This window comes from Leucoraja erinacea, chromosome 5 (genome assembly GCF_028641065.1).
Source record: "Leucoraja erinacea ecotype New England chromosome 5, Leri_hhj_1, whole genome shotgun sequence".
Lineage (NCBI taxonomy): Eukaryota > Metazoa > Chordata > Chondrichthyes > Rajiformes > Rajidae > Leucoraja > Leucoraja erinaceus.
This window is the reverse complement of record NC_073381.1, coordinates 64,790,553-65,078,910: the sequence shown is the minus strand read 5'-3', so window position 1 is coordinate 65,078,910 and position 288,358 is coordinate 64,790,553. Positions and strand designations below refer to the sequence as shown.

General features: G+C 41.9%; 4 protein-coding genes and 1 long non-coding RNA gene across 13 annotated transcripts; 1 reads left to right on the top strand and 4 right to left on the bottom strand.

The window, feature by feature from the left end:
- Window positions 1-29,587: 29,587 nt before the first annotated feature.
- On the bottom strand, window positions 29,588-37,227 carry LOC129697354 (uncharacterized). Its single transcript, XR_008723505.1, has 2 exons — window positions 35,472-37,227; window positions 29,588-30,708 (listed from the first exon to the last, which is right to left on the bottom strand). It is a non-coding gene; the product is annotated as an uncharacterized LOC129697354 (long non-coding RNA).
- Window positions 37,228-68,591: 31,364 nt separating this feature from the next.
- ccdc25 (coiled-coil domain containing 25) lies at window positions 68,592-89,691 on the bottom strand. 3 transcript variants are annotated; one of them, XM_055635814.1, is made up of 9 exons: window positions 89,613-89,691; window positions 82,551-82,598; window positions 81,156-81,195; window positions 80,913-80,964; window positions 79,614-79,689; window positions 76,699-76,802; window positions 76,131-76,333; window positions 73,388-73,433; window positions 68,592-69,651 (listed from the first exon to the last, which is right to left on the bottom strand). In XM_055635814.1, exons 1-9 carry the CDS (start codon window positions 89,635-89,637, stop codon window positions 69,619-69,621), a joined length of 627 nt encoding a protein of 208 aa, XP_055491789.1. In that variant the 5' UTR covers window positions 89,638-89,691; the 3' UTR covers window positions 68,592-69,618. The 3 variants fall into 3 exon arrangements, with proteins under 3 accessions (XP_055491789.1, XP_055491790.1, XP_055491791.1); XM_055635815.1 differs by lacking the exon at window positions 89,613-89,691 and adding an exon at window positions 89,530-89,607; XM_055635816.1 differs by lacking the exon at window positions 89,613-89,691 and adding an exon at window positions 87,846-87,897.
- Window positions 89,692-90,796: 1,105 nt separating this feature from the next.
- On the top strand, window positions 90,797-118,296 carry esco2 (establishment of sister chromatid cohesion N-acetyltransferase 2). Of its 4 annotated transcripts, none has more exons than XM_055635805.1 (11): window positions 90,797-91,119; window positions 94,656-94,720; window positions 97,133-98,141; window positions 105,761-105,827; window positions 107,424-107,481; window positions 108,644-108,770; window positions 111,648-111,779; window positions 112,312-112,401; window positions 114,368-114,511; window positions 116,869-117,053; window positions 117,915-118,296. In XM_055635805.1, the coding sequence occupies exons 2-11, from the start codon at window positions 94,668-94,670 to the stop codon at window positions 118,045-118,047; spliced, it is 1,998 nt and encodes a 665-aa protein (XP_055491780.1). In that variant the 5' UTR covers window positions 90,797-91,119; window positions 94,656-94,667; the 3' UTR covers window positions 118,048-118,296. The 4 variants fall into 4 exon arrangements, with proteins under 4 accessions (XP_055491780.1, XP_055491779.1, XP_055491783.1 ...); XM_055635804.1 differs by having other exon boundaries at window positions 90,797-91,172; XM_055635808.1 differs by having other exon boundaries at window positions 91,050-91,167.
- A 1,583-nt stretch (window positions 118,297-119,879) lies between these two features.
- Window positions 119,880-129,693, bottom strand: pbk (PDZ binding kinase). 2 transcript variants are annotated; one of them, XM_055635813.1, is made up of 8 exons: window positions 129,578-129,693; window positions 128,688-128,796; window positions 127,857-127,956; window positions 126,948-127,090; window positions 126,298-126,467; window positions 124,901-125,030; window positions 121,725-121,886; window positions 119,880-120,242 (listed from the first exon to the last, which is right to left on the bottom strand). In XM_055635813.1, the coding sequence occupies exons 2-8, from the start codon at window positions 128,746-128,748 to the stop codon at window positions 120,040-120,042; spliced, it is 969 nt and encodes a 322-aa protein (XP_055491788.1). In that variant the 5' UTR covers window positions 128,749-128,796; window positions 129,578-129,693; the 3' UTR covers window positions 119,880-120,039. The 2 variants fall into 2 exon arrangements, with proteins under 2 accessions (XP_055491788.1, XP_055491787.1); XM_055635812.1 differs by having other exon boundaries at window positions 128,688-128,839; window positions 129,578-129,595.
- A 20,710-nt stretch (window positions 129,694-150,403) lies between these two features.
- scara5 (scavenger receptor class A, member 5 (putative)) lies at window positions 150,404-248,769 on the bottom strand. Of its 3 annotated transcripts, XM_055635811.1 has the most exons (10): window positions 245,321-245,961; window positions 237,542-237,685; window positions 229,009-229,140; window positions 208,087-208,761; window positions 199,244-199,324; window positions 190,361-190,465; window positions 187,619-187,672; window positions 167,569-167,760; window positions 166,592-166,648; window positions 152,010-152,142 (listed from the first exon to the last, which is right to left on the bottom strand). In XM_055635811.1, exons 2-9 carry the CDS (start codon window positions 237,660-237,662, stop codon window positions 166,626-166,628), a joined length of 1,383 nt encoding a protein of 460 aa, XP_055491786.1. In that variant the 5' UTR covers window positions 237,663-237,685; window positions 245,321-245,961; the 3' UTR covers window positions 152,010-152,142; window positions 166,592-166,625. The 3 variants fall into 3 exon arrangements, with proteins under 3 accessions (XP_055491785.1, XP_055491784.1, XP_055491786.1); XM_055635810.1 differs by lacking the exons at window positions 166,592-166,648; window positions 245,321-245,961 and adding an exon at window positions 248,201-248,769 and having other exon boundaries at window positions 150,404-152,142; XM_055635809.1 differs by lacking the exon at window positions 166,592-166,648 and having other exon boundaries at window positions 150,404-152,142; window positions 245,321-245,953.
- Between the last annotated feature and the right edge of the window lie 39,589 nt (window positions 248,770-288,358).

Here is a 288,358-nt window from a genome sequence, read left to right as displayed (position 1 = left end):
TGGTACATATAGGTTCCAATCACATAGGTTAAAAAAAGAGAAGAGGTCCTGAAGGGAGAATTTAGGGAGTTGGGAGGAGAGTTAAGGAAAAGGACCAAAAAAGTAACAATCTCAGGATTACTGCCTGTACCACGCGACAGTGAGAGTAGGAATGGAGCGAGGTGGAGGATAAATGCGTGGCTGAAAGACTGGTGCAGTGGGCAGGGATACAAGTTTCTGGATCATTGGGAATTCTTTTGGGGAAGGTGTGACCTGTACAGAAAGGATGGGTTGCACTTGAACCCGAGGGGGACAAATATCCTGGCGGGGATTTTTGCAAAGGCTACTGGGGAGACTTTAAACTAGAATGGTTGGGGGGAGGGACACAAATAGAGAAAGCTAGTAGACAGAATGTGAGGCAGGAGGCAGAGAAGGGAAGCACTCTGACCCAAAATCTAGGGGAGAAAGAAGAAAAAGAAAATAAACAGAAAATAAGAGGCGGTGGGTTTCTTAAATGTGTATATTTTAATGCTAGGAGCATTGTAAGAAAGGTGGATGAGCTTAAAGCCTGGATTGACACCTGGAAGTATGATGTTGTGGCGATCAGTGAAACATGGTTGCAGGAGGGCTGTGATTGGAAACTAAATATTCCAGGATTTCGTTGCTTCAGGTGTGATAGAATTGGAGGGGCAAGAGGTGGAGGTGTTGCATTGCTTGTCAGGGAAGATATTACAGCAATGCTTTGGTAGGATAGATTAGAGGGCTTGTCTAGGGAGGCTATTTGGGTGGAACTGAGAAGTGGGAAAGGTGTAGCAACACTTATAGGGGTGTATTATAGACCGCCAAATGGGGAGCGAGAATTGGAAGAGCAAATATGTAAGGAGATAGCAGATATTAGTAGTAAGCACAAGGTAGTGATTGTGGAAAATTTCTGGGAAACACATTCTGTAAATGGGCTTGGAGTTTGTAAAAAGTGTGCAGGATAGTTTTTTGCAGCAATACATAGAGATACCTACTACAGAAGGGGCAGTGCTAGACCTACTGTTAGGAAATGAGACGGGTCAGGTGGCGGAGGTATGCGTTGGGGAGCACTTCGGATCCAGTGATCACAATACCATTAGTTTCAATATAATTATGGAGAGGGTCAGAACTGGACCTAGGGTTGAGATTTTTGATTGGAGAAAGGCTAACTTTGATGAGATGCGAAAGGATTTAAAAGGAGTGAATTGGGACAATTTGTTTTATGGGAAGGATGTAGAAGAGAAATGGAGGACATTTAAAGGGGAAATTTTAAGAGTACAGAATCTTTATGTCCCTGTTCGGTTGAAAGGAAATAGTAAAAATTGGAAAGAGCCATGGTTTTCAAGGGAAATTGGACACGGTTCAGAAAAAGAGAGAGATCTACAATAATTATAGGCAGCATGGAATAAATGAGGTGCTTGAGTATAAAGAATGTAAAAAGAATCTTAAGAAAGAAATTAGAAAAGCTAAAAGAAGATATGCGGTTGCTTTGGCAAGTAAGGTGAAAGTAAATCCAAAGGGTTTCTACAGCTATATTAATAGCAAAAGGATAACGGGGGATAAAATTGGTCCATTGGAGAGACAGAGTGGACAGCTATCTGCAGAGCCAAAAGAGATGGGGGAGATATTGAAAAATGTATTTTCTTCGGTATTCACCAAGGAGAAGGATATTGAATTATGTGAGGTAAGGGAAACGAGTAGAGTAGCTATGGAAACTATGAGAATCAAAGAAAAAAAAGTACTGACACTTGAAAAATATAAAAGTGGATAAGTCTCCAGGTTCTGAGAGGATATTCCCTAGGACATTGAGGGAAGTTAATGTAGAAATAGCAGGGGCTATGACAGAAATATTTCAAATGTCATTAGAAATGGGAATAGTGCCGGAGGATTGGCGTACTGCGCATGTTGTTCCATTGTTTAAAGAGGGTTCTAAGAGTAAACCTAGCAATTATAGACCCGTTAGTTTGACTTCAGTTGTGGGCAAATTAATGGAAAGGATACTTAGAGATAATGTATATAAGCATCTGGATAAACAGGGTCTGATTAGGAACAGTCAACATGGATTTGTGCCTGGAAGGTCATGTTTGACTAATCTTCTTGAATTTTATGAAGAGGTTACTAGGGACATTGATGAGGGTAAAGCGGTGGATGTTGTCTATATGGACTTTAGTAAGGCCTTTCACAAGGTTCCTCATGGAAGGTTGGTTAAGAAGGTTCAATTGTTGGGTATTAATGCAGGAGTAGCAAGATGGATTCAACAGTGACTGAATGGGAGCTGCCAGAGAGTAATGGTGGATGGCTGTTTGTCAGGTTGGAGGCCGGTGACTAGTGGGGTGCCACAGGGATCTGTGTTGGGTCCACTGTTGTTTGTCATGTACATCAATGATCTGGATGATGGTGTGGTAAATTGGATTAGTAAGTATACAGATGATACTAAGATAGGTGGTGTTGTGGATAATGAATTAGATTTCCAAAGTCTACAGAGAGATTTAGGCCATTTGGAAGAATGGGCTGAAAGATGGCAGATGGAGTTTAATGCTGATAAGTATGAGGTGCTACATCTTGGCAGGCCAAATCAAAATAGGACGTACATGGTAAATGGTAGTGAATTGAGGAATGCAGTTGAACAGAGGGATCTAGGAATAACTGTGCATGGTTCCCTGAAGGTGGAATCTCATGTAGATAGGGTGGTAAAGAAAGCTTTTGGTGTGATAGCCTTTATAAATCAGAGCATTGAGTATAGAAGTTGGGATGTAATGTTAAAATTGTACAAGGCAGTGGTGAGACCAAATCTGGAGTATGGTGTACAATTTTGGTCGCCCAATTATAGGAAGGATGTCAACAAAATAGAGAGAGTACAGAGGAGATTTACTAGAATGTTGCCTGGGTTTCAGCAAGTAGGTTACAGAGAAAGGTTGAATAAGTTAGGTCTTTATTCTTTGGAGCGCAGAAGGTTACGGGGGGACTTGATAGAGGTTTTTAAAATGATGAGAGGGATAGACAGAGTTGACGTGGATAAGCTTTTCCCATTGAGAGTAGGGAAGATTCAAACAAGAGGACATGACTTCAGAATTAAGGGACAGAAGTTTAGGAGTAACATGAGGGGGAACTTCTTTACTCGGAGAATGGTAGCTGTGTGGAATGAGCTTCCAGTGGAAGTGGTGGAGGCAGGTTCGATTTTATCATTTAACAATAAATTGGATAGGTATATGGATGGGAAAGGAATGGAGGGTTATGGTCTGAGTGCAGGTAGATGGGACTAGGGGAAAAAAAGTGTTCGGCACGGACTAGTAGGGCCGAGATGGCCTGTTTCCGTGCTGTAATGGTTATATGGTTATATGGTATCTAAAAGTAGAGTGTAAGGATTAACTGAGAGGAAGGAGGTTTAAAGGGGATCTGAAGGGTAAACTATTAACACAGAATAGTTGGTATTTAGAATGTTCTGTCAGAGAAGGTGATGGAGGCAGCAACAATATTTAAAAGGCATCTGGACAAGTATTTGATAGTGCAAGTCATAGAAGGATGTGGAAACTAATGCAGGCCATTGGGATTGGTATAAATTAGTATCATGGTTAGATTAGATGCGGTGTGCTGAGGGGCCAGTTTCTATGCTGTATAACTCTTAAAACGCAGAGTAATAAAATTAGCACTAATCTTCTCATTTTCTGCAAAGTTTACTGAGTAACTAATTCTTGCCGGGAATAACTTTCTTGGAGTCATTGCGGAGAACAGTTTTGAAGCTCAATATTTATTCTTAGTGAGATTTGTTTATCGATTCCACGGTCTTTGGTCAATGCTATTCAGCTCAGCCCAGAGTTTGTCAGATGGATTTCACCATAAAGCTGAATGTCAAAGCTGCAGTTAAAACCACTCTGTCTGTTTCTGTGAGAACTCATTGCCAACCTTGGGAAACTTACAGCACCACAGGAAATAATAACAGCTGTATCAAATGGGAGGAAGTGGATTAAGCTTGGAGACGCTAAAACCAGTTTAGAAACACAATCTTAAAAAAATAATGCTTTTCATATTTTCAGCATTTGTAGTTTGTTGATTTTTCATTCAAAAATCTGCTGACTGTTTTAATTCCACTTGTGAATTATCTTCGGCCTTATTGTTAAATTTGTTCGAATTAATCTTTTCTCATTGATGTCATTTATTTGTGCTGCAGGCAAGTACAGTGCATTAAGAAATAGGTGGACCTCTAGTGGCCGGTAGAAGTCACAGCTTCTACAAGAATAAATCCAAATTGAAGCAAATTGCATAAAGCTGTCACGCCAAAAAAAATTAGCTGTTTTCCATTCATAAATGAGTTGCCCTTTTTTTTGAAAAACTGTAATGGAAGAATAAGATGAATAGCAGTGGAGGACCCAGCATGAGGGGACTGCTATGGGGGGGAGAGAAAAGCAGATATTTAAGGAGACATATTCCAGCATTAGAGTCAGCTGAGAAATGCTTCTTCTTTTTCTTCTTCTTGTGAATGAAACATAAATAAACCAAAGGAATAGTCAGATCTCAAGCCAAGTGTTGAGCAGCCAGGTTGCTGTCTCTGTGTCAATGTCGGCCAGGCCCTGAGCTCCATTTGGTGGGTGGTAGTGCAGGCACCCAGAGTTAACATGGTTGGCTGTCTGTTGTTCTGCTCCGCATTCACAGGCTGGGCTCTGGCAGAGCCCCCATCTCCACATGAAATGCTTCAATAGGTTGATTCTTAGGTGAAGAGATTGTCTTCTGAGGAATTGCTAAACAGGTTTGGCCTTATCCTTTTAGAAGAGGTGATTCATAGAAACATACGATTTTAAAGGGCTGGAAAGGTGGATATTGAAAGAATTGTGTAGGAAGGAACTGCAGCTGCTGGTTTAAACAGAAGATGGACACAAAAAGACAGAGTAACTCAGCGGGACAGGTAGCATCTCTGGAGAGAAAAAATGGGTGATGTTTCGTGTCGAGACCTTTATTCAGAATGTTGCCTCTAGGAGGACCAGGAGGCAAAGTGTTAGGATAGGAAATTGCTCTTATAACATGAAGATGAGGAGAAATTTCCGATTCTGATAGGATGTGTCTATCTCTCTCTCCGCTTTAGCAAAGAATGTCATTGATCCTTTTCAGTACATATGACAATAAAACATTCTTGACTGATCTCTCTTGAAGAGAGAAAACTGAGTTAATGTTGCATGTTCTTTTGTTTTCTCTTTCTAACTGACTTTGCTCATATGATTAATTAGTCCAAGTCTACAGATTTCCACCAGTTGTTAAGGGAACCAGAATATCTTTTGAAAATTCAAAAAGAAATATCATGATAAAGGGATGTTTACAGATAATGTTAATTATAAGATCCATTGCGTTTGCAAATTGTTTCTGCATTTTGAACACTTTAGTTCTCAACCTTTGGAGGGTTTTCCATTGTCTGGCAGCTCCAGATATAAATTTGTTCAACTGAATAAAAATAATTCCTTTGATGCCTTGAATGAAAGGGATAGAGGCCCCAACACTTGTGGTAGAAATTATCTGAACAGTTAGCACCCTGCAGTCTCCTTGTATTGTAGATCAATGGTAAGATTTTGGCGGATGCAAAGACGACAACCAAGTTTTCCGAACTGATTTATTAATGCAATACCTCCTCGGCATACAGGTGTCTGCAAACACGTCTGACCACATCAGTAATCAGCAACACAACTGTGGCGTGAAAGCGAAACAGCGGGAAAACAGCAGCCCCTCCCAAGTCACATGACCGCGGCTTCCGAACGCCGGGTTCAATACCTGCGTGCACCAGCAGGCGCCGCTACAAGATGATGTTTTATACAATTAATCATTGACGATTTTAAGCTTTATTCATTTCTTAAAGATACAACAAAATGGACTGCCTGGATCCCTGAAGAGTTTTCCCACTTGCATATTCCTGGTTTCTCTTTGGCACCAATTTTATCCCCTGCAAAAGCTGCCTCCAAGAAGCTCAGTTTTCTTGTCTGTGCCATTTATACTTGCCCCTAAATCACTTCCTGAAAGGAACATCAAAAACCAAAAAAAAGGCAGATGCTAGAAGTCTGAAATAACAATAGAAAATTCAGGATCTGAAACATTGAATATGTTTCTGTTGCCACAGATTCTACCTGATCTGCTGTGTGTTTCCAACAATTGTCTTTGTTTTTCTTCCTGTAGAGGGAAACTGGTCAAGTAATAAGTAATGCCTCTCGCATTTATCCTTCAATCTTTCAATCTCTCTCTGTGGGATTTTACATTAATTTACAACAAAGATTGCACCACAATTAATTCACTAATTATGGGGTGCTTTGGGAAATCATTAGGTTGTGGAAGATGCTATAGAAATACAGATTCTTTCTTGCCTTGCCTTTGTCTACTTTATCATTATTGCCTCAATCACTATACTGTGCCTTGTTATTTTGTCTCTAAACTTAAAATTATTAATTTGTGCCATCTGCCAACTAAACAGTCTTATTCAAAATGTTTTATTCAATGACCTTATTCAAAGTGGAAAGTGTTTTTCTTTTTAATAACATTCTTTATGTAGCATTACAAACAATGCAAATTATCTGCATTTCAAAACAATCTGCATTTCAAAAATATTAATTTGTTTTATATTTTTATGTACAAATCTTTTCGTAATTATTTGGGTGATCTGAAATATAAAGCATATTGTGTTATCCATCCAGTTATATTCACGGTATATTGTAATAAGCACAAAGTACAGTTGTAAATGTGCTGTGAACACTTCAATTGCCTTGATGTTATTAGCAGTTGAAATTCCCCACCATCAAAGCAAAATCAGAATATCATTCCTCAAAACGTGGCTGAAAATCAATCTTTCTGTACAGCTTTAAGAATTGGAATATAACTTTGTTTATTCTTCAGTGGAACAAAAAAAAAGTGGGCTCTTGAGAATCTTTCAAACCAACTACATTAAATAGAATTTTTCTTGCTTTTATAAAAAAAAATAGTGCTGCCTAAAATCATGCTTCTGATGATCTTGGTTAAAGTCTCCTTACTGATTGCAAACACGATTCCTATCAGATGGATGTTTTGAGCTTTTTAAGTCGGCCCTGGGGTAGAATTGTGTAAAAATAAGGGCAATTTCAGACCAAATCAAAACTAATTCTTAGGACGGCATGGTGGTGCAGCTGTAGAGTTGCTGCCTTACAGCGCTTGCAGCGCCGGAGACCCGGGTTCGATCCTGACTATGCCTGCTGTCTGTACGGTGTTTGTACGTTCTCCCCGGGACTGTGGGGGTTTTTCTCCGGGTGCTCCGGTTTCTTCCCCACTCCAAAGACGTACAAGTATGTAGGTTAATTGGCTTGGTGCTTGGTGTATGTGTAAATTGTCCCTAATGAGTGTAGGATAGTGTTAATGTGCGGGGATTGCTGGTCGCACAGACTTGGTCGGTCGAAGGGCCTGTTTCCATGCTGTATCTCTAAACTAAACTAAAATTTGCTCTTCAACACGTGTGATGGCCTCTGTCAGTACAAATACTGATATTTCATTTTCGGCACTTTGTACTCGACCTGCAGAATAGTGTTTTGAATCGCTCTGTACTACAACATTCACTTTACTGCAATAACACGACTCGTGTGAACACTTCTATCTTCGATCCATAAGCAGTTTTTACAAGCTTGTTTTTGCAGCTGCCTGTGACTCAGTGTGTTTTCCATTTGAGAAATATTACTCAATGTGTGGTTCTTGGTTTTGCTGAGTCCAAGTTAAAAGCTACCATCAAGTTTTAACCCTTCAGATGCACACATCAAGGCTTAAGCAGGATGTAATGATATGGTTGGAAATATATAAATGTAGTTGGGCAATTACATTAACTGTACTTTAATGCACCTCTGTCTGGATTCATGCTGACTTATAATGGATGTCCAACATTTTGCAATGTGTTGCAGTCACAAAAAATACTTGGGTAACAACATGAAGATGGAATGTCTTCATCCCCGCACCACTTTCGGCAAGGGCCATCCCATGAGATTAAGATGATTTTCTTCCATCCCTCTACTGGGTTTCTGAGGTGGCTAATTAGGCAGTGTGTGAGCTGCAAACTATTCCACAAATGGGGCAGGAAGTGGCAGAGGCTATGTGGGTAGTTTGAGGTTTAGATTCGATTAGATTCAATTTATTTGTCATTTGGACCCCTTGAGGTCCAAACGAAATGATGCTTCTGCAGGAATACATTACAAACAAATAGACCCAAGACGCAACATAGTTTACATAAACATCCATCACATTGCTGTGATGGAAGGCCAAAAAACCTATCTCTCCACTGCACTCCCCCCCCCCCCCCCCCCCCCCCCCTGATGTCAAAGTCAAAGCCCCCGGCTGGCGATGGCGATTGTCCCGCGGCCATTAAAGCCACGCCGGGTGATGCAAGGTCGCACACCGGGTTCTTGATGTTAGAGCCCCCGGCGTGCGCTCGCAGAGTCCCACGGCCATTCCAAGCCACGCGGGGCGGTGATGTCAGGCCCCGCTCCAGGAGCTCTTCGACCCCGCAACTAGGGCGGGAGAAGTCGCCGTTGCTGGAGCCCTGAAAAGCGGTCTCCCTCCAGGGACCCACGGGCTCCCGATGCCTCCGTCCGCCAGACCCGCAGTTGCAGCCTCCGAATCTCCGGAGGTCGGGCCGCAGCAGCACTCCACCACCGCTCCACCCGCTCTGGACTCGGCCAGCTCCGCGACGGTGAGGTGAGTCACCGGCACCAGAGCCCCCAGTCTTCTCCTGTTGGAGGCCGCTCCTCGTTGCAGCCCCAACGACAACGGAGACCCGACAAAGAAAAGGTCGGGTCTCCCGTGCAGGGAGAGATTTAAAAGTTACCCCCTCCCTCCCACCCCACCCCCACACACACACACCCCAACAAAAAATAACAAAAACTACATAGAAACATAGACAAAAAATAATAAAAACGCAGACGGGCTGCAGAGGCCGCTGCTGACGAGAGTTGCGCCGCCGCCTTAAGGTCACCAGCTCCATCTGCTGTTTACGCGAGGCCTCTGTGTCTCCTGGTGCATGGCTTTTAGGTTGTTGATACCATCCTGAATACTCTTTCTCCACTTTGAGTGATCGTGAGCCAGAGGCTCCCAGTAAGCAAAGGCAATGTTGCATTTGTTCACGGAAATATTGAGTACATACTTGGATTGTTAACTCTGTGTCTGAAAATCTCCCTCCCATGACAGAGTTTGGAATGGAGTGCATGTTTTTGGAGTCTGGATTCAGACAAGCAAATAACATTGCTCAACCAATATAACCAACTGAGAGTAACTATGGCCTTCATACCGGGGATAAAACCACAAAAGAAAACAATGTTGGTTTGCTTATCCTTTGAATGACTATGAAGGCAATGTTGATTACATTTTCCAGCCTACTATATGGGTGGCAATGTGAGTTGCGAGGAGGATGCTATGAGGCTGCAGGGTGACTTGGATAGATTGGGTGAGTGGGCAGAAGCATGGCAGATGCAGTATAATGTGGATAAATGTGATGTTATCCACTTTGGTGGCAAGAACAGGAAGGCAGATTATTATCTGAATGGTGTCAAATTAAGAGAAGGGGAAGTGCAACGATACCAAGATGTGCTTGTACATCAGTCACTGAAAGTAAGCATGCAGGTACAGCAAGCAGTGAACAAAGCCAATGGCCTTCATTGCGAGAGAATTTGAGTTTAGGAGCAAGGAGATCCTACTACAGTAGTACAGGGCCCTGGTGAGTGCATCTGGAGTATTGTGTGGAATTTTGGTCTCCTACTTTGGGGAAGGACATTGTTGCTATTCAGGGAGTGCAGCATAGGTTCATCAGGTTAATTCCTGGAATGGCGGGACTGATGTATGATGAAAGAATGGGTCGACTGGGCTTGTATTCGTTGGAATTTAGAAGGATGACAGGATATTTTATAGAAACATATAAAATTATTAGAGGATAGGACAGGGTAGAAGGAATGTTCCCGATGTTGGGGGACTCCAGAACCAAGGGTCACAATTTAAGAATAAGGGGTAGGCCATTTAGGACTGAGATGAGAAAAACATTTTCACCCAGAGAGTTGTGAATCTGTGGAGGCCAATTCACTGGATGTTTTCAAGACTGAGTTAGATTTAGCTCTTGGGGTTAAGGGAACCAAGGGATATGGATAAAAAGCCGGAACGGGGTACTGATTTTGGATGATCAGCCATGATCATATTGAATGGCGGTGCTGGCTCGAAGGGTTGAATGGCCTATTCCTGTATCTATTCAAGTCAAGTCAAGTTTATTTGTCACATACACATACGAGATGTGCAGTGAAATGAAAGTGGCAATGCTCGCGGACTTTTGTGCAAAAGACAAACAACAGAACAACCAAACAAATTATAAACACAATCATAACACACATATTATTTTACATAATAAATAATGGAAGGAAAAACGGTCAGTAGAGTTAGTCCCTGGTGAGATAGGCGTTTACAGTCCGAATTGCCTCTGGGAAGAAACTCCTTCTCAACCTCTCCGTTCTCACTGCATGGCAACGGAGGCGTTTACCTGACCGTAGCGGCTGGAACAGTCCGTTGCAGGGGTGGAAGAGGTCTCTCATGATTTCTATGTTTCTATATGTTGTCCAAGACTCAAAATCATATGATAAGTTATGAATGACTGTTACCCAATAGACCATGAATTCAGATTCAGGGACAGTTTCTTCCCAGCTTTTATCAGGCAACTGAACTATCCTATCAACTACCAGAGAGCAGTCCTCAGCTACCATCTATCTCACTGGAGACCCTCGGATTATCTTTAATTGGACTTTACTGGACTTCATCTTGCATTAAATGTTATTCCTTTTATCATGTATCAGTGCACAGTAGATGACTCGATTGTAATCATGTATAGTCCTTCCGCTAACTGGTTGGTATGCAACAAAAGTTTTCACAGTACCATACCACATGACAATAAACTGAACTACATTTATGCTTGGTGTATGGTCTTAAACTTCAAATATTCTTCTCCTCCATTACTTAGCTAAGTTTGCCTTTGCTGAGACATGGCTCCGGTAATGTGGGACTTGCTTCACATTTTTCAAGGTTTCATTATGATCTTCATTGTCAGAGGGGTGTGCTGTGCAGTGAGGATAAGTTGATAGAGGATATTGTTGATGTTGAGCATAGGGCCCATCTCGTAGGCTGCAAAAATTGTGTTGACACTCCTGCAGACAATGTCATTAATTAGTAGGGTGAGGGGATAGAATTTGCCAAGTTCATTATGAAGAGCTTTGAGTGAAACTTCCATTAATTGTAATTGAATTAAAATAGCAGCATAGTTACTTTAGTTACTTGACCTAACCTGATGAGAACAACAAATAATCTTTAACCTTTAGTAACAAGGGAAATTATTTTTTTAAAAAAGACGTTAGTTAAGAATGAAATCTTTGGAATTTTGACATTGGGCTGTGCTCTCCTCTTGGTTATGCTTTGATTTCTGTCCCAGAATTGCCTCAATCGATAATGATACCTGAGCTCTGCAGCGGAGCTTTTAGCTGAAGCTGTGTTTGTCCTCTACTCATCCTTCAAAACATCCTCGCTGAGAGACATGTTCTTTACTGGTTAAAGTCAATGTGTCTCCTGTTGCTTAATGCCAGAAACAAAAGCAACTATAAACTGCTGGAAGAGTCAGCAATAAAGTCTCTCTGATTCAACAGACCAACCAGACTTGCTTTCCAAAGAACCATGTTCTTAAACAATATTCCTTCTACTATCGGACATAGGTGTAAGGTGAGGGGGGAAACGATTTAATAGGAACTCGAGGGGTAAATTTTTCACACACAGGGTGGTGGGTGTATGGAACGAGTTGCCAAAGGAGGTGGTTGAGGCTGGGACTATTGCAATGTCTTAGACATTTGGACAGGTACATGGATAGAACGGGTTAAGAGGGATATGGGCCAAACACAAGCAGGTGGGACTAGTGTAAATAGAACATGTTGTGCGATGTGGGTAAATTGGGCCGAAAGGCCTGATTCCATGCTGTAAGACTATGACTCTACCAATGTTCCTTTTTTATTCATCTGACATTAGATGAAACAATTATGTTGATGTATCATTTGGATGTTAATTGTGCATTAGCAGCATCTTTAGAACTATCATCTGTCAACTAAAATGTTGCTTTGTTTCCCAGGCAACTTGCCAACCAAGAAAAGGGGAGAAATGCTAGCTTATCTGAAAAAAATAACAATTGGAAAAAGCATCCCACTGAACCAAAGCATCCCGCTGCATGCCGAGATGTTTCAGATTAAATGAAAACTGAAGTAGAGGTATTTATGGAGGGATAGAACTCAGTTTTTGGAAATTATGACTAATCAACTCTCACTCCTTTGAAATGCCTGGTATACCAGGATAAAGGTCATGCTGAAAATATAATGTCAATTCAGCTGCTGCAGCACCTTCTGTGAGTTCATTAATTTCACTTCCCAGTGGCCTTTCTAAACTTGTTTTACGTGGGAGAAAATATTCTGGCAGCTTTGAACTCAAATGAATGTTTCCTTTGTATTTTGGCTTGACATAATAGAACATTATAATTCTGTCTGACCATTTTGATTAATCAGTAAAAGCAGGGAATTCTAGAGCCAAATTAGGAGAGATTAGTGTAGTGGAGCATGCCCATTAACACTAGCTCAGCTATTCTCAAACCTTATTTTTTGCAGGTTCTGTAAAACAACTGACAGTCATCTAAATAATCTGGAGCCATTTTAAAAGCTGGATTTTAGAATTGGTGACAATTATTTATTAATTTTGTGTAATAGTGGAAATTGGACACCTTTCCAGCTTTTTTTTTTCCCCCATAAATCACAGGCAAAAAGAAAAATGATTGCACCTGCTTAAAACATTTATGCTTCTTTCAAATTGGGGAACATCCATGAAATATTTAGACAGCATTATCCATCATGAAGCACCCCAACTCAAATATCATTTTCCCTTCACATATCCTGCATCGGATGCATTTCTGACTTGTTAATATAAAATGGGACAAAATGTACCCTTTGTTCGCCCGCCCAACAAACCAGGATCAAATATTGCAGCAAATTAGGAACCTATGTAATTTGAGGGGGGGAAGGGGGGGGGGGGGGGGCAATTGGACCATGGATTTTTATGTTCACCGTCCCCACCATTTTGATATCCATGCACTGCCTTTTGATAGATCTCAGATCACGGCCTGTTCCCCTCAATCCAAGGAGATACGATCCAAGGTGGCAGTGACCCAGTTGCAACACATCAGGTTGACACATCACCCATAAGTGACCTTTTACCTTTCACCTCCAATTTCCATCCTGCCCCTCATTCACCATCTGCGGCCAACTTGAAGGGTGTACTTCAACTGAGTAAACTTTCGTCTCAACTATCATCATGTGGAAATAATCATGACAGCAACTGTCAGGGCATCTCAATATGATTTTTTTGTTTCCCCAAACCTTCCCCAAATTATGGCATGAAAGCAAAACTCGTGAATCATTTACCGTACCAAGAATGGATGAAATCTTATGTTGAGATGATTATCTCCATTTACTTGGTAGACAAAAATGCTTGAGAAACTCAGCGGGTGAGGCAGCAGTTTCTCCAGCATTTTTGTCTACCTTTGACTTTTCCAGCATCTGCAGTTCTTTCTTAAACATCTCCATTTACTTGATCATTTTTAAATTGAGAAGAAGAGCACTGAGTAAAATAACCAGTGCACTTTATGATTGTACATCTGACTGTTCTCAGTATTTTGCATTTAATAGTACTGCCTAAGTGGAAAATATTATCTAGAGTACATTTTGTTATACATTTATACTGGAATCCAGTTCGTATTTCCTCTTGGACAGTTTCTCAGAATCAAGGATGAAATCTTGCATTCCAATTTTGAGAGACCCGATGAAGCTGAATTGCAAACCTTAGACTTTCCCACAATGGGGTAGGGTGCATTCGATGGAGTAATTTGTAAAATGGTGTGTTCCTTTTGTTTAGAGAAGGCCTGGGAGAGGATGTTGATATTGGTTCACTCACTTCCAATGAATACCAGTAACCTTTTTGGTTATGTCTTCAAGAAACTCATTCAGATTTGGAAGTCACGATCTCCCATATACAACACCATGCTGATTATGCCTAATCAGCTCCTGTCTATAAAAATGTATATATCCTTCAGAATACTTTCCAGTAACCTGCCTACCACTGTTGATGGGCTCACTGGTCTACTGTTCCCAGACTTTTCCTTGCAAGCACAAAAGGTTCAACAAATGAATTTCTGGAATATAACACATTTGGCCTTGTGGATTTCTAGCAACATGGAGAACTTTTTGACATCCTTGGGTTTTGTAGCCTTTTCAATGGCCTTTACCTTGTCCTTGACAAACCGTTGCTGGGTTTAAGCCCACATAAATAATACATTTCATCTTGGAATCATTCACACTACTGGAGGTTGATGTTATGTTAATAGAAACATAGAAAATAGGTGCAGGAGTAGGCCATTCGGCCCTTCGAGCCTGCACCGCCATTCAATATGATCATGGCTGATCATCCAACTCGGTATCCTGTATCTGCCTTCTCTCCATACCCCCTGATCACTTTAGCCACAAGGGCCACATCTAACTCCCTCTTAAATATAGCCAATGAACTGGCCACAACTACCCTCTGTGGCAGAGAATTCCAGAGATTCACCACTCTCTGTGTGAAAAATGTTTTCCTCATCTCGGTCCTAAAAGATTTCCCCCTTATCCTTAAACTGTGACCCCTTGTTCTGGACTTCCCCAACATCGGGAACAATCTTCCTGCATCTAGCCAGTCCAACCCCTTAAGAATTTTGTAAGTTTCTATAAGATCCCCCCTCAATCTTCTAAATTCTAGCGAGTACAAACCGAGTCTATCCAGTCTTTCTTCATATGAAAGTCCTGACATCCCAGGAATCAGTCTGGTGAACATTCTCTGCACTCCCTGTATGGCAATAATGTCCTTCCTCGGATTAGGAGACCAAAACTGTATGCAATACTCCAGGTGTGGTCTCACCAAGACCCTGTACAACTGCAGTAGAACCTCCCTGTTCCTATACTCAAATCCTTTTGCTATGAATGCTAACATACCATTTGCCTTCTTCACTGCCTGCTGCACCTGCATGCCTACATTTAATGACTGGTGTACCATGACACCCAGGTCTCGTTGCATCTCCCTCTTTCCTAATCGGCCACCATTCAGATAATAGTCTACTTTCCTGTTTTTCCCACCAAAGTGGATAACCTCACATTTATCCACATTATACTGCATCTGCTATGTATTTGCCCACTCACACAGCCTATCCAAGTCCCCTTGCAGCCTCCTAGCATCCTCCACACAGCTAACACTGCCCCCCAGTTTTGTGTCATCTGCAAATTTGGAGATGTTGCATTCAGTTCCCTCGTCCAAATCATTAATATATATCGTAAATAGCTGGGGTTCTTGCAGCCTCCTGAATACCTTACCAATTAGTTGGAGATTTTCCGCCTCTGTGGCAATTGCATCAAAACATTAATGTTTCCTGTTTGTGGTGACAAAGTTGGACTCTATTTAACATCTTGCACACAGTGGCCTTGTGCATTTTGGGTGATGATTCACACCAAAAAGGGGCTGTCCCACTGTGGTGACTTAATTCGCGAGTTTGCCCTCGACTCGTACACGCAGCATGGTTGACACAAGGTCCTAGGAGGTCTTTGTAACTCTCCTTCATGCTCGAGAGTAGTCCCCGCATACTCGAGGCCTCAGCTAGGTCGCGGAGTATTTTTCAACAAGCAGATAAATGCACGTGAGTAAAAAAAGGTCGCCATCGAAAAAAATCAATATTTTTTTACTCGTAGGTTTAGTCGAGGTACGTCATGGTAGGTCGGCATGCTATTTGTAGGTAATCGAGTGTAGTCTAAGGAAATCCAGGGTAGTCGAAAGTAAAGCTCATTGCGAAAAAAAAGGTAAGTAAACCGACCGGTAATATTAAAAGTTGTCTGGCATCTCTCCACCCCCCCCCCCCCCCCCCCCCCCTCCCCCTTGCACACATACAGACAAGAGAGAACTATATACAAAACAGCTCCCTTTGTCCTGTGTAGTGCCACCTGCTGCACGGGAGGAGCAACTGGTCCTCCCGCCCCACGCAGTCCACCAAACATCACATTCCCCTTTTTCCAGTTGAACATCTCTATTTGGCTGCACCACTTTTTTTCCAGCCTTTTTTGCATTTCGCAATTTGCTAAAGGCTCGGAATCAACAGTTTTCCTCAGTGTTCTCTTTTTAAAGAGATATCAGTATTTGCTTCATCTGTATGCTGTCCTTTTTCCACAGCTGTAGTTTTTCCTCAGCGGTCGTCAGCGTTTTGAATGCGAGCACGATTGGTTCTTCCTTGCCATTTGGCGCCGTTTGTGGGATTACAGCTCCATGACCATATGGCGATGCATCGGCGGCCAGCGAGATCGGCTTCGATGGGTCATAGTGGACCAAATGGTCTCCGCGATTTGGTTGATTGTGTTTTGCGCTTTCTTGCCCTTTCTCAGCTTTCCTACGGATTGACACACTGCCTGGTGATGGCCTTTTCGGTAACAGGCATACCAAACGGACTTGATATATGGACACTCACGGTGATGATGAGCAGCCGAGCCGCACTGGTAGCAGGTTTTCGATCCTCCCCCCACAGGGGGATGGCTCTTCTGAAACTGTCCCACCTTCTCCGGATTTGTTCTGGGTCAATCAAGTGGTTTCTGGCATTGCAGACGAGTCCGACGAACTGTATGCACCTCCGGAGGAAGCTTTGGTGCTGTTTCGCCAGCCATTTTGTGCAGTTCTTTACTCAGCAGCTCGGCCATCTTAGCATACTGCAGCACATTCTTCAATGAGGCGTCCTTGAGAATGGCCTGCTAGATGAATGCGTGCCTGCAGCTCATGACCAGTCTATCCCGCAATGCATTGTCTTGGCACTTTTCACTGCATTGAGTTTTAAAATCACATGCCTTTGCCTTGGTGTGAAGTTCGGTAAGAAATTCGGTGATCGATTGCCCTTCCTATTGCACCCTCCTGTAGAAATCAAGGCGAAATGCGAGGAAATTTTGACTTTCTTCGAAATGCAGCTGCAAAGCCGTTGTGATTTCAGCATAAGAGGCTTCAGTTACTTCTTCTGTAAGTAAATTTTGAAGCAGTGCAAAAGTTTCTGGTGACATTAATGAACGCAAGTGAGCCTTCTTCCTCAGGTCAGTCGTAATTGCCATACTTTCAAAATAAAACTCAACGCGCATTAAATACAATGACCACCTTTCTCGCTCGGGATCGAAACGATCGAATTGCCAAGACGTTGCTTTATGTTCGCCACAGAACTCAATTTTTAAAAAATCAAATCGTAAATTAGGCTCTTATCTGCGTCTTTGGATGTAATCTGAAGTATCCAACTCCTGACACTTTCGTGTTCGTTTTCTAGGTCTGCACAAAACTTGAGTCTTTCATTTACAATTGAAGTCTTTAATGCTTTACTCAATGCTGGCAGCAAGACTATTCAAAGTGGCCACCCACACACACACAGGAGTGAACTACATATAACAATTACAGCACGGAAACAGGCCATCTCGGCCCTACAAGTCTGTGCCAAACAACTTTTTTCCCTTAGTCCCACCTGCCTGCACTCAAACCATAACCCTCCATTCCCTTCTCATCCATATGCCTATCCAATTTATTTTTAAATGATACCAACGAACCTGCCTCCACCACTTCCACTGGAAGCTCATTCCACACCGCTACCACTCTCGGAATAAAGAAGTTCCCCTCATGTTACCCCTAAACTACTGTCCCTTAATTCTCAAGGCATGTCCTCTTGTTTGAATCTTCCCTACTCTCAATGGGAAAAGTTTATCCTCGTCAACTCTGTCTATCCCTCTCATCATTTAAAAGACCTCTATCAAGTCCCCCCTTAACCTTTGCGCTCCAGAGAATAAAGACCTAACTTATTCAACCTATCTCTGTAACAAATATAAAACATGTCCCTTTGTCAACGGGTCCTCCCACCCCACAGTCCACCAAACATCACATCCTCCCCTCTCCGCGCTTTCTAAATAACTTACCCTTATGTGGCAGTCGTCTTTCCCCTTCCTGTTCTTCGCAAATGTGAATTTCAGACAGTGCTCCCCTGCTTTCCCTGGCCCTCGCCTTTGCTGTCTCTGTTTCTGATTGTTAAATAATGTTGACCTTCTTCCTCATTTGCACATTATTCATTGTCTATGGAAGAATTGTGTTTTACATTATAGCCCCTTCAGAGCCAGACAACGTTGTTTGCTTTGGGCACCATGGCATGGAGATCTCTGTGCAGCTTGACTAACAAACCATGACACTCTGCTTGCCCCACTCATCTAGATGAGGCTGCATCACCAATCTAGGCTGCAGTCATTGTGTTTAATGTTTGTCTTATTCCCTTTGTGGGGTTACACTTTAATGATGGAATGTGAATCTTTGAACATAATCTGCATAATATTCTGATCTGATTGTTCAGATGTAGTTCTGAAGTGCTAACATTAAATATTGTGTCCATCCCAGTAATCCTAGTTCCTCTCTAGAGTCAGGCTTCAGATACATTTAACTTTCTTGAATGACACTTTACTGAACTTATTAATATGTTTAAATTGCTGCATGGTGCTGTGTGGCATTTATCCTGTTTAAACATTGCCTTTCTTGTTACTTATCAGTTTTTTTGTTTTTTTTTTTGCAAGCTATTTCTTTGCGACATTCTGTTTTGAGTATTATTCTCACATTATGAAAAACTTGGCTGGCGATATTCTGGTTTATAATTCGGGTCCAGGTTTACATACTGTGCCCATTATTTTTTCAGTGAAAATATTTTGCTGCTCTAAACTGACATGCCTGTGGTAGGTGATCTTTATATCAGTTGCAACTCATCCCACCAGTCATACTTCGATACCAAAATTGTTCCTATGAGTCGGGTTTAGCATCCGAGTCCCTGTCTTTGGCTTTGCTATGCACCCATATACAGAATTGTGTACACTGGCTGAAATTATTTTGGGTCTTGGGAAGCCACCTTCTTCAAAGTGGTGATTTTTACACGTGCATAAACTAGAACTCATAGAACATGGAAGATTAGGAAAAACAAAGCAGCACAGGAACACACCCTTCAGCTGCAATAACAATGCAGAACATGATAGCAAGTTAAACTAATCTCATTTGGCTTCATGTGATCCATATCTCTCCATTCTCTGCATATCTATGTGCCTATCTAAAAGCCTCGGAAATGCAACTATAGTGCCTGCCTCCATAACTACCACTGGCAGTGTATTCCAGGCACCCACCATTCTCTGTGGATAAAAAAAAAAACATACCTGCCCCACATATCACGTTCTGCCTCTGGTCACGGCACTAAATGTGCAATCTCCTAAGATTCTTCAACATAATTGAGTTAGCCTCTTATTATAAAATAATGCTGCAATTCGTAGGAACAGCGGCCACACACAGTGTCAGTACTTAACATGAAACTTTATTGTTATGGGAAATATTATTCACACGCGAGTTAATAACATTTCGTTGATAAATCCAATGGTTATTCGTTTCTGTCTTTGAGGAAATAAAACAAAAAAATTCAGAATATCTTGCTACCGGTAAATTCTCTCTTCCATGCTCCTGTGGCCCTTTTCCCTCCAATGCAATATAAAGAGCATATAATTAAAAAAATGTTTGCATATTATGCAGCTCTTGTGAAACCCTAGATTTATACCACAAAAATGTCCATGGAATTTTGGCTTGTACAAATATAATAATATTTATTATAATATAAACCTTGACTTTACAACTACAGTAAAGTGGGAAATGTTATACTATATCTGTGCTAGTCTCTCAAACGGCTTAATACATCATAATCTTAATTGCAATTCCCAACAAGTTCCATCAATCTGTACCTAATATTCATATCCTCCACTGCACACTTGCACAAGAATTTTAAATTGAATTAAATTGAACGATACAGCATGGAAATGAGCCCTTTGTCCCAGCAAGCCCTTGTTGACTAATTCACATTATGTTATCCCACTTTTGCATTGACTGCCTATGCACCGGGCCAATTTACAGAGGTCAATTACCTACAAAGCCGCCCTTATTTTGGATGGGGGAGGAAATCGGAACACCACCAAGGAAACCCACACGGTCACAGGAAGAAGGTGCAAACTTCACACAGATAGCACCCGAGGTCAGTATCGAACCTGGGTCTCTGGTGCAGTGAGAAACAGCTCTACCAGCTGCACCACTCTGCTTCAAGAAGATGGGCACATTGCCCATTCTACTTGTTTGCAACTCACTAATGCCATACCTTCTCATGAGGGACAAGCTGGCAAAAGATCCAACTACCACAATGTGATGGCCCAGAAACAACATCTGTTGATGCATTTAAACAAAAATTATTGACTTTCTTGCCTCCAGAAGTCGACGAGTGTAATTGATGCTGTCAGTGAATATATTCACCAAGTGACAAATGGTGTTACTTCGGATTCTGAACAGAGTGACAGACGTCACCTTTAAATACCAGATTATCAACCTGCCGCAGAAAGGCTGCCTTTATAATTAAAGTGAAATGTACTACGTTACAGAATGCTATACAAATTATGGACACATTGATAACCTTGTCAATCATAACCAGTTGGAAAGAAAAGACTAAAGTAACAACAACCAACTGGCTGAGATATTATCCCATTTAGAAATTATTAGAATAAATAATGGAAGCTATCTGTCATTCAAGCTGCCTGCTTCCAGGGATTATAAATAATTTTCCCCATGATTCACTCCCACCTAGGGAGAGTGCATCTGAATATCTGAGGTGTTTTCTTTTTCTCTTTCTTTGGAGTGTAGGAGGTTGAGGGATGACTTTACTGAGGTGTACATGACTGATAGAGGCATGGATAAAGTGAGTCTTTTTCCTAGGATAAAGCATTCTAAAACTAGAGGGCATAGCTTTAAGGCGAGCGGGGAAGTTATGCAAGAGGAACCTCTAGAATTTCCAATTCTAGAATTCCATATCTAGAATGAGCTTCAAGAGGTGGGCAGATGTGGATAAGAAGGGTTTAGAGAGAGAGAGGCCAAATCCAATCAAATGGAATGACATAGAATGCCCACGGGTGCGATGAGCAAGTTGGAACAAAGAGCCTACTCCCAGGCTGTACAGCTTTATGACTGACTATGAGTCCGGAGATTATGGTATTTTATCAGTGGGACTGCAGTAAGACAAGGCTTTTTATGCAAATGAGACGCAACATCAACAAAGAGGCAATTCCACTGGCACAAAGTTACTGCTTTCAGGCTTGGTTCAATTCTTGTTTATCTCCCCACTAGGTATGAAACCTTTAGTTTACTCTGAAAACAATGCAGAAGGACGAGGGGTTGCTGGTTTCATTCAGGCCATCACATCATTTATCAACCATGCAATAGGAAAACCTTTCACAAACATTATCCTGATTGCTTCGAGTTCCAGAGGTTGTGTGAGAATACCTTGTTTGAAAAAGGGATTTAAAATCCATGGGGTTGAGTGGATTTGCTGCAATGCATATTAAGTGGAGAGGGGCCAAAATGCAGTAGGTCTGGATTAATTTTGTGGAGGCTGGAGAAAGTGTTCCCATTTCCAGTCCTTGCAACCGATGGAGCAGCTTCCACACAAACACCAGCAGCCTCTTCAACTGGTAACCAGGGCCCTATGTGCGCTTTGGACATATTACAAGGCCTAACTCGGGCAGTTGCACCACTCGCATAGCAGTGGGTGTGCAATAGAAGATTGTGGTGACTGAAGCTGTGTTGGAACAGGGTTGTATCTCATTGCTCCACCGTTTTAGGATGCTGTTACCCCATTTCTACCAAGCATAGAACAAGGGACTGAAGAGTACAGGGAACAGGCCTTTTGACCCACAATGTCCGTGCTGAACTTGATGCTGTTAAACTAATCTCCTCTGCCTACATGTGATCCATATCCCTCCTTCATTTTTGTAACAAATATTTTTAAATATACTTGTCTATCTTCATTGACATTGCAACTAGGGAGGAAAAGTGAAAAATCTTTTAAAATGTATTGATGAGGATGTTTATTGTTAAATATACTTGGCTTTCTCCATGGTAGGGCAGTATTTAATGCTCTCGACTGCACTAGAGGAGGTTGTGGTGTTCTATTGTCTTGAATTGTGACAGCCTTCGGGTGAATGTAATCTTCAGTGTTATTAAGGATGGAGTACCAGGATTTAGACCCATAAAGGATTGGTAATATATTTCCAAGTCAGGACAGTCTGCAGGTTGATGTGGGAAACTTGGATGTGCATGTACCCCATGGAAATGCTGCCCCTACTCACGGCTTATAGCTCCTGCAGTTAAACAGGTGACATTAGATAAGGGAAGAGTGAAAGGGGATAGAAACATAGAAAAATAGGTGCAGGAGTAGGCCATTAGGCCCTTCGAGCCAGCACCACCATTCAATATGATCATGGCTGATCATCCAAAATCAGTACCCTGTTCCTGCTTTTTCTCCATATCCCTTGATTCCGTTAGCTCTAAGAGCTAAATCTAACTCTCTCTTGAAAACATCCAGTGAATTGGCCTTCACTGCCTTCTGTGGCAGAGAAATTCACAGATTCACAACTCTCTGGGTGAAAATGTTTTTCCCCCATCTCAGTCCAAAATGGCCTATCCCTTATTCTTAAACTGTGGCCCCTGGTTCTGGACTTCCCCAACGGAGAACATTTTTCCAGAATCTAGCCTGTCCAATCTCTGAAGAATTTTATGTTTCTTTTAGATCTCCTCTCATCCTTGTAAGCCCCAGTGAATACAAGCACAGTCAATCCATTCTTTCATCATAAGACAGTCCTGCTATCCTGTGAATTAACCTGGTGAACCTACGCTGCACCCCCTCAATAGCAAGAATGTCCTTCCACAAATTAGGAGACCAAAACTGCACACAATACCCCAGGTGTGGTCTCAGCAGGGCCCTGTACAACTGCAGTAGGATCTCATTGCTCCTAAATTCAAACCCTCTCGCAATGAAGGCCAACATGCCATTGGCTTTCTTCACTGCCTGCTGTACCTGCATGCTTACTTTCAGTGGCTGATATACAACGATGAGGTAAATGGCAGAAGAGATGAGTGAAGCAGGGCAGAATAGAGGGATAGAATGAAGAAAGTGGGAGGTATGGTAAAGAGCGAAGAGAAGATGAAAGAAAAGTTTAGTATAGAGGCAAGGAGGAAGAAAAGGAGTATACACAAATGGGTCGTGGGTGTAAATGTGAAGATCAACGGTTTTGAATACCTCAAAAGTTCAAACAGCAGCAGAACAGGAAAGAGATCTAGCAAGTGAAATTTTGACTAAAATTGGGTGAACACTTCTTCCCTCTTTCATGTCCCAGTTTATACTAGTGGGCCCAGGCATGTCATGTATATGCAGGAAAGAACTGCAGATGCTGGTTTAAATTGAAGGTAGACACAAAATGCTGGAGTAACTCAGCGGAACAGGCAGCATCTCTGGAGAGAAGAAATAGATGACGTTTTGGGTCGAGACCCTTTTTCAGACTGCTTTTCTCATGGATCTTAATTCAGTCCATTGATATAATGCTCGATTGCACACCTACTCGGGGTTATTGTGTCGTAGATCATACATCCCCCACCCCAAATGCCAAAGTATTCCATTCCATCCACCCATCTGTGCAGCAGCCCCACTGACGAGAGTAGGTTTGTGCTCACTGCCACCCCCTCACGCCTGGGCGAGCTGCTCTCAGTGAGTCTACCCTCGTGACTGCAGATCCAACTTCAACCACTGACATGTATGGGGCAGAGCAGGTGAAAATGTGGGGACATACCTTGGTACATCCTGTTCTAAACGGGCGCAGAAGGCATCGAGCTTACCTGATAGAAATGCTTTGTTGCCAGACATCCACGTCTGGAGCCACCCCCTCCCCCACTGGCTGCCACGTTTCATTGCTTCATAAGTACTCACTGCTGTTTCAGTAGCGTTAGGTCCAATAAAGATCAGTAGCTCCAAGAGCTGTTCTGATTTACTGATGATTGAAGGGGGACTTTCACTACTAATGACTTTCTCAGCACTGGAACGGATAGATAATCAGGTGGAATGTTTGAAGACTGGTTTAACTGATTTAAGAGGAGCTTCACATAAAAATTTGCCACTCTTTGAAATGTGATCACAAATTTTCTCTTCAATATTTATGTGTCCCTTATACATTTTAAAACTTGCAAATGTTACGTACATTTTAGTACGGTCTAATGTTCAATGTTGATGAAACAAGGCTTTAATTGTGCTTACTTCTAAGCTAACCTTTAAGTTGACCTTCACCTTTCAAATCAAAAACTAATGATACTTGTGATATTGAGTAGCATCTGTTCAATTTTGTTTATATTGACATGAATTTTCACTTCTTGCATTTAGCGATTTAAGGATCCAAAAGGATCGACAAGTTCCACATCTGGAAATGTACAGAATCAACAGCACGGATGGTGATGTACAGGCTACTAAGGCTTAAAGATTCCTTCACATCAGAAGCCTCTTTCTCAGGCACAGTAAAATAGCTATTACAACCATCTGTACTCATTGCTAATACATATAAGATTTGAACACTCTTAATTCTAATGTTTTCCATATTGCAATGTGTTCAAAATAAATCATCCTAACTTGGATAAAGTACTGATTTGGGAAAGTCCCACCACAACCTGAACCTAAATATTTAATGATGTTTCCTGAGGGGTCTAACTAAGGTGAACCAGAGAGAGAATCTTCCTGCTGTGGGAGAATCTAGAAACCGGGGCCACTCTTAACAATAAGAGCCCTTCAAGCCAGCTGGGCATTCTTTTAAAGGGTCATAAATCTTTGGAACTCTCTTCCTCAAAGTGTAATGGAAGTAGAGTCTTTGACATTATTATTAAAGCAAGCGTAGATGGATAAGCAAGATGTTGAATATTTCTTGATGATAAGGGGAAACTGCAGGTGTAGCTGGAGCCAATGTAATCTTGTAAAATGGCAGAGCTGGCTCAAGTGGCTAAGCAGCATATTACTGCTGCCAAATGATGTGTCCACATCAAGTACATAGTGTGACATTAAATCAGATCCCATTAGAGGTGGGTCAAGTAGCCCGAGCCAGAGGAAAAAAATATTGACGCAGTATAGTGTAGCATCCTTGTCTCTGACCTCCATAGTTGTCTGATTTCTTCTGAGAGGTTAGAGGGTTAATGGTGGTGAAGTCTTGCAGTGTGTTTGCAGCATCTGAGAACGATGAACAGATGAGATGATAGTCTCTGGTCTCAACAGTGTAATAGGAAGCTAAACTGTTTCCCTCTGATGGCAGGAAGAATACATGCAGTAACTTTCCATCAAGCAGGCCAGGAGATCAGTCATAAGCAGGCTGGGACAAATAATTATTACTTGAAATCTCTCCTTGGGATTTGCAAGAAGTAAAATAAAAGACTTTTAGACATTTTTATTGCAGTCATATTTTAAACCATTTCTCCCTTTGTGCTGATGCCAGATTATCCTGTTACATCTAGACTTCGCATATCGGGGCTGACAAATGGAAGATAAACATCCAGTGAAAGGGTTAATTGCAACAGCTTGTGCTACTTTAAAATATTTACTCACATGACATAGCAGGCATCAAGTCCTAATGTACTAAGTTTATTTGTGAATCCACAGTGGAAGATTAATGATGTACATTCCTTTGAATTCCTTCCCAGATATCTCGTTGGCTGCTTCATCCATAAAATTAATTTTAGTTGTTTGTGAGGAGGAGGACAACAGAGAAAAAATTGATCATGTAGAGCAAACTTTTAAGTTTCTGGAGATCTAATATCACTCTTATAACTTTGTAATGTTGCTCTCAGGGTGGACTAGCAATACTTATGTGGCATTTTCTACGTCTGACAAGGGTTTCTCTGTTTTTCAGAATCGCTGTTTTATCATTTCAATAAAAAATATTATTTGTCAATAAGATGAAACTTCTCTGAAGGTATTATGGATTGTATTAATCTGAATAAAGGTCCCTTGGATCATGAAGAAGTTGAGTAGGCTGGGACTTTATTCCTTGGAGGAGGATGAGGGGGTATCTTATTGAGGTGTATAAAATCATGAGAAGAATCGATTGGGTAGATGCACAGAATCTCTTGCCCAGAGTAGGGGAATCGAGGACATGGGTTCAAGGTGAAGGGGAAAAGATTTAGTAGTAATCTGAGGGGTATTTTTTTTTTTTCGCACAAAGCATGGTGGGTATCTGGGATTATCCCAATGTTTAAGAAACAGTAAGACAGGTACATGGATAGGACAGGTTTGGAGGGATATGGACCAAGCGTAGGCAGGTGGGACTAGTGAGGTAGGGAAATGCTGGCCGGCGTGGACAAGTTGGGCCAAAGGGCCTGTTTCGACACTGTATCACTCTATGACTGTTCTCACCTTTATCTCTGGAAGAATAACCTGGAAAAATGATTGACCATCCATTATTTTTACAAAATTGGACACGCTAATCCATTTACATCTGCAAACTTAATCCATTTACTTTAGCACTTATCAACTTTCTGTTTAAATGTATGTAAAGTAACCTTTCCCAGGAAATAAGTCCATCCATAAGTTATCCATTTTGGTGGCAAAAACAGGAAAGCAGACTATTATCTAAATGGTGGCCGATTAGGAAAAGGGGAGATGCAGCGAGACCTGGGTGTCATGGTACACCAGTCATTGAAAGTAGGCATGCAGGTGCAGCAGGCAGTGAAGAAAGCAAATGGTATGTTAGCTTTCATAGCAAAAGGATTTGAGTATAGGAGCAGGGAGGTTCTACTGCAGTTGTACAGGGTCTTGGTGAGACCACACCTGGAGTATTGCGTACAGTTTTGGTCTCCAAATCTGAGGAAGGATATTATTGCCATAGAGGGAGTGCAGAGAAGGTTCACCAGACTGATTCCTGGGATGTCAGGACTGTCTTATGAAGAAAGACTGGATAGACTTGGTTTATACTCGCTAGAATTTAGGAGATTGAGAGGGGATCTTATAGAAACTTACAAAATTCTTAAGGGGTTGGACAGGCTAGATGCAGGAAGATTGCTCCCGATGTAGGGGAAGTCCAGGACAAGCGGTCACAGCTTAAGGATAAGGGGGAAATCCTTTAAAACCGAGATGAGAAGAACCTTTTTCACACAGAGAGTGGTGAATCTCTGGAACTCTCTGCCACAGAGGGTAGTCGAGGCCAGTTCATTGGCTATATTTAAGAGGGAGTTAGATGTGGCCCTTGTGGCTAAGGGGACCAGAGGGTATGGAGAGAAGGCAGGTACAGGATACTGAGTTGGATGATCAGCCATGATCATATTGAATGGCGGTGCAGGCTCGAAGGGCCGAATGGCCTACTCCTGCACCTAATTTCTATGTTTCTATGTATCAGAAACCATTTTTGTATGCAAATCTCACACACACACACACACACACAAACTCTTTTTTTCCTGGATCAGATCATGTTAGTGATCATTTCCAGGTGAAACTGCACTATTGGGAAAATTGATACAGGCACTTCCATGTGCAACTCTCCTCAATGCAAATGCAATTTTCCCAACGTTAGTCACACACCTGATTGCACGATAGATTACACTACCTCCAATTTTGTGGGCAACGAACAATTTTCACTGAACACACTGAATAACCTAGAGTATGCAAAACGGGGAAAGCAATGAAATGTCAGTTAAAAGGTCTGTGTTGTGATTATCAATGTCTTGCATGTTGTTCTCCCAGCCCCAATTTTTAATGTTCAGGATTATGGGAATCTTATCATCGGTAATCTGTTCATTGTCTGTTCACATCTTTTTTAACATTTTTTTCAGGGCTTTCTGCAACATATGTCCTTCCTCGTGATCATCCTGTTCCAACTTTCTCTAAACACCTTGACCAACATTACCATGACTGGTTACATTACAAAAAGAACATGAAGACCTTGGTTCTACTTTTAACCAGAAAGCATTCCTTTGCACTCTGAAGTTCCTTGGTTGTATAATCTCTGTGTCAGCAAATTAAGTAAAGTTTATTAAGGGGATGTTTCCAACATAGTGCAATCTGAATAGTCCATCGTGAGGCATACCCACACACAGAGGAACATTTTATGTCCCCTTTCCGCACACACACGTGCACGCACGCATACACACACACGCGCACATTATCTCCATGTCAGCCTTTATATATTGTGCTATAGCTGGAATGGTAAATGTTTCTCTATTGCTCTTCCCAGCATTCAGTGTGGGATTAATGAGGCATCCTGAGCTCTCTATACATCTCCTGGCCAGAGACAAATGCACATTGGCACGGATGTTAGAGCTACCGTCTCACAGCTCCAGGGACCTGGGTTCGACACTGACCTCTGGTGCTGTCTGTGATCACGTTGGTTTCTTCCAGGTGATCCAGTTTGCTCCCACATCCCAAACATGTGCAGGTTTGTAGGTTGATTGGCTTCTGTAAATCGTACATAGTGCGTAAATGGAGTGGATGCAAAAGTGGGTTAACATAGAACATAGGTGCAAGAGTAGGTCATTCGGCCCTTCAAGCCAGCACTGCCATTCAATATGATCATGGCTGATCATCCAAAATCACTACCCCAGTACCCCATATCCCTCGATTCCTTTAACCCTAAGAGCTAGATCTAACAAGATGGGTCGAAGCTCTATGACTCCAATACCGTACTGCCGCTCCAAGAGTGCGGAGCTCTCTTACCGCCCCTCCCACAGTGGGACGCTCCCTTGATGCCCTTCCCACAATGCCACCCTCCCTAAACACTGCATTGCATTGGCCCTGTGTTTGTCGCTAGGGTGATAGCGTTGTTTGCCGCATTCCCGCTTTACCTCCATCCCGTCCGCCTGGTTCTCCGGGCGGGGTCAGGGAGGGAACGGAGGAATGGAGTGGAGGAGGGAGGGAGAGGGAGTGAGTGAGTGAGTGAAGGGTTAGGCAGTGAAGGAGGGAGGTGCCACTGAGAGCGGGGGAGGGGGTGAGAGGGAGGGAGGGAGCCGCAGCCCCGGGACCCGCCCCTGGGATCCGTAGTGGGACAGACTCAGACACAGACCCAGACACAAAAACCAGACACTGTGAGGGACTCGGACACTGACGCAGACACAGATCGCGCTCGCTGCCCTTGGCATGATATTTGCTTGGCATAACACTCGAGTGATTGGGTGATCAATGGTTGGTGTGAACTTGGTGGGCTGAAGGACTTGTTTTCATGCTGTATCTCTCAATCAATCAATGAATCACAGGTAATCACAAAATGCTGGAGTAACTCAGCGAGACAGGCAGCAGCTCTGGAGAGAAGGAATGGGTGACCTTTCAGGTTGAGACCCTTCTTCAGACTTGTCTACCTTCGAGTTAAACCAGCATCTACAGTTCTTTCCTACACAATTAATCATAGGTCCCTGATTATTGCATCTCTAAATACAGAATGTTCTGCTTTTAATGTATTTTTGTCCAATTTCAAAATTATTGCAGGAGATCTGATTGGGCATCAGCAGTAGATGATGGGCAAGATTCAAAGTTCAATTTCTAACGACCAATCCTTTCTTCGAAAAGGAAATGCTAATGGTCATATCAGCGTGGCTAAATCAAGATATAATTTCAATTTAATAAAATTAAGTAAGTTTATTGGCCAAGTATTCACATACAAGGAATTTGCCTTGGTGCTCCACCCACAAGTAACAACATGACATACAGTGACAGTTACGAATGACTCGGAAAACACTAAACATTAATAATAATAAAACATTAATGATAAAACACCATTGATCAAGCATGTGAACCAACAAAATACCAGATCAAAGGGAGGCTACAGATTTTTGGCTGTTGAGTAGAGCAACTACTCGTGGATAAAAACTGTTTTTATGTCTGGCTGTGGCAGCTTTGACAGTCCGGAGGCACCTTCCAGAGGGAAGTGATTCAAAGAGTTTGTGGCCAGGGTGAGAGGGGTCAGAGATGATCTTGCCCGCTCGCTTCCTGGCCCTTGCAGTGTACAGTTCATCAATGGAGGGAAATTTGCAGCCAATAACCTTCTCCGCTGATCGGATTATTCGCTGCAGCCAGGTGTTGTGCTTGGTGGCTGAGCCAAACCAGACCATGATGGAGAAGGTGAGAACAGACTCTACGATGGCTGTGTAGAATTGGACCATCATTGCCTGTGGCAGATTGTGCTTCCTCAGCTGCCGCAGGGAGTACATTCTCTGTTGTGCCTTTTTGACTGTGGAGTCGATGGTAGCCCCCCACTTAAGGCCCTTGGAGACGATGGTTCCCAGGAACTTAAAAGGCTCCACAGAAGTGACTGTGGTGTTGTTGATGGAAATGGGGTGAGGGGAGGGGGAGCTCTCCTAAAGTCTACAATCAATTCCACTGTCTTAAGAGCATTGAGCTCTAGGTCACCAGGACGCCAGCTCTGACACTTCCTGTCTGTAGGCAGATTCCTCCCCATCCTGGATCAGTCCAATCAGGGTTGTGTCATCCGCAAACTTGAGAAGCTTGACAAAGGTGTCTGTGGAGGTGCAGTCGTTGGTGTAGAGAGAGTAGAGGAGAGGAGAGAGTACGCAGCCTTGCGGTGCTCCTATGCTGAACGTTTGCGGGTCCGAGATGTGCATTCCCAGCCTCACATGCTGCTTCCTGTCAGTAGGTTGGTGATCCACTGACAGAGGGGTTCAGGCACAGTCAACTCAGAATGTTTGGAGTGTAGTAGCTCTGGCACAATGGTGTTGAATGCAGAGCTAAAATCAACAAACAGGATTTTAATAAAATTACTACCAATTACCACAGTACATTTGCATTGGGTGGAAATATTTACTTGGAGATGTACTGTTAATGCAAGGCCTATTACTCGCATGACATTATTATTAATTTGTTAAAACCAATATGTAGCCCTAATTTGTTTTTGCAGAAATTTAATTAAGTGATCCTAAATTCAACATGCTCAATAGCAATGAATCAAAGAGGGAACAGCATCAGTAAAGACTATTCTGACCCTAGACCACTTACAGAAAAAGATAACATTTAGAAATATAAAAACCTCTACAGCTGATGGTGAATTACAAAATAACTGTGTACTAAAATGTAAAAATGCTTTAATTAGCATTGTGTAAGAGATGGATATCTTCAAGTTTAAATTTACATTTCACTCAGTTGGACGGCACGGTGGCACAGCGGTAGAGTTGCTGTTTTACAGCGGTGCAGCGCCAGAGACCCGGGTTCGACCCCGCCTATGGGTGCTGTCTCTACGGGGTTTGTATGTTCTCCGAGATCTTCGGGTTTCCCCCCACACTCCAAAGACGTGCAGGTTTATAGGTTAATTAGCTTGGTAAATGTTAAAAAAAAAAATGTTGTTTTTAATGCCCCGAGTGGATATAGGATAATGTTAATGTGCGGGGATCGCTGGGTCGGCGCGGACCCGGTGGGTTGAAAATGGGATTTGGTCACAGTAAACCATATATTTTATGTTATAAGGAGTCTACTTTAAGGTTAGGTCAATTTGTTCTGAGAATTTGTTCTCTCTGTAACGTTTTTACATTTTGAGTTAATCTTGTGCTGTTCAATTTCACAAGTGATTGCAGATCCTATTTGAATAATGTAACTAATGTAAATAATGAAGATTTAGAATAAGTAGCAACAACTAAGTTACCAAATAAAAAATGGTCAAGAAACTTCTAAAACCACATGACTGCAATTTTAGCCAATATGTTTATGAAGAATTGGGGAAACTCATCTGCAGAAAATGACAGGACCAAAACACCCTTGTTCTATTTTTATCAGTTGGACATTCCTAAGCAGGAGTGTTGACCTGCTTATCTTAGTAATAACGTACCTTAAAATGAGTAGTTATTTTTTTATTAAAGATTAGGTGACCAAAATAGTTCCCATTTGATCACTTCAGAATCATAAGATGAAAATTAAGAGTTAAGAGAGAGAGTGAGGTTGCACAGTGCATTAAGAGTTAAACTAATCTTAGTTAAATTTAGATATTGATGCATCCCAGTGAATGTTTATGAGCAGTGATTTTAGCAAGAATCTTTTCCTTGCAAATCTGGCTTTAAAAAAAAAAAAAAAAAAAGTATTTCCCTTTAGGTGGTTGCCATTATTTTCCTGCACTGGTCTTGTATGTTATTATCTATATGTTATACTGATTATTATGTAAAAGAATATGTGTGTTATGATTGTTTATAATTTGTTTTGTTGTTTGTCTTCTGCACAAAAGTCCACGAGCATTGCCACTTTCATTTCACTGCACATCTCGTATGTGTATGTGACAAATAAACTTGACTTGATTTGACAATATTTTCCTTTTTCCCTCTCCCTTGTCACCTGGACTGTAGTTCAGAGAGTGAGTAACTAACCTGTTCTTGGGCTTAGACCCTGAAAGAAGATATTTGAGAGGGGATATTTTATGTTTCATAAGTTTTAGAACCAGAATGAGGCCATTTGGTCCATCAAGTCTAGGCTGCCATTCAATCAGGGCTGATCTATCTGACCCTCTCAACCGTATTCTTCTGACAACAGCAGAGGTTTGTTAAAGTTAATCTGGTATTTCATCACTGAAAATTTAAGGAACGAGAAATTCTAATGTGTGCATGTTAGATTTTTAATCTAAAAGCAGCTGGAAACTCTTTGTACACATGGCATGCTCAGGTAAATAGTCCCCCAGTCCTCAATATATTTTATTTGCTCAGAGCTGGAAAATGAAACATTGACATCAGTCAAGGGGTAATGCATAGTGGACATGGGTGCTGTGTTATTGTAGAATTCTGAAAGGAGCATATCTTTATTAGACAGTAAAGTTCTGCTCCATAAGTTCAAGGACCTGCTATCAGAGAGTCCAAGAATAAAGCAAGACATGGAATCATCACAGATCTTCATGAAGCCATAGGCTTTAGTTTGGGAAGAGGATATCCATATAAATCCTTGCTTCAAATGCTTCATCTTAGAAAGCACAATGTCCTGTCTAGGTGTCCACCCATTTTCCCCCCTCAGCACACAAAGATAAAGCTGGCTTGGATTACCCCCATCCCTTTAAGAGATTCTGCCATACTGCACTGTCACATTTTACATTTTGCAATTCCCATGGAACATTTAATGTAATACACAGCTTCTGCGTATTCTGAGCATTTGAAAGTCAGGATTCATGAAAGAAGGTCAATGAAGCCTAGCAGGTCATCCACGGTGGAAAACAATGCTCCTTGGCTGAGGAAGAAATGGGCACCGATCATTTGACACCACTGCCCCAGCTTAGGTTTTTAAACACTAAAACATATTGGCTTTGGATTAGAAGGCACCCTTAATAAAAAAAAATATAGCAAACCAACATTTTTATTGAGTTTTCTAAACATGATTTTAAAAAAAATCTAATTTTGCACATTACACCTTTCTCACTTGCTGTCCCAATTCATTATATGATGTGTATATACTTCTCTTGACCTTATAGAAGTTATATAGAAGAAACAAGTTACTTCTTACTTTTACCAATATGTTTAAAACATTATTTTTATGTGATCAGACATCAAGGCACAAAAACAAGTTGCTCCTTATTTTTTATTTTGCTTTAGCTAGAACACCATGGTAGGCTCAGAGTTAAAGTTAAAGGGCAAGGACATAGTGAGAGATTAAAGTTACAGAAGCATGCATGCCAAAGTAGTCAAAGATAAGGCTACAACTGTAATAAAAAGCGGTCTGGTTTTATGAATCGGAGAACAATTAGAGAGTGACCAGGCCGTGTTGTCTCTGAATGTTCCAAGCCAAAATTGTTTGTAAATAAAGGCTTTTCGTCTTCTTGAAGAATTCTCCGTGTCTGTGTCATCTTATCCAAACTTTGAGTCTTAAAACCCCGACAAAATTGGCGCAGTGAGCAGGCTCGGTAAGAGACCATTAATTAAAAGACAAGTAGCCCAGGGCCTTCCCAGCCCCTTATGTGGCTCTTAAGGAAAACAGAACAAAGGTGGCCACCTAAAAATTTTGTGTTTTTTCCGCTTCATTTGGACTAATTAGCTGTTGTTCATGATAAGCCATTGGGGACACAGAAGTGCCTAGGTAGCTAGAAGGTCTCTCCGACCCAAGAATCTGGCACTAAATTGTTCTAAAAAGGTTGCACGGAGGGTTGTCCGAGAAGGCTGCGCTGTGTGTAGGTATGTTACAAAACCTACCTGAATCGTGGCTGAGCATCTGCCCCACCCCTTGTGTGTGATTTTGGCGCTGTTTAGAGGGGGCGGGTTTAAAACGCGATTTTTACGAGGCTGTTCCAATCGAAAAGGTTCAGCCTAGTAAATCATTAGCGGAAAACCGCTGTAAGCCCCAGTCGCAAAAGGTATTATTAGTTTTTATGGCCTTGTATAATAGCTGTATAGTAGTTTAAAAAAATCACTCTCTCACTCCGCAACCTCTTGCAGCCCCAGGGTTTTATAAAGTAAACAATTAAAGGTATATACCTTATTTTTACATTAAATGGGGCATGTATATAACCCTGTTATTAAAGTTTTCTATAGCGAGTAGCTCATTTTGGGCTCTTTATATCCCGCAGTATTTTTCTGGGCATTTGAGGGCATAAATCTAGCACAATGTGAACGTTCTAAACCAGCGCGTTCCACATGAACCCACTAGAAAGCCGATTTAAATTGACTTTAATTTACAGCAATTGAACACTAAATTCCTTCCATTTGGCCTATAAATTGATGTAAATGAGATTTAAAAATCATGTTTTATTGTGAATTATTTGTGAATATTATTTGGACACTTGGGCTATTTAAAAATGTTAATCATTTATTAAGAAATGGATAGATGTTTAGATCTAGTAAATTGAAGTTTGAAATTAGCTAATTATATGCTTTAATTTCAGGTCATCCAAGTAAGATTATTTATATTTGTTTCAGAATGGTTCAATCTATGATAACTGAAAATTTCCTTCAGTTCTCTTAATTTTTAAGAAGGTTATGTGCTTTTGACTGTCCACGATCACAGCTTTTTTGTTCTGTCCATAGAAAATCAATAGGGAACAAGATGCTAATTTCCGAGTATGAAAATGGCCATAACATTTTTATTACTTGAGATATGAAAGTGAATTAGGTGTCAAATTAAACTTATTGTTATGCTTTATCTGATGGGATAAATTGCAGACTTGATTTTTTAAATCTCAAAATTTTGTAACATTGCTACTGTGTGTGGTGAGTATTAATATTTGTGATAAGAAAGTAATGTGATAGTGTTAAGAGTTTATTTAGACCTCGTGGATACCGCCCTGAGAGGTCAGGGGTTTGCGCGGACAAGGCAAGTAATTTGTGGATACCGCCCTGAGAGGTCAGGGGTTTGTACGGGCAAAATACAAATTTAAGGTAAGTGCGTAACAGAAAGTGTACACAGTGATAAAATATTGTAGAATAGCAGAAAGTAGAGTAGCAATAAGAATAGTGTAAGGTTATATTGCAATAAGAATATATTAAGGTAATATAATAACTACAAGGACGGAGGAGGTGTAAGGACTGAGTTTCTTAACTGTTTGTGAAGATAAGCTTGCTGCATTCTTTCTGCTGCTTGTTCTTTCAGCATTTTCTACTGAGAGATCAAGACAAAATGTGTTCCTTTGTCTGGAATTAATGGGAGTGGCGTGTGGTCAGATGTTGAGTGACTAGGATTTTGATTGGTTGTGGTCTTAGTGGGGTGTGGTTAGAATTTGAGTGACAGTGAGTCTGACTAATCACGATCTGAATCAATGTCCAATCACTGCACTCAGGAACCTGACTGATAGGGGATTAGACCATCCTACTTTAACTTAAGGGAGATAAGAATTATATAAATGGTAATTTTGAAACTTTAATACGTGTAGAAAATTGCATAATTTCTTTGAAGTAAGAATGGAACGAATGTGATTTGCGTGTAAAAACCGGTTTTGAATGAATGAGGAAGTTCATAGATGTGATAATTATTTTGTTTGTTGTAGACCACATTGTAAGGGTAGGTGTATGTTCCTTTAATAAGTTGTAAGCAATGGGGGAAGGTTACGAACAGCTGTAAGGTAACTTAAAAGTGGAAAGTTGGAAAATGTAGGTTCTTGGACTTTTCCTGATGTTTCTTTTAGATTTATTTTCAGTAAAGCTAATTTGGAAAATTGTTACAAGTACTAGGAATTGGAAATTTAAAATAGTGGTGAGAATGGATTGAAATAATTGGAAATAAGTTAATTGCTGAAACATGACCAGCTTTTATGGTTTGTTGTTTTATGGAAAACATTCTGGTTGGAGAAGGGTAATGATTGTTTGTTGAGATTTTCAGAATTTGCTGAGATTTGAGGAAGTGGCCCAAGGAAGGCACTTTCAAGGTAAATGTGTGACAAGATGGAAGTGTTAATTATGAATGATATGCCCACAGATAAGTTGGAAAAGTGGGAAAAGAAAGGAATTAGATACACTTAGGCATTTTAGAAAGAAAGGAGAGAGAGGCAGTTAGGAGATAACAGTAGGGAATGACAGGTGTGAAGTAATAAAGCAGGAGGAGTCAGTGGAAGATTTAAAAAAAGGAAAGGTGAATGAATTTGCAAGGAGGCTAGAATATTTGAGAAGCAAGAAATTGAGTTTAGAATAAGAAAGAAGGCATACCAGAAAGGATTAAAGTGGGAAGCAGAGGGATAAATTGATGAGTGCTTTAAAAAGAAAAGAGGAGGACAGACACAGATTATCCTTTGTGGCACCCATAAACTGAGAGGGCTAAAAATACCTTACCCAATATTCCTGATGGGGCAGGAAATGGATTAGGGCTTTGGAGGAGGAGAACGTGGGACGATTATTGGGTATGGGAGATTTGAAGGCACTGTTGGTGAAAGTGATAGGAACCACTAAACTGACAGAACTACTGAAGATGGCTGGTATAAAAATGCTGTGAACAATGTAATAAACAATTGCATGCTGTTTGACACAGTCAGGCAGAGGGTATGGCAGGCCCTCAGACAATGTTACCCACTTAAGGTGGACCCCAAGGAATAAAGGGGAGATCCACTAGGAGAGGCAAATGATCCAGCAGCCTATCTGGAGAACCAGCTGAAAAGGCGGAGACTTGAAAATGAACAATAAATAGAAAGCAACCAGTTAATGAACACTATATTCTGAACCACTGTGGTGGATGTCATTCCTCCTAAAGTCAAGCCTAGATTGGAGGAGGTGGTGGGATTGTCATTTATTTCACACCCCCGATTCAGCGATCAGTTGGTCTCTGCGGTCAAGAAATATCGCAAAGATAGGAAAAAGACTTGCAGACCAGCAGGAAGTGCAGAGAAAAATGATGCTAATGTAACGAAGAGCTTAAAAAGAAAGAGCGTGAAAAAAGAAAGACAATGTTGTCAATAACAACGGACCTGGTTGAAAAGATTGAAATAAGTGATGCATTGACACACAGTGAGTCCTATGACAGAGCCAAGCAGGGGCCAGAGAATTACATGCCAATAATAAATGTCTTTGGGGGAGCGTTTCCTCAAAATGTCCTATCAGGAGTGAAATTAATCTGGATATAAGCCCAGACAGGACTGGGGTCCCCAAGGGAGGGAGGGATCTCAAGGAGGAGGTCAAGAAAGGCTAGGATGAGGTAGAGTTTTAAATACTAGCCCCATGTTTTAATCAGATGATAAAGGCAGAGTTGGAAGGTGAACCCTTAGAAAGTATTTGATACAGTATGTGGATGATTTGTTGGTTTGTTCCACAAGTGAGAAGCAATGTGAGAGAGACATTGTAAGTCTAAAACCTCAGAAAGTAGGACAGATGATGATGAGCTTGGGAATGGCAGGATATAGTTCAGACTAGATTGGAAAGTATGTTGAAATTGTGACATCATTAAGAAAGATAATGAAGGAAGAAGGACAAACAAGCCTAAAGAATGTTTTACAGTCAAAACTTTTGAATGAAGGGGACAAAAAGGTTTTGTTTGGGAATGTTTCTTGTTAAAGAGATCATAATAGAAAGTATGTAGGGTTTAAAGTGGTGCATACGGATGAATTAGACTTTAAGGTAATTAAATTGGAAGCCTGTAATCTTGCTTAGCTCAGTTGGCAGAAATTAAGGCTTTAAGAGCAGTATGTGACATGGGGGAAAGTGAGAAAGATGAAGTTTATACCAACTAAGGTTGGTATAACGTGTGGTGCGAAGAAAATAACCTGCTCCTCAACACCTTAAAGACAAAGGAAGTAATAATAGACTTCAGGAAGAACAAAACGGACATGGTACCATTGACTATCAGAGGGGACTGTGTAGAGAGGGTGGCGGATTTCCGCTTCCTGGGAATCCATATTGAGGAGGACCTGACGTGGAGCGTGAACACCACTGCGCTGCTGAAAAAGGTCCAGCAGAGACTGCACTTCCTGAGGGTGCTCAGGAAGAACAACATCACTCAGAGACTGCTGCTGTCCTTTTATCGGTGCTCCATTGAGAGCATACTAACATACTGTGTATGCGTGTGGTACACCAGCTGCACAGCGGCTCAGAGGAAAGCGCTCCAGAGGGCCATTGACAACGCCCAGAGGATTGTCGGCTGCCCTCTCCTTACCTTGGAGGACTTACACAGTTCCCGCTGCCCCAAAAAAACCCAGAATATCATAAAGGACATTTCCCACCCCGGACACTCCCTGTTTGAACTGTTGCCGTCAGGCAGACGGTACAGATCTACAAGGACAAGGACGAACAGACTAAAAAACAGTTTTTACCCCACTGCTATAAAAGCACTAAATGTAGCCGCCAAGGAACGCAGGGGCGATACAGACTAAGGGACTGTGGTAACTGTGAAATCGACAGAAGGATGGAGGGTTGGGTGTGTATGCGTGCTTTGTTCGTGATATTTATTTAGTTGTTTATCTTTATTATTTTACCGTGTATGTATCGTTAGCTTTTAGAAATGTTTGAATGCTGCACTGACTGGCTGACATTTTAAATTTCGTTGTACATGGTCCATGTTACAATGACAATAAAGAAACTATTCTATTCTATTCTATTCTATTCTAACTAAGCATATGTTCAAGGGGTCTGTCTCATGTTTGTAGTAGGGAAATAGAAAGGCTTTGAGAAAAGCAATGGAGACCACATGAAAAGTTAGCAGTAAAGTTAGACCTGATAATGGCAATATTGAAATTAGGGGCACTAGCTGTCATTAAATGGCAAGTACATAAGAAGAGAAATTTTACTTCGGAGTCACGTGAGTGACTACGTGAAGAAGGCTGTCCAGGCGCACGTGCGTCATCTTGTCAGACGCATTGCGCTGCCACCGTGGTAGGAGGACGGACCTCCAAGCGGTGAGTGAAAGAAAATCTGAACGTAAGTATTTTTACTTTCACTTTCAGGCTGCTTTTCTCTGGAGACTGCGTGCAGAGACAGGCAAGTTTTAGTTTATGGAGAAAGGTGGGAGGAATAAGGAAAAGCGCACTGCAGTGAGCACTCAAGACGACAAAATGTCTGAGAGTAGCGGTCGCCCGATTAAAAAGTCGGTAGATAAACCGAGTACTTCTAAACCGGGAGAAAAAAGTCCCGTTGAAACTCCCGCAGGGAGCAAAACCAAAAAGAAAACTAATCAGCTGGTAGACTCGGACGAATCTGAACCAGAGATCATTACAGACAGACTTTCTCAAATGGAATTCCTCATGGGTAAAATGATTTATAAAGGCAAACTCCAGAAGGAGTATAAAAAACGCGGGCTCAAAGAGCAACCGCATGGAACACCCAGAAGAGGTTCTGGGAAACGTTGGCACAGATTTGAGCCACCGACCGATATGCTTGATGATGAAGATGAATATGTGGGCTGGCCTGACACGGAGGCAGCACCAGAAATGACCCAGAATATGGAGCAGCACCCAAAAGTGGGCTGCCAATATACAGCTCAATGGAAGAGCTTGATGTACCCCAAAGAGGGCCAAAAAACCGTAGGCCTATCATAGAGCCATCACATGTAATACCTGATGATGAACATCCAGGTGAAACCCATTATGAGGAGGAATATCCAGAATACTCTGATAACGAATCATTTGAGGACCAGAGCCCAATGCAATAAAGAAAAGTGCCAGGGCTGGCCCAAAAGTTCTCTAGTCCCAGACACAAGGGACAACCTCTACCAGAGGAGATAGCAGAGAGTATAAATTACCTGCTTTCCCATCATTTGGAAGAACCAACGATGGATGAAATTGTGAACAAATATGAAATCCCGCAGAACTGTGCTCTGTTAGGAGTTCCAGCTGTTAACAAAGAAGTGTGGAATTATATGGGCACTGCAGTAAGAGCTCAAGAAATGAGATTACAGCGAGTATTAAAATTAATGGGGTCAAGCATTACGGCATTTGCCAAAGATCTAGATGAAGGAAATGTGACAACGTCACAACAGGATGTGATGGGAATGATGTGTAATGCACATTTTGAAATAAACTGTATTCGTACATCTGCGATAAGACCTAACATACATCCTAAGTTTGCAGGGCTCTGTAAACCATCTAATATACAATTGCCACACTTACTCTTTGGAGAAGAGCTTGCCAAAAAAACTGAAGGTTCTCAACGAAGAATCAAAACCAGTGGGATGATGAAGCCACCGATGTTTGGCAGCACAGCTAGAAGGCAATATCCATACCGAAGGGGAACTGGTGAAGGAACAAGTCGCTCATACCCGCATACAAGATATGGGCATACAACCCCAGGACGTGGAGGACATGGTATTCCCACAAGGGGCAAGGTACTAAAAGTGACACCAGGAAACCCTGAGGTAGGTGGTTCTGGTTCTGAAAGAAACATATCAGATGTGTCCTACTTACAAATTGGGGGTAGGTTACAATTATTTTTTAAAAGAATGGAAGAATAGAATAGAATAGTTTCTTTATTGTCATTGTAACATGAGCCATGTATAACGAAATTTAAAAATGTCAGCCAGTCAGTGCACCATTCAAACATTTCTAATGAATGAATAGAATAGAATCTATTGTAATTCTATTCTATTCAGAAGCTAATAGCATCTGATGCATATATATACTGTGCAGTATAATGGGGTTTAGAATTTAATTTTAGCAGAATGAAAATCCCCCTACTCAACATACTCCAAAACGAATACATTATTTCTCTAAAGAAGAGATTAGAATAATTCAAATAGAAATTGATATTTTGAGTAAAAAAGGGGTAATAGAGAAAACAACTTATCAAAACCATCAGTTTATATCTAGTATTTTCTCTAGACCAAAAAAGGATCATTTTGGACCTCACAAGTCTCAACCCTTTTGTACATTATAAACATTTCAAAATGGAGACTTTTACTAATGCTTTGTAATTAATTTCAACAGAATGCTATATGGCAAGCATAGATCTCCAAGATGCATATTACTCTGTGGCCGTGCATGTTAAAGATCGTAGATATTTGAAATTTGTCTGGATGTCAATTGTGGCAATTCAAACCATTGCCTAATGCTTTACCTTCAGCTCCTAGATTGTTTACAAAACTGCTGAAACCAATCTTAGCATTGTTAAGAGCTCAAGGCCATTTTATAATGGCTTATTTGGATGACATTTTAATTGTGGGAGACTGAAGCCATGGCAACAGCATCAGTTTTAAAATTAAAACTTACATTTCAAAAACTGGGCTTTGTGATTCACCCTGAGAAATCCAGACCGACATCCAACAAAATAATTGATTACTTGGGGTTCACTATTAATTCAGAGCACATGCAAGTGAGCTTACCCAGGGGTCAGGGTTGTAAGGAGCTAATTGCAGGCAACCAACCATCAATCAGGCAAGTAGCAAGTCTACTTGGCAAATTAATTGCTTCATTTCCAGCTGTTCAGCTTGGACCACTGCATTATCAGCAGCTGCAGCGAGCAAAGATATCAGCATTGAAAAGACATGCTGGGCATTTCGATAGACCAATGCAACTACCTAACACAACAATTGAGGATATAAAAATGTGGATTGCTCTTACAGGAACATTCTGATTGAATCACCAGCTACCATTTTACAAAGAGATGCAAGTGCATTGGGATGGGCAGCTGCAGATATATATGTCAAGCTGTGGAGGTAGATGGAATGCAGAGGAAGAACCTTTGCTTGAGACACATGGCATTAATTATCTTGAATTACTAAGTGCATTGCATAGCTTGAAAGCCCTTTGCTAAAAGGTACAAAATTTGCATGTACAGGTTCAGATTGACACTACGGCAGTGGCATATGTCAATCACATGGGTGGAATCAAGTCAGAAGCATGTGACAGATTGGCAAACATGATTTGGCACTGGTGCATTGAAAAAGATATTTGGCTTTCTGCAATTTACCTACCAGGTAAATTCAACATAATTGCAGATACTAGGTCAAGAAATTTCAATGACAATACAGAATGGATGTTAAATCGTGGCATTTTCCACAAAATTGTGAAAACATTTGGGAAACCAGAAATTGAATTGTTTGCACCCAGATTGAATCACCAGTTACCTCAATATGTTTTGTGGGAACCAGATCCAGGTGCAACAGGGGTAGATTTAGCGTTTACGTTAAATTGGGGTGGAATGTTTTTGTATGCATTTCCTCCCTTTTGTCTGATCAGTAGGTGTCTACAGAAGATCAAACAAGATTATGCTTCAGGATTGTTGGTGGTTCCAAATTGGCCCACACAAACATGGTATCCATTAGTGTTAAAAATGGTGACTGAACCCATTATGCATGTCTTTAGACAAGAAAACCTACTTGTGCACCCTGTAACTGGTGAATTTCATCCTTTACATGATCGTATTGATTTATTGATTTGCAGATTCTAAAAAGACCATATGTTGGAAGAAGACTATCAGATTGCTCTATGGATGTAATTACAGGATCATGGAGGGATAGTGCCCAGAAGCAGTACATTTCTTACATTAAGAAATGGGAACAGTTTTGTTCAACACAAAATATTTCTCACCACACTGCAGACACTTCAGATGTTGTAGAATTTTTGTCAAAATTACATTTTGATGATAATTTAAGCTATAGTGCGATCAACACAGCAAGGAGTGCTTTGTCGGCATACTTATCGAGACCATCAAAACATCAAGTTCTAGGATCACACCCTTTGATTTGTAGATACATGAAGGGCATCTTTAATGCTAAACCTCCCAGACCGAGGTATACAGAAATCTGGAATGTGAGGGATGTACTATCACTACTTAGGGATTGGGATCCCATCTCAAATTTGTCGTTAGACTAAATTACGATGAAAGTAGTCATGTTAATGGCTTTAGTCTCAGCCCAAAGAGTACAAACATTACACAAGTTAAGGATAGACAGAATGGGAATGAAAACAGAGGAAATTGCATTCTATGTCTATGACCTGCTAAAACAGAGCACACCAGGAGTCTCGGGGTGTAAATTGTTTTTTTCAGCATATCCTTTAGATCAAAGACTTTGTGTAGTTACATATTTAAAACACTACATTGAGACTACCAAACATCTTAGAGGCGTAGAATCTGCATTACTCATCAGCTATAAAAAGCCACACAAAAAAGTGACAACACAAATAATTTCAAGATGGATGAAGAAGGTGCTATTGGATGCAGGAATTGATACTGACAAATTTAAATCTCATTCCACCAGGGCGGCGGCAACATCGGCGGCCAAGGATTTGGACATTCCAATAGACCATATCCTCGCAGCCGCTGGATGGGCAAATGAAAGGATGTTTCACAAGTATTATCACAAAGAAATTGCAGACCCTGGTGTATTTGGTGGTACTGTTTTGATTTCAGTATTAAATGTCCCTAGTGATTAAAATGGGACACATAATGTTTATCATAAAATAAACCATTAATTAATTAAACAAGTATGATGGTTTGCATGTTTTTGACTGTTTTCACTCAGAGTCAAGCAAAATGCAGTGATATGCCGGAACCCAATCTACGGCCTGAAATCATAGCTTTAAAATCTTCATAGTCAGTCACGTGACTCCGAAGTAAAATAGTAAGATTAAACGAGAACTTACCAGTTTGAAGTTTGATCTTTATTTTATGAGGAGTTACGTCGAGGGACTATGTGCCCTCCGCTCCCACCCTGGTAAAGATCAAAGGTAAGTTAAGTTTGTATCACGTAGCTTACTACAGGTGCACAACCTTTTATCCGGTGTTCCAGAAACCGAAAAGCTCCGAAAACCGGCCATTTTTTCCAGATGTCGTCTGCGCACCAAAGCTCGCGTTTGGCGCCAAACCTGACCCAAAACGACCCACGGTCAACCCAGGTCTGTACTACTGTAGCGGCTGCCTCCTCCCTGGAGACCGGGAGACGCTTAAACATCTGTAAATCATTGCTTAAATGTTAGTCAGTTAGTTCGGAGGGCTTTTATGTGAAGGGGGGTGAAGGGGTAAACTTTAATTCTTAGTCCCCTACCTGGTCGGAGAGGCGGGGAGCGGTCAATGCCTTACCGGGTCGCCGTGCAGTAAGCTCCGCAGCGCTGTGGCCGGTGGGGCAGCGAGCGGCGCCGGTTGTAGCTCCGACCCCGGCAACTCTACCCCTGGCTGCGAGGCGCTCCAAATCCAGCGCGGCCCGCGGCCGGACGTCCCAGCTCCGCACCAGCGGGGAGCGAGCAATGCCTTACCAGGTCGCCGTGCGGCAAGCTCCGGAGCGCTGTGGCCGCCGACACACAACATCGCGGAGCGTCGCTGGATTTGGAGCCGCGCAGCCAGGGGTAGAGTTGCCGGGGTCGGAGCTACAACCGGTGCTGCCCGCGGCCGGACGGAGCCCCCAGCTCCGCGAGGTTGGGAGTCGCCGACCAGATAGGTAGGGGACTAAGAATTAAAGTTTCCCCCTTCACCCCTACACCACCACCACCACATAAAATCCCTCCAAACTAACTGACTAACATTTATGCAATGATTCTCCCGGTCTCCGCGGAGGAGGCAGCCGCTCCAGACTTTTCAAGCCGCCCGCGCTACCTACCTAATCTACGCTAAAAATCTTCCATTCTGAAATCCGAAAATGTCCGAAATCCGACAAGTGTCTGGTCCCAAGGCTTTCGGATAAAAGGTTGTGCACCTGTATTATGCTTCGGAATATATCGTCTGTGATGTCACACCGCTGCTTTGAAGTTTGATGCCTGTGCGCCTGGACGGCCTTCTTAATGTAGTCCCTCGATGTAACTCCTCATAAAATAAAGATCAAACTTCAAACTGGTAAGTTTTCATTTAATCTTACTATTAAAGTGCAGACGAAGCAGCCAGACCAGCATCTGGAGGATGATATTGTCCTTGTGATGTATTTTTGCCTCAAGAGGTTAGCACATGTTACATATTAATCCATGGTTATGGTTAATCCAACATGATGGGCTTCGAAAATGAAATGCTGAAGTAGTCCTGGTACTGCCGGGGAAACAACCCAATGGTGCTGTTGAACAAAGAAGTCATAGAAGAACTATAATCATATAATCATATAACAATTGCAGCACGGAAACAGGCCATCTCGACCCTTCTAGTCCGTGCCGAACACGTACTCTCACCTAGTCCCATCTACCTGCACTCAGACCATAACCCTCCATTCCTTTCCCGTCCATATACCTATCCAATTTTTTTTTTTTTATTTATTTTAAAAATATATTCTTATTAGAAGCAATGTACAGTAGTATAAACCACAGCGTATGACAAAATACATTTAATGTCCATCTTCCATTTAAAATTTAACACGAAAGAAGTAGAACAAGAGAGAAAGAGCAAGAAAGAGAGAGAGTAAAATAAATAATGAATGTGTAAACCCCTAGACTACCAGATAGTACAGTCCAGGAGTGAATAAAAGCCTATAGAAGAATAAGAAGAGAAAAAACAAAAATAATAAAGAAAAATAAAAAAGGGACCCTTTACGTGTTGATATTCCACTGGAAGCTCATTCCACACCGCTACCACTCTGAGTAAAGAAGTTCCCCCTCATGTTACCACTAAACCTTTGTCCCTTGATTCTCAAATCATGTCCTCTTGTTTGAATCTTCCCTACTCTCAGTGGGAAAAGCTTATCCACGTCAACTCTGTCTATCCCTCTCATCACTTTAAAGACCTCTATCAAGTCCCCCCCTTAACCTTCTGCGCTCCAAAGAATAAAGACCTAACTTTTTCAACCTTTCTCTGTAACCTACTTGCTGAAACCCAGGCAACATTCTAGTAAATCTCCTCTGTACTCTCTCTATTTTGTTCACATCTTTCCTATAATTTGGCGACCAAAATTGTACACCATACCCCAGAATTGGCCTCACCTATGCCTTGTACAATTTTAACATTATATCAACTTCTATACTCAATACTCTGATTTATAAAGGCCAGCACACCAAAAGCTTTCTTTACCACCCTATCTACATGAGATTCCACCTTCAAAGAACTATGCACAGTTATTCCTAGATCCCTCGGTTCAACTGCATTCCTCAATTCGCTACCATTTACCATGTACATCCTATTTTGATTTGTCCTGCCAAGATGTAGCACCTCACACTTATCAGCATTAAACTCCATCTGCCATCTTTCAGCCCATTCTTCCAAATGGCCTAAATCTCTCTGTAGACTTTGAAAATCTACTTCATTATCCACAACACCACCTATCTTAGTATCATACTTACTAATCTAATTTACCATACCATCATCCAGATCATTGATGTATTTGACAAACAACAGTGGACCCCACACAGATGCCTGAGGCACCCCAATAGTCACCGGCCTCCAACCTGACAAACAGTTATCCACCATTACACTCTGGTATCTCCCATTCTGCCACTGTTGAATCCATCTTGCTACTCCACCATTAATACCCAACAATTGAACCTTCTTAACCAACCTTCCATGTGGAACCTTGTCAAAGGCCTTACTGAAGTCCATATAGACACATCCACTGCTTTACCCTCATCAATTTCCCTAGTAACCTCTTCAAAAGATTCAAGAAGATTAGTCAAACATGACCTTCCAGGCACAAATCCATGTTGACTGTTCCTAATCGGACCCCGTTTATCCAGATGATTATATATATATATATTATCTCTAAGTATCCTTTTCATTAATTTGCCCACCACTGACGTCAAACTAACAGGTCTATAATTGCTAGGTTTACTCTTACAACCCTTTTTAAACAATGGAACAACATGCGCAGTACGCCAATCCTCCAGCACCATTCCCGTTTCCAATGACATTTGAAATATTTCTGACATAGCCCCTGCTATTTCTACACTAACTTCCCTCAATGTCCTAGGGAATATCCTGTCAGGACCTGGAGACTTATCCACTTTTATATTTTTCAAAAGTGTCAGTACTTCCTCTTCTTTGATCCTCATAGTTTCCATAGCTACTCTACTTGTTTCCCTTACCTCACATAATTCAATACCCTTCTCCTTGATGAATACCGAAGAAAATAAATTGTTCAATATCTCCCCCATCTCTTTTGGCTCTGCAGATAGCTGTCCACTCTGACTCTCTAATGGACCAAATTTATCCCTCGTTATCCTTTTGCTATTAATATAGTTGTAGAAACCCTTTGGATTTACTTTCACCTTACTTGCCAAAGCAACCTCATATCTTCTTTTAGCTTTTCTAATTTATTTCTTAAGATTTTTTTTACATTCTTTATACTCCTCAAGCACCTCATTTATTCCATGCTGCCTATAATTATTGTAGATCTCTCTCTTTTTCCGAACCAAGTGTCCAATTTCCCTTGAAAACCATGGCTCTTTCCAATTATTACTCTTTCCTTTCAACCGATCAGGGACATAAAGATTCTGTACTCTTAAAATGTCACCTTTAAATGTCATCCATTTCTCTTCTACATCCTTCACATAAAACAAAATGTCCCAATTCACTCCTTTTAAATCCTTTCGCATCTCCTCAAAGTTAGCCTATCTCCAATCAAAAATCTCAACCCTTGGTCCAGTTCTGACCTTCTCCATAATTATATTGAAACTAATGGGATTGCGATCACTGGACCCGAAGTGCTCCCCAACACATACCTCTGCCACCTGACCGGTCTCATTTCCTGACAGGAGGTCCAGCACTGCCCCTTCTCTAGTAGGTACCTCTATGCATTGCTGCAAAAAACTATCCTGCACACATTTAACAAACTTCAAAACATCCAGCCCTTTTACAGAATGTGTTTCCCAGTCTATGTGTGGAAAATTGGAATCTCCCATGATCATTACCTTGTGCTTACTACTAATATCTGCTATCTCCTTACATATTTGCTCTTCCAATTCTCGCTCCCCATTTGGCGGTCTATAATACACCCCTATAAGTGTTGCTACACCTTTCCCATTTCTCAGTTCCACCCAAATAGCCTCCCTTGATGAGCCCTCTAATCTATCCTGCCAAAGCACTGCTGTAATATCTTCCCTGATAAGCAATGCAACACCCCCACCTCTTGCCCCTCCACTTCTATCACACCTGAAGCAACGAAATCCTGGAATATTTAGTTTCCAATCACAGCCCTCCTGCAACCATGTTTCACTGATTGCCACAACATCATACTTCCAGGTGTCAATCCAGGCTCTAAGCTCATCCACCTTTCTTACAATGCTCCTAGCATTAAAATATACACATTTAAGAAACCCACCACCTCTTATTCTCTGTTTATTATCTTTTTCTCCTTTCTCCCCTACACGCGAGGCTGGCCGAACTCGGAGCTGTGGCGGCGTTCCGGTGGCGGTGGCCCGGCTTCGGAGCTGTGGTGGCGTTCCGGCGGCCCGGCTTCGGGGCTTTGGAGCTGAGGCAGCGTTCCGGCAGCCCGGCTTCGGGGCTTTGGAGCTGAGGCAGCGTTCCGGCGTTGTGGTTGCCCGGCTTCGGGGCTTCTGAGCTGTGGCGATGTTCTGGCGGCGACCGGAATTCAGGGCTCGGCCGCGGGCAAGTGGACGACATCGTCGGGAGCTCGCAAGTCACAGGTTGGTGATCTGTTTTTATGGAGCTCCCGCAACTACAGCTGCGTCCGCTGGACTGGAGAGTGGCATCTTCGACCAGCCCGGGCCACAGAGCTTGAACCGCCCGTTCGCGGAGCTCGGTTGAGCCGCGGGACTTACTCACCATCATCCGGCGGGATCACAACATCGGAAGCCTGGATTGCCTCAGCGCAGAGGGAGAACAAAGAGGGAAGAGACAGAGACTTTAAGACTTTTTGCCTTCATCACAGTGAGGAGGTGCATGGTGAACTCACTCTGGTGGATGTTAATTTGTGTTTATTGTATGTTTCGTTATTTATTATTATATGTATGACTGCAGGCAAAGACATTTCATTCAGACCGAAAGGTCTGAATGACAATAAAGGAATCCAATCCAATGTTGGGTCTGAGTGCTTCCCTTCTCTGCCTTCTACCTCCCACACTGTCTACTAACTTTCTCTATTTGAGTCCCTCCCCCCAACCGTTCTAGTTTAAAGTCTCCCCAGTAGCCTTTGCAAATCTCCCCGCCAGGATATTGGTCCCTCTCGGGTTCAAGTGCAACCTGTCCATTTTGTACAGGTCACACCTTCCCCAAAAGAGGCACCCTTGAGCATCTATACTCATGTGGCGTGTGAGAGCAGATCTAATTTTGTCTTTCAGACTAGGCATTGCATATCTAACCTCACAATTGGACATTTCTTTACCAGATGAAATGCAAAGTCTAGATTGCGTGGGAGCAAGTGGAGATGGGCTCACCTCTAAAACTTCTATGAAACTCTTCACTCTTCGTCGTGCCATATCGTTGTTCTGTCAATATTTGCTTTCTTATTTCCATATTTTCAACTTTCCTTTTCAGCCATTTCAGCACAGTGAATCTATGCCGGTACAGAGACCAATTACATTCTCTGCTAATTTTCCCTGGAATCTCTTCTTTCTGTTTTCCCATTAGTGGTGTAGAGGTAGGCTTATTGTTATTTTGTAATTTACTTAATACCAAGGCCTTGACAACCTTGATGTATGCATCCGAGCTCTTGTTCATCTGATGGAGGAGAGGTGAAAACAGTGTTTCCTTTGAAGAGTAGATCTGAAACTGGTTAATATTTTTGTCTCGGTGTCTGCTGCTTTGCCAAACATCCTCTAACTATGCTAGAATGTTTGTTTTGAAAAACACATTTACGAGCAGGGAAGATGTCCAAATTGGCAAATATTTGCGGATGACATTTTACTCTCACGCTATGTTGCCATTGTTCCCTTGTGTTTAAATGCAAACAACATTTTATGGCCAGTCAAATTTCAATGGAGACATTAGTCCTACTTACCAAGCCAGTGGCCCATATGAAGATCAAACAATGCTTCGTAGAGAGGCTCCTATTGTTCATTGCAACTTTTCTTGAAATAGGAACTGTGAAAGAACATTCAATCACAGAGTGCTTGCGTTGAATTTGAGATAGCACATAGATGAACAATTTCAGCATACTTATGTTGGCTTTAGAACAGCAAATAATAAACTATCAAACTGGCTAAAGTGTTTGAACATCTGCTATTCTCACTTAAAGAAAAGAAAATGCAAGCTCTCCAAACTCTTCCAAAGTACGGAATGTTAACATTTCCTGATATTAACCCAGAACGGATAGAATTCTTCCCTCTTTGGCTCAGTTATAATAGTTAAAACTAACAAACGTTTGGGGATAGACACAAAAAGCTAGAGTAACTCAGCGGGACAGGCAGCATCTCTGGAGAGAAGGAATGGGTGATGTTTTGGTTCGAGACCCTTCAGATTGATTAGGGATAAGGGAAACAAGAGATATAGATGGTGATGTGGAGAAATAAAGAACAATGAATGAAAGATATGCAAAAAAGTAATGATGATAAAGGAAACAGGCCATTGTATGCTGTTTGTAGGGTGACAATGAGAAGCTATTGTGACTTGGGTGGGGGAGGAATAGAGAGGAAATGCTGGGGCTACCTGAAGTGAGAGAAATCAATATTCATACCACTGGGCTGTAAGCTGCACAAGCAAAATATAAGATTCTGTCGCTCCAATTTATGTTTAGCCTCACTCTGACAATGGAAGAGAACGCGGACTGAAAGGTCTGTGTAGGAATGGGAAAGAGAATTAAAATGTCCAGCAACCGGGAGATCGGGTAGGTTCAGGCAAGCGGAGGTGTTCTGTAAAACAATCGCACAGTCTCGCCGATGAATAAGAGTCCACATCTTGAACAACAGATACAGTGGATGAGGTTGGAGGAGGTGCAAGTGAATCACTGCCCAACCTGAAAGGACTGTGGCTCCCAGGACAGAGTCGAGGGAGAAGGTACAACGACAGACGCTTGGGGATATTTGTAACATTGGTTTGGAATTTTCCTTGATCTATTTCTAAAAGTTACAACATTAATGTAGCAGCAGCTTTGAGAAAATGCCTGCCCATTATTTTTCCTGGTGTATCCATTTTGCAGTATGTTTTACATCATGCATAATGTCTGTTATTCATGTTGCAGATTAGCCTGGAGTTAAATGCATCATCTTTTTTCAACTATTTCACAATTAAAAATGATTCAGCCAACTTACTCTCAAATTACTTTCAAATTGATCAGCAGCAAAAATCATTGGACGAAATATCATTGGGAAATTAGTTGATATTTCCTTTGTCTGTTGTGCAGTGGAAAGGAAGATGGGGAAACAGAAGCTAATCAAATCAGATTCAAAACCTTGCTGGAATCACTTTGGATGCTTTGTAAAAGGATACAGCAAGCTGAACAGCTATTATCAAGAGGTAAGGCATGGGAATCAGAGGTTATGGGGAGAAGGCAGAAGAATGGAATTAGGAGGGAGAGATAGTTCAACCATGATTGAATAGCGGAGTAGACTTGATGGGCCGAATGGCCTAATTCTACTCCTATCACATGATCTTATGATATTAATAAATGCATTGCTCTGTGAATCTGTTAGATGTTCAACTGGTTTATTCCTAAACTCTTATTAGCTGATGTTGCTAAATTTAGCATATAAAAACAGCCTTTTGAAACAAATTAATTATTTATGGCATATTGATGGTATTATAAATAAAACAGTATTTTTGAAAGTTCAATTCTGAATAAATTTGCATACATCTATTGGTTGATTGCATGGACTAAGAATTACCAAAGTCACCTCATTCAATAATCTTATGCAATAACTGGAATAGCTATGCAGAAGAACAATATTAAAATTTGCTAGGCATCCAGCAAAAGTCTCAATTTTTCATTAACCCAAATAAGTGCGCTGTCCTACAGCAGTATGAACATTGACTTCTCCAATTTCAGGTAGTCCTTGCTTTCTCCCTCCTTCCCCTCCCCTTCCCAGCTCTCCCGCAAACTTCTGTTCCCGCCTCATCCTTTCTTCCCCCCCCCCCCCCCCCCCCCGACATTAGTCTGAAGAAGGGTCTCAACCTGAAACATCACATATTCCTTCGCTCCATAGATGCAGCCTCACCCGCTGAGTTACTCTAGCTTTTTCTCTGTGAACGGACTGCAGACCTAAGACTTTTGCCTCCATCACAGTGAGGAGATGCTGGGTGGACTCACTGTGGTGGATGTTAATATGTGTTTATTGTTGTTTTATTGTATTGTATTATATGTATGACTGCTGCAATTTCGTTCAGACTTCGGTCTGAATGACAATAAAAGGCTATCTATCTATTTAATGAAAATATCCTACTTTTTCCAACTAGGTCATACTCAAAGTTCATTCATTCTGTGTACAGAATTACCAGTGATTGTTATAAAAATGTTAAAGTAATGGATACCTTGCTGCCAAAGTATGAGATCAATGCAAATGTCTTGAAATTAATAGAGCATAATCCTTTGTTGTACGAGCATATTAGAGAAATCAAAGGGAAAAAAACCCAAATAGGAGGTTGTTCAACACACTGCACCTTTGTCAAAGAGCTACCAATTCATATCCCAGTTTTAAGCAGATGATCCCCAGCTGTGCAGGTCAGGGGTCTTCAAGTAGACAACAAAGCATTTTTTTCAGAATGGCGAATCTCTGCCCATATGCCCCCTTTTAGGCAAAACGTTCCGGACCCTAACACTGGCTGAATTTTCTTCTCATCTTCCCTGTAATTCTTCTAGCACTTACTTTAATTTGATGCTCCTGGTTTTTGATCAGGCAATTCAGTGAGAGGCTTCTAATTTATTCTTTCAGTCCCACCGTAATCTCATCAACATTAATCAAGTCTTCCTGCAACCCAACCTCAAACAACCCCAGTCTATCCAACCTTTCCTTTTCATTAAAAGTTTCTAGTTCAGTCAATATGTCGCTAAATCTCCACTGCAACCACTCGCATCTTTCTTGAAGTGTGGTTATCAAGTTTAACCACATTAAACTCTTTCCAGCTTAATTACATCCTTCCTATAGCAGGGTGACCAAAACGGACCACAATACTCCAAAATGCAGAAACATCAAGAGGGAGGGATGGTGTCCTTAGAGACATCAGTGGGATCAGGTAGAAGTGGGAGTCCATGACATTACAGTAAATGTCAATGGATAATATGAGATCCAGGAGGGAGGGTCCAAAAAGGGGAGATATCAGAAATGGTCCAAGTGAATTCTGAGAGTGGGGTGGAAGACAGTTATAAAGTTTATAAAATTGATAAATTGAGGCAGCAACAAAGCAGTCATCACTGTGGAGAAGAGTTAGGGAGTGGTGACAGGCTCCATCTTCCCATTACCCTCCTCCTCCCCATGTTCTACCTCTTGCCTGCCACAATATATTAATTGATTATGTCAGTGACAGTGCAGGTAACCAAAATCATACACCTGCAGTCATGTTTTTATTCTTTTCTTGAAAGAGCTGCCAAAAAATCAACAGAGAATTTATTTCCTAGAAGATAAAATGCCACAAGAGTCACTTCAGCAATGCTGGGAAAGCTGTTGAACCAGCTGCATTTGTCTGAAACATTCTTTAAATTGGAGCATATACTCACCCTTTTACAAATTACAAAATAAAATGGAGTTTATAGAAATTTCAGATTTATAAGAATGGTAATCCTCTCCATAAATTGTATGTGACTGCGGCAATCTTTCCAATAAACTCAGTGTAACTGTTAGGAGGAAAGCACTCCAGTTTAAAATAAAAAGGACACAAAAAGTGCTGGAGTAACTCTGCAGGTCAGGCAGCTTCTCTGGAAAACATGGGTAGATGATATTTCAGGTCGAGACCCTTATACAGACTGAAGGGAGGTCCAGCACTTTGGGTCCATTGTGTGTTATCCAGCATCTGTAGTTCTTTGTTTCTACATATTAAAATTAAAAGGATTACATATTTAGGTATTATATATTTAAAGGACATCTGGACAGGTACATGAATAAGAAAGATTCAGAGGGATATGTGCCAAATACGGGCAGGTGGGACTAGCAGAGATGGGGCATCTTGGTTGACCTGGGCAAGTTGGGCTGATGGGCCTGTTTCTGTGCTTTATGGCTCTATGAATCTATATGCCCTGGGCAGATTATTCAGTACAGATAGCGATCTACACCTTTAAAGAGTCAGGTAAAGGATTTGTTTGCCAATTTTGCTGTTTTCCAAACAATATGTTATTTCCTAAAATCAGAATATGTTATTTCCCTAAAATCAGAGCTCCCTCCTGAACCCATTTTCTTCTGGTGGTTAGTTTGTGCCTGTGCTGCTTCGGCCAATAATTGCCTTCTTCTGACCAGGCAGACTACATTCGTCCCATGATTATTAGTTTCTTCGCTTAGCTTTATATCCCAGATGTTCTGATATGTATTTGATGTTTAATAATCACTATTTCACTGATGTCCCATTGATTAATTAGATCGCTGAAACTATGCTCAGATATTGAAACCACTTGTTGCGAACAAAATGTTGTAAATTAACTTGATTTAAAATTACTCAAATTGCATCACCTTGTACTGTCACTAGATGCCACAAATCATAGTATGGGCAGCTTAACCCAGTGGTATGAATATTGACTTCTCCAACTTCAAATAACCCTTGCTTTCCCTCTCGCTCTATCCCTCCCCCATCCAAGTTCTCTGTCCTCCTGATTAAATTTTATCTTTGTATGCCTCGTTTTCACCTTCCCCTATTCTACATTTTTCTTGATCTACGTCTCCTTTGCTATCTCGTCTTCACACCTTGCCCTTCTGTGTCTTTCTCTCCCCCTGTTTCTGTCTGAAGATGGATCTTGACCCAAAATATCACCCATTTCCGCAGGAGTGGCTTCATGATAAGTATGTGAATGTCCTCACAGTGGCCCAGCCAGAGCCTGGACTTGAACCCGATCAAACATCTCTGGAGGGACCTGAAAATAGCTGTGCCCCATCCAACCTGACAGAGCTTGAGAGGATTTGCAGAGAATGGATGAAATTACCCAAATACATGTGCCAAGCTTGTAGCATCTTACCCAAGAAGACTTGAGGCTGCAATCGCTGTTAAAGGTGCCTCAACAAAGTACTGAGCAGAGTATGAATGCTTATGTAAATGTGATATTTCAGTTATTTATTTTTAATTACTTTGCAAAAATTTCTAAACACCTGTTTTCACTTTTTTATTCTTGGATATTGTGTGTAGATTAATGATTAAAACAATTAATTGAATCCATTTTAGAATAAGGTTGTAACGTAACAAAATGTGGAAAAAGTGAAGGGGTCTGAATACTTTCTGAATGCTCTAAGTGCTGGAGTAAGTCAGCGGGACGGGATGCATCTTTGGAGAATATGGAAAGGTGATGTTTTGGATCGGGACTCATTTTCAGACTGTGGGGTGAATAAAAGTGGGCTGGAAGAGAGGAGCGGCAAGACAAAGCCAAGGAAGTGATAGGTGGAGGTTACACAAAAAAGCTGGAGAAACTCAGCGGGTGCAGCAGCATCTATGGAGCGAAGGAAATAGGCAATGTTTCGGGCCAAAACCCTTCTTCAGACTGATCGGGGGTGGGGACAAGAAAGGGAAAAGGAGGAGTAGCCAGAAGGCTGGGGGATGGGAGGAGACAGCAGGGGGGCTGAGGAAGGGGAGGAGACAGCAAGGACTAACAAAATTGGGAGAATTCGATGTTCATGCCCCCGGGGTGCAGACTCCCCAAACGGAATATGAGGTGCTGTTCCTCCAATTTCCGGTGCTGCTCGCTGTGGCCATGGAGGAGACCCAGGACAGAGAGGTCGGAGGCGGAGTGGGAGGGGGAGTTGAAGTGCTGAGCCACCGGGAGGTCAGCTTGGTTATTGCGGACCGAGCGGAGGTGTTCGGCGAAACGATCGCCCAACCTCCGCTTGGTCTCACCGATATAGATCTGCTGACATCTAGAGCAGCGGACACAATAGATGAGGTTGGAAGAGATGCAGGTAAACCTCTGTCGCACCTGGAACGATTGCTTGGGTCCTTGAACGGAGTCGAGGGGGGAGGTAAAGGGACAAGTGTTGCATCTCTTGCGGTTGCAAGGGAAAGTGCCCGGGGAGGGGGTGGACCGAGAGGGAAGGGAAGAATTGACAAGGGAGCTATGGAGGGAGCGGTCTTTGCGGAAGGCAGATATGGGGGGAGATGGGAAGATGTGGCGAGTAGTGGGGTCACGTTGGAGGTGACGAAACTGACGGAGGATTACTTTGGTGGATACAGGTGAGGGGGATTTGATAGGCAGGTGATTGGACAAAGGCCAGAGATGAAAAGACAATAGATAAGAATAGGAGAGCTGAGACTTGTGAAGCTGGTCCTAGTTGGTACAGAAACCGGGAGGACTGGAAAAAAACTGGAAGCCATGTGGCACAAGATGATGATGCAGGCAATGAATATATGCTGAAACATAGTGAAAATCTTTGTGTAGCATGCTACCTAGTCATATTGTACACTTACAATCAAATCATAGACATGTACAGCACGTATTGCATGGAGGCAAATAACCAGAGAGCAGAATATAGTTACAACTACAAAAGAACAGGTTTTAAAAAGTGCAAGGCTGCAATGAGACAGATTGGGAGATTAGGACTACAGCCTTAACATGGGAGCTCTGTTCAAGTCTGATAAAAGCAAGAAAGCTGTTCCTGAGTCTGGCGGATTATTCTTTCAAGCTTTTGTATCTTCTGCCTGAGGGAAGAGAGGAGGAATGACTGGACTGCAAGTGGTCCTTCATTATGTTGGCTGCTTTTCTGAAGCAGCAAGAATTGAAGATGGCTCAAAGGCTGGTTTGCATGATGGAATGTGGAGACAGATCTGATAGTGGGATTCAAGATGGGCACGTGGATATGCATGGAATGGAGGGATATGGATGACGTATTGGCAGGGAAGATTAGATAAACCTGGCATCATGATTGGCACGGGCATTGTAAACCAAAGGGCCTGTTCATGTGCTTTATGTTCCTGGTACAAATTGGTAAGTCATTGGAGACATGCCAAATTTTCTTAATCTTCTGAGGAAATAAAGGCATTGGTATGCTTTCTAGGCGGTAGAGTCAACGTGATTCTTCTGTGAGTCTAATGTGATTAGATCAGGACAAATCATTGGTGGTATCTAGGATATTGATGCTCTCGACCATCTCCACTTCATTGATGCTGACTGGGGCATGTGGATCAAGATTGAAAATCTTTATCAGACAAACTCTCTCAAAAGAAGTTGATAGTAGCACTGTAGCAAGGTCTCTTAGTTTAGTAAATACACTGGAATACTGTGTTTAGTCCTACCCTGCAGAGCTGTGATCTATTATATTCTATTTGTTTTAAATGGTCTTTAAAAATGTAATTTCCTTTAGTTTGAGAATGCTCAATTGGCAGTTTACAAGGTAGCTTTTCTTACAGTTAGAGAAAGAAAAGGTGTTGCAGCCATACTACACGTGGGAATCATGCAATCCACCGCATTGACAGTCAGGTTAATAAAAGGGAAATTAATGTCCAATATCCAACGGGAAAGAGCAGAGAATCAACATGTTCAGGATGTATGAGCAACTAAAGGAACATTGATAATGAACGGACTTAACAACTTGTTTTGTTTGTATGCTTCCATGGGTTAATTGCAATGTATTAGTGGAGAGAATCACATTGATCAGCAGAGGGTTTGAATATTTATAAAACAAATAGTTAGATTCTTGAAGCAAGGAAGTAAAAAGTTACCAAGGTCTTATTAATTGAAGAAGCAGGTTTGAGGAGCTAAGTGTCTTGCTTCCAATTCGTGTATCATGATTTATTTTCTTCTTGCTTATATTTATTACACAAAAAGGCACTTGCTAAAGTGCAAATTGCAACCATCTGCTATTATATTTACCAATCATTAAAACAAATGACATGCAGCCATTGTGTAAATCACATTGACAATGAGAACAAAAGGAAACCACGGATATGAAATACAAAGATTTTGTTCAAATAGTTTTGCAATATTGAATTCTCCTCCTGAATCATGCCCCAAAATTATTCTGAACCTTTCATCTTAATTGTCACGAACTATTATTGTCACAATTTTTAAAATCTTGGAGATTCAAACAAAATGTTTTTAAAAAGAACTTAAATCATGTATATTTGATCTCGTCAAAAATAGTACCCTACTGTGAAATTTGTCATTACTGAGACGGTGAAAATAGTAAGACAAATTTTATAAACTCAAGACTGCCACCAGCAGAAACTTAATATTACTGCAACCTCAATACTACGATTATGATTTTTACCAGTGCATATGTGAAGCTCATCTACTAAACTATTTGGGCGCAGATTCGCCAGGAATGTATCGTGCAAAGTTTTTTGGGGAATCTGCACTGCATGTTCTCAGCAAACTACATTTTAGGAATGTTCATAGCTCTGATGTCCACTTAATAAGACTCTACTGACTGCATGCTTCAGATCTCATCGAAAAAATAGGTTTAAAAAGAGCAAAGATATTTAATCATATTCATAAAAACACATCCATGCACCTATACTCTGTACATGCCAGATTACCCTTTATTGACTTTGTGGTTATTACCCAAGACACAGAGACTCTTGAACATGTTCTTGCATTAGATCTTTCATTGAATTCAACCTTGGCAGTTTAAACAAAATCTTCAATAGTGAACTAAAATGGTCTCTAATCTGAACCTTTCAACAATAAATAAATAATGTGAAAGCAACATACTCACAAATATCAGTGTTTTATTTAAGTAGTATAATATTTGTTCTTCAGACACCAGAGAACCTGTGGTAGATAAGGTTGCAGAAACCAGAGTGATACAAAAAGGAAATGCAGATGCTGGTTTAAACCAAAGATAGAGACAAAAACCTGGAGTAACTCAGTGGGTCAGAGAGAATCTCTGGAAAAAAGGAATGGGGGACGTTTCATGTTGAGACCATTCTTCAGACTTTCTCAGTCTGGTTTCAAAAAGCTGGAGTAATTCAGTGGCTTCTTCAGTCTGAAGAAGGGTCTCGACCCGAAACGTCACCTCTTCCTTTTCTCCAGTGATGCTGCCTGACCCATTGAGTTAGTCCAGATTTTTGAAACCAGAGTGATGTTAGCCTAATAAGCACCCATGGTCTTAACTTATCTACTGATGGACATTCGAGGTTAGTGGATCTTAAAAGGTGTGCATAGGGCAGGCAATTTTGGGCTGAAGCTCATGAAGAACAAACTTGCAATATTATCTATCTGAGAGCAACTCTGACAATTTGATAACTGCTTATTTTCCAGAGCACAGATCAATTAGAGGAGGCAGGAGGTTTTCCCCTCTACCTGCCAACTGGGACTCAGGGTGGCAAGGAATCATCCTTACTTGGAAGTCAACTGTTTTCTCTTTTTTTTAAGTTTTCTTTATTTGGCACATATCCAGACGTGCACAGTTCCAGGTTATCTGGAGATTTATGAATGTAATACAGGATTAGGTAAATTAAATGTCACGTAATACTATTAAATTGGTGTCACTCAATGTAAATGGGATGAATAATCCAGTGAAAAGGAGCAAGGTCCTGGCTAAACTGAAAAAGGAAAAGGCTCAGGTACTATTTCTTACAAGAAACCCACCTGCCTCAACAAGAACATGAGAAATTAAAACACTTTGGCTTTAGAAATGCATTTTATAGTTCAAAAGAGGGGGAGTGGCTATCCTTATCACAAATGCAATCCAATTTGAAAGCCATAAAGAAGTCAGGGACAAAGACGGAAGGTATGTATTAGTTAAAGGAAAGCTGGAAAAAAGTAGTGACACTGATCAATGTATATGCCTCCCCAGAGAGTACCAAAAGTTTTTTCAAAACTCTGTTTGACATTATTGCTTTAGAGACTGAAGGAATTTTGATATGTGGAGGGGACTTCAATGTGGTCATGAATCATAATTTGCATACAACAAGCCTAAAAAAAAAACCAAGATGCATCTAACCAAGTTTATTAACACATCAGTGCAGGAAATGGGCCTAATTGATGTTTGGAGAGAACTTCACCCTTTAAAAAGGGACGAAACACACTATTCAGTATCTCATTCAGTCTACTCCAGGATTGACTACTTTTTAATGAATACGGGTGAAAGCCACAGGATCACAGAGGGGTGCTATCGGGGTAAAATCGAGGTGCCAGATGTATCGGATTACAGTGCAATCAGCTTGACAGTACACCTGAATAGTAGAAAGAGAAATACTGTTTGGAGGCTCAATGTGGGTATTTTGAATGGTAAGGCAAATGTGGAACAAATAAGGGAAGAGATTAAAAAGATACATAGAAGAGAATGATAACAGGGATGTGGATCCTGTAATACTGTAGGATGCTATGAAGGCAGTTATACGTGGAAAGCTGATCGCCCTGACATCATCACAAAAAAAGGCCCGGCTAGCTATGTATGAACATAAAGTAGAAAAATTGAAAGAATTGGAGAAAAACACAAACACGAGAATACAGAACTAGAGAACCAGAGATTCTGGATGAATGTTTGAATAAACACCCTAACACAGTCAAATTAATATCTTACATTTATAATACTTTTTTAGACAGTGAGAATCCGTCGACGGAATTATATAGACTAGCATGGGAAAAGGAATTAGCTCAACCCATAACGAAAGATATTTGGAACGAAAGCCTACAACATATACACCAATGTTCGTTAAATGCCAGACATTCTTTAATACAATTTAAAGTTCTACATAGACTGCATTATTCTAAAACAAAATTAAATAGAATTTTCCTAATATCTCTCCTATCTGTGAACCCAGGACTAGATGAATAGTTGTGTTCTCTGACCTACGGACCTACCTCCCAAGTTGTATTATTGATAGTTTATCCTATTTTTCTAATTTCTTTCTTTCTTTATTTTTCTATCTACAAATATAAATAAATAATTAGAGGCAATGTTAATATGTAACCGATAAAGCAGGATCCCAGCTACTTTGGTAACTGGGTCCCTGGAAACCTGGATATTTAATATGTAACCGTTAAACAAAGTTTGCATTGGTTTGGACTATGTTAGCCAAGTTTTTAGTTTAGATACAGCGTGGCCCTTCAGCCCACCATGTCCATGCCGACCATTGATCACCCATACACTAGTTTTTGCCTACACACTAGGGACAATTTTTAACAAAGCCAATTAACCTACAAACCTGTATGTCTTTGGAATATGGGAGGAAACTAGAGCACCCCGACAAAAGGGAGTACGTACAAACTTTGTACTGACGGCACCCGTAGTCAGGATCAAACCCGGGTCTCTGGTGCTGCAAAGCAGTAACTCTACCGCTGCACCAGTGCCGCCAGAGGGTCATTGGGATCACCTAATGATCCTATTGAATGGTGGGAATCCATCAATCAATTCAATTGCAATCATCTTTTGGACACTTAGAATTGCAAATGCAAACTTATTTTTACTAGTCAAATTGACAACATCTGAAAGAATGTGTTATTTCCAAGATTTATGAAAAGTGTGAGATGCTATGTAGAAGAAAATCAAATAATTATAAACAGTCATCAAAGAATTGGGAAGTATTTGAACACAGTGCATAAAACCCAAGTGAAAATAAATGTAAAAACCTTTGTATGTGCTGTGTACAACATGTGAACTCCAATAATCCTCATTGCAGCATTCCTGCTCAACTTCACATAAGCTGCACTGGCTTTGGAAGATAATCAGTTTGAATCAAGCCAAAAGTTCGAGATGGCAAGCAAATCACTGTAATAAATAGGAATGGATGGTTCGATGTGCAGGGTTGAGCACACAACATAACAAGTTGCAGTCAAGAGATTAACGGCACTTTATATTAACAAATTTCTGTGATCAATAATGATTTGATTTTCCTTTTTCTGGATGCTTTGTACATGAGTTTGACAAGAAATATATTACAAACTTATTAACATGATTATTAGCATAAACCTAACAATTCCATACAGTTATAAAGATCAACCAATAAAATAAAAAGTAATATATATATAAAATTTAGAAATTTGCATTTTAAATAAAATCTTCTAACTGTAGAAAAAGCCAGAATTTATGATGTAGACAATGAAGCTATCAGCATTCACTCTGAATGAAGGAAAATTGAGAGACTGGTGGAGTACACAGTTGAACATAAACATCCTAAAGTTGCTGTCACTGGGAATTTTCTTCTCCATGGATCTCCTGGTGTGATATTGCTCAAGGCAATCTATATAGAATCTCATATGGCTTGAACCTCCACTCTAAATAAAATATTATTTTTGTATATTTGAAAGTGCTTCTGGTACCAGAGGAAATCTGAACCATGACCCCTGCTGAGGCTCTGTGGGAAAACATTGTAACTGCCAGTGAGATGTTGGCATAGATTGCCTTTTTGAAACATTCTGGTGAGACACCATCAAGGTGCTATTGAGTAGGGAATACCAGAACTCGGATGGCTTAGGTGTAAATTATAGGAAGAAGCTTCCTAGGTGCCTGCTTTTCTTGTCCTTCTATGAGGCTGCAAAGTTGGAAGGTTAAGTTGTAGTAGTCTTGGTGAGCTACTGTTGTGTGTTTTATAGTTAACACAGTACAACTACAGTGCAATGACAGTAGAGATGAACATTTAAAGCATTGTGTTCGCAATCAAGTGGTGGCTTTATCCGTGATGGGGCGGGGTGTTAAGCTTTTTGATCGTTGCTGGAGTCACACTGATCCAGATACGTGGAGAGCATTCCATCATACTTCTTGTGCCAAGTATGTTGTGGTAAATATTTGGGGAGTTAGGAGCATTTATGTAGATAGCTCCATTTTTAGTTGACTTTTGCCTCTGGACTGTTAGTGGTGAGGACTTGTCAGTGGTAATGCTGTTGTAATCTATAAGTAAGAAATAACTAGTTACAAAAAGCAATATAATCAAACCAGGTAAGTGTGATTTTATGAAAGGGATATCAAATTTCAAACAGGTCTTAGAGGATATAACAAGCAGTGTCAATAGGGGCAATGTGTGGGTGTTATGCAGATACAATGAACTACAGATATTGGTTTACAAAACAACAGTGCTGGAATAACTCAGGTCAGGCAGCATCTCTGGAGAACATAGATGGGTGATGTTTCGGGTCAGGACCCGGGAGTATTTGCAGAGGCATTTTATAAAAATATCACAGAAAAGACTAGTATACGAATGCTTAGAGTATTGGGGGAAGCGTGTGAACAGACTGAAGAGTGGTTATCACAAAGAGGGCAGAAAGTATGAATAAAAGTATATTTTACAGACTGGACAGGTGTATCTAGTAGAATGCCCAAAGGACTGGTCCTTGGTCCTCAATTGTCTATCATTTGTTTGTGATTTGGAGGAAGAGGCAAGGTATCCAAGTTTGCTGATGAGGTGAAAAAAGTGCTGCCTTGAGGATATTGTGACTGATAAATAGGTTGAATGGACAAACACATACTTGGTAAATAGTCTAATGTAGGAACATGCAAGGTTGTGAACTTTGGTGGGAGGAAACAAAAGGCAGATCAATATCTAAATGGAAAGAGATTGCAAATTAGTGAAGTAAGTGGGGACACAATGAAATGCAGGTGCTGGTTTATAGAAAAATGACAAGGCGCTGGAGTAACTCAGCATGTCAGGCAGCATCTACAGAGAACATGAATATGTGAAGTTCAGGGGTCAGAACCCATCTTCAAACTGAAATAAGTGTATGGTTACAATTGTACAAGGTGTTGCTGGGGCTGCTCCCAAGCTGCATTTGGAGCATTGTGTGTAATTTTGGTCTGCTTATTTAAAACGGACATACCAGCAGTTGAAGCAGTCCAGAAGAGATTCACGAGAATAGATCTTGGGATGAGAGAGTTGATCTATTGCAAACAGCCAAATTAGTTGAATTTTTAAATTCAACCTAGGAAGCTTAGGAAAATGCGGAGTGATCTTATTGAAACATAAAATTGTAAGGGGGCATTTCAAGATATACGTCAAATTGTTTCCACTAGTGGGAGGTGTCAAACAATGGGACATAGTTTTAAGGGGCTGTGTTTAAAACTGAGATGCAAATGGAAAAATATGCAGAAACTGAGGCCTGGTGAGGCCTGGGGCAAGTCACCTAATGATCATATTGAATATTGGGGCAGATTCAAGGTGCTGGGTGGACTACTCTCATTTTCTCATCCATGTTGGGTGACATGGACTGCTCTTTCTGATAAGGTAATGCTTGATTAGTATTTGGCCATATACACTCTCAAAATGAATAATGAATTACTGAAATGTCACTAGATATTTGGAAATATTTTGTTAAACCTGCAAAAGAAAACGATATTAACTCTGGCTTTCAATAAACCAAACTCAGGTTATTTCTTTTCCATTTTATGATGAATTATTTGGGTAACTTGCTATTTGTAAGAAATATTATTCTATAATTCCAATGTATTAAAAAAAATATTCAAACTGATTCCAAAGTTGGTGCAATGGCCATATAATTACAGTGAAGAGTTCATACATGCCTAATGGTGCGTTGACGAAAATAACAGAGTATAGGAAAGGGACAGAGGGATGACTTTTACTGTTAGTTTTAAACTTGAACTTCTCTGGATAGTATTCAGTTTGAGATCTTAATCTATAGAAAAAGCATTCTAACCATACCTTCAAACTTTCTTTTACTTGAAGTGTTTTGGTTTCTTCAAATTAAAACATGGCTATTGATTTTGGATAATCAGCCATGTTCATATTGAATGGCGGTGCTGGCTCGATTTTCCATGTTACTATACCACAATGTTTCTACCTATTTTCCATGTTTCTATACCACAATTTTTGCAAAATGAGTAATTTTCTTGGCCCCTGCTGTAAGATACTGAAACTGATAGTGTAAATAGATTTTAGTAGAGTTTATTGCAAAGAAAATGTGTTTGATCTTGAGAACAATCCCGTGAGTGACTCTTAACTGCATATAATAGGATCTAACTAAATCTGTTGGATGGCTAATCCAGTGTGCCAGATCTTCTCAAGATGGCACCTGCCTGCGGTGACTTTTGCGGAACTCCAGAACATAAAAGGCTCAATTACAACTTCCAACAACTCACCTGGTTCAGGAAAACGACAGAAATCGGTGCCATTTCGGACAAGCTGCTTGAGCACCTCAAGGTTCTCGCAATTTCGCGATCTCCCACAGCTGCAGGAGTCCCGGACTTTAAACGTTCCCACCTTGGCTGGAAATCACCCGACCCAATGGAGGAACGCAGGTACTGTACCTGGAAACCCCGGGATGACCTCCAGAGCCGACGGGCTGGATCCTCCAGGAACAACGGAGCTGGAGCTGCAGCTGCGGCTACTTCGTCACGGAGACTTGTGAGGAATCCCCGTTCGCGCAGGTTCGGAAACAGCAGCGTACCTGAGCTGCTTTCATCTGTCCGAAGGAAACCCCGGTCAGACTGAAGCACACTATTTGCAGAAACAAAGCACATGGCTGCTTTACAAAGTAAATGCTCACAGAGACCTGGAAACAACTCAGGGTCCAGCCTGAGCTTCCATCGTTGTGTCTGGGAAACGAGGGAGCGCCTCTTGGTCAACGGTGTTGTTCAGACGTGGCAGTCCTATCTAACTCCTGCTCTCAGACTGAACATCTGGCACAGTGCGTTACAGGGACTTCACATCTTGACCGAAATCCCACCCAGTGTGGAGGAACAAACACCAGACGTCTTACCCCGAGGCATCCCCCACAAACCTAAAAAATCCTAACTCCAACATGTTTCCTGCACATCAGAAACCTTGCATGAACTTTGAGATCCGCACTCTTCTGAAGACCAGACACCAGGCATTCATGTCTGATGATACAATGGTCTACAAGAAGTCCAAATACGACCTTGAAAGGCCATCAATAAGGCCAAAAGGGACTTCTGCTCCAAACTGGAGGATGAGATAGATGTTTGGTAGCTGTGGCTGGGCCTGAATGCAATCACTTCCTACAAGGCGAAACCAGGAGGCAGCTCGAATGTCGGCGAAACATCACTCCCTGACGAGCTCAATGCGTTTTACGCACACTTTGATAGGGAGAATACCGATGTGCCTTCCCGAGCCCCCATTCGCTGTGATGGTGTTTCAGTCTCAGTCACAGAGGCCGACGTCAGGAAATCCTTCAGGGGTGAACCCTCAAAAGCGCCTGGACCTGATGGTATACCTGGTCGTGTTCTAAAAACCTGTGCGGACCAACTGGCTGGAGTTTTTACAGACATTTTCAACGTCTCACTTCTGAGGTCCGAGGTTCCCACCTGCTTCAAAAGGGCATCAATTATACCAGTGCCCAAGAAGAGTAAGGTGACATGCCTCAATGACTATCGACCAGTGGCACTAACGCCTGTGGTGATGAAGTGCTTTGAGAGGTTGATCATGGCACAAATCAACCCCTACCTCGACAAAAAGCTGGACCCACTGCAGTTCGCTTACCGCACAGATCAACGGTGGATGCGATCTCGCTGGCTCTCCACTCCGCTCTGGACCACTTGGACAACAAAAACATATATGTCCGGCTGTTATTCATTGATTACAGCTCGCATTTCATCCCCTTCAAGCTGGTTATCAAACTCGCAGAACTGGGTCTCTGCGCATCACTCTGCAATTGGATCCTCGACTTCCTCATCCACAGACCAGTCTGTCCGTATAGGTGGAAATGTGTCAGACTCAGTAACAATCAGCACGGGAGCACCGCAAGGCTGCGTGCTCAGCCACCTGCTGTACTCACTCTATACTCATGACTGCGTAGCCGGTCAAAGTGCGAACTCCATCATCAAGTTCGCTAACGACACCACTGTTGTGGGACGTATCACTGATGGGGAGGAGTCAGGATATAGAAGAGAGATCGAGCGACTATCCATATGGTGCCAGCACAATAACCTGGCCCTCAACACCAGCAAAACCAAGGAACTGATTGTGGACTTTGGAAGGAATAGGATGGGGACCCACAGTCCTGTTTATATCAACGGGTCGATGGATGAAAGGGTCAAGAGCTTCAAATTCCTGGGCGTACACATCTCTGAAGATCTTTCCTGGTCCGAGAACACTGATGCAATTATTAAGAAAGCACATCAGCGCCTCTACTTCCTGAGAAGATTACGGAAAGTCCGTTTGTCAAGGAGGACTCTCTCTAACTTCTACAGGTGCACAGTAGAGAGCATGCTGACCGGTTGCATCGTGGCTTGGATCGGCAACTTGAGCGCCCTGGAGGAAAAGACTACAAAAAGTAGTAAACACTGCCCAGTCCATCATCGGCTCTGACCTCTTCCATCAAGGGGATCTATCGCAGTCACTGCCTCAAAAAGGCTGGCAATATCATCAAGGACCCGCACCATCCTGGCCACATAGATACAACAACCAGGTTCAGGAATAGCTACTTCCCCACAGCCATCAGGCTATTAAACTTGGCTCAGACAATACTCTGAACATTAATAGCCCATTATCTGTTTATTTGCACTTTTATCAGTTTATTTATTAATGTGTGTATTTACGTATATAATGGTATATGGACACACCGATCTGTTTTGAAGTCAATGCCCACTATGTTCTGTTGTGCTGAAGCAATGCTTGAATTTCATTGTCCTATCAGGGACACATGACAATAAACTATCTTGACTTGACTTCTTTGAGTTGACAAATGAGACCCATAAAGAACAGGCAACCAAGAAGAAAGATACAGGCATTATTAAAAGTGGAGGACAACCATCAACCATAGTGGTGCTCAAGCTTACAGAGCGAATTAAGACTGAACAGTTAAGAGTTTTTAGAAAGATGGTTGTGTTGTAAAGTACCTGAAATAGGTTTGCAAGTATGGGGCAACATGGATGAAGGGATGTTTGAGACTGTATCGTCAAGACCATGAATCCTCTTCCTTAAGAAATAGCCAGAAATATCAGTGGACAGCTTATTGAAGATAGTTGGCGTGGTGAAGGATGTTGAAAAGGGCAAGGGAGATTGAAATGGCGGGTTAGATTCTCCAACAGATAATTACAGATGAAGGAAGAAAACAATCTTGGATAGTAACCTAAATAAACAAAAGATTTTGCAACACCTTATGACAATGCTGGTTTCAAATAGGTTCTACAATTAAAAACATTTTGTTCCATGTTTTACAATAAAAGTTGGCTTAATGTATAAATATGCACTGGCAATAGTCTGGCATCAACAAGAGACTTGTTTGTCTTTCTAGTAGGCATGTAAACATTGTTCAACTTGTTCATCCATGGCCAGTAGACCTGACCATAAATAGACTTTGTAAAACCACACATGATTTCAAAAAAGTGTAAATTATGGCTCTAAAGACATTGCAGTTGTGTGGTGAAAATACTAGGAATCAATATGACCACTATGCAATAGTTATGGATATTCTGTTAAGTATTGGAACACAAACTACTGAATGTCAAATCTTACATATACGCAAAATCTTATGTAGAGCCTTAATGCCCCCCCAAAAAATTGGGCTAGGGTTTCTCTATGATCTATTGAATCACAAAACATCCATGAAAAGCTGCTGGAATTTTGTGGAAGAAACCCAACAACCAATTAACACCAGGAAAGATCAAATACATCTCAAAATAGTTTCGTTTTGGGTGATCATTCTTGTAACCGTTAGCCCCGAGTTAGGTTCAACAGAACAAGAGTTAAAATAAGATGCAACGCATGTACCATGTAACACATGGTTATATCATAGGATGAAGATCAGGTGCAGTCTTGCCACAATAAGTCTTCTACTGTGGAGGGGAAGAGCGCATGCATCAAATGTACTGATTCTATGACAAGAAGCGTTAGTCCGGAGAATATTAATTCCTCAGTAACTTAGAAAAGCATACATTTAAGTAAAATATTGAAAGCCATCAAGTTAACCAATATCGATTAATCAATGACAGATGAACATTTCAGCTATAGGACACATTCTTTTTCATATCCTGATATTTATAATTAATGGTACATTTATACTTTTTACATAAATGCAGTATGATTTCAGTAGGTTACGTTCAGCATTGTATCTATTTGACTATTAAGCATAATCAAGTAGAAGATCAGAAGACTTCCTCAAAGAAAACATTTCACTTTAGCTTTGTGCCCAGTACAAAATATCTTGTGGACATTGCCCCCCAAAAATTGACATTTTTCTTGAATGAGACTTCATTATTTTAATAGTTCATGTTTTCGGTATTTAAAAATTCCAGCAAAAGTGTTTCCAGCAATAAGCCATTCTCCTAAATAAGCATCCATACATACCAAGCTCATCAAAATTGAATTTGCCCATTTGAAATTCAATTGAATGGAACAAATGCTTACAAGTTTCATTTTCCTCTTAGAAGATCACAGGACAAGGCAAACATCTTGATACTCCAAAAAGATACTTGTCCCTCAAGCAGATGTCAAAAGCAAAAGGGATTTTGGCAGGCCTGAAAATCCTCCAATTTAAAATGTCTATCTTTTAGCAGTTAGTGGACTTTACATGAAATCATCAGAGTCGTAACCACAGTCCTAGAAAGAAAGAAAAACCAGAGAAATTATTTTCTTTACACAGGTCATTGCAAATTAATGTTCTACTTTAATTTCAGTTTGCAGGTTCAAGTGGCAGAAATGAGCAGAAGAAACACTTGAAATGATAAAGTGATAAGGAAATGTAATTTGGGTTCCCGACATTGAGGTCTGGCTGGCACTGGAGGTGACTTTTTGCAAGCTATCACGTTCAGATTCTCTCCTGCCATCAGTTGTAATCGTTCTATTCCTACAAATCTCAATTCCAAGTCTACATTCTGTGTTTTTTCTCTTTTGTACTACCACAACACATGTATTACGTGTGTATTATAAGATCTGCCCAGCTGTTTCAATGTTGGCTAATTATACATGGGCATTGAAGATGGAGACAAAATGTTGAAGTATTGTAACTCAGCGGGACAGGCAGCATCTCTGGAGAGAATAAATGGGTGACGTTTCAGGTCGAGACCCTTCTTCAGACTGAAAATCGGGAGTGAGGGAAACTAGATATGGAAGGGTACAAAGAACGTGAGGTGTGAAAAGAACAGATCAAAGCAGATGATGATCAAGGAAGTACAATGGTTCATTGTTGGATGAGAGGAAGTTGCCGGTCCTGCTCTGCTGAGTTGCTCCAGCATTTTGTGTCCATCTTCGGTGTAAACCAGTATCTGCAGTTCCTTCCTATACATGGGCATTCATCTATTATCTTCCATGGTATTGATCAAATTGTCCTACATGATAATTGGTTGCGATAGCCTTAAAGAATCCTTGCAAGTTAATGTAAACAAAAGACTGCAGATGCTGGAATCTTGAGCAAAATACAAAGTGCTGGAGGAACTCAGCAGGTCAAGCAGCATTTGTGGATGAAAATAGACAAAGGAAAATTAAATGTGATCAGTCTAAAGGGTCTTAATTCAAAACAGTGTCTGTCCATTTCCCTCCGCCAATGGTGCAGAGTTTTTAGTTTAGATTAGTTATACAGTGCTGAAACAGGCCTTTCGGGAAATAGTAAGTATAATATAAATAGTAGCAGCACTCCAGCATTATTAACTGCAGGACAATTGCACACTATATAATTCAATGGATATGGGAAAGGAAAAAATTAATACCTGGGACAATTTTCATTCCTTAAATGACGCAAGCATTGTCCTCATTGTGGATATAAAAGTGCTCCGTCATTTTCACCACCTCCAACGTGACCCCACCACTCGCCACATCTTCTCCCCCCCATCCCCCCCGTCTGCTTTCCGCAAAGACCGCTCTTTCTGTAACTCCCTGGTCAATTCTTCCCTTCCCTCCCGCACCACCCCCTCCCCGGGCACTTTCCCTTGCAACCGCAAGAGATGCTACACTTGTCGCTTTTCCTCCCCCCTCGACTCCATTCAAGGACCCAAGCAGTTGTTCCAGGTGTGACAGAGGTTCACCTGCATCTCCTCCAACCTCATCTATTGCATCCGCTGCTCTAGAAGTCAGCTGATCTACATCGGTGAGACCAAGCGTAGGCTTGGCGATCGTTTCGCCGAACACCTCCGCTTGGTCCGCATTAATCAACCTGATCTCCCGGTGGCTCAGCACTTCAACTTCCCCTCCCATTCCGAATCCGACCTCTCTGTCCTGGACCTCCTCCATGGCCAGAGTGAGCACCACCGGATATTGGAGGAGCAGCACCTCATATTCCGCTTGGGCAGTCTGCACCCTTGCAGCATAAACATTGAATTCTCCAATTTCCGGTAGCCCTTGCTGTCTCCTCCCCTTCTCAGCTCTCCCCAAGCCCTCGGGCTGCTCCTTTTCCTTTCTTCTCCCCGCCCCCCTCCCCACATCAGTCTGAAGAAGAGTTTTGGCCCGAAACATTGCCTATTTCCTTCGTTCCATAGATGGTGCTGCACCCGCTGAGTTTCTCCAGCACTTTAGTCTAACGTCGATTTTCCAGCATCTGCAGTTCCTTCTTAAGCATCATCGCTATTCTTTCCAACTCACGCCACTCAAGAAATTCTCGCACACAATCTAAGTTACATTAAATCGATCAATTGTAATCATGTATTGTCTTACTGCTGACTGGATAGCATGCAAGTTTTCCACTGTACCTCGGTACATGTGACAATAACCTAAACTAAAGTTGTTGACTGAGAGACTGCACTTTCTCCACTGTTCCCATCAACATTAATCCCTCAATTAACATGATTTTATGATCAGTATGAAGGGTCACAACCTGAAATGCCGTCTATCCATTCACTACATCAATGCTGCTTGACCTGCTGAGTTCCTCCACCCTTTTTAATTTTTGCTCAAGATTCCAGCATCTGCAGTTTCTTGTATCCTTAAGATTTTCCGATCATTTGCATGGCTGCTTGTTGGACTTCGCTACATGTACAAATTATCTGCCACATAGCTACTTTTAAAAAGGGGCTAATTTATCAGCTACAAATCTATGAGGTCAACTGAAAAGGACTTGACCAGATCATTCAAATCATGCCAGCTACTGTCTTTGGAATTGCCAGCTGTCTGTTATATATATCAGCCTCATCCAAACTCCCATTGCAATGAGGAAATCAGGAAGGAGTTTGATCTGCATCTGCCGCAGCATCAGACCTTTTATTCCACCACTGGACCTAGCATCAGGTCCAGGAACTCAACACAAATGGACTTAACACAAGGAGACCGATGCATTTTGCAGCCAGCACCTTAATTTCAAATAATGTGAAAGTGCATAAATTGGAATGTTCCACCAGAAAAAAAGTGCAATTATTCTTTTTTACTTAATTAGTTTTAATGGTCTGATCTATTTTTAGAACTAAAAAGGTGTTATACAAATTTATTATTTTAAAATTACTTCAACCTCTTGAATGTTTTTTAAGTATCTGTGACAGGAAACATCAAATTGTTTTTATACAAGATACAAGATATATTACAAGATACAAGATAAATTTATTTGTCACAAGTGCCAGATGGCACAGTGAAATGTGATCACCATACAATAAAATACAGAACACACCACACGATAGAGTTAAACATAAAACATCCCCACAGCAGAATCAAAAGTTTCCCACTGTGCGCGAAGGCACCAAAGTCAGTCTCTTCCTAGATGTTCACCCATGGTCGGAGCCCTCCGCTGTCGCTGCTACAGGCAGCACACATCTCAGGCCCGCTCGCCGGGATGTTGGCTCTCCGATGTCAGGACTCGGAGAAATTGTCGCATCCCCACCAGGAAGCGACTAAGAAACGGTTTCCCTCCTCCCCCACATAGAAAAGTAACCCCAAAACAAACAGTTTAGATAAATTAAAATATAAAAAAGGGAAAAAATGGCCAGGCTCTAGGCAGTCGGCTACAGAGGCTGTAGGTTATAGGCAAAGGCACCTTCAATGCAGTGCCCCTGTGGTCTTATAAGGCATTTATGAGCAGAGGCACCTCAAAACCTACTGCCCAAGGGGCCCAGTAAACAACCTCATTAGGACCCGCGAGGCCGCACAATGTGAGAATAGTGGCTGGTTTGAACAAGATATAGCCCAATATATAAATACATTTCTATCTTTTTCTAACAGATTCAGTGTTCAACCGTAGCAACATATAGCAGATTTTGCCCTTTTTGCAGTTTTAAAAACATGATCTTTGACAAATGAATGAGCTGTATGCAAAAATTAAAGTGCATTCATTTTGACCAAATGAACAATAAGAGGCGCAAATTATTTTTGGGCTATGGTTTAATACGGTAATCTTTAACGCCCCATTAATTGACCTTACCTGATTGCTACTCATGTTTTCAGATTTCATAAGGGTAGAATAGCTCCTAGGGAGTTAATACAAAACAGATTAAACATATTTTTTCAACTCAAAGTTAGAGCTAGTGATCAAGCATCACAAACCATCATCAGTCCCCACTCCAATATCCTTTTTTTTTTAAATTCTTAATGACCAAATTACAATATTGGGTTTATTTTTTCACACATGGTATATTTTCAAAAATCAATAGTTTACCCCATTTCATGTCCAAGAGTAAAATCAAAATATTCAGACTCCTGAACAAAATGTATATTGTGATTACAGATAATACCTTTATCCCAGTTCACTTCCAGTTACTTTAAGCTATTAGGCCGTGGGCCGAGCATCAAAAATGTGTCTGGAATTTAACTTTCGTGACCCATGACTGGTATCTACTTGAAATTTGCAACAGATATAGATAAAATATAATCTTGCGAGTTTAGAAATCCACTCCTCTGTACCTTTGGTACATTATTTTCCTGACTTTTTTTATTAAAATTGTTGACCAATCTGACCTTTTTTTAAAAAATGTGACCGCTGCCCAGCTCCTGACGTTACAATAACAGTGAAATTTTTACATCTTCTGGTAGTAAATTTCCTTATGATTTCAAAAACCCAATCTATAAATTAGAACGATTATTTCCCGAGATATTTACTAAAATTTATCACCAAACTGACATTTTTTTTTAAAACATCTTTGCACCTGGCCTAACTGCCTCCTGGACCCTGCCAGGTTGTTGTAGTAAATTCACTTAACCTTATGATTTCAAAAACCCAATCTATAAATTAGAACGATTATTTCCCGAGATATTTACTAAAATTTATCACCAAACTGACATTTTTTTTTAAATGAAGGTTGCTCAGCTGCTGACCTCACAATGCCTTTGCACCTGGCCTAACTGCCTCCTGGACCCGCCCTGCCCCCCCCAAAAATAAATTTGCTGTCTTCATTGACAGCTTAGATCGGAGCATGTGTGTGTGTGTGTGTGTGTGTGTGTATGTGTGTGTATATGTGTATATGTGTGTGTGTGTGTGTGTGTGTGTGTGTGTGTGCGCTATTATATTTTTACACAAAGTGTTATAAATGTATATAGATATGTGTTTAGAGTCACGAAATAAAACTCCTCACACGGTATATATACATATATATATATATATATATATATACCTATCTCTCCCTCTCTCTCTCCCTCTCTCTATCTCTCTCTCTCTATATATATATATATATATATATATATATATATATATATATATCTCTATACATATACTCTATCTCTCTATCTCTTTCTTCCAGATTCAGTGTTCAACCGTAGCAATATATAGCAGATCCTTACTCAGGTATGGTGCACAAAATTGCTCACAATATTCCAAATGTGCTTTATAGAGCTCCAACATTGCACCCCTGTTTTTGTATACAAGCCCTCTTGAAATAAATGCTAGCGTTGAGTTTGCTTTCTTTATTACCGATTCGACTTGCAGATTTAACTTTTTGAGAATCTTGAACCAGCACTCCCCAAGTCCCTTTGTACCTCCAATGTCTGGATTCTCACCCCATTTAGAAAATAGTCTACGCCTTTATTCCTACTATCAAAACGCACGACTCCACACTTTCCTACACTATATTCCATCTGCCACTACTCTGCCCACTCTCCCAACCTGCCCAAGTCCTTCTGCAGAGTTCCTGCTCTCCCTACACAACCTGCCCTTCCACCTATTTTCGTATCATCCGCATCACAAAGCAAACTTTATACACCGTGAAGTAGCACAACCATTGCCTTAATCAAATCATGAATAATTTATAAAAATAACTAAACATGTCTAAAGTTTACCTATATTTCTGTTGTTGTATCTGCCAAGTTTGGTCTCCAATCTGAGGAAGGACATTATTGCCATAGAGGGAGTGCAGAGAAGGTTCACCAGACTGATTCCTGGGATGTCAGGAATGTCTTATGAAGAAAGACTGGATAGACTTGGTTTATACTCTCTAGAGTTTAGGAGATTGAGAGGGGATCTATAGAAACTTACAAATTCTGGGGTTGCCAGGAAGATGTTTTCCGATGTTGGGGAAGCGTCAGGGAAGGGGTCCTTAAGGATATGTATAAAACCGAGAGGAGAAACCTTTTTACATTAAATCTCTGGAACTTTAGTTGAGGCCAGTTCATTGGCTATTTAAGAGGGAGTTAGATGTGGCCCTTGTAAAATCACTAAAAAGGCAGTCTATACTGAGTTTATGATCAGCCATGATCATATTAAATGTTGCAGGCTCGAAGGGCCGAATGGCCTACTCCTGCACCTAATTTCTGCTATGTTTCTAAGTTACAATTTCAATTTTATTCTGAATGACTGCATTCACATACAACACAATTCAGATACTTTAAATTTTGCAGTTAAAAAAAGCCTGCAACCTTTGCTTTCATGTAACTTCCTTTTTACCCTATTTTGATTTTCATTGTACTTATTGTTTACCATGAGCTTCATGCCAACTAAGAATTTCATTCTGAATCCGATCCAAATCTTATATTGGTATTAAGCCTCCCTATAATCTTATATTTACTAGCAACAATACTGCATCCATTATTTCCCCAGAGATACTGTTAATGGTTATATCTCAGTTTCAGCCATTGCATTATGCCGATTCAATGATGATTGCATGCAAAGGAACAATTCCTCCAAGTATAATTACATAAAGACAACATGAGTGCTTGACCACTATGTCCACACAAACCTAAGGTCATCCATTTCTTTTCTCCTTTTTATCTCCTCCTTCTCCTTTCGCTTCATTTCTTGAACTTGCGCCTTTCTTTCATTTTGCTCATCACGGTCTCTAGATTCCTTTTCAGCTGCCAAATCTGGAAATCTTTCATTTTTGGTCTTCTCCAATCGGTTTAAAATTTCATTTATCTTTGTCTCTACTGCAATTACCTTTACCTAAGTGATAAAAATTAAATTGCATAATTAAAAATAATTACTCCATTGAAATTAGAGTAAGCCCTTCTGCCTTCTATCTTGATCCCCACATATCCAAAAATTAATTGATGTATTGAATATACCCAGCCAATTAAATCACAATTCAACTACTATTCCACAAAGAGTTAAGCTGACATTTTATTTCTATTTAAGTACAGTAGACACAAAATAAATAATTCAATGGAACAATTCCTTATTTCAGAACATAAACATCTTCAACACAGCAGTTACATTTCTGTTTACTATTTATTTAAATGAAACCACTCATAAGTGAACAGTCAACCATGGGTTTAGTATTGCTCCTCTTGGTTCTGTGCCATATTTACCTCTTTTTGCCTGTGAAATCCTATTTGTCCCACATCCATATCACCAGTCTTCTTTAGATTAGACCACTGAGTGTACACAACATTTATATTGTTCATTTTGCTTCCTAATAAAACAAAATGTAAGGAATGATATGTATCAAAAGGCAAAGCAATAATATAATTTATATTTTAGCAAGAGATCATCTTTACAATTTATCAAAAGCTTAACCATTTCTGTGATTCAGAACAATTATCATCAAACTATAAAGGAAGAAATATATGACAAAGAATGATTGAAAGACAGATTATCCTATCAATACAAATGAATTGCAATATTCCCCTTCCAATATTAATCCACCATGGCAATAGATCTAATCTCATGTCCCCACCCAGTTCTTATAACTTGCCATTCCCTTTCCTTCAATGACCAATTAATGATAAAATTAGATATGGTCTTTGCTATAATAAAGGTTTATTTATGAAGAACTGAGTGCGTTTCTGCGATTTAGATGTTTTAATAATGTTATTTTAAGAATGGCAAAATACCTAATAAAGTTTAAAAGGATAGTGTCGATTTTGGGAAGTGTAGCTAGTTGAGCCAGCCATCCAGGTTAAACAGGCATACTAAATTTAACACAAAAAAAAAATCATTTTCATTATGTTTAAACCTGCCTCCCAAAATATAGCTTTACAAAAATAAACAAATAATCTAACTTAGCAATGGCCACCAAACTAATTGACCACCATCTGCTTCACCTCAGAAGGCTGCAGAGGCCAAGTCATAGGATATTTTTAACGCTGAGATAGATTCTTGATTAGTATCAGGGGTTATGGGGAGAAGGCAAGAGGGAAAGATAGATCAGCCATGATTGAATGGTGTAGACTAGGCCAAATGGCCTAATTCTGCTCCTATCACATGAATTTATGAACCAATGTTCTTCGGGGAGGATATGGAAATAGGACCAGGAACAGGTTAATGCCCTTTGAGCATGCATTGTCCTTTGTCAAGACCGTAGCTGATCCTGCTTCTCAATACCATTCTCCAGCACTATTCAGATTAGTTTACTGACCAGGCAGGTTGAGCGAAATGGTTTTTAATGACAAAAAACAAACAGAAACCCGTAAAACCGCATACCCAGTCTAGCTAATGAACAAAGCTCCTGTCAATGGGAGGAGTGCTAATAACTAACTAAAAGCTCACGAACGAACCCCCGCGGTCACGTGATAGTGCCAACCAATGACAAGGGTTCCGACTTCCCAGCCCCACCACTAGGTGCCGCTACAAGGGTGCAATAGAATTTACAGTTCACATAAAGCTCACAGATTAAATAGAATACATATATAGTGATGATATTGCTCCTCAGAACTTGTTTCCCTCAATACCCAGAAATCCATAACTATTTTTAATGAATGTTGGCAAAACGTGCGACAGTCAGCATCTGTAGAAAAAGAAAGAGTCATCGTTTCTGATTTGTGACCTTTCAGGAGAACTTGGAAAACGAGGGATATGTGTTAATTTGCAATATGAGAGGTTGTGGTAAGATATGTGTGGGGGAAAAAGGATATACTAACTAAACAGCAACTGAGTGAACACTTCGGGGTGCGTGTGCATTGCGACTCAGAGGTTTTAATTCCCCATCTCATTCTTTATCTAGCCTTCTGCAATTTTCTAATGAGACTTAATGTAAAGCTGAAGAACAGCACCACATTTTCCATTTGAGCAATTAATAGACTTCAATACCAAACTTTACAACTTCAGATAACTTACCTTTTCTGTAAAAACTGGTCTGTTCTGTGTAGGTCACCCATTTTAACAATGTCTCTTTCACTCTGCATTAGCACAGCCAAACCTTCTCCCTCTCTCATTGTCCTCATTGAATGAACTTGACTATAACTTATCACCATGGAAACCCTAATTTCTCACAATGAGATATTACCTCTGTCCCACCCATCTTTCCCCACCCTCTTTAAAACTAACATATTCTCCCTTTCCTAGTTCTGACAAAGTCTTTAAACAGAAATGTTGATTCTATTTCCCATCCTACAGATGCGGCTGAGCATTTCCATTAAAAAAAAATTCAGCATAGTTAGAGTCATACTGCATGAAAACAGGCCTTTTGGCCAAACTGACCAAACTGTCCCATCTACACTTGTCCCACCTGCCTGCATTTGACCCAAATCCCTCAAAACCTATCCTATCCATGTACCTGTCTAAATGTTTCTTAAATGTGCAATAGTATCTCCTTCAACAACCTCCTCTGGTAGCTCATTCCATACACTCACCATCCTTTGTGTGAAAAGGTTAGCCATCACACCTATGTCCTCTGGTTCTCAATCCCCCTATTCTGGGCAGGAGATTCTGTGCGTCAACCAGATCTATTCCCGTCGTGATTTTGTACACCTCTAAGATGACCATCCTCCTGCGCTCCAAGGGATGGAGTCCTAGCCTGCTCAACCTCCCTCTACAGCTCAGGGCCTTGTGTCCTGGCAACATTCTCATAAATCTTCTTGTACCCTTTCCAGCTTGACAACATCTTTCCTATAACATGGTGCACAGAACTGAACACAATACCAGAAATGTGGCCTCACCAGCATCCAATTTAATTTTAACCAGCAAGAAACAGAGGGGCTGGATGCACAGGCCAATACCACCACTTCTAAGCTTCTCTTCAAGTCACACATTAACCTGACTTGGAAAATATATCACTGTTCCTTCAATGTCACAGGGACAAAATCCTGGAACTCCCTCCTCGACTATACTGTGGGGGTATTTGCTCCAGAAAGGCTATTTACAAAAAATGTTCACCACTGCCTTCTCAAGGACAATTAGAGACAATTCATAAATCTGGCCTTGCAGGTGATGGCATTCCCATAAGATGAATATACAAAATAAAATATTTGATTTTGTAATGAGATAATTCCCATTTAATCATTACCTTGAATGCTATTAGCTTTAACTAGCTGAGCGCAGTCAATTAGTACTTCCTTTGGGATGGAATCAATCATTTGCCCCTAAGAGACAAAAATAATTTTTTTTATGTTTTGTTTTTATTCTTCAAAAAGCTTCAGTAAAGTTCAATAGATTCCAAAGCAGAATATGTAAATAAAAGTTTTTTTATTAACTGCATTACTGTCATTGTTCAAATGAAATTATCCCTTTGATGTATTGCGCAATGACATATTTACCTGATTAAACTGCAGCAATTGACTTAGAATACTTCTTAATAGTCCATAAATTCTTATATTAAAAAGTTGCAATTAATGTTATCAATATATTTTTATTTTCCCAATTCTACTCTTTATGTTAAAGCATAACCCCAGCTGGATATGACTCCCTGTGTTTTAATCATTCTTAGATCGCTAAGCCAAAAGGCCATTCTTCAAGTTTGGAAATGTCAAGAGATATTGAAATTAAGAACTACAGCAATGGAGTCCAACATCTTTGCTCATACACAGTACACACTGTTAAAATATTATTTGAGTCTATACTTCTTACGGTATGCATGAACCTCTGGATTCTCTATCCCATGAGGTCATGAAGACAGAGTAATTGGAGCTATTTAAAGAGGGGGTAGATACATTTTTCAAAGATCGGGAAATGGGTACAGAAGAGAAGTTGAAGCCTGCGACAGGTGAGATTTAATCATACTGAATAGCAAGCTCGAGGGACCAAATGACCTACTACTTTCTTTTTGCTTCTGTTCCTGTATTCAGGTGATTATCCAGTGTTAACAGAGTCGACACAGTGGCACCAGTAAGAGAGCCACTCCTCTCAGCTCTGGCACCCTGGGTTCAATGGAAATGCTCAGCCTCTAGTGTGTGGCGAGAGGTAGAATATAAGAGGCAATTGATGGGAATGTGGCAACAATAACGTGTGTTAAGGTAGAATTAGTGAAAAGAAAAATGGATGCGTGATGATAGCCCAGACTTCGTGAGCTGAAGGGTCCGGTTCGATTCTGTCTTTTTCCATGACCCTAGGACTAAAACTGATTATAGCTCTCCACATTGCAAGATCAGCAATTTAAACATAGACCACCGGATAATAAGCCTGTGATAAAACATGCAACAGAAAACACAATTCAATCCAAAACTTGAAATTCATTCATCACAATGATATTGTAAAATGTAAATCGTAATATCTCAAAATTAGAGCAACATACATATTCTACCAGATAATTTTAAAGCATCTATTAAAAGCTAGTTACTTTAAAAAAGGTATTTAGTTCTGCCCATACCTTGTATAATCGAAGGTATACATGAGCTGAAGATAATTTATCTACATGAAACCTAAAAAGAGGAAAGAAATTGAAAATACAGCAGTAATCAAAACAAATAATGCATTTTACAAATTGGAGTTGCAAATATTAAATGCAAACAAAGGATTTAATCAGCAGATGTAAAATATTGTATTATGATTGATTCTTAATTTGGAAAGAAATAAGCAAAAGGACAACAAAACTATATTAACTGTAGCATACCATACATCTTCTGGCCATCCATACTTGATTAGGTCCTCATCTAAATTTAAAATAACAGATTACATAAATTGTAGTAATTAAATATTTAAAACAGCTCACTTATTCGGCATCAACTTGATTCAGACAATTTCCTTAAATGCAATTTAAAAATTAGAGACAAGTCTTGCGAATTGGCGATTATTATCGGATACACTCACATGAATCTCTAAATTCTGAAATAATTCATCACCCTCTATCATTAGGCATTGGTGTTCAATCTCAATTAATCTAAGGCAAAAGTCCACAATACACTTCTCAAAATGCAGCTAGAAAAAAGTTAGGATAGCCAATTGATCTATTCAGTGTACCTTCGAGGCTTAAAGGGCCTGCCCCACTTAGGCGATTTTTCAACAGACTGCCAGCGACTGTCAAGTTGCCAGCTGTCGCCTGAAAAACCGGGAAATGGAACGGCGACTGTCAGAGTGGAAGACGGACGGACCCGCACACACCCACACCGCTTCCTTCACCAGCCCGTGTGAACAGCGCTCTCCCGCCTAAAAAATTCACACGATGCAAAGCCAAGGTGATACAGACACACACCGCGATGAACAGGAAGGTTGGCACTGCAAAAAGATGACTAAATCACAGTGTACGTTAAGTCCTTTAAAGAGAGGGGGGGGGGGGGGGGGGGAGGGAGGAGGGAGGAGGGGGGGGCGGGAGGGAGGAGGGGGGGGGCGGGAGGGAGGAGGGGGAGGAGAGAGGGAAGACAACTTTTAAGAAGCCAGAGATACACGACTGTGAAGCTCGGTGGAAATTTAACATTACCGGTCGGTTATCCTTAATTCTCAAAGCTACTGCTTACGTCTTCCCCCCCCCAATGCGCAAATGAAATTCACCGGTCAGCACCGGCTCCAACCTACAAGAACCTCCGAGAACCTTCGACCTCCTGGCAACCCACTAGGACCTCCTGCCGACCCACCTACGGCTCGAAAATTCTCGCTACTCTCCATGGCGGCTTCATTCTAGTCGCCGCTAATTGTTCAACATGATGAAAAATTCACGGTGACCATAATGAGGCCGCGACTAGTTACCAGAATGCGGGAACTCCTCACAACCATGAAGGCGGCTCCCCGGCAACCACCCGTGAACATGTGGCGACTGCATAGTCTCCTGCAGTCGCCTAAAAAGTCGCCTAAGTGGGACAGGCCCATAAGAGATACTTATCAAACTTGGCCTCAATACCCAGACTTCTTGTCCATTCTTAAACCTACAATGGCAGACTATTCCAAAAACCAACCAGCCTCTCAACAATAATGTATTTTCTAGCACCTAAAATTTTAGACCTAAAATTTCTCTTGGATAGTGCGATTAAGCTTGTATGCATTAGCAATGAAGAGAAAAAAAGTGGTTACTTACTTTCATATTTATCTTTTCCCATGTATATTGTATATGGTGAAGATTCCACTGCAACAAATTAGAAAAAAGTTAAATTGTGGCAGTCCCTGGGGGCCACTACAAAATGGTAATTTATGTAATAATAAAAATGAAAATCTGATTTTTTTTAAAAAATAATAATCGCAGATAACTATCATACATACTAATTTCAAAAGATTAAAAGCTTCCCTACAGCAAACAATCTGACTGAAGAAGGGACCAGACTCAAAACATCACCTATCCATGCTTTCCAGAGGGGTTTCGGCCCAAAACGTTGCCTATTTCCTTCGCTCCATAGATGTTGCTGCACCTGCTGAGTTTCTCCAGCATTTTTGTGTGCCTTCCAGAGATGCTGCTTGATCCACTGAGTTACTCCAGCACTTTGCCATTTTCAGATAATATCGTACATGAATACAATCAAACTCAAATACAACAGGTCAAACAAGCAGAAAATTACCAGGCTGAAATACTGATTTGCGTGGAAAAAAGAGATTTGAAAGAGTTGAAAGATTTTATTTGATGATATTTGATCTTTATCAAGCATGCAAAGAGCTACCATGCTCCACTGTCCACCAGCAAGGACATTTCAGCAAATCTACAAGTTATCAGTGAGAACACATCTTCCTCTAATGTCCAAACCAGGTGAATCTTTTTGGGCATTGAACCTAAAGATTTAGATTACCCAAAGTCTTTTTTTTTTTTTTTTAAGATTCAAAAAGGATTGAACTTTTGGACTCCCAGGTAACAGGCCAATAAAGACTTGAATGAGGCATGTGAAAGAAATGCCAATTCTGGAAACTTTATATGGTATTATGTACCAGAGTTTACTCCTCTAACCTCATCTACAGCATCTGGTGTTCCTGATGTGGCCTCCTGCATAACAGTGAAACCAATCGTAGACTAGCCAACCAATTTGCTCAATACGTGCTGAAGAAGAGTCTCGACCCAAACCGTCACCTATTCCTTTTCTCCAGAGATGCTGCCCGACCCGCTGAGTTACTCCAACATTGTGTCAACCAATTACTTGCCAGGCTTTGTCTGGCCCTTGCAACTTTCTTGCTGATCGCCCCACAACAATGTCTGAAGAAAGGTTCCATCCAGAAATGTCACCTACCATGTTCTCCAGAGATGCTGCCTCACCTGTTGGTTACTCCAGCTTGTTGCGTCTTTACTATTCTTTGATTTTCTACAACGGCCGCAAGGCAGCACAGTGGAAAGCTGCAGCCTCAGAGACACAATGGGCCAGGTTTAATTCCGGCCTCCTATGCTATCTGTGTGGAATTTGCAGATTTTCCCTGTGGTTAGTGGGTTTCCTCCAGGTACTTCAGTTTTCTTCCATATTACAACGACATGCAGATTAGTCTATTAATTAAACACTGTAAATTGCCCATTATATTTAGATGAATGGTGGAAAGGTACTTTGGTTAGTAGTTGATTAATACATGGGATTATTCTATAACAGTGCTTGATTTTGATGTGGACCAAATGGGCCAAAGGGTGTAGGAAGGAACTGCAGATACTGGTTTAAACCAAAGATAGACAAAATGCTGGCGTAACTCAGCAGGATAGGCAGCATCTCTGGAGAGAAGGAATGGTTGACATTTCGGGTCGAGACCTTCTCAGACTTATGAACACTGCCCAGTCCATCACTGGCTCTGACTTCCCCACCATCGAAGGGATTTACTGGAGTCCTTGCCTCAAAATGGCAGCCAACATCATCAGAGACCCACACCACCCTGGCCATACACTCATTTCACCCTATTCTATTGTGCTGCAGCAAGTAAGAATTTTATTCTTTCTACCTGGGACATATGACAATAAAACACTCTTGACTTAAATGGGCCAAGGGACTGTTTCCATCCTTTATGACTCCATGAAGGTAAGCATAGGTTTCAGACTGTTTTGTTTACAGCCATCTTAACCAAAATACCTTCCAGTAACTTAACACCTACCTACACAAATGTATTCCTCTACTTCGGCAAGATCAAGGACAGAATAGTTACGCAGAACACCTGCACTTGGTCTACAATGGCCATCCCAAGCTCTCACCTGCATGCCATTTCAACTCTGGCCTTCAGACTTCCCCTCTGCCAGGGTGATGCACAACATAAATTAGAGAAATAACACAATATAGAGTACAACTCAATAGTAATGTCACTGAGTCACAGGTTAATGCAGTCCTTCAGCACAATTTGTCAATGTTGACCAAAAAACATAGAAAATAGGTGCAGGAGGAGGCCATTCGGCCCTTCGAGCCAGCACCGCCATTCATTGTGATCATGGCTGATCGTCCCCTAGCAATAGCCCGTGCCTGCCTTCTCCCCATATCCCATCTCCCCAGATGCCCCATCTATGCTAGTTCCACATGCCAACGTTTAGCCCATATCCCGCTAAACCTTTCCCATCTATGCACCCGTACAAATGTATTTTAAAATGTTGTTATAGTACCTGCCTCAACTACTACTTCTGGTAGCTTGTTCCATATACCCATCACCCTCTGAGTTAAAAGGTTGTCCCTCAGATTCCTGTGAAATACTTTTCCCTCACCTTAAAACTATGTCCTCTGGGTAAAGGACCCGGAACATTCGAAATGCTTGTGCTGGCCAAGCTGAAAAATATCACAAACTCCCTGCTGGACCCTCTGCAGTTTGCATATCGGGCCAATAGATCTGTGGATGATGCAGTCAACCTGGGCCTGCATTTCATCCTACAGCACCTAGACCACCAGGGGGCATATGCAAGGATCCCGTTTGTTGATTTTAGCTCTGCATTCAACACCATTGTGCCAGAGCTACTACACTCCAAACTTTTCGAGTTGACTGTGCCTGAACCCCTTTGTCAGTGGATCACCAACTTCCTGACAGACAGGAAGCAGCATGTGAGGCTGGGAAAGAACATCTCGGACCCGCAAACATAGGGTTAGCATAGGAGTACCGCAGGGCGGCATACGCACCCTTCTCCGCTACACTCTCTACACCAATGACTGCACCTTCACTAACTCCTGTCAAGCTTCTCAAGTTTGCGGATGACACAACCCTGATTAACCATATAACATATAACCATATAACAATTACAGCACGGAAACAGGCCATCTTGGCCCTACAAGTCCGTGCCGAACAAATTTTTTCCCTTAGTCCCACCTGCCTGCACTCATACCATAACCCTCCATTCCCTTCTCATCCATATGCCCATCCAATTTATTTTTAAATGACACCAACGAACCTGCCTCCATCACTTCCACTGGAAGCTCATTCCACACCGCTACCACTCTCTGAGTAAAGAAGTTCCCCTCATGTTACCCCTAAACTTCTGTCCCTTAATTCTGAAGTCATGTCCTCTTGTTTGAATCTTCCCTATTCTCAAAGGGAAAAGCTGATCCACATCAACTCTGTCTATCCCTCTCATCATTTTAAAGACCTCTATCAAGTCCCCCCTTAACCTTCTGCGCTCCAAAGAATAAAGACCTAACTTATTCAACCTTTCTCTGTAACTTAGTTGTTGAAACCCAGACAACATTCTAGTAAATCTCCTCTGTACTCTCTCTATTTTGTTGACATCCTTCCTATAATTGGGCGACCAAAATTGTACACCATACTCCAGATTTGGTCTCACCAATGCCTTGTACAATTTTAACATTACATCCCAGCTTCTATACTCAATGCTCTGATTTATAAAGGCTAGCACCCCAAAAGCTTTCTTTACCACCCTATCTATATGAGATTCCCACCTTCAAGGAACTATGCACGGTTATTCCCAGATCCCTCTGTTCAACTGTATTCTTCAATTCCCTACCATTTACCATGTACGTCCTATTTTGATTTGTCCTGCCAAGGTGTAGCACCTCACATTTATCAGCATTAAACTCCATCTGCCATCTTTCAGCCATTCTTGCAAATGGCCTAAATCACTCTGTAGACTTTGGAAATCCTCTTCATTATCCACAACACCCCCTATCTTGGTATCATCTGCATACTTACTAATCCAATTTACCACACCTTCACCCAGATCATTGATGTACATGACAAACAACAAAGGACCCAACACCGATCCCTGAGGCACCCCACTAGTCACCTGCTTCCAACCCGACAAACAACCATCCAACATTACCCTCTGGCTTCTCCCATTCAGCCACTGTTGAATCCATCTTTCTACTCCTGCATTTATACCCAACAGTTGATTGGACTGACCCAGGATGGGGAGGAATCTGCCTACAGACAGGAAGTGCCACAGCTGGCGTAGCAACAACCTAGAGCTCAATGCTCTTAAGACAGTGGAATTGATTGTAGACTTTAGGAGAGCTCCCCCTCCCCTCACCCCACTAACCATCAACAACACCACAGTCACATCTGTGGAGCCTTTTAAGTTCCTGGGAACCATCATCTTCAAGGACCTTAAGTGGGGGCTACCATCGACTCCACAGTCAAAAAGGCACAACAGAGGATGTACTTCCTGCGGCAGCTGAGGAAGCACAATCTGCCACAGGCAATGATGGTCCAATTCTACACGGCCATCGTAGAGTCTGTTCTCACCTTCTCCATCATGGTCTGGTTTGGCTCAGCCACCAAGCACGACACCTGGAGGCTGCAGCGAATTGGCCGATCAGCGGAGAAGATTATTGGCTGCAACCTTCCCTCCATTGATGAACTGTACACTACAAGGGCCAGGAAGCGAGCGGGCAAGATCATCTCTGACCCCTCACACCCCTGGCCACAACTCTTTGAATTACTTCCCTCTGGAAGGCGACTCCGGACTGTCAATGCTGCCACAGCCAGACATAAAAACAGTTTTTATCCATGAGTAGTTGTTCTACTCAACAGCCAAAAATCTGTGGCCTCCCTTTGATCTGATATTTTGTTGGTGCACATGCTTGATCAATGGTGTTTTATCATTAATGTCTTATTATTATTATTATTATTATTAATGTTTAGTGTTTTCTGAGTCATTCGTAACTGTCACTGTATGTTATATTGTTACTTGTGGGTGGAGCACCAATGCAAATTCCTTGTATGTGAATACTTGGCCAATAAACTTACTTACATTCAACATATTTATTTTTCAATTTGTGATCATCCTTCCCCTGTGCTTCCTTCCCCTCCTTTCTTCCCTTTTCAACTCCTCTGGCTCTCCCGCTTTTGATTATTTTCCAATGCCCACTCCCCAACCCATTTGCCATTTATGTCTTAGTCCTATCCATTCAAATACTTCTCACACACTGGATCCTCTCCCCCATCTGGTTCCATCTACCTTTTACTCCCTTGAATAATTCCTATTCCTTACTCATCAGATTCCAGCACTGGTAACCTTTATGTTCCCACTCATCACCCTCCAGCGAGTCTCTCCAACTTCATCCTTCGCCACTTTTTTTTCTTGTTGAAGCAAGGAAGTGCAGATGCTGGTTTACAAAAGAAGATACAAAGTGCTGGAGTAGGTCAATGGGTCAGGCAGCATCTTGCATAATTCACAACTCTTCAATCCTTTCACTCTCACCTTCTCTCTTTTCATCTCTGGCCTTTGTCCAATCATTGGTATCAATTCACCCCCCACCCCCAATCAGCCTGAAGGGTCCTGACCCAGAAAGGTGCCTATCCATGTTCTCCGGAGCTGCCTGACCTGGTGATTAACTCCGGCACTGTGTGTCCTTTTTTCGTTGTCTGCTTCCATCTGCCTTTGTCCATCAACTCCACCCCTCCCAGCTGGCTTATCATCCCTCACTCCTTTTTGGTTCACAAATCGCAACTCCTCAGTGGAGGGAAATATATTGATATTTCCCTCCACTGACGTTGATCCCCCCCCCCTCCCCCCCAAGTTCCTCCAGCAGTTTGTTTTATACTTTCTATATCCCTTTCTATATTCCTGGCAGCATTGAAGTGGAGTTCCAACCAAAAGGTATAACTCATTACCTATTACAACATAGGTCTCAAGGATTGATTAATCAGTAGAAAATAATTGAGGTGTTCAAATATTTGAATACATCAACTCCATCTCTACTTCACGCTGCCTCAGAAAAGCAGCCAACATAATCAAAGACCTGGTCACACAAAAAAGCTGGAGAAACTCAGCGGGTGCAGCAGCATCTATGGAGCGAAGGAAATAGGCAACGTTTCGGGCCGAAACCCTTCTTCAGACTGATCGGGGGCGGGGGGTCAAGAAAGGGAAAAGGAGGAGTAGCCAGAAGGCTGGGGGATGGGAGGAGACAGCAGGGGGGCTGAGGAAGGGGAGGAGACAGCAAGGACTAACAAAATTGGGAGAATTCGATGTTCATGCCCCGGGGTGCAGACTCCCCAAACGGAATATGAGGTGCTGTTCCTCCAATTTCCGGTGCTGCTCGCTGTGGCCATGGAGGAGACCCAGGACAGAGAGGTCGGAGGCGGAGTGGGAGGGGGAGTTGAATCAAAGACCTGTTCCACCCCAGTCATTCCTTCTTCTCATGAGCCTATCAGGCAAAAGTTAAAGAAGCTTCAAAGCGTGCACCACCAGACTCAGGAACAGTTTATTCTCTGTTATCAGGTTTCTTTAGTGCTTCTACAAACTAGGGTACTGTCCGATTCACTTCTACCCCATTGTGGACTTCGTAATTTTGTCTATGAAACTATTGTGCATATAAATTATGTTCTACACTCTCTATCTTCCTCTTTGTTCTCCCTATTGTAGATAATTTTGATATATATATATATATGTGTGTGTGTGTGTGTGTGTATATATATATATATAATATACACATACACACACACAAACAATATTATCTGAACATTGGATAGCATGCAAAACATAGCTTTAACTCGCTGCACGTGGCAATAATAAACCTAACAAAAAGTACAAAATCTTGCCAGTTTACCTCGAGTCTATTATTTAACTTCCTACAGACACAAAAAAACAATAAAACAACTATGTAAAGATTCAATTCCAGTTACTTTAACCTCCACCAGCATTAGGCCGTGTTCAGTGCTGAGCTCCCACTCACCACAACAAAACATTTCTGAGCCGCTTCTGCCGACCGTGAGAGACGCAGATATACCGACAATGGTCAAACCATCGAGTACTCACCATTGCTGGTGAAATAATAAACCATTTCTACCGCAGCACAGCAAGCGCCAGCTGTCGTTACACAGGGTGACCAGGAAGTGGATGGCGAGCCACGTGACCGCCCACAGGAGCCTGGGAGATGTAGGAGCATCCCCGCAAAGGGGAGAAAGCTGCAACCCTCACTCAAATAGTCATTACTGTTTATGCATATTTTTCATTTCTTTGTTCCGTTTTAGCATATCTTTCATTTATTTGTTTCTTTTTCGCATATCTTTCATTTCTTTGTAACTTTTCAAGATGTTTTTCATTTGTAACTTTTTTGCATTTCTTTCATTCATCTGTTCTATTATCTCTCGTTTCTCTCTCCCCTCTGTCAGAGCTGCCGCCTGTCCCGCAGTTACAACCCCCCAGCGGTTTGTGTCTATCTTGTCCTTCGTAATCTGAAACGATTGCATTGTGTTTAGTCTTATTTGTATCAAGAGAGCAGAGTTTAAAATGCATGTCACACATCTTCTCGTTTTCTCTTGTGCAGTTGTCTCAATAATTATTTCTTTCTCAACTCAAATCACAATATTTCTCTAAAACCTGACCGTTCTTTTTCCATTTGTTTTATTTTTGTAATGCATTAGTCTCATCCTAATTCAACAATTTCCCCATCCAATATCAGATTATTTAACGAAACAAAATGTGTAACATCAGGGGAGGGGAGGGGAGAAAAGAGGCTGGCTGGGCCAATCTAAATATCCTATAGCTCAAAGATTATAGCAAAGATCTTATAGAGCGGAGCTGCTGTAGGATCTCTGGGCCAGTCAGCGGGGCCGGGGGCGGGGCAACGCGGAAGGCGCGCGGCTTGAACGCGCCAACTGCCAGCGCGAGAGATCGATCCAGGCCCGGAGCGGGAAAAACCCGGGGACAGGAGCGGGCAACCCGGGACAGAAGGGAGCGGGCAACCCGGGGACAGCGGACAGAAGGGAGCGGGCAACCCGGGGACAGGAGCGGGCAACCCAGGGACAGAAGGGGAGCGGGCAACAACCCGGGGAAGGGAGGGGCAACCGGGACAGGAGCGGGCAACCGGGAGCGGCAACTGGGGGGGAGCGGGAACCTGGGGACCTGAAGAGAGAGAGAGGGCACCCGACGACGGGCAACACAGGAGTGGGCAACCGGGGAGGGCAGAGAGAGAGAGACGTCAAGGGCGGTGTGAGCCTGGGTGACCTGAAGGGAGAGAGAGAGAGAGAGACGCCGAACACGGTGACCCGAGGAGAGAAGCGTCAAGGCCTGGGTGAGCCCGGTAACCCGAGCAGAGAGAAAGGCGCCGAATGCAACATAAGCCCCGTGTCCTGAGGACAGGGTGAACCCAGTGCCCTGAGGAGAGAGGCGCTAAACCCCAGGAGAAGGAACCTGGTGCCCTGAGAGAGAGAGGGCACTGAGGACAGGGTGAACCCAGTGACCCAAGGAGAGAAGCGTTGAGGAAGTGAAGCCCCAGGAGGAACCTGGTGACCTGAGGAGAGGGAGGGGACGTCAAGGAAGGGTGAGCCCGGTGAACTGCGGACGGAGAGAGGAGCTCAGGCTGTTGTGGGTGAGGTGAGGGCTGAGGTGCTTTGCTTTCCCCGCTGGGCCGCCCGCTGCAGCGATTGGGTGAAGTGTTGGGCGGGAGACCTGCAGCTCCTGAGACGCGCCTCACACTTCCTCCCACCCATCGCTGCATTTTTGGCCGTCTTTTAGCATACTGCAGGTGGAAATTTTAAATTAAGTATAACCTGTTGGAATAGTCACACAAAGCATCTTTAGGATACAGATGAAGAGTCTAGGACATGCAATGTTAACTTTATTTATCTTTATTTAGGCGTTGCCAGACCTCCCGCGTATTCACATAATTTCATTTTTATTTCCGATTTCCAATATTTGCATTTTATAGATTAGTTAACTTGAAGGATAGCTGTTAATGGAACTCGTGGGTAACCTTGTCAGGGAATTTACCGCGATCATTTCGGTTACCCTCTGCACTTCATGAAGAACTGTCCATGTCCTCATCCTAAACTTGTACCTTATTAGATTGTGCCCCATGTGGGCAACCCTGGCCTCGCCCTATCAGATTCCCATTTTCGCAATCCATTCTCCCTGAAGCTGTCAGCAATTTAAAACGAAACTAAATTGTCATCTCTTATTTCTAGTTCTAATGAAGTGTTTTTATCTGTACCCTTTATGGGTCTGTCCCACTTGGCGATTTTTATTAGGTAACTGTCGGCGACTGTCGTAGTCGTAGCAGGTCGCCGAAAAACCGAGGACAACCCACGACAGTACATTTGTCAGGAGAAGTCGAGCTACGCTCATTGGCGTCAAACCCACTATCGCCGAAAAATTTCCAACCTGTTGAAAATTTAGCGGCGACCAGAAAGACTCTACCACTTTTTATACGACTGAGACTACTCCCGGCGAACATGTGGCAACAAACTAGTTGCCTGTAGTTGCCTAAAAAATCACCTAAGTGGGACATTATTGTCTATGTGCACTTTGGACAGCTTGATTGGATTCATGTGCAGTGTGTTCTTTGACTGGATAGCACACAAAAATGTTTCATTCCACCATGTCAGAATAGTAAAAAACTTTCGGCAGATGTTGACTGACTGGCTGTGCATCATCAGTATTTTCTGTTTTAATTTCTGAATGGGCCTTCACAAAGATCGACATAAAGTGCTGGAGTAATTCAGCTAGTCAGGCAGCATCTCTAGAGAACATGGATAGGTGACATTTCAGGTGGGGACCCTGGCTACTTGTGTCTGTTTTTGTAAATCAGCATTTGCAGTTCCTTCTATATACTTGACGAATATATTTTTTTTAAGAAGGGAAATTGGGATGATCCAGGACATTATAGGTGGAGCCTCAAATCAAAGGTAAGGAAGCATTTGGAGATTTGGGGTTAGGATTTATTTGCATTTGGAAGGAAATGGCTAATTGGAGATAGTCTACATGTTTTTACTCTGGGTGGGTCATGTCTTACAAACTTTTTTAGGAGATGACTATGATTTATGTGGTCATGGCAATGGAGGTTGTCATGTATTTCAGTAAAGCATTTGACAATGTCCCTCATGATAGGTTTATCCAGATTAAGGTGTGTGGCAACCATGGTGACTTGGTAAATTAATAAAAATGGCTTACAGAAGACTTGGTGGTGGTGAAAGGGTGTTATTTCAGGCTGTAGGTCTGTAACTGGTGGTGCTCTGCAGGAATTAGTGCTGTGACCTCAATTTGTGATTGACTGAAAATATGGACAGTGAAAGATGTCAAAGAATACGGCAGGATATAGATCATTGCAGATTGTTTAATCTGGAAATGTGTGAGATGTTGTATTTTGAAATGCCAATTTTAATGAGAAACTATACAGTTAATGGCAGGACCTTTAACAGCAACTTGGTGTCCATGTCCGTAGCTCCCTGAAAGTAGCAAAAAAAGTAAATAATGGTTAATAAAGGTGTATAATATGCTTGCCTTCATCAGGCAGGGCAGTGAGTATAAAAGTCAGGAAGTCTTGTACCTTTATAAAACTTTAGTTAGGCTGCTTTTAGAGTATTGTGTGCCATTCTAGTTGCCTCTTTACTGGAAGGATGGGAAGGCTTTTGAGAGAGTGTTGCCTTTATCAGAGGATGTTAGCTCGGGGAGTTTGGACAAACTTGGATTGTGTTTTTTTTTACTGAATCATTAGACTGAGAAAGACCTGATGGAACTTTAGTCCTATTCCCCTCACTTTATATTAAAGTTTTGAATATTGTTACCTATTCATTCTGTGATCTTTTCTGGTATCTCATGTTTAAATCTTTTACCAGGTTACAATCTTGGAACAACTGTAAAAAAAACTCGCAAATTACATTGCATTATTCCTCCTGGTCATTTAACATCCATGCAATCTTTGTTGTATTTGGACATGTCAATTTTCCCTAATACATCACTTTTGATGTCCAGCTTTGTTCAGTTGAGTGGTTCCAGCGAAAGGTCAAAAACTCTTATGAGCTTGTCCCACTTACGCGACTTTTTTGGCAACTGCTGGCACCTGTCATAGATCGTCACAGGTCGCCGAAAATTTTCAACATGTTGAAAATCCAGTGACGACCAGAACAAGGTACGACTCTTTGGGCAACTACTCACAATCATACAGGCTTCATCCCACGACATGTCAACGGGGTTTTGCCTGTATGGTCATTAGTAATCTCCTCAGCAGCCTAAAGAGTTGTACCTTGTTCTGGTCACCGCTGGATTTTCAACATGTTGAACATTTTCGGCGACCTGCAGAGATCTATGACCGGTGCCGGCAGTCGACGAAAAAATCACGTAAGTGGGACAGGCCCATTGGTCTCCATCATATCACAAACATTTGCTTTGTTCTCTCCCATCAATTACTCTGTCATCTTTGCAACTTATAGCATGTATGCTTTCTGAGTTTTTCGTTTCAATTCTAGTACAGGTCAACAACATGAAATGTTGACTAGATATTTTCTTGGTTTCCTCTTACTGAACAAGAGGTATATACACAAATTTTCTAAAGAAATGAATCGAGAGATCTTTGGAAGTTATTGTTAGAGCACTGTGCATTTTCTCAGATAAATCCACCCAGTCCTGGGGATTTGTTATTATTTTTCACCATTATCTAATTTATTACATGATTTTGTAATTCTTAGTCCCATAATGATTCGGCGTCAATTTTCATAGGATGTATCCTGTTGTGAATACTGAAGCAAAATAATGATTCAAATATTTCCACCGATTTATAAATTAAAAATAAATAAATAAAATCACTTTTAACTGCTTTTAACATGATCACATTGATCTTGATCATTCTATTTCCATATTGATTTTGATGTCCATTACAAAAGTTTAATCTTTATATTCTTTCTGTCCAAACTTAAAAGTAGGCAGTAAAAATTTGTCAATATAAATAAAGTATTTCTAGAAATATAGATGATACCCAGTCACATTGAATGTTACTATACACAATATAATTGTGCTTGTTACTTCTTTTACTCCAGCTGCTTTTGATTATGTAATTAACCATTAGTTTTCAATTTATTTCAGTTCAAGAGGAAAATGTCTAAATACAATCCAAAAAAGAGGAAACTTAGTTCTTCTAAAGGTGATGGGTAAGCTGTGTTTTCTTCACATTGAGAGTACTGCACAGATACAGGCTAGCCAGTATTTATCCTCCATTCAAGCCTCTTGCTATCTTTCCTTTCAAGTAAAGGACAAATGGGAGATTCTGTGGCTGCAAACAAGACTCCAAAATGGTTTGTTGATTCCCAAGTGCCTGCATCTGGGATGCCTGAGCAGTTTCAGAACATTATTAAGGGAGAGTGTGAGTTACCAGAGGTGTGTGCCCTCATTGATACAAACAACATTGCTAGAAAAAGGGATGAGGTTCCACAAAGTGAATATAGGGAGTTAAGCAGTAGGTTAAAAACCTGGACCTCAAGAGCTATAACTTATGGATTTGCTTGGTGCCACGTGCCAAAAGGAAGATGGGACAGTGAATGCATGGCTGAGGAGCTTGTGCATTGGCGAGAGATTCATGTTCTTGGATTGTCGGGATCTCCTTTGGGGCAGAGGTAAAGTGCAAGAGAGACAGATTGCAGAGGAAGAAATTGGTTTGAGTCCAGGTAAGGCATAGGGAAGAGAAGGGGAGAGAGAAAGAGGAGGTGGGGACAACACTGGAGTAGATGAGTTTAGAGGCGGTGTATGTGAACCTTTATCTCACCTGGAAAGACTTGGAATGGATATTCCTGGGAGATCATCAGGTAAGGCTCTATGGTTGAACTCAGACTATGAAGAGGGTGATTACTTTGATGGGATTTTCACTATCTTTTATAGTTATGATCAATATAATGGCAGTTTTTAAAACATTTTCAGTCATACAGTCAGATGATTTGAAGGTATAGCCTAACGCACTTACGACACATATAAGAGAGCAAAGATGAATCTTCCAGATGTCGTTTCTTGATTGATTGCTTTTTTTATTGAAGTAATACAAAACAAAGAAATAACTCGTAACTTTCCGTTCATTATTGCTGTTCCATTCACATCATATAAATCATATAAAAGCTTCTTATAAAGGTATGTCGTCTCGTAACATGTGTGTCATGATCATGGTAGAAAACTGTTTCCCCCTCATTGTCCGACACCAAACTGAAACTTCTAATCTGATTAGACACTAACAAAAGAACACACCCCTACTACGTATCAAATCCCACCTACAAAAGTACAGGCAGATAAAAACTAAAACTAAAAATATCAGACATGATAATACTGACTTAAGCTTAATGGCTCCTACATACCAGCCCCTAATTGTTCTGTATATAATGAGGCAATTACCAATAAACATTAAAAAAAGGAGCTATAAAAGCTTAACATATCTCCAAAAATAAAAGAAATAAGCATTATACATTAGCATTCAGACTTCTTTAGCGATTCTTCCATCTTCACCTTCTCCTTCTAAAAGCAGACATATCTTGGTTATCGGTCTTACCAAGACGTTGTTCTTAGTCTGAAGTCGTACTGTCTGCACCAAACTCTTAACGTCTGGCATGATCTCCAGTATCTTTGCCATCAACCAAGAACCTAGTGGTGCAGTAGAATCAACCACCAAAACGATATCACCTGAAATTAAATTTCTTCTTACTTTCAACCGTCATTGTCATTCTTGAATTAGAGGCAAATATTCTTGTGTCCACCTTTTCCAAAAAAGATCTGCCGTATATTGTACTTGTCTCCATCTGCGTCTCATATAAATCTTTCACAAAGAGCCCAGGTGGTAGCATTGGAATAGTCTTCATCAGCACAATATGATTTGGTGTAAGTGCTTCCAGGTCATTTTGGATCATCAAAACTCCTAGTAATGGGTCAATCATTTAAAATTGCTTCAACTTCACAAAATAAAGTTTGCAATCCTTCATCGTCCAGAACTTGTTGTTTAAGAACAGAACTTAGCACATTCAGGGCTCAAAATTAGCAGTTGCCCGGGTGCCAATGGCAACCCACAGTCCCACCGGGCAACCTAAAAGCCATGCCAATTTGCCCGGCTTGGCAAGCACCCGGGACACCTGAGCGGGCCCCCTCTCTATCTTTCTCTCTCCGTCTCCGCCCGCTACCCATGTCCATGTCTCGGGTCTCCGTCCGCTCCTCGTCCGCCGGCACGGCCGGCCGCCTTACACATGCGCACAACCACAGCCAGCACCAAAGATCCTATAGCGAGGATCTTTGGCCAGCACATCATCGGCCGTGATTGTGCGCATGTGCTGCCCTGCACACGCGCACTGCCACTGCAAAGGGTCAGCGTCGGCCACTTTCTCCCTCCCTTTATATGGTGGGAGATTTGGCCGCCATTGCTGTCCACTTGCCGCGACCGCTGAAAATCAACGCAGAATCACTTGTTCGAACTGGAGTAACTCCCTGGAGTAACTTGCTTCTTGATTTCTTGGTCCTCCAAAAATATAACTTGCCCGTCTGGGGAAATGTTTAGTTGTAAACAACTAATTTGTGTGTTTATCTGTATTTAAAAGGCAAGATTACACCCCCATCAACACTCCAATATCAGGAACAGCGGGAAGAAAAAGAATACTTAAGTTTCATGATGATGACTGTTCATTAAAAATTACCTCGCCTAAGTTAACAACCTCAAAGTTAATACATTCTCAAAGTGATAATAATTATAAAGAAAATATCATCAATTGTGCTTCAGACAATTTGTCTATTAATGAACACCAAGATGATTCACAGAAAACCTCCAGACTGACTCCTAATGAAAAGGACTGTCCATGTGAGTCTGTAATGTCTCCAAAGTCTTTTTACAGGATGGAAAAGCAGTCGTATCTCACCCCTCTTGAGAGAAAATTAATCAATCACAATAAGCTTCCTAAGTCGGTTGCTCCAACTCAACAATCTGAAATGGAGAGCGTAAAATATCAAGCAAAGGGAAAGATAGGAACAAAAGAAAAAATGTCAATTGTTTCCATTTCTAAAGTTCCATTCGCTTCAAAGGAATCACAAATAGATAAAGTCAAATCAAACGCTACTTCAAAACGGACCATTCTGAAAGATAGTGTGCATTACGGAACAGTAGCCAAAACACTTACTTTTAGTTCAAGGATAAATGGTTTGAAGGTACAGCAAAGACCTAGAATTCAAAAAGGAGCAGCTTTCTTTTCTACTGGTAGAAAATCCCAGCCTTGCTTCAAAAAGAGTCTTCCAGAAACTAACAACAAATCGCTTTCATCTGATGGCGTAAGCCAACAAAGGGAGAGTAACGACAAAGACAAATCCAATCTGAACAAACTTCTGACAAGTGATCACAGCAATAAATTGAATGAGAAGATCAATGACAATGCTTCTAGTATGAAAGCCAAACGAGGAAAAGTTGAAAAATCGACATACTTAACTGCACATTTAGCCAATGTTTTGCTTACTAAGGAATTGAAGGTGGTACTTCACAGAATCGAAGTGGAACAATCCAATTATTCAACATTTGCAACCATGGAGAAGTCATTGCAACAGAAAGATTCAACGGCAGAAGTAAGAGAGCCTGTATTAGATATTGTATCACATTTGCCTGCACTTAATTATTTCTAGAATATATGTTTGTTATTTCATAATCACTGAGTTCTTGCTTTTGTAGGAATCCTGTTTGTGCGTACAGAATGGTGTGAGTCAAAAGTGTTTATTCATTAACTATGTTCCTGTGTACCATGTCACCAAAACCAGAGATGATAGATTAGAGGGCTCGTCTACGGAGGCTATTTGGGTGGAACTGAGAAATGGGAAAGGTGTAGCAACACTTATAGGGGTGTATTATAGACCGCCTAATGGGGAGCGAGAATTGGAAGAGCAAATATGTAAGGAGATAGCAGATATTAGTAGTAAGCACAAGTTAGTGATTGTGGGAGATTTTAATTTTCCACACATAGACTGGGAAACACATTCTGTAAATCGGCTGGATGGTTTGGAGTTTGTAAAATGTGTGCAGGATAGTTTTTTGCAGAAGTACATAGAGGCTACTAGAGAAGGGGCAGTGCTGGACCTCCTGTTAGGAAATGAGACAGGTCAGGTGGCGGAGGTATGTGTTGGGGAGCACTTTGGGTCCAGTGATCACAATATCATTAGTTTCAATATAATTATGGAGAAGGTCAGAACTGGACCAAGGGTTGAGATTTTTGATTGGAGAAAGGCTAACTTTGAGGAGATGCGAAAGGATTTAAAAGGAGTGAATTGGGACATTTTGTTTTATGGGAAGGATGTAGAAGAGAAATGGAGGACATTTAAAGGTGACATTTTAAGAGTACAGAATCTTTATGCCCCGGTTCGGTTGAGAGTCAGAGTGGACAGCTATCTGCGGAGCCAAAAGAGATGGGAGAGATATTGAACAATTTATTTTCTTCGGTATTCACCAAGTAGAAGGATATGTGAGGTAAGGGAAACAAGTATGGTAGCTATGGAAACTATGAGGATCAAAGAAGAGGAAGTACTGACACTTTTGAAAAATATAAAAGTGGATAAGTCTCCCGATCCTGACAGGATATTCCCTAGGACATTGAGGGAAGTTAGTGTAGAAATAGCAGGGGCTATGACAGAAATATTTCAAATGTCATTAGAAACTGGAATGGTGCCGGAGGATTGGCGTACCACGGATGTTCCAATGTTTAAAAAGGGGTCTATGAGTAAACCTGGCAATTATAGACCTGTTAGTTTGACGTCAGTGGTGGGCAAATTAATGGAAAGGATACTTAGAGATAATATATATAATCATCTGGATAAACAGGATCTGATTAGGAACAGTCAACATGGAATTGTGCCTGGAAGGTCATGTTTGCTAATCTTCTTGAATTTTTTGAAGAGGTTACTAGGGAAATTGATGAGGGTAAAGTGGATGTTGTCTATATGGACTTCAGTAAGGCCTTTGACAAGGTTCCACATGGAAGGTTGGTTCAGAAGGTTCAATTGTTGGGTATTAATAGTGGAGTAGCAAGATGGATTCAACAGTGGCTGAATGGGAGATATCAGAGAGTAATGGTGGATAACTGTTTGTCAGGTTAGAGGCCGGTGACTAGTGGGGTGCCTCGGGGATCTGTGTTGGGTCCACTGTTGTTTGTCATATACATCAATGATCTGGATGATGGTGTGGTAAATTGGATTAGTAAGTATGCAGATGATACTAAGATAGGTGGTGTTGTGGATAATGAATTAGATTTCCAAAGTCTACAGAGAGATTTAGGCCATTTGGAAGAATGGTCTGAAAGATGGCAGATGGAGTTTAATGCTGATAAGTGTGAGGTGCTACATCTTGGCAGGACAAATCAAAATAGGACGTACATGGTAAATGGTAGCGAATTGAGGAATGCAGTTGAACAGAGGGATCTAGGAATAACTGCATAGTTCCCTGAAGGCGGAATCTCATATAGATAGGGTGGTAAAGTAAGCTTTTGGTGTGCTGGCCTTTATAAATCAGAGCATTGAGTATAGAAGTTGGGATGTAATGTCAAAATTGTACAAGGCATTGGTGAGGCCAATTCTGGAGTATGATGGACAATTTTGGTCACCAAATTGTAGGAAAGATGCCAACAAAATAGAGAGAGTACAGAGGAGATTTACTAGAATGTTGCCTCGGTTTCAGCACCTAAGTTACAGAGAAAGGTTGAACAAGTTAGGTCTTTATTCTTTGGAGCGGAGAAGGTTAAGGGGGGACTTGATAGAGGTCTTTGAAATGATGAGAGGGATAGACAGAGTTGACGTGGATAAGCTTTTTCCATAGAGAGTAGGGAAGATTCAAACAAGAGGACATGACTTCAGAATTAAGGGACAGAAGTTTAGGGGTAACATAAGGGGGAACATCTTTACTCAGAGAGTGGTAGCTGTGTGGAATGAGCTTCCAGTGGAAGTGGTGGAGGTGGGTTCGATTTTATCACTTAAAAATAAATTGGATAGGTATATGGACGGGAAAGGAATGGAGGGTTATGGTCTGAGTGCAGGTAGATGAGACGAGGTGAGAGTAAGTGTTCGGCACGGACTAGAAGGGCCGAGATGGCCTGTTTCCGTGCTGTAATTGTTATATGGCTATATATGTGTGTGGGTTAAATTGTTATCCCTGGTAATTGTGTTTGCTTCATTCAACATTTAGGATGAAATTAAACTAAGGGTGTAGCATATGTAAGTTATGGTTTAAGCATCATATGTTTAGATTTACTTAACTTTTAAGCATTGGGAAATTTTGGTTTATTTTATATTGTATCTTCAACCTCATTACTGAGGTCTGAGATTCCCACCTGCTTTAATGGAGCATCAATAATAATAATGCCCAAGAATGGCAAGTGACGCGCTTCAATGACCACCAAACAGGAGGCACTAACATCCATGGTGATGAAGTGCTTTGAGATGGTGGTTATGGCACATGTCAGCTATCACCTTGACAAGAGCCTGGACCCAATACAATTTCACATACTACACAATAGATTAATGGAGGATGTGATCTCTGGCTCTCCACTCTTCAATGGACTTCTTGGACAATAAAAAATACATAGAAAATTAGGGCTTTGTTCATAGTCAACACCATTGTCCCCCTCCAAAATTGTAACCAAGCTTGAGGGACTGGGTCTCTGTGCACCACTTTGCAACTGGATCCTCGACTTCCGTAGGAACAGAACACAATCAATACAAATTGGCAACAACACTTTCTCCTCGATAACCATCAGCACAGTGGCAACCCAAGTCTGTGAGCTAAGTCCCCTGCTCTACTCACTCTATACCCATGTCTGTGTAGCCGGACATAGCACCTTTAAATTTGTCGACAACATCACCAATGGGTGAATTACAGGTAATGACATCAAGACTATATCGTCTGATTAAATGGTGCCACAACAGCATCCCTGTTCTCAACGTCAGTAAAACGTATGAGCTGATTGTTGACTTTGGAAGAAGGCTGAGAAACCACAAACCTGTCTTCATTGACGAGTCATTTGGTGGTGAAAGTCAACAGCTTCAAGTTCTTAGGCATGGATATCTGAAGATCTGTCCTAGATCATAAAGAAAGCCCATCAAGCCTCTACTTCCTTATAAAATTGAGGTGATTCACTATGTTGACAAACACTCTTGGGTATAATATGGTGTAATATACAGGTGTATGTTGGGGAGTATTTGACTGGTTGCATTATAGCTTGGTTTGGGATCTCGAATGCCCATGAATAGCCTGGCCACACTCGTTTCAATCTTGCCATCGGGTAGAAGGAATAGGAATCTGAAAACAGATGATCAGGTTGAGAAACGGCTTCTTCCCAACAACCATCTGGCTATTATTAGGGGTCTGCAATGAATTGCTGAAGTGACCACGAATAACCAGAGTCCAGCTACTATCAAATTTGTGAACAACAGCCCCTTATTAAGACTAAGGTGATGCCAAAAGACCCCCGAGGATTAAGACCAATTCGGATGGGACACAACACGGGTGATTGGTTTTGGTTTTGAGCTAGTAAGAAGCGCCACAGAGAAGGGTCTTAACCCAAAACGTTATACTAACTTTTTGTGTCTAGAAACGCCACAGAGGTTGATAGTCTTGTGTATATATAAGAAAGTATATTAAAAGTATATTATATTAGCAAATTTCCAGATGACACAAACCTGGGTGTCAGTGTGAATTGCGAAGAGGATGCTAGTAGGTTGCAGTGTGACTTGGACAGATTGAGTGAGTGGGCAGATGCATGGCAGATGCAGTTTAATTTTAGATAAAAGTGAGGTTATCCACTTTCGTGGCAAGAACAAGGAGGCAGATTATTATCTCAATGGTGTCAGATTAGAAAATGGAAAGTGCAACGAGACCCGAGTGCCCTTCTACACCAGTCACTGAAAGCAAACATGCAGGTACAGCAGGCATTCTTCTTCTTGCGTATGGTGTGCACAGCCTAAAGTTGTAGGACAACTTGTTCTATTTGATCTTATTTGATTGTGCATGCCAGGTTGATTGCATTCGTCGATACAGTACGGACCACGTGAAGGTTGCAATCTCCCACCCCACAGCAGGCATTGAAGAAAACTAATGGCATGTTGGCCTTCATAACACGAGGATTTGAGTAAAGGAGTAAAGAGGTCTTGCAGTTGTGCAGGGCCCTGGTGAAATCACATCTGGAGTATTGTGTGCAGTTTTGGTCTTCTAATTTGAGGAAGGACATCCTTGCTATTGGGGCAGTGCAGCATAGGTTCACGAGGTTAATCCCCAGGATGGCGGATCTGTCATATGAGGAAAGATTGGAAAGACTGGTCTTGTATTCACTGGAATTTAGAAGGATGAGAAGGAATCTTATAGAAACTTATAAATGGTCTGGACAAGCTAGTGCAGGAAAAATGTTCCCAATGTTGGGGGATTCCAGAACCAGGGCCCACAGAATAAGAATAAAGGGGAGGCCATTTAAAACTGAGATGAGAAAAAACTTTTTAACCCAGAGAGTTGTGAATTTGTGGAATTTTCTGCCACAGAAGGCAGTAGAGGCCAATTCACAAGATGAATTTAAAAGCGTTAGATAGATATCTAGGGGCTAGCGGAATCAAGGGATATGGGGAGAAGGCAGGCATGGGTTGGTTACTGATTGTGGATGATCAGCCATGATCACAATGAATGGCAGTGCAGGCTCGAAGGGCCAAATGGCATCCTCCTGCACCTATTTTCTATGAATTCTTCTGGAAGTGGCGACACTGTTGAATGGCTGCGGCTCGCCTGCAGTCCGTCTGTTTTTACATTTTTGTGTTGGTTTTTTTGTCTTGTTTAGTTAAATCTTTGGTTATTAGGTTGTGTTGTGGGGGGGGGGGGGGGGGGGGGGCTGAAACAGGGATTTCTGTCTCTCCCTTCGGAGGAATGCGACTTTTTCTTGTCGTATCCCCCTTCTCTGCCTCCGTCTGCGCTGAGGCATAATGGCGGAGCTGGCGGCCTCCAACCTGCGACAGACCTCGAGGCTCCGGAGGTAGAGCCAGCCAGGACTCACCAACGTGAGGCTGGCTGCCTTCGAGCTGTGGCGGCGTTCGGGCAGCGGCACGACTCGGTGCTCCAGTGAGGGCAGCCCGGCGCGGGGCTGAGACGCTCCGGTGGGAGCGGCACGGCTCGGCGCTCCGGTGAGGACGGCCCGGCGCGGGGCTCAGACGCTTCGGTGGCAGCGGCACGACTCGAGGCTGGGACGGCGCTCCCGTTAGGGCGGCTCGGGGCTGGGATGGCCCTCCGGTGGCTGAGGCAGCCCGACGGGAGGCGCGGGGCTGAGACGGTGCTCCGGTAGCTGTGGCGGCCCGGGCGCGGGGCTGAGACGGTGCTCCGGTAGCTTCAGGCAGCGACCTGAATCCGGGGCTTGGCCGCGGGCCAGTGGAGGACATCGTCGGGAGCTCGCAGGTCACAGGCTGGTGCCTGTTTTCCGGAGCTCCCGCGGCAACAGCTGCGTCCGCTGGACTGGAAGGCGGCAGCTTCGACCACCCCGGGCCGCGGAGCTTGAACCGGCCCGTTCGCGGAGCTCGGTGAGCCGCAGGACTGACTTACCATCGCCCGGTGGGGTATCGCCTCAGCGCAGAGGGAGAAGAGGAGGGAAGAGACAGTAACCCTAAGATTTTTGCCTCCATCACAGTGAGGAGGTGCCTGGTGAATTCACTGTGGTGGATGTTAATTTGTGTTTATTGTGTGTTTTGTTGTTTATTATTACATGTATGGCTGCAGGCAATGACATTTTGTTCAGACCAAAAGGTCTGAATGACAAATAAAGGATCCAAGTCTTCTATGGAAAGCCTGTGTAGTTCTTTTAGATCTTTTAGTGTGACAGGATTTGGCTTATTTTTTCCTGGATATGTAACAACTGCAAGCTGTAAATAAAAAAACCTTGAAAGACATCACTTAACACTTGAAACCCACCACACAGCAGCAGAACGCTCACAGGATACGCTGCAGAGATGGCAGAGAGCTCCTGGGATGCACTGCAGCACCAAACAAGAATAGACCCGGCAGGCTGTCCTCAGCCACGTGTGGCAGCAGGCCTGGTTTTCCGCTGCGAAGAAGAAACTGGTGGACCGCTATCTGCAGGCAAAGCTCGGAAGCCACCAAAAACTGGATGGTCAAGGAGAGCAGAGGACACGATGAGTGGGCCGCTAGGAGATGGACCGGGGTATTTCTTCCAGCGCCTTCAAGGTCGGCTGCAGGCAGTGCCCTCCGTGAGGAGAGGAACATTGTCAGTTGGCGGGCCGAGTTGGTCGAAGTCTACGGAGGAGGTGCTGCAGCACCCTGGGGCTTACTTCGGCTCACCTAGATCGGGGACACACCAGTACTCGGGGTCGCTCCAGTCCATCCAACATGGGCTTTAGATTTTTCTTCTTTTGTAAATGGTGCCAAAATATGATGACATGTGCAAGAATTTTACTGTGCAGTGCATGCGTGATAGTAAAAAGCCATTGTATTCAAAAAAAAAATTGTGAGTGTGATTAAAAAGAGTGCCTATTGCTATTGAAGATTTAGAACTACAAACTGTCTTGGTTGCACTTGGGACTTCTAAAGCATTGTTTACTAAACCAGCTTATTGGTGAGCTTAATATGAAATCCCAATCTTAATTGTAGAGATGGTCTTTCTCCAGAAAATTAGAAAGCTTGGTCCTGGAGGAATCAGAGCCTTGTGGCTGAATCCTCCTTCCACCTTTCAAGTGTATATTAGAATGGTATATTGCTGAAATACACTTGCTGGGAAGATTACCTACAGATTATCTAATCTTGCAATTTAGGTTAGGATAAACAATTGTGTTGGCTTCCTTCACCAGGCAGTTTGAAGTGTAGATGTAGTAGCTGGTTTGTGTGGTTGGGCTTCATCCACAATTCTCTGCAATTTCTTGAGATCTTGAAAAGAGCAATTTTCAAACCAAGCTGTAATGCATTCTGATAAGATGCATCTACCATGGGTCTATTTGACTGTCAGAAGTGGATGCAGTATGCTGTTAGATTTAGACAATTTCACTTTTTTTAAAAAATGGTTTAAAGAATTATCAAGAGATGTATTAGAATTGGAGTTTGTACATGGAATGTACCTTTCATATTATATGCTGATTCCATTCATAAATATCACACCTGAGCATGTTCAAATAGGATAGACTTAAAAAAACAATTGCTTTGTCACTATTTTATCTTGTATCTTAAGAATGAAAAAAATACCAGTTTGGAGCAAGAAGATGAAAGATCACTTGGAAATACTGAAAAAAATAAAGGTGATTTTTTTTTTTTTTTTCATGCGATCGTGGAATCGGTGGTAGTATTTCTTATCTTATTTAATGAGAATAAATTTATACTCTACAGAATTGCTTGCCAAGACATCGAGTGAATAATGCACATTTCAGAAACAAAGCAAATGACAATAGACAATAGGTGTAGGAGTAGGCCTTTCAAGCCAGCGCCGCCATTCAATGTGATCATGGCTGATCATCCCCAATCAGTACCCCATTCATGCCTTCTCCCCATATCCCCTGACTCCGCTATCTTTAAGAGCTTTATCTTGCTCTCTCTTGAAAGTATCCAGAGAACCGGCCTCCACCGCCCTCTGAGGCAGAGAATTCCACAGACTCAAAATTCTCTGTGAGAAAAAATGTTTCCTCGTCTCCGTTCTAAATGGATTGCCCCTTATTCTTAAACTGTGGCCCCTGGTTCTGGACTCCCCCAACATCGGGAACATGTTTCCTGCCTCTAGCATGTCCAAACCCTTAATAATCTTATATGTTTCAATAAGATCCTCTCTCATCCTTCTAAACTCCAGAGTACACACGCCCAGCCGCTCCATTCTTTTAGCATATGACAGTCCCACCATCCCGGGAATTAACCTTGTAAACCTACGCTGTACTCCCTCAATAGCAAGAATGTCCTTTCTCAAATTAGGGAACCAAAACTGCACACAATACTCCAGGTGTGGTCTCACTGGTGTCTAAGTATTGTGGTTGTGAGCCATTATAGAAAATGCATGGGCACAATATGTAGATGGCACCACCCAAAATTCCATACCTCTATTCAGAGTAAAATTGAGGATGGATTCATAATTGGTATAGTAAGATGGGCTTTAGTTTATGGATAAGCTTTTAGCATTGTTTATAAACACAACAAGAAATGGGGCTATGAAGGAAGACAAACTAGGTGGCATAATCAAGCAAAAAATTAAGTGCTGGATGAGCTCAGCAGGCCAAGCAGCATCTGTGGAGGGAAATAAACAGTTAACATTTTGTGTAGGACACTTCTTCAGTCTGAACTAGGGTCCCAACACAAAATATTATCAGTCCATTTCGCTCAAATGCTACCTGACTTACTGGATTCTTTCAGCACTTTTTTGTTGTTCAAGATTCCAGCATCTGTTTTCTTTGTCTGGCATAATTAAACAGTTGCAGGAAACCTGAAAATGCTGAAATTTGCAGACATTTATATTTCAGATTTAGAACTTCATTAGAACTGAGACAATCAAGTAGCCTAAAGCTAGAAAAAAACAGCAAGAAGAGTATCATAAGAGAGAACAGATGTTTAAGTCAACGAGAGGAAACTAATTAATGGAATAATTTTCTGAATGCTAATGCAGAACTTTTGGATTATGTCAAAGATAGAAGTGTACAAAATATAGTGTGTCTAGTAAATTGGAAAACATGTAGTTTATTTTTAATTGAAGCATAAACTTTTCTTTCAAATTTAATTTAAAAAGCCAAATTTAATTTAAATTAAGACAAATTCTTTATAATTGTGACTACTGAAATGAAAGTATTGTTTTTTATGATCACACTATTATTTGGTCAGGTACCTTTGTTTTGAAAATGACCATCTTTATTTTTCAGGCTTGCTGTCGACTGCTGCTATCTATCCCATCTTTAGTATTCGTCCTGGCAGTAAAAGGTATGGATGGCAATAGGCCTTGAGTATGTATTCATGGCACCAAGCTTCTATATTGTTCAAATGATTTTGAATTATGAGATCTCCAGTCTCCACAATTTTATTGAAAGCATTTAAATAGGTTAAGTAGGCAGAGGCCTGAAAGGGAAACGTGATTACTCTTCCACTATGTCAGGAATGTTTTTTCTGGTCTTTATCAAATATATGCATTTGTTTTTAGAAAAATAATGAGGCCATATTCAATTTTGAAAAGCACTTAACTGGTGGGATGGCAGCAGGATCTTGGAATCCAGGTGAATAAAAAGTATGCAGGTTAATAAGGCTTTTTTTTTTTTTAGAAAAGTAAAGCAAAGCATTATATTTCATTTTCACCGGGCTGATTTTTTTGATGCTACATGCACAGTAGCTTGATTAGATTATTCTTGGAGTGCAGGGGACAGTTTGGTTGCTCCATACTAGCAGAAATGATGTGCAAACATTGGCAACGGTGCAATAATGTAATTGGAATTTGGTGGAGAGAAGGGGAGCAAAGATGTAAAAAGATTGATCTTTTGAACTTTTAAAATAGCTATAAAATAGATTGACGACAAACAACGGGTGGTAAATCGGAGCACAGCCATGGAGATGTTTAGGGTTATTATTAACTGCCTCAATAATCTAATAGTTTAGTTTATTGTCATGTGAACCAAGATACAGTGAAAAGCCTTTGTTGCCTGCTAACCAGTCAGTGGGAAGCCAATATGTGATTACAATCGAACCATTCACAGTGTACAGATACATGATAAAGAAAAACATTTAGTGCAAGATAAAGCCAGTATCAAAGATTGTCCGAGGATCACCAATGAGGTTGATATTAGTTCAGGACTACTCTCTAGTTGTGGTTGAATGGTTCAGTTGCCTGATAACAGCTGGGAAGAAACTCGCTGAATCTGGAGGTGTGCATTTTTACACTTCTATACCTTTTTGCCAGAGGGGAAAAGAGGGATTGGCCAGGGTGCAACTTGTCCTTGATTATGCTGCAGCGTGAGGTATACATGGAGTCAATGGAAGGGAGATTGGTTTGTGTGATGGTCTGGGCGGCATCCACAATTCGCTGCAATAGCAAAATTATTTTACTACAATGTTCATTTTCTTAGACGCCTCATTGTAATTTCTTTCTATTCAGATGTGAGCTACCAAAAGAAGAAACGACAACCATTGGACCCAGCAATTCTGTTTCTCTCCCCAAGTTCCCTTTACAGAAAAACAAAAAGAGAGATTTCGAAAAAGTACATAGTGATCAGTTAATAATAGTAAGTTGGAATTGGATTGATTTTATAGAAAGAACTAGCTAATGAATAACGTTATAATCTACTAGACCAAGTGCATACCCGTTGGGTCTGTTCCCCCAATGTGTGGTTGCGGGGGAAGTGGGGGGGGGGGGGGGGTGGCATGCGGCGTCACACACACTAACTATTCTCACCCCCCCCCGCACAAAACGCTAACTACCCCCCTTGATATTATATTAACATTATTAATTTGATCCTTTTCCCCCCATAACTGCCCTATCCACTGACGCATAGCCCCCAACCAACCCGCAGGCGCGTCTACAGAGGGATGGGGGGGGGGGGGGGGGGGGGGGGGGGGTGGTAGAGGTAGAGAGTAAGGGCAGAGAGAGAATGGGGAGAGACAGAGGGAGTGGGTGAGAGATGGGAGGAGAGAGAGGGGGGTGACGGGGTGGGGGGGGAGGGAGGGTGGGGGAGGAAGGGGAGAGAGAGGGAGGGGGGTGAGGGAGAGAGAGAGCGAGAGGGAGGAAGAGAGGGAGGAGAGAGAGTGGGGAAAGAGAGAGAGAGGAGGAGAGAGAGGAGGGGGGGGTCGCAAGGTTTATTTCAAAGCTCGCTTGCTGCTCGTAAGATTTTTTCAAAGGTGTTCGGTTTGCAGCTGTGAGTGAGCGGTGGCTATGAACGCTCATCTCCGGATCTGCAGAACACTCGTTCTTTCCAAAGATCCTTTAGCCGCCATGGGATCTTTGGTTATTTCTGCGCAATTTGAACAACGGGGGGGGGGGTTTGGAGCGGGCGGGCGGGCATGGGGACACAGAGAGGGGCACACAGTGAAGACTGCAGTTCGGGGGGAGGAGCGCGTGTCGTCACACACACTAAGCACCCGCCCCCACAAACAGGTGAGAGTGTCTGCTTGAATGGAGAGCGCGTGCATCACAAACAGTCTCACACACAGGCACAGGCGGGAATTCTCCCCTGAAGCAGGTCGGTCGGGCATAGTTGCTAGAAGTCGAAAAAACTGCGGCTGCGGTTCTGGCAACAGCCGGATTTCTGCTCTGTCTGGGGGGAGAGGGTGAAGGGGACGATGGGGGAGAGAGGTGAAAAGTGGGGGGAGGGGGGTTGGAGCGGGCGGGCGGGAGTCGAGCTGTGGGAGGCGTGGCGCGAGCGTACTTGGCATGATGCGGGCAGCAGGGGGGTGTGGGGGGTGGAGGAGAGCCGGGCTGCCAGAAAATGAAGAGAGAGAGAGAGAGAAGCGGCTTCTGACTCTGTAAACCCACAGCTGGAATGAGAGTGCAAGGCCTCACGAGCTGCGCCAACAGTGATGATAAGGTTCAGCGCGTGAAGAGTCGATGCCCCGAGATGTGTCGAACAAAGAAGCTACAGTGGAACGGAGCTGTAGAATGTTTGTTCTGCAGAAGTTGCTCGATCTCTCTGCGCCTTTAATCCACAGCGGCGGGGGGGGGGGCCTGGAGGCAGGGTGGGCCTGGATTGGTCGGCATGTGGCATTGTGACGTCAAGCAGCTCGTGAGTCCGGTTTAGATTTTAAAATGAGTGAGTGTGGGGAAGGGGGGGGGTGGAAGGAAGGATTTTAAAAATATCTGAAAATGGAATCTGACATACACCCGCACACGCACACACAGAGTTTTAATATATAGATAGATACTAAAACTCAACTTGTCTGTGAGCATGCGTATCCGTCATGCCTTGAATTACATCAAAACGGTACACGATAGCGCTACATTTTGTGGACCACGTTACTCACCATTGTCATGGGGTCTGGTGTATCAAGGTTTTCTTCAGATTGATGTTATACTTTACAAGTTATTCACATTTTTAATTTTACAAAATCCCAGTTTGAGAAAAAATTCTTCCATCTGCACTGGCAGTTAGCTATGATGTCACAATGGGATCTCATTTACATAAACTGCCCATCAACAGTGTTCCACCCATTGTAAGGAAAGTGGGGGAGGGGAGGAGGAGAAATGTTATTTAGACATTTTGTTTAGTGGCGGTGGGATAGGGGAAAGGTGAAGAGTAGGGGAGCAGGGAGATAGAGGGAGGGGTGGGGGATAGGAAGGGGAGAGGGGTTATGGAGGGAGGGAGTGACTAAGGGTAGGGGAAATTAGTCCTTTCCAGGCATTTGAACTTTGGGGACAACCTGTGTGTATTGCCTTCATGCCTGCTGAGTACACGTTTGCAAACTTAGCCTTTACAGAGATCAGTGGATCGATGTAAATGCATTTTTGATATTATTGACCATGTCTTTCGAAAATGTTGTAGCTTAGACCATTTCTCATAAATCAATGACACAATAGACCAAATGGTCATCACCTATCTCATGCATGTTTGTAAAATGTTCCCATTGCCAATTGATATTGAAAATAGGATATGCAGAATTTAGTGGTAAATGAGTCTAATACATACTGACATTATGATTACTACAGTTTCTTTTGGTCCAGAAAACATTTGTCAAAGAGACTAAATTTCTCAGTGGGGATTGAACTCAAAAGAATATTGTCAAGTTTAATTTGAAATTAGAATGCTGCTTTTTGACATGTGCTTAAAAACTGGGTCAAAGCACATTCTATCTCCGTGTTAATGTGAACAGTTTTGTTAAATATTTTTAATTTAAAATTCAAATAAGTGATTTATTACAGAAGCTATTCATTGAGATAGTTCAGTTTTATTAATTAGAAACTGATTATTAATTAAATAATTAATTTAAAGTTTAAATATAAACTTGCTCTTAAAGCAATCATACATTAAATATAAAAGGAAACTCTTCCAATTGTACCACTAACAAACTTTTAGGGCTATTTTATTGCCTTGGGACAGTGCTTTAGCTTCCAAGAGTATAATTTTCTAAGACCATGAGAGTAAAATTGTCTTGATGTTGTCATTTTGTAGGATGCTGGTCAGAAGCATTTTGGACCCATCATGTGCAAGTCCTGTGGCATGATTTATACAGCAGCCAATCCTGAGGATGAAGTGCAGCATATAAAATATCACCAAAGGTTCCTGGAAGGGCTTCGATTTGTGGTATGAGTGATATTGTATTCAATCTCAAGCTAGTTGAATGCAATTTTGTCCAAAGATAATTTCTTCAAAGTATATCTGAAAGCTAAAAGTTACTTATTGACTTCCCAGGGTATTGCATACGGTTCCGGGTAACATAGTCTTCATATAGCAATAACACATTTTTAAAATTCTCAAATACCTCTCCTGGTATTCCTGCCATGGAATGACCCTGGTGGTGTAACTGGGTGAAAAATGGGGAAGGTATGTCTGCAGGAGATGATTAAAATCATAAATACTGGAAAAAGAGAGGGGGTATGTTAGATATGTGAACTACAAGACAATACCTGAAATAGTTGAACTCTGTATTGACCCCAGAAGGTTCTAATGTGCCACATCTAAAGATGAAGTGCTTATGTTGAGCTTTATTGGAATGGAAAATTCAAGAAACAGTATAAAATAATGTAACTTAGCTTGGGATGATTATTTTCACTCATGAATTGATGAAACCTGAAATAAATGCACCATTACAGAATATTTCTTTTTAATACAACAGGGATGGAAGAAAGAGCGTGTTGTGGCAGAATATCTCGATGGAAAGATTATTATGATTCTCCCTGATGATCCTAAGTATGCTCTCAAAAAGGTAAAATGGCATAGTGATGGCTTTTTGAGCAGCATCCCCTATAGACCCTTCTGTTGGTAGGGAGATTAGTTCCTGTGGTGGACCAGGCGATGTCTACCACTCTAATCATAGAATGGTAGATATTAACACAGTACTCAATAGATAACATAATACAAAAAAAGTTCAATAGATTTTTAAAAAACTATTGTTTCAAAAAAAGCCCAAGCTCCCTTGTGCAACCAAGACAGTTTGTTTAGTTGGTGTTTGCAGTGTGCTAGTGCCAGTTGTTATGAAGAAGGGGTACTTGAGTTCATGGTTTTCAGACTCCTATACTTTCTTCCCAATGGTAGGAGTGAAATGAGTGCATAGCCATGGTGGTGTGGGACTTTATGATGTTAGGTACCTTCTATCGATCCCTTTGATAGTAGGGAGATCAGTACACATGATGACAAGCGATGTCCACTTTTTGTAATTTCCTTTGTTCCTGGGTGTTTGAGTTGCCAAAACAGACCATGTTGCAATCAGTCAGCATGCTCTCTACAGTGCAACAGTAGAGGTTTAAGAAAATATTTGACAACATGACAAGGAGAAAATCTTGGTGAGTTTTATTTGTGAATGCATCAATGTTCTGGGCTCAGGAACGTGAAGCTGTTGACTTCACTGCCATTTTATTGATAAAGACGAGCTTGTGGATCCACAACTTTCCCCTCCTGATGTCAACAATCGGCTCCTTGATTTTGCTAATGTTGAGAGCAAGATTGTTCTGGCACCATTCAATCAGATGGGAATATAAAATTGCCAAAGTTAGTTATGTGTACGTTCATGAAATGCATTTTGAATAGTTTCCTAGTACACTACATTATGGACCAAAGCAGTGAAAGGACCATTTGGATTTGGACATGGTAATAGAGAGCATTAATTACCATGTCAGACAAAAGATTCTCTGAAGGGAAAACAATCATTTGAAAAACAGAACATTCAGTGATATAATGACACATTTAAAACTGAAACTATTAAGTATAGTTTTTTTTAAAAGTTGCATGAGTATGAGAAGTGAGTTGTCTATCGTAGATTGTCGAGTTGGATCAAAAGTTTTGGAGGCCTTGTAAAGAAATGTCCTATCAACGGCTATTATCAGTTTATCCATGTCCGTATTCTAATCTGAATGGGTGGCAGGGTGGTGCAACTGGTAAAACTGCAGCAACCAAAGTTCAATACTAACCTGTCTGTCTGGTGTTTGCATGTTCTCTTTGTGCCTGTTTGTTTTGAGGAGCAGAGATAAGATGATTTGTCAATCTTTTCCCAGGGGCATCTAAAACCAGAGGGCATAGACTTAAGGTAAGAGGGTGAAGATTTAAAGGAGACCCGATGAGGGTATGTGGAAGGAGCTGCCAAGGGAAGTGTAAGAGGTGGATGCAATTACATTTAAAGTGTTTATTCAGGTTCATGGATAAAATAGGTTTAGAGGGATATGGGCCAAACACAGGCAAATGGGAATTGCTCATTTAGACAACTTGATTGTCATGGATGAATTGGGTCAAAAAGCCTGTTTCCTTGCTGCATGAAGTCTGGTAGAAGAGTTTAGGAGCTGTAGTCACTCAGTAAAAGGACATTTAGAATCAAAATGAGGAGAAACTATTTCTGATGGATATGAATCTTTGCAATTAGCTTTCCCAGGTGTTTGTAGATGTTAATTAATTATGTTCAAGGCTCAGATCGTTTATTGGGTCTACAGCTAACCATGGATTATGGTAATCAGGCAGGAGAATGGAGTTGAGTCCAAAGATCACATCTGCTCAGCAAGCTCACAGGAATTCCCCCTACTCCTATTTCTAGAGGATTTTGAAGAGGAATCATGCTTTCAGGTTGAATGGTGATATGCAAGAATGATTATTCTTCTGAAAGCAAGGATATGAAGAGTAGAAGTCAAAGTTGTATGTTTCTATTTTGATGTATTCTCGCATAACATCGCGTGTGTCTTGAACAGGTGGAAGAAGTGAGAGAGTTGGTCGATAGCGAATTGGGGTTTCAACAAGCCACATTAAGCTGCCTAAGCCAAAGTAAAACCTACATGTTTATCTCTAATGAAAAGAAGATTGTTGGCTGTCTTATTGCAGAACATATCAAAAAGGTAAAGCTATTGCATAATATTGATCAAGCTATGCTTATTGTACATTAGCTGTTCCACAGGTTTATAGATCTCATCTTCAGCACACTCGTATTCTTAACTTGATTATTCTTTCATTGTATGTTTTTTTAGGCTCCAGAAATTTGCAATTTCAATTCTCAAATGCAGCTATCAATATTCTCTGATTTTCATGATTACTAGTGATGTAGTCACTTATGTACTCTTCCACTCCTGCCAGCAGTCCAATTCGGAGTAACCAATTCTTGTTTATTCCCAGTACAGTTGGCTTATTTCCTGCTTGGTCATCAGTGATACTCAACGAATCCCATCCACCCATCTACTTCCCCCCAGTGTATGTGTCGACTTCTGTCGAGGCACATTGGATGCTTGCAAAGATAAGAGCTAACAGCAGACTTAACAAAACAAGCCTGACCCTTGCTCATTAGACACTGTAAAGCTAAACAGAGTATGCAGCATGACAGTCTGCAAATAAAGAAACAAGTGAAATTACACGTTTCACATGTGAAACACTGATTGTAAAGATAGTTACATACGTGTCAAGTGTTCATGTAAGCCAGGGGTCAGCAACCTTGTTCTGCATAGGGGCCAGGATGCATGTCTGTGAGCGGACGGCAGGCCACATCTATTACGTGTACACATGGATCCCGTCCCGGATGGCAGGCAACAAATCACATGTTCACATAGATCCCGCCCCTTCGCTGGACGCCATCCGGAGCACTGGCCCCAAGGTACGGGCGCTCACGGACATGGCGTACCTACAGACCATTGACTTGGCTCTGTCCTGAAGGCAGTGGCTCAAATACTCGCACTCGCTCTTCTCCGGCCTATTGACAACCCCGATCCCGCAGTGAAGCTCAGACACAGGAGCGCGGCTATGCCGGTGGCTTTGCGGCTCAGCGGCTCTGCTATTGCGGCCTCGGGGCCCGAGAGGTACCGGAGATTACGGAAGTCTGCGAGCCGGATAATTACAGGGAAAAAAACACGCCTGCGGGCCGGATGATTTCGGGTTACGGGCTGCATTCGGCTCGCGGTCCATAGGTTGCAGACCCGTTTTGAGCATTAGGATGGGCGATTTGACATTTCATTTTACATTTGTTTTTTTTGCTTGAGATTGTGCTGTATGTAAATCATTTACATGAGTTGAGACAATTCTAAAAAAAAAAATCGATCTGCTGGTTAAACACTCCTTAAACCTTTGCATTGCCTTCTAAGCTCCTGCCCTGTCATAATATTTTAGTTTATGGTTGTCCTGCATTCCAAGCCCAGCGTTTCAGAGTAATTTGTTAGTAATTGTTGGTATGGTGATATATTCCAAATTTCTCTCTGAAACTAATCTTAATTCTTCTTTAGAAATCATGGTGTCTAAAATTTCCATATTTTTTCTTTCATAAAAATCAGGATTTTATGACATCTTAATGATTAATGTATTTCTATCAAATACCTGAATTTGGTCATGGACGGAGTAGACTAATATTGGAATGGGAATTGCACATAAATACTAAATAATTGATTTCCCAATGCTCTGCGACCTGATAACAAAGTGGTGACTGTCACGATTTAATCTCGAAACAAAAAATTAAATATCCTCCTGTCAACTACTTGCTGTTCAGTCTATTAATTTGTTGGGTGCATGGTTTTCAACACAAAAGTTAAAAATCTTCAACTGGATAAAATTACACAATAAACACTGGATAATGATCACAGAATTACACAAACTGTTTTTTACCTTCCCCTATTCAATATTAAGTAGAGAAATGTAATCAAGAGTCAAGAGTGTTTTATTGTCATATGTCCCAGATAGGACAATGAAATTCTGATTTGCTGCAGCACAGCAAAACATGTAAACATAATACACAATGGGAGAAAAAAAAAGTTCAGTGTGTATATATACACATATTCACATATACTCAATAAATAAACAAATATAGTGTAATAATAATAATAATAGTCTGTTATAGTTCAGAGCTTATTTGCTGTCGTGTTTAATAGCCTGATGGCAGTAGGGAAGAAGCTGTTCCTGAACCTGGTCGTTACTTTTCAGGCTCCTGTACCTTCTTCCCGATGGCAACTGTGAAATGAGTGTGTCCAGATGCTGTAGGTCTTTGATGATGTTGGCCACCTTTTTGAGGCAGCGACTTCGATAGATCCTGTCGCTGGTGGGGAGGTCAGAGCTGGTGATGGACTGGGCAATGGTCACAACTTTTTGCAGTCTTTTCCGCTGCTGGACTTTCAAGTTACCGAACCAAGTCACAAACCAATCATGAACACTTTGTGAATTACATGAAATTCATTAAGTTACTGAGTCTTCACCCTTCAATTTTTACGTGGTACTTTTTCAGGCCTTCAGGGTGCTATCAGAGCCCGCCGATCAGAAAATAACTGAGAACAATGTGCTATTTGAACATCGGCGTGCCTGGCAATGTGCTGCAAAGTCCGAAGAAGCTCTCTGTGGTGTGAGCAGAATCTGGGTATTTTGCATGATGAGAAGAAAGAAAATCGCCAGCAGAATGTTAGATGCTGTCCGGTAAGCAATTCCAATATTTTAAAATGTGGACCGAACACCAATAAACAAATCCTTTATTAATTTATCCTCGATGTAACTGATCTGAATTATCGTGCAGGATGTTGTTGTCCAACTTCACTGATTGCAGTCTATGACTCAGAAACCTTTCTTCATTCACTAGTAGCAAAATAGGAAATCCAGTAGCTACCAGAATTGTTAATTATCTGTGCTTTGCATGGAGAACAATGATGATAGCCAAGACAAGAAATGTAGAGTTGATGAATCTAGAAATTAGAGTAGACTCCTGATATCATAGAATTTGGAACCCAGTTTTAAAAGAGCTGAGATCTGAGCTGGGGATGTTAACAGCTCTTAGAGACGTATGGTGTTGTTTGATAACTTTGCCTGTGTCCAGCCAAACCCAAATGATTCATTTCTAAATAGTTAACTGCTGGAGACCTAGCAAGCAATTTACAAAACTGCAACAGCACCATCTTGAGGCAATACGAATTTGCTACAGTATTTATGGCATAAGAAATTATTCAGTCTACACTGGCCTGAAGAGTCATTACCCTAATCCCATTTCCCAGATCTGTAATTGCCTTGGTTTAAGGTAGTAATGGATAATCCAAGTACTTTGTGCAATGTGATGCTTGCTGCATGATCTTTTCCATACCTCGCACACAAATTGGGAAACTTGGATTTTTGCCAGTTATCTTAAATGTCCCATTATTATCCTTATCCTTAAGGGTATTGGTCATTCCCCTTCTCCCTGTCTGAACATTCATGTATTTTTCATCATTTTACAATATTTCCCATCTTTTCTGATTATTTCACAAAAATGTTTTGCTAGTTCTGAACCAACTTGTATCTCTATTTTAGAAATACTTTCATATATGGAACATACCTGAATAAGAATGAAATTGCCTTCTCTGACCCAACACCATCCGGAAAGCTGTTTGCAACTAAATACAGTAAAACTCCAAACTTTCTTGTTTATAACTTGTTAACATGAAAAGTAAACTTGTTTTAGTAAATGTTGGCCTGTTGATGGTTTTGCTTTGCCTTTTAGTTTTTAACAAACTTCACTATTGTAAAATGTTTCTATAATGCTGTGCAATTTGCAAATTTGATCCAAGAACCATTGCAGCACTAACAATTGAAATAATATTCATTTGGATTTGTGAAAACTTTAACTGATAATTAAAGTATGAATGTGTAGTTGTAATTTATGAATTTCATCAATAAAAAATTATAGTTTGTATATGTCATACTTTTTCAAATATACAAACTTACAAATACTATATTTTTTCAAATATACAAATTCTTGAATAACTACAGGTAGTTCTGCTAAAACACTAGTTGCGTTCCGAAGAAACTTTGCTATATTAAAAATAATTATAAAAGCAAATAATGTGACAAGGTGGTTGGGGCTAGTGTTTGACTCATTATTTTTCCCTGCTTTATTTTAAAGATTTAATGTTTTTGTTATTGCATGCTTAAAAGCACAAAATGCTGCATGTTATATTTAGACTACTGTTGCACAAGTATAAAGAGGCCACTATGTGTAAATATCCAAAGTAACTAAAATAGACTTCTACGAGAGATTGACAGCCTGTGTTCATAAGATAAAGATGTGTGATTAGTGTAAGGGTAGTTCCTGGAGGAAATTGCAGTGGAACCAATTCGGCCTGCATAATAGTGTTCCCTAATTCAGCAATCCTGCTATATCCATTAGCATTATGTAAACTATTTTGTATAGTCATAGGTGCATTTTTATTCTCCTAATAATTGAATCATAAATTGTAAATGGCTGTTTAATATTTATGAAAACTTGTGGAAGATGGAAGTGAACAATTAAGGCATAAATTGTTTCATTCCAAAAAGTGCACCCTGCTAATTATTCTGAACATGGGACATAAGTACAGAACCAACCAGATACTGTCTTTGAACATTACTGAAGTTTATGAAGTTGAATTAATACATACAATGAAGTACAAATTTAGTGGGAGTGTTCTGACATGTAAATACCATAAGTGAGAACAAGTGTGGGTCATTCAGAAGGATCATGGTTGAACCAAGATTCTTAATAACTCTTGGTTCTTTTAGTAATTAAAGTGTGCATGTGCAGAACTACACCCCAACAACGTCAGTATTAAATTAGAATCTGCATGAATTTGTTTACACATCATGCCAGTGTAGTCTTAACATGGCTAACCTTTTGCTACAGCTTTGTCATCTTAGCCACTTTAGTGTATCATGGAAAAATGAACTTGTATTGCAAGCTGTCAGACTTCTGGAGCAATCATAATGGAAACTTTTGAGCAGCATGGTCTCTCAATTCTGCTTCAATAGTTGGTCAGTACGGGTGTCGGGTTATGGGGAGAAGGCAGGGGTTGGGAGGGAGAGATTGAATGGCAGAGTAGACGTGATGGGCCAAATAGCCTAATTCTACTCGTATCTCTTATGGTCGGTAAGCAAGATTAGCTTCACATGAAGAATAGGCCCATAGAGTGGGAGATTAGTAACTTTGCTGCGTGATTTTCTTGAAAGGAACAGCTTTGAAGTTTGAGAACCAATCCTTGATTTAAAAATCATTAAACATGTGGAAAAACTGTTCTTTCAACAATTAACAGTATTAAACTTTAAAGTAGACACAAACTGGAGTAACTTAGTGGGACAGACAGCATCTCTGGAGAGAAGGAATGGGTGACATTAACCTTAACATGTATTAAGGAATATTACATGTGTTAGTATCTTCAAAAAAATAAGTTAACTCTCAGATGTGCTCTGCATCTCCCGACCTGTATATTGAATTTTACACTCTTTGCTTGAGAATGGTATATATGGATCATTGAGATTTTATTGTGATAATAAACAAGGAATTTATTACAGCAAGATAAATAGTTAGAAATAAAGATTTAAATTACATCAAGAGAATGAATAGCAAGTAACAGCTTTAAATCTGGAGGATTAAATTGGCAAAACAAGTGAGAAAAACACTTAATTATTTCTTTTTGATCGTTGCCTCCAATGCTTCCACTATCTGTGCAGCTGAGGGTCGTTTTTGAGCATCTTCATTTGTGCAGACCAGGAACAGTTCAATAACCTCCTTGTATGAATCATCTAGCTCCTCCATGTTGAGTGCAGGTCGAGTACCCAAAGCTGCATAATAAGTATCCTCATCAAAACTATCGTCATCAAAAGAGTCTACAGAGAAAACAAATTTATTTCAAAACTATGAACGCATGCATCAGGGTCACAAATAGTTTTATATGGGTTACATATAAGGAAATCAAATGACTTAAATCATATGAATTACTAAAGAGGTGGTATTAGTGGTTTTAAAGGGCATTGAGGTTGATATATCACCAGGGCCATACCAAATTCATCTTCCAACCGCAAGCCAGGAAGAAGGAGGTTGCCCATGTTATGCTGTAATTGTAGGGCAGAAATACAAGCCAGGGAACAATAGCCTTGCGAGCCTGACTTCAGTGGTGGGAAAGTAATTGGAAGGGATTAATAGGGACAGGATCTGTTGGCATTTGTACAGGCATGGAGTGATTAAGGATAGTCAGCATAGCTTTAAATGGAAGATTATACCCCACGCCAGTTTTTGAAAAAGAGGTTACCAAGAGGATCTAGGGCAAGAGGATCTAGGGCAGGACAGTGGATTTCATTAAGTTGGAAAGGGTGCAGAAGAGATGCACTGGGATGTTACCTGGGTGTGAATTTATAGGGAGGCTGAACAGGCTGGGTGTAGGTGTACAAGATCACGAAGGGCTTTGGATAACGTCTTTTTCCCTGGGTAAACATAGAAAATAGGTGCAGGAGTACACCATTCGGACCTTCCAGCCAGCACAGCCATTCAATATGATCATGGCTGATTTTTATTGTTGATGATGGAGAAGCGATGTTGTGCAGCACGGACAGGGTGGGTAGTGAACGAGGCACCAGTGTTTTGCAGTCATTGGATGTTAAGTGGTGATTGGAGAGGGGTGGGTGGGAAAGGGTCCAGTCTTTTTAAACTGGAGTCTTACTTTAAGGAGATGTGAAGTGGTGATTGGGGAGGAGTGGGTGTAGAAGGGTCCAGTCTTTGCAGACTGGGATCTGGTTGTGGAGGGGGTACCAGGGTTGTTTCTGCTTGTCAAACCTGCAGTAGAACTCATTCAGGTCATTGGTCAGCTGACGATTGTCCAAAGGGATGTGTGGTCTACCACTGCTCCAATCTCTTAGGCTGTTATTGAAATAATTTCCTTTGCTACAATTAATTGAAACTTCCAGATCATAAAAAGGGACCAAAGATAATTAAAATGTTGTTATTAATTGGTTGAAGATGGAATCTACACCTGGATACGAGATCTCGGATGTTCTTTGAATATTGTCGTTATTATCTACCATTTTCAGTCGGCTAAAGTTTTCTGTAATACCATTCCCCCAGTATTGGTATAGAGTCTGTAGTTGTTCTGAATGGATTGGAATTTGAATCTATTCCAAATTCAGAGGCAACACAAAATGGTTATAATTCTAATGAAATAATTGCAGGAAATCATCGAGCAAGCTATTTTCCCTAATTTACATAAAATGGAAAAAAAGACCTTGTACTAAATTTACAATCCAGTCTGAAATAACCAAATCGTTCCACCTGGTTAAATTAATGACCAGGCTAGCAATAAACAATTGAAAACTTACCGTCAGAAATATTTACATGAGGCATAGAAAGGGTCATCATTTCCCACAATGTAAGGCCATAGGCAAAGATGTCTGATTTGTCTGTAATTAGACCATTTTCTTCCAGAGCCTCTCTTGGCTTCCATGGTTCAGTCCCAATGTATGTTACATTTGGACCACTCACTAAAAATAAATTGAGAGTGTAACATTTGCTGTGGCTCTAACGTGAAGGAGTGAGCATTCAAATTGCAGGGCCAAAACTAGTAATCTATGGTACAAGTTCTTTAAAAAAGGCTTTATGTCACATATAATAGTTCTACAAAGATCAGCCAGTATTTGGAAAGAATGATACTGCAAACCCCAAAATAACTCAATTTGTCTAAACAATCCATGTGCCATGTTCTGATGCAATCATCTGCTGACAACCCAGGTCCTACAATTCAATGGTGGTGTAGATATGGGGGTTGCAAGCCAGCTGATCCGGGGTTCGGTCCCGACTACAGGTGCTTGCTGTACGGACTTTGTACGTTCTCCCCGTGACCTGTGTGGGTTTTCCCTGAGATCTTCGGTTTCCTCCCACTCTAAAGAAGTGCATGTGTAAGTTAATTGGCTTGATATAAACATATAAAATTGTCCCTAGTGTATATAGTGTCAATATGCGTGGATCATTGGTCGGTGCAGACGTGTTGAGCCGAAGGGCCGGTTTCCCCAAACTAAAAAACTACACAAACGTAGGCTCTCAAAACTTTTGTTGCAATTGGCGTCAGTGAATGTGGACACCTGGGTAACACCAGGGGACCTATGCAAGGATTTTGTTTGCTGATTTTAGCTCTGCAATCAACACCATTGTGCCGGAGCTACTACACTCCAAACATTCCAAGTAAATCTTTCAAACTGCCACACACATGCAATGTGATTTGGCTTTTCTAAGTGGAAGCAGATACATTCCAGCCAGTCTTGATCATTCAAAAATTGTGGAGTTCTCCATTACTGATTTGATTGTGATTCCCAAACAATAAGAGCCCAGGGAACAAAAGTAATTCATGACTGTTGTCAGTTGACCCAAATATATACAACTTGCACATACAGTGCCCTCGATGTTTGGGACAAAGACCCTTCATTTATTTATTTGCCTCTGTACGCCACAATTTGAGATTTGTAATAGGATTTTTTTTTTTGAATCGCATGTGGTTAAAGTGCACATTGTCAGATTTCTCCCCCCATTTCAGGGCACCATAATGTTTGAGACACATGGCTTCACAGGTGTTTGTAATTGCTTCTTACTACAGGTATAAGAGTGCTCAGCACCTAGTCTTTCCTTCACCTTTGGAAACTTGTATGGCTGTTTATCAACATGAGGACCAAAGTTGTACCAGTGAAAGTCAAAGAAGCCATTGAGACTGAGAAACAAGAATAAAACAGTTAGACATCAGCCAAACCTTAGGCTTGTTGAGCTTACTAATCGCAAAGGGACTGGCAGGTCAAGGATGAATTCTCTCTATAATAAAGAAAATTCCCCAAACAGCTGTCCGACAGATCAGAAACACACTTCAGGTGTGGATTTGTCAATGACCACTGTCCGCAGAAGACTTCGTGAACAGAAATATAGAGGCTACACTGCAAGATGCAAACCTCTGGTTAGCCGCAATAATAGGATAGCCAGGTTAGTTTGCCAAGAAGTGCTTAAAAGAGCAATCGCAGCTCTGGAAAAAGGTCTTGTGGACAGATGAGACGAAGATGAACATATATCAAAGTGATGGAAAGAGGAAAGTATGGAGGAGAGAAGGAACTGCCCAAGATCCAAAGCATACCACCTCACCTGTGAAGCTGTATGGTCTATGGCTGCTGAAGGTACTGGCTCACTTATCTTCATTGATGATACAACTGCTGATGGTAGTAGCATAATGAATTCTGAAGTGTTTTGACACATCCTATCTGCTCAAGTTCAAACAAATGCCTCAAAACTAATTGGCCGGCGGATCATTCTACAGCAAACATAATGATCCTAAACATACTGCAAAAGCAACAAAATGGACAATAAAGCACCCAATCTGAACCCAATTGAGCTTGCCTTTTATATGCTGAAGAAAAGGGACAAGCCCCCTAAACAAGCATAAGCTAAAGATGGGTGCAATACAGGCCTGGCAGAGCATCACCTAGAAGAAGACACCCAGCAACTGGTGATATCCATGAATCGCAGACTTCAAGCAGTCATTGCTTGCAAAGGATATGCAACAAAATATTAAGCATGACTACTTTCATTTACATGACATTGCTGTGTCCCAAACATTATGATGCCCTGAAATGGGGGGACTATGTATAAACACTGCTGTAATTTCTACATGGTGAAACCAAAATGTATAAAAATGGCCTTTATTAAAATCTGACAATGTGCACTTTATCCACATGTGATTTTTGTCTATTACAAATCTCAAATTGTGGAGTAGAGGCAAATAAATAAATGACGGGTCTTTGTCCCAAACATTATGGAGGGCACTGCATTAACCTCTTATATACTCACAGCACTGTATTGTAAAGGAAATATTCTGTTCCTCTACCTGTCTTGATTTGGAACTACAGTAGAGATGGATTACTGGTTTTCCTTTTGAAAGAATGTTTGGAAAAGCTGCACCTCGGCAGAACATCATTGCAGCATAGAAAAGCTTACATGGCACATGGAGTGTTTAGACAAGTGGCATTACAGTTTCATCAATCCCAGATTCAACCTGACCATTGCACCGTCTGTACGGATTTCACCATGTGGGTTGCTCCTGAATGTTCTAGTTTCCTCCAAACCCCCAAAATATGCAATTAGCGTAAATCGGCCATTGTCTAAATTAAAGCCTGACATTATCAAAGTTATTATCCGCAAAGTATGTAAAATGTTATATTAATTCCGAGAATGCATTAAAAATTCAGTTTAATTTGTAAAGCAGCAAATAGAGTAAATTTAAAATCAATGAGATGTTAGTTACTGACTTTCCATGGCTGCTGATTTCAAGAAAATTATGCTGCCAAGGTTAAGAAATGATTCTTACTGCTGTGTTGAAGCAATATTACCAGGAACTAAATGTTAACGTGCGGTCACTAAAACCAAAGTGATCCCCAGTGAAATCAAACACAGAAACTGATATGTTCACACCTATTAAGAATCACACCCCAAATTAAGCCAATCTACATGCATAATCTGCACATACCTTGCATGTTCTCATCCAATTCAAGCGAAACACCTACATCACAGATCTTAATGGTCTCAAAGTCTTCCTTAATTACTATATTGCAAGATTTAATATCTCCATGTAGCAATTTCTTCTCATTGTGCAGGTACTGGAAATAACAAAATCAAGATTTTACATTTTTGAGAATTGGAACTACAAATAATCCCCCACCCCAACAATCAGTAAAAAAGGGCTACAACCCAAAAGGTTATCTATCCATGTTCTCCAGAAATACCGCACAATCAGCTGAGTAACTCCAGCACTTTGCATCATTAAAAAAAAACTAAATACAAAATGTTTTGAACAAAAACGTCTTCGTACATTTTTAATAAAACGCACCAGCATGAACATGCAACATTAATATTTTAAAATAAACAATCCATTGATGAAAATCCAAATTTTATAAAATCTCATGCTGCTACTTTTATCCGACAAATAAGTTTTATCCGACTTCCCTCTACCATCAGTTTAATAAAAAACACACGAGACAGCATCTTAAAATTTATAATGCCAGGAAAGATGACAGTAGATTGCATAACTCAAAAGGGAATTGAATAAATATTTGCAAAGGCAAAATTCAGTTTTATCTACGAAAAGAACGAGAGTGGGAATATGCAATTAATGTTTTCTATGAGAGACGGGCTTAATTTTTACTTGCAGCATCTCATTATTTTATAATTCTTCATTACCACAGCAAGGATAGCTTCAAATTCTCAGACACCAACATTACAGACACCATTTCCTAGGCCTAGTACTTAGATGGAATCAGAGAGAAGGCACACCAATGACTCTACTTACAAGTTTAAAGAGATGTCATGACACCGAATACTCAAACTTCTAGATATACCGTAAAAAATATCGTGACCGGTCACGTCATGGCAATTCCAATGCACAGGAATGCAAGGTGCAGAAGGTGGTGGACACAGCATACCACTGAAAGCATCTGCCTGGGATTAAAGCCTCAAGGTAGTGTCTATCATCAAGGATCCCCACCATCTTCTCACTGTTACTGCCTGGCAGTAGTCACATACCAACAGGTCAAGAACAGCTATTTTCCTACAACTATCAGGCTCTTGAAGCAACCCATATAACTGTAATCCTACCTCAGTACAAAACATTGCAGACCACTTCTTGGACATTTTGTTTGTGTGTTTTGCGCTAAGGTCTTTTCTTTTTCTTTTTTAACTTCTTGCAGAATGTGCGTAGTGCACGATTTATGTATGAGTGTTGGCTGAGTCTATGTGCCTGGATGCTACTACAAGCAAAAATGTCACTGTACCTGTACCTCACCATGCCTATGCTTATGACATTGAACTTGATTTGACTTGAATTCTTAAAATAATTTATCCAGTACCATAACTACTCCATTACAGTACCTTCAATCCATAAGCCACATGCAAAGCTACTTTAAAGATGGTAGAAGCAGGAAAAGGTGCTTTCCCATTTTCACTTCTTTCTTCTATCAGATCATACAGAGACTTCTCTCCTCCAAACTCCATAGCCAGACATGGTGTTCCATCATTGGCTTTCATAAAAGCTCGATATCCTGTGAAGAAAATGCTCGGCAAGATCAAACGCAAAATTCATTGTAATTCTTACAATTTTATAAAAAGCAGACTGCTGTGAGACCGCCTCAGACTGAAGAATTACTTTACCCGCATAAATAAAATGACAGCTGAAATAAATGGGGATATTTAAAAATGAAACATTAACCCTATTAACAGCAAGAAAAGCCATTACGCAATAACACCCGTGGACACCATAACCTACATTTTGGTTGTAGTTATATGCAAACAGCACTAGTAACATGCAGCCAATAGGTAACCAATGAGTGCATTACTGCCAGAATGGTACAATTGCAGGTAGCATGCAATTACTATCACAACCATGGTATACTATTTTCACAAGTTATTCTTAACGATGCCAATGGTGGCAAATTAATGTTCAATGTTATTCTTTTGAATAAACTACTTACTCAAATACATACTATATTTTCCAGATATTATTCCACAATAATTAAACCTACCAACAATGTTAGGATGTTCAAGATCTTTTAAGCGTTTGGCCTCTATCTGAAGTCTCTCCAGGTAAACACTTTTCTGCTTCACATTACACTTGGTATTAATCTTTTTCACAGCCCATGGAGAATTTGATTTGCCTGTGGGGGATCTAAGCACAAAATACTTTATGAAAACAATACAACCTCACCAACACCATTTTGTATTCTATTTCCATCTTCAAAGCAAGGTATTATTGGAGGAGCCCAACTCGCGAGAGACAAGATTTCATTGCTATCCATCAATGGAATCAATAAAAACATGCACATTGAACTTCAAAAGAAATATGGAATCAACATATAGGAAAGCAACTTGTGTAACACTTTGTGAATTACTTTTTCTCAATAATATTGAAAAGTACAAAATTTACAGAGTACAGTAAATTTTTGGATAGATAAGTAACAAGTGATATTTTAACTGGACCACCCATTTGCTAAACAAGCTCCCTTCACTTGTATTTGCCCTTCACTTGCTCAGCTTTGTCCCGTCCCCCTCCCTTACCTCTTTTCCATCTTCCCCCTCCCCTACTAGTTAGTCTGAATGGACCAACCCAAATCGTTACTTGTCCTTTCCCATCTCAGATGCTGCCAGATCCACTGTTACTGCAGCAGTGTTTTACTCAAGATTACAGCAGTTCCTTGTGTCTTCAGATTTATTATCCCTCTCAAAAATTGTCGCCCTTTTTAAGCATCACCCAAGTTATTTTAACTGAGCAAAGTTGATAAAAATTTGTGTTTTATTTTTAATTTTATTTGTGGATTATTTTCAACAGATTTTATATGCAGTTTGTTAACTGTAGGTACAGTTAGGTATTTATATATTAGATATTTTCTCAACTTACACTTCTAAAATATTTTTCAATCTTTTCATTTACTGACCTTTTCATGAGATAAACATTGACACCAGTGCCATAGCCCAGCTTCTTCATGAAGGGGGAAGCAGGAATGGACAGAGGAATACGATTGTCATCACTACAACCTAAAAACAGATCAAACAGCACATTTCATTGAAACATACCCTGAAATTTCAGGTTGAATGTTCATAAGTAACTTTTGAAGTCTAATAGAGCCTTAATTATTTGTGCACCTTATAAATGGGCTCTATATGGACACACTAGCCGTAGTCCAACAATGGCACAAACTGACAGATTTCATCTCATCAGAAAGTCCCATACTTTTGCATTTCACAATGCAGACATAAATCCAGGACTTACTAAACGTTGCCTATTTCCTTCGCTTCATAGATGCTGCTGCACCCGCTGAGTTTCTCCAGCACTTTTGTCTACCTTCGATTTTCCAGCATCTGCAGTTCCTTCTTAAACTCCAGGACTTACTAAACTTTCAACATTGAATGAAGTTGGCTTCTTGGCACAACCTGGCCTCTTGTCAATGTTACACATTATGTAATCAATCGTTATGGTTTCTACAATATTGATTTACTGAAGAACAATTGAATTGAAACTAGCAAATCGCTTGCTAATAATTTTAGATTTTACCTTCCTGTTCGCTCATAAAATCATGTTTACTAGGCCAAGAATTGATTTATTCTACTGTAGTGTTAAGACAGTTTTCCTTTATTGTGTGGTCAAAATCCTAGCAAGACGTCAAAGATAACTCACTCATTCTCAGAAATGAAACATGCAGAACAATCTGACATATAATACGTGTAATTATAAAAAAAAAACATTCGTTAGCCTGGTAAATTCTTACCTGAATGGGATTTTTTATGTTCCTGCTGGCAGGGAGATTTGAAAGGGCAGCCTTTATCCATTTTTGCTATTTCAAACTGGAAGTTTCCCCACCAAAATAATGTGTATGCCTTTCAGACACCACGAAGATAGAGAGGACAAAGTTAGCAGTAGCTGAGGAAAGATCACTGTTAAAGGTTTTGAATAACAATCAATAACTTGCCGAGCAATATATTACAGGGCATTGATACAGAAAATGCTAGGCAACTGTGAGAAGTTAACCGTTTTGTTCTCTACAGATGTCTAATATGCTATTTTGATTTTATTATCACATACATACACAGGCCATCTGTTAGACTTATTCATGCATCCTTCAGATCAATTTAATTTTGCCTTGCAAGTACAATTTGATAACAGAGCAACAGGGCACTCAACATATGTGAATTATTGGGCTTAACGGGGTATCTCATCATCGAATGTGTATACAGATTTGTAAAGTAAACATCCTCCCACAACACAATATCTATATGTGTGTTGATGATATTCTTTAAATAAATACAAATAAATGCTATTAGAATTTCGACGTTCGTTTAACGTGCAAAGCAAAGATCCTGTTGCAGAGCTCTGCTATAGGATCTTTGGTGCAAAGTGCATTCGGGGAGGGGTTTGGGATGTTGGTTTTTTTTTGCCAAACCAAAAGACCAACCTACTCCTCCTCCCACCCAAACCCCCTTCTTCTCTCCCCCCTCCCTTCGCTCTAGCTTCTCCCTCTCCCACCCAGTCCACACACCACACCACCCCCCCCCCCCCCCCCCCACAGCAGACCTCCCTCCCAGTCCCACTGCTCTCCTACCCCCACAGCAGACCTCTCCCCCTCCCCCCCCCCCCCACCAACTGACCCCACCGACCCACCTCTTCTCTTCTCTCCTCGCTCTGTCTCGAGCCGCTCCCCTCGCGCCGCTAACAGTTTGAAAACCCGGTGCATCACGGGAACGTGGGGCGGCCGGCCGCTCGCCCCGCGCATGCGCATGCGCCCGCGCCCCCTTGGCGCCCCCAGGCGGCGGCGAGAGGAAGATCAATGCGGGGGCGGGGACATGGAGCGCGGGAGTTATCATTCAATGGCCGGGCAACATCTTGATCTGAGCTGCGGCCTCGGACCCCGCTACACACCACAGATCCTATAGCAGATCATCCTATAGCAGATCTTTGCTACACACTGGCTGCAGGGGGTGGAAGAAAAAAGGAAAAGGCAATAGGTCGACATAGGCGGGGTGGGCAGATGCAGCGCTTCTGTTTTGTTGCTTCTGTCTAGTTGCACACAGTGAGCAAAGGAGAGGTGAATATTTAACATGAAGACACACACAAAATGCTGCAGTAACTTAGCGGGACAGGCAGCATCTCTGGATAGAAGGAATGGGTGATGTTTCAGGTCGAGGCCCAGCTTCGCATGTTCTGCACGGGTGCAGTGTTCCCGATTGGCATTTTCACTTTCAAGAACTTGCGTTAACCCCTTTTCCAGAGTTGTGAAATCCAAGCATCGCCCCACCAGCAAAGGAAAATTAAAAGTTGCAGATTCGGCACCATCCGAGACAGCTGGCCCACTACTGTAGTTCAATCTCTGTGCCATTCACAGCCTACGGCATCTTGAATTGCCAGGTGGACTCATTCAAGTGCTCCAACATGTCCAACAAACAAATAGGATGTATAATTTTATTAAATAATTTTTCTGATTTAGTTCTGATCTATTTTACGGATTAGTCTAAAGCACTAATCAGATATCAGTACTTTGAAAGCCATACGCAGCATTCAAAATGAAGCTGAAAATTAAATTCTGCATAGTTCAAGCTTTCACTGAAAAATATATTTACAGATAAGTCATCGGAGATGTTTTTATGAAATACAATATTCAATTAGCATTTTTAATACTGAGAAAGATTTTTGTACCACTGGGAAATTCAGATTCAGATTAAACTTTAATTGTCATTGTCTGTACAGTACAGAGACAACGAAATGCAGTTAGCATCTCCCTGGAAGAGCGACATAGAATATGATTTCAATAAATAAATCTTTTTACATGTATACAGACATAGTGTTTTTCCTGTGGGAGGAGTGTCCGGGGGTGGGGGGGTGATTGGCAGTCACCGAGGTACATTGTTGAGTAGAGTGACAGCCGCAGGGAAGAAGCTGTTTCTGGACCTGCTGGTCCGGCAACGTAGAGACCTGTAGCGCCTCCCGGATGGTAGGAGGGTAAACAGTCCATGGTTGGGGTGAGAGCAGTCCTTGGCGATGCTGAGCGCCCTCCGCAGACAACGCTTGCTATGAACAGACTCAATGGAGGGGAGCGAGGAACCGGTGATGCGTTGGGCAATTTTCACCACCCTCTGCAGTGCTTTCCGGTCGGAGACAGAGCAGTTGCCATACCATACTGTGATACAGTTGGTAAGGATGCTCTCGATGTTGCAGCGGTAGAAGTTCACCAGGATCTGAGGAGACAGATGGACCTTCTTCAGTCTCCTCAGGAAGAAGAGACACTTGTGAGCCTTCTTGATCAGAGTTGAGGTATTGTGGGTCCAAGAGAGGTCATTGGAGATGTTGACCCCCAGGAACCTGAAGCTGGAAACACATTCCACCTCCGTCCCGTTGATGTGGATGGGGGTGTGCGTGCCGCCCCTAGACTTCTTGAAGTCTACAATGAGCTCCTTGGTCTTCTTGGAGTTAAGGGCCAGGTTGTTGTCAGCGCACCATGCTGCTACGCGCTGGAAATTGAGGGTCTCCATCAATTAAATTACATTTCTTACTACAGCTATAAGTTTAAATACATTTTAAATACAAACTTGTGTATGGGCTGTTCTATATATCTTCCACATTAGTCTCTTCAGAACCTGCTTCCCTGCCTGAAGTTTGGCATGCTTTAACAAAGCAGTGTAGAAACGAGTCATAGAGAAATATGTGTGTGGAAACAGGCCCTTCTGCCCAACTCACCCACACAGGCCAACAATGTCCCATCTACCCTAGCCCCACTTACCTGCGCTTGGTCCATAACCCTCCAAACCTGTCCTATCCATGTACCCGTCCAACTGTTTCTTAAACGATGGAATAGTCCCAGCTTCAACTACCTCCTCTGGCAGCTTGCTCTATACACCCACAACCCTCTGTGTGAAAAGGTTACCCCTCGGATTCCTATTAAATCTTTTCCCCTTCACCTTGCACCTATGTCCTCTGGTCCTTGATTTCCCAACTGGTTAAAAGACTGTGCATCTACCCGATCTATTCCTCTCATGATTTTGTATACCTCTATACGATCTCCCCTCATCCTCCTACGGTCCATGAAATAGAGACCCAGCCTCCTCAACCTCTCCCGATAGCTCATACCCTCTAGTCCTGGCAACATCCTCGTAAATCTTTTCCGAACCGTTTCAAGCTTGACAATATCTTTCCTATAACATGGTGCCCAGAACTGAACACAATATTCTAAATGCGGTCTCACCAACATCTTATAAGTTATAGTACTTCTACTCCTAGATCCCTCTGCTCTACAACACTACCCAGAGGCCTACCATTCACTGTGTAGGTCCTGCCCTTGTTCGACGTCCCTAAATGCAACACCTTACACTTCTCTGTATTAAATTGCATCAACCATTCTTCCGCCCACCTGGCCATTCAATCCAGATCCTGCTGCAATCGTTCAAAATCAGCTTCACTATCTGCAAAACTACTAACTTCTGTATCATCTGCAAACTTGCTAATCTTGCCCTGTATGTTCTCATCTCATCTGAATATTGTTAGGTCTCTGTGCATGAACAACTTATTTACCACATTGCCTTACAGGGAACCATAGGTTTCCATATTCCATACCTCAAAACTTCACAGTGTCATATGCCCAGGTCATGGAAGGATTATTTCACGTCTCCCACAAAGAGAGCATAGCTTGCATCCATGCAAATTCTTATAATTTTACACTTGATTCAGAGAAAATGAATGAAGATGAAATTATTCTATGTCAGAACACATTGTCCAACTAGTAGAAGAGGAGACAGACGCAAAATTCTGGAGTAACTCAGCGGGATCAGGCAGCATCTCTGGAGAGAAGGAATGGATGACGTTTCGGTCGAGACCCTGCTTCAGACTGATGTCAGGGGAGTGGACGGTACAAAGATAAAATGTAGTCGGAGACAGTTGGACTGGTTGGAGAACTTTGAAGAAGTCCTGTCGCCGACGAGAGTTCAGCAACATCTTCTCTCACTGTACCCCCTCTGTGATTCCTCATGCTCCGACTCAATTACCACGTTTTAACCCAGACCCGCTACCAGAGCCGCATTTGTTTTGTTGGTACTTGCCTGCGCCTCCATCTTCCACCTCAGGGATTCCAGTTCCGGTTCCAGACTTCCCAGTTTGGACCCAACCGACCCAACAGGTTCCAACAGTCGATCTGCCACTTTTCACAACAGTTCTCATTCCCTCGCTCTGACTCTCTGACTCCTGGCCTCGCTCACCCACACCTGCAACGGACCCCAACTGTAGTTCATTCTACAGCAGATGCACGGCATCAACAAGCACTTCCTTTCCTACCTGGACTCCACAAAGGATCGCAAGCTTGCTCGACTCCAGACCGGTCCCTCCGCCGACACTCCTCGACTCGACCGCTCGCAGGCCAGTGGCCGCAGTCCTGGAATGCGTCGCCTGCACGAGACCCGCAACGCCATTGCCGCCACGTGAAGCAGCACCAACACTCACCTTCTCTCCGACCCCTCATCGCTTTCCCCACCGATCCCAGGCCCGGTTCACCGAAGCTGCAGCTGCCGCCGACCTTATCCACTTTCCCGGTGCTACAACCGCAGCTACCACAGAATCTCGCCTCCCGGGGCCGCTGCCGCCGACCTTCACCGCCTCCCCGGCCATCTGCTGACCGGGGCTATTGATGCTTTGCCTGTTGACCCAGACTCCAGCCCCCAGCGGGCCTCCACCTGCGACTCCGCCGACCCACACCACTCCACCACCCACCAGCGGGCCGCAGCCATTGCCTTTCTTGAGTTCCAGGCTCAGCACCGGGCCCACAGCCTCCACGATGCAGACTCCAACACCATGTGGTCTGTATCTGCTGGGTCCGATTGCTCCCCCCCCACAAAAAATACTTAAGTGGGGGTTCCACTGGTTCATCCCCCTCCCCTTTTAAACAGGTGGCCCCAGCTACTCCCCACCCATACAATAGTCCTCATGCTCCCCTGTTCTCTGAACACCCACTATCCTCCCCACCAGACATCGCCTCGGCCTCATCTACTCACCTGCCCTCCTCCGACCCCAACCTCTATCCTTACCTTGGCAGTTCACTCACCGTGCTCCTATGCAGTGAGTCCACCAAGTTTTGTTATGATCGGTTAAATGTCGTCAAAGTTAGCAAGGTTTAAAAATCTTAAAAACTGCGCATGCAAATACGCCAGCATTTTGTGTCTATCTTCAATATAAACTAGCATCTGTAGTTCTTTCCTACACAGTAAGAGAGGAGGGCAGACACAAAATGCTGGCGAAACTAGCGGGTGAGGCAGAGAAGGAATTGGCGATGTTTCGGGTCGAGACCCTTCTTTAGACTGATGTCAGGGGAGGGTATAGGACAAGGAGACAATGGGACGAGTGTGAGATCTGGGAGGGATGGGGGGGGGGCGGAATGAAGATAGAAAGCAAGGGCTACCTGGAGCTAGAGAAGTCAACGTTCATACCACTGGGGTGCAAACTACCCAAGCAAAATATGAGGTGCTGTTCCTCCAATTTGCACTGGTCCTCACTCTGACAACGGAGGAGGCCCAGGACAGAAAGGTCAGATTGGGAATGGGAGGGAGAGTTGAAGTGCTGGGCCACCGGGAGAACAGCTTGGTTAAGACAGACTGAGCGGAGGTGTTCAGTGAAACGATCGCTTGGTCTCGCCGATGCAGCAGATGAGGCTGGAGGAGGTGCAAGTGAACCTCTGCCTCACCTGGTAAGACTGTTTGGGTCCTTGGATGGAGTCGAGGGGGGAGATAAAGGAACAGGTGGTGCATCTCCTGCGGTTGCAGGGGAAAGTGCCTGGGGAGGAGGTGGTTTGGGTGAGAAGGGACGAGTTGGCCAGGGAGTTACGGAGGGAACGGTCTCTGGGGAGAGCAGAAAGGGGAGGAGATGGGAAGATATGGCCAGTAGTGAGATCCCTTTGGAGGTGGTGAAAATGTTGGAGGATTATATGTTGTATATGACGGCTGATGGGGGTGGAAGGTGACCGCGGGGCCTGTGGACTTTAACACCGTAAGAAGTGGGCGACTCGGGAGCGCCATACCACGGTTCCAATCCGTCCCGACGTCGGAGTTTCGATCATCCCGACGAGAGGGCCTGGACATCGGACCATCGGCAACGGCAATTGCGGAGGGTTCAAGGCCTCGACCACCGTGAACAAAGAGGAAGATGACTGAACTTTATTGCCTTCCATCACAGTGAGGAATGTTGATTCCACTATGGTGGATGTTTATGTTAAATGTTATGTTATGTGTGTATTATGTTCTTTTCACTTAGTATGGCTGTATGGTAACTCAGATTTCACTGTACCCTTAGTTGGTTGTGACAATAAATGCAAATTTTAACTTGAACTAGAGGGATTGTAAGTCCATGGAGAAGATAAGCCAGTTGGAAATTGTGCCAAGAGCACCTGAAGTGCCATGGATGTAAAAAGTGATTTTTTTAAATGACAAAAAAGCACTGGTATGCATGATTAATAAACATGTATCTGGGAAATAAATAATGACATTTAACTTTTTAGAGGTACCATACATGTCCCATCACAAAGAAAAGCACTGGTATATATAAAACAACACTGCAGGTGATGGAAATCTGAAGTACCAGCAAATACTGGAAACTCTCAAGAGGTCAAGCAGTATCTGTGGAAAGAGAAACATTAGAGTTAACATTTCAGGTTCAGGACAGTGCCAAAGTTGTAAGTGTACAGGTACCGGACAAGGGGAGACAAAATAGAATCAAAGCAGAAAGAAATAAGTTCTGTGAAACAGGTCAGGATGAAATAATAGGTCTCTCAAGGAAGCTGTACTTGTGGATCTTAGGAGGTAGAAGCAGTCTACGGTGCAGGTTGCACCAGTTCTGTTGATCATCATCAAATTATTTGGCAGTTGCCTGTTTTCTATGCATCTCAATGGTTCTATGGTACTTTATTGTCACGAGTACCCAAATACTGTACTGTGAAATTATTTTTTTGTGTACGGTTCAGTGACAATCCTACAAAACTATACCTTAGGCACAGTGATACTAAGTATATGGTGTAAGATGGTAGACCACAATGAGTTAGTACACAAATTGCCACGGTTTAGATGCCATCATGCATGCTTCAAATCTGGAATTTTAAAACACATTAGAATCTTAACTTGGCCATAGAGGCCTTTGTCCTGGTGGCAGCACTAGGTTGGTGTTGCAGTTGTTATTCTGGCCAGGCAATGTGTTGATGTTCTCTACTGCTGCTCCGCCACACTGTGCCATTGCAGACTGTCTATTCTGTACACTTGGCCACTTGGGAAAGTGCCCGATCTAATGGAGACCCAGGTTGCTTCAGGGAAATTGTATACATAGGAACTACACTCATAGATAAATGAAAATGTCTGCTAAAGATCCAGACAAGACACATACAGATACAGACAAGACAAGACACAGACAAGTTGGTAGATAATAAGGCTGAATGCCGTGGAGCGAAGAGCTACTAAAACAATTAGGTCATTGACTGACTAGGCTCAATACTGGTATCACACTCTAGGTGGAGATTAAAAAGTGTTTGTCTGGTGGTATTTTTGCCTATTTGAGATAGAGATCAGTTCTAAAAATAAATGTGTATTTCTACAGTAACTTTTAAATGATTCGGACTTCTACTACTTAAATATCTTAAATAAGTATTGTGACTTGGCGGTAGACAAAAGTGCTGGAGAAACTCAGCAGGTGCGGCAGCATCTATGGAGCGAAGGAAATAGTGCCTATTCCTATTTCCTTCTCTCCATAGATGCTGCCATACCCGCTGAGTTTTGCCAGCATTTTTGTCTACCTTCGATTTTCCAGCATCTGCAGTTCCTTCTTAAACATTGTGACTTGGAAGCAAACACGACAATCATTCTGTATCGGGAACATGTAAAGAACAATAGCATAAATAGTCGACAGTCTCCTGTGTCATTATTGAAGAAGATAATTTGGTCAGAGGAGTAGATAGTCATTGAGATATTTAATATTCATTATCCCCTGAACAGGTGAAAGGGACCTTGATTCAACATTTTTGCCTTAGGTACCATACCTCCAAAGTATTTCTTCAGTACTATAGTGGAGTGAGTTACTTGAGATTATAGATATTTATTCTGTAATATTTAGTTTTGTTAGATACTGTTTAGTTGCATTTAGCAGTATACTAGACTAAGTGGGACCCATTGGGTCCCATATTCACACGGGAGGGCTGGTCCCCCGACGCAATATTCCACCTCTCCACCAATTCCAATATTGGTGGCCAGTGGGGGGGGGGGGCTTTCTGGAGTGCTGGTATGGGTTCTTGGGGTGGCAGCTCAGTCCCTCAAGCCTGATCTGTTGGCAGCTCACTCACAGCTGGTGGGCTGGCAGTTGACTCATGACTATTCCTTGAAATTCCATTTCAAGCAGGGTGCAAGTCCACCAAATTCAAATCCATATTCCTAACATTTCAAGCAGGGTGCAAGGCCACCGAATTCAAGTGCAGTTTCATATCACTTCAAGCTGGATCCAAGACCACCAAGTACAAGTGCAGTTTCATACCACTTTCAGCAGAGTGCAAGGTCACCAAATTCAGTGCAGTTTTCTTCCACTTCAAGCAGGGTCCAAGGCCACCAAATTCAAATGCAGCTTCATACCATTTCATGCAACTTCATACCACCATAAAACCACACATAACACCAAACTCACAGTTCAGTAGACATTCATTGTGTTCAGTCGATTCACAGTTCAGCCAGTCATGACCTCTCCCTCCCCCATCATGCAGAGACTGAGCCACACCCACACTTCTGGGTTTTATAACCCCTCCCCCTCCCACTGGAAAAGGTGTGCCTTTCAGGGCGTGATTGACAGGAGAGAGTTCTCAACATTTTTTAAACACTAATAACACTTTTATTTTTCATTGATGGGAAGAATTCTTTGCACCTGCTCAGCGGAGGGGGGACTGAGTAAGATTGCCAAAAATCACAGCCGTAAGTGGTAGCGTTTTATCTAAAATCAATATAAAGTGCAAACAGAAAGTAAGTGCATTTGCAGTAGTGCCTTTTAACTTCAAGCCAAATCACCCAAGCTACCATTTGCAGTAAGTAGTGCCTTTCAACTTCAAGCCAAAGCTCCCAAGCCACCATTTGCAGTAAGTAAAGCCTTTCAACTTCAAGCCAAAGCTCCCAAGCCACCATTTGCAGTAATTAGTGCCTTTCAACTTCAAGCCAAAGCACCCAACACAACCATTTGCAGGCAGTGCAGAGAGAATGGGGCTGCAGAGAGAATGGTGATTTTTTTAAAACTTCAAGCCAAAGCTCCCAAGGCACCATTTGCAGTAAGTAGTGCCTTTCAATTTCAAGCCAAGCACCCAAGCCACCATTTGCAGTAAGTAGTGCCTTTCAACTTGAAGCCAAAGCACCCAAGCCACCATGTGCAGTAAGTAGTGCCTTTCAACTTCAAGCAAAACACCCAAGTCACCATTTGCAGTAAGTAGTGCCTTTCAACTTCAAGCCAAAGCACCCAAGCCACCATTTGCGGTAAGTAGTGCCTTTCAACTTCAAGCAATGAACCCAAGCCATCATTTGCAGTAAGTTGTGCCTTTCAACTTTAAACCAAAGCTCCCAAGCCACCATTTGCAGTAAATAGTGCATTTCAACTTCAAGCCAAAGCACCCAAGCCACCATTTGCAGTAAGTAGTGCCTTTCAACTTCAAACCAAAGCACCCAAGCCACCATTTGCGGTAAGTAGTCCCTTTCAACTTTAAACCAAAGCTCCCAAGCCACCATTTGCAGTAAGTAGTGCCTTTCAACTTCAAGCCAAAACATCCAAACTACCATTTGCAGGCAGTGCCTTTTTACTTTAAAAAAAAACATATTTTCATTTTCAAACCACATTAAGGGCACCCACAGTTGTGTAGACATTTGTTCAGTGTCATTCAGAGCTCAGAGAGACATGAGACATGACCCTTGGTTTCATCCATCTTGCAGACATTGAGTGAGGCACACCACTTCCTGGTTTTATAGTCCCTCCCCCTACCTCCAGCAGGTGCAGCAGAGAGAATGGTGATTTTTTTAAACTTCAAGCCAAAGCTCCCAAGCCACCATTTGCAGTACGTAGTGACTTTAAACTCCAAGCAAAAGCACCCAAGCCACCATTTGCAGTAAGTAGTGCCTTTCAACTTCAAGCCAAAGCACCCAAGCCAAGTCACCATTTGCAGTAAGAAGTAGTGCCTTTCAACTTCAAGCCAAATCCACCCGCCACCATTTGTAGTAAGTAGTGCCTTTCAACTTCAAGCCAAAGCACCCAAGCCACCATTTGCAGTAAGTAGTGCCTTTCAACTTCAAGTAAAACACCCAAGCCACCATTTGCAGTAAGTAGTGCCTTTGAACTTCAAGCCAAAGCTCCCAAGCCACCATTTGCAGTAAGTAATGCCTTTCAACCAGGCCAAAACACCCAAACTACCATTTGCAGGCAGTGCCTTTTTACTTAAAAAAAAACATATTTTCATTTTCAAACCACATTAAGGGTACTCACAGTTGTGTAGACATTGATCAGTGTCATTCAGAGCACAGAGAGACGTGACCCTTGGCTCCATCCATCTTGCAGAGAGTTAGTGAGGCACACCACTTCCTGGTTTTATAGTCCCTCCCCCTCCATCCAGCAGGTGCAGCAGAGAGAATTATGATTTTTTTAAACTTCAAGCCAAAGCTCCCGCCACCATTTGCAGTAAGTAGTGCATTTTGAACTTTAAACCAAAGCTCCCAAGCCACTATTTGCAGTAAATAGTGCATTTCAACTTCAAGCCAAAGCACCCACGCCACCATTTGCAGTAAGTAGTGCCTTTCAACTTCATGCCACCATTTGCAGTAAGTAGTGCCTTTCAACTTCAAGCCAAAGCATCCAAACAGCCATTTGCAGGCCGTGCCTTTTTACTTGAGTGAGGCACACCACTTCCTGGTTTTATAGTCCCTCCTCCTCTCTCCAGCAGGGACAGCAGAGAGAATGGTGATTTTTTTTAAAACATTAATATCTCTCTGATTTGTCATCGATGGTAAAAATCCTCCGCACCCGTAAGGCAGAGGGGGGCTCTGTGCGAGGTGGTCAAAAATGACAGCCGTAGGTGGCGGCGTTCTGTCGGAAATCGCAGCACAGTAGGCCAAAAGCGGTCAAGATTAGAGATTTATTAATATAGAAAGTGCACTGTTCCTGGCATTAAGCAGCATTACATTGGCTGAGAAAGTAATTGCAGATCTGACAGTTACAATTATAAACATTTTCATTGTTTTATTGTGTGTTCTGCATCAGCTTTGTCTGCTCCACAAGGAAAATGAATGAGCCATTGCAAATATCAGTGAAAATGCTTAATGTTGATTGTTGTCATGTCAATGCAGTTGTATGAATTCCTGATCCATCTATTAATATTTATCCAGCTGTTTTACTTACTACAACCTTTTGAACAAGCAAACAAAAAAATCAGTCAAAGCTTAACGTGGGCAGTAGTTCTAAAATAAATCCCTGCCAAAAAGTTTATTTATGCCTGAACTTTATAAAGTGCGTGGTTCCAAACAAATTATCATTCCATAGAATATTCACCTCCAGAATATTCACCAACTTCATCAAAACTTTTCTTTCCGACACTCTGGGTAATCTTTAACACCACCGCAATGCGCGACTGCCCGCGGGCACCATAGCGGAGACGTGTAGGTGGCAATGTTCGAGGGCGAGTGGTAATCTTGAATCAATATTTGTATATCATCTGAGAAATAAATATCTAAGTTGCTGCGCATTTACACTGAACCACTGTGGCAGGGCTTGCATGCTATGGTTTCCTGCAAGATGTATAATGAATAACTACAGACTGATTCCTGGGATGTCAGGACTTTCATATGGAGAAAGACTGGATAGACTCGGTTTGTACTCACTAGAATTTAGAAGATTTAGGGGGGATCTTATAGAAACTTACAAAATTCTTAAGGGGTTGGACAGGCTGGATGCAGGAAGATTGTTCCCGATGTTGGGGAAGTCCAGAACAAGGGGTCACAGTTTAAGGATAAAGGGGAAATCTTTTAGGACCGAGATGAGGAAAACGTTTTTCACACAGAGAGTGGTGAATCTCTGGAATTCTCTGCCGCAGAAGGTAGTTGAGGCCAGTTCATTGGCTATATTTAAGAGGGAGTTAGATGTGGCCCTTGTGGCTAAAGGGATCAGGGGGTATGGAGAGAAGGCAGGTACCGGATACCGAGTTGGATGATCAGCCATGATCATATTGAATGGTGGTGCAGGCTCGAAGGGCCGAATGGCCAACTCCTGCACCTATTTTCTATGTTTCTATGTTTCTATATGTATCCCTTTGCTAATTTACATTTGAGTATAGAAGCCTATTAAAGCTGACATTATAGGGCTAATTTTCTGAATTTGCATTTACAATTATCATGGAATTCAAATGTTTTTTGAAGATAACCATTCCTCAAAGTGAATTAACATTTGTACATAATTCATAAAAGCATGATGAGCTTTTCGCTGAAGCCTAACATTATGCCAAAATGATTTTAGTTTATTAATGATAATATAGTTTGTGGCTTTTGTTCCGGCACTTCTCATGCAGCCTTAATAATAAACCAGAATACCTTTATGTGAAGGTACACAAAAATGCTGGAGAAATTCAGCGGTTGCAGCAGCATCTATGGATCCTTCGCTCCATAGATGCTGCTGCACCCGCTGAGTTTCTCCAGCATTTTTGTGTACCTTCGATTTTCCAGCATCTGCAGTTCCTTCTTGAATACCTTTATGTGAGATTGGTCAGTTCATGTTGTAACTTGAGTCACTTGGTTTTCTTGCCTCTGACAGAAAATAGCAGGTTCCAATCCCAATTTAGTCCAACAAATTATTTTAGTACTTTCTTCAGAGTCATGTGTGTTTAATTGTCATATGCAGCAGCAACGGAACAATGCTAAGGTTCGAAGTTCCCACCTGCTTTACAAGAGCATTGTGGGGACCTCAATATAGAACATCTCACTATGTGTGCTGAGATTCCCACCTGTCCTTTCAAAACAGATGGGACCCTCAATCCATTGTAATGAGAGGTTGAAAATGTCCGCAAAACTCCAGCCAGTTGTTCCGCGAAGGTGAGAAGTACATCAGCCAGATGCCTTCCAAGGGTTCACCTTCATGAAGGATCATCTGACATCACATCATCTGACATTGTCGTCAGGGACTGTAAGTACCTGAGAAGGTGTGTTGACGTTCTCCCTTTTGAAGCAAGCATAGAAAATATTGAGCTTGTCTGGAAGTTATGCCTCGTTGTTGATTACTTGGTTTTGCCTTGTAGGAAACCATGGCATGCATGCCCTGTCACAGCAGCTGAATGTTTATCCCTTCCACGTGCGGCAGGATGGTAGGCGCTATGCCGCTTAAGAGATGACATACTTGGTTTGCCTATTTTAGGTGTTGTCAGCCATGCTGTGGCACCAATCCTCCCTACCTTCAACAACTTTTTGTAAAATTAAAAATGTTGAAATCATTCATTCAGTTTGTTTAGAGATACAGTTTGTGGAAGCAGGCCCTTCAGCCCACCGAGTCTACACCAACTATCGATCACCGTACATTCATTCTATGTTATCCCAGTTTTGCATCCTACTGACTAGAAGCATTTACAGAAGCCAATTAACCTACAAACCTGCACATCTTTGAAATGTGGGAGGAAACTAGAATACCTGGAGAAAACCCACAAGGTCAGAGGGAGAATGTACAAACTTTCCACATAGGCAGGATTAAATCCTTAATTCCTTACTCCAAGAAGGTCAGAGCTGAACCTATTTGTTAATCTACTATGAAGTGAAAGTTGCAGCTTCAGTATATAAGTACATTTACAACAGCCTTGCAGCTAAAGCAAGCAAATGCTTAGTTTCCATCATTAGGAATAAAGGTCTATTTACCATAAATGGGTCAGTTAATTGCTCAACTTTCACATGGCCACTAGAGAGCAGTATGATACACTATTAACAATAGTGGAACAAAATACACTAAACATCTCAGAATATGACTAGAATCAGAACCAGAATCAAAATCAGATTTTATTCGCCAAGTATGTTTTGCAACATACGAGGAATTTCACTGTTTTGTTTAAGAAGGAACTGCAGATGCTGGAAAATCGAAGGTACACAAAAATGCTGGAGAAACTCAGTGTGTGCAGCAGCATCTATGGAGCGAAGGAAATAGGCAACGTTTCGGGCCGAAACCCTTCTTCAGATAGAAGAACGGTTTCGGCCCGAGTGTACCTTTGCCTAACCTGAAAGAATTGTCAGAGTCCCTGAACAGGTGTATAGAGACAGGTGTTGCATCTCCTGCGGATGCAGTGGAAGGTATCTGGGGTGGTTTGGGTGGGAATGAATGAGTTAACCAGGGAGTAGCGGAGGGAACAGTCTCTGTGGAAGGTGGAAAGGGGTGGAGATGGGAAGATGAGACTAGTGGTGGGATCCCATTCGCAGTGGTGAAAATGTCGGAGGATTAAGTGTTGTATGCAACGGCTGATGGGGTGAGTGGTAAGGACTAGGGGGACTGCCTCTGTTGCGATTAGGGGGAGGGGTAGCAAGGGCGGAGCTGTGGCGTACCGAGGTGACATGAGTGAGGGCCTCATCTATGATGGGAGAGGGGAACCCCCATTCCCTAAAGAATGAGGACATCCCGGATATCCTGGTATGGAACATCTCATGTTGGGTGCAAATGGAGGAATTGGGAGTAGGGGATAGTCTTTGCAGGAAGCAGGGTGGGATGAAGTGTAGTCGAGATAATTGTGGGAGTCAGTGGGTTTGTAATAGACGCCAGTCGATAGTCTATCTCCTGGGATGGAGACTGAGATCAAGAAAGGGGAAGGAGGTGTCGGAGAACTTGTGTGCAGGATGGAAATTGGTAGTGAAGTTAATGAAGTCCATAAGTTCTGCATGGGTGCAGGAGGTGGCACCAATGGGTGCAGGAGGTGGCATCAATGTAATGGAGATAGAGTTCGGAGGTAGGGCCAGTGTACGCCTGAACCAGGGTTTGTTCAACGTACTCTACAAGCAGGCGCAGCTGGGGCCCATGCGAGTGCCCATGGCGATGCCTTTGATTTGGAGGAAGTGGGAATAGTTGAAGGAGAAGTTGTTAAGGATGAGGACAAGATCTGCTAGGCGAGAGAAATTAGATGATTCTGCGGTCGAGGAAGAAACAGAGGGCTTTAAGGCCTTTAAGGCCTTCATGGTGGGGGATGGAGGTGTAGGGTGACTGAACATCCATAGTAAAGATGAGGGAGTGGGGGCTCAGAAAACGGAAGTCATTAAAGAGGCGAAGGGCATGTGAGGTATCTTGGACATAGGTCGGGAGGGATTGGACCAGGGTGGATAGCAGGCAGGGTAGGCAAGGTAGGCAGTGCCTACCCTGACTAAAATTATAAAATTGTAATAATATATATGTAAAACATATATAAATTGGTCATAAATAGTAAAGGCACTTGAGAATTATGCCTCCCTAAGAGATCGATCTCTTAGGAAGGCATAATTCTCCCGTGCCTTTCATCAGCAGTATGTTTTAAACGTGGAAGTATGTGCTACTCACGTGCCGTTGACGCTGCTTCAAGCCATCAGTGGGAACGGTCCGTAAAGGCAGCTGAAATTCTGCCATTACACTGTAGACTGCGTGCATGTGCTGCGCTGCGCAATGCGCAATGTGCATGCGCATCAGCCTACTGCGCATGTGCATGCGCATGCGCAATTTTCTTGGTGGGATTTTCAAAGATGGATAGTAATTACCTGAAGAGTTTCTCGAAGCAAACTTACGAGGAAAAGACCAAAATAATTAAAAATGGCAGACCAATGCCGCACATTAAAGAACTTCAACAGCGCAAAGGAACAAAAATAATGAGAACATTTAAAGCAGCTTGGGACAATAGGAAAGAGTGGCTATGTAGTTGTATTTCAACAAATAGATTGTTTTGTATCGCGTGCCTGTTATTTTCTGTATCTAGTGGAACTGTATGGGTAGCAGGTGGATACAGTGATTTAAATAATTTGCCTAATGCTTTAAACAAGCACGAGAGATCTGCTGTGCATTATGAAAGCCAAATAGCATTAAAGATATTTGGGTCTACACTGATCCACTTGCTCATAGATAAGCAGAAGCAACTTAGTTTCGATATTCACAATGGAAAAAGTTAAGGAGAACAGAGAGGTGCTATAAAAGTTAATATGTGCTACTTGCTTTTTGATCAGACAAGAACGTGCTTTTCGCGGTGATAATGAAAACAAAGAATCGCTAAATCGTGGAAACTATATTGAGTTACTGGAATATACAGCAACATTTGATGAAATATTGGCAAATCATTTACAGAGTTCATCTGTTTTTTCTGGCATTTCTAACAAGATACAAAATGACTTGATTGAAGCAGTAGGCACAGTTGTAGAAAATAATATTAAAGAAGAGATCGCAAAAGCCCCATTCATTGCCATAGAAGTGTATGAATCCACTAATATTTTAAATACAGCTCAGTGCTCTACAGTATTCCGGTATATATTGGACTGAAATTAAAGAAGCATTTATAGGCTTTGACAAACTTAAGGACAGAACTGCTACTAGTGTAACAGGATGCAAATAAATATTCTTGTGCTGAGAAACTTGTAGCACAGACATACGATGGAGCAATGGTAATGGCATCAAACTTAAATGGTGTTCAAGCTAAAGTAAGAGAAAAGGCACCATCAGCTTTATTTACCCACTGCTATGCTCATAAGTTGAATCTTGTTCTGTCTCAGTCAGCTAAATTCATACCTGAATGTACCGGCCCATTCAAGACCATTGACGCTCTTGCCTCATTTTTTAGTCATTCTACAAAACAAACGCAATTTCTTGATGAAATAGTGCAGAAACGCATTCCAAAGGCAGCACCAACCAGATGGACTTCAAACTCAAAGCAAATCCAAACTATTTTGCAATATCATGGAGACCTCTATAAACTTTTTGACAGCATTAACAGCAATCCTTTATTGTGTGATCCTGAAACTTTGGTGAGGAGCAATGGGCTTTATGCTTGGCTAACAAAAGATTCTACATACTTTCTTCTTATGGTTTATAATGACATTTTCATTAAAACGGACACTCTCAACAACATTTTGCAAACTAAAATGATAGATATTCATTATTGCATTGAAAGAATCATTGAAACAATACATTCGCTTGAGGATCTGTGCCAATATTTTGATGACATTCATGAAAAGTTTAAAGAATATTGCAAAGAAAATGACCTGGCTGAATCAAAATCTCGTTCAAAACGTCCAATTAAAGAAGAGAGAGCACGAATATTTGATCTGATATTGGTTGATATATTGATGCATATGGAAGCAAGATACAGCGACTTCAAAAAGTTACAATTCATTTCCTTAGTGGATGGAAACAAGTTTCAAAATCTTGCTTGCCAAATTGATCAGGAGGCAATAGAAAGTTTAGAAAGAAACTACGGTAACTTCTTTGATGTCATAAGACTGAAAGCGGATCTAGCTGGAATTTATAATGCACAAGTGTTTCGGGATAAATCATTTAAAGATTTACTTGTTTTTATATTTCAAAATGTACTGGAACAAATGTTCCCTGAAGCCATGAAGCTGAGACAATTAATTTTAACAATTCCTGCTACACCAGTTTTTGTTGAGAGATCATTTTCAGCTTTGAAAAGAATTAAAAGCTTCACCAGGAATAGAATGTCCAATGAAAGGCTTTCATCACTTGCTTTAATTTCTATTGAAAAGGAAAGATTTACTCAGATGGAGCAAAGTCCCACTGCTAATTTCTATGAAAAAGTTATGGATATTTTTGCTGCAAACAAAGAGAGAAGAATAGATTTTGTGTACAAATAATATGGTAAGTAAATTTATTTGAGCTAGATGTTTTAAAATACTTTATTAAGAGATAGGATCTATTGAAGACAAATTACTTGATAAAAGTCGAGAGAACAATCTGCGCATGCGTGGTTTCCACGATTTAAACAAAAAGCCGATGACAGTTTACCGGGGAGGGAACAATCTGCTCATGCTATGTTTCTATGTCTCTATGATTCTATGCGCAGTTCCCACGATTAAAAAAAAAGACGTCTGACAGCTCACTGGGGAGAGAATAATCTGCGCATGGCGGTTTTCAAGATTTTTAAAAGCCACTGCCTACCCTGGCTAATTACTCACGGCCACTGCCTGGTGGATAGGAAGGAGTCGAGGTATGTGGAAATCATTTCAGTGGGACAGGAGCAGGCAGAAACAATGGGTCTTCCAGGGTAGTTGTGTTTATGGGTTTTGAGGAGAGGTAAAACCGGGCTGTGCGGGGCTGGGAAATGATAAGGTTGGAGGCTGTGGAAAGCAGACATCAGGAAGTGATTAAATCAGAAATGGTTCGTGAGATTAAGGCCTGGTGTTCATCTGTGGGATCATGGTCCAAGGATAAGCAGGAGGAGGTGTCTGAAAGTTGGTGCCTGGCCTTTGTGTTGCTACAAAGGGCAGCACAGTGACGCAGGTGGTAGAACTGTTTGCTCGCAGTGCCAGTATCCCGGATTCAATCCTGACTTTGTGTGCTGTCTGTGTGGAGTTTGCACATTCTCCCTGTGACCGTGTCTGTTTCCTCCAGGTGCAGTTTCCTTGCACATCAAAGACGTGTGGGTTTGTAGGTTGAATGGCCTCAGTAAATTCCCGTAAATTTCTGTAAAATAGTGTGTTGGGAATGAATCCGAAAGTGGGATAACATAGAACTAGTGTGAATGGGTGTCCGATATTCAGCGGGGACCTGATGGGCCGAAAGACCTGTTTCCATGCTGTATCTTTTGATCAATCAATTAAAAAGATGGCATTTGAGTCACCTTGACCTTGTGTCTCTTTGTTGGGAGCACATTGAAGCTGACTGGAAACAGGTGGGAAAGTGCATCATCTACCATATTATCCAACCACTCGCTGCTGGACGTGATAGAGTGTGTGGATCCCACATTGGCAACATTGACTACATCAGAGCCCACAGAGCTGGACTGGAAACGATTCAGCCACAATCCCAAGAGGCTGCCTAACAAGACATAGAGCAGGTAGTGCTGTGGGCAATTGTACTGCTAAACAAGATGAAAACAATTTAAAGCGGCGATTGATAGGTTCTTGATTAGTGAGGGCGTTAAAGGTTACGGAGAGAAGGCAAGAGAATGGGGTCGAGTGGGGAAAATAGATCTGCCACAATTGAGACTCAATGGGCCGAGTTTCCTAATTCTGCTCCTATATCTTATGATCTACGTTATTAGTTTAGAGATATAGTGCAGAAACAGCCCCTTTGGCCCACTGAATCCATGCCGACCAGCGATCCCCGTAGCCAGTTAGCGTATAAACCTGCACGTCTTTGGGATGTGGGAGGAAACCGGAGCTTCCAGCAAAGACCCACGCAGCTCAAGGGGAAAATGTACAAACTCCATACCGACAGCACCTGTAGTCAGGATCAAACCTATGTCTCTGGCACTGCAAGGCAGCCACTCTACCGGTGTGCCACTGTGCCAATGGTTTTTGCTCATTCATAACCATTTCATTGTGGTGCTCAATATCTAAATGGTGCTCAATATCTATGTGGATAAATGTGAGGTTATACACTTTGGTAGCAAAAACAGGAAGGCAGATTATTATCTAAATGGTGTCAATTTGGGAAAAGGGGAAGTGCAACGGGATCTTGGGGTCCTTGATCATCAGTCAATGAAAATAAACATGCAGGTATAGCAGGCAGTGAAGAAAGCGAATGGTATGTTGGCCCTCATAACAAGAGGAGTTGAATATAGGAGGAAAGAGGTCCTTCGGCAGTTGTACAGGGTACTAGTGAGACCTCATCTGGAGTATTGTGTGCAGTTTTGGTCCCCTAATTTGAGGAAAGACATTCTTGTAATTGAGGAAGTGCAGCGTAGGTTTACAAGGATAATTCCCGGGATGGTGGGACTGTCATATGTTGAGAGAGCAGCTGGGATTGTATACTTTGGAATTTAGAAGGAAGAGAGGGGATCTTATTGAAACATATAAGATTATTAATAGTTTGGACACGCTAGAGGCAGGAAACATGTTCCCGATGTTGTGGGAGTCTGGAATAAGAATAAGGGGTAAGCCATTTAGAACAGAGAGAGGAAACACGTTTTCACACAGAGAGTTGTGAGTCTGTGGAATTCTCTGCCTCAGAGGGCGGTAGAGGCCGGTTCTCTGGATACTTTCAAGAGAGAGCTAGATTGGGTTCTTAAAGATAGCAGAGTCAGGAGATATGGGAAGAAGGCAGAAAAACGGGGTACTGATTGTGGATGATCAGCCATGATCACATTGAATGGCGGTGCTGGCTCGAAGTGCCGAATGGCCTACCCCTGCACCTATTGTCTATTGTCTATAGTCTATTGGTTCAGAATTTCAACATTCAGTTAAAAATGCATTGAATGTACAGTATTTATTTTAAATGAACCTTTAAACTTTCTTGGTGTTGCAAAATTGTCAGCTTTCAGAATAATTAGAGAGTTGTATGCCAGCCCTAGAGCGAAAATGGAGAAAGAAGTTACATGGTGAACTCTCACCCAGAATCAAAAACAGCCTGGAGCAGCGGTAGAGGATTGTCGATGGTAACTTGGAATATAAATATATGGTCTTTTGCTATTCATTATTTGGAGAGTCCAGGTCACACAACATTGTCATTGATCTTTTAAAAACTGTTTGGACATCTGCTAAAGCATAGCAACGGCAGAGGCTCATTTAAATAACAAGCATAGTGTGAATCTCAGGCCATTCCAGACCTCCCAATTTGGACTTTCATTCTATGTGTGAGAAATGGTTGAGATCTGCTTAGAAGGGTCAGTAATGAGTCGTGCAGCAAAATTCAGGCCTCCGGTCCACTTGGCCATGTCCATGTGACCTTACAAGTAAATATCTACACTGATCCAACATTTCAGCACTCAGCCCATAGCCTTCTGCGTTGTGCTGTTTCAAATATTCATCTAAATACTTCCCATGCACTGTGTGAGTACTTGCCTCTTTCACTCCTTCAGGCAGATTTCAATTCTGGGTGAAAAAAGTATTCCTGAAGTCCTCTTGAAATTACCTGTCCATTACATCAAAATTATGCCCTCGAGTCATAGACATATCTGGAAAATTAACCCAGTCTATTCAGTCTCTTGAAGGGGCTGAAATGGTAATGAACTCATCTTAAGACAGGAGACTCTCGACGTGGCTAAAATGCCCTAACACGTGTTTTACAAGTGTGGTACCATGACCTTATTCATGTATCTTATCCCCTAACTAAGTATCTAATATGTCTTCTTCACCACCTTATATGCAGCTGCCTTCAAGGATTTTTGGACCTGCACAAGGTTCCTCTGGTCCTCAGAAATCATGTCTAGCCTTTTTGAAAGAGAATTAAAAATCATTTTTTATTAAATGCATTTATTATTTTACATTATATTTCTACTTCCTGCAATTATCTTATTTTTGCAATAATAGAAACAGAAAGCCATCAAAATAAGTGAAATTTTATTTTGCATCACCTGAGGTAAGTTTCTAAGCAAATTGTTAATCTGTGCTCAGTGGCTTGAAACAAAAACAATGTTACACAGGGACTGTAAAATACTTTAGCTCTCCAAACTAAAAAAAAAGAATGAAAAAGGCATTGGATTGAAGTGAATTTGGTTCAGTGATCCCAGACATAGATAAAAATGGAGAGACTTGGCTTGGATGTTGGATCCTGAATTCATGTCTGCCTAATGAGACCAGTGACAGAACTATGTAAATTGGACTGTGGCCTCATCATGGTATTAATTGTAAGGTCAGGCACCAGCCACACAAATAAATTGGACATCAGCCAGTCAGGACTACTGGCAGCTCTCCTTGACTTTAATACATGGCTATAACATGAGGGCAATGGAAGCACCTTCTCCCCAAAAGCAAAGACATCTATTGTATCTGGCATCCTCCACAAGATGATGATGCCTGGAATGTCAAGGGACTGGATTTGTTTTCTTTGTAAAAGTGGAAAAGCCTGAGGAGGGACCTGATAAAGAAATATAGAATTCTAAGAAACATAGATAGATTATTTCCAAAGCTGAATTTAAAATGGTAAAAGGTAATTGTTTCTATTGCTTCAGATTTAACTTAGTCTGCTTTATAATTTCCCTGTTCAAGTATGGAAGACCTGTACCTTGCAGATTCTTCTTGAAGAAGGAATGACATTTATGCAATGCTGCTGAGGAAGGCTTGTTTGAACCATTGCACTTCATTCTTTAGTACCACCTACCTTGATGGGGAGTCGGATGGTTAGGCTTGATCATAAACTAGGCAATGGTACATAACAAAATGACGTTGAAAGTATAGGGAGATTATGAAACGGACTAGGTTACATCTGAAGCAATGGAAACATATAATTGCACCTTATTGTCTATGACAATAAACTAATCTGACATTACATTGACATGGAAATAAATCGTTTAGTCCATCCTGGCTGTCAGAATAGTCCCATTAATCCCATTCCTCTACTTATGGCCTGCAACTAATCCCATTCATATGTCCATTAGCCTCCTTCTGATTCACCTACCATCCATCTACACCATTAACCAGTCAATCTACCAGTTTTGCATTGGGATGTGAGAAAAAACCAGAGTACTTGGGGGGGATATTCACACAGTTACAGTAAATGTGCAAACTCCATGCACCGGAAGTCAGGATCAAATATTGAATGGCCCTGTAATCCAGCATATACATTTTAGTGGAGCACAGCATAATAGCAATGATTGACAGTGGTAATATTTATTGTATTGTTGATTTCAATATCCAGGGCTGCAACATGCACAATAAAATTTTGGGGTCTGTGTTCTTCAGTGCATAAAATAATTACAAGACAACTAACAATATTTACTATAATATTTCATCTTTTTCCACAGATAATACTGCTAAATATATATGTTTTCCACTGATGTTGGGGCATAAAATGATAGAACTATGGAAAATAGAGAATAGGTGTACTTTTTGTAATTTTTTTAATAGGTGGAAATAAATCCAAGCGGAAACAAAACTCATTTAAAATGATGTCCTTCAAATGATTAAGGGTTCCCTTTTCAAATCAGTCAACCTTGCATATAAGCCCTGCATCTTCTGCATGTCCACAGTTAGTCTTCCCCCATCCTGAGAATTTGCACTGAAGAATTGTGTCCTCTGTCCCGGTGCAGGCAACATCATCCATCCAGATTAGCCCTGTACCTGCAAACAAATAATCAGTTCCTTTTAGTTATTTTGCGGGCTTTATTTTTTAAATATTCTATCAGTAAAAGTTGTCTGTTCAGGCATTCAGCTAAATCGAATGCGACTAATTTGCACCTGATACACCAGTGTGAACAGCTCTAAAGTTCGCACATCTTTCGCATTTTCTTTAAGTTAAAACGTTAGAGGTCCTGCTTGTAGTTGGCTGAGTTCGCAAAAGATCTAATGTTAGTGTTTCTGGTTCAAAGTGCTGATTGTTTAAGCACTTGTGCCAGATTTAAGACTCCAGCATATTTGTCTGAAACAAGATAAACAATGAATTGAATTTGTTCAGTTGTCCAAAGCCTAGTTCAAACATTTTTTTGGAAATTACGAACTTCCACAGTTTTGATGATTTCAGTTTTAGGCCAAAGTTTTGTTGCATAATTTCTAGTTTTTTATTGAATGCTCGTGTTTACCAATCACAAAGCAATTTGACAATGCATCATATGGTGAGTTAACTCAATGCATGTGATTGTTGAATTTGCTCTCATTATCAAAGCTTCCCAAGTGGAACCAATTTTAATTAATTCCAAATTACTTACATTTTGGCCAGTTTGCCATTTACTGTAATTACTTTTCTGAGCCTGATTAGTAGCAGTTGTGGCCCCACACACAAGGATCCAATATGCCTCCACACAAGTATATTTAGTTTCCTAAGTCACAGCGAGTTTACTGCACACCCAATGCTTCCACAGCACCATCACCAACATCACCTTACCTCACACGTGAGCCCCCACCATGAATAACCATATAGTGTGCAAACTAGATACCACTATTTACATAAAAACATTATAAATGGAAAACGTCATAACTTGCACAGCAAGACCAGGTCTTTTTTAATCACAAAAAATATTTGAATGCATGTAAAGTTTGAAGTAATCTAAAGAAATGTGCCCTTTTTGGAGGCCACATTTGCAAAACGACTTTGATTTGAAACCTGCAATCAAATAAATCATCTCAAAGTTAATGTCAGAACAGTAATCTTGAGTGTAGCATTCAGAGGGTAGACTTCGGTCAAGTAATAATGTATTGATTGAGTTCAGTTTGACATTTAACATATCTTATTCTTTTAAATTGCAATGTTAAACATGTAAACAAGGTCACACTGTATGAACCGGATACATGAGAATATAAAACTGAGGCCCCAAATGAAGCATGATGCATTTGCCATTATGTGAGTGCAGCATATACAGAGTATGAACCTTGGTGAAATAAGGGCAAAGGACGCAAAATTCAATTTAATCATTATTTTGACACAGTTATGGCAAGACAGGTGTGATATACAGGAGCTGATAGAATTGATGCAATGTTTGGTGCAGTTGGTGTCCTCGGCTTAAGGGACTTCAACTGGGATTAATAAGTTGTGCTGTGATGCACCAGGAAAGGCGGAATTGCTGCTTGGATACTTTCACTTGCAAGTCGTCACACCCCTTAGATTACCTGCTGCAGAATTGGCCAGGCAAAAACAGGAAGACATGGCATTGACTGAGGCAGGTACAAGAATCCAAACGGTAGTGTTGCAGAAGTGTCAACCGTTACACTTGTCCACCGGTTGAGATGATCTTTCTGTCTTATGTGGAGGCTGCAGGTGAGTGAGCAAACTGACTACAGTACAGTTAGAGAGTCGGAAATGGTCCAGGTGTATTTGAGTGCCGGATGGACAAATAAAGTTAGTGGTGAAGTGGATGAAGTCAGTCAGTTGTGTGCGGGTGCAGGAGGTGGCACCAAAGCAGTCGTCGATGTAGCGGAGGTAGAGGTCGGGGATGGGGCCCTGGTATGTATTGAACAAGGATTGCTCGACGTAACCTACAAATAGGCAGGCATAGCTGGGGCCCATGCGTGTGCCCATAGCTACGCCTTGTATTTGGAGGAAATGGGAGGAGTCGAACGTGAAGTTATTGAGGGTAAGGACCAGCTCCGCTAGGCGGAGGAGAGTGTCAGTGGCTGGGTATAGGTTGCTTCTCTGGTCGAGGAAGAACCGGAGGGCTATGAGACCATCGTGGTGGGGGATGGAGGTGTAGAGTGATTGGACGTCCATGGTGAAGATGAGGGGGTGAGGGCCTAGAGAATTGAATGCGCGGAGACGACGGAGAGTGTCTGAGGTGTCTTGAACATAGGTAGGGAGGGACTACTACAGTACATCTCTGTGGACATCATGCAAATCGGGAAAGAAGAGGCATGTGCTGGTAATCGGAGCCAGTGCAGTTAGAGGCATAGATACCTTACTCTACACCCATGTGTTGCTTGTCATGTGCTTGAATGGACGGAAATTGGATTAAATGGGAAACACTTAACTGCTGTGGTCCATTGAAGAACTGATTTCATTGATGGAACAAAGAAGGAGATTCTGCTATTGGCAAATGAGCTTCAGGATCCAAATTTAAAAGCATAATTTCTTGGGCGATAACCTCTGGATTACTATACAAGCCATTGGCCTATCATACGTAAGATCAGAAAATTAAATGCATGATTCAAAGACTTGCGTGGAACAAATGGGGAAATGGTGGTTCTGTAGAAGGAAATTTCTAGAAAGTAAAAGAGAAAGGAAAAAATAATTGTTTAGGATCATGAAACATCTGGAAGGGATGGTGCATACAGACATAAAAGTATGCTTCCAATGAGAAGTGTACGTGAATTACTGCTTCACCTGGAAAAACTGCTTGCTGAACTCCAGGATCCATGCACCAGGGTTGGTTATGAATCCAGCAGGTGCCTACTCTTAGCCCAGTTCTTTCTGGCTTTCATTTTAAACTCTGCAGAAATATCCACAGTATCTCAGATCCACTGTTCTGGTAAGGCATTGGTATTGCTAAGTTTCTACTCCATTCTCATTTCAAAGTTGATTCCATTCTTCACATACATATCCTCCTGCTAATCATCGGGAACTCTTCAATGGTTCAATGGTACGTATTGTCACATGGACCTCTGTACAGTGAAATTCCTTTTTTGCAAACAAACTATACATAAGCACAATCATATCGAAGTACAAGAATGTAAGAATGGTAGATTACACTGAGGCAATACACAAGAGTTGCCGTGTTTCTGATGCCAACTTGTATCCTTCTCCACTTCCTACATGGTGGACTGGTATTGTGCAGTTATTTTCATCTTGGGGCTATTTGTTTTATTGCCTGAGAAGGCGCCAACATCCACAACCCATCACTGCTGGAGATAACAGTCAGCATGGGGTTCTGAATGTATGACCTCCTGACTCGGAGAACTAACACTATGAAAGAATGATTGAGCACGGGACAGCTGAATTCACATTACTGTGGTATAGCCTAGCCTAGATGTTGCAATATATTGTGAAATTGATGGGAAATTATGGGCAGGATGCCCACGACTCCCTGCTGTGTGCTGCTGGTGGTGAGACTCCCCATCAGCAAAGTGAACTTGGACAATCATCTTTAATGTCACAGTAAAGCTACTAAGACATTTATGTAGGATGCTCCATGGTGTCTGGAATCCTGTTCAAAGTCTCAATTAAATGCAGACATCTGCATTTAATCACAATTTCCTTAAAAGTCTTACAGCCAACAAATACGTGTACTATCTCCCTGACAAAGACATCTGTGTAGCAAATGGATTTTTTTTTTCCGAAGGGGAAATAAGATGTTTTTGACATATTTTAAATAGCTTTCTCTGGTAGTGTTTCTTCAGTCTGTTTCAAATAAACTATTCTCTGGGAAACATTTGAGAACAGTTTCACTTAATACAATAAAATAACATTTTTTTGCTTCCTTTTTGCAGCATATTTCAATTCATATTAAATGTAAAGGTCAATAAATGGCACAAAACAAATTTTTGCAGAGAAGTATTTGTTCCATATGGAGATGAAAGGGCAGAAATCAATACTTGTTCCCACACACTATCCACACTGTGGTGTGTGCCTAACGTGTGGTTCTGAATTTAGGCACTTTGTGGAACCAAGTTTTGGGAGAAAAATAAAATCCACGTATGCTTCCATAGCACATTTTCAATGCATGTGACAGAAGATGAATTACGGTGTTAATTTTCTTTCATCAAACTGAAAGCTATATGCCAAGTGTATTGCATTGCAGTTATGAAGATTAATGGAAACATGATGAGAATATGAGCAATCATATGACAGTTTGCCTTTTATATTGCTGCCTATTTCTTAGAGAACGTAAGAAAATATTAGACCTCAAATTATCATTGAGTTGGCCAACTGATTACTTCAGGGCAGATACATCTGAACTGTGTCTGTGTGGTGTCTCAAAGAATAAATAAAGATAATTGCTGTAATATGTGGCAGAAGGAACCGAAGATAGGCACAAAAAGCTGGAGTAACAGTCAAAGCTGGAGTAACACAAAAAGCAGCGAAACAGGCCGCATCTTTGGAGAGAAGGACTGGGTGGCGTTTCGCATAGAGACCCTTCTTCAGACTGTAATAATATTGGGTGAGTAATTTTACTGCCCATTAAAACATGGGAAAAAAAGTAAGGTCTTGTTTTTGTGACGCCCTTCTTTACTCTAAGTGCAGGCAGGGTAGCAGTTTGAGTGCTGTTATGCTTTTCCTGCAGGATATGGGGAGTCAGGGAAACTTCCACAGTCCCTCAGGACCACACCCATGGGAAGTGTGGTCAGTGCAGCTCCTGCCTAACTGAGGGAACTGGAGCTATCGCTGGGCGACCTCAGGATCATCCAGGAGAATGAGAGCTTCATAGACAGCTCTAGTGAGATTGTCACACATAAGGCGAAGGCAGAAAGTAGATGGGTGAAATTAAGAAGGGTAAAGTGAGTTAGCAGTGGGTGCAGGGATATCCGATATCTTTTGGATACAGTGAGGGGTATGATCGTGCAGGATAACATAGAAAACATAGACAATAGGTGCAGGAGTAGGCCATCGGCCCTTCGAGCCAGCACCGCCATACAATATGGTCATGGCTGATCATGGCTGTTCCGGCTTTCTCCCCATATCCCTTGATTCCGTTAGCCCAAAGAGCTCTATCTAACTCTCTTGAATACCAGTGAATTAATTGGCCTCCACTGCCCTCTGTGGCAGAGAATGCACTACTGGGTGAAAACGTTTTTCCTCATCTCAGTCTTGAATAGCCTACCCTTTATTCTTAAACTGTGACCCCTGGTTCTGGACTCCAACAATATTGGGAACCTTTTTCCTGCATCTAGCCGGTCCAATCCCTTAAGTATTTTATATCAAAGTAGCAGCAACCATATCTGTGGCATTGAGTCTGATTGCGATGCACAGCAGGATAGGGTGAAGTCAGATGGGGATATGTTCATAGGAGACTCAATAGGTGTTGGACAGAATGAAATTCATTATACATATCCAGGTATGCTCCCTTAATATAGAGAGCCCTACTAGAGAGAATACAACACTGGACCTCTTCTTAGTGAACAAGATAGGGCAAGTAACTGAAGTGTCAGTGGAGGAGCACTTTGACTCCAGTGACTATAATTTATTAGTTGTTTTATGGTGAACGAGTGGATTGAGCCACAGGTTAAGGTGTTAAATTAGGGAAGGCCAATTTTGAGGCATTAGGCAGGAACCTGCAGAGGTCAATTGTGAAAGTTTGTTTGCAAATGGAAGTATTTCAAAAAGCGATATATCAAGAATACAGGACAGTATTTTCCTGTTAGTGTGAAGGGCAAGGCAGGCGAGTTTAAGAAACTTTGGTTGAGAAAAGTTGTCGAGAATCTGATAAGGAAAAAAATAAGGAGACGTTTGTCAGATTTAGGCTGTGGAAATCAAGCAAATCTCCTTGCAATGTAGGAAGTATAGGATCATTTAAGAAAAGAATTGATAGGGCAAAAGGAGGCCTGGAAATTTAGTTGGCAGGCAAGTAAAGGAATATCCCAAGAGATTCTACAGATATGTTAAGAGTAAAAGGATTGCAGGTAAAAAAAAAGGTCCCTTTAAAAATCAATATGGTCATCCTTGGATAGAACCACAAGAGATGGGGGAGATAAGATCATGGAAGCTAAGGAATTGAGTTATATGAGTTGCAGTGTCTTAAACAAATTACCAAAGAAGATTTATTGGTAATTTCAAAGCTAATAAAGGTAGAGAGGTTTCCAAGGCCAGACCAAGTATGTCCTTGAACCTAGTGAGAAGCTAGGTAAGACATTGTGGAAACCTTTGCAGAGATATTCACATCAACATTTCCCACAGGTGAAGTTCTGTAAGACTGGTGGGTGACTAATGTTGTACCATTATTTAAGAAGGGCAGCAAAGGCCAGCCAGGGAACTACAGGCCAGTGAGCCTGACATCAGTGCTGTTGGATGGGATTCGTAGGGACAGGATCTACCAGCATTTAGCTGAGCAGAGACTGATCTGGTTAGCACAGGTTAGTGCATGGGAAATAATGTCTTGTGATGGCTGAGAAGTGCCTGAGGGTGCTGAACTGTAGTTACTGTTCAAGCCAACACAAACACATAGCTATGCAACCATGACAGCCTGGTTCATGCAAACATGCATTGTAACACACCCAACAGCATTCCTTGCAGAAGGCTCTCAAAATTTTTGACTGCATCAGCAAAACGGAGGAGGCACTTTGCATGTCAAAAGATTCAGGTAATTGGAGAAGGTGTTGCCAATCATGAGCTTTATGGAGGTGCCAGTGGCCAGGAGTGGTTCAAGCACTGATGTTGGTGATACGCTCACAAGCCATTAACATTTTCACAGGCCACCCCCACCCTCACATGTTTTTCTTCTACATTACAATATCCAGATTGTTCAAATGGATGTCTCTTACATGTCCTTCCGCTCACCAAACTGTACCATTTCCTATTTCAGATGCACCAGGCACGCCTAATAGTATAAGGAAAAAACAGGAGTAGACCGAAGATGGACCCAAAGTGCCAGAGTAACTGAGCAGGTCAGGCAGCATCTCTGGAGACAAAGGATGGGTGATGTTTCGGGTCAGGACCCTTCTTCAGACTCTGAAGAAAGGACCCAACCCGAAATGTCACCCATCCTTTTTCTCCAGAGATGCTGCCTGACCCGATGAATTACTCCAGCACTTTGTGTCCATCTTCAGCATATACCAGCATCTGTAGTTCATTTCTACAAAACAGAACTAGACCAGTGGATCCTTGCGATTGCTGAACTCTGACATAGTTCACGTGGAGTTTGCACCACTCAAGTGCCCTCAGGATAATTTCTTGGTCCTCGTTATTTGTTTTCTGTCTTAATGACTTGGAAGAAGAGGCAGAGTGTAAGGTTGCCATTGACACGTAAATAAGTGGAATGAAGATGAATTGTTACTCGATGTAGACAGGTTGAGTGAATTAAATAATAGTTGGCAAATGGAGTTTAAGACAGGAAAGTATGAAGCCATGTACTTCTGTAGGAGAAGTCAAAGAGCAGAGCATTGAAAGCAGAGATATTGAAAATGATTGGAGGAAGGTAGGGAAGATTCAAACAAGGGGACATGACTTGAGAATTAAGGGACTGAAGTTTAGGAGTAACATGAGGGGGAACTTCTTTACTCAGGGAGTGGTAGCTGTGTGGAATGAGCTTCCAGTGAAGGTGGTGGAGGCAGGTACGTTTTTATCATTTAAAAATTAATTGGATAGTTATATGGATGTGAAGGGAATGGAGGGTTATGGTCTGAGCGCAGGTATATGGGACTAGGGGAGATGATGTGTTCGGCACGGACCAGAAGGGTCGAGATGGCCTGTTTCCGTGCTGTAATTGTTATATGGTTATATGGTTATATGGTTATATGGAAGGTGACATCTAGGGGTTCTTGTCCATGAATGCCAAAGGATAGCATTGCAGGTGAAGCAATCAGTTAGGAAGTGAAAAATGGCACATTAGCCTTTATTGCAAGAGTGTTGGAGATAAAATAAAATATAATATTGTTACAATTGTATCAGGATACTTAGTGAGGTAATGTCTGAAGAGCAGTGCATTATTTTGCTCCTGTTATTTAATTACCATTGTAGGGAGTCCAGAAGAGATTCTCTAGAGAATTCCCAGGGTCCAAGGATTGATCTTTCGTGAACAGCTAGACCTACCTTTTTTTGAAGCTTTGGAGAATGACGGCTGATCTTATTGAAACATGTAAGACGATCTGGGAGCATGGCAGGGTAGATATTAAGGTGATTCAATGAGCAGGAGAAACTCAAATAAAGGCTCATATTTGCAAGAATAAGAAGTAGTCATTTAAAACTGTCTATAGGTCTACAGTTTGCGAAATACTTGTTCTTGGAGAAGATGGCGAATCTCTGGAATTCACTACCTTGGAGGGCAGTGGAGGTTTGATCACAACCAGTAATTAGTGAGGGTGGATATTTCTTTGAAACAGCAGGGAATTAAGGGCTGCATGGAACTGGCCCAGAAATTGAGTTAAGGTCTGGGGAAGATCAGCATTAGAGTCATAGAGTCATAGAACGTGGAAACAGGCCCTTCGACCCAACTTGCCCAAACCAACCAATATGCCCCATCTACAACAGTCCCACCTGCCTACATTTGGCTCATATTCATCTAAACCTATGATAGACACAAAATGCTGGAGTAACTCAATGGGACAGGCAGCATCTCTGGAGAGAAGGACTGACTGACGTTTCGGGTCTTCATCCTCCTGTGCTACAAGGACCCGAAACATCACCTATTCTTTCAATCCAGAGATGTCGCCTGTCCCGCTGAGTTACTCCAGCATTTTGTGTCTATCTTCGGTGTAAATCAGCATCTGCAGTTCCGCCCTACACATTCCCTCTAAACTTATCCGATCCATGTACCTATCTAAATTTTTCTTAAGCATTGTGATAGTAACAGCCTCAACTACCTCCTCTGGCAGCTCATTCCATATACCAACCACCCTTTATTTAAAAAAACAATGCTCCCCAGCTTCCTATTAAATATTTTCCTCCTCACACACCTTTGTCCTCTGTTTCTTGATTCCCCTACTCTCAGTAAAAGGCTCTCTGCATAAATACTCTGTCTATTCCTCTCATAATCTTACACACCTCCATAAAAACACCCTTCATCCTCCTGTGCTACAAGGAATGAAGTTCCAGCCAGCTGAACCTCTCCCTAAAGCTCAGAACCTCGAGTCCTGGCAACATCCTTGATCATATTGCCATGATCAACAGGCATGATCCTATTGAACGTCAGGCCAAGTTTTAGGTGCCAGATGGCCCACTCCTGCCTTTATTTCCCTGTGCTCCAGCAACGCAGCCACAGGTCCGGTGAACTGGGACATCGGGAGCTCGCGGGTCCGGGGGGAGAGAGAGACCGCTTCCCCGGAACGTCCCGCAGGCCAAGTTTTAGGTGGGGTCCAGATGGCCCACTCCAGCGCCTGCCGGGGGCTCCTTTGTGACATTTAGACCCTGGGTGACTTATCATCGCCCACCTGGGGCTTGGATATCGGGAGAGACATGGAGAACAGGGGAGAGAAAAGACTTTGCCTTCCATCATGGATGGATGTTTGTGTGAATTAAATTGTGTGTATGTCTAGGAAATTGTCTTTGTTTGTATGGCTGTGGAAACAGAATTTCGTTTGAGCCTCACTGGGGCTCAAATGACAATAAAATTGTATTGTATTGTATACAGTGATATATTTGCACCGTCCTATTGTTCTTATATTCATCATTGCATTTGTTGTGTACAAAATGTATTTCTTGTTTCCTCCATGAGCTTCAAGCGAACTGGATATTTCACTGCACTCTGGTGTATATGGCAATAGACTAATCAGAATCTGAACAACTAATATAGTCTGGCTAATGTGAGAAATGTTGCCAGAGCCTGCCTGGAAAGTCATCCAAGCCATGTCTACTGCTGTGGGTGTCATTGACATGGGGCGATGGTCTACATCCAGCAACTAACATAACTCTCCCACTCCCATACGAGAAAACAAAGATTTTATCAAGGAATTTAGCAACAGGTCCTAATTTATAAACCATATGAAGACACAAGGAACTGCAGATGCTGGAATCTTGAGTGAAACAATGTGTTGGAGTAACTCAATGGGTCTGCCTCCAATTCTGGAGGGAATGGACAGGTGACATTTCAGTCTGTCTAAAGAAGGGTTCTGACCCAAAATATCACCTGCCCATTCCCTCCAGAGATGCTGCCTGATGCATTGAATTACTCCAGCATTTTGTGTTTTACTTTATGTTTTGTGGAGTGGAAATAAAAAATCTTCCAGGATGCTTTTGGTTTCTCTAATCTGATCCATTTCATATATTTTTTATATCTTCCAGAATTAAAAAAATATATCTTCTTCTTTATAGCACAGGCATTAAAGGCTTCCTATATGGAAATTATTTGTTGGGGTTCCAAATTTTGATCGTCACTCAGGAAGCTTATCTAGTGAGGCTAAAGCCTACAATAATAACACATTTGTCCAGGGAAAGTCATAAAAGGAAGCTGACAGATTAAACAAAGTGTTCTCTTGGATACGCCATCCATCACAGGCTCATACAGCAAATTATATTTTCCATAATTGGATAAATGGTATGAATCGAATAATTGGTTATGTTTAACTACCTCACATTTACAGTTCAGTTCAGTTTAGTTTACTGTCATGTGTACCAAGGTACAGTGAAAAGCTTTTGCTATCCTGTCTTGACATGCATTGGGCTAGGTTTATATCAGGCAGTTGTTGGTACTAGTGGTTTAGGTGGGAGACATTTGGAAGACTCCCTGGCCTGATTGTTGTTCACAAGATTATTTCTCTCCTAGAGGATGGCTAATAAATCCACGATTAAAATCCCATCCAACGTTGCAAAGCCTTCCATAACACAGGCAGCTCAAAAATACATTCCCAGCAACACACGACAAACATATTGCAGTCATTAAGGCCAAAGCTGAAAGGAGTCTACATGTTGGAATCACAATCCAATCCTGCCTCTGAAATTAAATATTACAATAACATACTGCAGCTTTATTCAGTTAGGAATGCAGACTAAGACTATTTCCTCCACTGAAAAAAAGGAAAATGGGAAAAATATCAACTGGCTGTAGAAATCCAAAAATATTTAAACATCAAAAGCGGAATAGTGCTGTAAAATGTGAACAATAATAAGATTTTTTAAATCTTCTCTCCAGTATTGGAACACCACTTTCCATCAACTTCCTCGCAATTTATAGATCATCTTTGAAGCTGACTTCTCACCTACATAGGAGCCTGCCATGAAACTGGACCTTTGAAGCCCTCTGTAAACGGCTAAAGCTGTGCGTCTGGATCAGATTGATGCAAAATTACTAGTCATATTTTGTACAGATGTTTTCTTTTCTGATCCATTAAGTTACTAGTCATTTCATTTTCAAACAAAGTTGACATAGCATCCGTGGATTAAAGTGCGCAAAACACATTCTAGTATACATTCATAAACTGACCAGATGCTAACAATTACAGGTTAGTTTTCATTTTAGTGCATGAGATGCAAGAGAAAAAAAATTGCAGTGCTCTCCACTGCAAATTATTGTGTTTAATCAGATCTTGGGAAATTATTAACCTACTTTATTTGATTTTGTTTGGATTTTCTGTGATTACTGCATTCAATTGTCATCATATAGTATTTTGGCACATCTGCTAATTTACTGGAATGTATAAATTTTCCCAACTGTTTTGAAGCAGAAGTGGAGATCAGATCCAGGCCTACCAGGTAATAGATTCTGAGATAATTGTAATGTCCTGAAAATTCCATGGCCTGAAAGGTTTGTTTTGCAAGCATCCCATATGAAATGAATAAAATGAAATGAACTCGGTAACCTGGGCATCGACCCCTCCCTCTGCAACTGGACACTGGACTTTCTAACCAACAGACCCCAGTCTGTTAGGTTAGACAAGCACACCTCTTCAACCCTCACCCTGAACACCGGCGTTCCACAGGGCTGTGTGCTGAGCCCCCTCCTCTACTCCCTCTTCACCTATGACTGCACACCTGTACATGGTACTAACACCATCATCAAGTATGCAGATGATACAACGGTGATTGGCCTCATCAGCAACAACGATGAGCTGGCCTACAGGGAGGAGGTCCAGCACTTAGCAGCATGGTACGCTGACAACAACCTGGCCCTTAACTCCAAGAAGACCAAGGAGCTCATTGTAGACTTCAGGAAGTCCAGAGGCGGCACGCACACCCCCATCCACATTAACGGGACGGAGGTGGAACGTGTTTCTACCTTCAGGTTCCTGGGAGTCAACATCTCCGATGACCTCTCTTGGACCCACAATACCCCTACTCTGATCAAGAAGGCTCATCAGCGTCTCTTCTTCCTGAGGAGACTGAAGAAGGTCCATCTGTCTCCTCAGATCCTGGTGAACTTCTACTGCTGCACCATCGAGAGCATCCTTACCAACTGCATCACAGTATGGTATGGCAACTGCTCTGTTTCCGACCGGAAGGCATTGCAGAGGGTGGTGAAAATTGCCCAACGCATCACCGGTTCCTCGCTCCCCTCCATTGAGTCTGTCCAAAGCAAGCGCTGTCTGCGGAGGGCGCTCAGCATTGCCAAGGACTGCTCTCACCCCAACCATGGACTGTTTAACCTCCTACCATCCGGGAGGCGCTACAGGTCTCTCCGTTGCCGAACCAGCAGGTCGAGGAACAGCTTCTTTCCGGCGGCTATCACTCTACTCAACAACGTACCTCGGTGACTGCCAATCACCACCCCCCCCCCGGACCCTTATTATTATTTATCCAAATCGTTTGCTATGTCGCTCTTCCAGGGAGATGCTAAATGCATTTCGTTGTCTCTGTACTGTACACTGACAATGACAATTAAAATTGAATCTGAATCTGAATCTGAATAGTATCTCATTCCTTCACAGCTATGAGGGTTAATCCACTTTATTGGACTTATCTTAGTTGCAGTTTATTGATGCTGCAGGTGAAATGTCAGCTTTGACAAAAAGTGGGAACCAATGGTAGTCCATCATTCGCTGGTTGTGTGCAGAATAGATGCACAGTTGACTGCCTCGGGGAATCTGGCAATGCATGCGTGATCTGATGGTGATAGTCACATTCAAATCGACACAGTATAATTGTTCCTTTCCCAAGGAGGTTGCAAACCACAGAACATGTGTGTACTGCCATTCCTACATTTGCTCTGTGCAGTTTATTCATACCAAGTGGTGGCTCTTGACTGCTGTCTTTTTTTAGAAGCATGTCTACAAGTTTGAATACATTCATAGTGCATGATTATTTAAAGCTGTCAATGTAATAGTTTTAACACTATTGTATGAACGCTGGGCAGTGGAATGAAAGCAGGAAAATTGGATTAGGAGGCAGAGATCAGCCATGGTGGAATACTCAATGGGCTGAATGGCCTAATTCTACTCCTACACTTGTGAACTGTGAACTAGTGAATTGGTAACACTTTCAGAGAGCCAGCATTGACAAAGTGAATCGGTGGCCCGCTGAGATACTCCAGCATTTTGTGTCTATCTTGACAAAGTGAATAGTCTCCTTCTGAGCTGTACATATTTGTGATTGAAGGTTTATTTCTACCTGAAATTGATCAATGAAATACAAATAATATTAGAATTAAGCAATAATCAGTGCAAATGGGAAAATAAAACAAGCATCCCATCTCTTACTGCTATCTGCAACGGCAAGGTATCAAATGAATTATGTGCCATTAACAAGCTTGACTTTGGTCTTCATCACAACCTTTGACTTCCCATCACAACTACAGTCATGTTTCATTCTCACAAATCATGTTGCAGGAATGGGGAAAGATAAATTCATGAAGATTTGTTCCTCTGGATTAAAGATGAATATGAAGTAAGTCCCCTGCTAATATCATGCTTGCTCTGCAATCTGTAAGTCCTGACATCTAACTGAGTCACAGAGAGAAATATAGAAAGAGGCAGGGGGGGTATGTACCTACCTTGAATTTTGAAATCTGACAAAGTCTCTTTGAGGGAAGTAGACGAGGCTTGGAACAAAATACAGATGGATGTAGGTGAAGTATATAAACTTCTAGCTTTAAGGCAACCTCCTCAAGCACAAATGGGAAGATGAAGAAAATGAATGATGGTAAAATGAGGTGAAGTGCTCTTCTGGTGAACATTTGAAAGAAAAGCATGAATAGAAAAAGATGAGAAAAAGGAAAGCTGGTAAAAATATAGATGATAGGAGTGAGAGGGGATGGGAGTAAACATGAATAAAGTAGGGAACATGTGCTGTAGTATGTTCCAGTTTATGATTATGCTGCATCCACCAACATGGAATTCAATCTCCAACCACCAGTGCCTTTTTTGTGCAAAATAATATGGCAGCCACCTGCTCCCACTTGAAAGAAATGCAGAAATAACAAAGGATAAAAAAAAGTTACAAAAATAAAATCCAGAATCAATGAGAAAGAGCGAAAGCAAAAAAGTTAGAGGAAAGAGAGTAAAGAGGTAGAGGCAGGTCAGAAAACATTCCCTAACTTATTATGAATGCAATGTTTTGGTAACTCACCCATTGGAATGTAATATATACCATCTGGAAAAAGTTATGTCCTGGCTCCTTCTGAGACTGAAAAGGTAATTCAAAGTCAGGCCCCATTCCGGTAAGGGAATAATAACACAAGATTCCAACCAAAAAAAACACAGCTCAACATGTGCGAGAAAAGTAATGTGACCAACAAAGAGGCCAAGGGGACATTGTACACCTTCCTCAGGAAATATTAACACGGAAAGCCAATATAACTACAGTGGAAGAGAAAATGTTCTGGTTAATCTTACCCAGTTATTCTACCCTTGAGAGCACCAGCACTGATTATGGTCCTGAAATATTCACGTATTGATGTAAATGTTAAAATAAAACATGACATATGATCAGAGTAACGTACGCTTCTAAAACGATATTAGAGAAAGACACGTCCATTAATATGTAAACTGATGCAAGTTGCACTGCTTTATTTTATTAAGAAAATAAAAAAAATACAACTGCATTATAGTTGTACAACAAAAAATCTACGCAGATTGAGTTTTCTGTAGTTGGGCTAATATGATCACTTGTTTCAGAGGGTTTATTTTTATGCTACAGTCAAATCCTTTACCCATGCAGGCTGCTGTGGCCAATGATAGTAAAACCAATGAAACAATGGTTACTTAATTCTCATCAGAACAAAATTGATATGAAGTAAAATCTGGATTACAAATTAGATGCTGCTCAAAACACAACTAACAAGTTAACATCTTAAAGTCGCAGCATACCAATGGTATTTAGTGGGAAACGGGGTGGGGGTTTATCCCTGGAGAAATGTGCCTCCTCTGATATTGATGGTACTATGGTATGGGAGAAGGCCATGGTCCCATATGTTGGACTGGAATGGGGATAGAAACGTAACTGGGTTCCACACCAACTTCCACACCCATCCAGACTGTATCATTATACGTTGCTCAAGCACAAGAATGTTTTGTTATTTCAAAAACAAAATATAAAAAAGTTACCTTGTCCAAACTTATTTGCTGTATCGGTTTCAGAAACCTCTTTGTAGCCAAGCATCTTGCAGACCACTTCTCCATCCAACTTGTCCCACTTATCATCACACACTGTCCCCCAGAGATTGTCATAGAAAACCTCCACCCTGCCTTCGTGAGGTCCTGTGCCATTCACCAGTCTTACCACAGGTCCAATTTCTCCTAATGAAAACATGGATTAACAAAATGATTAAAAGCCAACCAACATAAACAAAGCATAGGCATCTGATTGTTGCAAAGAAATTGAAGATGCATTGGACGTAATTTCCCAAACCTTCTGAACCATAAATTGGGGCGGATTGAACATTTGGAACTCTCACTCCATTGGGTAAGAATTAATGGAAAGAAGATCGAACCCAAATAATTTTATTGCTGACCACTGAAAATATTTTGAGAGGAAGTTACTGGAATTTTCTTTGGAAAAAGAAGAAGTGAACATTTGAAAATTTATTAGCAGATCATAGACTCGTGGTTTAGTTATTATTGAATTCTTGAGAAGGTTAAAAACACAATAGATAATTAGTAAAAGTGAAAGCATGCAGAATAGGAGGAAACTTCAGGCCTGATTGTTGTTGATCGGAAGATGAGAGGCTTATACACTCGCAGGCTTATGAGCGTAATACAAAAAATTGACAAAATGTGCAAAGTACTGCTGGAAGTGAACATAACAACATACTTGTAAACTTTATAGTTATCACCAGAACCACATTGTGAATGAGGCTCTCGGTGGACAGTGCAAAAACTAATGCAATGAACATATTCATAGGAATTGATCTACACTGGACTATTCGAGTGTAGTTGTGGTAAACAATCCATGGTGTTTGATGATGAAATTTCCAATAAATAATATTGACACAAAATCTAAGAATGATAGTTTTAAGCAACTAGTGCATAATGTGGGAAGCAGGCAATATTACCTGCAGAGAAGACATTTACAGGTACTGGCAGGTATCTTGTACTTCCGGTGGCGCTGGTGCCAGCAGCCTCCACCTACAGCCCGGTATTTTTTGTTTTTTTTGTTTATTTTGTTATGTTAAAAGTGTATTTTTTTGTGTTTTTTTTTGTGTCCATCTAAGAGGGCACGGTGCTTTTTCAGCCGCTTCCTATCCACTATGTTCGATCGCGTCCTCCCCCCCCCCCCCCCCCCCCCCCCCCCCACACAGCGGCCTACCTACCTGGATTGGCGCGGCCTTTCCTGCCGGGATCGACCGGAGCTCCAGCAGCGGCGGGACAGCGCTGAAACATCGCGGGGCTGGCGATGCCTTACCGTAGCCCGGAGTGCCAGCACTCAAGGAGCTGCGGTTTGCAGGGCTCCCAACGCGGGCGGCGCCCTGCGACTGACAGCTCGACCACCGTATATGTACTGCAACTCCAAATCAGAAAAAGTTTGCTCACCGTCGGGGCTTGGCGTCCGTTCCACCAGCCCGGCGTGAGGGCCTGAACATCGGGCCACCCGGGGCGGCGACTGCAGGTGCTCGGAAGGCCCCGTCACCACGGAGGGGAGGCTGGCTGGACTATGTGCCGTCCTCACCTGGGTGCCATTTATGTTATGTTGTGTTGTGGACTTTTTGTGTTTGTGCTTTTGCTAAATTTTTAATTCAATTTCAATTTTTTTTTTTTTAATATGTTTTATTATTTATTTATTATTTATTTTTATTATTTTTCTTGTGATTTTTTTTAACGATACTGCTGTACAGGAAATTCATTTCGTTGTCTCAAAGTGAGGCAACGACAATAAAATTTGAATACAAGAATACAAGAATACAGCCTTTTTCCAAGAATATTTAAAGCAGTATTTGGAGATGATTTACTATTTTTCATCCATCTAATCTTTTCCTATCCATGTATTGGTACAACTGTCTTTTAAATGCTGTCATCGTACCTGCCAGCACTACCTCCCCTGACAGCTCATACCGTATATGTACTGCAATCCAAAATAAAAAAGTTTTGCCTTGTGTCCCCCATTCCCCTCACCCACCTGTCCCCTTGTTCTTGATTCCCCTACCCTCGGTAAAAGAACATGCATTTACCCTATTAATTTCCCCCATTATTTTATACACCTCTCTAAGATCACCCCTCAGCTCCTATGCTCTAAGGAATAATGTCCTAGTGTGGCCAATCTCTCCATCTAGCGTCATAAATATTCTCTGCTCTCTTTCCAGCATAATGACATCCTTCTTAGAGTAGGATGGCCAAAATTAAACACAATACACCAATTGCAGCCTCATCAACATCTTGCACAACTGTAATGTCTCAACTTCTATACTCAGTATCCTGACTGATGAAAGTCAATGTACAAAATGCCTTCTTTACTACCTGTGGCACCACAGTGTGTACTTGCATTCCTCAATCCCTCTGCTTTACATCACTCCTCATGTCCGTACCATTCACTGTGAAATTTCTGCTCTGGTTTGACTTTCCGAAATGCAACATCTCACTCACTTATCTGCATTAAACCCCATTAGCCAATCTTCAACTGACTTGCCCAGCTAATCAAGATCCTGCTGCAATTTTTGATAACAATTTTCACTGGCTACAATAGATGTGTCATCTGTAAACTTACCAATCATGCCTTGTACATTCTCATATAAATTGTTGATATAAAGCACAAGCAGCAATGAGCCTAGCACCAACCCCGATGCACATCACTACTTACAAGCCTCGAGCTGTTGTTTATAAAATTGTTGATGGCAAGAATATTCATTGAGAGATGTGCTCATACAAAATCATTTATTACTAGATCTGTTTGCACCTGGCTGTATATGTGAAGACCAAACACTGAAGGGGTTCTTTAAATGCCTTGCATCCCTTGAGATCACACTTGGAGTATTGTGCATAGTTCTGCTTGCCTGCCAAAGGAAGGATGTCATTAAACTGGAAACAGTGCAGTAAAGATTTATGAAGATGGTGCTTGGAATGGAGGGTTTGAGTTATAAAGAAGGGGTGGATAGGCTGGGACTATTTTTCCTGGAGATCAAGAGGCTGAGGGTTGAGAGGTATATATAACCATGAGGGACATAAAGAGATGGTTAACATATCTTGGTTGGCACACATCAGTTGGGACAATGTGCCAGGTTCTGTGCTGCAAAATTCCATGACCTCGACTCGACTATTCCAGTTGTCTGTGTCGGTAATCTCCACCAATAAATCAGCATTTGGATATGTTCTCTGCTTCTGCCACCATTCATTGCCGTTGGCACTAAGTGTTTTTAGAGAGCATCCAGTCCAGGAATGGACTTTCATATTATGCAGAGGTAATAGGGAAAGTAAAGCATATGTGTGCACACATTCTCGCTGTCCGAGCACGACGTGAGGAGGGCTCTGACACGGGTGAACACGAGGAAAGCTGCAGGCCCCGATGGCATCTTGGGGCGAGTACTCTAGTCCTGTGCTACGCAGCTAGCTCCAGTGGTCACTACAATATTCAACTTCTCCCTGGACAAGTCCGTGGGCCCTGCCTGCTTCAAAAAATCCATCATTGTACCGGTACCAAAAACTGCCTCCCCAGCCTGTCTGAATGACTACCGTCCGGTGGCCCTCACCTCGGGAGTCATGAAATGCTTTGAGAGGCTGGTGCAGAAACACATCTGCGCCTTCCTCCCTTGCAACATGGACCCGTTACAGTTCGCATACCATCCGAACAGATCCACGGACGATGCGGTCTCCCAGGTTTTGCATACCGCTCTCTCTCATCTTGACAGCCAGAAGGGGGGCTACATGAGGATGCTGTTCATAGACTTCAGTTCAGCCTTCAACACGATAGTCCCCACCAGACTGGCCGGGAAACTACTGGAATTGGGGCTCAACACCTCCCTGTGTGCCTGGGTCCTGGACTTTCTCACCGCCAGGCCCCAGGTAGTCAAGATGGGAGGAAATACATCGAAGTCCCTCACCCTGAGCACAGGATCGCCCCAGGGTTGCGTCCTCAGCCCCCTATTGTACTCCCTGTACACACATGACTGTGTGGCTAGGTTCAGCTCCAACTCAATAATCAAGTTTGCTGATGACACTGTGGTGGTGGGCCTGATCTCAGACAACGACGAGAAGGCCTACCGGGAGGAGGTGGCTGATCTAGCACTCTGGTGCCAGGATAACAGCCTCCTCTTGAACATCAAAAAAATAAGGAGCTGATCGTGGACTTTACGAGGGGACATCATCCGAGGACGTACACACCATTGAGGATAAATGGGGATACTGTGGATAGGGTGAGTTGTTTTAAATATCTGGGAGTCCACATCTCTGAGGATATGACATGGACATCACATGCCGCAGCACTCGTGAGTAAGGCAAGGCAGCGCCTTTACCACCTCAGGCAATTGAGGAAATTCATAGTGTCTCCGAGGATCCTCCAGTGCTTCTACTCAGCGGCTGTGGAAAGCATCTTGTCCGAAAATATTACCACCTGGTTTGGGAATTGCTCTGCCCAGGACAAGAAGGCTCTGCAGTGAGTAGTGCGTTCGGCCGAACGCACTATGGGAACTTCACTCGCCCCCCTGCAGGAACTATACATTAGGAGGTGCAACTCCAAGGCCAATAAAATCATGGGAGACCCCTTCCACCCCTGCAATGGACTGTTCCAGCTGCTACGGTCAGGCAAACGCCTCCGTTGCCATGCTGTGAGAACGGAGAGGTTGAGAAGGAGTTTCTTCCCAGAGGCCATTCGGACTGTAAACTCCTATCTCACCAGGGACTAACTTTACTGAACCTTTTTCCTTCCGCCCACAATATTTAATATGTAAAAGAATATGCAAATCTGTTTGTAGTTTGTTTGGTTGTTTGTTTGTTTGTTTGTTTGTCTTTTTACACAAAGTCCGCGAGCATTGCCACTTTTCATTGCACTGCACATCTCGTATGTGTATGTGACGAATAAACTTGACTTGACTTGGATAGGTCCACTAGGATACGCACTGGTATGAAGGCACTCCAATATGAAGAAAGACATGAAAAATCAACGACTTCAACAGAACAGAGGGATATTCTAGGATAATTTGAAAAGAGAACCTCAAGATATAAAAAGATGGGACATATTAGATTTTTTAAAAAGCAATGGGGAGAATTTTTACACATGAGTTGGTTTGGGTGAGATGGAAACATTTTTTTAAATCGCAGGACCCACTTCACCTAGGTTGCATCCTGTCCAATTTCATATTAGAATTAAGTGTGTCACAGTCACCTAACCAATTTTTAAGAGGTAGGGTGGCTAACTACATGTATTATGAGGCTGAGATTTAATTTAATCTAAACACAAAGTGCTGGAGGAACTCAGCGGGCTAGGCAACATCTGGAGAAGGAATGGATGTTTTTGGTGGGGACCCACTGATTAGTCTGGAATCAGCTGGAAACCATGTAAGGGAGAGGTGAAGGGCAGATGTAATCAGATGGGTAAGAGGTTCCATTGGCTAACGTATGAGAGTAGCAGGTGGATGGAACCAGGAGGGGAGAGGTATTAAAGTTTCATAGCCCAAAACCACGCATCCCTGCTGTGAAAACCTACCCCTATCATTATAGAAGTCAATAATATTGCAGTGATTAACAAAGAGATCTAGAAACAAATTAAATATTAAATCTTAAGTTTAGAAACCGGAACAAGTACATTTCATAAGGAGTTTTATGAAGCTGTTGAATTCACTGCTGGAGTTAGAAATTGAAGCAAAGGCTTGAAGTGTAATGCCCCTGTCCCACTTAGGAAACCTGAACGGAAACCTCTGGAGACTTTGCGCCCCACCCAAAGTTTCCGTGCGGTTCCTGGAGGTTTTTGGCAGTCTCCCTAATGGTCGAAAGTGGTTTCCGCTTCTTCTATGTTCCGGCGATTATTTCAATCATTATTGAAGGCGGTTGCCAGAGGTTGCAGGTGGTTGCCGGAGGTTGCAGGTGGTTGCCGGAGGTTGCAGGTAGTGGAAGGTAAGACCGTCCATCGCCTGCAACCTCCAGCAACCACCTTCAACTAGCATCGCAACCGGCTTCGAATAAAAAATTACCGATTTAAAATGGCAACCTATTTTTAGTCGTAGCTGGTTTTGAATTTTTTGCAATAATCGCCAGAACATAGAAGAAGCGGAAACCACTTTCGACCATTAGGGAGACTGACAAAAACCTCCGGGAACCGCACGGAAACTTTGGGTGGGGCGCAAAGTCTCCAGAGGTTTCCGTTCAGGTTTCCGAAGTGGGGCAGGGCCATTACCATTTAATAACAAATGAAATAGATGGGTTCAAAAGTAAATGAAACGGAGCTGCAATATGTGCAGCACTTATACAATGAACATGTGCTACAACATACAGTATGTGCAGAATAGACTGCAACATATCTGGATGGGCCAAGATGTACAGTAGCATAATGCTTACGTTGCATGACTAGGAATCTTGTTCTGGGTGTATTCAAACAACACACATTTAACATTTTTAGCTTTAAAGATAAAAGCTACCAAAAATGATCAGGAAACTGACTGCAGGAAAAAATTACCAATCTCTTTAAGGGAAAGAAAACATTGGCCTACAGATTATTTCATGCCTGGAAAGGGATTATGTATTTGAAGCAAAGCTGTGTACAATACTGGGAATGCTGTTAAACTCTGACTTCAGTGGTAATTGAAGGCAGGAGTTTCAAAACAATAGTTTGTATTTTTTTCTAGTAGAACAGCACAAAGAGAAGCACTAGCGATGCTTTTTCTTAAATAGACAACAGACAATAACCATGGCGCAGGAGTAGGCCATTCGGCCTTTCGAGCCAGCACTGCCATTCAATGCGATCATGGCTGATCATTCACAATCAGTATCCCGTTCCTGCCTTCTCCCCATATCCCCTAACTCCACTATCTTTAAGAGCCCTATCTAGCTCTCTCTTGAAAGTATCCAGAGAATCGGCCATCACCGCCCTCTGAGACAGATCATTCCACAGACTCACAACTGTTTGAAAAAGTATTTCCTCATCTCCATTCTAAATAGCTTACCCCTTATTCTCAAACTGTGACCCCTGGTCCTGGACTCCCCCAACATCGGGAACATGTTTCCTTCCTCTAGCGTGTCCAAACCGTTAATAATCTTAGATGTTTCAATAAGATCACCTCTCATTCTTCTAAATTCCAGAGTATACAAGCCCAGCTGCTCCATTCTCTCAGCATATGACAGTCCCGCCATCCCGGGAATTAACCTTGTGAACCTACGCTGCACTCCCTCAATAGCAAGAATGTTCTTCCTCAAATTTGGAGACCAAAACTGCACACAATACTCCAGGTGTGGTCTCACTAGGGCCCTGTACAACTGCAGATGGACCTCTTTGCTCTTATACTCAACTACTCTTATTATGAAGGCCAACATGCCATTTGCTTTCTTCACTGCCTGCTGTACCTGCATGCTTACTTTCATAGACTGATGTACCCCCAGATCCTGTTGTACTTCCACTTTTCCCAACTTGACACCATTTAGATAATAAACTGCCTTCCTGTTTTTGCTACCAAAGTCGATAACCTCACATTTATCCACATTAAACTGCATCTGCCATGCATCTGCCCACTCACCCAACCTGTCCAAGTCACCCTGCATTCTCATAGCATCCTCCTCACAGCTCACACTGCCACCCAGCTTTGTGTCATCTGCAAATTTGCTAATGTTACTTTGAATCCCTTCGTCTAAATCATTGATGTATATTGTAAATACTGTAGCTGCAGTCCCAGCACCAAGCATTGCGGTACCCCACTAGTCACTGCCTGCCATTCTGAAATAGACCCGTTAATCCCTACTCTTTGTTTCCTGTCTGCCAACCAATTTTCTATCCATGTCAGCACTCTACCCCCAATACCATGTGCCCTAATTTTGCCCACTAATCTCCTATGTTGGTCCTTATTAAATGATTTCTGAAAGTCCAGGTACACTACATCCACTGCTCTCCCTTGACCATTTTCCTTGTTACATCCTCACATCCTCAAATAATTCCAGAAGATTAGTCAAGCATGATTTCCCTTTCGTAAATCCATGCTGACTCGGACCGATCCTGTTACTGCTATCCACATGTGCCGCTATTTCTTCTTTCATGATTGATTCCAGCATCTTCCCCACCACTGATGTCAGGCTAACTGGTCTATAATTCCCTGTTTACTCTCTCCCGCCTTTCGTAAAAAGTGGGAAAACATTAGCTACCCACCAATCCACAGGAACTGATCCTGAATCTATAGAACATTGGAAAATGATCACCAATGCATCCACGATTTATCGAGCCTCTTCCTTAAATACACTGGGATGTAGACCATCAGGCCCTGGGCATTTATCAACCTTGTCCCATCAATCTACCCAACACCATTTCCTGCCTAATGTGGATTTCCAGTTCCTCCATCACCCCAGATCCTCTGGTCACTAGTACATCAGGAAGGTTGTTTGTGTCCTTCTTAATGAAGTACCTGTTCAACTCATCTGCCATTTCCTTGTTCCCCATAATAAATTAACCTTTTTCAGTCTTCAAGGGTCCAACTTTGGTCTTAACTAATTTTTTCCACCTCACATACCTAAAGAAGCATTTACTATCCTCCTTTATATTCTAGGCTAGCTTACCTTCGTACCTCATCTTTTCTCCACGTATTGCCTTTTTAGTTGCATGGGCGACAGCATTATGTTCTACACTCACATGTTGTACTTGCATTGCATATAGCACATAGTTAAAAATCAGTGCAGCATGGTGAACCAATAAATATTTTTTCAGGGTTTGCTGTAAGCCGTCATGCAGCACAGAATAGATCTTATGTAATCAACGCAATTATAGGCGTTCCTCTGTGGGTCCAGTTAATTGATCATTAGGGAGAGATAGTCATGGGAATGGTAACGCTGAGTGTTGAGTAGGTTGGATTATGACTTTCAGAATTGGTTTAAGGCACAATTTGTCACAGAGTGTCAGTAGTTAGAATCGTTATCAGATAATGTGAAGAGGGATAAGATTGAAATTAGTTGCAAGGGTTTAGAGGTTGTGGTTAGTAAAGGGGATTGAGTGGCCTGAGGGAGATCTGTTCTCATCCACATGCCACAAGTGTTCAGAACAATTAATGACGTGATTTCAGGCTTCTTCACACATTGCTGGGATGTAACTATGTCACTATGTCATTGCTGGGCATCACTATATATTCTTCACAACCTCCATACGTTGGCAGATTCATAGACAGAAAATTGTAAACTCCACAAACCATGCTCTTTTAACAAAAACGGTTTCATTGGTTATATCATATTTTCACATTGTTGTTCCACCATACAAAAGGATTTCTACTCCCACACCAATGCTTGATTTAGCTATTCCCTGAAGATCAGCTGTATCAAACTGCTTTCATGGAAAAAACAGTCCAACACAATTTTGAACAATGAAGGGTTTGGTAATATATGCCAATTGTGGCAGCAAAGTCCACATTAAATGTCATAACGTCTAGATAATTATGTCTTGAGAAATTGCTGTGGACATTAGGGGCCGCATGGTGTCGCAACAGCGCCGGAGACCCGGTTTCGACCCTGTCTATGGGTGCTCTCTGTACGGAGTTTGTAGTCCATACAGGTTTATAGATTCATTGGCATTGGTAAAAATTGTAAATTGTCTTTAGGGTTTTGGATAGTGCTAGTTTACAGGTGATCAATTGTCGACGCAGACTCGGTGGGATGAAGAGACTACTTCCGCAATGTATCTCTAAACTAAACAAAAAAACATTACTTCACTGCTGTGGAGATGCTTTTTACATGATGGTTTAAGTAACACTTCTAGTAAAATAAATCTGGTGGGTTGGCAATGGCTCTGATGGACAGTCAGAGCACCTGTGTGCCTCTGCATTTTAGTTTCCATCACTGCAGGAAGTATAGATATCTAGCCAGCTGAATGTCCCATGCATTTTAGTGCTTCGATAACCTTGGTTGTATTACCTTGTTGCATATTAACCTTGGTTGTACATTACCAATAATCACAACAGATTAAAAAAAATGATTGAACAAACCAAAGAAAATAATTATTTTTACTGGACAGGAATTTTATGGAATTTGATGAACATGCTTAAAAAAAAGTGAAGAAAAAGCTTGAGTTTATATTATTAGTTATCCTGTACTGCTTCATTCAACAGTGATAGATTTTGAAGAGTGCTTACTGTATATAAGCAAATAACTGTATCGCTCTGCTTTTTGTGTTGTTAGTCAAAGTAAGCAAGTTGGCCAAGATAATAGCAGAACTTTCAGCTCCTTTTTGATTTGTGCAAAGAGATCCAGCCTTGGTTTATCATTCCTTTAGAAACATGGCACCTTTGATAATACAGCACTCTCGTTGTACAACAGATGGATTATTTGCTTAATCCATATTGGGGATTTAACTCACTCTCAGACAAAATTTAGAATAGGCAGGTATTTCATGTATAGCAGAAAAATAGGGTTGGGAGGGAAAATAGATCACTCATGATTGAATGGTGGAGTGGACTCAATGGGCTGAATGGCCTGACTTTTTTCATATGTCTTTATGTCTGTTACCTACAAAAACATGCTGACTGCATGAATGGAGAAATAGCAAAGATTATTTTGAATAAATAAGCTTAATTCAAGTTTAATTTATCAAACCGATTTATGTCTAATCATTGCCATGACTCATTATTGGGCATGTGCCAGCTGATCCATGCTTAATGACCAGGCTAGAAGACCTATGTGAACTATTTTGATTATCCAGGCATTCCAGCCTGTGTTTGTGGGTTATGATTTATGACTAGCAGATGCAAATGCTGGGCCGTACTTTAATTTACAATCTAAAGCAGAATTATGGGACCTTTCAGATAATATCACAATAGAAAAACCTGCACGTCACTTTACAACTCCAGCCAAAGTAGGCGGAAAGGCATTGTAATTGAACAAATAACAGTCAATGTGCATTCATAGTCCTCACAACAGAATGTAGAGAAATAAGAAAGCAGCCTTTAGAAAAAGTATATAACTACTTCCACGTGTATCGTGCCTTCCATGTTGGAATACTGCCAATCTAATCTAATAAAAATACTTCAAAACATTTGCTCCAATATTGTTCCTGTTTGGTGACTCCCACTGCATCTTTGTTCAGGATGAGCCACCATAATCTTGTAATTACTTTTTAAAAGAAAATAATTAGCGTTAAATCATACAGGACAAAAAAGTTGCTTGATTGCGGTTCCTAACAATGGAATTAAAACTAATCCTCTCAATAATTGGTGCACAGTGGCCACATCCCACAGCATTCACTGGCAAGAAGGAACAACATTGTTAAAAAGTCGTTGTCTTCAGATCCCCATTCAAAGATCACGCACATCATCATTCCTTCTTCAGTTTTGGATCATAGAAATTCCTTTCCCATCACAATAAATCAGAATCAGAATCGGAATGCTTTATTGTCATTGCATGTGTCACATACAACGAGATTACTGTGTCTCTCCATTTAAAAGAACTTCAAACATTCACATACTCATACTTTTTACACTCCCTCCCTCCCCAAATCCACCCATGGATTCACATTTACATAAATTAACACTGTCTCCCACCCCCCCCCCCCCCCCCCCCCCCCCCCCCCCCCCCCCCTCCTTCCCCATAACCCGCTCCCGAGACAGAGTTCAGTTCCAAGATTGCTGATGGGTAAAAGCTGTTCTTGAGTCTGGCAGTGCGTGACTTTAGCGACCTGTACCTTTTTCCTGAGGGCAGCAGTGTGAAAAGGTGGTGACAAGGATGTGTAATGTCTTGCACGATATTACAGGTCCTGCTGCGGCATCTGGAGTGGTAAATGTCCCCCAGAGGGGGCAGGGGGAGTCCAACGATACCCTGGGCAGTTTTTTATCACCCTCTGGAGAGCTGCTCTGTCAGCTGCTGAACAGTTCCCAAACCAGGCAGTTATGCAGTAAGTCAGTATGCTTTCTACTGAACAGCGGTAGAAAGACTCCAGCAGTTTAGCAGACAGATGGGCCTTCCTCAGTGTTCTGAGGAAGTAAAGTCTCTGTTGCGCCTTTTTTACAACTACAGCAGAGTTCACAGACCATTTAAGATCCTCACTGATGTTGATCCCCAGAAATTTAAAACTAGGCACCCTCTCCACCTCCTCGCCCCCTATCTCCAGTGGCCTGAGCTCCGCTCTATGTCGCCTGAAATCAGTGATGATCTCCTTTGTCTTTTTAGTGTTCAGAGAGAGATTGTTGTGAGCACACCACTCAGAAAGTCTGTGCACCTCCTCTCTATAGGCGACCTCGTTCCCATTTGAGATGAGCCCCACCACGGTTGTATCGTCCGCAAATTTTATGATCCTATTTGCGGGGTGATGGGGCAAGCAATCATGTGTGTATAGGGCGTAGAGGAGCGGACTGAGCACACAGCCCTGCGGTGCTCCTGTGCTGAGGGTCAGGGATGTCGAGGTGTAGGGTCCAAGTCTCACCGTCTGTGGGCGTTCACTGAGAAAGTCCAATATCCACCGACACAGTTGACTGCTGAGGCCAAGGTCTAGCATTTTTGTGATCAGCTTGCTGGGTATGATTGTATTAAAAGCTGAGCTGTAATCAACAAAAAGCATCCTGACATATGACCCCTTCTCCTCTAGGTGTTGTAGTGCAGCGTGGAGGACAGTGTTTGTGGCATCCTCTGTAGATCTATTAGCCCCATATGCATACTGGTGTGGGTCAAGTGAGTGGGGGAGAGATAATTTAAGGTGACCTAGGACCAGCCTTTCAAAGCACTTGGAGACTACAGATGTAAGAGCAACGGGCCTGTAGTCATTGAGGGAGTTGATGTTTGTCTGCTTGGGCACCGGGATGATAATGGTGGTTTTCAGGCACGTTGGCATGGAGGAGTGCGCTAGGGAAAGGTTAAACATGTCTGTGAATACCCCAGCGAGCTGGTGAGCACAGTCCCGGAGCACCCTGCCTGGGATCTCATCCGGGCCAGCAGCCTTACTAGCATTAACAGTTCTCAGGGCCCGCTTTACCTCCTCTAACTGGAGGGTAAGTGGCTGGTCAGCAGGGTCCAGTTGAAGAGAGGTTCTTTCATTTGGACCTCTCTCGAAACGGGCAAAAAAGTGGTTGAGCTCCTCTGCCAGCAATGTATTTGCAGCTGTCGGTGGGTCCCGGCTGCCCCTGAGGTTTGTTAGGTGATGTATTCCCTGCCACATGCGTGCTGTATCCCTGGAGGTGAAATGGTCCTCGATCTTTTCCATGAAGAACATTTTAGCTGATTTAATGCCCCGCTAAAGGTTGTGTCTGGCAGTGCTGTACAGTTCTTTGTTGCCAGATTTGTGGGCCAAGTCCCGCTCGTTCAGAAGACGCTGGACCTCCGTAGTCATCCGTGGTTTCCTGTCCGGAAAGACACGGATGCACTTGTTGATGGTGACACATTCTACACAACATCTGATGTAGAAGAGTACTGCTGCAGCGTACTCTTCTAGGTCCTGGTTATAAAATAGACTCCAGTCTGTGCTCTGAAAGCAGTCCTGCAGTTGGAAGGTTGCATCCTCTGGCCAAGTTTTAATGATCCTGGTAGTGGGTTTCAGGTTTCTACTGATGGGGATGTAGGCTGGGAATAACAACAATGACTGGTGGTCTGACTGTCCAAGGGGGGGGAGGGTTAAGGCTCTGTAACCTTTAGGAATGTTAGAATAAACACAGTCTAGTGCGTTTTCCCCTCGAGTTGGGCATTTAACATGTTGCACAAACCGTGGCAATACTTTCTTTAAGTTGGTGTGATTAAAGTCACCAGCCACGATAAAAACCCCATCAGGATGTGAGTTCTGTTGTTTGTTGATCGCATTTAGCAGGTAGCCAAGTGCTACATTAGCTTTAGCCTCCGGAGCTAAGTACATGGCTGTAATAAAAACCACAGAAAACTCTCTTGGGAGATGGTAGGGTCTGCATTTAACTACCATCATTTCTAAGTCTGGTGAGCAATATCTCTCAGTAACAGTAGCATCCGTAGTCCAGTTATTGTTCGTAAAAACAACCAGGCCCCCCCCCCGCATTGTATTACCTGAGGCTTTGGTTCTGTCGCTGCGGTGAGTAGCCCGGCCCGCTAGCTCGATAGCAGCATCAGGTATTCCAGGATGGAGCCAGGTCTCACTGATTATCAGAACACAACTATCCTGGATAGCTGATTGTGATGATAAACAGAGTCTTAGCTCGTCCATCTTGTTGTTAAGAGACCTGGCGTTGGAGACAAAGAGGCTGGGGAGTGGTGGTCTGTGCGGATTCCTCTTTAGCCGAGTTAGCACGCCAGCTCTACGCCCTCGCTTCTGTTTGCGGTCTCTCCGTCTACTGCGGTGACTGTTGGTGGAGGTTATCCATGGGGACCCCGGTGCTCTGCTGATCTCTGCTGGAATCTCGTGTGTATGTTGGAAAGTACACAAAACCCCCAGTTGTTGCGTCGTTCCAATAAAAGTTAGCGATTCTCGGGTGAAGTGAATCGTGTTTGGTCTACCCTGGCACAATTCCCACCAAACAAACAGAGATAAGACGAAAAAACAGTTCAATTTAGGAGAGCTCACAGCCGCAGCGTCCTGGCACGCAGCCATCTTGCTTGAGAGGCAGAGGCTCAAGAGGAAAGTCCACAATGACTTATCGAGGAAAAAAATGATAGAATAGGGCCAACATACATTTATGCCACTAGCAACAAGGCCAGAAAGCAGAGTAATAACAAAGCAATAATGGATATATGAATAAGCAAGAACAAAGCATAATAGCAAATGACTCAGTTGGATAAGGATATATATCTGAGTAATTTCATGATCAAGAGAACAGAAAACTTGAATAAGTCTTCAGGCAAAGTATTGAAGAGTTTAGACCAGATTAAATATTTAGCTAGTCACAATGATCACTAATGGTGGTTATTGATTTTAGTTTAGTTTAATTTAGAGATATAGCGCAGAAACAGACCCTTCGGCCCACCGAGTCCGCATTGACTAGTGATCCCTGCAAATTAACACTATCTTACACACACTAGGGACAATACAAAGCCAATTAACCTACAAACCAGTACGCCTTTGGAGTGTGGGGGAAAACCAAAGATCTTGTAGAAAATCCACGGGGAGAACGCACAAACTCCGTACAGGCAAGCTCCCGTTGTCAGGATCGAAACCAGGTCTGCGGCGCTGCAAGTGCTGTAAGGCAGCAGCTGTACCACTGCAACACCATGGCCACCCATTATTACTGATTATACTGATTGATGGGCAAAACTTGGCTCAGATCATTGAAGTCAAACTGGTAAGGGATGTTCAGGATGGAAGCTTCAAACATGCTCTGTTAATTTGGCATCTGTTAAATAATCAATTTGGAAATCCTGATGGTCCAGCATTAGACAAAAGAATAAGAATGTACAGTCATCGCTGGAGTTGGGGTCCAGAAGACCAGGCATCAGGAATGGAGCAGATTTGTGGCAGGGAATCAGGATACTGAGTCTTTGAATATTTTTTATTGGGTTCATCGTAATGTGTATCATACATCTGTGTAACACGTAATAATAGGAGCAACAACTAATAACACCATCTACCAACAAGTAGAGAGCAGTTCTGTGCTACTATGTGCGACTGGAGACCCGCAGTCTATTATTTATCAGACTTTACGAGACTTTGTCTTGCACTAACTGTATTCACGTTACTCCCTTTATCGTGCATTTGTATACTGTGGATGGCTCGATCGTAATCATGTCAAGTCAAGTCAAGTCAATTTTATTTGTCACATACACATACAGGATGTGCAGTGAAATGAAAAGTGGCAATGCTTGTGGATTGTGCAAAAAACCCGACAAAACAGGATAGAACAGAATCAATAATTACATATTTGTGAGAAAAAAAAGACAGCAATTTTAAAAAGACACAACACAACAGTAAATTGGTACAGTAAATTAGTCGCTGGTGAGATAAGAGTTTACAGTCCTAATGGCCTCTGGGAAGGAACTCCTTCTCATCCTCTCTGTTTTCACAGCATGACAGCAGAGGCGTTTGCCTGACCGTAGCCTGTTGCTGGTGTGGAAGGGGTCCCCCATAATGTTGCTGGCTCTGGATTTGCACCTTCTGATATACAGTTCCTGCAGAGGGGCGAATGTAGTTCCCATAGTGCGTTCGGCCGAACGCACTACTCTCTGCAGAGCCTTCTTGTCCTGGGCAGAGCAGTTCCAAAACCAGATTGTGATGTTTCCGGACAAGATGCGTTCTACAGCCGCTGAGTAGAAGCGCTGAAGAATTCTCAGAGAGACTCTGAGTTCAGTCTGAAGAAGGGTTTTGGCCCGAAACGTCGCCTATTTCCTTCGCTCCATAGATGCTGCTGCACCTGCTGAGTTTCTCCAGCAATTTTGTGTACCTTCTGAATTTCTTCAGCTGCCTGAGGTGGTAAAGGCACTGCCTTGCCTTACTCACCAGTGCGGCAGCATGTGATGTCCATGTCAGATACTCTGAGATGTGGACTCCCAGATATTTAATGCAGCTCACCCTATTCACGGTATCCCCATTTATCTTCAGTGGTGTGTACGTCTTTGGATGTTTTGCCCTCCTAAAGTCCACGATCAGCTCCTTAGTTTTTTGACATTCAGAGGAGGTTGTTGTCCTGATACCAGAGTGCAAGATCAGCCACCTCCTCTCGGTAGGCCTTCTCATTATTTTCGGTGATCAGGCCCACCACCACAGTGTCATCAGCAAACTTGATTATAGAGTTGGAGCTGAACCTAGCCACACAGTCATGTGTGTACAGGGAGTACAATAGGGGGCTGAGGACGCAACCCTGGGGGGATCCTGTGCTCAGGGTGAGGGACTTCGATGTACATGGTCATCACACGCCTCAGCACTGGTGAGTAAGGCAAGGCAGCGCCTTTACCACCTCAGGCAATTGAGGAAATTCAGAGTGTCTCCGAGGATCCTCCAGTGCTTCTACGCAGCGGCGGTGGAAAGCATCTTGTCCGGGAACATTACCATCTGGTTCGGGAATTGCTCTGCCAAGGACAAGAAGGCTCTGCAGAGAGTAGTGCGTTCAGCCGAACGCACTATGGGAACTTCACTCACCCCCCTGCAGGAACTATACAACAGGAGGTGCAACTCCAGAGCAAACAAAATCATGAGAGACCTCTTCCACCCCTGCAACGGACTGTTCCAGCCGCTACGGTCAGGCAAACGCCTCCGTTGCCATGCAGTGAGAACGGAGAGGTTGAGAAGGAGTTTCTTCCCAGAGGCAATTCGGACTGTAAACGCCTTTCTCACCAGGGACTAACTGTACAGAACGTTTTTCCTTCTATTATTTATTATGTAAAATAATATGTGTGTTAAGATTGTGTTTATAATTTGTTTGGTTGTTTTGTTGTTCCGCGAGCATTGCCACTTTCATTTCACTGCACATCTCGTATGTGTATGTGACAAATAAACTTGAACTTGACTTGACTTGATATCCCCCCATCTTGACTACCTGGGGCCTGGACTTGAGAAAGTCCAGGACCAAGGCACACAGGGGGGTGTTAAGCCCCAATTCCAGCAGCTTCTCAGCAAGTCTGGTGGGGACTATCGTGTTGAAGGCTGAACTGAAGTCTATGAACAACATCCTCACGTAGCCCCCCTTCTGGCTGTCAAGGTGAGAGAGAGCGGTGTGCAAAACCTGGGAGACCGCAGCGTCCGTGGATCTGTTCGGACGGTATGTGAACTGCAACGGGTCCATGTTGGGAGGGAGGAAGGCGCAGATGTGGTTCTTGACCAGCCTCTTGAAGCATTTCATGACTACCGAGGTGAGGGCCACCGGTCGGTAGTCATTCATCCAAGCTGGAGAGGCATTTTTTGGTACAGGTACAATTATGGATCTTTTGAAGCAGGCAGTGACCACGGACTTGGCCAGGGAGAGGTTGAATATTGTAGTGAGCACTGGAGCTAGCTGAGTATCACAAGACTTAAGGGCTTGTCCCACTGTACGAGGTAATTCAAGAGTTCTCCCGAGTTTCCCCTGATTCAAACTCGGAGAATTATGGTAATAGCCGCTCTTAGGTACTCGGGGCTCTCGTGGACATTTTTCAACATGTTGAAAAATCTTCACGAGCTTACTGCGTTTCCTGAGTACCTGCCGTTAGCGTTACGAGCCACTAAGAGACATCCCGAGCTCCGACGTACCCGCTACGTACATTCTACGTACTTACCACGAGTTTGATTTTTTTTTAACTCGGGAGAGCTCTTGAATTACCTCGTACAGTGGGACAGCCCCTTAAAGTACTCACCCAGATATGCCATCTGGGCCTCCAGCTTTCCTCGTGTTCATACGTGTCAGAGCCCTCCTCACGTCAACTACGGCCTGGCATCTGGAAATATGGACGTCTAAAAGGAAGAGTCCTACCGACTGTGAAGGGCGGTGAAGGATGCTAAATTGAGGTATGTTTTGTTTTACTGCTGACTAGTTAGCACAGTACAAACGGTTTTCACTGTACCTCGGTAACTGTGACAATAAACTAAGCTCAAACTCAACTCAATACTCCAGAAGTTCTGCTAGTCCAGCGCGACCAAAGTTTTGCAGGTGCTAGATTACTGGAGTTTTACTGTACAAATATAATGTTCGTATTGAAGGTAGGCATGCAGGTGCAGCAGGCAGTAAAGAAAGCGAATGGTATGTTAGCTTTCATTGCAAAAGGATTTGAGTATAGGAGCAAGGAGGTTCTACTGCAGTTGTACAGGGTCTTGGTGAGACCACACCTGGAGTATTGCGTACAGTTTTGGTCTCCAAATCTGAGGAAGGACATTTTTGCCATAGAGGGAGTGCAGAGACGGTTCACCAGACTGATTCCTGGGATGTCAGGACTGTCTTATGAAGAAAGACTGGATAGACTTGGTTTATACTCTCTAGAATTTAGGAGATTGAGAGGGGATCTTATAGTAATTTACAAAATTCTTAAGGGATTGGACAGGCTAGATGCAGGAAGATTGTTCCCGATGTTAGGGAAGTCCAGGACAAGGGGTCACAGCTTAAGGATAAGGGGGAAATCATTTAAAACCGAGATGAGAAGAACTTTTTTCACACAGAGAGTGGTGAATCTCTGGAACTCTCTGCCACAGAGGGTAGTTGAGGCCAGTTCATTGGTTATATTTAAGAGGGAGTTAGATGTGGCCCTTGTGGCTAAGGGGATCAGGGGGTATGGAGAGAAGGCAGGTACGGGATACTGAGTTGGATGATCAGCCATGATCATATTGAATGGCGGTGCAGGCTCGAAGGGCCGAATGGCCTACTCCTGCACCTAGTTTCTATGTTTCTATGTATTCATTTCAAGTGAAGTAAAAGCAATCTACTATAAGCCTTAATTTTTCCCAAGAGCCAGGTAAAGGAAAAGTTAGGAAAAGTTAGTTAGATTAGAAGAAAATGGAGCTCAAATAAAGACAAGATGTTACAGTACATAAAGCAGTCAAAGCTGTTTGGCTCTTGTGATTTCAAGGTGTCAGTAAACCAGGTAGTGGACAATGAACTGTACCCATTATCTATTTCTATTGCAGGAGTTGTCATGAACCAAACTTTTCATCAAACTAGATCTGCCACACACAAATGCTCAGATGAATGTGGGTCAGGAGATTCAGCAATATTTACTAATTATGCTTGTACTCATACACAACACTAAATTGTGCATGAAATTATTACCAAAGACCTACCCAGAAACTAGAAACAAAATATTAGGAAACATTATCAGAGAGAGTGGGATAAACAAGATGCATATATTTTAGCAGTTCACCATGTCTCTTCACAATTCCTTGGAAGAATTTTCAGTTATAATATAAACCCACACATACTTAAAATATTGGAAAAAAAATAACTTGTATCTGTATAGGATTTTTCATTGTCTTCTCTAAACATGTGCTGCAGAAAAATAGTACGTATTGCTCAAGAATTGTGTGGCCAAGGAACAAAATGAACTCTTTTTAGCCTACTTACAAAAGAAGGTGTAACTAAATGACGCTTATTTGAGAAAAGTACCAATAAACATTTGGTAGCTTGGCACAGAATCCTAACATTTAATTATACAAGTAATGCCCCAACACAATATCAACACCATTTACTAGCTTTAAAACGATCTGCTCCATACTCACCATTATCTCCTTTCTCACCCTTTTCTCCTTTTCTTCCTCTTTCACCTCTGCGACCTTTTTAAAAAAAATAATGACATTACATACATGTTAGTGAACAAATATATCCAAAGAGTAAACTGAATTTGAAAGTCTCAGCCTATCCATCCTCACCCTATAACTCACGCCTGAAATCCCAGGTAACATCCTGGTGAAATAATTTTGCACTGTGCCCACTTCTAAAGTAATGCACAAAATATTGTATTGGAACAGAACTTGCTATTGAACAACTTTCTGACCATAAACCTTTGTGACTCCCAACTGTCTGATGGAATCCCTATCCTAGAGGTGGAGACCTGGTGTGGCATCAAGGCTTGTGCTACATAATGTACTGCAATGTGGAATAGAGAGGTTAAAATCAGGTGCCAGTGTGTCTGACCTTTCACTCTGTCACTGTTCTCAGCACTCAGTCCAGATCTGACCTGAGGGGCCAGATGCATTTTCAATTAAAAATAAAACATAAATTAAAATTAGGGGCTTCGTAGGAGTTGCATGATTTTGGATGTGGATCTTCCCTACTGGATATGATTGGTGATGTGTGATGCCTTTCAGTGGCCCACATTGTTCACTGCAGGCTGCTTCAAACCTACTTTCCCATACATCGTGGCAACCATACCCCTGTCCCTCATCTCATAATCCAGCCAGCCACCAATCTGCTGATCCAAAGTGACCATTCAACCTCCGTCACGATCCCATCCATGATCATTAGTTAATAAGGTCATAAGTATTAGGAACAGAATTAGGCATTTGGCCCATCTACTCCGCCATTCAATAATAGCTGATCTATCTCTCCCTCCTAACCCCATTCTCCAGCCTTCTCCCCATAAACCCTACCACCCATACTAATCAAGAATCTATCTATTTCTTCCTTAAAAATATCCATTGACTTGGCCTCCACAGCCTACTGTGTTAAAGAATTCCACAGATTCACCACCCTCTGACTAAAGAAATTCCTCCTCATCTCCTTCCTAAAGGAACGTCCTTTTATTCTGAGGCTATGATTTCTGGTCCTAGACTCTCCCACTAGTGGAAACATTCTCTCCCCATCCACTCTATCCATGTCTTTCACTATTCACTATTCCCTCATCCTTTTAAACTCCAGCGAGTACAGACCCAGTGCCGTCAAACACTCATCAATGTTAACCCACTCATTCCTCGAATCATTCTTATAAATTTCCTCTGGACCCTCTCCAGAGGCAGCCATCCTTCCGCAGATATGGAGCCTTTTCCTGGGACACCTACTGGTAACCTCCAACTACCAAGCCTATCACTGGATAACAATCCCTGTACTGCCAGCTGCCAAACCATCCCTCAAAGCTTGTTCCCTCATCATCAATCTCACCCATTAACCATCAAAATCCTCTGCAGATATTAAATGTACCAGCCAACCAACAATCAGAACTTCTGCCTATCAAGCTGTCCCTGTGCCTACCAAATCTGTCCCCATTTACCAAGCAAACACCTAGACAATCGATGTTTCCGTCCACGCCGACTGTTGGTCAGTCGTCAGCGTTGATCATTCCCAATATCACCTACAAGAACACTACCTCATACTCTGCCGGGATAAACTACAACCCAATTGTATGAACAATTAATTTTACAATTTTAGGTAGCCTGCACGTCCGGTTTTGCTTTCTCTCACCTTTTGATCCACCTAGGGTCTCCCACACTTACCAAACCCCCAGCTTCACATTTTCCTGTTACCCGGTTGTATACACCTCCCCCCATCTGGTTTTGTCTGGGTATCACCCACACACTTAACCTACTGGGTCTCCTATTCGAGCCTCCAACTGGTTCCATCTGCCCATCTTCCTCCCCTTTTACATTTACTAGCTTCTTTACTTATTATATTCCAGCATCTGCAGCCTCTTGTGCATTCACTCATTACCTTCCAGCGTCTATCGCTATCTCCGCCTGCCCTCTCCCATCCTGGCACCATCTGCCCCCATTTTTCTCACTTCTTTTTTCCCTTTGGGGTGTGAGATTGCAACCTTCACGTGGTCCACCCTGTTTCGACCAATGCAATCAACCCACCGTACACAAACAAATAGATCAAATAGAACAAGTTGACCTACATCTTTAGGCTGTGCACGCCATACGCAGGAAGAAGAAGACTCTCTCTTTATCTGTCTCTACCCATCACCCACGTTACACTGACTACCAACTCCACAACCCCTGCCCCTTTGTCTCTTCCCCATTTGGCTTCATCTACCCAAAAAAAAATCTTTGCCTGTCTACCCTATTTGTGCCTGAATATAGTTAACATCTTCTTGGATGGCCAGCTGAAAATGAAATTTTCAGTTATAATATAAACCCACACATACTTAAAATATTGGAAAAAACAATAACGTATCTGTATAGGATTTTTCATTGGCTTCTCTACAAATGTGCTGCAGAAAAACAATACGTATTGCTCAAGAATTGTGTGGCCAAGGAACAAGATGAACTCTTTTTTGCCAACCTCCAAAAAATGGTGTAACTAAATGACGCTTATTTGAGAAATGTACCAATAAACATTTGGTAGCTTGGCACAGAATCCTAACATTTAATTATACAAGTAATATTATACAGTTAACATCTTCTTGGATGGCCAGCTGAAAATGAAATGTCCTCGTTTGTGGAATACTCTTGGAGAGCTTTAATTTCCTTTTAAAAATGAATTGGCCGATTAATGAAACTCAGGATAATGCTTGAACAGTAACATACCGAATGATCCTTTTTGTCCCTTGACAGAAAACCCAGGCAGTCCACGCTCTCCAGGATCTCCTTTGAGTCCCGGGGATCCAGGTAGTCCAGGGATACCAACAATCCCTAAAAAGAAAATATGACTCTAGATGAGTAATATCCACAGGTTACATTTCCCTCGTGAAATATATTAAAACCTGAGAAAATTACAAGAGAAAACATATAAGGTGATTGAATTTTTGAATGCTGCAGTAAAGACTCAACAAAAATAAGACAAACACATTGTGCCAAATATATTTTCTGAATAGATCTTTGGTATCTAGTATCATACTAAAATAAACCCATTATACTTAAATAATGTACTCAAGTTGTGCTAGCAGAACATTGAAAGAGGAGGGACTATAATTACCCTAATGAGCCTGCCAAACCTACTCACCACAATAAGAAACTTCTGCAGTAAAATATAAGTGCTGGAAGAACTTAACAGGTCAGGCAAAAGTAGGTAAAGATCAGTTACAAAATAGGCTCATGATACGTTAAAAGGAAAAGTCATCATGGCTAGATCGGATTTGTCTGCAAATATTATATTAAAAAGAAGGATATATTAGGCAATTACAGGCCAGCCAGTATAAATAAATGGTATCAGGACCTGGTAACGGGAGGTAAAACAACAAAAACAGACTTGGTTGGTAGTCCCCTTTCTGCGGAGTTTAATGTTATAATAGAGCGATTGTTCCTACTTTCTTTTTCTTTCTTTTCTAGGGTCTATTTTCTCACTTTACTTCCTTCTCTAACTTCTTTTCTAAGGGCTTTCTTTTCCCAACACTCTTGCACTTCACGACTCTTGCGCACTTTCTTTACTTTCCTTACTTCTATCTTTTTCTTAAAGCTCAAAAAAAATGAAGCGGTACAAAAAATGTATTAAGATATATGTGTTGTGTAGTATTGTAATTTACCGTACTTCTAATAAAAATAAAATTTAAAAAATATATATATATATATAAGTGCTGGAGGAACTTAACAGGTCAGGCAAAAGTAGGTAAAGATCAGTTACAAAATAGGCTCATGATACGTTAAAAGGAAAAGTCATCATGGCTAGATCGGATTTGTCTGCAAATATTATATTAAAAAGAAGGATATATTAGGCAATTACAGGCCAGCCAGTATAATGCCATTGTTGGTGGCTTTCAGAACCAAAAATTTGATAAGATATCTTAACATGTTAATATCTATTTGGACATATTAACGTGTCAAGCATGCACTAAGAAAGAAGATGCCAAAGCAGCAGGACTTTGGAAGTGGATTACAACACTTCATGTTTGGTGCATATGATCAGAGATGATTACAAAGCCAATATTGTGATTGATTAACATGACATGAGATTTTGATAAAGTAATTGAAAGGATAGATGAAGGCAATGCAGTTAATGTTATGCAACTGGCCATTAAAAGGGTATGTGATAGGGACAACTTATTACGTTTGCTTTCCCATGTGCTAAAATTTGCTGTAACAACATAGAATCAAATTTGACTGAAGATGGAGAGTTGTAATGAAAGCGTGTTCTTGGGTCTGGAGCAACGCAGTGATGCCCCTAAGGTTCAGTATAAAGACAATTGTTCCCTTTATAGTAATGATTTAGAATTAGGGCTTTAGTGCACAATTTCAAAAACTGCAGGTCGCATGAAATCTGGAAGTATTGTAATCTGTGAATATAATAGGATGGGATTTCAAGAGGACAAATACTGGTAGAATGGAATTTAATTTAAGAAATTAAATTCTATCCATAGATGGAAGAGGTGATACATTTTGATTGTGGGTGGCACAGGGGCACAACCAGTAGAGCTGCTGCCTCATACTGTAGCTGGAGAGGTTCAATCCTGACCAGTGCTGTCCACGTAGAGTTTGCACGTTCTCCCTGTGGTTTTCCTTGTTTTGCTCCAGTCTCTTTCCACATTCCAAAGACATGCATGTTGATCAACTAATTTGCCATTGTATTGCCCTTGCTGCATCGGTACACTGTAGAATCCTGGGGTACTGATGGGGATAAGTAAGTGACAGGGAAATTCAGTAGGGAACAGCATTGCTCTCGGAGCCGGTATTGGCGCGATAGGCAAACTGGCCTTGTTCTACAACTTGAAGACATGAAATACGGTAGAAGGAAAGGTGACCGTTCTCACAAACCATGTGCTACAGTTTTAAATTGATTGCTATAGCATACGTTTATAAAGATTATAACACCGAAAGTTATTTTGTACAGAGGATGGTGATGATCTAGAATTCACCGCCTGATGGTTTGTGGGAAAAATAAGGGTTCAGGGGTAATTAGATAGACATTTGGGGGGGGGGACAATTTGTAGATCTATATGGATGGCGCAGGGCAAGACATAGCTTTACAATATTTTACAGGTTAGGGCGGCTCGGTGGATTGGAACAGAAAGAAGCACAGTAGTGAAAGAGGAAAACTTTTGCACATGAGAGGCTGGTATTTGGAATGCACTACCTGATTGGATGAAGCACATGGACCCAAAGAGCATTCTTTGGAGAAGTCTGTGGGTTAACGTATGATGAGCATTTGACGGCACTGGGCCTGTACTCACTGGAGTTTAGATGGATGAGGGGACGCGTCATTGAAACTTACCGAATAGTGAAAGGCTTAGATAAAGTGGATGTGGGGAGGATGTTTCCACTGGTGCGAGAGTCTAGGATAAGAGGTAATTGCCTCAGAATTAAAGGACATTCCTTTGAGAAGGAGATGAGGAGGAATTTCTTTAGTCAGAGGGTGGTTAAATCTGTGGAACTCTTTGCCACAGGAGGCTACAGAGGCCGTCAATGGATATTTTTATGGCAGCGATAGATAGATTCTTGATTAGTATGGGTGTCTGAGGTTATGGGGAGAAGTTAGGAGAATGGGGTTTGGAGGGAGAGATAGATCAGCCATGATTGAATGGAGGAGTAGACTTGATGGGCCGAATGGCCTAATTCTGCTCCTATTACATGACCTTATGTCCTTATGACTTGAATAAATATTTGACAGAGAGGAAATGTTGATAGGGGTAGAGTGCACCATATTGAAGTAACTGGATCGCTTTCAAAGCTGGTGCAGACTATATGGGCCAAATGCTTTTGTTCTGCTTTGTGATATAGTATGTTTACAAATATTAAGGTCAATTTAATATTAAGTTAAATATTGATATAAACTCTTGTTTGTGGAAGAGCAATAGCTTTAGATTTCACTTCTTATCAATTCAATGTGGAATTACCTATATTTTGGTGTTTCATGTTTGTGGAGAATTTTATCAGCAATAGCTCTTTCTGAAGCACAAATCAATCACAAATCCTCTTCCCTTACTTAGTGTCATCGTTGTAAAAATGTTCAGAAAGTACACTCCAAACTCCAGCCACGTCGCACAAAAAGCTTTTCTGCCTGGCTTTAGTTTCAAGCATAATATAAGTCTATCTTTGTCAGAGGATTGAAAAGTCAAAACATTCTACTTATAAGCACTGTATAAACAATTGAATTGCACACTCTTTAAGTGAGTCAGAGGACCTGATTGCCTGAAATAAAATAGCCTCTGCCTAATCCCAAAGACCAATCGTAAATCTTTTCTGTGCCCTCCCTCACACTCTCAATATGATGACAACCACCAAGTGGGAGAACAATGGAAGACCCGGCATGGGGAAAACTGCTGAGAATGAAGGAGGACCACAAATGGAACGTGTTAAAAATGGTTTGTGTAAAATAGGATACTTTGTAACTTTGTAGGTGCCCTTTATGTGGTGACTCTTTGCATACCTTGGGTGTGCAAAACAAAGAATATCACTGTGACTTGTCACGTGACAATAAAGCATCATTCATTCATTCATTTCACTTTGGAGTCACGTGAGTGACTACGTGAAGAACCCTGCCAGGACGCATGCATGTCATATCGCTACACACATTGCGAAACAGTCAGGCGGGGTGGAACGACGTTCCCCCGCAGCGGCAGTTTTAAAAGCCGGAACCTGCAGGTAAGAGTTACTCTGCGGTCTTTTTGTGTTTTCCCATACTGATTTACAGGTGGGGAGCAAATGGACAAGTCGAAGAAAACAATGATGGCTGTGACAAAGCTGGTGGGGGAGGACCGCGGAGTAGCGGGCAGCCAGCAGCGGCCAGCGGCACATGAATCACCCATAATGGGAACAGCTGTGCCCGATGTCACCTCCGCACCAGCCAGATCCACTCCGCGGCCGGGCGGTAAGGCAAAACAAAAAACCAACAAAGTCGTGGACTCAGATGAGTCCGACTTTGAGCAGCCGCGAGTGGCCAGCGACCGTGAGCGCTGGAGCCGGATGGAGCGGTGTGTGGAGCACTTGCTCCAACGTGACAGGCTCAGGGAGATGGAGTCTAGTCAATGTGGGCACTATGTAAAACCCACAGCAGCACCGCTTGTAGGGCTGCACAGTGCATCTCCCTCGTCAGAGGGGAGTACTGGGGGTCAGTTCTGGGCTGATCCTGAAGAGGGGTTTGCAGAAGAGAAATCAAGTGTGCAGGAGGTGCAGGAACGTGAAAATCTACTGGACATGGTGTCCAACTTCATACAGCCAGACCAAACTGGCCAAAACCTGGAACAAAAACTAGCTGCCAGTATTGATTATATGTCCTTTAACCAGCTACAGGAACAGGCTGTATTGGACACCACGGCAAGACACTTGGCACCGGGTAACTGTATATCCCTGAATGTTCCTGTTGTAAATAATTGCATATGGAAACATATCGGAGTAGGAGTTAGAGGCATGGATGTCAAACTCCAAAAGGTATTAAAGCTCCTAACAGCGGGAATAACAGCTTTCACCCGCACAGTAGAGAAGGACATGTCGCAGGACCAACAGGATGCACTGGCACTGCTTTGCAACACACAATATGAAATAAACAGCATCAGGAAGAGTGCAAACCTGGAAACGTAAAACCACCAAATTCTACTATTTGGAGGTAACCTATCAAAGCAAGTCAAGGTGCTTGATGAGGAGGCAAAAACCCTGGGGCTCATAAAAGGGACTTCATCAAAAACCTACTACGGCCATAAACAGCACCCTTACGCACCTACCAGAAGAACAAGACAAACTGGTGAAAGCTCGAAGGTCCGGTACACCGAACATGAGTCTTTTTTAGGCCATGGCCCAGGCTGGCCTTCTTGGAAGATACGCAAACCTCCAACATCAACCAAACCACAAACCCAGACACCGGCGCCTCAACATCAACGAAGGATTTACAAAAATAAGTAAACCTGCCACTGGTAACTATGGAGGTAGGTGGGTCTGGTTCCCTACAAATTGCAGGGAGCATGGAGGTTGGGGGGAGATTACACTCCTTTCTGGATGCATGGAGTATGTTAACTACCGACACTTATATTTTAAGCAGTATCCAGGGATATACCATAGAATTTATACACAAATACAGCCCTCCAGTTCAGCATGTACCGAACCGAATGTTCGTACTTTCCGGTAAAGAAAAATCAGAAGCGCATGCTGAACTGGAGCGGCTTTACACAAAAGGGGTAATTGAAAAATCCCAACACGAACCGCTAGAATTCATGTCCAATATCTTTACCAAAAACAAAAAAAGATGGTGGTTGTCGCATCATCATAGATTTGACCAAATTGAATACATTTGTACAATATATTCATTTTAAAATGGAAACCTTTGTCACTGCAAAACAATTGATTTCTAAAGGTTACTTCATGGCTAGCATCGATTTAAAAGATGCTTACTATTCATTGCCTATACGAGGTGACCACATATGTTACTTAAAATTCAACTGGATGGGACAGCTCTGGCAGTATAGAGTGCTGCCAAGTGAGTTAACATCAGCCCCCAGGCTGTTCACAAACATTTTGAAACCAGCCCTAGCGTTTCTACGGAAACGAAACCACATGGTCATGGCATATCTAGATGACATGCTTATTGTGGGCAGAACTTTGGAATTGGCCAAACAAACTGTAACAGCCACAAAACAGTTGTTTGAAAAACTGGGGTTTATTATCCATCCAGTTAAATCTAAATTAACGCCTTCCACTACTATGGACTATTTGGGGTTCACCATTGACTCAGTTCACATGTCGGTGACTTTGCCAAAGGGAAAGGCTATAGACTTAATAGAGGCTTGCTCATTGACATCAGTAAACCGTCCATCAGATTGGTAGCAAAAGTAATTGGCAAAATGGTGGCTGCTTTTCCAGCCACACAATTTGGACCTTTACATTACCAACATTTACAGAGAGCAAAAGTACGAGCACTCAAAATTAATGCTGGTCATTTTGACAGACCAATGAAGCTACCAATCAAAGCTAAAATGGAACTAAAATGGTGGATAGATAACATCTGGCTTTGTTCCAATCCAATCATTATCAGCAACCCTTCTATGGAGCTACAAACTGATGCCAGTGCACTTGGTTGGGGTGCCACCAATTCCATCTCCAGCTGTGGAGGTAGATGGACTGCACAGGAGGCATCATTATTACTAACACTGGGCATAAACTACCTGGAAATGTTGGGTGCATTCCATGGCCTAAAGTCATATTGTACTGGGTTATATCACCAGCATGTTAGACTACAGATTGACAATACCACCGTGGTAGCATATATCAACCACATGGGTGGAAACAATTCGACATCATGTGACAATCTGGCTAATACAATTTGGCAATGGTGTATCCAGAGACATATTTGGATATCAGCTACTTACCTACCAGGTAAATTAAATTTAGTGGCAGACACCAGGTCACGCAAATTTAATGAAAACATCGAATGGATGTTGAATAAAAAAGTATTTGCTGATATTACAGCATGGTATGGAACTCCAGATATCGATCTATTCACATCCAGGCTTCATCACCAGTTATCAAACTATGTTTCGCGGGAACCAGACCCTGGGGCAGCGGCGACAGATGCATTTTTTCTGCATTGGGGGAAATTGTTTATTTATGCATTCCCTCCTTTCTGCCTCATCAGTCGGGTATTAAGGAAAATACAGCAAGACTCTGCGTCTGGTATTTTGGTAGTACCCGATTGGCCTACTCAACCATGGTTCCCTGTGATACTCAACATGGTTAGAACCATGTATCACCATCCTGAATAGATCAGATTTATTGGTTCATCCCGTAACAAGGGATAGCCACCCATGCCATAACTATATGAATTTATTAATTTGTAGAGTCTAAAAATACCTCTACTACAGCTGGGACTGATGGACCGAAGAGTGAACATGATTTCGGAGGCCCACAGACAGTCCACCAAAAAACAGTATCTGGTCTATATCAGGAAATGGGAGATGTATTGTCACAGAAACAGCATCACCTACAGATTAATGAACATCCCGTCTGTTCTGGAATTCCTGGCAGGCCTCCATTATGATGAGGGGCTCAGTTATAGCGCCATCAACTGCGCCAGAAGTGCCCTATCAACTTATCTATGGTAAGGAACAGAGCGTCACTCTGTTGGGACTCACCTACTGGTAACAAAACTTATGATGGGAATTTTTAATACCAATCAAGAACCAGGTACTCGCAAATATGGGATGTGAGTATTGTCCTGACGATGCTCAGGAATTGGTCTCCAGCAACAGCTCTGTCCCTTCATAGACTGACATTAAAAACAGTCATGCTAATGGCATTGGTCACGGCACAAAGGGTACAGTCATTACATAAATTAAGACTGGACAACATGACTTCTTCATCTGGAAATATTACGTTTCATATTTATGAATTAGTTAAGCAGAACAGACAGGGATCAGCAGGCCTCAATATAGAATTTAGGTCTTACCCAACAGATGATCGTCTCTGTATAGTAAGACATTTGTTGTTATACATGGAGAACATGAAAATCATCAGAGGAAATGAGAAGGCACTTTTAGTCAGCCACAAGCAACCACACAAAAAAGTGATGGTCCAGACCATCTCAAGATGGCTGAAACAGGTTCTAATACAGGCTGGGGTGGATACTAATATTTTTTAAATCTCATTCCACCAGGGCTGCAGCTACATCAGCAGCTATGCAGTTGGATTTACCAATGGACCAAATCCTCAAGACAGAGGATGGTCAAGGGAAAAAACATTCCAATTATTTTATCATAAACCAGTCATTAAACCTGGAACATTTGCAGAAACAATTTTAAGTTCTGTAATTTAATTTACCCCATAAATAGGGGCTATAATTTGGTGTTAATAAATGTTCATGGATTTCAATGTCGGATTCATGTCTAAATTATGTTGACACAATTTCTCCCACAGTCATTGACAGATGCAATGCATGGACTCCTTTCCACGGCATGAAATCACAGAGATTTGAAATCTTCACGTAGTCACTCACGTGACTCCGAAGTAAAATAGTAAGATTAAACGAGAACTTACCAGTTCGAGGTTTGATCATTATTTTAGGAGGAGTACGTTGAGGGAATATGTGCCCTCCGCTCCCACCCATAATCATATACTCAACTGGTATTTCTTCTCTAATCTTACTATGTTCAGTCATTACAGTTATCTGTGATTTCACAATGCTGCTTTGAAGAATGACACGCATGCGTCCTGGCGGGGTTCTTCACGTATTGCCTCAACGTACTCCTCATAAAATAATGATCAAACTTCGAACTGGTAAGTGCTCATTTAATCTTACTATTCTTTCATTCATTGGATGAGGCTAGACCTGCACATTATATACATATTATAAAGGTCCATTGCTGCTTTCATACTCTGCCTCTCTTTCTCAAGCCCTGAGTTACGTAAGCTTTGTTAATCACCTTGCAAGTTTGGAACTTGCTTTTGACACTTCAGTGATTATTAATTGCTAAGAAATGTTGCAGCAAATTTAGGATGAATAAATCTTCAACAACATACTATTGAATAAAAGCACTTTTTTAAAATTAAACTCACCATCAGCTCCAGGAAATCCATTTAGTCCAGTAGGTCCATGAAATCCTTGATCACCTTTGTCACCTTTTGGTCCAGGGGGTCCTAAAAAATGGAGTACTCAGTCAACCAATTGTAATGTAATAGTTTGACCACTGGAGGTAATTTTATTTCATTAGGAAATACAAGTACGTTAAATCTGACCGATATTTTCAAAAAGCAAAGTTCTTAGGTCTCATTATGTTCACAATCTCTACATTTATCCGATGATGTATTCCAGTAAACCAATGTCATATAAACTGAGAATTCTCATATAATGAAGTTTGCAAAGTTCCATATGCAGTCAACATACACCGGGTAATCAAAGAACATTTGCACCAATGCTAATTGAACAAATAATAATTGAATACCTTTTTTCTTTACTTTGACAACATTTAATGTTTTTGCCCAAACAAGGAATATTAAAGACAACACAGTAAGGCACTTTCTAAATCTTAGTTTATGTTCTTTACATGGGACACGGTTATATTATAATCTAGACCAGTTTCTATATATTCATCCTACATTATATAGTATTAAAGCAGTTGTAATACCTTCCATATTAAATTAAATATTTTCATTTCCACAACTGTGTATGCCACCAGTTAATCTATTAAACCATTCTATTATAGAATTTATAAATGGCATCCATGGTAGAATTTGTGCTGCATTGTTTGTCAGTTTTACCACTTAACTTTGGTGTGGTCAAAAGGGCTTTTGGCACATTGGCCTTCATTAGTCAAAGCATTGAGAATAGAAGTTGAGAGGTCATGTTGCAGTTGTATAAGGCATTGGTGAGGCTGCATTTAGAGTATTGTGTTCAGTTTTGGGCACCATGTTATAGGAAAGATGTTGTCAAGCTGGAAGGGATACAGAGAAGATTTATGAGGATATTGTGAGGATTCGAGGGCCTGAGCTATTGGGTGAGGTTGAACAGGCCAGGACTCTATTCCTTGGAGCGCAGGAGGATAAGGGGTGATTTTATAGAGGTGTACAATATCATGAGAGCACAGATGCACAGAGTCTCTTGCCCAGAGTAGAAGCAAGAACCAGAGGACATAGGTTTAAGGTGAGGGGGGAAAGATTTAATATGAACCTATGGAGTAACTTTTTCACACAAAGAGTGGTGAGTGTAGTTAGCAAGCTGCTGGAGGAGGTAGTTGAGGCTGGTACGATCGCAACATTTAAGAAACATTTAGACAGGTACATGGATAGAACAGGTTTAGAGGAATATTGGCCAAATGCAGACAGATGGGACGAGTGTAGATGGGACATGTTGGCCATGATGGGGCAAGTTGGGCTGATAGGCCTGTTTGTACGCTGTAAGACTCCATAACTACGAATCTTTGTCTCGTATGTTTGCCAAGTTTGTTTTATTGCCACATTTTGTAGGTCTGGAGAACGCTGAGCCTCCATGTCTCCATCATCATCCAGCTCAATTTTATGACGTACTTGGCAGTGTTAGTCATTACCAAGACACAAGGAAACAATAAACAATGAAGTTTATAGAATATTCAACACTCAAAGGTATTTATTTGTCTTGTGTAATAGTTATGAACCAGAAAAATAAAATTGTTACTTGCTACAAGTTTACAGGCAAATAATTCACCACCCTCTGACTAAAGGATTTCCTCCTCATGCTCTTCCTACAGGAACATCCTTTAATTCTAAGGCTATGACCTCTGGTCCTAGACTCTCCCACTAGTGGAAACATCCTATCCACATCCACTCTATCCAAGCCTTTCACTATTTGGTAAGTATCTATGATGCCCTGCCCTTCATCCTTCTAAACTCCAGCGAGTACAGGCCCAGTGCCGTCAAATGTGTCATCGATCATCTTTGATGATATCCATTGCCTTCTTGAGGTAGCCTTTCCTGTAGATCATGAGACATTCCTGTAGAATGGGGACATCAGAACCTGTGACAGACCTGGCGACATTCACCACTTTCTGCAGCCTCAATCATTCATGAGCGATTGACTTTACAAACCAGGCCATGATTCACCCAGTCAGTATGCTCCGATAGACTTGCCAAATATCCTCGAACTTCTGGGGAAGTAGAGGTGTTGGTGAGCTTAAATCAATGAATTAGGCCGAGGACAGATCATCAGAGATGTACACACCCAGGAACTTGTGGAATCCTTCTACTGCCATCCTGCCAATGAGCACACGTGCGTGGCCCTTCAGCTTCCCCCTCCTGAAGTCAACAATCAGCTAACATTTAAATGTAGAACCAGCATGTTTTAGTTAAGATAGAGATTAAGAAATATATGAGCAAGAATCCACAAATCAAGATTTTTTTTTCTGTTGCCTTTTAAAGGAACAGGTCATGTTCAAACACTTTGAGGCAGCAGTCACAGCTGTGCTTAGTTTGTAATAGTACATGCCAATATGGCATAACAGCACCTCTAAAAAGATATACGTCTTTATTTATTTACCTGGCCATGTGACCCAATGTGTGTAGCAGCGCCTTTTTTTTCTATAAAGAAAGCGCTGGTCAATAGGAGATACGATCTCACGTGTAGTCCATTGGCACTAGAGTAGTTGGAGAATTAAACCATACGCGTCACGCTGTTGTTCATCGACTATTGCTTGGCGTTCAACACCAACATCCCTTCCAAGGTCAGGGAACTGGTTCCCTGCACATCCCTTTGCAACTGAATCTTCAGTCTCATCATCAACAGAACACATTTGGTATGAATTGGCAAGACCCTTCCTCCTCGATAACCATCAGCATAGGGGCTCCTCAAGACTCTGTGTGCGGTCCCTTGCTCTACTCACTCTATATCCATGACCCTGTAGCTGGACAGTTCCAACATTATCTTTACATTCGCTGACAGCGCCACCATTCTTGGGTGAATTACGGGTAATGATGAGTCAGAGTACAGGAGGGAGATTGATCGCCTGATTGTTTGGTGCCAGAACAACAGCCTTGCACTCACAGAACTAAAAAGCTGTTTGTGAACTTTAGAAGAGAAACCAAGTATCCTCAAATCTGTCTTCATCGAAGAGTTGTTGGTGGGGAAAAGTCCACAGCTTAAGTTCCTTGGTGTGCATATCTCTGAAGATCTGTCCTGGAGTCAGCACATTGATGCAATCATAAAGAAAGCCCATCAACGCCTCTACTTCCTTAGAAGATTGAGAAGATTTTGTATGTCAATGAATACTCTCTGGAACCTCTACTGGTGTACTGTGGAGAGCATATTGACTGGTTGCATCGTGACCTGATTTGGCAACTCAAATGCCCAGGAATGAAGGAGATTACAAAAAGTGGTGACCATTGCCCAGTCCAATACTGACCTCCCCACCATTGAAGGAATCTATGGGATGCATTTCCTTAAAATGTAGCTTCGTCAAGGACCTACAACACCTGGACATGCACTCATCCTACTCCTGCCATCGGGAAGAAGGAATAGGAGTCTGAAAACCAGGACATCTAAGTTCAAGAATAGGTTTTTCCCAATACCATCAGACTATTGATTACTACAAACTCCTATTAAGCTTCAAATTACAAACCATCTTGGTTGCATTAGGGATTTGGGGCTTTTATTTGTTTTGCACTATATTGTTTTTTATTTATTGAACTTTGTTTAGTTTGTTTATTATGTTTTCTATTGAGTACTGTATTTCCAAACATGTTGTGCTGCTGCAAGTAGGAATTCCATTGTTCTGTTTCAGTATGTGTGACACTCTTGACTCTTATGCACAACTATAGAGCTGCTGCCTCACAGCTTCACCAACCTGGATTCAATCTAAGCCTCCAGTGCTATCTACGTAGTTTGCACTTTCTGCTGTGACCATGTGGGGTTACTCCAAGAACTTTGTTTTCCTCCACATCCCAAAGATATGCAAAGTGTTATGTTAAATAGCTACTATAAATTGCCCTTGGTGTAAAGATGAGTGGGCGAATCTGAGAGCTCAGCTGATCAGAATGTACAAAAAGTAAAATGGGTTAAGAGTATGGTGAATGTTAATGGGCACTTGATGGTTGGTGCAGACTTGATGGGCTGCCACTTGTGCTTTATAGTTGTTGTCTGCTTCTGAAATTAGCATTGGTCATAGTCATAGATGGAAACAGGCCCTTTGGCCCAACTTGTCCACACCCTTGCAATAGTGCCTGCCTCAATTACCTTCTCCGGCAGCTTGTTCCATACACCCACCACCCTTTGTGTAAAAACATTATCCCTTGAGTTCCTATTAAATCTCCCCCCCCCCCCCCCCCCCCCCCCCCCCCCCCCACCCCCCCACACCCACACCTTAAACTTTAAACATCAATCCTTCTGTTCTCAAGCTTTATTAATACTATTATTCAACATTGCAATGTAGTTGGATGTATAAAGTCGGCTGCTTTACAAATGAAGGATTATTCATCTGCACTCACAGATGACTTTAATGTGGCATTGAAGAAAGTCAAGGACAGGATTCCTGTCCACATTCCTTTCTGAGTGCTCAGCAAGATGCAAGAGGAAATGTATTTAAAACGGCTAAGATAACTTCAGATAAAAGACATGCAAATAGAAGACACTTGAGGTAAAAATTGAAGACACTTAAAACTCAAGGTAAAGGAATCGCTAGGAGGTAGTGACCATAATATGATAAGTTCTAATTGCAATTTGAGAGTGAGAAGGTTAAATCAGAAATGTCAGTTGCAGTTAAACAAAGGGGCCTATGAAGGCATGAGAGAAGAGCTGACCAAGGTCGATTGGAAACGGATCCTAGCTGAAATGACAGGAATGAACAGCAATGGCAGGAATTTCTGGGCATAATCCTGAAGATGCAGGATCATTTCATTCCAAAGAGGAAGAAAGATTTTAAGGGGAGTAAGTGACAACCTTGGATGACAAGAGAAGTTAGGGATAGAATAAAACTAAAAGAAAAGGTGTGTGACATAGCAAAGAGTAGCGGGAAGCCAGAAGATTGGGAACTTTCAAAGGGCAACAGAAGGTAACAAAAATGACAATACGGGGTGAAAAGATGAAGTATGATGCTAAGCTGGCCAAGAATATAAAGAAGGATAGTAAAAGCTTCTTTAGGTATGTTAAGAGAAAAAGATTAGTAAAGACAAATATGGATCCCTTGAAGGCAGAAACAGGTGAAATTATTATGGGGAACAAGGAAATGGCAGAAGAGTTGAACAGGTACTTTGGTTCTGTCTTCACTAAGGAAGAAACAAACAATCTCCCAGATGCACTAGAGGACAGAGGATCAAGGGAGACAGAGGAACTGAAAGAAATTGATAAGGTCCCATGCAGGAGATTAGTTGGCAAAATTAGAACACATGCTATTGGGGGTAGGGTATTGACATGGATAGAGAATTGGTTGGCAGACAAGAAACAAAGAGTAGGAATAAGCGGGTCCCTGTCATAATGGTAGGCAGTGGCAAATGGAGTGCTGCATGGCTCGGTGCTGGGGCCGCAACTATTTACTATATATATTAATGATTTAGATGATGGGATTAAAAGTAACACTAGCAAATTTGCAGATGACACAAAGCTAGGTGGCAGTGTGAACTGCGAAGAGGATGCTAGGAGGTTGCAGGGTGACTTGGACAGGTTGAGTGCATGGGCAGATGCTTGGCAGATGCAGTATAATGTAGATAAATGTGAGGTTATCCACTTTGGCGGCAAGAACAAGGAGGCAGATTATTATCTCATTGGTGTCAGATTAGGAAAAAAGGAAGTGCAACAAGACCTGCGTGTTCTTGTACACCAGTCACTGAACATAAACATTGCAGGTACAGAAGGCAGTGAAGAAAGCTAATGGCATGTTGGCCTTCATAATGAGAGAATTTGAGTATAGAAGTAAATAGGTCCTTCTGCAGTTGTACAGGGCCCTGGTGAGACCACATCTGGAGTATTGTGTACAGTTTCCGTCTCCTAATTTGAGGAAGGACATCCTTGCTATTAAGGCAGTATAGCGTAAATTCACGAGGTTAATCCCCGGGATTGCGGGACTGTCATTGGAAAGATTGGAAAGAGTGGGCTTGCATTCACTGGAATTTAGAAGAATGAGATGGTATCTTATAGAAACGTACAAACATTATAAAAGGACTGGACAAGCTAGATGCAGGGAAATTTTTCCCAATGGTGGGGGAGTCAAGAACCAGGGGCCACAATCTAAAAATAAAGGGGAGGCCATTTAAACTGGGATGAGAAAAACTTTTTCATCCAGAGAGTTGTGAATTTGTGGAATTCCCTGCCACAGAAGGCAGTAGAGGCCAATTCACTGGATGAATTTAAAAGAGTTAGAGCTCTAGGGGCTAGCGGAATTAAGGGATTTTGGGAGAATGCAGGCATGGGTTACTGATTGTGGATGATCAGCCAGATCTGATTCCTGGGATGTCAGGACTGTCTTATGAAGAAAGACTGGATAGACTTGGTTTATACTCTCTAGAATTTAGGAGATTGAGATGGGATCTTATAGAAACTTACAAAATGCTTAAGGGGTTGGACAGGCTAGATGCAGGAAGATTGTTCCCGATGTTGGGGAAGTCCAGGACAAGGGGTCACAGCTTAAGGATAAGGGGGAAATCCTTTAAAACCGAGATGAGAAGAACTTTTTTCACACAGAGAGTGGTGAGTCTCTGGAACTCTCTGCCGCAGAGGGTAGTCGAGGCCAGTTCATTGGCTATATTTAAGAGGGAGTTAGATGTGGCCCTTGTGGCTAAGGGGATCAGAGGATATGGCGAGAAGGCAGGTACGGGATACTGAGTTGGATGATCAGCCATGATCATATTGAATGGCGGTGCAGGCTCGAAGGGCCGAATGGCCTACTCCTGCACCTAATTTCTATGTTTCTATGTTTCTATGTTAGGATCACAATGAATGGCGGCGCTGGCTCGAAGGGAAAAATAGCCTCCTGCTGTTTATGTTTCTATATTCAGCAGGTTAGCCATCAGCTGTGCTGAAAGGTCAATGTTCTTGATATATTCAATATTTAATGAAACTATCACCACTACAAGGCCGCTTGCTTTTGCAATAAAAGCGTTCTTATATTTAGCAGCAGCTTTGGACTGGATCTTGCTGGCAAAAGCCTGCTGCTCACAAATGCCACCTATAGTTAGTTACCCATGTTACCTCTGTTACAGCCATTCATATAATGGAAATTCCACCTTTTACAATTTAGTAATCATGACCCAAAAATTCAGAAATGGGAATATAATTCGCTCTCATGGAACCTATGTGAAAAATATATATAAACACTATTATGTTTTTAACTTGCATTTCCTGGGGCTTGTCCAGGTGATTCACCAATGCATTATGGAAAATTGCAATGTTGACTGTTTTATATGAACACAACACTCCCTCCTCCTGCCACCTAACATGGTGGCCGCCTGTACATATGGTCCAAATGTGAACAGATAATCTGGTCCAGCTACCTTGTCCACAGCGTTGCTCGCTCTCCAATCTATGAGGAGTTTTAAATGTTTCAGAGAATTGGTGCAAATATTGAAGCAAATAACCTTAAAACATTAAAATGATAATTTTATTTCACAAATTAAGAACTCAGGCAGCACGATTGCGCAGCGGTAGAGTTGCTGCCTTGCAGCAACAGAGACCCGATCCTGACTACGAGTGTTGTCTGTATGCCGTTGGTACGTTCTTCCCATTAAACATGTGAATTTTCTCTGGGAAGCTCCGGTTTCCTCCCACATACAAAGACGTATAGAAAGTGGCTTGGAATAAATGTAAAATTGTCCCTAGTGTGTGTAGGATAGTGTTAGTGCAGGGATCGCTGGTCCGCGCGGACTTTGTGGGTTGAAGGGCCTGTTTCCATGCTGTATCTCTAAACTAAACTAAACTAAAATAAACTAAACTAAATTAACTGAAACATGTAATAAAAATATTATACTAAACCAAAGTGATAAAAAGGAGCTCAACCTCTCCTTTACAGCCCTACAATTCTCATTGAAATCACTTCTTCCATTAGAATCCCACTCACAAATACTTTCCTTCTCTGGATTGCCTCCTCTGACATTCTGATCATTGGCCACTTTGGCTCCCAAACATCACCTCCCTTTGTTAGAACCTTTGTTAGAGTCAAGAGTGGTGACAGAACAGCATAGAATCCATCAGTGCACCAGGTTTACACTTTAGACTTTGGACATGAAGCGAATAAACAGGCTCTTCGGCCCGTCAAATCTGTGCCAACTAGTGATCATCCTGTACACTAGCATTATCCTACACACTAGGGACAATTTACAATTTTACCGATGCCAATTAACCTACATACCTGTACATCTTTGAAATGTGGGTGGAAACCGGAGCTCCTGGACAAAACCCATGCTGTCACAGGGAGAGCGTGCACACTCCATACAGACAGAACCTGGGGTCAGGACCGAACCGAGTCTCTGATGCTGTAAGGCAGCAAGTCTACCTCTGTGGCACTGTGCCCCCCTCTGAGCTGCATTTGTTTACAGATCACGGGACTCATTGGGTGTGGCTTAAACCTACCTTTTCTGATGCCAAGCTTGTGTTAACCTGTTGGTATAATCAAGTTTCTAGAACAATATTTACTATGGTTAAATCGTACAGGTTGCCCTCCTTTATTTGAAGATTGACATACAGACTAGGAGCAGCAATACCTGTGGTTATATGTCAATAAAAGGCTTCTTAACAGGTGCTACATTCTGACAATGCAAAAAGATAAACTCATTATGCAAGATAAATTAAGAGAAAACAAAATTAAACTAAATGATTCAGAGAATACAATAATTACAGTAATTTGAAGATATATATTTTAAATAACTTGATTATCGCTTACTGTATCCAAACTTCCATTGCAAGCATTCGTTAAGGATAAAATCAAAAGGGATGAGATCAAAATTACCTTGCGCTAAAGTAAGGTTTTTCAATGTAAGTGAATGCTCCCAGTCCTTCAGCCTCAGATCCTCTGTGACATTGTTGAGCATGGCTACCTCCTGTTTCAGTTGCTTCTCTGTGTTTTGCTGAACAACCTTCAAAATCTTCGCATCTTCAGACACATTTGCCAAACGTATTTGAAATAGCTGAAGTCTCGTGTGTTGGTTGCTAATATCCTCTGTGAAGGTGCTGTTGACTGTAGTAAGTGCCCAACGTGCCTCCTTCACCTGCCTACTCAGATTTCCTGCATTTGACGTTAACTGTTTTAAGTTTGCCTGTTGCTTTTGGAGTGTATCCTGTGCACTGCTTAAACTTAGAGACAAATTGTATATTTCTTGTCGGTTTGTTGAACTAAACTGCTGTAAATCATCTTCTAAATCATTCACAGATGCATTAATGTCATCCATGCGTGCCTCAAAGCTCTGCAGCTTGGTTTCCAGTCTCTGAACAGACTCGCTCAATTGAAACAAAAGGACTGAACGATTCCGGAAAAGTTCATGTAGTTTCAAAATATTATCCATGACATCTTCCTTGGATGCCTTCTGCTCCATTGTTTGACGCATGTCTTTGAAGCCTTCACCTAAGGTTGTAATGTTGTCTGTCAATATTTTCCAATCAACGGGTGAGCGTTGATGTCTGGGAACTGAAAAAAATATAAATGTAAACATTGCAGGCAAACATCTTGCACTCTTTAGATCTAATCTCTTTTGAACAAGGTTATGTTTGACTCCATTTAACGTGAGCAATTTGCAAATCCTTGTTTACCAGCTCTCCCAAACATTCAATCAGTCCTAGGATGTGTACATTGGATGTCACATATTAAAATTCCAACAGCAAAACGTGCTAAATATTGGGCCTTTAATGTTTGGATGAGGAATTTAACAGGCAATTTGGTACATTTGTTAGCAAACATATCTGAATCAAATACGAGCATTTTTAAATTAAATGTAACTTTATCTTAAAACAAGTGGTCACAGACTTATGAAAATGTACTGCCTATTCAAGGTGACCTATTCAATTGCAGTAGTTATTCTTTAACCGTTCAATTTAAAAACATGGATGGCACAATGGCGTAGTGTGTGGAGCTGTTGTTTCACAGCTCCAGTGACCTGGGTTCGATTCTGACCTCCAGTGCTGTCTGTGTGGAGTTTGCATGTTCTCTTCATGACCATGTGGGTTTCCCACAGGTCTTCGGTTGTCCCCCACTAACCAAAGATGTGAGGGAGTAGGTTAATCAGCCACTATTATTGTCCTGGGTGGGTACATGAAAGGTAGAATCTGTGGGGAGTTGATGAAATTGTGGGGGGAATTAAAATGGGGTTAATGTAGGATTCGTGTAAATGATTCGTGCAAAGGTTGGTGGGTCAAATAGCTTATTTCCATGTTATATGAATCAATGTTCTAGCATTTTCATGGCTTTTCTCCTTATGCAGAGATATTGATGCTAGAAGCCCCTGAAAGTCAGGGGATCCACATCACATAGAAATGTGAAAATATGTCAGTAGTGACAGCATGAATGAGCTAATAATATTTGAATGTGCCCATATATTCACAGGCATTAAGAACCATGAGTTCCAAAGAATTTAAAAGCAGATTCATTCTAGTCAAGGAACCCAGCACAATTGCAGGTGTTGGGTTTAGGTGCAGACGTTGGAGAACATTAGTATTTACCAGTATTGTGAAATGGAAAAATAACAATTCAATAGATTGCTTTATAGAGTCAATGAGTCATACAGCATGGAAACAGGCCCTTGGCCCAGTTTGCTCATATCTACCAAGGCCCCATCTACACTAGTCTCACCTGCCTGCATTTGGCCCATTTCCCTCTAAACATTTCCTATCCATGTACCTGTCCAAATGTCTTTTAAACGTTATAGTTTTTACCTCAATTACCTCCTCCAGCAGCTAATTCCTTACACCCACCACCCTCCTTGTGAAAAAGATGCCCCTCAAATTCCTATTAAATCTTTTCCCTTTCACCTTAAATCTATGTCCTCGGGTTCTAGATTCCCCTACTCTGGGTAAAAGACTCTGTGCATCTACCCTATCTGTTCCCCTCTTACACACCTTTGTAAGATCACCTCTCATCCTGCTACACTCCAAGAAATACAGTCCTAGCCTACCCAACCTCTACCTAAAGCTCAGGCCTTCAATATCCTTGCTTAACAAAATCCTTCTTGTAGCAGGGTGACTAAAACTGAACACAATATTCCAACTGTGGTCTCACCAGTGCCTTGTAAAGCTGCAACATAACCTCCCAATTTCTATACACAACACACTAACTGATGAAGGCCAATATGCCTAAAACCTTCTTGACCACCCTAACTACCTGTAATGCCACTTTCAAGGAAATAGGTACCTGCACTCCTAGATCCCTCTGTAATACAACACCCCTCAGAGCTCTGCCATTTACTGTGAAGGTCCAGCCCTGGTTAGATTTCCCAAAATGCAACACCGCACATTTATCTGCATTAAACTCCATTAACCATTCCCATTTGCACAACTGATCAAGATCCTGCTGTGATAACTACCTTTGCCATCTACAATAAATCCACTATTTATTGTCCAATAATTGCAAGTCCATTTTGCACTGCTGGCCAAAAATATATGTCGATTGCAAATGCTGTAAATTGCATTCAGACACTTTGTGGAACCAGGTATATCTTTTTGAACAATAACAGCAAGCACAGTTGGGAGGGTATGGCATGTGTATCATTGTTTTCCATTTATATAATGGGCCACCTCTTCCATATAAAGTGATATCATGCAGAAACTGCCAGCATTTCTTTGGTAAGGTGCCCCTAATTTTTTCACTTTCTCATTATTTCACATAGTTGTTAGCTACTCTTTGGGAGAGTTTTGCAGATTGCTCTCTAATTTTAGGCACAAATGTGTGCAATTCTACAGAACTAATACTGTGAAAGTTGCCCACTGAATTTGTGCCATGCAGTGAGGGACAATGATAAACATTAATGGAGTTAGATTTTTCTTAATTAAATATTATCCAAATAATCTCAATCGGTTAAAGTAGTTTTAGCTGCTTTAACTGACCTAATTTTATTAATTTTTAATAACTTTTTAATTGGCTTAGATATTAAAAAAATAATAATAATGAATATGCACATTCATAAGCATCATTAGTCTTTGAAGGCATTGACAGCTGGCTGAGCTGAGGACAGGTCTGCCAAAGTTTGTTAAGGTTTTTTGTGGTTTGGTTGCAATGTGATGGCTTACTCTACAGAAGGCTTCACTATTTAGGATCTGCAGGACTACCTATTAGATTGACTGGTAAATCTGCAAAAGGTAAGGATAGACATAGAAACATAGAAATAGGTGCAGGAGTAGGCCATTCGGTCCTTCGAGCCTGCACCGCCATTCAATATGATCATGTCTGATCATCCAACTCAGTATCCTGTGCCTGCCTTCTCTCCATACCCCCTGATCCCTTTAGCCACAAGGGCCACATCTAACTCCCTCTTAAATACAGCCAATGAACTGGCCTCAACTAGTTCTGTGACCTTCTGTGGCAGAGAGTTCCAGAGATTCACCACTCTCTGTGTGAAAAATGTTTTTCTCATCTCGGTCCTAAAGGATCTCCCCTTTATCCTCAAACTGTGACCCCTTGTCCTGGACTTCCCCAACATTGGGAACATTCTTCCTGCATCTAGCCTGTCCAACCCCTTAAGAATTTTGTAAGTTTCTATAAGATCCCCCCTCAATCTCCTAAATTCTAGCGAGTACAAGCCAATGTGCTTATTGCATCATCCAAAGATGATGTGATTATTGCATCTTCCAGCTGCCATTGTGGGCAGCTCGACACTGACAGTATGCTAGGCCATGAAGTGTGTGGAAGATTTCAAAATGGTAGATATGACAAATGATCACGAAGCAGAAGGAAAATTGTAAGAGTAGTGAGCAGGCCTGGAGCCTAAAGTAAGCTTCTCAAAGTTGCCCTTTGAGAAAATTAGTGAACAATTAAAATGATCCCTTTCGTAATGTAGAAGAAGAGAAAATGTATTCAAATCCTGCTGCTCTCAGGAAAAAAATCATTATAAAGGCAGGATTCATTTTTGTCATGTGTTAGGAATGTTTGAATATAAAATAAATTGAAATTGATTCTGTTCAGAACTGTAGTTCGGCCACATCTGGGACACAAGGTATAATTTTACAAACTGGTGTGAGACTAAATTCGCAATATACATTCCTGGAACCATGATTCATTACATTATCCCACTGTGTAGAGTTTTAGATTGCTCATATTAAGAGGCACATGATATCTCAAGCTTAGATGCAGCACAGATTTATGAGGATTAGGGCAGGGTGAAGGGGTGAACAGTTACAGCTATTATATTTAGTAAACTGAGTGAACATATAATTACACTCTAATTTTCATGAGCAGCCAAAACAAAGAAACCACAATCTCAAGATAAGCTGCAGAGCTGAATAATAAAATGTTTTGTGGAAAGATTTATTGGAACGCTTTGGCACAATGAACAGTCAATGCTAAACTTCACCAGTGTGCTCTAGCTACAGAATCATATTTACCTAAGTATAAGTTACAAAATTACAATTTTAATTGATGAGACCCCAGGCCAATAAGTAGAACATTAGATAAGCACATGTTGAATACAATTACAGAGGTATTTTGCAACATTGATATCAGTAACTACCATCCACTATTTAACAGAAGAATTGTGATCATGACAGAATCTGGTAATGGTAAAGCATTACATCTTTCCATCTAACTGCACTGATGAACTTCATGCCCTAATTTATTCCTCATTACCTAACCCTTATCATACTGTAGTAATTTTGGACCTCAACAGTGTTAATAAATCTTTCCCAATGCATAGTGTTCAATCGAGCTGCAGTTGACCAGTTTTTTTTAATACACCAGTTCCCTTTATCAGTTCCCTGTCCCTTGTGCTCAATGTCCTTTGAGATAAAGCCAATAGTCTATTATGGTTTGCTTACTTTGGCTGCTCATGAAAATTAACGAGTGTACCATACTTCTTGGTTATTTCTATCTTTGCACTAGGTTCTGTGATTTTCATTCATGATTATGATTAAAGGGCGGCACGGTGACTTGCTGCCTTACAGTGCCAGAGGCCTGGGTTTGATCCTGACTATGCGTGCTTGCCTGTACGGAGTTTGTACGTTCTCACCGTGACCAGCGTGGGTTTCCTCTGGGATCTCTGGTTTCCTCCCACATTCCAAAGATGTTCAGGTTTGTAAGTTAATTGGCTTGATATAATTGTAAATTGGCCCTTGCGTGTGTAGGATAGTGTTAGTGTACGGGGATCACTGGTCGGCGCGGACTTAGTGGGCGGAATGGCCTGTTTCCATGCTGGATCTCTAAACTAAACTAACACCCAAAATGTTCTTGCCCTTCCACTTCCCTATGGGGTCTTACCCTATAGGGGTCTGGTGGCAAAATGGATAGCCAGGTGTGCCATCACCTGTCCTTCAGGCTTTGAACTTTTGCATTCTCTCAGGCCTATTGAGGTGAGAGTGTCTGACAGCTGGCAATTCCCTTTGGAGCTGATGGTTGTCAGTCAACACAAGTCAGTTTAATGTTGCCTATATTCAAAACACTTAATTTGCTTCAGTCACCAAGGAGAAAAATAACCTAGTTATTTAAACTCTTAAAGTAAGTTGAATGTGTGTTCAGGTCATAAGGTCATAAGGGATAGGAGTCGAATTAGGCCATTCAGCCCATCAAGTTACTCCACCATTCAATCATGGCTGATCTATCTCTTCCTGCTAACCCCATTCTCCTGCCTCCACCCCATTACCTCTGACACCCGTACTAATCAAGAATCTATCTATCTCTGCCTTAAAGATATCCACTGAATTGGTCTCCACAGCCTTCTGTGGCAATGAATTCCAGATTCACCACCCTCTGACTAAAGACATTTTTCCTCATCTCCTTCCTAAAAGAAGGTCCTTTAATTCTGAATGTGGTTGGATGGCTAGGTTTCTGATTTATTTTAATGCTTCTATTATATTTTAGTTTTGCAGATTAGGAACAATTGCTTTCCCATTCCGGGATTCCTTTTAGGTTTGTAATCAATAGATTCTGATGGTTGATTGCTTGCGATGGAAATTGGAACGCTGTTTTAATTAAGTGTGCTTTTTATATTGGCTACAGTTCTGTTAATTTCAGGAGCTTTGCGTTTTTTTCAATATCATGTTTTTCCTTCCATGAATTGAATGAGTTGCAGCTTCAACAAAAATGTTGACATCGGAGACATCACCCTGCCTTTCGATGTTCAAGCTTCACAGTGAATGGTGGTGCTGCCTCGAAGGACCGAATGGCCTACTTCTGCACCTATTGTCTATTGTCTATTAATGCATTGTAGTCGCAACTGTTTCAAAATTTGAGTTGAGATTCTGAAATTTTCTAATCATATCTAATCTGCTTTGCTTTCAATCAACATTTGAGGATGATGTATATTACTTAAATGGAAATATGTTGATATGGAAGATGTATGAAGTTGTTCAAATCAGAAACTGGAGTAATAAGGGTAAAGAATTATCATATTGGACAGCTACAATATCTGCTCAGGCAACTCCTGCTCTTTAATTCTGAGTAGGAAGGAACTGCAAATGCTGGTTTACACTGAAGATAGACACAACATGCTGGAGTAACTCAGCAGGTCAGGCATCATCTCGAGAAAGATGAAAAGAGTGACATTTCATTTCAACTCAATTTTTTTCTCTTTATTCCTTCTCTATATTCATACATATCTTTGTCAGAGGAGCCGACTGGTGATACTATAGATTGAGGGGATGAAGTAACGCAAGCAGGAGAAACAGTACAGGGAATGATTTTCTCAGACATTACCAGTTTTCATATGTTATTGAATTTAAATAAAATTAAGTTAGACTAAAATATATCTATACATTGAATTTTGAAGAACATTGAATTCTCCACTTTTATGTAACTACAAAACCCTCACTCTTTCTTCTTCCCCCACACCACCCCTCTTATCTCAAGCCTCTTGCCTGTGCCACATCTGGACGTGCACATATTTCTCCCCTCCCCCTCCCCTTCAACTCACATTCTTTCCCCTAGTTTCACAATTGGCAATTCTTCAATCCTTTTCTCTCACACCTTGTGTCTTCATCTCTGGCCTTTGTTCAAAACGTCTTCCTATCAACGCCTCTCACCCGTATCAACTGTATCAACCTAAAACATGCCAGGCGTTGTTCTGCCCCTCCTCTCTTTCAGCTTTCTGCACCCCCCCCCACCACCTCACAATTAGTTTGAAAACGGGTCCGGACCCGAAACTTCACCCATCCATGTTCTCTAAAAATGCCTGACCCACTGAATTATTCCTGCACTTTGCATCATTTTCAGTAAAATATATTGCTGGTTAGGGTAATATAATTAGTGGCACTATAAGTCCACTTTATTCTGTTTCAGGAACACAAAACTAAAGATAGACACAAAATGCTGGAGTAACTCAGCGGGACAGGCAGCATCTCTGGAAGGAATGGGTGACGTTTCGGGTTGATACCCTCATTCAGACTACTTGCTCCATGAGCCAGTATGAACGTGCCTGACCCATATATTGGTCTCGACTCTTCTTTCCTGGCTGTTTTTTATAACCTTTGAATCTGTTATGGTCCAAAAATCTGTCTATTTGTATGAGTATGTTCAGCGACTCAGCCTTCACTGCTCCCTTGAGCAGGATTTCCAAAGATTTATGAGGTACTGAAAGAAGAAATTCCTCTCACCTCAGTATCAAGCAATCCATAAAAGTGAACGCGCTTTTGGAGAGGTTCCATGCGCCACATCAGAGATGCTTGAAACGAGTCTCCCTAACGTGATTATCTAAAAATAATTGGGCAGGGAGGGCCTAATTTTTCTCTCAGGTTTCTTAAAGTCTTGAATATAAATGGATAAAGCAATAAAGAAAATCCATAGAATTTTGTACTTGGCGAACAGGGGCACACAGTAGAATAGCAATGATAACGTTATATAAGACACTAGACCAAGTGGGATGTGTTGAGCCCTGTTTCCCAAACGCAATATTCCACCACTCACCCGTTCCCCCAACGCAACCCGTTCCACTAACACAATATTCTGTCACTCACCCATAACCCCCAACTGTGCAGGCGCAGCTCATTTGCCCTCATCCCCCAACAATCTCTCCCCCTCCTCTTCACCTTCCCTCTTCCCTCTTCTATCTTCTCTCTTCTATCCTCTCTCTTCTATCTTCTAACTCCTCTCTCCTTTCTCCTCCTCCCCTCTCCCACTCCTTACAACAATATAACAAATCTCTCATTGCACTGCGTGGAACACTGTTAATGGGCAGTTTATGTAAATGAGATCCCATTGTGGCATCATAGTGGCTAACTGCCAAACTGGCACTGCAGTGTTCAAATTATTCTTTCTCAAACTTTCTCAAAAATGTGAATAACTTGTAAAATATAACATCAATCTGAAGGAAACACGATCCACTACACCACAAGTCCACGAAGGTGGTGCAATAATTGTAGCGCTATCGTGTACCGTTTTGGCATAGTTAAGGCCATGAAAAGCTGACAAACAAACACGCAAACTCACTGACAAGATGAGAATTTTAGTAATATATAGACAAAAGATAGATAGATAAATATCTGGCCCCAGTGAGGTTGGTGTTTGGGTGCCCCAGTGTAAAAAGGATATTAAAACCACAGGGAGCTGACAATCATTGGAATGCAGTTGTCTCCTGTTATGCATTGTTAACATTAGAAAGTGATTTTGTTTCAGCTGTAAGTGTTTATGTCATTTAAAGAGGAAATTAACTTTTTCTAAGCTGTATAACTACAGTATCTCCTGTTCTTATTTCTTACATCCTCATGATCTTAAACTGGAAACTAGTCATTTTCAGCTGTCTGTGATATTTGGCAAAACAACCCACTCCAAATCAGCCATCATTAAGCCAGAGACTGAGCATGCATATATACTACGCCCATTTGTTTTTGGTTCCATTTACATAATCACCCTTTTTTAAATGTAAAAGTAGTTTTTTTTGTGATGTTATATGCCAACATGCCTTAACAAGTTAAAAACTAAATTTAATCTTTTTTAACATTTTATTACAAAAGGTTACTACAGTTTAAAAAACAAAATGTATTAATTAAAGCAAGCAGTCAGGCCCTTAAACAGCTAATAGCCAATTTTTTCTCAGACAACTTTGTTCTCATCACTTCATCATGGGAAAACATAATCCAAAAAACATTCCTGAATTCCAAAATCAGATCTCTCATTATATTTCAGTTTGTCAGGAAATTCCTTATTGAATAATTAAAGGTGGAGGATAGATTCCGTGAAACAGCTTCTTGGACAAATTTCCTTTACCTATTCCAGGATGCTGGTCATCTAATGACCTAATGATGTGTCCTGCTGTTTACTCATTGTACAAGTGCTTTCTTGGCATGGGCAACCATCATTCTGCCAGTTTTACAAAGTTCACAATTTATTAAATGCAGGTCTAGAACATCCAACACACGAGAGCCTTAGAAGATTCTACCAAATGTGTAATTTAGTAACAAATACACAGCGTACTCTGCGTTTGAAATTTTGTCCTATTACAATCAATAGATCTGAATTTTAATAGACAAGTACAATCTGCAGCTTATTTAAAATGTGACTGAGGACAAATATCAGGAACGAATGTAACCCTCAATTTACCAATTGAATGGAAATAATCTGTTTCTTACTGTTAAGGGTGGTGAACTCCTGACTTGGAATGATAACTATAAGTAATACCCAAAGCATTAGGGCAATCGGGTTGGTACAGCAATGGTCCTTTTCACTCATATCCCTCATTGTCAGTGATGGGATGCAGCATCTAAATAGCACAACTAATTGTACGTTTGAGTTTTAGATTCACGAGTTCGGAACAAGGTGGATTTAAAAGGAAGTGGTGGTCACTGTGAAGTTAATTGGTGCGTTAAGTGGTTAGTGCTAAGGTGGAAGAGAGAATCTGAAAGCTCAGTAAAATCATTAAATAAGTGACATGCCTCTTGGGAGTTCATTGGTTGAATGGAGAAATTATGATTTGGACATGGGTTGCGGATCAGATTTTAGGTATTTAAAAGTGATCTATAGCCATAATTTTGGTTAATATTCCCCTGTGGAACTCGATAACCTGTAGGCTTTTTGACCATCCACATGCTATCAATTAGTCTCATTTCCCAGGCCTTTCTTTACACCAAAGCAACGCACAGATGCAATATGGACCCAGTAAACTGTTTAGCTGTGAACATATGAGTTTATTCAAGAGTTTATTTTTGTGTTAAAGGTTCAGGAGCTTCAACATTTTCACTTGTTTGCCTGCGAGGAGTTACAAAATCAAAATTCTTTAGTGAGGTTATAATTTCCCATTCAGTTCTGTTACAGTCACCAAGGACCAACTCACAGCAGCCAGCATTGATTTAATTTGTGATTCATGAAGTAATGACTCATTTCTAAGATGTGAGCCAGATGCAGCAAGTTTTCCTTCACTAAAAGATTTTTGCTTGGAAGGAATAAACAACAAATTGCTTGCCAGTAGTGGCATGAATGTAGATTTTATGTGACACGAAAAATGTCCAAATATTACTTTTGATTTGGGCGGCACGGTGGTGCAGCGGTAGTGTTGCTACCTTACAGCACTTGCAATGCCAGAGACCTGGGTCCAATCCTGACTACGGATGCTGTCTGTACAGAGTTTGTACGTTCTCCCTGTGACCACGTGGATTTTCTCCGAGATTTTCGGTTTCCTCCCACACTCATAAGACGTACAGATTTGTAGGTTAATTGGTTTGGGTTTGTATACTTGGTATAAGCATAAATTGTCCCTAGTGCGTGTAGGCTTGTGTTAATGTGCGGGGATCGCTGGTCAGTGTAGACTTGGTGGGCCGAAGGGCCTGTTTACGCACTGTATCTCAAAACTAAACTAAACTAAACAAAAAATCACACAAGCTGAATTTCAAATACAAATGTTGCTGAATGATGCGAGTCAGAATCATCAGGTTTCAACCCTTAATCTGGATCACCAATCCCATACATTTCTTGCTTTTAAAGGAGAACTAGAAGTAGATAGCCAACATAAATTGAGCTATTTCTCACAACTTAGTACCTTCTATCCATGAGATCACAACCCATACTCTTGTTCATAGGATAAGCATACCAATTTCCTTCCCACTTTGATGTCAGGAATCAAAACATTGGGTTGAACTGATCCCATGACCTATCATTCATAATTGGAATTGCTTGGATCAACACCCCTTCCCCCCGACCCCTGCACTCTGCACATTACCTGAACCTGTAATTAGCTCTTGAATGCTCCTCGTCTGAGCAGAAGCCCAATCTGCTCATCAAACTGCAAAGTTTAGATCACTTGGAAAACTCAGATTTATTGCCTAGAACTCTGGCGGCACAGTGGTGCAGCAGTAGAGTTGCTGTCTTACAGCGCCAGAGACTTGGGTTCGATCCTGACTACGAGTGCTGTCTGTTTGGAGTTTGTACGTTCTCCTTGTGAATGTGTGGGTTTTCCCTGGTTGCTCCGAATTCCTGCCACATTCCAAAGATGTACAGGTTTGTAGGTCAATTAGCTTCCATAATATTGTTAAATTGTCCCTAGTGTGTCGGATATTTTTAGTGTATGGGGTGATTGTTGGTCGGTGCGGACTGTGTGGGCCGAAGGGCTTGTTTCCGTGGTGTATCTCTAAAGTCTAAAGTGTAAACTCAACTGTTAACTACCACTGTTTAGTGGCGGGTATATGGAATGAACCACCAGAGGTTGTAGATGAGGCAGATACAATAACAGTTAAATACATTTGGACAGAATATAGATAGGAAAGGGATGGAGGGATATGGGCAAATGTGGGAAATGTAGAAACAAGGAACTGCAGATGCTGGTTTACAGAAAAAGACACAACGTGCTAGAGTAACTGAGTGGTTCAGTCTGTGGAGAACATGGATAGGGGCATCTTGGCTGCCATGGACAAATTGGGCTGAAGTGTCTGTTTCTATACTCTATGACCCTATGATATAAGATAGCCTGCTATAGTTTAACATGTGGTTGAATGGATATAAAAAATCATCTGTAACATGTTAAACTAGATGGCAGTTCTTAGAATTTCACCATTAAATTTGTCCAACTCAATTTCTGAGTATAACCTTCTCTGCTTGAAAGTTTCCTTCACTGCAATGTTAATATTGGCAATGATATTAGTGCTTAAAAGCATGGGCTACGTAACCAAATAACTAAACTATTAGCTTGGACCTAATGTAACTGATATCGTGGATTGGTCACCTATTATGTAAAGCGTGTAATTTTCAGTTCTGTTTGTTTTCACCTGGGGCAGATTTGAGATTCTCAATTAAATGTTTGAGGATATCAGAGACAGTGAATGGATGGAAATATGTCAAATGTGATGTTGCTGAGACAGTCAGAAATGAGAAGATTTTGTCCAGTCAAGGCAGAAGAAAAGTAATAGGGCAGAAATGTAGGGGACAGGAAAACTTGGAAGTATTGGGAGTCCACTCAGAAGAAATGTTTGGTGGGATTTCATTTGTAGCAGGGGAAAGGGCAGAGGGAAGTGATGGTAAGTTAGTGAGTATGGCACAAAATGCAGAAAAGAGAGGAGCTTTTAGCTTTAGTTTTAATTTAGTTTAGTTTATTGTCAAAGTTTTTATGTTGCATGCTATCCAGTCACGGAAAGACTATACATGATTACAATCAAGTCAACTACAGTGTATAGATACAGGATCAAGGGAATAATGTTTTGCACAAGATAAAGTCCAGTAAAGTCCAATTAAAGATAGTCCAAGGGTCTCCAAATGAGTACATGGTAGGTGATGGCGGCTCTCTAGTTTGTGATAGGATGGTTCAGTTGCCTGATTACAGCTGGGAAGAAGCTGTCCCTGAATCTGGTGGTATGCATTTTCACACGTCTGTACCTTTTGCCTGATGGGAGAGGGTGGAAGAGGGAGTGTCCGGGGTGAGATTTGTCCTTGATTATGCTAGTGGCCTTGCCAAGACAGTGGATGTATCAGAAGACCAACATCATCTGCCAAAGGTTTCACTAGCCATTTCCATTAGCCCCATTTCCTGCAACTATCAAATAGTTTGTCAGCTGGAATGTACCGTGAAATGCCTTTTGTAGCCTAAATTCTTTGCAAGCAGCCCCAAGTCTTAACAATTGAATGCCAGTCCTTTTCCATCTCCACTCTTTGATAGGGTGATCAGCTCAAGGATACAAACATCTAAATTATTGTTTTTTGAAGTTCTAGACCTCTGTGGCCCTAACACTACTAAAGATGGGGCCTCCGCGATATTAATGCTGTTAGATATTACACTGTTAGACTTCCTCTTGTTGCAGAATGTCTTTGCTCAGCACTTGTCCAGTGTGAATGTGCTTGCCATTTATCAGCACCTGCCTGACGGTTAGCCAGAACATGCATGAATTATCTCCATATGCGAGGAGCTGGAAATAGAGTAAAATATTGTTCATTCATCAGTGAACATTCCCTCTTCTGGGTTTTGTTGGAGGGATGCCATTGATGGAGCAGCTGAAGATAGTTTGGCCCAGAACACTTCCCTGAGGAGCTACTGAAATGTCATATAGGGAGCACAGAACATAGGGAAGTATCATGTGGGAACGGGCCCTTCAGCTCACTATGTCTGCGCCGAACATAATGTCAAGATGAACTAATCTCATCTGCTTGCGCATGATCCACATCCTTCCATTTTCTGTACATCAATCTAAAAGCCTCTTAAATGCTGCGATCGTATCTGTCTCCATCATCACACCTGGCAGCGCATTCCAGGCACCCACTACCCCCTGTGGAAAAAACTTGCTTTGCATATCTCCTTTAAAGGTTGCCCGTCTCACCTTAAAGCTATGCCCTCTAGCCTTTGACATGTCCACCCTGGGGAAAAGGTTCTGACTGCCTACCCTACCTATGTCTCACATAATTTCATATGCTTGTGTCAGGTCTTCCCTCAATCTCTGGAGTTCCCAGAGAAAACAACCCAAGTTGGCCTGGGTTGTTCATTTCCAACAACCATAACAATCACTCTACATGCAAGGTATAACTCCTCTCTTTCTCTACTGACTCCAATTTGCAGGGTTTCTCAATGTGTACACTGCCAAATGTTGACTCGTCATCAAGGGAAGTCAACCTCAGCTCTGCCTTAAAATTCATTTTGTTTATCCATAATTGTACCAAGGCTGCAAATAAGCCTGGAGTCAAATGGTTTTAGTAGAACCTTAATGGAGTATTAGAGAGCACATTATTGGTCAACAAGTGCCACTTGATGGGCTATTGGCAATACTGTTCTTCACTGATGATTATTCAGAATTATCTGTATATAAAAGGCAGAGTGAATTCCAAATAGCCTGCTCCAGCGTAATCAGTCTACTCCCAATGCTCATTGGAGTGAAATAAAGGTTTGTCAACAACTCCATCAGGTAGCACTTGTAATGGATGCAAATATAATGGAATAGGGTGGCACAGTGATGCCGATGCCTCAGAATGTCTGGTAATTGATATGGTTATATGGAATGTCTGGTTTGATCCTGGGCTTGGATGCTGTCTGTGTAGAGTTTGCACGTTCCCCCTGAAATCCTGTTGGTGTCCTCTGGATGTTCTAGTTTCCTCTTAAATCTCAGAGACATGTAGGTTTGTAGATTAATTGGCCTCTGCAAATTGCCTTCAGTGTAGAGCTTGGATGAGAAAGTGTGATTACATAGAACTGGTGTGAACGGGTGATCGACGGTCGGCATGGAACAGGCAGGATGAAGGGTCAGTTTCCATCCTGTATCTTTCAATGAGTTGATTGCAACAGAGTTAGTAAACCATGGTAAAATGGCGCAAGGAGAAAAAAATGATTAGGGAATAGATTATGTGTAAAAAGTAAATCATTTACTAAATTGAACAATATTTAATTTACAGCTGGCGATGATGAGCAATCTTTTTCAATCTTTAATGAATGTATGCACATTATGGTTGATGTCAACTGCACAAATTAGCCCCATTATAGTACAATATAAATTACTGAAATGTATGAAGTTATGTGGTAATTCTTCAAAACATGTCTTAAATTCTTGGACCTGTTGCATAATTCAGTCACATTTTTAGCTGCGTGTTTGAAATGATCAAGGCAGTGGAGACAATGAAATGGCATTTGAGAGAGGGTGGGGCTAAATGGGACTTTTTTGTGCATTCCCATTCTTGTTATTATATTTGGTGTCTTTTGTGGATGTGCATGAAAGTATCCATTGGCAGGTGGGATGTCAAGAGAAATAGTTTCAGCCTCATTGATTGATGCTCAGTGATTTACTTGTGTAATTTTAAATACTGCAAAGTATGATCATTCTGGAAAACATTGCACTATGTTTATTCCATCAACACAAAGAGTTTTACATGTTAAGGGCCTGTCCCACCAGCATGTGACAGCATGCGTCTAGCGCGGCCAAACGTGGTCGCTTGAGGCGTACGGCCTCCCAGGGCCGGTCCCACTTCGATCGGCGGAGGCGTATGGAGTTGGACGGGGCTGGTCTGGACATTGCGCGGGGCTCCAAAAATCTTGCACTGTCCGAATATCCCGCGCGACAACGGCCTGTCGGCCCGCAGCCGCATTGAGGCCGTACGCAGTCCCGCACAACTCCATACGCCTCCGTGGTTCGAATTGGACCGGTCCCGTGAGGCCGTACGCCTCAAGCCACCACGTTTGGTCGCACTAGACGCATGCAATCGCATGCTGGTGGGACAGGCCCTTTACTCCGGGTGCAAAGTATCAAAGTATTCTTCCCCCCCAGTCAAAACGAGTATGTTAGAAAAACAGCACTAGAGGTATCAAATAAAATGCAACAAGTGCAAAGTAGATGAATTCCCCATTGTGTTCACCTCAAGAGCCAGAACTATTAAATTATTGTGTTCTGCATCCTGCCCTATTCTTCCTCAGAGGCACTCATCTCATTCATATATGAGCAAGTAACATTATTTCCCGGGTAGATGGGTAGAACTGGCCAGATTACTTCTCAAGAGATCATGGTGTGGGATAATATATAGTAACAAGGATGGAAGATTGGCTAAGTCGCACATTGTGTAGTGATAAGGGGGTCGTTTTTTATGTTGGCAACCAGTAAATCAGTGAAGTGTCGCAAGGATTTGTGCTGGGATCACAGCTGTTTATAAGATATATTGATAATTTAGAGGAAGGAAGCCAATGAGCTGTAGCCAAAGCTGCTGATGGTACAAAAGTAATAGGCAAAAGCAATCTGTGAGAAGGATACAAATACTTTCAGAAAGATATTAGAAACATAGAAACATAGAAATTAGGTGCAGGAGTAGGCCATTCGCCCTTCGAGCCTGCACCGCCATTTAATATGATCATGGCTGATCATACAACTCAGTATCCCGTACCTGCCTTCTCTCCATACCCTCTGATCCCCTTGGCCACAAGGGCCACATCTAACTCCCTCTTAAATATAGCCAATGAACTGGCCTCAACTACCCTCTGTGGCAGAGAGTTCCAGAGATTCACCACTCTCTGTGTGAAAAAAGATCTCCTCATCTCGGTTTAAAGATTTCCCCCTTATCCTTAAGCTGTGACCCCTTGTCCTGGACTTCCCCAACATCGGGAACAATCTTCCTGCATCTAGCCTGTCCAAGTTTTGTAAGTTTCTATAAGATCCCCTCTCAATCTCCTAAATTCTAGAGAGTATAAACCAAGTCTATCCAGTCTTTCTTCATAAGACAGTCCTGACATCCCAGGAATCAGTCTGGTGAACCTTCTCTGCACTCCCTCTATGGCAATAATGTCCTTCCTCAGATTTGGAGACCAAAACTGCACGCAATACTCCAGGTGTGGTCTCACCAAGACCCTGTACAACTGCAGTAGAACCTCCCTGCTCCTATACTCAAATCCTCTTGCTATGAAAGCCAACATACCATTCGCTTTCTTTACTGCCTGCTGCACCTGCATGCCTACCTTCAATGACTGCCATGACACCCAGGTCTCGCTGCATCTCCCCCTTTCCCAATCGGCCACCATTTAGATAATAGTCTGCTTTCCTGTTTTTGCCACCAAAATGGATAACCTCACATTTATCCACATTATACTGCATCTGCCAAACATTTTCCCACTCACCCAGCCTACCAAGTCACCTTGCAGTTCCTAGACACAAAGAGTGTAATGCAAACTTGGAGATATGCCTCAATTCCCTCATCCAGATCTTAATATTGATGGAAAACAAATGGTAAGTAGGTGTATGTTTTGGAAGTCAGGACCCACAAAGGGGTTTGGAGATTCACTTACATGAAACATAGAAAACCAACATACAGAATTTGGACACAAAGTGCTGAGTATGTCAGCGGGTCTCTGGAAAACATGGATAGGTGTTGTTTTGGGTCAGGACCCTTCTTTCGACTGCTTGTGGTGGTGGGGTGGGAAGAGGAGCTAGAAGAGAGGAGGGGCAGGACAAAGCCTGGCATGTGCTAGGTAGGTACAGGTGATGGGGAACTTTGATAGTTAGATATTTGGACAAAGGCCAGAAATGAAAATGAAACATTAGGATAGATGAGGTGCGGTTGTTGAAGCCAGGGAAATGATTATAGGTGGGAGGGGGAAGAAGGGAAATGGTTGTGAGCCCAGGTAGGGTACTGGGAAGAGAAGGAGGTAGGTTTGTAGGTTAGTTACCGAAAATTGCAGAATTCACTGTTCATACAATTAGGGTGTAAGCTACTCAAACCGAATATGAGGTGTTGTTTCTCCAGTCATTCTGTGACCTCACCCTGGAAATGGAGGAGAAACATAGAAAATAGGTGCAAGAGTAGGCCATTTGGCCCTTCAAGCCATCTATTCAATAAGATCACGGCTGATCAGGAGCACAGGAAGGAAAGGTCAGTATGAGAATGCGAAGGGGAGTTGAAATGGTTAGTAACCAGGAGATCAAGCAAGCCTTGATGGACTGAATGCAAGTGTTCGGCAAGACAATCGTCAAGTTTATGCCTGGTCTTGCCGATGTAAAAGAGGCCACATCAGGACCACTGAATGCAGTAAATGAGGCTAGAGGAGATGCATAAACCTTTCTCACCTGGAAGGACTCTGGGGTCCCTGGATAGGTGAGCGATAGGGACAGGTGTTAGATCTCCTGTGGTTGCAGGGGAAAGTACTTGAAGAGGGGGTAGTTTAGGTGGGAAGGAATGGGTGAACCAAGGAGTTGTTGTGGAGGGTGCAGTCTCTGTGGAAGGCACAATTGGTAGGGATGGGAAGATATGACTTGTGGTAGGATCATGTTGAAGGTGGTGGGAATGTCAGGGAATAATGTATAGATGAAGAGGCTGGGTGAAAAGTAAGGATGAGGGGAACTCTGGTCCAGGGGAGTATGAAGAAGGGTCTTGACCCAAAATGTCACCTATCCATGTTCTCTAGAGAACATGGCCAGTTACCCTAGTAGTTGATGTCCTTCGGGGAACTCTATTCTTGTCCATCTGGAGAAAGGGGAAGCAAGAGTAGAATATGGGCACAGAGGAGATGTGGGTGATGGATCCAAATACACACTGGCACCATCCCCCAACTCTTTCTCAGCTACAGCAACAACTGCATCAGGACTGCCACCTGTACCCCTACAGGATTTCATTAACATTTACCACTAACCTACACCCTGTTTTTAAATTTACTTGGACCATCTCAAACACCTCCCTATTCTTTCTTGATCTCTTTGTCTCCATCACAGGGGACAGATTATTGACTGACATCTACTACAAACCACCAGACTCCCACCCTGCATCTTGCAAAGGCGCTATCCCCTACTCTCGGTCTCCGTTGTATCTCCAAAGATGTGTTTTTCCAGTCCAGGACATCTGAGATGTTCTCTTTCTTTAGTAAACATGGTTTGTCTTTTCCTGACATAGGTGGATCCCTCGCCCGTGTCTCCTCAGTGTCCAATAGTTCTGCTCTCACTCCCTCTCTGTGTCCACATATAAATGTTGGCAATCGGAAAAACTAATGGAATGTTGGCTTTTATTTTAGGGTATTGTGTTCAAGTATAATAGTGAGGATGAATACTTAATTGTACAAGGCACTAGGGAGACCACATATATGAATTATGTTGATCCTCATATTAAAATATATATATATATTCATCCTCACTATTATACTTGAACACAATACCCTAAAATAAAAGCCAACATTTCATTAGTTTTTCCGATTTACAACATTTATATGTGGACACAGAGGGGGAGTTAGAGCAGAACTATAGGACACTGAGGAGACACGGGCGATATATATTCTCATTAGCAGAAGTTCAGAGAAATGTTGTGAGGGTATTGGAACTGCCTTCAGAGGAACAATTGAATAGATTGGATTTGTCGAATAATGAGATTCTGAATGGGTTAGACAAGGTAAATAATACAGAAGTATTTTCTGTTGTGAGAGAGTCCAGGATGAAATGTTGGGTCTCAGAGTTAGAGGATACACAATTAAGACAGAGATGCAGAAGAAATTCTTCTCTCAATAGATTGTGAGGTTTTGGAATTCATTGTCCCAAGATGAATCCTTAAATATGTTCAAAGCGCATTTAGATAGGTTTTTAATCAGAAAGGGAATCAAGAGTTATGGGTAAGTGTTTGGAAACTGGACGTCAAGAAATTGAGACGCGCGAGATTGCAGATACTGGAGTCTTGAGGAAAATACAAAGCGTTGTAGAAACTCAACAAGTCAGGCAAGATCTGTGGAGTGAAATGAATGGATGAGGATTTGAGTTAGGAACCTTCTAAAGTCGTTTCATGTCAGTGATATACAAAGATATACAAATACATTTATGAAATTTCCTGTATGTACAGTGGACTCTGAGGATTTTTAAATGGGTCTTGGATTCTAAAGTTACATCAATACACAATCTTGGTGATCTAATCTGATTGTAATTCTTATGTTAGTATGTTCATAGCAGATTCCCAGTCTGCTTCCTATGTTACACTGTCATCATCATTTTGATTTTCATTCAGGAGTATTTAGAACAAAATTAAAGTGACAGTTTAATCGCAGCTACATTATACAATCACAAAAATTACAGTTTTGTAGTGCTTATAAAACATGTGGCACCATATATTTCCTGAAGAAGGACCCCGGCTTAAAACATCACCTATCCACATCCAACATCTAGAGATGCTGCCTGAGCTGCAGTTACTCCAGAACTTTGTGTTCTATGCAAGATTCCAGCATCTGCAGTTTGTTGTCTCACTATATATCTTATACTAGTTGTGTTCTATGAACCACTACCTTTGTCTAATAGTTTAGTTTGGTTTATTGACACGTGTACTGAGGTACAGTGAAACGCTTTTATTTTGGGTGCTATCCAGTCAGTGGAAAGACAACACAAAATTACAATCAAGCTGTCCACAGTGTACAGATACAGGAAAAAGGGAATAATGTTTAGTGCAAGATAAACTCCAGTAAAGTCAGATTAAAGATTATCCGAGAATCTCTGATGAGGTAGATGGTAGGTCAGGACCGCTCTCTCTCTAGTTGTTAATAGGATAGTTCAGTTGCCTGATAACAGCTGGGAAAGAATTGTCCCTGAATTGGAGTTATGTGTTTTCAAGCTTGTTTACCTATATCATGATGGGAGAGTGGAGAAGAGAGAGTGTCTAGGGTGAGACACATCCTTGATTAAAAATTTACTATTTCATCTTGAGAGAACATTTTCTGCATTTTACCTACTTTTTTTTCAGGTATGTTTTTCAATGTATTATAATAATTCAGAAGTTGCCTATTGATACATTAAAGTATCTTATGTTCACGCCAAAAGTTGTGAAAGCTAGTATTCTTTGACTGAACTATGTTTTTAAAAATGTGTTAATAATGATTCAGTACAGCAATCAGATAATATATGTTACCTGCAACAATGATTATTCCAATGCAAATGAGGAAAACGAGAAGATACAGGACAACTATTGCACATTTGATGCCTCCCATTGAGCTCCATCGGTTGCAGAAATTGCTTGGTGTCCTTCGTCTCCCAGTTGGCCCTAAGCAAAATAAAAGGTATAGTTACTCTTTTATCCTCTTCCCACATGTATACAATGCTAAATGTACTGCACAAATCGTGTTAACGTGTTTATGCACTAAAGTCTATTTTCAAAGCCACCATGTGCAATGAATGCTGAAAAATATCAGCATGTTGAGGAAAGAAGTTTGTGTTGAACGTACAAATTGGCTAAATTATGTTCACTGGTCTAGAATGAAAAGACAAGTCGTAGAAAGTGACCACTTGTACTCATTATTTTTATTAATATTAATATTGTAATTAATTTTATCAACTAAATGTATTTTAAAATAAATTCATTATTTATGGAGGGTGAACATGAGACAGGAGCTGAGCTGAACACAATCTAGCAGAATATTACAATATTGGGCACTTATTCAATTATACTTTATCCTTTTAGTGTTCAGTCATTATTTCAAATAGTCTCAATGGTTTAGTTTTGGGAAATTTTTCTTTACCAGAAACAGCTTGATTACTCAATAAGGAAAAATATTCTTGTCACAGAACCAAGTGTTCTTGATGGTTTTTTTTTACAGACTTTGCTGTTTCCGCATTGCGGCACAGGTCAGGAATGGTCTGAAGGTTATTTAAAATTCATCTCCACTGCTGGATTCCACATTAATTCTCGAGGTGGAACTCAAACAAGTGAGCTGAGGGATGCACTTTGCACCTGGCCTCTCAACCTTGCTCCAACCATAGCCCAACTGTGAAGCGCTGTCTCAGTAATCTTTATGGGGTCACTGGTCTAGAATAAAAAGACAAGTCGTAGTAAGTGTCCACACGCTACTCATTATTTTTTATTAATATTAATATTGTAATTAATTTTATCAACTAAATGTATTTTTAAATAAATTCATTATTTATGGAGGGTGAACATGAGACAGGAGCTGAGCTGAACACAATCCAGCTGAATATTACAATATTGGGCACTTATTCAATTATACTTTATCCTTTTAGTGTTCTGTTGCATATATTTGGAGTAAATTATTTTGCTTCCATAGCAACTAGGAGGATTTCATTCTTTGTTTTACAAAAATACAGCACCACAGCACAGCTGTTAATGAATTACACATTTAAAGCCTTTTGTAAATTGATTTTCCAAGTCCTCAAATAAAACTGTCAGCTCGAATACGGCAGCAACAAAATAAAGCAGGGTTCTTTCGTTGTGGGTTACACAGACTGTGACAATATAAACCAATGTGCAGTTTTTTCATGTCTGAATGCGGTTCGTACTTAGCAAGAATTTAACTAGTTGAGTCTAACAAAAGAGAATTCAGGTCGGGGTTAATACCAGGACCTTGATGTACACTGCTGATACCCTGTTGATGACTGTCAATATTTTTATAGTTGTAAACATTAGCAGGAGACATTTTCCTGGCAATAGAGGCAACTTTCAGCATTTTCTTTTCACTGAATGGCAACTACAACTTGGCAGGAATGCCTGAATATTCTAAGACCGCAGGTAATGTGATCGTTAACAGAGAGATAATTAACAGTCTGTGCTATTACCTGAGCTTTGTGGCTCAGTGTAATGGAACACACCTTTCCCAACTTGCATATTGTCAGTGAACTCCACTGGATCAAGCGGGGCACTGCTCATTAATGGCGCTGAGATTGACAAATGCATTTGTGATTTGAAGTCAATAAAGACTGTAAGGATTGATGTTTTCCTTTTCCGGCATTTCTTTTAATGTTTCCTTCTTACACTTACCACAGCAACAAATAGAGATTTCAAGAACGAACATTTCAATGGAACCAGTGTGATTATAATGAACGTGCATTATTTGTGCAGTTTGAAAAGTACTTCAAGTAGTTTGATAAATTATGGGACAGTTTACAAAGTCATCATTATCCCTGTCATCTGCTGGAGGCAGCATGATTTTTCCATGAAAACATCTGCCTATAGGGAACAGACGTATCTGGGAGTAAGTCCAGAGAAGGTTGAAGCATTTATTCATGAGGATGCAGCTTTGGGGAGCCAAGGAACTTATTCAGGCACATTTCCAAGCTATTTTGAACTATGTACTCAAACCACCACTGAGAACAAGATTCCTGCCCACAAAAAGTGATCCTTAAACACCTCAGTCGTTTGTACTTCTGAAAGAAGATCTCTAGATAGTGTTCAAATATATGGAACCTACTTGTATCATGTGAATCTGCTTCCCTTTGCTTTCATCTGCACATCATTTAATCTTAAGTATAAGTTCTTCCAAGCAATTCTTCAAATAAAAAAAAATGACACAGGAGGTTTCGGTGTGATGACATTGGAATAGATTGCACCACCTACTCTAACTATCTGCTTTCAAGGTGGTCCTGGTTCTAGCTGGGCAAAGCTCATTGGTCTTGGTGTTTTTATTTGGCATATCAACCATTCTTGTAACATGTGCGCTTGTAACATGTGCGCCATATGCAATATCAGTTTACAACCAATAATTATTCCTTTCATGCTGTTATCCCTTTGAAGTCAATGTTATGTGCTGAACTGCTCTCTGTACACCAATAATGGGCATCAAATTCTCCAGCGTCTGTCTCTTTGGATTGCTGCCTAATGTTGAGATCTTTCATAAAACAGGAATCTTTGTTGATACAATAGTTTGAATTGCTGACTTTTCCAATTTGTTAGAGAGTGAATGAGGGGGATACTGGATTGTGCTGTCAGATGTGCTTGTTGATTACATCATAATATGTAGATGCTATGCCTGAATCAGAATGCAGAAAGACTACCTCCCACCAACAAATACCACCAACCCTGGTTGCGTGGCAAATAAAGATTCTATTCTATTCTATTCTATTCTCAACACGCAGAGAGAAAATAAGCTGTGTGAGTCGCTTGCGATAGACAATAGCAGAACAAACAAAGCTTCCTAAGCTGTTGCATTTCCAGGCAAGGTAACTGTCTAAAGAATGGAAAGAGTGGATAAAGAGCTTGTATTTGGTACAAAATCTTTCACAGCAGATAATCCAGAGCAAACTGAAGTAAGATTGTAATAGCATTTCTTTGGTCACAAGGGAGACCTATATCATAGCATAAAATCCTTAACTGAAGCCTTGGAGAATGCATTTTATACTAGACTAAGTGGTACCCATTGGATCCCAGCATCACACGGGAAGGCTGGTCCCCCAATGCAATATTCCACCTCTCCACCAATTCCAAACCAAAGGCAACACAGCTTTAGCATTTCCAAACCAAAGGCAACGCAGCTTTAGCATTTCCAAACCAAATTTTCAAACCACATTAAGGGCACTGACAGGTCGGTAAAACAACTCAGTTTAGTAGACATGTGTTCAGTGTTATTCACAGCTCAGACTGAGAGATGTGACCCTCTCGCTCCCCCCATCTTGCAGAGACTGACAGAGACTGACTTAACACTTCCAGGTTTTATAGTCCCTGCGGAAGGGGTGTGGCCTTCAGGAGAGAGAATCTCAACATTTTTAAAACACTAATAACTCTTTTATTTTTCATCAATGGGAAAAATCCCCTTGTCCTTCGCAGCGGAGGGGGACTCCGAGTAAGATGACCAAAAATCACTGCCGTAAGTGGCATCGTTTTTTCTAAAATAAATATATAGAACAACAGGAAATGGTCAAGATCAGACTTTTAGTAATATAGATATCAAAATTACATGATAACATAAATGGTAATGGTAAAACTACTGTTAATGCTTCTTTAACTGTAATTGGGAATAGGTTTAATCCATTGATACTTCCTTAATATCAAATAATAGTAATTTTGTAGATTTAATGGACTCCCTTATGAGGGAATGGATTATTAATGGAATTCTGAGGTAACACCAACTATGTGTGATGGCATTCATTTCAATCAATATATAGACATAGAAAGCATTAGCGATAGCCTAGCTATGTTGAATGGCCAACAGACAGAAGTACAGAATGCAGAAGAGGGAAAGGTCTTACGAAGTTTGCTTAATTGTTGCAATTATAGTGGATAACAACCCGAGTAGCCAAGAAAGAATTGGTCTGTAGAATGGGGGTTGGAAAATCATTTCTATAAACATTGCACAAGAAGACATCAAAAGCCCATGGGATAGATGAGGTAGACCTGGAGGTAGTGACAATGTCAGAATTAGAATATCAGTTGAAAGCTATGGGCTCAGGTCAATTATATGGAAGAAAAGCCCATCAGATTAATTTATGCTAAGATGCTGAGTCAAGACCAACCAGGGAGACTGCTAAAGATGCATAATGTCATTCTGAAGCAAGTATTTAGCTTAATGGTGGTGGTATTGAAACCAATGTGTTATGTATTATCGATGTACATAAAGGCTGCACTTAAAACATTGTGGGAGATACTCTTTGAAGTTGGTGAGCCAAATGAATAGGTCATCCTGCACCTTCTGTATTATTCCCAGGAATACCTGCCATTGTTGTTCCACTGGCACCTCTGATAGGGCACCTTTCCAGTCAACTTTGGCCAGCTCCTCCCTCATGGCTTCATAGTCCCCTTTGCTCAACTGTAATACTGACACTTCCGATTTTCCCTTCTCCCCCTCAAATTGTAGATTAAAACTTATCATATTATTGTCACTACCTCCTAATGGCTCATTTCCTTGAGCTCGCTTATCAAATCCTGTTCATTACACAACACTAAATCCAGAATTGCCTTCTCCCTGGAAGGCTCCAGTACTAGCTGCTCTAAGAATCCATCTTGCAAGCACTCCACAAACTCCCTTTCTTGGGATCCAGTACTGACCTGATTTTCCCAGTCTACCTGCATGTTGCAATCTCCCATAACTGCCGTAGCATTACCTTTGCGAAATGCCAATTTTAACCCGATTCAACTTGCACCCTATATCCAGGCGACTGTTCAGCGGCCTGTAGATAACTTCCATTAGGGTCTATTTACCCTTACAATTCCTCAGTTCTATCCATACTGACTCTACATCTCCTGATTCTATGTCACCCCTCTGAAGGGCCCGAATTTCCCTCCATACCATCAGAGCTACCCCACCCCCTCTGCCCACCTGCCTGTCTTTTCGATTGGACGTATACCCCTGAATATTCAGTTCCCAGCCTGGCCCTCTTGCAGCCATGTCTCTGTAATTCCCACAACATCATACTTGCCAATTTCTAAAGGGCCTGTCCCACTTTCCTGAGTTACTCACAAATTCCCCCGCGTTTTCCCCTTGATTCAAACTCGGAGAATGTCTGTAGCGAGTCCGTAGGAGTCCGTAGGAGTCGGTGGATATATCGTAGCAGCTCGTTATGCCAGCCGTAGGTACTCGGGGCATCAGGTAAGTCGGGACATTTTTTCCAAAAAAGTCCACGAGTAAAAAGATTGTCGGGAGGAGGAGTTCGCAGATCACAAAAATCTTGATTTTTTTTTTTAAGGTCCTTTCAACTCGGCAAATGACTCGGGAAAGTGGAACAGGCCCTTTACTGAGCCTCAAGCTCGTCCTCTTTATTGCTTATGCTTCTCTAAAATTCCATCAGCGCTAGCTCAGTACTGGGGGGGGGGGGGAGTGGACTCTGTGGTGGATGTGCTTGAGAGGCATATGAGGAGCAAGATGCTGGTCATCCTCGACAACTCCGGGCACCCCCTCCATGAAATTCTTGATGGTCAAAAGAACACACGGAACAACAACTGGCTCCTCTCCCTGCGCTGTAGAATCCTTCACCCCTGCAGCCATTAGATTTTACAATACTGACCGCTAGGCTGTATGGGGATGCTTTGCATTGTTAATAGTTAATTATTTGGTCTTTTTAAGTATTTTTTTAAATTTCCCAGGGGATAAATAAAATATTTATTATTATTATTATTATTATTATTATTATTATTATTATTATTATTATTATTATTATTGTTATCAAATTTGTGAACTTAAGCATAAGAAGGTAAGAAATGGAAATGGGGGTAAGCCATAAAATTCTTCAATCTACTGCATCATTCATTCATCATCAATCACTTTTGCCCATTCAATCTCTTTATTGTTTAAATAAAGTCCAAGTTCTATGAATCCCAGCCTTGAATACACTCAACAGATGAACATCCACCAACGTAGGGGGGTGCTTCATATATTTGCTGTACCTCTCATCTCAATCCCAAATACCTAACCCCTTTTCTAAGATAATTGATTGTGGTTCTTGATTCCCAGCTTGTGATAACAGCCAGCGTCTCTCCAAATCGTGAATGTCATGGTGAGATTTCCCCCCCCTCCCCTCTCATTCTTCTGAAAACATCACTAGTAATCCAATCTTCGTATATTTCTCCTCATTGAAAAAAATCCTCATTCCTGAAATCAATCTAGTAAACCAGCACTGTACTGCACAAAGTAAGAACAAAAGTAAGAAAAGTGGAGAACAAAACTGCAAAATATTCTGGATCTGAGCCCAGACCTTTCTTGGCCCTTAGTAATGTGTTGCAAATGTTGCAGAGTTGCTGTGTACACTAAGAGTCATAACTGTGGGTAGTCTGCTCTTGCCACACTGTAAATTGAGAATGAACACAATGAGACATAATGTCCTGTGTAGATGCTAAACTGAAGCCCCATCTCCTCTCCTTTGTTTCCATCTTGAATATGGACAGGAAGTTTTGTGTTGCACCTTTGCCAATATTTACTGCTCTATCAACTACAATATGAATGAGTAGAGAAATGTTTCAGTAACCTGGCATGCTTGGGACTTTGGTGGTGCCACATTAGCAACTTTTATGGACTATTGGATATTATTTCTATTCAACTCACATTACACTTTCAATTTACATTGATGCACAATATTATAATACATTTTCCAGTGAAATTTTCCAGTGAAATGTAATTGGAGTGTGGGAACCAGGGAATCTGAGCGGGAACGGAGTATAGTACAGTAACTGGGGCCCTGGAGAGTGGACGGGCAGCAGAGCAACATCATATGTTGAGTCGGATGCAGAGGGTTTTAGATAGGTACATGGAAGTGCAAGGAATAGACGGGATATGGAACATGTACTTTGATATTGAGTTTGAGTTTAGTTTGTATCATGTTTACCGAGGTACAGTGAAAAGCTTTTGTTGTGTGCTAACCAGTCAGCGGAAAGAAAATACATGATTACAATCGAGCCATCCTCAATGTACAGATACATGTTAAAAGGAATAACATGAATAACGTTTAGTGCAAGATACAGTAAAGTCCGATCAATTTATTCTATGTTCATTATGATTGCCGAATGATCAGATGGTAGATTATTAATTTTTCTGAACCAGGTAACATTTACAAGAATTTGCTGTGTAGGGTTCATTTTTTATGTTCCAACATTAACCGCAAAGCAAAAGTAGTTCACTAAGTTGTAAACTCTTTGGATGGCCTAAGGTCATGATAAGAGTCTCGTGATTTATCCTATTTCATATCGTCTTGCATCCTTAAGAACATTGCTTGACCCTTAGTTTTCTGCAACAAACTTCTGTCATTTGGTCCAAACTCTCCTTTGACTGAAACCTTTCATACGTTGGGAGCTGCTTACTTAGTTTCCAGTCCATGATAGTTGTAGTTTCTGCATCACTGTCTCTCACAATGAAGATGAGCAATGGTAACTCAGCAGTAATTTCATACTAAATTGTTCATTCTTAATTACCTGCTGAAGCGGCAAGTGGAATGGGCACACATGCCAGGATTTTCTTTCAAAACCATAGTTGTGGAAGGAACTGTCATAACTAAAGGAGCTCTAAAGGAATTGTGACACAAAGTGCAGAGGCAATTCAGCAGAAAGGCAGCATCCCTGGAGAGATAGGGTAGGTGATGTTTCAGGTCGGGATGCTTCTACAGACTGAAAGTGGGGGGTGGGGGGGTGATGAGCTGGAGGCAAGAAAAGACAACGACCAATCAGGGCCAGCCACAAATGACCTCAGGGGGGTGATGCCTGCATTTGTTGCCGGCCCTGATTCATCCAGGTCTTTTCTCAACCCTCCCCCTTCTACTTTCAGTCTGAAGAAGGGTCCCAACCTGAAACGACACCTCGCCCATTTCTCCTGAGATGCTACCTGACCTGCTGAGTTACTCCAGCACCTTGTGTCTATCTTTGTTATGAACCAGCATCTGCAGTTCCTTCTTCCTAAAGAAAGTGTTTTTACTTCATTATCAACAGGATGTGAACATGTTTAATGCAGTAAATCTGAACCAGGAGTACGTACTCTTCCATTCAACCACATTTACAGAAATCACCATGAGCTGGGGTGTGAGATTGCAAACACGTGGTCCACCCTGTTTCGACGAATGCAATCAACCTGGTGTGCGTGGCATGCATGCACCATGAGCTTCAAAGTCTTAACATCCACATAATAGTTTAAATAACAAGCTAAGTGGGGAATGGAAAATGAGTACTCCCTCACTCCCGCAGTGAAAACAATGAACCTTTGCCACAAATTTATTTTACTTACAAAATAAATAATACTTACTTTCTTCACAGAGGTTCAACTTTGAAAGGTTTCTTCCAACAAATTCATCAAGTGATTCTTCAAACATTGACCCGTTCTCCTGGAACTCATTTGCGATCAGAGGCAGATCTTTGTTCTCCATTTATACTGAACAGTGGACTTTACCTAAGAAATGCAGAGATCAGTTGTTCTGTTGTACAAATAAATATTTTGGTTTTAGAAACCGTACTAAGTCTTGTTCATGCTGAGACAGCATTGTATTAAAATAACTTTGGAATTTTGTCCAAAAGTGATGAAGAGAATGCTGAGATTGTAACCATTAATGAAAGAAAATAAAGAAGAGAAATGTATAAATCATTTTCTCCAAATAGCATTCTCAATAGCATAATACAATTGTCTAAATTTTGGAGATTTTCACAGTATAAACTTCCAGGAATGAAAAACTCTACCAATTATAGGTGTTTCTACATGTGATCCAATGTGAGCCTGAGCTATAGGGGGCGGTTGGGCAAGCTAGAACCTTATTCCTTGAAGCACAGGAGGCTGACGGGTGAATATGTAGAGATGTATATAATCATAAGGAGCACAGATAGCATGAATGCAGTGTCTTTTTCCCAGTGGAGGAATCAAGAACCAGACTGCATAGTTTTAGTCATCGAGCCATACAGCATGGAAACAGGCCCGTCTGTCCAACTTGCCCATGCCACTCGTCTCACCTGCCCACGTTTGGCCTATATCTCTCTAAACATTTTTGGCTCTGTACCTGTCCAAATATCTTTTAAATGTTGTTATAGTATCTGCCGTGAGAGGGAAAACATGTAATAGGAACCTGGGGTGGGGGGGGGGGGGGGGGGGGGGGGGGGGAGGGAATCCAGGGGGGTTGGGGGGGTAACGTTATGGGGAGAAGATATGGGGGGGGAAATGGATTGGTTGTTTCACATAGAGGGTAGTAGCCAGAAGATGTAGTTGAAGCATGGACGAGATATTTGATAAGGAACATGTAGAGGGAAAGCTAAGAGGGATATGGGCCAAATGAGGGCAAAGGGTAAATGGGGTATCTTGGTCGGCATGGACGAGTTGGACCGAAGGACTTGTTGCCCTGCTATATGGCTTGGTGACTCGAATATTTCAATATCGCATTTATTTGAAGAATTTATAAATAAATCAAGGCATGCAGCTGCTTGCTTAGGAATTGAACTTTAACAATCTAACTTTTTTTTTGGAGATCAGTTCTTTTGTACTCTTTTTCTCACAGTATATTTCTTAGCTGAAAAGTTAGTCCCAGTGCACCATTGGGCCAAATTCCATCCAAATGCTATTGCTCAGCATGAGTGAAAACAGCATATAAACTATCCAACTTTTCACATTTCTCAAGTACACCACTGTCATTTTTACTGAGAATTTCCAGAACTTTGTTTTTGTTACAAGGTCATGTTGTTTATAGCCATTGCAAGAAAATAACTTCATAAAGTGTAAACCCATTAGCAAATCAAATAAAGAAACAGTGTTAGAATTACTAATGTGGAGCATGTAAAGTATTTTAACTGAAAACATTTTGGGCCATTTTCCCACATAAGTATACATGTATGTGAAGGTGTTATTTGGCCACTTTACATACTCATATAAAAACACAATCTGGCGGTTAGAATGCAGATGAGTTGTAAAATTACACAGTGGGAGAGGTTCCTCATCAGTCACTGCTGCAATGAACATCTGTTTTACGTCAGTCTTTAGCCTAGCGTCGACTAGTGCCTGGCTGAATGGAATAGCTCATAGCGAATATTTGTCTAATTAACAATGATGCCCATTCAACTGACTTTCAGAATATCGTTATTCATTACATACACTGAAATTGTTTCATGTAAGTCAAGTAAAAGGGAAATGCGGCAATAGAATTCCCCTTCAGAGAGTACAAAGAAATATTTACTCCAGCTATACAGGAATGTAGTCATCTTCCAACCAGTCACACGCATCTCCATTCTCCTAGTGAACTACAGCAATAACATTACCCCCCCACCCCCCACCCCATTTTTGATGACAACTTATAGCTGCCAATTGGCCTTTGCAGTCAAAAGACTTGGATAGGTGATCTTTGGTAATGAAATTATTTCCTTGCCAGCTTCCTCACAGAAGCCAACTGAAGATGGCGTCTGCCGGCGGCAACTTTTACGAAGCACCAGAACATAAAAGGTTCACCTATAACTTCCAACAACTCACCCGCATGAGGGAAACGGCAGAAATCAGTGCTGTTTCGGACAAGCTGCTTGGGCATCTGATGGCTCTTGCGATTTCGCGATCTCCCGTAGCTGCGGGAGCCCCGGACTTTAAACTTTCCCACGCTCGCTGTAAAACTCCCGACCCGATGGAGGAACGCAGGTATGGTACCTGGAAACTCCGGGATGACCTCCAGAGTCGACGAGCTGAATCTTCCAGGAACAACGGAGCTGGAGCTACCGACTTTGAAGGTACCCCCGTTCGTCACGGAGCTGGAGCCGCCGTCTGTGAAGAAATTCACGTTCCTGCGCTGGTTCGCAGAAACAGCAGGTACAGTAAGCACAGTACCTGGAAACAAAGGGGAAGCCTCCATTGTGCCAGGGAAACGTGGCCGACGGGCAGGACTCCAGGTCAGAATGAAGCGCAGGGGACTTCGGCCCCCTCTCCCTACCATCCTACTGGCTAACGTATAGTCCCTTGAAAATAAAGTGGAGGACTTAAGGCCAAGGCTGCTTTATCAAAGGGAGCTGAGGGAATGCTCTGTGTTTTGTTTCACAGAGACATGGCTCACCCCCAGCTCCCCAGACTCAGCGGTCCAGCCTGAAGGGTTCTCCATCCACCGTATGGACCTACACTGGCATCTGGGAAAGGGAGAGGAGGGGGTGTCTGCCTCATGGTCAACTCTGCGTGGTGCTCAGATGTGGCAGTCCTGTCCAACTCCTGCTCTCCACACCTCGAACATCTGTTGGTGAAGTGCCGTCCCTTCTACCTCCCAAGAGAATTCACCTCCATCATCCTGACCGCGGTCTACATCCCACCCCAGGCAGATGTCCGTCTGGCACTGGAGGAGCTGCACGCCGTGGTCAACAAACACCAGACGTCTTACCCCGAGGCATTTACCACCATTGCTGGGGACTTCAATAAGGCAAACCACAAGAAATCACTGCCTAACTGCCACTGCTACACCACCATCAAGAATGCCTATCACTCTATCCCTTGCACTCACTTCGGTAAATCCGACTACACCGCGGTGCTGCTTCTTCCTGCCCCCAGGCAGCAATTGAAGAGCGCACCCCCAGAAGTGAGGACAGTACAGAGCTGATCGGAGGGGGCAGAGGAACAACTCCAGGACTGTTTGGAGTCTGTAGACTGGGCAATGTTCAGGGACTCGGCAACGGACTTGAATGAATACGCCACAGTCGTTACAGACTTCATGAAGAAATGTGTGGAGGACCAAGTACCTACAAAAATCTTCCGAGTGTTTCGCAATCAGAAACCTTCGATGAACTATGAGATCCGCACTCTTCTGAAGACCAGACACGGGGCATTCATGTCTGATGATACAGAGGTCTACAAGAAGTCCAGATATGACCTTGGTAAGGCCATCAAAAAGGCCAAAAGGGACTTCTGCTCCAAACTGGAGGATGAGACAGATGTTCGGCAGCTGTGGCGGGGCCTGAATGCAATCACCTCCAAGAAGGCGAAATCAGGAGGCAGCTCAAATGTCGGCGAAACATCACATCCTGACGAGCTCAATGCGTTTTACGCACGCTTTGATAGGGAGAATACTGATGTGCTTTCCCGAGCCCCCATTTGCTGTGATGGTATTTCGCAGTCACAGAGGCCGACGTCAGGAAATCCTTCAGGGGTGAACCCTCAAAAAGCTCCTGGACCTGATGGTATACCCGGTCGTGTTCTAAAAACCTGTGCGGACCAACTGGCTGGAGTTTTTACGGACATTTTCAACCTCTCACTTCTGAGGTCTGAGGTTCCCACCTGCTTTAAAAGGGCATCAATTATACCAGTGCCCAAGAAGAGCAAGGTGACATGCCTCAATGACTATCGACCAGTGGCACTAACGCCTGTGGTGATGAAGTGCTTTGAGAGGTTGATCATGGCGCAAATCAACTACCTCGACAAAACCCTGGACCCACTGCAGTTCGCTTACCGCCACAACAGATCAACGGTGGATGCGATCTCGCTGGCTCTCCACTCTGCTCTGGACCACATGGACAACAAAAACTCATATGTCAGGCTGTTATTCATTGATTACAGCTCGGCATTTAACACAATCATCCCCTCCAAGCTGGTTACCAAACTCGCTGAACTTGGTCTCTGCGCATCCCTCTGCAATTGGATCCTCGACTTCCTCATCCACAGACCAGTCTGTTCGTATTGGTGGAAATGTGTCAGCCTCGATAACAATCAGCACGGGAGCACCACAAGGCAGCATGCTCAGCCCCCTGCTGTACTCACTCTATACTCATGACTTCATAACTGGTCAAAGTGCGAACTCCATCATCAAGTTAGCTGACGACACCACTGTTGTGGGACGCATCACTGATGGGGACGAGTCAGAGTATAGAAGAGAGATCGAGCAACTGTCCATATGATGTCAGCACAATAACCTGGCCCTGAACACCAGGTTGACCAAGGAACTGATTGTGGACTTTGGAAGGAGTAGGATGGGGACCCACAGCCCCGTTTATATCAATGTCGATATATCGTTTATATCGATGGTTGAAAGGGTCAAGAGCTTCAAATTCCTGGGCGTGCACATCTCTGAAGATCTTTCCTGGTCCAAGAACTCTGATGTAATTATTAAGAAAGCACATCAGCGCCTCTACTTCTCCAAGAATGTCATTGTCCTATCAGGAACACATGACATTAAACTCTCATGAATCTTGAATCTAGTTGGTACGATTAGATTTTTTTTGCATTTTCCGCACAACACATTGAAAGAAGCACATCTGTGATCCCTAATGATTTGAAGATGTTGTGTGTTTAAAGGCAGGATTATGATCAGATTTTGGGCGCAGGTTCAAAAATACCACAGCCTCTAGAGCCACTATTCCTCCTCCCCGTACCTCCCCCCCTCATCTCCCCACCAAATGTACTCTCAAGTGCAAATCAACCAGGATCATTATTACACACTTACCCTAACAGGCATATGCAAATTTGAGTTAAATGTAGTATCATGAAAGAAAATCACGGTGAATTAATCGCGCTGATGCAAGAGAACAGCATTCCTTGAAAAATATGTTTATTCAATAGTTTTTATTTTATATCATGCTAAGAGTTGATGCTTGAGAGCTTCCCTGTCGAATCTCAGCCAGTAACAATTACCTCCATTTGTCCAATAATGAGGTTAAAAAAATCTCAAGAGACCTCTTAGCATTTTCGTTCAAAATTTGATGCCAAACTAAATAAAGAGATATTCTAAATGGGGAGAGAATCCTGAAATCGGAGGTGCAAAGGGACTTGGGAGTGCTTGTGCAGGATTTCAAAAAGGTCATGATACGATATGATATGGTACAATAGAACTTTATCCCTTGAGAGAAATTGATCAAGTCAGCAAGTCGAATCGGTAATAAATAAGGCAAATGCAATGCTAGCATTTATTTCAAGAGGGCTAGAATACAAAAAACAGGGATGTAATGCTGAGGCTCATTTGGGCGCTGGTCAGGCCGCATTGAAGAAATGTGAGCAATTTTGGGCACCATATCTGAGGAAGATTGTGCTGGCCCCGGAGAGGATCCAGTGGAGGTTTACAAGAATGATCCCAGAAATCAGTGGGTTAAAACGTGTTTGGTCAAACAGACTTAAAGCGGGGTGGAGTGTGCAGGTTAAATAAGAGAAATCCTAAACTGAAGTCCTAATTTGAGGAATAGCATTCTTGCTATTGAGGGAGTGCAATGTAGGTTCACGAGGTTAATTCCCAGGATGGCAAGACTGTCATATGATGAAAGAATGGAACAACTGGGCTTGTATTCATTGGAAATTAGAAGTATGAGAGGGGATCTTATAAAAACATATAAAATTATTATGGAATTGGACACGCTAGATGCAGGAAACATGTTCCTGATGCTGGGGGAATCCAGAACCAGGGGCTACAGTTTAAGAATAAGGGGTAGGCCATTTAGAATTGAGATGAGGAAAAACTTTTTCACCCAGAGAGTTGTGAATTTGTGGAATTTGTGGAAGGCAGTGGAGGCCGATAGATAAAACAGAGTTAGATAGAACTCTTAGGGCTAGTGGAATCAAGGGATATGGGGAGAAGGCAGGAATGGGGTACTGATTGTGGATGATCAGCCATGATCACATTGAATGGCGGTGCTGGCTCAAATGGCCTACTGTCTATGGATCTATGTATCTATGTCTTAAACAACTGAAGGTATGGCCTTCAATGAGAGAGCAATTAGATTCAGTGGTTAAATATAAAGCAAGAGGTGGAGGAGTATAGAGATCTACTGATCTTCTGATTGCTATCTACTACATAGAAAGTATTCGAGAGGAAACAGAGAAGCTGGGGTATATTTCTGAATCAATTAAACCTTTCTGGCATTGCCGTATCTACTGCTCCTCCCATCCCTTCTATTATTCCACATTCACATACACCATTTGATTTAAGACGAAAAAATCAGAGGACACAAGAACAGAATTAGGCCATTCAGCCCATAGAGTCTGTTCCACCATTCGATCATGACTGATCCATTTTGCCCTCACAACTGCATTCTACTACTTTCTCTCCATAATCTTTGATGGTCTTACTAATCACGAACATATCAATCACTTTTTTTTTTAAAAAAACAGTGATTTGTCCTCCACGGCCATCTCTACCAATGAATTCCACCGATTCACTATCCTAAGAAATTCCTCCTAATTTCCAATCTAAAGGTACATGCTTTCCTCGAATGTTTCCAACTATCGCCTTTATTTGTCTTGTACCAACTAGCTATTATTTGATTATACGAAGCCCTAACACAAGCATGAGCCTTGCTTTGTGCTGTTGTCTGCACTTTTACTGGCTTTATATTAGCTTAAATATTCGTTACCAATAATGATTTCCAGGTTTAACATAAGGCTATTCACTTAAAACGTTAATTCCACTTTTCCCACTACATTTAAGCTGCCTGAATGCTGATAGTTTCCAACATTCTCTTTTTTAAACTTTTTTTCCTTCATTTTTTTCTAGCCTAGGTAAAAATGCAACAAATTGCACCATCTAATTGAAATTAGCTGCCTCAGCACTAACTTTGGATTACGCTTTAAACTAAGAATTCCCCTGGGGTCACTCATTGCTTCTCCGATGTTTGTGAAGATTATGAAGTTGGTCAATACTGCACTCAAACAGTCAATATTTTCAGATGTGTTTCATATTTTGTTCAAACAAACAGCATAGAAAACTTCCCAGCCATATTTGCTCAGGTTGAACAAATCAGTGACACCTCATGTGGTGCATTCACCCAGTACACTGATTCCATCATGCAGAGAACAACATTTACACTAACGGGAGGACATAGTCATCCAAAACTTGATACAAGCATAACTTCCCAGCTGGAAAAGACAAAATCCCTGAAGGACCCCTTCAAAGCAATCCGCGCTGTCCTTGAATGCAGATAGTCTTACAATACTTTTTGTTCATAATCGCTATGTTTTTCAATAGCAAGAAGCTGCCTTTCATGCCTTTCATGCCCTCCATCAACATACTTATAAATCAATAATCACAGTTCAGTTATTGATTTCTTACCATATTCTTCATATTAAAACAGCCCATCAAGTGATTATAAAGTTGGAATGACTTACCTTTGTGTTAAAGAATCCTTGGTTTTTCCTTGCAGTGATAGTTAAACCAATGTTGCGTCATTTAAACTGAAGTACAGCAAATGCAAAAGTCATTTAGCTGATTCACATTATTCTATCTTTGAACATTTTTTTTTCTGTTCCACAAGGTGACTTGGACCTGGTCTGTTATGAAACACAATGCATGATACTACTATAACACTGTACCAGTGCTGTCACACTAGAGTGGTTCTGTTCTTAATCCAAAAAAAACTCTTCCTGGAAAGGAAATTGTGAAATAATGGGAGGTGGAAAAGATTTAAGGGAGGAGACAGAGTCTGCATCAGGCATGTGTTCCAAGTGTTTGCAACTCAAGATATTATTACTACAAATGTTAAAACATCATCATTTCTGACTGGGAAGTGTATTGGTGTTCCCTGCTGTTTGTCATGGATGTCTGATAATCTTATTAAGTAACAATTAAAATAATACTTAATTCAGGTATGCACAATACAAAGTACTGCTGCAATTCCCTGTTTCTGGAATGTTGGGGCCAACTAGTATTGCTGGCAAAAAGCAGAATATGATATTAATACAGGCTGTAACGCTAACCACGCTGCTTATCATCTGCCTATAAAAGTAATTTAGCATGCTGCTGCTTTCCCTATGTTTTGGGTTGTTAGGAATTACTTTTGTGATATAGTCATCCCATGTAGTTAGAGTAACCTTCCTTGTATTTCTCCGCAAATTGTGTATTTTCCTTCTGTAACCCGAGACTCATTGCTTTTGCCATCTGTCATTAAACATCCACCATCTGCTTAATTTCTTATTTTTCTCTCTTAAGGGCCTGTCCCACTTTCCCGAGTTATTCACGAATTCTCCCGTGTTTTCAAACTCGCAGAATGTTTGTAACGAGTCCGTAGGAGGCCATAGGAATCCGTGGATATATCGTAGCGGCTCGTTATGCCAGCCGTAGGTACTCGGGGCTTTTTTTTTTACTAGTGAACATTTTTCATCATGCTGAAAAAATGTCCCAACTTACCTGATGCCCCGAGTACCTAAGGCTGGCATAACGAGCCGCTCCGATATATCCATGGACTCCTACTGCCTCCTATGGACTCGTTACGAACATTCTGCGAGTTTGAAAACTCTGGTGAATTTGTGAATAACTTGGGAAAGTGGGACAGGCCCTTTAGCACTTTGCAGTCATGAATTATGCATTAGATTTCTAACAATATGAAGGCAGCAAACAATCTTAAAGCACATTATTACTCTTAAGATTGAAATAAATAAACATGGCTGGAGTCAAAGAGCTATACAGCATGGAAACAGTCCCTTCAGCCCAACTTGTCCAAGCTGACCAAGTTGGCAGAAGGGCTAGTCCCATTTGGCCCTTAGGCCTCTAAGCCTTTCTTATCCATATATCTGGACAATTCCATTTTGCATGCTCTGTGAACAAAGCCAGTGCTGAGTTATGGTAATCTCTTATTGATGGCAGTGTTCAGGTGATTGGGGTGACATATGCAAGGAGGTAGCAATATCAACAACACATTCAATAAAAAAGCTCAATAAACTGTTACTCTCATTTTGCGCCTCTTAGGAATGTCACCATGGAGTTTCTGGAACTTAAACTCCAAGTTTAGTCCAAGATAGCTCAGAATCACTTGAGACCAAGCGCACAGGAAAGCAAAGGACGGAATTCAAAAGTGCCGGCTATCGTCTTTTGAAGCAGATTAGTGGACATATGGAGGAGGTGATCTACAATGGAAACAAGTTGTGCTCTAATAGTCTAATCACACAAGTCACAACATTTCATTGCAGTTTGAACATTGATGAATTACATCACTGATGTGGACACATCAGGAATAATTGCAGGTACAGATAATTGGCATCACCGACCCCTAAACTTTTAAACTTGGCAATCACTCTGTCTTCTTTGTCATCAATGATGTATTACAGATAATTTGCTGAACATTAAGGACCTTGTGAAGTATGTGCCACATCTCAGTCATGGCCACTCTAGGGAACGATGCACCTCATCATTTGCCTCCCATAATGGTTTCAATTTTACAAGATGCATTTTTACTGCTGCATTAGCTCGTCTCCAATAATTTCTGTGCACAGGTCATCCAGATCATCCTGTCCTCCTCTGTTCTCTTGTCCTCCTGGGATTAATCCATTCATGGTTGTTATAACTATAATCCCTGTTTAAAAATACCTATTTACCATTCAAGTACTGATGCACTGATACTTTAAATACTGTTTGTTAAGACCACTCATTCTAATACCAGTAGTTTAAATTAAATTACTTTACTGTGCATCAGTGAAATACTATACATTTCTCATTTAATACAGAAACAGCAATAAACACATTGTTTTATTTTCTTGGTACATACATTTCAAAGAGTACTTGGCCTGAACATGCAGAAATAGGCTGTTAATCCTTTCTCCCTAATTCCATCACTTTTGGATTGCAAACTGCATTTTCTGGTTAAACTAATGAAGTCGGGAATGTCAAACCATTTATGATAATCCTGAGAACTACTAAGAGCGGCAGGTACTGCTTACACACATACACCAGTAAACATTTTCTAAGTTCATTCCAGTGCAAGAGAGGATTTTCACATAACTTTTATAACTGAGTTAATCCATCCCAAGCGCATTCCAATATAATGGTGCTAGTATAAATGTGATTTAATTGAATCAGTGTGTGTGTGGTTAGGGAGAAAGGCAGCTTAGAGTAATTGAGCTACAGCTGGGTAATGTACTGAAAAAGAAATGCAAGCCAAGCCTCACACAAATTGACTTCATTTAACTCCTTTGTTACCCTAATGCATTTTGTTTACATTTCATTTCGAGCACAACATCCATACTTGTTTCACTACTGCCATTGAAGGGTCTTACCTCTGTTGCAATACTGTGTCCCAGAGATTCCTTCAGCACAGCCGTTCTTGAATCAGTAACTGCACTCAAACACCAGATTTTGTGAAATCAAATAATGCAGAAGATGACTGCTGAGATGAGCCCTACCCTGTAGCTGGACACCTCTTTTCAGATAAACCCCTTTCTGGTTAATGCAGTAGTGCTGTTGTCATTGTATCACATTTAATTAAAGGCAGACTTGTTAAGCCACATCTGGAAAATATGATGCTGATCCATTCTATAATATGAATGTTTGCCCTTTGGCCATGGGATGAATGAATTTTACTACATTATTATCTCTTAGGCAGCAGGTGCTTAGATTCCTGGTGTGTCGCAAAAGTAGTATTTTCCAGTGTGGTCTGATTTTAATTCAAATTCAATAATTTGAGCCTTTGTTCCTGGGATGAGTCTGCATACATCCAAGAGAGTCTTGAGGTGGCTAATTAGAAAACAACAGCCCTATCCTGACGCCGACGGCTTTTACGTTTCCCCGAAGGGAGAAGATTCTTCAACTTCTGACATGAATGACAAAGCACATCTGAGAGGGAAAAAGGAAGTGACATCTTCACCTTCTTCATCTGGAATGTCAGTGTGAAACCTCAAAGGCAAGATGGGAGGAGGGCAAAATGGCAAAGAAAACAAAAAAAAAGACCCTGGTGCATAATGACATGTCTTCTTAGAAGATTTATCCTGGAGGCAAGACAACAGTAAGTGCATGGTGAAAATATAACACCATCTGCACTTATCTTCTCTGTTCATGCTGTGAGCAACCCTGGGGATTAAAACCAATGCACACTATGTGTGTGTGTTAAACCAGGAGAATTTAATATACTGTAGTTAAAAGATGAAAAAAGAATATGATGGAAATATTCAGCAAGTCAGGATGAAAAACAGAGTAAACGTTTCAGGTTGAGGACCCTGTGTCAGAACTGGGAAGGAGAGAGAAGGGCCGGTAGGAGAGTGAACCGGGGTAATGCCTCCAGAGCCATCAAGCTTGGCTGCAGGAAGCCATTCACTCCGGGGCACCAAGATGGCCAGGCGAGTCGACTGGACTTTGGACTTTGCAAAATGGAGCCAAAAATGGCAGCGTTCACAAGTGTAGTATATGCAAAAAGAATTTCACTATTGCACTATTGCCTATTGACTATTGAAGAAGTTTATTACACAACAGGGAGGGTGGGAGGAGGGGGAAGCCCCATAAAGGACGAAACCATCAAGGCAACATGGTCTTAATCCTAAATTATGAACAGGATTATCTGGTCTATGATTGAATAAGACCATTTAGAGAGTGAGAATTCAGACAAAAGAATATAGGTTGCAGAAGCCAGACCAGATAGATCTGATGGCTGGTACGGGTAGGCTCGTTCACCACCCCCAGAGAATTTTTTTTTTTAAATAAACAAAGGAGCTGAGCGGAAATCACAGATTGACAAATGATAGAGGCAGAGGTCAAGTTACCTGAAGTTTTAGAATTTGGTATTGAGCATTGCCAGGTTGAAGATGAGTCCCTGGTTACACAAAAAAGCTAGAGAAACTCAGCGGGTGCAGCAGCATCTATGGAGCGAAGGAAATAGGCAACGTTTCGGGCCGAAACCCAAGTCTGAAGAAGGGTTTTGGCCCGAAACGTTGCCTATTTCCTTCGCTCCATAGATGCTGCTGCACCCGCTGAGTTTCTCCAGCTTTTTTGTGTAACCTTCGATTCTCCAGCATCTGCAGTTCCCTCTTAAACACTGAAGATGAGTCCCTATTGCTCTTGCTTGCAGATTTGGGCCTCACTGTAACAGCACAGGAGGCCACACTCTGATAGGTCAGAATGGGAGCGGGATGGAGAATTAAACTGTTTTAAATTTCCAGCATCTGCCTAACTTTTTGATTTTCATTTTTAGAATGTAATATTATCCAGTGTGGCCTGCGGCAGCATCATATGTTCTATTGATGTTGAATTGCAACCACTATCAATTTGCTGATTTGCTCATAAACTTCCAAACTCCAGTATAAATTTGGCAATGAAACAAGAAAAGCTCTGGAACATTCTAGGCAATAGTTTTAGTATTAGTTTTTTAGTTTTAGAGATAAAGCGCGGAATCAGGCCCTTTGGCCCACCGGGTCTGCGCCGATCATTAACAATATCCTACACCCACTCGGGACAATTTGTTTTACATTTACCAAGCCAATAACACAAACCTGTATGTCTTTGGAGTGTGGGAGGAAACCGAAGATCTCGGAGAAAACCCACGCAGATCACAGGGAGAAGGTACAAACTCCGTACAGACAGCACTCGTATTCAGGATCGAACCCGGGTCACTGGCGCTACATTCGCTGTAAGGCAGCAACTCTACCGCTGCGCCACCGTGCTCACCCTAGTAGGTTCCAGGGTTTTTTTCAAAAATTAAATGGATGAGCATGGATTTGATTTTGTGAATGATGTTCCTGCTGTCCAGCAGCAAAAGAGCTACATTTTACATAAAATTAAGCAAATAAGATAAATGAATGTTAATTGGCAACAGCATTTAGTTAAAAGGGTGCCATGGGATCTCCTACTTCAAATGAATCATTAAAACAAAGCTTGTTTTAACATGCATAAAAGGTCACTTAGCTGTCAGTGGTGGTGTAGATCATAAGCTTGTAAGTGATAGGAGAAGAATTAGGCCATTTGGCCCATCAAGTCTACTGGGCCATTCAATCAATGCTGACCTATCTCTCCCTCGTAACCCCATTCTCCTGCCTTCTCCCCATAACCTCTGACACCCGTACTGAAGAATCTTCTTAAAAAACAGAAAATAATGCAGTCTCCAGGCAGGTCTAGCAGCACATGTTCACAGAGAAATCAAATTAACTGAAGAAGAGTTCCGTCTGAAGAATGGTCCTGACCTGAAACGTTACCTATTCCTTTTCTCCAGAGATGCTGCCTGACTCTCCAGCACTTCGTGTCTATCTTCAATAGAATTAACTTTTCGAGTTGATGAACTTTCATCAAAACTTCCTGAATTACATGCGTAAACAGGACTTAAGCCTCGGATTAGGCTCTGGGTTGAGAGTTTTGCTGGCATTGGCAAACTCATACTTATGTAATTATTGAATGCTCCAGGCAGCAAACAGGTTTTTTTTAAAAGTCAGTTGAGATGTCCTGTTTCTCCCCATGTAATCTGACTTTTGTGCCCTGTTCTCATGGCCTTTAGTATTTCACCTTTTCAAACAATTCTTACATCTCTTTTAAAGAATTTGCAGATCCCCTTTCAGCCACAAATTCCACACCCCAACCGCTTTCCTGAAAATGATTTTAATTTGTTTAGTGGGTACATTGTGAAATGAGAAAGCAACGGACCTGAAATTGTAGAGGGCCTGGCACATGCACAGGGATCCTAAAGTTCTCTATAAAACTTCCAAAAGACGTTGTAACTGCAATGTAGAAAATACAGCAATAATTTCAACATAGCTGCGTCCCATGCTTTTTCTACAGCCAAAAAGGCGCCGTTGCACATATTATTCCTTGCTGCTGATGTCTATGGTGGATTGTCATCCTAATAAGGACCTGATAACCGACTATAATTAATAAATATTATTTTAAAAAATTTAAATAATACTTAAATAAATATTAGTTTTGGAGCGTTAGAAATTCTAAAAATGTGAAAATCTAGTTTTAACTTTTTAGAGGAGCTGCTATGCCATAACCCTTCCCGAAACGTCACCCATTCCTACTCTCCAGAGATGCTGCCTGTCCTGCTGAGTTCAGCATTTGGTGTCAATCATAGGTTTAAACCAGCATCTGCAGTTCCTTCTTTGGCTTACAGTGCTGTAAGATGGTGGCAGCAGCAGGAAAAGGCATAATCTTTTAAAAACTGCCCTCCAACCTGAGATCTTAGATGTCCTATATGGTATTTAGGTCTTCGTCATGACACTTACTATCGAGCACATCATTCTCAGGAAAAGAAGGGGCTCACAATCAATGAATATTTCTGCAAGGTTGTGTATAACTGTAGTCACTCTCCACCTCTGTTATTCATCAGTGTAAAGGAGAAGGAGCAGGCTGGGGCTGGAGACTTCCTCAGCTGAAAGACTCCTGGGCTATTACCTCATGGTTAGGAAATAGATAATGTCCCCAGAGTACAAGAACTCTCAGCAGGCATTCCTCCTCAAACATATTTTTCCTACTCAGGCAATTACAGAATTGAGGATGACTTGCTTCCACTTCAGTTCCGTGTGTTCCCAGGTGGATCAGGAGGCCAGACTGAGATCTACAGACTATGCCACAGTTAGGGCAGGAAATACCCAATAGAGCAGATAGGTAGAAAGGAACTGCAGCTGCTGGTTTATACCAAAGAGAGACACACAGTGTTGGAGTAACTCAGCGGGTCAGGCAGCATCTCTGGAGGGAAAGGTTGGGTGACGTTTCGGGTCGGGACCCTTCTTCAGCCTGATGCCAGGTGGGTGGACTCTTTGGAATGTGCTGAGTCTGCCCATTGCTTGAACCTGGCACCTACACGCTGTTATGGAGAGAGTCAAAGTGTTTAGCAGCTTCTCTAACGCTTCTGGGCAAGTTTGAGCAACAGGTTTGGGTCAAGGTATTCCAGGAGCCAGTGAGGATGATAACTTTTTTTTAACAATTGTTTTGTGGAAATTCTTGAAGTATTTCCTCTCCTCGCCTGCAATGTGTTTCACATGACAGAGCTTGGTGTGAGTGCCAGTTTCGGAAGCCCAGTGTCAGTGATGCTGATGGTGTGGCTCACCCAGTGAGGCATTTTGAATGTGATCAAGGCACCAGGCTGATGGTGTATTTTGTCATTAGGCCTGTCCTCATGGGAGGTAGCTCCTGAGTGACTGGAAGTGGTTCACAAGGGGCAGCACGGTGGTGCAGCGGTAGTGTTGCTGTCTTACAGCACTTGCAGCGCCAGGGACGGGGGTTCGATCCCGACTATGGGTGCTGTACGTTCTCTCTGTGATCGCATGGGTTTTCTCTGAGATCGTTGGTTTCCTCCCACACTCCAAAGATGTACAGGTTTGTAGGTTAATTGGCTTGGCTTTGTATACTTGGCATACGTGTAAATTGATAGGGTTAATGTGTGGGGATTGCTGGTCATAACATGCTACAATTATGAAGTACAGTGCAGTCCCGTACTTAGGTCTCTCTGCCAGCACCTCCCAAACCTGTGATCTCTAACACAAGATGTTGGAAATATGTTGGCATGCTGGATCGGGTGCAGAAACGATTTACAATGGTGTTGCCAGGATTCAAGGGCCTGAGCTATAGGGGGTGAGGTTGAGAGGGCTTGGACTCGATTCCTTAGAGCGCTGGAAGATGAAGCGGATTGAGGTGTTTAAAATCATGAGAGGAACAAATTGGGTGAATGCACAGAATCTCTTGCCCAGAGTTGGGGAATCGAGAACCAGAGGACATATGTTGAAGGTGAGGGGGAATTAATTTAATAGGAATCCGAGGGGTAAAGGTGGTAGGTATATGCAACGAGCTGACAGCAGAGGTAATTGAGGCAGGTACTACCACAAGCTTTAAGACACGTTCAAACATGAATAGTATTATATTCCGGATGGCAGAATGAATAACAACATACACGCAGGCTGCCTGGATCACGAGAGAAATTTATTACCCAACATTCCCTACTTGTATACAATAACAACTCATTAACATATACATGAATATGCATGAATACATTACACTGCTCTCCTTTTTTAAAGTATTAAATCTAAGTACACAGTTACAATTTTGTTGTTGTAATACTTGATTTAAACCAGTATTTATGAAATCTTACATGATAAACATAATATATTTATTTTACATATTTACACATTTTCATTTTACTTATACAGTAAATTACTTAACTTAAAAACCTACCCTGACCACTGGTTTACGGATCCTGACTGATCGTCTAACAGTAACAGGTGTAACATGTTTAGGTGTTGACTCAACTGTAGGCTTGTTTGGCTCGGTTTTAGTACCCTGACTTTGACCAGAGGAATCTGTTTCTTTGTCTGTACTAACTGAACTTTGTGTTTCAATCACAGTGGTCTCTTCCAACTCACTTTCAGATAAAGACTTAGGGATTAGGACTTCATGCTCAGTTTTTGGTTCATCTTTGGCTGGAATCATTTGATCAACATGAACATTTTTGATCCTATCTCCACCTTCAACTAAGTATCTTTTTGTTCCACACACTTCCACTATTTTCCCAACATCCCATTTGTCTCGACTGGACTTGTTGGGAGGACTAAGAACACAAACCTGCTCATCTGGCTTGAAGTACCTCTCCTTTTTGTGGGTCAAAATGGCGTTTTTGACTTAACTTTTTTTGTACAACTCTCAAAGCCAAATTGGGTTGAACTAGACTTAGGCGTATTCATAGCCTTCTCTTCATCAACTTCTGCAGGTGAGTAACCCGTTGTTGTGTGTTGTGTCGTTCTTAACTTCAGCAAGAAACTAGCCAAATTATGTTTCATGCTGAGCTTTGAACTACCCTGCAAACCCTGTTTCTTGAGAGCATCTTTGACAACTCTAACAGACCTTTAACCTGCCCCATTGGAGGCTGGATGGTATGGGGGAACAAGTGTGTGTTTTACACCATTCTGCTGCATGATCTCTTTGAACCGTTCTGAACACAATTGAGGCCCGTTATCAGAAACAAGTTCTTCCGGTAAACCATGGCATGCAAAAATTGATCTCAACTCATCTATGGTACACTCAGTTGTAGTACATGGCCCCATATGCTTAACCTCAATCCATTTGGAATATCTACTAGTACCAGAAAATTATAATTTCCCTTTTCACAAAAATCTACATGAACTCTCTGAAAATGTCTACTTGGCCATGACCACGGTTGCAGTGGTGTTTTTGGTGGTTTACTCCGGCAATTTTGGCAGATGCTACATTTGCTCACCAGTGACTCGATGTCAGGGTCAATACCAGGCCAATACACAAAACTTCTGGTAATTGACTTCATGCTTACTATGCCAGGATGTTCGGCATGAAGTTCATTCATAATTTTGTTTCTCAAAGACTCTGGTACAACCACTCTGTAACCCCACTTAATGCATCCCTGCTCACATGATAATTCATGGCGTCGATTATGGAAAGGCCTCAGCTCTGAGTTCAGAACTGAGTTCAATCCATTATCGATATCTGTCCATCCGTTCAATGTCTGTTCATAGACCCACTTCAGCACATTGTCTTTCTTTGTTTCTGCTGCAATTTCTGTTGCAATCACTGGAAAGTCTTCATCTACACTTCCCATGTCAGAGTTATCATGGGGCAACCGGGACAACGCATCTGCAACTGCGTTACACTTGGAGCTTCTGTACTCCACCTTGTAGTCATACTGGGACAGCAAAATTGCCCAGCGCTGTATCCTTGATGCTGCCATGGAAGGTATAGCTGACTTGGGACCAAGTATCACTAGTAGTGGCTTGTGATCAATCACTAGGGTGGTCTGCCGAGATGAAACTGTTGGAATTTCTTGATTCCGAACACGATGCTGAGTGCTTCCTTTTCTATCTGTGCATAATTACGCTCACTTGGTGATAGGTTGTGGGATTCAAAAGCAATAGGCTTTTTCTGTCTGTCATTCATTACGAGGGAGATCACTTCACCTACACCATAACTTGAAGCATCACAAGCAAGTTTCATCTCGCGTGTCGCATCGTAGGGAACAAGGAGTTTGTCACTTGTCAAGTTTTCCTTGCAGATGTCATATGCACGTTGCTGTTGCTTTCTCCACGACCATTTCACATCTTTTTGTAGCAGATGATGTTGTGGCTTTAGCACAGTTGCTAAATCTGGAAGGAATCGTGCATAGAACTGCACCATCCCAAGGAATGATCATCGCTCTGATTGTTGGGTTTTGGAGCATTCACTATTGCTTCAGCTTTCGCCTTCACAGGGCGAAGTCCGTTGGCATCTACTTTGAGTCCAAGGTAGACCACCTCTGACTGCGCAAATGCACATTTATTTTGTTGCAGTTTGACATTGAGGTAGTTGAGTCGCGTGAGAACTTGCTCGAGGATCTTCAGATGTTCTACCATGCCCTCTGTAAATATCAGTAGGTCATACTGGTTGCACACACAGTGCGGAATGCCTTGTAATGCCTTGTCCATGACAGACTGAATTTTTTTCATGGAGGATTTCACACCATAGGCAGCTTTGTATATGAATACAAGCCCTTATGTGTGTTGATAGTCAAGTACTGCTGAATTTCCTTGTCGACATTGAGTTGGGCATAAGCGTGAGACAAATCCAGTTTAGTGAAGACTCTTGCTCCGCTAAGATCTTGTGAGGTTGACAACGGATATTGTTCGTCATCAATGGTTTAGTTGATTGTGACTTTGTAGTCGCCACATAGTCAAACAGTTTTGTCGGCCTTGGGTACGGCCACAATTGGCGTTGCCCAGTTACTCTGGTCTGTCTTCACGAGTTCTCCATTCCGTTCCACTTGTTGCTTTAGTGCATATGGTACAGGTCTTGGTCGACAATACACAGGTTTCACATCTTGCTTAAGTCGAATGCAGAGTACCCTATTATTCCCGTGTAACTGCCAGCAAATATGTTTGCATGTTTGCTTATGACGTTTTCAAGATGTGATTTGGACAAATCGATGCTGAAAATATTCTTCCAGTCTAATTCTATTCTACTCAACCAATCCTTTCCAAGGAGGGTTGGTTTATTTCTGTAGCTGGCCACTATGATGGGCAGTGTTACTGACTGACCATTATGCTGAACTTTACCGTTCATTTGTCCACATGTCTCCAAAACTTTGCCCGAGTATTTTCTCAGCTTGACCTTACTCTCAAACAATGGTATCTGTGGGAACGTTGTTTCATACAGGTCTTGACCGAGCAATCTGCTGCCGTGTCAATACACATATCGATTAACTGTTCATTAATCAATAGTTTAGTTTGAAACTCCTTGCCTTGGCTGGTTGTAGGCTTATCGATGTTGGTTGCATAAATGGTGTACAACCCAAGTTAATTCCCATCTGGGTTCACCTCCAAGTTGTGAACTCCTTTCTGGTGTTGTTGCTTGTTTCCCGCAGGTTGTTGGTTTCCTGTTCTAAGCTTGGCCTGACATGCTGAGGCGATATGGCCTTTCTTCTGGCAGTTATAGCACTTGGCCATTTTGAACTGACAAAATTGGGATGAGTGATTACCGTTGCAATGATAACAACTGGCTGAACTCAGCTCCCCGTCATACTCTTGTTTTGGTTTAGCGCCTCTTGGTTTGGCCTTGTGACTGTAAACGGCCACTGCAGTCTGTGGTGGGTGAAACTCGCGAGCATTCTTTGATGCCATCTCCATTGTGGTAGCAATCTTGCATGCTTTCTCGAATGTGAGATCTGGAGTGTTCATGAGTTTGGACTGAATTCGTTCAACCACTAGACCAGTGATTCCCAACCTTTTTTAGCTCATGGCCCCCTTGGGATCTTTTAATTTTTCTGTGCTCCCCCCCCCCCCCCCCCTTGACATTATTAGCAGAAAAAAAGTACAATATTATAATACCTTCGATAACAAATATCAGTGTCTATTAATTGCACATATATTCTCTTTTATTCTTCCACAAACATCAAAAATATTTCAACTACATAGATTTAAATATATTAGAACTGAAACTTAGGAGGCAACAGGGTGGCAGCTCTGTGGCCCCCTTCATTTAACCTGTGGCCCCCTAAATCCAATTTTTTTTCTGTGGCCCCTCTGAAATTTGCCATGGCCCCAGGTGGGGAATCTGCATTAGACCACAAACAAATCTGTTGCGTAGTGCTCGTCCGAGAAAGGTTTCAAAGTTACAGTGCAAAGTTAAGTTTTTCAAGGCAACAATGTACTCATTGATTGTCTCATTCTGCTTCTGGTTTCTAGTGCCAAATTTATAGCTTTCTGCAATTTCCAGAGGTTTGGGGTTGAAATGCTCCTCCAACTTCTTCATAATGTCATTGAATGGCACGTCTTTTGCCTATAAAGGCGCAAGATGATTCACGAGTGTGCCGTACACTTCAGGACCGATCTCCGTGAGCAGAATCGCTTTCATGCGTTCGCAAACGGCCTTATTTGTATCAGTCACTATCTCTCCTTCACCACTAATCTCCATTGTTGTTTGGGGTGAAAAACATGTTCGCTCTCTCCATATAGGAACTGAATGACTCTCTACACTTGTCAAAAGTGCCAAGGTTTCCGATGTAGCCCGTGGACGTGGCTATCATGTTGTTCTCTTTTTTTTAAAGTCTGTTCAAAAACCCCGAAATCCTGTCTGTTCTGGTGTAACAATTCACCTAAAACTTAGCTGTACAAAGGCTATTCAGCTTGAGGAATTTGACAAAAAAAACTCAGTCTAAAATGTTATACAATCCCAAGGATGACATCTTGCCACGTAGACACAACATAGAGATAGCCTGACAAACTCTCGATGATTTGTACAGCTGATGTTTTAAACTACAGTCCCCTGCATAGAAGGATCTGTGGCCTATCGAGTCCAGCTCGCAAACAACTGCAACACACCGCCGTATTTACTGTTTAAAATGTCAAACAATACGGCGTGTTGCAAACTCTATCCCATCCTCGTCGCCAATTTCGTTATATTCCGGACGGCAGAATGAATAACAACTTACACGCAGGCTGCCTGGATCATGAGAGAGATTTATTACCCAACATTCCCTGATTATATACAACACCAACTCATTAACATATACATGCATATGCATGAATACATTACAAATAGGATAGGTCTATTGGGATATGGGCTAAATGCAGGCAGGTGGGACTGGTGTACATGAGACATGTTGGTCGGTGTGGTCAAGCCTTTTTCCATGCTATATGACTATGACTCTATAACACCAAGAATGACAAGGGCATCAGGTGCATGGCTATGCCATCTGGTACAATTCTCCACCAAGTCGTGCATTATCCCACTCAGAAATAAGTGATAATCCTTCATTTTTGTGGGCATCGCATTAGCCAAATATTACTGTGGGAGTGTGGGAGTGTCTTCACCAGAACCACTGCAATTGCTTCCAGTAGGCAGCTTAGACCCTTGGCTGTGAAAGCCAATATCCTGAAAAATGAATACATTTAAATAAACAGTCAAATTAAGGCCTATCTCCAATATGCCTCTGTTTAATTTACTTAAATAAATTGGAATGGCATCTGATTATGCACAAGGGCGGCACAATGTCATAGCTTGTAGAGCTGCCCTGAGACATGGGTTCCATCTGTGTGGAGTTTGCATGTTCTTCCTGTGACTCTGTAGGTTTCTTCCGGCTGCTCTGGTTTCCTACCACATCTGAAGATGTGCGGATTTGGAGGTTAATTGGCCATAATGTGTAGGGGGTGGATGAGAAGGAGGGATAACATAGCACTTGTGTGAATGGGTGATCTAGAGGCAGCGTGGACTCGATTAGTCTGTTTCCATGATGTTTCTCCAACTTAATCTGCAACTGTGATCTGTATTGTATAGCTCAATGGTTGGGGTCTGTGAAAAAGTGGTAAAGTATTGAAAAGGGGAGATAGAGGAGATAGTCAATGCGATTAAACTATGGCCTGCAATGGGTGAAATATTAGCAATAGTTTGTATTTCAGGATGATAATAGGGGTTGGACCCTAAAAAATCTAATCGTCCAAGTGGCAAAAGGAGAAAACATCATAAAGTTAAGCAGAGAGGATTGTTCATAAGCTCTAGGAGCAGTGGTAGACCATTCAGCCCGTCAAGTTTACACCATTCACTCATGGCTGATCTATCTTTCCCTCTCAACCCCATTCTCCTGCCTCTCCCGATAACCCCTGACACCCTTACTAATAAAGAATTTGTCAATCCCTGCCTTAAAAATATCCATTGACTTGGCCTCCTGTTAATGGCCGTCTGTGCAATGAATTCCACATATTGACCACCCTCTGACTAAAGAAATTCCTCCTCACCTCCTGTCAAAAGGCACTTCCTTTTATTCTGAGGCTAGGGCCTCTCATCCTAGATTTTCCCAGTGGTGGAAACATGCTCTCCACATCACTCTATCCAAGTCTTTCACTATTCACCATTGAGCAATAAGCAAAACACATACAACATAAATCTAATCCGATCCATTAAAGGCACTGTCTTCATGCTCCTTGACAGTTTTATTTCATGGGTGACTTTTACTCAGTAATGCAACAACATCCCCCTCCGTTAACTATCTGTTCCTCTTTCTTTATATTGTAGAGCTAAAGTTTTTTATTTTACTAGATCGTAGTCAAGGAGGACTCTCTCGAATTTCTACAGGTGCACAGTAGAGAGCATACTGACTGGTTGCATCGTGGCTTGGTTCGGCAACTCGAATGTCCAGGAGCGGAAAAGACTGCAGAAAGTTGTGACCACTGCCCAGTCCATCACCGGCTCTGACCTCCCCACCATCGAAGGGATCTAACACAGTCGCTGCCTCATAAAGGCTGCCAACATCATCAAAGACCCACACCATCCTGGTCACACACTCATCTCACTGTTGCCATTGGGAAGAAGGTACAGGAGCCTGAAATCTGTAACATCCAGGTTCAGGAACAGCTGCTTCCCCACAGCCATCAGGCTATTAAACACGACATCAAACAAGCTCTGAACAATATCAGTCTATTATTATTATAGCACTATATCTGTTTATTTATTGTGTATATATGGTCTATGGTCTATAGACACGCTGAACTTTTATCTTCAGTTTTGTATTATGTTTACATATTCTGTAGTGTTACAGCAAGTAAGAATTTCATTGTCCTATCTGGGACACATGACAATAAAACTCTCTTGACTCTTGACATTATATGCTTGTAAATTTTTTTTATGCTATGAAATGTTTTATCGAAGTCTCGTGACGAGACTACGTGAGGAACCCGCCAGCCCGCATGCGCGTCAATACGTCGACACATGGCGGGGATTCGGAGCAGTTTGAAATTGCTCCGGCAAATAAGGGATTTTTGTTTCAGGAACGGGCCACTGCTCCAAAAATAGGTGCAGCGGGCCCGGAGAAGCTGGCACGGCCTGTACAGCTACCGCCGTGGAAGCTCCGAAAAGGAGCAGGCGGCTGGATTGAATAGGCTGACGGCATGGCCGGTGCAGCTACCGTCGTGGAGGCTCCATAAAGGAGCAGGAGGCCAGATTTAGTAGGCTGACGGCTCGGCCGGTGCAGCTACCGTCGTGGAGGCTCCATAAAGGAGCAGGAGGCCAGATTTAGTAGGCTGACGGCATGGCCGGTGCAGCTATCTCCATTCAAGCTCCGAGAGAGAGCAGGCGGCTGGTCACAGAAACTGACGGGCACGGCCCGTACAGACACCTCCGTTTTGGGGCTCCAAGGGAGCAGGCGACTGGTCGCAGAGAAGCTGGCGGGTGCAGCCCGTACAGGCACCTCCGTTGAGGCTCAAAAAGGGAGCCAGCCAGATTGGCTGTAGGAAGCAACACCTGGCTCAGAGTTGCGTTATATTCCTCCCCCCTAGACTCCGTTGAGGCTCCAGAAGGGAGCAAACCCGGATTCGGAGTCATTAGCATGCGCGGCCTGTCCAGTAAGTATATAATAGAATTGTGCTCCTGGCTCAGGAGACATTTACAGGCTGCTCCAGTCAGATGCCTGTGGAAGCAACACCTGGCTCAGGGTTGCATTATAGATCTCCCGCTCAGAAGAGAGGAAGCAATACCTGGCTCAGGTTTGCGTTACAATATTTCCCGCTCGGAAGAGAGGAAGCAACACCTGGTTCAGGGTTGCGTTATTATATCTCCCGCTCAGTAGAGGGGAGTGCTGGAGATTATTACATAGGTAACTCCGACTCTGGGGATATCGACAAGGAATTTGAATCCCCTGAACTTATGGGGGATATGCTGCAGTTTACTCATATGAAGGAGTTCCGGCTCTTGTCACATAATTTGCCATCCCTTCGGGGATAGGAGATCCACTGGAGGAGATCTGGCTAAGAGCATCGGTGATTTAACTTCTCATCAGCTAAGGAGAGGTATATGCTGGATACGGCTGGGAAATATGTCAGTCCAGATGAACTGCCTGACTTTGGATGTTCCAAATGTCAATCTCACCATTTGGAATATCTCAGTGGTGATACGTGGGCGAAGAATTAAAATTTCAGCGTATCAAAAGACTGTTCGCTGATGTCATTACAACATTTGCAAGGGCAGTAGATGGGTTCAGCTTTCGGTAGAGCAGAAGATGCATTAGCACTTCTATGTAATAAGCAGTTGAAGTTAAATTGCCTTCTCAAAATGCTATAAGGCCTGAGGTAATTCCTAAAAATATTGTTAATCTATGCCGAGCCAGCAGCCTGCAATGTATCTCTTCGGGGAGGACTTATGTTAGCAAGTTTAAGACTTGCAGGAAGAATTTTAGGCAGCTGCAGGGTGGTAGAACCATCCTATGTGGGTAGGGCTTCAGTATTCCAGCGGGCATGTCGCCCCTATATATAATTAATGGCAGGAATCGTTATCTGAGGCTGGTTGGAACACCAGGCCTACTCAATTCAGACCTAGCCAGAGGCCTTTTTACGGGTCAGGGCCATCGTACTAACCTTGGTGAAGAGAATGTGTTGCGCACACTGGCGACTGAGATAGGTCGTTCCAGGTAGAGGACGGCGGCAGCAATTCCTGGTTCAGGGTCGCATTATGATATTTTCCACTTTGAGGGTGACTCTGACTGTGAGGAGTTGACAGGGAACTCGTATTCCCACACCAAGTGAATGTTACGCTTCAATTCTAGTCACATAAGGATCTGATGTATGTTCTGATTCTGTCAGACACTGGAGGTTTCTAGGTTAATGCCATCATTTGTGGCAAAATCAGTCGAAAGGCTTTAACCCCAGAAAGTTTTTAGACTTCTCAGGGAAGGATTCAGGTTGTACAAGGTCAGTAGAGGGTACTTCTGTGTTATACGCAGTCTAAACTCAATTGTGTTAGGATGGTATAGGCCTGAGGCCTACCCAATTTATGCTAAATTTTCTCAAGAGAAAGAGGCTGCGGTGGGTGTGGTAATACACCCTTTGGGGGTAGACTTCCGTTTACCTGCATTAGTACACCTCTACCTAGCGAGTGGCAGATACCACTCCACGGAGGCTGGTTGGAGCTCCAGGCCTACACTACTTCAAAACCAGAGGGCTTTTATTCGCAGGTTCAGCGCTCACCATGGTTGCTGTACTCTCCTCATATCCAGTATTGTCCCCAGCGGGTCATGATGTCTGTGCAAGGGGACAGAGCAAAGTCTCTGTTAGTCTTCTGCCTGAGGCCAAGGATCTTCTTGGTGGTTTTTATAGCACGTCCTTTCTCAGAAACTGCCTTGATCTCATCTTCAGTCATCATCTGTCTCGTCATCGACAGTTAAGCAACAATGAAGTGGAGGTGGTTTGAGTATGTGAATGTTATTACATTAGTCACATGAGATCTGCTATCGATATTCAAGTCGGGGATAGGTGAGACGGTTCCACAAACAGGTGGGGACAGATAACCTTGAATGTTTCCAGTTTACAAATCATATCCGATTATAAGATTCAGTTTCTCGTTGATTATTCCTCCACGGCAAAATAAGCCAACATTTCTTTACTTATGGTCAAATGAGGAAACTATGCTATCCAAGTGGAAACAGAGACATCTTACAAAGGATGAGTAGTCTGCCCGAGAACAAGAGGGGTATATTTCTAATATTTTCTCAAGGTTGAAGAAAAGTGGAGCATGCCAATACAGGCTAGGATTTAGCTAGTCTGATCATGTGGTTGGTTAACCAGTTTAAGATGGATAATTGTCATTCAGCAATTTAGCTGATTCAGAGAATTTAGGGCCTCAGTCGATCTTGAAGATGCATATTTTTCCATATCTATACACAAGCGGCACAGATATATCTAGTGTTTTTTATGATAAAGCCAGTGGTGGAAATTTTAGGCTCTACCTAGGGGTTGACTTCAGGCCTAAAGTTAATGCTGCCCAACTCAGATCTAAAGGGCATTGTGTCATGGAGTTTATAGACAACATGCTTTTGTAGCTGATAAGACTCAGGGGTTTTTATCAGTAGATGCCTCTTACGATAATTAAAGATGAGGCAACATGAATTTTAATAGTGCCAATTTGGCATATTCATCCACGCCTTCCATTGTAAAGGCAACTGAAAGAAGCTCCTACTTACTCATAGACTCGAGTGGTGGCCAGTTCAGCCGATTTCTTGTGCAGCTAGCTCTGCATGGTTGTATGGGAAGTTTGTGAAGAGACACATGTGAGCTACTTTTAAACCGAGGTGGCAGAGGTTTGTGGTTCTTTCAGTTTGGGCTTAAAGAAGCGATTATGTTATAGCACAATTGACACTGCTCTTGCTGCTTTGTCGTTGTATCTAGTACTATAAGTGGGACAATAAATGATTGGTTATTCACCCACTGCTGACTAAGGTTATGGAAGGCGTCTTTTATATGAACACTCTAAAGCCTAGACTCAAAGTAGTGTGGAATGTGTATCAGTAAAAATTATTATGCAGATATTCATCAACTGTATTCCTAATATTGGAGCAGTATCTTTTAAGTTAATTATGCTTTTAGCAACTGATTTCAGCACAATGAACACAGTCTTTATTCACTCTCCGGCTGGATCTCTGGGTCATATCTGACATGAGGGTAGCTCATTAGCAGCCAATAGAATGGATATTCCCCTTTGATCATTTTGCAACAGCAGGAGGCTCTCATAGTGCACTTTCAGAAGTTATAACATTGCATAAAACATGTCTGGATAATTGCAGATAGAATTCTGAACAGTGTTGCATGAGTTATTGTCTAACTCAAAGCCAATTGGGACTGTGATCCGAATAAGGGCAATGTACATGTATGTAAAGTTAGCATCATGTTATTAATAGCCCATGTCTTTTTTACCATTTATATCTGTTTAGTGTTTTTCACATACAGATTGGTTTACTACATGAAACCACAGAGCTTCGAAGGCTTCACGTAGTCTCATCACAAGACTTCGATATAAAATAGAAAGACTAAACAAGAACTTACCGTTTGAAATTTGATCTTTATTTTATGAGAAGTTGGAGTGAGAGACTACGTGCCCTCCACTCCCAACCCTGAATCTCATAAAGATCATTCAGCAAGTCAAGCGTTATTAATCTTGCTATAGTGTAAATTCATGCAAGTGGTCTGTGGTTCCATACAGTTGCTTTGAAGATTGACGGGCATGTGGGCTGACAGGTTCTTCACGTAATCTCTCACTCCAACTTCTCATAAAATAAATATCAAACTTACTTCAAACGGTTAGTTCTCGTTTAATCTTTCTATTATATAGTATCATTGTTTTAATTCGACAATAGGTGCAGGAGTAGGCCATTTGGTCCTTTGAGCCAGCACCACCATACAATTTGATCATGGCTGATCATTCTCATTCCTGCCTTCTCCCCATTTCCCCTGATTCTGCTCTATTTAAGAGTACATGGACTGGAAAGGTTTAGAGAGATATGGGGCAAATGCGGGTAGGTGAGACGTGTATAGATGGAGCATCTTGGTCAGCATTAGCAAGTTGGGCCGAAGGGCCTGTTTCTATGTTATATGATTCTATGACTCTAAGAGGTGATTTTGAAAATTTCATTTTTCAAATGAAAATCATTCATTTGAAAAAACTGCTTCACACTTTGTTCGGATGAATGATTCATAACATCACCTTTAATCAAAATGGTACATTGACTTTTTATTCTTAATGATCAATAGGAAAGGATTTAATTTCAAACCTCCAGGATCAAAGTGAAAACACATCAATCTTGTACACAATCTTATGTTTTACCACCATTTTGCCGATTGACTTCTTTTTATTGTTGTTTGGTGGATTAGATGAATAATTATGTGGAAATAAGAGAGCTTTGAAACTGGAAACCATAATATTTACCCCCTTGGTGAAACAGCTTAAAGCAGTCTTCAGCAATGTATGAATTAGTCTTATGAAGAAAATAGCACTGTTGTTCTGGGGAAGGAGGTTAATTGCAATGTCCAAAGGGCCTTTTTGTGTTCATGTTCACAAAGGCAAATAATAAGGATAGAGTTACTAACATTGCAACCTGCATTGAAGGCAGCCAACTGAGCACAACAGTATTTCAAAGGTCACATCACTTGGTGCACACAGTCCTTAAAGGACCACTCATATTCAGTACCACACTGATTCCCTTAAAAAGAGTAACAAACCCAGAGCAAATCAACTACCAACATTCAATTATTTAAGTAGTCGACTATTCATGTGTAATAAAATGCGCTTTGTTTATTATTTAGATAAGTGTACATTTTTTAGATTTAACAGAACTTAATTTTACTCCTCTCAGCTACAACCTAGCTAAAAACCATATATCTGCACGTTATCCATTGCAGATACAGATAATCCCAGAAATAACTACTCCAGATATTAATCTTACAATCTATGATCTTTCATCCTGAACATCAACTGTAAAGGGCCTGTTCCACTTGTTCATCATTTGCGCCCCATTTTACGCAACCTCCAAAAATGTGGTCGTCGCGTTGTGACGCACGGGTAGCATGTGGGTAGCGCGGGTCGGGCGCATGGAGAGGCGTGGAGTTGCGCGCAGTATCACGCAGTGCTCCAGGATTTCGTGCTGCATGAACGTGGCGTGTCGCATATGCACGCTGACGCATTGAGTATGCACGCTGACTCAATGGCGTCACATGCTGGCGTCCCGACGTCTCACGTGTATCGTGGTGATGCATGGTTACATCACTGTGCGTAACTATGTGTCGCCGCGCGCCGCAGGGTATTCTAATTACGTCACGCGCACCAGATGGCATGATGACACGTGATTTGCGTGCAACGTCGCGCGTAACGACGCATCGACCTATTTCACATATGACACGTAAATGAGGCGCAAAAGACGGCAATATATATAATTTTATTTATTGAACTTATCTTTGTTGTTTATTACGGTGTCTACTATATTTACATATCTGTTGTGCTGCTGTAAGTAGGAATTGTTCCATTTCGAGACATATGACAATAAAGCACGTGATTCTTGACTCTTGATCTGACGATCTTGTTAGAGCATCCTACCCTCATGCTTCTCACCTTCCACAATTTTTGCATTATTGGGATGGATTAGTCATGATCCTAACATTGATGGAAAGGATGCCTCATGCTGTTCAAACAGATGACAGGCCCTTCCTCAGGCCTACTTGTTGTCAACGGTGTTATCTACTCAGTATCAGGCAACTGAACCTTCCTACCAACAACTAGAGAGCAGTCCTCAGCTACTATCTACCTCAATGGAGACCCTTGAGCTATCTTTGATCAGACTTTACTGGACTTTATCTTGCACTAAATGTTATTCACGTTATTCCCTTTATCATGTTTTTGTACACTGTGGATGGCTTGTTTGTAATCTTGTATTGTCCTTCCGCTGACTGGTTCGCACGCAACAAAAGCTTTACACTCTACCTCGGTACACATGACAATAAACTAAACTCAAACTAAGCTAACTAAAATAATCAACGTTATCAATTATTAAGGGCTATGATTATTGACATTGTTCTTAAAAACGTATACCATTGTCCAAATGAGTTTTGGATACAAAATACATTTTCTTTGTCTATGTCTTTGTCTCACATAAGGTTGTTCTGCAAATTTGACTTTTTGCCTCGTGGTGAAATCCACAGATGTTTTGGGAATGGACATCTTCTCCCTGGGTACCTTACTGCCACTGTATTGCAGTATCTGTTTTACTTGCTGCCCAGCAGGGAAGAAAATGCTGGCAGACACTCCAATAATCAACAATGCATACCAGTGGCCTACAAAAGAAAATTCTCTTAAAGGACCCTTTCCGTCTCAAAAACGTAACTTTTTGTTGACATTCCCAACTCATGCTTTAATATCGCTACTGGGAATGTCAGCTTGTCTTTCACTGCCGAGCAATTTCACTGGAATGTTACATTCTAAACTACTCAATGGTGTCCAGTGTTCCTTTACTCTGCTAGATGTTGAGATATTTCCAATACACATCTCAGCTTATGGCTCACTAATAAGTAACAGGCTATTTATGGCATCCACAGCATGGCCTTTAAGTAGTTATTTTCCTCTTCAAATGTGTATTTTTCTTCTTTTTTCTCCTTCCTCCCTCCTTCTTCCTTCTTTTTTCTGCATCACCTTAGGATTGAGAATGGGTTACTTGCCCTTGGGTTTTGTGGGTTCTGAGGTGGCTGATGCCAATTTGGGAACTGCAAACTGTTCCACTGGTGGGGCATACGGTGTCTGATGGGATAGATGCCAGGGCGATTTGAGAGGAGGGGGAGGGCAGCACAGTGGCCTGGTGGTAGAGTTGCTGTCTCAGAGCGCCAGAGGCCCGGGTTCGATCCTGACTACGGTTATTGTCTGTACGGAGTTTGTACTTTCTCCCAGTGACTGTGTGGGTTTTCTCCGGGTGCTCTGGTTTTTCTCCCACACTCCAAAGCCCTACAGATTTGCGGATGAATTGGCTTTGGTAAAAGTGTAATTTGTCCCTAGTGCGAAAGTACAGGGTGATCGCTGGTGGGTGTAGACGCGGTGGGCCGAAAGGCCTGTTTCCTCACCATATCTCCAAAGTTAATCAGACTAAAGTAAAGGTGATCCACTCCTGCTACCTCTGTGTGCTCATGGTGCATGGCCATAAGGTTTTAAATATCATCCCAAATGTCCCTTTTCCACTTTGAATGATCATGGGTTTGTAGTTTCGAGTTGGACTATAGACTTTAGAGATACAGCTTGAAAATAGGCCCTTCGGCCCACCAAGTCCATGTCAACCAGCGATCACCCCGTACATTAGCACTATCCTATACAGTAGGAAGAATTTACAATTTTACCAAATCCAATTAACCTACAAACCAGTTCAGCAGGAAACCGAAGCTTCCGGAGAAAACTCATATGTCATCAGCACAGGGAGAACATACAAACTCTGTACACACAGCACCCTTAGTTGGGATCAAACCCAGGTCTCTGGCTCTGTAAGGCAGCATCTCCACCACTGTGCCATCTAATCTATGGGTGTGTTGTTTTTCAAGATAGCTCTAAACGCATTCTTGAATCTTTTTCTTTCAACCTGGTAATCTTCTCCCATGATAGAGCTCAGAATGAAGTTTAGAATGAAGTGTCTATTTTGGGAGTGGTGTTGGGAATACAAACAACATGATCTGCCGAGTGTTTCTGATGGTTGCAATACAGACGACAGAGGTGGCAATGTTGGCCTGAGAAAGGACACTGATGTTGGCCATCTTGCCATTCCTGTTAGTTTGGAGGATTTTGTAGAGGTATCATTGGTGTGATGTGCCCTGAGTTGATGATTCAGGTCTTAAAATAATGTTGGAGTGCAGAGATTGCTGCTGCCTACCAGGCCATACAGTTTGTGCCTGGTCTGAAGTCTTGATCTCAAGTGCCCATCTTTCAATTGACCACGGCTATTTTGCTCATTGAAGGCAGTGATTAATTTTCATGATCAATGTCTGTCTTCACTGAGGTGACTCCACAGATATGGGAAAAAATGGTCTCTGTTTTCCAGAATCTTGCCATGACCCTTTTTTGATTTCTTTAACTGAGGGGAAACCTGATAGAAATATATAAAATTATGAGAGACCCGAGTGGTGTAGACGGGCAGAACCTTTTGCTCAGGGTGAAACTGTCAAGACTAGGGGGCACATCTTAGAGGAGAAAAGTTAAAGGAGATGTGTGGGGCAAGTTTTTTTTAACGTAAAGAGTGATGGGTGCCTGGAATGGACCATCAGTGGTGATGGTGGAGGCGGATGTGACAGTAGCACTTAAGAGGCTTTTGGAGGGCCACAGTTATGCAGGGAATGGAAAGATATGGATCATGTGCAGACAGTGAATGTTGGCTTCGTGTACAGCATGGACAGTGTGAGCCAGAGGCTTTGTTCTAGTGCTGCACTGTTCTATGTTCGATGTTCTGGATGATAGTGTGATGCAACTGAGGTAGGATGGTCCTTCAGACTTTGAGAGTGAGACTCGTCCTCTCACATGGTTGAGTCAAAGAGTTGATGATGGTGTGGCGCTCGGCCATTGGGTGTGCACAAGTGCAAGTGTCGCCTGCTTACCTGGTAACCTTGGTTCTAGTATGTAATCGCAGGTTGAATAGCTTCATATGAATTGTGAAGATTAGCTCTACTCCCACGGGAAGCTTTTAGAAGGTAAGATACAACATTGCAGCAAGAGTTGTAGAGAAATGTGTCTGGTCAATGTTTGACACCTGACTTTACAGAGCACATTCTATTGTAGACCCATTGGTTAATATTGTGGCCTGCATGCCACCATAGTTTAAGTGTAAGATGGAAATGAATTTGAGAAGGGTGTTCCACACTCCTCGAACAATGGAGTCAAAAGCTTTGGTGAGGTCAACAGTGGACTCTGTATTATGGCTGGTGGTGCTCCCTGTCCTGAAAGGAGCATCCAATTCCAAACTAGTGCTCTATCCATATCTCAGTTCAGCACAAACAACAAGTAAGACTATCATTCAGTGCAGAGAGATTATTTGCATTTGTACCCTGCCCTTTGCAATTAGCCCCTTCAAATATAGTTTGCCAAGTTATTTGTATATGTCATAGAGTCATACGACATGGAAACAGGCCGTTCGGCCCAATTTACCCACACTGACCAATTTGTCCCATCTACACTAGTCCCACCTGTCTGCATTTGGCCCATATCCCTCTATACCTGTCCTATCCATGTACCTGTCTAATTATTTCTTAAACATTGCGATGGTCTTTGCCTCAACTGCCTCCTCTGGCAGATAGTTCCATACACTCACACCCTTTGTGTGAAAATGTCTCAACAATCATCAGCCAAGACAAAAAAATAAGGTAGTATGGTCTTGGAAATATATTATGAGGTCTGGCAATATCTGGAGTAGTGGTTGTGGAAGAAGCGAAAAGGGTTTATGGAACCATGTTACACATAAAAACATTTTAATATCATGAATGGGCGAGTCATCAATGTCTTGCTGTTGTTGAAATCTTGACTCCGAGTTAGACTCTTAACATACACACATAAAACACAAGGCCGTCAGACTGTATTTTATTTTACTTGCATGTAAGCGGAGAGTGCCTAGTCAAAGGCTAGGCTAGCAACTCTGAAGGTTAACGGTAATTGCAGCATATTTATACACTCAAATAAGTAAGTTCCATGTATTCACATGCCATGGTTCCTCTTAGGTGCCATTACTAAAGCTGATAAGTATTTTCTTATGTGATAGGAGCAGAATTGGGCCATTCAGTCCATCTAGTCAACTCTGCCATTCAATCATGGCTGATCTATCTTTCTCTCTGTTTGGTAAGTAGACTGCAGGGGTCGAAGGTGAGTGAGCACCAGCCTCTCCAGGGACTTCATGATGTGTGAATTCAGCGCTACCGGTCTGTACTCATTGGAGGAGCTGGGGCACAAACTCTTTGGTACAGGAACCAGGCAGGATGTCTTCCACATCACAGGAACCCTCTCCAGGCTCAGGCTCAGGTTGAAGATTTGCTGGAGTACTCCGCACAACTAGCAGGCACACACCTTGAGTACCCTAGGGCTGACAACATCAGGACCCGTGGCTTAGCCTGGGCAGAGTCTGCTCATCTCTTTCCTTGCACCAGGTGCAACAAAGAAAGAGCATTATAGCAGCAGGAGTATGATTACATATAAGTATTTTGGCACTAATTCCATCCATTAGAGAAGTGATCTTTCTGGTACCCTGTCTGTGTGGTTCCACTCTTATTTTAAGTACAGATGCCCTTTGTGTTCCTTTCTAATGCAAGATGGGGTTTTTTTTGTTCCTATCTGTTACCAGGCAACTGAACCATCCTCTCGTCTACTAGCGAGCGGTCCTGACCTACCATACCTCAATGGAGGTGCAGGAGTAGGCTTTTCGGCCCTTCGAGCCTCTTCTTAAGCCTTTTGCTTCTCTAGGGAGCATAGGTCATTGACAAATGTCCTCCACCTCACTTGGTTGTTCCCTTGGACTGACAATAATTGGATTTTACTGGACTTTATCTTGCACTAAACCTTATTCCCTTTATCCTGTAACATGTAGACAGCTAGATTGTAATCATGTATTGTCTTTCCGCTGACTGGATAGCACTGAACAAAAAGCTTTTCACTGTACACGTGACAATAAACTAAACTGAACTAAACTCCTATTCTGCAGACTTCTGAAAGTGGCTTGGCCTTATTTCCCATTAACCTTTGCAAACCATGCTGTCCATTTTTCTAATTTTCTACACTGATTAATTTGGAGGTTTGGCTTCATCTGATAGTTATCGTGTGTTCATGTGTGTTCTTTTGACCCCTTTGCTTCAAGTGGGTTTGTTTAAAATAGATTAATGTCAGTTTTGAAATAGTGCACAGAGGGCATTTTACACAATATTATTTACAAGGAACTACCAAAGAAAACAAATTCCTTTGCAGTTATGAGCAGGATATTGTGTTGCTACCATTGCTAGCTTATGATTCATCGAACATGACAGGCAAACATAAACATAAAACCTCAGCAATATTGACTAAGTTAAGGACCAGATGTAGTAGACTTCTACAAGCCAGGTCTTCTGGGTAATGAAATAGAATTCAACATTCCTTTAAAACTTGAACTCAAATGGGGAAATTTGAACTCACATTCCATTGTTTACAACTATTGCACTGCATGTGCCGGAAGTCTAAATCAAAACAGAAGGCACTGAAAACACTCACCACTTTATTTATTTTTAATGTGACCTCCCTCTGTTTACATATAAAACAATATAAGAAAATGCACAAGCGGTATGATATGAGAGACTTGTTTTTTATTATTCAAGGGTCTCTCATATGCCACCACTCGTATAGCTTCTTATATTGTTTGACTTTCCTACATGGATGACAATAGACAATAAACAATAGGTGCAGGAGTAGGTCATTCGGCCCTTCGAACCAGCACCGCTATTCACTGTGATTATGGCTGATCATCCACAATCAGTACCCCGTTCCTGCCTTCTCCCCATATCCCCTGACTCTTTGGATTGCATTCCTTTCATTGGCTTTCCATTTAATCAGTTCTTTGGTATTTTTATACAATCCACTGTTTTCTTCCTCAACTCTTAAAAGCTATGAAAATCAAGGACCTGTCATTGAGCTCTGCAATATTTTAGCCAATACGTAATTTAATTGATCATTTCCCCTGCCTTCCTGCCACTAAGGTACTTTTTGATCTATCTTGCCATTTTTCCCTGGATCCGAATGGGTTTTATTTCCCTGATCAGTCTGGTATGTGGGTCTTAGTCAAATAACTTAGACCCGATTAAAAACAACTTAGACCCGATAGCTACCCTCTAAACCATCCTGGTTATTTCCTAAAAAAATTCAGCCTCAGCCAGATGAAAACTTTTCATACCAAATCCTTGATGCCTACCCTTGGTAAACCCGTCAAAATGAATTTCTACCCCACCATCAATATTAAACTCTGCCTTCAAATAAATGCAGAAAATGCTGGAAACATGCCACACGTCAGGAGACACCTACAGAAAGAGACACAGAGTCAATGTTTAAGGTCAAGACATTTTGTCGGGACGGGACAAAAGAGAAAGCAAGCTTATTTTAAATTGCAGCAAGGGAGGGGAAGGAATAGGAGAATAAAAGGGAATAACTCTCAATGCGTGAGCCCAGAGTTGCCCAGTTTACAGACAATGGGATATGTTGATTCAGTTGTTGCTGAAATCTGAAACCACGATTCTGGACACACCCAACAGATCAAGCACTGCTGATGAAGGGGAAAACTAAGTTGATATTATATGGATAACTGCAGCAGAACTAATACGCTCTGATCCAAACAGGGAAAGGAAGTTACCTGAATTTGTTGAATTCAGTTTTGAGTTTGGAGGGCTGCTACAGTACATGCCCAGATGAAAGATGAGGTCGCATGAGCAACTGCAGGTGAGGAATTTATAATGTTTCAGAACGAGACCCTGCATTAGTCCTTCCACAGATGGCAGCTCGCCCCAGCGTTCCTCCAGGAGTCTATTCTTTGAAAGATCAGGTGCTATTCCACAGCCACAGACAATCAGGTGAGATGTAAATTAAACTGACGATAAGACATTTGTACAGGTAGATGGATAGGAATGGATTGTTCATAAGTTCATGTCATAGGACCGGAAGTAGGACATTCGGTCCATCAAGTGTACTCCACTATTCAATCATGGCTGATCTATCTTTCCCTCTCAACCCCATTCTCCTGTCTTCTCTCCATAACCCTTGATGCCCTTTCTAATCAAAAACATGTCAATCTCCACTTTAAAATTACCCAATGACTTGGTTTCCACTGTCGTCTGTGCCAATGAATCCCACAGATTCACCACCCTGTGGCTAAAGAAATTCCTCCTTATCTTCTTTCTAAAGGTACGGATTAGAGGGATGTGGGCCAAACTTAGGTAAAGGGACCAGCTTGATCGAGCATGTTGGTTGGCATAGATGAGTTGGATCCGGGGGCCTGTTTCTGTGCTGTACAACTCTATACGCCCTGTCCCACTTGGGCGTCATTTGCGCATCACGCAGGTGGCGCGCAAAGATTTTGTGAATCCCAAAATCCTGGTGTGCCGCGCACGACCGCGCATCTCCAAAGCCTCTCCAAAGCCTCCACATCCTTCCTGCAATGGAGCAACTGAAGGAAGAGGGGTCTTGACCTGAAACGTGACTTATTCCTTCTCTCCAGAGATGCTGTGTGACCCACTGAGTTACTTAAAAAATGTTGTGAGGAGGAAGGGTCTCGACCCGAGTCATCACTTATTCCTTTTCTCCAGAGATGCTGTCTTTTTTTTAAAAAATTTTTAAATTTTAATTAGAAGTACAGTAAATTACAATAATACACATCAGATATATCTTATTACATGTGTTGTACCACTTCGTTTATCGAGCTTTAAAAAAGATAGAAATAAAAGAAGTAATCTCTGGAAAGTGAGCAAGAATCGTGAAGGTGCAGGAAAGCGTTGGGAAAAGGAAGCCCCTTGGTGAAGAAGTTAGAGAAGGAAGTAAAGAAAGGAAATAAGACCCTAGAAAGAAAAGGAAAAAATAGGAAAAACAATCGCTCTATTGTAACACAAAACTCGCAAAAAAGGATATACCAACCGTGTTTTAAAAATATATATATTTTATACCCCCCGTTACCAGATCCTGGTACCATTTATATTTTAAATTACTATTGCACCTTATGCTTGTAATAGTTCCATAAATGCAGACCACGTATTTTGGAAGTGGTCTGCTTTGCCTGCTAGGAGGAGTCTCATCTCTTCCAAGTGTAGTGTTTCGAACATGTTTGAAATCCACATTTTTATTGTTGGTATTGGAGCATTTTTCCCAAAATTTGCGTATAAGTTTTTTTCCCCATTATTAGCCCGTAATTAAGTAAGTTCTTTTGAAACACGTTTAATTCGGGGTTACCTTCCGATATTCCAAAAATGATCCATTCTGCTTTTGGTACAAGTTTTATTTTAAATAATTTTATGAAGATTTCAAATATTTTGTTCCAAAATGTTCGGATTTTTATACAAAAAACAAAAGAGTGCGCTATGGTAGCTTCTTGTGACTGACATTTATCACAAATGGGTGAGACATTGTCTAACCTGCCAAGTTATTCCAGCTTTTTGTGTCTATCTATGGAGCGACCAGAACTGCACCCAATATTCCAAATTTAGATATGGCCTCCATGTACTCTTATGATAGACGCCCAAGGTTTTATATGGCCTTGAGCCTCTATCATAAAAAATATTTGCCTTCTCCATTATTTTATTAGTCATATATCATTGATTCTTTCCAGAGATAGCTAGATAGGACTCTTAAAGATAGCAGAGTCAGGGGATATGGGGAGAAGGCAGGAATGGGGTACTGATTGGAGATGATCAGCCATGATCACATTGACTGGCGGTTCTGGCTCGAAGGGCCGAATGGCCTACTCCTGCACCTCAGATTCAAATTCAGATTCAGATTCAAACTTTATTGTCATTATGCAGTGACAACGAAATGCAGTTAGCATCTCCCTAGAAGAGCGGCCAATTGTCTATTGTCTATTGTCTATTCCCACGAGCAAATGAATATATTACATTTTCCCAACGAAACTTTAAGAACTTCCTTAAAGCATTATCTCTGTCCCCCTGGAACTCTCTTTTGGGGAAAGAATTTAAAACCGTGTTCCATTTTGAGGGAACTTTCTCTGTCCTCCAGGATATTTATTGCTGGAGAGAAACTTGAAGCAGCGTGCAGGCTTTGGGAGGTCTAGAGTCAGCCATGTGGATGAGGTGGCCCACTGGAGGTGGCAGAATGTAAATGCTTGATGCTAGACCTGGTAGGACTTGAGAAGAATGCCAGTGGATTTGAACGGTGCCAAAGAGGCAGTGGTGCTGGTATTCTTACAGTGTTTGGTTAGTTATTGAAGGTTGCTGTGGCTTCACCCTTCTGTTGGTAGCCATGGGCTCAGCACTGAGTTTGAGGCAAGGGTTCACAACCTGGGGTAAATTTACCCAGAGGGTAAATTTCGCCTACCCAGGGAGTAAATTTGTTGATTCTGGATTTGTACATATTTTTTCTCATTGACTGACTGTGTTTGGTTCTGGTATACCGGTATCTGTTCATCGTTAGTTGTTCATAAATAAGTGAAATAACATTGTTATGTGCTATTAAAGTTGCCAGGGGAAATGTAAACCCCTGGTTTGAGGTCTTTGTATTGGTGCCTCACTCAGTCAAAGGCCGTAATAGCACTTTGAAGGCAATTTTGTCAAAGATGTCTTCCTTTGCTGAGATGTGGCTTCCAATATATGGAAAATATATGGAGACTGAAGCTGGTAAATAAGAAAAGGTCCTTATTCAACATATGTAGACCTTCCATAAAATCCATGTCTCCCTGCCCATTCTTAACAATACAATAAAGTTTTATACTTTTTGAGTACAAACAATTAACTTCAGTTCCAATTGCTGTAATTACCTACTTAACTTTAACACTGGCTGACTGGCAACTTTGCAGAACTACACATTTACAATGGGAGTACATGCCCTTTAAATATTTGCACACAACAGACCCGCAAAATATACTAACTGTTGTTACAGTATTAAGGGACGGCACCCAAAAAACAAATCGCTAATATTTTAAGTTACAGAACAGACATACAATACAATACAATACAATACAATTTATTTGTCATTTGAACCCCATTGAGGTTCAAACGAAATGTTGTTTCTGCAGTCATACACACAAGAAAGAACCAAGACACAACACAATTTACACAAACATCCATCACAGCGCATCTCCTCCTCGCTGTGATGGAAGGCAAAAACTTATCTCTCCCCTGCACTCCCCATTCCCCTCCCGATGTCAGAGTCAAAGCCCCCCGGCGGGCGATGGTAATTGTCCTGCGGCCATTAACGCCGCATCAGGTGATGCAAGACCGCGCTCCGGGTCTTGTTGTTGGAGCCCCCGGCGGGCGCTAGCAAAGTCCCACAGCCATTCCAAGCCGCGCGGGGCGGTGATGTAAGGCCCCGCTCCAGGTACTCTTCAACCCCGCAACTCGGGCGGGTGAAGTCGCAGTTGCGGAAGCCCCGAAAAGCGGTCTCCCAGCAGGGACCCGCGGGCTCCCGGTGTCACTGTCCACCAGACCTGCGGTATGCCTCCGAATCTCCGGGGTCAGGTCGCAGCCGAGCACCACCACAGCTCCACCCGCTCCGAACTCGGCCAGCTCCACAATGGTGAGTAGGTCCGCAGCTCCGTGACTGGAGCCCCAGGTCGTTCCTGCTGGAGGCCGCTCCACGGTGCTAGGCCCCAACGACAACGGAGACCCGACAGAGAAAAGGTCTGGTTCTCCGTGCAGGGGATAGATTTTAATAGTTTCCCCCCCACCCCCGCCCCCCGCCCCCCCCCACACACATACACAATTTTTAAAAATAAAAACTACATTCAAACGAGACAGAAAATAATAAAAAGACAGACCAAACATAGAGTCAATAAGTCATATACCATAGAAACAGGCATTTGGTCCAACTTGCCCATGCCGACCAAGGTGCCCCATCTGCACTAGACTATCTACCTGTGTTTGAACCATATTCTTCGAAACCTTTCAAATCCATGTACTTGTCCAAATGTCCTTTAAATGTTGTTATAGTACCTGCTTCAACTATCTCCTCAGGCCGCTAGAGGATTCCATGCACTAACTACCCTTTGTGTGAGAACGTTTCTCCTTAGGTTTCTATTAAATGTTTCCCCTCTCACCTTAATCTTTCCCCTATCCCCTTATCATGTCCTGAACCATGCCTTTAATGAGGTATTCACATAGGAGATGATCACTTAATGCCCTTTCTGATCTAATCATGAGGGTTTCGTTGAGGGCCAATTAGTAAGAACATTTGCTTCACCTGCTGTCTTCCACTATAATGGTGCAGGATCAGAATGTCCTACACCCGAGGATTGCTTTCTATATTGTAAATGATTTTTTTTTTAAAGACTGGTTTTCATTTTAACTAATGCGTGTTATCCACTTAATTCCATAACACAAGAATAATATCTACTGGGCAGATGGAGGCACAGTGGACAGGTAGATGACATTGGCCATCTAGGTGTTTTCTGCAGAGTGCACAATCTCATATACTTCAGTGAAGGAGTCAACAATGGCTTGGAACTTGGTCTCCAGATGTACACATAGGCAATTATTGTCCACTTCACAAGCTTTGCAAGGTACACAAATGCATTAAGGCACAATATGTACACATCATAAATCTTCAAACTCCTGTTACAGACTGCTTTACTCAGGTAGCACCATTATTAAATTGTCACAAAGCAGATACATTGCACAACTTTCCTGTCCAACAGAATCACCTATGTTCCAACATATAGATTCACTCCACTATGTCCTTTTTTAAATGAACGGAAAAAAAATGTCAATGCTTTTTTTTATATTTTCAACACAAAGATACAAGTAAAATGTGCACATTTCACAAATTTATGAAAGTTTTTCTCTTTTAAGTGAACAACTAGCTTCATCCAGTCACAAGTCTTGGAATATTTCCAATTGCCTTACAGGTTTTGGTGTTGAATCAATTTTTGGACAGGTTCTGGATTTGAACTCAAAGAAGGTTCTGTTTCTTTGTCAGCCATGTTTGGAGTTGGTACTTCACTTGGATTGGATCCAACTCATTTGACCTGTCGCCACAAATACCTCTTGGTTTTGTAAACCTTTCCTGTGATTGCTACTGAACACTTGACTTATCGTGTGTGGCTAAGAATACAAACACACACATTTTGCTTGAAACTATATTCTTTCTGATTAGTATGAATGTAACTTTTTTTAACTGAATACCTTGCATACAACTCTTGAAGTCAGCAATTAGTGTTTTGATCAAGATTCCACCATCTCGAGTTCCTTTAGAAACATAGAAACTAGAAACTAGATGCAGGAGGAGGCCTTTCGCCCTTCGAGCCAGCACCGCCATTCATTGTGATCATGGCTGATCGTCCCCTATCAATAACCCATGCCTGCCTTCTCCCCATATCCCTTGACTCCACTAGCCCCGAGAGCTCTATCTAACTATCTCTTAAATCCATCCAGTAACGGCCTCCACTGCCCTCTGTGGCAGGGAATTCCATAAATTCACAACTCCCTGGGTGGAAAAGTTTTGTCTCACCTAATGAGGTAACCTAAATGATTATGCCATTGTTGCCATAGATTTCATCAGCAAGTGTGTCGGCTGTGCACCAAAGAAGACAAAACTTGTCTGAAGAAGGGTCTTGACACGAACAGTCACCCATTCCTTCTCTCCAGAGGTGCTGCCAGTCCAGCATTTTGTGTCTATCTTCTGTTTAAACCAGCATCTGCAGTTCCTTCCTACCCAAGATAATACTTGTGATCCCCGTACAGAAACCATGGATGATCCATGAGGTCCACTTCCAGGTGAAGTCCTAAACAATAAATCTTCTGCTCATTGTCCAAAACATACAGGTTCAGGCTTTTTCCAACATTTGGATAAACATAAGTTTCTTGTTTATTCTTCAAATGCACAGAAATTGTACTTTACACTACTCTGATATTCTAACAGCTGAATGGATCTGCAGCAAAAATGTATGAAAATAGACAAGAGTGTTTCATAAACAGATCCTTGGTATTTTGCACAAAGAATCTTCTGCTGAAAAAGGACTGACCTGTTTCCATTGGGAGTAACATTGAGCTCACAATTGCCAGTTCACATCAGCACAGAAACACATCAGACACTAAAATACACTCCCACAGAAGCTGTAAAATAAGTGTCTTAAAGGTTGTTGTGGTCATGAGGGAGGGGAGCCCGGCAGTCTCCTATACGTCTGAAAAACCCTCCTGTGATGTTCTGACCTGATCAAGTTCCTGAGCACAGTTTCCCCATGGGGTAAAAGCACACAACGTGCTTGAGTAACTCAGTGGGTCAAACAACATCTTTGTAGAACATGTTTAGGATTTGGGTCAGGTCCCTTCTTCAGATTGTACCCCTACCATCTACATTAAGTCTGAAGAAGGATCCCAATCTGAAATGTTGTCCATCCATGTTCTCCAAATGTGCTGCTTGACCTGCTGAGTTACTCTAGCATTTGTGCTCTTTTATGTAGTCCAGCATCTGCAGTTCCTTGTTTCTACCACTGTGGGCTGTGGAGTGAACAAGGAGGTAGGATTCATACATGCAGGTCTCGTGTGAATTGTATGAAGAGAGGGAACAAAACTTGATGTATGCTATTATCCAATGTTATGTCAGTACTGCTTTCCCTTCCAACATGGCTTGCCGATTTCCTTTACTAATGTTTCTTGCAACCAACGGGTACCAACCGGCTCAATTCTAATATTACAAGCCATCTTTAGCACTACTATGGGCTTATTTCTCCAATTGTGTTTTGCACTAATGTAATGGAATGGAATACCTTATTATCACATGTGACAAGTCACGGTGAAATTCTTTGCTTGTATACCCAATATCTACAAATAGTATACATTGAGTATACCACAGTGCTGACAAAGTACGCCAGCTCCACCTTTTGTTTCCCCCCCCCCCCCTTTCATGGTGGTTCCCCCACACCAAGTCCTCCATTGTTCTTCGCCCCCATCGCAGCAGTCCCCCCACACAGTCATCGACCATTGACCGTGGGTCGACCCGCGAGGCTTCACCGCAGCTGAGAGACTTCACCACCACTAAGGTCTCACCGCTGCCGATGCCCCACTTCACATGTTTGTCTTGTCCGTCGGTCACCACCGCACCGACCTCTCCACAGCGCCGCCGAGTCTTGTATTACAATGCCTTGTATTAACACCTTTTTCATTGTCTTGAGTAATGTATGAATAATTTATGTTTAGTTTAGAGTTTGTGTGTGCTGTCCAAGATTATGGACCTGCGATACTGCTGCAAGCAAGATTTGTGTTGTACTTGCACCTCATCACCCTTGTACGTATGACTAAAAACTGGACTTGACGACTTGTTGGACTACGTGCTTTTACCGGAAAGTTGCCTGGGATGGCATTCTCATTGCCAATTAACAAAACTGTCACAAATGCGTCAGAGTATTTATAAATATAACTGACTTCATCCACTTCACCACTAACTTCCATCGGGCACTCCAATACACCTGGACCATTTCCGACACTTCCCTACCATTCCTTGACCTCACCATCTCCATCGCAGGGGACAGACCTCTGACCGACATACACTACAAACCAACTGACTCACATGGCTATCTGGATTACACGTCTTCCCACCCTGCCCCCTGTAAAGACTCCATCCCCTACTCCCAATTCCTTCGCCGACGCCGCATCTGTTCCCAGGATGAGACATTCCATACCAGGGCATCGGAAATGTCCTCGTTCTTCAGGGAACGGGGATTCCCCTCCACCACCATAGATGAGGCTCGCACCAGGGTCTCATCCATACCCTGCAACACTGCTCTCTCTCCCCATCCCCGCACTCGCAACAAGGGCAGAGTCCCCCTGGTCCTCACCTTTCACCCCACCAGCCGGCAAATACAACACATAATCCTCCGCCATTTCCGCCACCTCCAATGTGACTTTTCCCATCTCCCCCCATGTCTGCCTTCCGCAAAGACCGCTCCCTCCGCAACTCCCTTGTCAATTCTTCCCTTCCCTCCCGTACCACCCCCTCCCTGGGCACTTTCCGTTGCAACCGCAAGAAATGCAACACCTGTCCCTTCACCTCCCCCCTCGACTCCATTCAAGGAGCCAAGCAGTCGTTCCAAGTGCGACAAAGGTTCAACTGTATCTCCTCCAACCTCATCTACTGCATCCGCTGCTCTAGATGTCAGCTGATTTACATCGGCGTGACTAAGCGGCGGTTGGGCGATCGTTTCGCCGAACACATCCGCTCAGTCCGCAATAACCTACCTGAACTTCCGGTGGCTCAGCACTTCAACTCCCCCTCCCATTCCCAATCTGACCTCTCTGTCCTGGGTCTCCTCCATTGCCAGAGTGAGCAACACCGGAAATTGGAGGAACAGCACCTCATATTCCGCCTGGGCAGCTTGCATCCTGATGGCATGAACGTTGAATTCTCACAATTTTGCTAGCCCTTGCTGTCTCCTCCCCTTCCTTAACCCTCGAGCTGTCTCCCCCCATCCCCCCGCCCTCGGGCTCCTCCTCCTCCCTTTTTCCTTCCTTCTCCCCCCACCCCCCATCAGTCTGAAGAAGGGTTTTGGCCTGAAACGTCGTCTATTTTCTTCGCTCCATAGATGCTGCTGCACCCGCTGAGTTTCTCCAGCAATTTTGTGTACCTTTTATAAATATATTGTTTATTTGCGAGTCAGAATTGCACATGTTGAGACCTGCCACAGTACATTTGTTCCAGTCATTAGCATTGCAGCATAGTCATAAGACTGACATACCACAGGATTGTAGTAAATCACTGATATAACCACACTGCAGGTTTAGTGGCCTGTTGTTATTCATTCTATTCCATTTCTCTTTTTAGAAACAAATGCACTACATTAGCAGATTCTGACACGGCTGTGGAGCCACAGTTGAAGGAAAATAAAAATAAGAGATTCCGCTCGCTACTCCTTTAATTTTCTCAACAAATTGAGAAGTTTATTTTCAAAAATGCTTAATATTTCCTTTAGAAAAGATACAAAGTAATGGTCCTGTCTCACGGTGCGAGTCCACCCACGAGTGATCCTGAGTTTAAAACAAATCAAACTCGTGTTAATCACATAGAATTAACGTAGCGGGAACGTCGGAACTCGTAACGCTAACGGCAGGTACTCGGGAAACCTGTTAACTCGTGAAAATCTTTCAACATGATGAAAGATTTCCACGAGTCAAATTTACTCTTGAAGTAAAAATGGTAAACTTTTAAACTCGTTGTAAGAATGTAGTAGCTCTTGAGTTTACCGTAGTGACTCGTGAGTCTACCGTGGGCACTCTTTAACTCAGCGGGACAAGCAGCATCTCTGGCGAGAAGGAATGGGTGACGGGATAACTTTACCAAATTTCTGCTGCGTCTTTGTGTTACTCCAGCACTGTGTGTTCACTTTTTGTCAGCCAGCATCTGCCCTTTCTTGTGTATGACATTATTTGTATCCATGGCAGTTGATTATCGCTTCCCTTCAGTTTTATGGTTGGGACCCTTTTTTAGACTGATTGGGAAGGGCCATGAGGGGTGTAGAATGCTGGAAGAGCAGAACAAAGCCAGGCAGGTGAAATACCGGTGAGGGGAGGGGGGGTTAATGGGCAGATGGTTGGTTATCTTTTTTGTAAACCAGCATCTGCAATTCCTTGTTTCCACTTAATATTTCCTCTTTTGCTTAAAAAAAAACATTATTTCACACACTTCCCCCATAGTTACAATGGCTGTATTACACCCCTTCCCCCATCTCCTCCCACCAACCTATGAGAAAAACAAACAAAAGCACTCACTTGGAAATAAACCCATTCTTTGAGTACCGAGAGGAGATCTAACAGAGTCTGAGGGGAAACCTGATTTAAGTTTGTAAAATATAGTTTGAGGATCTCCAAGTCAAGTCAAGTCAAGTCAAGTTTATTTGTCACATACACATACGAGATGTGCAGTGAAATGAAAGTGGCAATGCTCGCGGACTTTTGTGCAAAAGACAAATAACCAAACAATAACACACATATTCTTTTACATAATAAATAATGGAAGGAAAAACGTTCAGTAGAGTTAGTCCCTGGTGAGATAGGCGTTTACAGTCCGAGGTAGATAGTAGTTCAGCAATGAGGTAGATAGTAGTTCAGGACTGCTCTCTGGTTGTTGATCGGATGGTTCAGTTGCTTAATAACTGTTGGGAAGAAACTGCCCCTGAATCTGGAGATGTGCGTTTTCACCTTTTGCCCGATGGGAGATTCAGATTCAGATTCAGATTCAATTTAATTGTCATTGTCAGTGTACAGTACAGAGACAACGAAATGCATTTAGCATCTCCCTTGAAGAGCGACATAGCAAACGAGATGAATACAAGACTGCTCCGAGTGAGCAGCCGTGAAGCAGGTAAGGGGATCGTCGCTATTTTTCCCATTCTAGGGAGACACAGGGCGTCGCGGTGTGCCCGCGCCGCCGCCAAGTCAAGGAGAGGGGAGAAGTGAGATGTTCTTCACCACCTGTGCAAGATGAATATACAATCTCCCATCTTTAAGATACACTGCAACAAATCACCAAAGTTCTTCAAACAACAACTCCTGAACCAGTTTTCTACCATCTAGAGGGAGAAAGGAGGCATATGCCAGGGCGCATGACCTCCAAACTCTCTTCCAAGTCACCTACTGAACAGATATTGCTAATCCTTCATTGCTGCTTGATTAAAATCTCATGAACTGACTACTCGGTATCACTTTGGAAGTATCTTCACCACAAACTTGCAGACATTTAGAGGTTGGCTTATTATCATTTCATTGAACTTAGTTAGGGAAGAGCAATAAATGCTGGTCTTAATGGCAATGCTCATAAGCTGTGAATGAACATTACAAAGTTTTTATTGTAGCTTTGAGCTCCACCAATATTGAAGTTGTCTCGAGCAACTATCTCTACTTTATGCATTTTGCCACAGTAATATTGCCGTTCACCACGTATTTTGATTCTCTATCCCTCCCTAATATAATTGTCCAAATCTTCCTGATGACTTAAGACATTGCAATGTGGCAATTATGTGGTAACAGGGGAAAAAACAGAAAGGAAGTAAAGGTGTGAATGACTAACGTCCGGTGGTTCCATTATTGTCACGGAGTTAAATATACTTCTCATAACTCTACCCTCCGGTCTAAACCTGTGACAATTGTGATGTTCCTAAGTCAAAGGTTGCTTTGATACTACTGCCTGAGACTTAGACATAATGCCATTGATGGTTTGTTGATTTATTGCTGTTAAACTAATTCAATAAATATACTTTTAAAATCTGTTAAAAAAAATTGACAACCTGTGCAACCAAAATTGGGCCATCAAGATGCACCAGTGGCTATGAATCACTGTTCAATGAGTGCATTCAGTATCGCTACCTATTTACAATTATATTTATATATCCAGGCATTCTCTGTGGAACAACATATTTGCTGACGTATTAAACCAGCAGAAACTTTCATTAAAGAAAAAGATTGATATAGAAGAATGTTGATTCAAAATAAATTATGTAAGCGAATGTATACGTAACGCTTCTTTGCCCTCTACATGAGCTGCGCCCCAGGTTCGTAAACTTTAATTCCCTTATAGGTGTTAGTTAACCCTTAATTTAAGTATTTATGCACTCTTTTAATTTGGACAATAGGGCACCTTTAATACAATATTAAATGGTATACCTTACTGTAGAAACAGTTAAAATAAATCAACTGACAACTATGTTCCAATGAATTACCTTTACATTTATTCTATTAATTAAAATAAATGATATGTTGGTCAGGGAAATACAAAATAAAATATCAATCTTTTATAGTACCTTTAAGTACTAATTACTATGTGGGCCCACACACTCACTCACACAAGCCGGCAACATTAAAAACAAAACAAGAATAACCCCACGTTGCAGGCCTGGTCGAAGCTGGAGAGCGTCGCGGCCAAATACAGTGGAAGCCGACAAGTGCACAGTGTAGAAGCTCACAAGATGGCGGGGAGTTGGCTGACCAGAGAGGACCCCATGTGGCAGAAATCATCCTTCTCCCTCGTAAACGGGTCCTTTTCACAATGGCAGGCAGTGACTAGTGGGGTACCGCAAGGCTCAGTACTAGGACCCCAGCTATTTACAATATATATTAATGACCTGGATGAGGGAATTGAAGGCAATATCTCCAAGTTTGCGGATGACACTAAGCTGGGGGGCAGTGTTAGGTGTGAGGAGGATGCTAGGAGACTGCAAGGTGACTTGGATAGGCTGGGTGAGTGGGCAAATGTTTGGCAGATGCAGTTTAATGTGGATAAATGTGAGGTTATCCATTTTGGTGGCAAAAACGGGAAAGCAGATTATTATCTCTAAACGGTGGCCGATTGAGGAAGGGGGAGATGCAGCGAGACCTGGGTGTCATGGTACACCAGTCATTGAAGGTAGGCATGCAGGTGCAGCAGGCAGTAAAGAAAGCGAATGGTATGTTGGCTTTCATAGCTAGAGGATTTGAGTATAGGAGCAGGGAGGTTCTACTGCAGTTGTACAGGGTCTTGGTGAGACCACACCTGGAGTATTGCGTGCAGTTTTGGTCTCCAAATCTGAGGAAGGACATTATTGCCATAGAGGGAGTGCAGAGAAGGTTCACCAGACTGATTCCTAGGATGTCAGGACTGTCTTATGAAGAAAGACTGGATAGACTTGGTTTATACTCTCTAGAATTTAGGAGATTGAGAGGGGATCTTATAGAAACTTACAAAATTCTTAAGGGGTTGGACAGGCTAGATGCAGGAAGATTGTTCCCGATGTTGGGGAAGTCCAGGACAAGGGGTCACAGCTTAAGGATAAGGGGGAAGTCCTTTAAAACCGAGATGAGGAGAACTTTTTTCACACAGAGAGTGGTGAATCTCTGGAACTCTCTGCCACAGAGGGTAGTTGAGGCCAGTTTATTGGCTATATTTAAGAGGGAGTTAGATGTCGCCCTTGTGGCCAAGGGGATCAGAGGGTATGGAGAGAAGGCAGGTACGGGATACTGAGTTGGATGATCAGCCATGATCATATTAAATGGCGGTGCAGGCTCGAAGGGCCGAATGGCCTACTCCTGCACCTAATTTCTATGTTTCTATGTTTCTATGTTTGTCTCCAGGGCTCAGCTAACCGCTGCTCTCACTCTCCTCGTAATCCCAAAGTCCACACAGCGACAGTCTTTATCCACCCCTCCGAGCTGAAGGGGTAGCAGTTAACCTAGGCTTCTTTGGTCTTCTTCTGGACTTCTTCTCTCTCTCTCCTGGACTTCGATTACCCACAATTCCCAGCTCCCGCCCCTAAACCAATCACCACACAGGAAAAATGATCTAACTCATTAACAACAAATCAAATGCAGAACACATGTTCACAGCAAAACTTATATAAATCTCTTAATAAGAAAAACGAAGATGAAGTTACACAGGGCTACATATAATATATAATGGAAAATATAGACATGCTGAATTATTTTACATCATAGAACATGGCACAGAAACAGGCCCTTTGGCCAACAGTGTGCACATTGAACATGATGTTAAGTTCAACATCTCTTCTGCTGTACATGTTCCATATACTTCCACTCCCTAAATATCTATGTTCCTATCAAATGTTCCTATCAAATAGTCTCTTATATGCAACTGTCATATGTCAGTGGTGCCAGCGGCTTCATATTGGTGCCGGGGCCACTGGGACAGCCGCTCTGGAGACCGTAGAATACGGGGAGCGACCGAGAACCCGCTCTGTAGACTGCGGGATGCGAGGAGCAGACGGCAGTAAGTATACCCCCCCCCCCCCCCCCCCGAAGCAGGATAACCCACCCCCCCCCCCCCCCCCCCCCCCCTTTGTAAATTGCGGCTATCCCTTTGATAGGGACCGCGGGCATATCCCGGCTGCAGTTACTGCGGGGATACACAGGGGGGGGAAGAAATCCCCAGCTGGAGAACACCGTGGAGGAGCCCTGTTATAAGGGACCACGGAGAAAAATCTGGGGGGGGGAGAAATAACCCGCAATGGAGTGTTTCTACAAGGACCACAGAGGAACCCCACCTGTAACAAACCACGACTACGA

Coding starts and splice junctions, on each gene's coding strand:
- ccdc25 (XM_055635814.1), bottom strand. CDS start 89,637: ATGGTTTATTATTTCACCAGCAATG. Junction 79,690..80,912: donor TATACCTTCGATTATACAAG/GTATGGGCAGAA, acceptor TTTGTCTCTTAG/GGGCAAATGATTGATTCCAT. Junction 76,334..76,698: donor GATTTCACAGGCAAAAAGAG/GTAAATATGGCA, acceptor TTTATCACTTAG/GTAAAGGTAATTGCAGTAGA.
- esco2 (XM_055635805.1), top strand. CDS start 94,668: ATGTCTAAATACAATCCAAAAAAGAGGAAACTTAGTTCTTCTAAAGGT. Junction 94,721..97,132: donor AGTTCTTCTAAAGGTGATGG/GTAAGCTGTGTT, acceptor TGTATTTAAAAG/GCAAGATTACACCCCCATCA. Junction 98,142..105,760: donor AGAAAGATTCAACGGCAGAA/GTAAGAGAGCCT, acceptor TTGTATCTTAAG/AATGAAAAAAATACCAGTTT.
- scara5 (XM_055635810.1), bottom strand. CDS start 237,662: ATGGAGAACAAAGATCTGCCTCTGATCGCAAATGAGTTCCAGGAGAAC. Junction 208,762..229,008: donor TGGAATAATCATTGTTGCAG/GTAACATATATT, acceptor TATTTTTTTCAG/TTCCCAGACATCAACGCTCA. Junction 152,143..167,568: donor AGCAAATAAGTTTGGACAAG/GTAACTTTTTTA, acceptor ATTTGTTTGCAG/GTACAGGGCTAATCTGGATG.
- pbk (XM_055635813.1), bottom strand. CDS start 128,748: ATGGATAAAGGCTGCCCTTTCAAATCTCCCTGCCAGCAGGAACATAAA. Junction 127,091..127,856: donor AATGTTTATCTCATGAAAAG/GTCAGTAAATGA, acceptor TTTTGTGCTTAG/ATCCCCCACAGGCAAATCAA. Junction 121,887..124,900: donor ATTGGATGAGAACATGCAAG/GTATGTGCAGAT, acceptor ATTTATTTTTAG/TGAGTGGTCCAAATGTAACA.